Source organism: Leptidea sinapis, chromosome Z (genome assembly GCF_905404315.1).
Source record: "Leptidea sinapis chromosome Z, ilLepSina1.1, whole genome shotgun sequence".
In the NCBI taxonomy this organism is placed as follows: domain Eukaryota; kingdom Metazoa; phylum Arthropoda; class Insecta; order Lepidoptera; family Pieridae; genus Leptidea; species Leptidea sinapis.
The window spans coordinates 12,906,446-13,179,658 of record NC_066312.1 but is presented as its reverse complement, the minus strand read 5'-3'; the positions used below and the strand labels follow the sequence as shown (position 1 = coordinate 13,179,658).

Sequence of the window (273,213 nt, the reverse complement as noted above, 5' to 3'; positions counted from 1 at the left end):
CAAACCTAGTCGCTTTCGTTTTACAAAGATGAAACGTAATGAAACGAAGTCAAATTTGAGCTAAAACATGAATGTAACACTATTTACATAATCTTTTAAGTGGTGCAAGCATTATTTTGATATTTTACCCAAACGATAATGACAGCAAGATATCTACCCAATAAACATTATAGACCTATTGCTAGTAGCACACGGAAGCCGTTGTTACCGCTGCCACCTCCAACATTGACGAATCAATCGACATACTTAATACTATTTGAGACAAACTAATTGCATTAAAATTCTCTTTATAAGTGTTTGCTTAGGTATACAAAAATGTCAGGTTTCAGAACTTGTGAATTTCACACGTATTATTCTTATTTCTATCTCTTACTTTCTCTATTACTCTCCAAACTTGATATTTTCAAATCACCTAAGTATACACTGATCTGGAGAGCAGTTATGGTGCACATTTTTAATAATTAATTTAATTTACTAAATGCATGAGGGATTGGCAAGAAAAGATCGCTTTTTACTGCAGTCAGGACTTACATAGATTTAGGAAAGTCATTAAATTTATATAATTCTAAATGTGCCACATAATGTATTTCAATTAAATTACATACAAATAAAATAATTACATTAGGTAATAATCAATTGTAGAATATTCCACATAGCAGAGTGCTTTCATCTCACATAATGAAAATCTATTGAAAAACAGAGTAACAAGTTCATGCAATTACGTTATTAAGTACAGTAAAACAAACTTATCAATATGAAATATTTTCAGCAATTACAAATCTGTGTAAAACTGAGACTAGAAAAAATATTTTAGTTAATTAAAATATCATGACCCAAGCAATGAAGTGATCTGTCCTGGAAGTTTCGATATGTTTAAAGAAAGAAAGCATTTTTTTGAAGTTTGAAGCAAAGTCGTTGCTCGGGTGCTAATATTTTAATGCTTACTAAACCACTGAGTACTACGAACTACAATTAAAACAATCTTTCCATACAGATATAAATAAAATCTGGGATATTCAATACATCTTATCTTAACATCTCTATTCAATTAAGATATTTAAATACTAAGAGCCAAGGGACAGTGTACAACATCATTGTCAAGACAGTGAGCAAACATATCCGCTTTCAGTACCAAGATTGATCATACGATTGTGTAAGATTTGGAACATTGTTAGATTGAGGAATGTGCTATTTATGTAGTAGATGACTCGTGCGAACAAATTAATAGATTAAACTGTCAACACATTGCACTTTTAATTTCTCATTTTTTTTTTTTAATATTTTATTTGATCGCTTAAGGCGGCTATCATTGGAGTTTGAATGTAGTTTGCTCATCCATGTGATTGAAATGTTAGTAAAATTCAGAACGACCGATAAAGAATTTAGAAGATTTGTGATTTTGAACACTAGATTTTATATTTATTTATGTAGATAGTTACTTTAACTATTAAAGTGATAGAGATGAATCAATTGTTATTAATTCGTACTAGAAATTAATATATGTTGTTATTTATTATGGTCAAATAAATGTGATTTAATGATATAAATAAAGAAGTGTTAAGGAAAAGGAAAAGCTATCATAAGGCTCTACACATTAGATTGGAATTTAAACCGTGGTCTTTCGATCGAGGATTGACTGAGGTTTTTTTTATTTCTCTGGTTTCGCAAGCGAGCATTGGCAATTAATCATTACAAGTAAGCAGTAGTCACAAATGATCTGTAGACATTCAGCCTTGTTTGGCTATATATCCTATCCTATAAAAATCCATCAAGAAACCATCCTTATACATATCTTTATCAGCCAGTCTGACATTGTCATACGAACATTAACTTCGGACTATACAACTAGACTCTCCATACAATCGCCTAATAAAAGGTAGTCAAAAATGTCCAACCGGCGCTGCATATACGCCAACATTGACTTATACAGATAATATTAAAACATTCATTCAAATTAACACCTTATTTGGTGGTAGTAATGTTCAAAGTCAAAGTGTTGTATACGCTTATAAGAAGCTCATTTATTATGGTGAGAAATTTGCAAAAGAGACGTCTGTGCATATGCGAGACACACTTACCTGAAATACGACACTCCATCCATCATAAGTTTGTATATGCTGTTATTTATCACTGAACACTTGAGTGGCGTTGTGTTCAAAGCGCTGTCAAAACACAACTGAATGAAAACTCTGCCTAATAGACGCGTAGGCAGAGTTTTCCTTCAGACAATTTTTATACGTAATTGAGAGTCTATTGGTTTATTGTACGTCAATGCATACGTTCTGTATAATTAATGATGCGCAAAATTATGAGAACCAATAATGATGGCCATATTCATTATGATGTTCGGATGATTTCGATTTAACCCTATTAACGAGTGAGTTGTATTCATATACTTACTGCTTTCAAAACAATAGTCTAACAGATATTAATACCACATACGTACTTCGTATGACATTATATTTTTGACAATGATGCATTATTTTATCGTGTCTTGTGACTTTTACAATACAAGATATATATAATCGTCAAAAATCACTTATGTACATATTTAATGTTATATCTGATTTTCAGACAGCCATTCTACCTTTTTAACAATTTACAAATATTAAATAAACATTAAGATATGTAAAGCGATTTCCTTGGTAATTATTTATGGTGTTTTATTATATAAACCAATTATATAAACAAACTAAGTACAAATAATCAATAAAAGTAATATAAATATATAATACCGTTAAGATAACCATCAAAATGATGCAGTTCATTAAAACTAATTCTTCCCACGTGCATAGTCCACAGTCACTTCACTAATAATAAAATATTTTGAACCGACTATCAAAGCTCATCTGCTAATATACATTTATTTGTACTCATCTAAATTCTAGAGAATAATATAGCTAGTAGACTTAAGATTGCGTAATTTCACATCAATTTTAGCATTAAAACTGAATTAAAGCACGCTGTATAGGGTATCTATCAGGCTCGCTTCAAGATCGCATTCCAGAAAAACACTTTCATTCGATTGTTCCTGTAACAGAAAAAATATAATATTTTAAACTAAATTATTTTTTTTAAAGAGCATATATTAGTTTTTAAACTATATTTTCTTCCTGCGTTAAAACTTAAAACCCACATCAAAATAACTTAAAATAGTAATTAAGGATATCTTCTCATATCAATGTTTCTGTTTTCGCATAAATGTATGGTATTTCTTTAATTATTCTGGTGATTCTGGTACTGCTAATACAAGGCTAAAGCATTGCAGATATTAATTTTTTATTAGTGCAGAGTAGGCTAAAGCAGTTATAGAATTATAATTATGAAGAAAACATCAGGTAATGAAGTGTGTGAGAAATCAATATAACGATACAGACATACGAAGAGTTGTTTCATCTTATTCCTATCGCAGAGTTCCACCTTCTCACGACACGCCAAACCTCACTAAAAACTCACTATCTGAATATGTGGCACTTTTAAACAGAGTAACTTTCAAAGAATTCCAAGCCACGTGTAACCAAACCGTGTAATAAGCGTGGAATGGTAACCAGGACGAGACGGCATAGACTTTACAAAAAAACTTTATGTGTACTTATATACGCATGCAAGAATTGATCCTTCTTTGGCGTAACAAAACCAACATCATTAAAAAACACTACAATAAAGGAAGTATTAAAAACAACCAATGAAAATATGATTATACTGCATAATTTAGTTAAATAACGTTTAGTTAAATATCGTCAAATTATTTTTATACAATTAGAAAAAAATTACTTCTCATACATTAAAATCATTAAGGCTGAGATCTATAGAACGTACTTAGACTTTGCTCAGACTTCAATTACGTAAAACTGAGATCGTCATTGCGTAAAACTGTAAAAAGTGTGTTAAATCGTAAACTTGACTTTTGCATCGGGCTGTCTAATAACTATAGAAACGAAATTAACGATTATGCTAAGCTTACACTCAATCTGAGCACAGGTCCAAGTACTCTATAGATCAATATAAGATTAGGTGAGCAATACATTCGTTTGTCCCACAGAACAGTTTAATTTATCTGTTCTGTGGTTTGCACTCATGTGCCTCGTGAAGTTAAATTATATAAAGTGTGATATTGGTTACCTGAGTGGTGTGAGGCGCAGGCGCTTGCTCTACGCCTCTTCTTGCGTGTCATTTGGACGACTTGGGCAAGTGTCGTTTCATGTGTAAAGCAAGATGATCCGATCTGGCGAAGGAGCGTTCACACACGGCGCACTTGAAGGGTTTCGCTCCAGTATGCTTTCGATAGTGGCGCGTTAGTTCGTCCGAACGAGCGAACCTCCATTCACACTCAGGCCATTGGCAAGTGTATGGCTTTTCTCCTACGGTATACAAATATCATTACAATAATCCCAAATTGTTTGTTCAGAGCTTAAAGCCACTATCCCACCGCTGTGCATGATGTGCTTGAGCACTCGGCGCATATTTAACCTCCTTTTTTAGTCGGTGTCAGCCAGTAGACAATACATTGTTATAGCCTATTGATGTGCTTGAGTCGCACGCGCGACGTGAGAAGGCAAGAGGAAAGAGCGCGACCGCGGCGGGAGGACACTGATTCCAAAAATAATAATAATATAACAATAACTAGAATTAAATTTATTAATTGGATTGTGTGAAAATACGATTTATTTTTATTCTTTTAGTGCATAATATATTTATTGTTTTGGAATAGTGTTTTTGAAGTCGGTTGTTTTTTTGTTAATTTATTTTTATAGTTTCGTGGATTCATTTGTTTGACAACGTAGGTTTATGTTTCCACTGCAGTACAGCAACTATAGCGTAGCTCACCATCACGTTGAAAGCGTTGAGCTATGTCAGCGCCAATTCTAGCATTCCACGCATGTATCAATGTCGTCAATTGATGCTTAGCGTGTCCGTGTGCTGCAGTGGACACAATCACATACATTTCCTTGTAAAGCGATGTTTAGCACATACTCCGTGCGCAGCGGTGGGACAGCGGCTTTAGCCCACAGCTCTGACTGCGTGGACTCCAGAATTTGGTGAAATGTAGAAAATCGCGTGGTTTAGTGATGTTGTTAAAGAGATATTATCTATTATTACGTATCCGTTATAACTTATTTTTTGCGACAAATTAAACTGAACACAATCCGCCTTTTTGTAAAATTTCAAAATTATAATTAATTATTGTCACGTTACAATTATTGAATAAATAATTCGCTAGGCTAACGATAAATAATATCAATTATCAATAGAATATTCCTTAATTATATCGCTTGCTGAAATAATTGAAACATTTGCTGTGCTAGTTTATAATAATGATTCTTATATGTTTGTATTGTTTCAGATATTTACCTGTGTGTATCCTTTGATGCGCTTTCAGGTGTGAACTTTTAGTATATACTTTCGAACAACCTGTAATTAATACCAGTATGCGAGATTAAAATAAATACTTTTGAAATTTCCCAATTGATTGTTATAAAAATGTGTAGTCACTATAAATACAGCCTGACACTAAGATTATTATTAGATTAAAACGGAGCAGGAATTATACGAGGGTGGCACTGAAAATTTCGGGAATCAAGGAAGTGACACAACATTACTATTTAAAAATGTATTTATTGCGTTTCGAAGTATTTTCTGCGAAATTTTACACATTTTCCATACGATGGAACCAATCATTGAAGCAACCATTCCATTCGGAAGTTGGGGTCTCCAAAATGGCCGTTTTGTAGGCGTCCACAGCTTCTTCAGGTGATGAAAATCTCTGATCACGCAATTTATTCTTTATTTTAGGAAAGTATAGAAGTCATTAGGGCTTAGGTCGAGGCTGTAGGGCGGATGGTCTAATAATTCTATGTTTTCTTGCTCTAAAAACTCTTTTGTTCTGTGCGCGGTGTGAGAACTTGCATTGTCGTGATGAAGGATGATGCGGCGGTTGCAGTTCTCTTTACGGAGTTCAGAAACGACCTGTGGCAAACAAATGCTAGCATACCATTCTGCATTAACCGTTCTTTGTCCCTCAAGTGGAAAAGTCGCAACATGGACGGTTTTGGAGACAGACGTGGCCACCATTTTTTTTGCAACACTCCGTGAACGAATAATTTTTGTTGGCTTTAACTCATTTTCGAACACCCAAACTCGTGACTGGTTTTTTGTTACGGGTTCGTACGCGTATATCCAGGATTCGTCACCTGATACGATGTTGTAAACAGCATTTGAGGACCCTGCGTGGAATCTTTCGAGAGTTCTGTCGCACCAAATAACGCGAGCCGCTTTTTGCTCTTCACAGAGCAAATGCGGTATCCATTGGGAAAACAACTTTTTTACACCTAATTGTTCATGCAAGATTATTTGTATTTGACTCATGCCAATGTCTAAAGTTGCCTAAATTTCGCGGTATGTCACATGTCGATCTTCCTCAATCAGCTTACGCACAGCATCAACGTTTTCTTTGGTAACTGCAGTTTTTGGACGACCTTGACGGGAATCATCACTGAGCTTGACACGTCCACGTTGAAATTCAGCAAACCAGTGATAAATTATGGTTTTGGATGGGGCTGCATCACCAAACGCAGAAATCATCCGGTCAACACACTGTTTTTGTGTTAAACCACTTCGAAAGGCATAATAAATCATCGCTCTAGAATTTTCTCGAGTCAATTCCATTTTTTCAAAGACTAAACAAGTTTGAAAAGACCTTGTGACAAGACCGAGAATCTTTTTTAAATAAATAAATGGTATTCAATTTTTAAAACCAAGGAGTTTTCAATTAAAAAGATTTTACTATGACAGGAACAGTGGAAATATTCCATTCCCGATACTTTCAGTGCAGCCCTCGTATTAACACGTGCACTCATAATTTCATAACTTCAATTTTCAATTTCAAACTCATAACACCCAATTTGGGACCCTGTTTCTTTAACGTAGTATTGTGTAAGTATTTGTGAGTACATGACATTGAATTATATAAAAAAATGAATTATATAAATTTATAATTCAATAATTATTTATAATACATATATTTAAGCGATTAAGCTAAAGCTGTTGTTCTAAAATAATTAAATAATTTCTGTCAAAGTGAGTGAATGTTATCAACAAATTAGATTACATATTTAAAAAAAAAATGCAATACAAGTCGCGAATAACATTGCGACGTTTAATTTTTAATGCAGTGTCAGTAAGAGACAAAGTAGACTTGACTTTTCCATCCGGGGATTTTGATCTATTTTGGTAATTCATGCAAAGAGAATGTGAATACTACGTAATAAGATGCGGGACTACCTTAGTAAAATTGAAATTTAGTTTACTATGAAACGTGCACTTTTTTGACAAGTTTGAAATAGTAGTGATTATCGAGATTGGCGACGAAGTATAATCCGGCTAAGTTTGAAAGGGAATAGTTGCATAAAACGTAGTTGAATTCGGCTATCTTCGTTTTACAAGATTATAGCCGACATCTGTCAATCTATCAATGACTGCACGTTTCATACAATCGAGTGAATCGCTTTTTTCTTAGAGAGTTTCGCTAGGCTGAATTGAAATGATAAATCATGACGTAAAGTAATTTCCCAGCTGTAGAGTACTAATTGTAATAAATTAATATCAAAATTAAGAAAGAAAAACAGGGATCGATGATGTAATCGAATCTTTATATAAATTAAAACGTACCTAGAAAATCACAATGATGAACACGCCTCTTCTCCAGTTCCGGATTGTTCCGTCTGTTGTATTTAATAGGTGTAGTGTGTGGTAGTCTGGAGTGAGGAATGGAAATATTATGTTGGTGGGCAGGTTGATGAGGCTGTGGCACCATTTGCATTTGGGGCATTGCCTGAAAACGGAGCATATATTAGTATCACAATTTTATTACAAATTATCAAGGTCTTTCCTGAATAACAACAAAACCGTAGAAATGGGTTTGCAAAGTTTGAAACGATTTCCATAACTATTAAGTACTTGATCTATATTTATTACTTTCGAACCTTGACCACGGTAATTCTCATAGTGGGTAGACCTGTATAAATGAGATGCAGCGTCATCTTGTCGGCAAGTTTTAGCAAAATGTACATTTTTGGGAATAATCATCGTGTGAACCTGTATAAGGTTATACGATGCAAAGGTATTAAGCTCGGAAACGCCATCTATAGATGCGTTAGGACAAAGTGAAAACATCTCAATGTAAGTTTAACTTTAACAAATATATTAATTATGGTGTGGCGTGTACTGCATTTGTTCAGGATATGACATAGTGTTTCATTCTTCTCACCAGAGTTCCTACTCTGGGGAACTATGGTCTCCGCGTAGAGAACGCACCTGAAGTGTGTAAATGGCCTTTATTTTGCTGCCCTAGTCCTGTTTCCTTGGTACTTGGTTCAGTTGATAATAACATTGTAATATATTTGATTGAATAGTGTAGAACTATACTAAAAAACTAAAATAAGAAGTATTAATGATGATTAATGATTAGAATTCCTTGCTTTTATTTTTCATCAAACGTCCATCGCCTGTCTTCCGATTGACGCTGTTCTGTCAATAGAAAAAATGATGTACCTAGTATTCAGGAATAATATTCTAAAGCTATCAGAAATGAATTGTGTATGTAGATGTATATTATGTAATATGTAGAAATAAAATATAGTAAGTAGATTAATATAGTATTAATTTAGTATTAAAGTATTAGAATGGATATAGTATGTTATCCATAAGAAATAGTTATCAATTGTGGGAGGCTCTTTTGCGCAGGAAACCGGCTAGATTATGGGTACCACAACGGCGCCTATTTGTGCCGTGAAGCATTAATATGTAAATATTACTGTGTTACAGTTTGAAGGCGCAGTAGCTAGTGAAATTTCTGGGCAAACGAGACTTAACATCTTATGTCTCAAGTTGACGTGCGCAATTGTAATGCCACTCAGAATTTTTGGATTTTTCGAGAGTCCCGAGCGGCACTGCATTGTAATGGGCAGGGCCCATCAATTACCATCAGATGAAAGTCCTGCTAGTCTCATCCCTTATTATTTAAAAAAAATATGTATGATACTATAGAACTATACATATGAGAAGTACACTAAAGAATTGGGTGTTTACAAATATGATTAGAAATCCTTGCTTTTATTTTTCATGTTCACATATTATAAAACAAAGTCCTCCGCCTGTCTCCAACGAACGCTGTTCTGTGAATAGAAAAAAAAAGATTTACCTACCTAGCAACAGGAATAATGTATATTATTACACTAGAAATAAGGGATTGCTTATAACTAATTATAGTAAGCTTCATAAGATATATAATAATAGCTTTAAGGGTAAATGTATATACTTTTATAATAGAGTCCTAGTCACTGTTCAGGCATTATCTATAAATAAATTTAAATGTTTTATTAAAAAATGGCTCTGCCGTAAATCCTACTACTCCACAGCTTTGCCAACCTGGGACTAGATTAAGATTATTTTTATCAAACATGCCCATGCATGCATGGCATCGAAAATATTGTCATTATTTTCGAAAAAAGAACACGCATAGTATAGAATTTTCAGAGAAAGAAAATCAAATCCATTGCAGGAGCGTTTTTTGAATTTGGAACATTACAACGCTCCTGCAATGTTGTATTTTTTTTTTTTCTTCTTTTGGTGCAATGTTGTATGAAACAGCGTGCTGGGGTTATTAAATACTCTTTGATCGGATCTCTTTTGTCATTCTTGGCATACCATAGTATCTTTGTTTAGTACAAATTGCGTTTACGTGGCTTTGTAGCCATAAATGCGTTTGCCTGTCCGCACAGATTATAAAAAAAAAATTGGCGGCAAAGCTGAAAATTTATCTTGATTTGTTATTGAACAGATAATGTAAATAGGTAGGTATTATTCTAAAAAGTTATGCAAATTACACTGGATTTGACTTTAAGAAAAGGGGAAAATTATTAGAGACTATATTACGGGATTTGGACTTACTAAAAGGAAAATATGGAAAATATTCTATAGAGAATTATACATTATCGGAAATGGTAAAATAACTGATGACTTTAAGACTGGATTGGATTTAAGGCCCCTGGCTATAGCCTGTTCGAAAGAACGAATTAATTAAAAAAAAATGATTAGTTATTTACATACCTACTTAATAAATATAAATGTAATAATAACTAAAATGAGTTCCAATGGTTCAGAGAGTGAAATGGAGATTGATTGTACTCCACCAGATTTAAGATCAGAGCCCAAATTTGGAATGGAAGTGAAAGGTAAAATTAATTTTATGTATAATACTAAAAGTGTGTTTTATTTCCCTGCATTCTTTTGAGAAAAGCACTATATATGCCTCGGCGGGAATTGGCAATTGCCTGTTTCGTATTTAGTGAGATTCTCGCCTACGGCCCAGCCTTCAAACTTACACTCGACCTGCAATTGCCTATTTCCCGGCCTTTGTAAAAATTTACTATTATAGCAATAGCAATGACAGTGCAATATAGTATATTTTATTAAAAGGAGCGTAAATAAAGAATGCTGGGAGAGTTTCTTGCGCCGCTTCTTCTCTCTCAGAGTGCCATTTGTTTCGAAGCGGTGGTAGTGTTAGAAATAACATCAAAAAGGATTCTAATGTAGAAAATAAATGCCTTTTACTTTATTTTGTTATATCTAAAAGGGCTTAGACAGCGTTTACGTTGAAAGCTCCCACACGGCTCATTTTCGCCGACACCTCCAAGAAAATTAACAAAATATACACTAAAATCTTCTTAGAAAGTAACGCTAAAAGAAGAATGAAAATCGGTGAAAAAAAATAGTAGTTATTGTGTTAATCGCAAAGAGACAGACAGGCAGACGTGGCGGAGGACTTTGTCTTATAATATGTAGTGATATTGACGCTGTTCTATTTTTTAAAATAAAAAACAGACCCTTCACAAATATATATATATATAACAAGGTCGTGTTGAATATATTATAAAGTCGTCACCGATGGATGATGCTGTGTGTGCGTAGTTTGATGATGAGGAAGAACTGGTGCACGCAGCAAGGGTGCCGCGTGATACGGCGGCGGAGGGGTACGGCGTGGTCCACCCTGAAATGAGAACATTGTGTGCTGTCTTACACGAGAGACCAACAAATGATGAACCTATATGTGCATATATTTGGTTTTACAAGATACTAAAACTTCCATAGCTGCTCACCATTAGTTGGCTTCAAACTTGTCACACATGTATTTTAGGGTAAAATATAGAAATGTCATATTAAAAACTTACTTGCTTTATATATGAGGAGCATATATTATTTACCAGCATCAAGTTGTATGTATACCTTTGATGTAATATTTTAGCCAAGTCTACTGAAATTGTTTTATTTGATAACATAAGTAATATACAATAGCTTTGCAAAGATGGTACCATCAGTCGATAAAACGCAAGCTTGTCGCAAAGCAGATTAGCGTGGTGTTTGTGTTACCTGGATAGTGTTTCCTGGACTACCCTGGTCTGAACCAGGTGGTGTCAGAGGCGACATATACACGAGCCTCGATGGTGGGTACTTGGAGTAAGACGAGCTTGGCTGCTGGTGATTCTGATGCGGATGTCCCTGCTGCTGTGCATATGATAGAGGTATACATAATCTCTCCGTCTTGATTTCCAACGGACTAAGTAGTGGTGTGGCGCATTCTTCAAGTAACGGATCGTCTGTTTCGAGCTTAACATGTGTTGCCCCAAGAGGTGCGAGCATATTCGCGTTTTCAGGGTCAATGTTCCTAATAGAAGAGGCGATGTCCTCCCACAGAGCCGGGCGGAGGAAAGCATCGTCGCGGGAGGAGGTGCCGCCATCAAAGAGGTCCATGGGAGCAGTTGCGAGCGAAGCCCCCTCTTGCTTGCAGAGCAACGATTCGAGCTCAGAAGTCTGAAAAGAAACAAAAACTAGTTATAACAACGTGAACTTCGCGATATGTTGTTATACATCTGTAAGATATAGTAGTGTATAGAGATGGCCTAACACCCCAATCATGCGTAAGCAATTTTGATTTCTCAATCTGTTCGTTAGCTAATGGTATTCTTAATATGTACTAAGGAGCTTATTCCAAGCGTGGCTGACTGTTTTTTTTTTGTTATTTGAATCTCTTGTGTGCCCCCTTTGTACAAGAACATTAAAAAAATTAACACAATACATGAATCATAGTACATGGGCTCTATTGATGACTCTATACTATGTACTCTCCAACAAATTGATGTTATTTATACAGATTTGAGTAAGGCCTTCGATACAGTTCCGCATTGCAAACTGCTGCAAAAGATTTGCAGTCACGGGTAGGAAAGCATAATAAATTGGATATTTAAATGGTTATACTCCTAATCTTTTCAAAGTACTTGTCCAGATTCAGGAAGAATATTAGAGAGTGCTTTAAATAAATATCAAAGTCGAAGTCAAGTCAATATCATAAAGTAGTATCCTGTTTTGTTGGCAAACATAAAACAAAATCATTCAGATTATGTTCAAAACAAATGTATTACGAAATTCAAAAGAATTGTTATAAGAGTTTGTGTGGCAAAGGTTAGTATAACATAAATGACATTCTTAATGATACCACGGATTGCGAATGGAGGACCGCCCTCAGGGTAAATAATAAATATTATTGTATGATATTAGATAATAACCATATCTTAATTTTAAATAAAGCCCGCCCAGTTTCTTTCGTCTGTTCTTTTCAGGTCTGAGAGATATTTTTTAATTTTTCATGGGTTATACAATTTTGTTGCTTTTTTATAAGTTTTATTGCTTTAACTGCTAATAGACCTAATTCTAAATAAATAAATTAATAAATTTCAAGCTTTGTTTGTTTATACGCTAGAATATTTTATGTCCATAAGTACGTATATCAATATATCTGGTTTACTTCGTCAACGCATTGTTGTTGTAAAATCCCTGAGCAATCTGAACCTTATAAAGTTGTACTCAAATGTCATATTCGAATATGTCTGTACAAAATGATTTATTCTAAGAAATAGCACAAGAAATTTGCCATGCAAATCCTTATTCACAAAGATGAATCCCACAGGGAACCGTATTTTAAGCAGACATTGCTTAAGCATTATATAACATTTCTTGCAGCTGGCTACAAACGATAATATAAAAAATTATAACAGAAGCATTCCTCAACAAAAAATCGGATCGTATGGCGAAATATAACGAAATAAAACTATTTACTAGAATATTATCATTGTAAAATTTGTGGTTCATTGACTTTTACTAATATTAATCCTTTAAGTTTCCTTTTTACTGAGTTTAATCAGTCGTTGGTATATTATACATTAAATGGAGATCATCATGGAGATAGTACGCTTAGTGTCGCAATTCCAAGCCTTTTTTTTATTGAAACGTTTTATAATGTTATATTGTTTTACCTTGTTGCACTTATACTCCAAGTTTCAAACTTTCACAATCCCAAGCTAATCCGTGCCGGGCGATGTTCTTAAAAAGGAATCCAATGTTTTGCACCACGTACATATATATGTATAGATATTATGTCTAGATAGAGCTTCTTCTAGCAGCACTAGACTGATGAAAATAGGCCAGGTTTATTCTTATTAGCGTGCGTGATAAGCAACGTCTTACACTCGTAATTTGTATGCCACTTTGTGTTAGTGTGCGTACGTTACCCAAAATAGAGGCTTACTGACAACCTCGATTATTTTCGTTTTCAAAGCTGTCACAGTGCAAATCTAGATGTACAAATGATTTAGATCAATATATAGATGCTTGGTATTGAGGTAAAAAGGCATTTATTTTCTCAAAATTGATACCTTTAGAATTCTTTTTGATGTCATTTCTAATATGCTAGATACTACTACCGCTTCAGAAACAAATGGCGCTCTGAGAGAGAACAAGCGGTGCAAGAAACACTAAAACGGAAAACGACGTAGCCAGGTAACTAAGCTGTGCCTAAAGGTATCTATTACTTCAATATATTCTAAGTGTGTGCCCTTAATCCTTTGATAATCGGAAAAATGTATTTGATTACAAAGACGTTCTTGCTGTTTCCAATTTCTCCATCAGGCAATGATCGAGTACTTATGATTAGCATACAATGGAGCACGGGCCCACGCTCGCTAAGATGACGACGCAGGCGGCAGGCAGGCAGGTGACGAGACGAACTCGAATTACGAAAATCTTTTATGAAGCAACGTAAGATATTGATTTTTTAAGATTAAGTATTTCTGGCTGACGAACATTTCACCTATACATCGTTTATTTGTCGTCGAAATCTGACTGTTGAATTGATTTATTGTTAAATTGGATTTTAGTTACTCTTAGTGAAAGTCCCATCTGTGTCGTTTCAGCCATTTCACGAGTTAGGTGAAACAAACGAACAGATAGACAAACCTATTATATATTGCTTTTCTGGTATTATTTCCGTGTTAACATTCTTAGCAGACAAATAAGACTCAATAAGTAAAGCTATATTCCGTCATTATCGTAGACTGACTTAACTTAATTATTTGTTTGCGCAAAATTACATTATTATGAATTTAAACTATTAACAGTAACGTAGTCTGCAAAATGTCGAATTGTTCCGTCCTTGGGAAGTCAATTGCTCCCGCAACGGCCGTGCTAATATCAGATCAACCTGCTCAATAACTCGAGATTGGTAAAGCTTCGTTCACACTGAAGCGGTTCATACGGCAGCGGTTTATCAGACTTACAGTTGGTATACCAGCGTATAAACAAACAACGCGTGCGAGAGAGATGAATATCTCTAACGGAGAGATCCCTACAGCAAGGAAGAAGAGGATTGAATTTAAATTATTATTAAAGAATGATTTGTTGCTGTAACTTTGTATTTTGAATAGTATGCCACTCTGCTGTAACACCTGAGGAATTTACCAGAGGGAGGCTCCTTTGCACAGGATGCCGGCACAACGGCGCCTGTTTCTGCCGTGAAGCAGTATTGTGTACGCATTACTGTGTTTCGGTCTGAAGGGCGCCGTAGCTAGTGAAATAACTGGGCAAATGAGACTTAACATCTTATGTCTCAAGGTGACGAGCGCTGTTGTAGCGCCGCTCAGAATCTTTGGGGTTTTTCAAGAATCCTGAGCGGAACTGCATAGTAATGGGCGGGGCGTATCAATCATCAGGTGAACGTCCTGCTCGTCTCGTCCCTTATTTTCATAAAAAAAGGGAATTACAGGAGCGTTGTTGACCTTTTAATAAAGTGTGTTTTTTGGAGATGTTCTTGATATGGGTAGGTCGGATCGTGTTGGAAACTCACACCGTGCAAGGAAATTCATCCCGTAGTTTGCTTGAACGTGGCAGAAAGTGTATTGAAAGCCGTAATGTGGAGGAATGTTTTACATTCACCTGGTGTAGTATAAAGGTAGAATCCTGCGGCAGGACTCAGGTCAAACAGCTCTACGGAACACTCCCCGTGATAAATGCGGTAGAAGACACACAAGATGTCTAGACTTCATCTACATATCTACGCAACGTTAAGTGAATATGCGTTATGGCAAGGGTCACCAGTGGGAGGCTCCTTTGCACAGGATGTCAGCTAGATTAATGGTACCACAATGGCGCCTATTTCTGCCGTGAAGCAGTAATGTGTAAGCATTACTGTGTTTCGGTCTGAAGGGCGCCGTAGCTAGTGAAATTACAGGGCAAATGAGACTTACGTTGTATGTAGTCTTGTCTCCAGCGCAGTTGTAGTGCCGCTCAGAATTTTTTTCAACAGTCCTGAGTGGCACTGCATTGTAATGGGCAGGACGTATCTATTACCATCAGCTGAATGTCCTGCTCGTCTACGAAGGGAACGACATTAACAAAGAAACGGTAGAGTTCCGATACCACGTTTATTTTGCTACAACTAATGTGCCTATCTGCGTCAGTGTGTCTTACATCTGCGTGGTGTTTGACTCAGTTTGAACGAGGCCTAAGCCTTTTCTCGCTGCCGCCTGACGATTAAACCCTCAGAAGTAATGTCGCAAGAACGCTGGACCGCGCGAATTCCTTCCATGACCTTTGCGGATCGAACGATTGCGCCAACATCTCCTCTACCGTGCGGAGACTGGCTTAGGCAACTGTACCACAGATTAGGCCGTGTTACAGATTAACTATTGGTTCGTAGATAGCGAATAAACATTGCATTTTAACACTCCATTCATTACCTTCTCACAAACAAATTACACTCTTTACATGCTTAAACTTAAAATATAATAATAAAATGGATAAGAGTTAATTCACTTATTTTGTTTATTATGTTTATTGTACTGTTACATTAAAACTAGTAATATTTATTTATATCCACGTTTAAATCACTTAATTATACCATAACGCCGTATCCAAAATTATAAGAGGTTATGGAGTTAAGGTAAGTATAAGTTAAGAATAATCTGTAGCATTTGTGGTACAGCTAATATTTAAAATTTCACTTCAAACGTATATAACGTTAAATGTTTGTGATTATTATATTACTAACATATGTGATTGAAACCAAAATAAAATGTTACCATACAAAATTGTATCTTAAAATATTTGAGCTATGAAATATTTTCATTTGCTCTGAATTTTAGTAGACCCGAATGAGATTGCAAGAGCCAAGTGCACGCAAATGAAAGGCGGAGTTTAGCTTCCATAGATCTTTGTCTTCAATAGAACCTGTACCTTGCAGAGGCTGATACAACTTGTTCAAATATTAGGTTATAAATCTGATAATATAAGGGCAAATACAGTAATGTTAGGACTTTAGAAAGTCTATATATTACAATATTATGATTGGCTTTTTATGGATAACGTTGAGTTGCAATGACGTCATAGACACATATCGAAGAATGGCCTCATCGATCTAAATAAAATCAAGTGTGTAATAAGAATATGAGATTCCGCTAATGATAGGCTATATAAGTTGTTGCTATAATTAATTTCTTATGACTGCAATAAGTAACAATCGTAGCGTTTTGATTATTTCCGTACAAGAGATAACATTGCAAAAAATAACTTGGAATTTCCTAATCTGACATCTATTATAAATATATTTAAATTATATTTGTAACCGAAATTTATGAACGATGCAGGACTGGAACCCTTGACCTCTTCCTTCCTTCCGACACAAATTTTGTCCGTTTATAAATTTAATTAATTTAAGAAGTGAGGGATATTACTTTAAAAATAAAAAAAAATTGTAAATATGTTTGTTTGGTACATTGTTTATTAAACTATAGTATTAATGACATTTAGCGATCCGTGTTTTATAAGAACGCAGTCGCGGGAATATCCTAGTTATCTATACTAATATTAAAAAGAGGATAGATTTGATTCTTTGTCTGTTTGCATTGAATAGGCTCCGCAACTACTTAACCGATTTGAATAATTCTTTCACTGTTGGGTACCTACATTATCCCCGAGTGTTATAGGCTATATAACATTTTCAAAAAAAAATAGGGATCCCTACTAAAAGTCCAGTAATGTAACCCAAGGTGTAAAAATACGTACGCGAACAACGTCGCGGGGTATCAGCTATGGTATATAATTTTAGTTTGAATCTAGAGAGGTTAGTCGCTACAGAGATAATGATAACGACTACTGGTTACCATCTATCATTATTATATAGTGCGACAGACTAAAGAATCAACTGAGATCATATTAAGAAATAAATAAAGAAGGTATTAAAATATGCAACCACTGAAAATATTATTATAACACATAATTATAGTTAAATAACTGTAATTAAATATCATTAAATTATTTTAATATAATTAAAGAGGAATTATTTTTATTGTTTTAAAACTTGTAGGTAAATTGAAATTATATCATATATAAATTCCAATGAATTTATTGGATGTGTTACAAAAGGCCTGGTAGCTGAAGTATGATAGAAATAGTCTAGTTGACCAGCAGCAGTCAGGGTGTGTCGAATTTGCGTGACGGTGTGCGTGCGCAATGTACAAATTCACTCTGTTAATTTATCCCTAACGCACCAAAAGTAGTATAACTTCAGCAAATACACGTAAGTATTATTCAAATAACATTACCTAATACAAAAAAAAATTGAATTTTTATTTATAACAGAACTTATGGCAACTTTATGTATAATTGATATGACGAAATGCTCGTCTAGACGTGTCATGACGAAGCAAATCTTACCGTTATAGCGACAATATGGCTGCAACATAGGAAGTTAAAAATACAAACCCCTACTTGTAGTACTCCACGGCTTCTATAGTTATATTATAATGTTCACAGTATCACGTGCTAAATTGACTTGATTGAATATATCTTTTCAGATATAACTACAGAAAGATTTATCAACTAAGTTCATGGTCGGGAAATTATGTCAATGCGCACGCAGTATTACATAAGATATACTCTTAATTTTTTTTTTCTCGTGTGACCTTATTCAACAATTTAATTTTTTATATTATTTAGATTCTATAAGTAATATTTTATCTCTACTAAGCACCCTGTTAATATGCAGTTGACATTACGAGTAAGTATTTCAAAAAGTGATAAGTAATCGATAGTGGAGTAAAAAGTAAGTTAGGTGTCCGGTTGTACCATGTCCACATTTTTATATGAATCAGAGCTTGTTTGCGTGACCAGTCGCCTCACGTGAAAGCAATTTTCTCTAGCTGATATGAATTCTATCGTATCTACTGATCTTATATATATTAAATAGCACCTTGCCAATACAAGTGCTTTTAAATTAATCGAATTGATTCTTTGGTTATATTCAAATCGTAAGTAAATATAATTGATACAGCCTTTTCACTATTGACAACCTCTCAAGTAATTCGTTTAATGCCAACAAACATTAAAATTAACACGAAGGTACTTATCTCGGGCCATGGACCAATAAATTTGGGACTCATTTAAATGAAAGTATTCATAATAAATAGCATTCTTGTCTTTTTATTGCGCTTAGTGATACTTAGTTGAAACAAAATATAAAGTTTTTTTTTAATTTTTTCAGCGTCATTAATTTATATTACGCAGTAGTATTATATGTAGTTTTAATAACTCATAATTTTTTATCGTATAAACTTATTGAAGATTTTCTTTGCTTATAAAAGAGAACTATGTTAGCTTTGATTGCTTAATACTGGTTTTTTGTTTATTTTTTATCTGCCATTTTATGACATAAAATAAATAGATACTAATTTTAACTTATTAATTGCTGAAACACGTTACTATCTATGTTATTTTCTCATTGAAATGTTATTATGCCAAAGCTTACACTTCCCCGACCTTATCAACTTTTTAAAAAAGTTTGCAAAGTTTTTACATCACGTTCTAATATATTCTTAAAGAGCTTTATTCTCAATAAGAATATAAATATATATATCAGATTTCACCAATGACACTTCAAATTGAGTTTCTCCGATACATTTTGAGCGCGTTCATGAAAACTGTTTTGGTACACAATACAATGTATTAAATAGCTGTCAAAAATGTGAAACAAATCAAAGTTCTTATATGTCAGCTTTTATGTTACGATCCGAGAGTCAAAATTCTGCGTTCAGCATTTAAACCCGTTTAGACTATAACTGCGCTTAGTTTGTGAAATGTGAACCGACTCTGTAAACTCGTTTACAGCCGTCAACTTAATTCAAAGTATTCTAATCGGAGTCTACTTCGTGGTGAAATCAGCCCTTATATTCATAATTCAAGTGACAATATGTTATTAGGAGGCTTATACCTTAAAATGACTCCAGTGTTCAAATTTGCTATGCATTAATATTGGCATAACAATTTTAATATCCCGTTATGATATTGTTTGAACATCACATTGACTCGTGCCTCGTGCCGTCGAAGCTCCATTTCCATTATTCAACTGTACACCCACGTAATCTCATTCCTCAGTATCGACCTACCTGGAAGTACGAGGAACATACTATATGTAGATACCCTGTACTATATTTTTTCTACTCCTTTATTTTTATGTGTCATTTATTATATTTATTTATTCAATGAACAAAATTATCTTAAAATATATAATAATAGAGACATACTCGCAAAACCTCTAAGGTTTATGTGCGAGCGGTAAGTTCTACAGTTATACAGCTACTAATTTAATTAAGTACATATTTTATCGAGTCTTTGGAAATGTCTGTATTCTATGGCCTAAAAGAGCATTTTTTTTATCGTTGGTACTATAATTTCACCACAAATGCACAGTTTTTGAAGTGAAACTTCTAATGAGACTTCCAACAAGGTTGCGTTAAACGTTTTATCATTTTGATTTAAATTTTATCATTTAAATTTAAATTTTATTAAGTTACTTTATTTATTTTTAAGTTAAATTCCAATTCCAAGAATTTTTCTTTGAAACATCTTTTTTGATATTTAATCTTATTTAAATCGTAAGACTAAACCATGACTAAACATATTAATGTCAACTTAATAAAATTTTATATATTTATTTATTTATTGTAGTGTTAGTGAAAACTTTATCAAGGCAAGAATAATATTATGAAACACATTAGTTTTTCAGTCTATATTTATTAATGAATAGCATTTTCAATACATTATATAATTGACCAAAAATAACTTTGGTAACTTTTGATCTAACTTGCAAGGCAAAACCGAACCATGCTGACTTTATACAGTCATTAGACCATTACAGAAAGATTACAGATATTAGAAAATATTGAGGAAAAATTTATATAATTTTTGCCCAACTCGGATTTATTCTATCAAGTGTCTGGATAGTTTATCAAAATTTCAAATTAATATTTATTACGAAAAAAATTGCTTTGTAATGCGCCAATTGCGCGACGGGCGCGCGGCGACCTATTTTCGGAGTTCAATTAAAATAATAAATAATAGAGATAGGATTTCGGGAGATGTAAATTTTTATTGGAAATTTCCTTCTTATTAAGAATATTTTTTCATAATTTCTTAAATATTAACAGTTTTTGAAATATGAACGAAAAACCAAATGATATTTTATTTTATCATAATTAGTTTATAATACATAATTACAATTTAATCGAAAGTTTATCATAGTATATTCAAATGACTGTCTGCCTAGCATGCAACGGGTAGTGGCTTCGATTCCTCTTAGATAATAGAAATTCCTTAAATCTATTCAAATATATTCCAATCCAATTTAAAATACAAAATTAAAAATTCCGTAAGCTCTTAAGTGCAGTACTAAGAGTCTGTCTCCTGTGATAGAATTTAAACTATGCAATGATAACCTAACTACATACTTTTAATTAAGCCCGCTTGTCTACCGTGAAGGCTCACATAAAATGGGTATGTACAACAAAATATTTTCTAATAACTTTAATGAATTTGCAAATGAGAGCGATTACTCACACATAGATAAACAAGTTCATAGAAGCTACTTACGGCCATGAGTATGACGTTAAAATGTAGTTACTTATGTGAAAGCTAAGTCCGAAGGGAAAACCTGATTGTTATCTTTACGATTAATGGTTAAAGCTTTTGTCATAGGTTCTTTAGAAATGCTATCACCTCCACGGCCACCGGAGAAATTTAAGTGTTTTTAAACATAGGCTAAAATACTATTATCGTATGTACTACCTGTTCTTATATTTATTTTATAAATCAATTAGAAAATAATATCTATGTATTATAACGTTATGCGCAAAATATAGATCCTTTATTATAGAGTTTTTTAAGAGACGTAGAGAAAGTGACATAAAATAATACAATCATTGTGTGCGTCATATTTTTTATTCTCAAATTATTTAGTCGGTTTAGAACATAAATTTATATTTTAATGTCATTGTCAAAGCATAACCTTTATATAAGTTTCACCTGTATATATATATATATATATATATATATATATGCATACTTGAAAATTTGTAACCACATCATACAATATTTTATTTAATTTAATTTAGCTTTGTTTCCTAACCAGTATAATAATACTATAAATGTATTCATGTGTGAAGTTTTTTGAATGATTTTGGAAATTTTAACACGCGTCTAGGGCCATAAGATCATACAAAATATTTTGTACTTTGGGCTTTTCATCCTAAGTCGATAGCTTTATCAAGTTTAAAATAAATAAACAAACTGTTAGTGGACTTGACATTGCTTTATTATGATAAATAGTGAAAGTATCTAAGATGTTGACCGGGGATATAAGGTATCATCATGCAAAATTTCAATTAAATCCGTCAAATAATTTCAGAGATTAGCCCCTACGAACAGACAAACAGACAGAGAAACAATAAATTAAAAAAAAATCGGGTCTTGTTCTATTTCTCCATCCCTTCTTCTTACATCCCTCTGACTCGGTATTGCGCATTTTTTTTCTATGCACAGAAATTTGATATCTACAGATTTGTTATAAGTATAGATAATATTTAATGTAATTTACTAGTGATTATTGTGTGGGCGATGCTAATAAATAAATAAATAAATAACTAAAAGCAATATTATTTTATAGTTTTAAGGTATTTGTTGGCATCGATGCTACGGAAGCGACAGCCTGGGCGGACGAGGGCGGACGAGAGCGGTCGATCGATATTTTGAATGCCGCCCACAACAGACGTAGTGGGGCTTCATAATATTTAAATTCATTATCTACCTTATTGACTTGCATTTTTCGTTTTTGTGTCATTTTGATTCCAGAAAATGTTCAAAACAAATTTGCGTGAAACGTTTGTGTGGTATGGTACTATAACATAAACGATGATATAACTTTCTTCTGATACCACAGATTGGGAACTGAGCGACCACCCTCAGGCTATTAAATAATAAATTTTATCGTATATATTATGACTATATTTTTATGAAAAAAATAGAAGCCCGCTGAGTTTCTTGCGCTCGTTGTTCTCAGGTCTGAGGTAAACTTTTTCGAATGGGTGGTAGTTTTGACGTTCTATAAGTGATATTATATCCTATCTATCTATATATATATAAAAATGAATTGCTGTTCGTTAGTCTGGCTAAAACTCGAGAACCGCTGGAACGATTTGGCTAATTTTGGTCTTGAATTATTTTGGAAGTCCAGAGAAGGTTTAAAAGGTGAATAAATAGGAAAATGCTCGGAATTAAATAAAAACACCAAATTTGTTTTTCCTTTGATGTGTCCATACATAATTTTTATGAGAGAATTTATTGACGCACGGTTTGACAGTACTGCTGTGAAACAATTTCATTACGACAGCAGGGTGCATATTTTACGAAGTAAATCTTGATGTTATGATATATTATTGACAAATTCATAAAAAAACATTATTATATTTATTATATAAAGAACAACGTTTGTCGCGTCAGTTAGTTTTGAATAAAAATATTTGTATTTGAATATTAGATGAACAGTTGTAAAATAAAGTTTAATGCATATATTTAATATACTACTTTATTAAACGTTAGGCCACCGGATCCATGTGAAAGAAGTCTCGACGTCTCACACTGCTAACTTCATTTGTAATATACCTAGATTTATTATAATATCACTATGTCACGGGAACACTAGTACCCGTGACATTACAATGCCACTAAAAGCACTTTGACCACGATCTTTTTCGGACGACCTTGTTGTACGTGATCCGCTTTTCATCACCAGTTATCTATATCGTCAACAAAACAAAACAGTTTGCTTTCATTACTTCTTAGTAAATAATCGAAAATGAACACGATTCTTTAGGTTTTTTCATTAAGCTCGTGTAGCACCCAAATATCGAGCTTGTTCAAGGGAAACAAATCTGACAATTTAATTAACTTTTACAAAAATGGCATCCAATTTATACGTAGCAGGGTGACAACACGTACCGAAAGACTCAGTGTTGGCAGGCCCCCCACAAGATGGACCGACGATCTGGTCAAGATCGCCGGAATACGTTGGATGAGGGCAGCGCAGGACCGATCGTCGTGGAAATTTTTGGGGGAGGCCTTTGTCCAGCAGTGGACGTTTTCCGGCTGATGATGATGATGAGGATGAGGGTGACAACGCTTAAACGGACTTTGTGCTACTCTAACTGACATAGGGGCCTTAAAGGTCATTTTTATTTTTTCCTTTTTGTATGAACCCTTAAAATGTATTGATTTTCTTCATTACATTCTTTCGTTTTGACAGAAAGAAAAACACAGATGAAACAGGCTGGCAACAAAATTTACTTATTTTGTTTCTTTTTTTGAAATAAACCCAGTGTATTCAAAACCAGGCAGATACGAAAAATATAAATGTACATGTGGAAAGTATAGCTGCTGAGATTTGTATACTACTATTATTAGGTACCTATAATTATTACATAGAACAGTAAACTAATAAATAAATAAACAAAGTGTACAGATAGATTGGTCGAGTTTCTAGAAAGGGTTGGATCGTCCAATCCGAATCGGCTGGTAAGAAATCCGCTGATGCTGTAAATTATGGCTCGTGCTATGTCTCAAAAGAATCATTTTCAACCGATGTACTTGTGATTTTTAATTACATAGAGATCCCCTCACTTTGGGCATAATTAAGAAGATCAAGGTCTCCCTAAAGTTCAATGGGCAGGGCTATGTTTGGAGTGTCGCTGCGGGGGCGAATCTGAAAGAAAAAGATCCACTGCAGAACCTCCAGAAAGGTAATAGACATAGTCCGAAGGATCGCAATATAATGGAATCGAATTGAACTGAACTCGAATGGCTGTAGGGAGATCATATATTCTTCTACAATACAGCACGCTGTTGGTCTTTCACACCATACACACAGTCGTTGTGATGAACATTGCAGTAGGCCCATGTCCAACTATGGTTAAAACTCGTCTAACTATGGTTAAAATTTCCACATCGAAATTGAGAAGGTTTTGTCCAATGAGTTACTTTATTTCAGATACAATTGCTGACCAGACAAACGTTGTTTGCCATATAAATTGTACCCCACACCCGCTCATTGTACGAATTGTTTTAGAATAGGTTTTTCTAAGTCTAAACAATATCGGTTCCGGATGAATAATCATCATATCCATATACAGTAACCTTCTCCAAAACACATATTATGGTGTAGGTATTATTCCGAATGGTTCAGTAGTTTTCGCAGTATGTATATTTAAAATAATTATAAAAATCATCTGTTACCAGATCAACGAAAATCTTATAAACATGAATACCTTACTTGATATTTATTTGATATTCATTTTATGTTAGCGTCTATAATTTGACGTAATGACTGTAATTAGTTGGCTTGTAAAAATAAATGGGGTAAATGAAATGAAACGCAAACAAACGTCCAATTAATAACATTATTTTGATGGAGAATCCCACGACAATGCTCAACGTAGAAATATGAAACGCAGTATGAAGTTTACATTCCCATAATTTAGGTAAATATTCACAAGTTGGGGTGAGCTGTAATATTATATGCCCAAAATATTGTTTGACTAGCTTGATTATAATGGTAAATTTGTTTTTTTTTTATCTTGCAACTAAGTTTTATAATAATACAGATTATAAAGACGATATTTAATTCAATTAAGATCTATTATAAATAAATGTAATATTCATGGAAATTTTATAAAATAAATATCTAAATATTTAAATTTCTAATTTTCGAATAGTAAATAATAGTTTTAGGAATCTTATTGATCAGTCTCTATTATAATCCCGTATTACTGATTAAACCGGCCGTTGACTATGTTCAATTTGTATGTATATAGTTTTTTTTCTTTTGCCGTCCTATTTTACACGCTTTTTATAAGCTTCACCTCCACGAACCTATGTTTGTTTGTAACCGACTCATTTAGGCACAAACTTGACCCACTTCAAACGGCCAGATTTCGTTCAAACTTCGTAGATTTATCGAGGACCGACGGCAATACATTAATTTGGTAAAATTATTCTATTTTACAATTTGCAAAATAAGATTTTTGTTAATTTATATATTTTTTTCATCTATCATCAATTAGGCAGTAATTTGTGTTAATTTTAAATTTAAAAATAAAATAAAAATTAATTTTTCAACCAAAGCGTCTTTTTTAGTTTTTTTAAACTATTTTTATTTACTCTCGGCAATACTCGTATCAAATGATACACTCGTTAAAATACATTTAACTTTATTTCAATTATAATACAGATAAGTATAAATTTGGCATTCTTGCAAAGTGCTAAAGGTGCTGAATTACTTGACAATTGCATCCTTTCATAGTGGTTTCACTCCACATGCACATAATAATTCTGAACATCAATTATTTTGCAATTAATAAATAGTAATCTTCACTTATGTGATTAAATATCATATAATTTAACTTGCATTAAATGATCTATGTCGTTAGATGAATTACCCGAAATGATTACTTTACGAGCCTTTTGATTTTTTTTTTAGTGTAACTAACTTTAACTTTCTTTTTATTCCAACTGCTCGGCTAATAGAAGCATACAGTGAACCCAAGTAGTTTAATATACTTTTAATAAGTAAGCAGATGTTTTCACGTGAATTCATTTTAAACACCATTCCATTTAGCGCCGTAAACAAATCACCGCTTGAATATTCATAGGTCATCCCTATGTGCCAGTTCGAAGGGGTACGATGGACTTTAATAATAAAAACATATTAGCCGCATTGCATGTCTGTCTTTCCGTGACCGGGCAGTTTTACACCTGGTCGGACGATGGGTGGGCAGGCGGGGGATCGAGACGGCATCGAGGGAAGGGGAGATTGGGGAGAGGAGTACCGCTTAGCACTCAGCGGTAGTAAGCTATTAATGAATGTGACCATAATGTTTATTGTACACAGGACGGAGTCAAACTGTATTTATAAGTAAGTGCTGTACGAGTGATGAATTTTTTATCACTCTTAAATTATCTATGACGATGGCGTACGGCTCTTACAATAATTACTACAACGTTATATCACTTCTCAAGGGGTGACCAGTACTCTCTTTTGTCCTCCTATTACTTCGCATCGCATATCATAATAGCAAATGCATTCTTTTCGCACGTTACTGAATAATTATCATCAGAGTGAATTTTTACGATGCACGCGCACACACTGTCATACATATTCTATACCCTGACGTCAGTTATTTGACTATTTTTATCATTATTCAGCCACCATGAGCCTCTTGGTACTCATATGTCTACCGAACCACAACCGATGGACGAGAATAAATATCAATATGTACCCTTAAGTTGTAAAAAAAATCCTAAATGTAAAGAAAATAATATAATGATATTTAAATAAGCGTTACTTAGAAAATTATGCGGTATAATAATAATTTCACTGGTTGTATTTAATACTTTATTAAAATATTGTTGTTTCTACAAACGTAAAATAGTACAAAGAATATTTAAGGACTTATGTTTTGTTACAACACTAATGTACGGCTCGGAATGCTGGCCGCTCAAAAAGCAGCAGGAACACACGATGCATGTCACCGAGATGAAAATGCTCAGATGGTCTGGTGGCGTCACTCGCTTGGACAAAGTGAGGAATGAGCACATCCGCGGCACTTTTAAAGTTAGGCCAATCCCAGAAAAGCTGTTGGAGACTAGATTGAGGTGGTATGGGCATTTCATGAGGCGTCTAAAAGATCATATGACCAAGAGAGTGCTTGATATTAACACCGGACCAAGAGGACGCGGAAGACCACGATTAACATGGCAATCAGTAATAGACAAAGATCTACAAAAAGCCCAAATAGATCCGCAGACGACCCAGGACAGAACGTCCTGGCGAAGACTGATTAGGAGAGCCGACCCCAACTAAAATGGGATAGTGCGAGAATAAAGAAGAAGATGTTTTGTTACAACAAAGAAATGAATCTTCTTGTGTGTCACACACACATACACACACGCACACATACACGCACGTACTTTTTTTTAAAATTAAATCTCTAGAATGATAATATGTACTTCAAGTTATATTCACTAAAGGAAGATTTAACGACTAACTTCATGGTGTTGTATAAATATTACTTCGATGCGCGCGCGCATCTTATCACGTCATAACAAGTTTCATTTCAAAATCAATGCGATGTAATGGTCCCCAGAAGATACTCCCAAGGGAGTGCCGCTGGAGCCTCTCTCTCCCCAAGAGAGATCAAGCTCAGGTGGTGTAGAGTGGGTAGGCACGTAGGTCTCACATAACCAAATCAGCCGGCTGCATACCAGCGTGAGCTTATAAGGTGAAATGGTGAATTTCACCTCCCATCGTTATCCCGGAGGGTAGCCCTTTCTGCTTTGTCTGGGCGCAAAAAAGGTAAATAAAATCTACACGAGTAAAGTCGCGGACGGCCACCCGTTTATAATATAATACATGTTAAGTACGCATTAACCTCGGTTTCTGACAGGCAAGCTCGTCACGTGCCGTACTTTACACATTTGACTTTATATTATTATAATAATGAAATAATTTGAGCGGGGTCGCGTGTACTGCACGCGTCACCCCACCCCAACCTACCCATTACTTCATTAGACAGTGATGATACAAAACCAGGGGGCAAGTTAAACTTTTAATTTGATGGCATCAGTTTGCGGTAAAATTGTAACGCGTATTAGCATGGTGTGATTGTTAACTGATTTTTAAATTTTATTAAACCACTGCAATAATTGAAAAAAATTACGTATTTCCATCGGTAGAAGCTCAATAAAAATGATATAAAATAGGATGCTCCTGAAAATATAAATCAAATTAAATCAAAATCACTTTATCATATACCAGTGGGAGGCTCCTTTGCATAGGATGTCGTTTGGATTATGGCTACCACACCGGCGTCTATTTCTGCCGTGAAACAATGTGTTTCGGTCTGAAAGGCACCGTAGCTAGTGAAATTACTGGACAAATGAGACTTAAAATCTTGTCACTCAGAAATTTTGGGTTTCTCAAGAATCCTGTGTGGCACTACATTGTAATGGGCAGCGCGTATCAATTACCTTTAATGAGAAGAAGTGGCAAGAAACTTATTGCCACTCATTTAAATCAACATTTAGAGCTGTATCGTTTTACAAATCATTTCAACTACAATGTATTTAAAGTGTTTTAAGAAAAATACTCAAACGTTAAAAAATACTTACTTAAAAGTAATGCCTTACACAAGTAAGTCAAAAAGATAAATGTAAATTAATGCGTAAAAATTAGAGTTATTGAGTGCATGATGCATCAATCCACAGACACCGTATATGCTTTTAAATACAAATTTAGTGTTACTTACTACATATTATGCGATTCAAATTACCCTAAATTTTCGATTCAGTTTTTATTTTTAGAGTATTTTAAGCTAAAATAGTTTAGGATAAAATGAGTATGCAACGTGATATTTAATTATGTATTATGCTAATTTAATTAGCAAATCAATTAGTAAGTAAGACATGGCTGATGGCACCGTTACAATCTAAAGAAGAGGGTAGCTGTGGGGCGCTAATTAGCTAATGGACTTTACCCCCCATTCTTCGTTCAAGTTTCAGCGAGCTTGTAATGGATTGTAGCACGCACCAACTACCTACCATCGTATCCGATTTCACTCTTGCGTCAATTGTTGACCTCCTGTCTATTCAATTATTTCTGTGCCAAACTAAAATTGGATCTTTTTAAAATAACTTATTATATTTAGCATCCAATATACGATATTTTATATAAATACAATTTATTATTAACACAATTCATATATCGGATGCATCTTACAAGTTAATTCGTTATGTATATTACAGCCATTGCCAATGCTTTATTTGATTGAAAAGAGTGACCGTATAGTTTCTTGTATGTTCTTCTCACGAGCTCTAGGTCTTCTGAACATATATAGGCAATTAGGAAGTGCCTACCTCGTTATAAACACAAATAAATATAGCACAAGTGTTGAAGTTAATTTAGTTTCATTTCGTAAGGTTATTTTATAACCAAACTTCTATTGAACAACCACTCATACTTTTTATTCTTTCGCTAGATTCTAGATACCTACGGTAAGCAATCTTTGCAAATTCCAAAGCTCAACTACGACTAGTTAGATCCACAGTGCCTACCTTGTCAGAAAACCAAATCCGCGCCCCTGAATGGTAGATCCAGTAATTTAAAAGAAATATTTATAGTGCCTATTCAAAAGCGCTTAGTTTAAGCCTAATTGAATAAAGTTTATTTTACTTGACTTTAAAATAAAACACAATTTTTAAAGGATTAAAACGCGTTCAGAGGGCCTACCATCAACTTTTAATAAGCGATGCGAATCCGATGCAGTTCAGTTTAGGTACTTCAACTGAATCACTAAAATTCTTACCATGAAGTGCCTTTTACTGAATGGTGTTTCGATCGCTTATGAAGAATGAATGAAATAAAATTGCATTTCGAAACCTAAAATGATATGATTTTAGCGGTTTTTTTGCGTAGAAAATACTAAAAATACTTTTTAAATTGCGCAATTGCGTTAAATTATAAACCATTAAGCCCTTTCTTATACTTATTAATTAATATTAATATAAATAAATATAGTTCTTTGAATTACAAATTAAATGTTTGCTCATGTGTTTCCGTAAAAATAACGAGTTATGAACGCACCTCCATTGATGTTTGATTTGACAGGACCACAGAGTACATTTTTTTTAACTCATTCTTGCGAACAGGCTATAGCCCGGGCCCTAACTGCCTCGTCCTTAGTATTCACATTTTTGGTATTTATTTTGAGTATTTTGTTTTACAAAAAAGTCCAATAAAGTATTCTCATCTCATCTTTCATCAATAAAATTTTCCTTTTCTGTATGTTTTCACCATTTTTTAAAAGTTATTAATAACACGATTCACTTTCCTCTAAAGCAACTTTTTTCGAATCGCTCACTTTGACATAAGCTATCCAGTTTAGGTTGAAATAACGAATGAATGAACGAACTAAATCAGTTTGCGATTCAGTTGATATCATTTTTGACTTTCAATTGACATCATTGCGATTTAATCAGTTGATTTGACGTCAACCTAAATTAGTAAGCTCTAATCACGTCGTGGTATGAAATAGCAAAGCAGTTCATTTTAGGTTGTCAATTGAATCGCAATAAGAGTTCATGGTAGGCCCGCAGGAAATTAATTTGAATTGTTATTCCGTCATTTCGCTAAGTTTCTAGTTAGCGTGATTACGAACGACCGTGACCGTTCAATTATAATTACTCGTGTTTTAATTACTTTAATTCATTTAAATTATTAGAAGTAATTTATACAAATTAAGATTCTTTCGTTCGCTTTCGCTATGTGACATGTTCATTAAGTTTTACACATCGTTTTTTTTTACAAGTATGTTGATTAAACTTTGTTCATCACTTAAACGGAAGTTTTTAATTCTCTAGGGCAGGGTTGGATTGGCCAAAATAAATGGTGTCGCGAAAGACTTCCTAAAGAGGAAATCGGACAGCCTAGGACTGGATTATGATTATTTTATAGCCATAACAACAAGAATACAATATTGTATATTTTTTTTAAATAATACAGCATCATCATGCCTCAAATATTTTTCTCAGGCTGATGCCTAAGCCTCACTTGAATAGGATGCGGAATAGGATAAAATCAAACTTCATTGAACATAGTTTGTTGTTCATTGAACGTTTATTGTAATTTGGCTTCGAGAAGTTTACGGGTTCAAGCTCCATTTGACTTCAACAATACTTCTCTTAATGTCGCAACAAAGCTATCAGATCGAACTGGAACAAGCGTTTCCTTGTATCCCGGAAACCTGGAAGGGAGATTGAATTTAGCATCGAACAAAACTAAGTATCATAATATACACGTTGGGACTACTGGGCGATCCATTGGCATCGAATAGAGATATTGTTCTTTCTATCGAATCTATCATTAAAATATGAATCTCACTATCTATACCATAGGTTCTCAACGTGGGCGATAACGCCCCCTCGTGGGCGTTTGAGACTTTCTGGGGGGCAGTAGAAGACCCAGAGAAAATTAGGGGGCATTGAGATGGCGCAGATGGGGCGTGGGTAGATTAAAAAATATAGTCTAAAAAGGCAAAAAAATACACGAAAATACTCTAGAAAAAAACATATTCTCAAAGTGGGCGATGAGCATAATAAGGTTGAGAAACTATGATCTATGCAAACACTATCCTGAAATTTGTTCGTCGATACCTAATGCTTACTATCAAAATGATTCCGTTATATTTTCTAACGGGCTGGCAACGCTCCTGATATTTCTCTGGAGTTACAAGAGAAAATGTGATGATGCATCATTCATCGTTAGATAGTCTCTACTCTCGTTTCCGTTATTAAATGGAACCAAACCGATTTTCACTCCTTTAAATCTATTTTAACCTGTATTTAAGTATCGATCCTGCCTATCGTTATTCGTAAGCATCCAACCCTACTCTGTGGCAAATCCTTTCATATTATACCAACAATATTACTGATCAATAATGATTGAATATTAGTTATTATAGAACTGTCAGGCCACGTCACGATTTAAACTAGATGACCTCGCAGAATTGTCTCTATGACACCATGCACTGGTCGCTTGGTCGCACGAAAAACATATTCTAGACACTTAATATTCGAACCCTCATTTCTGAGAATATTTGTACTAAATTGCAAAATTTATCCAAAATTTTAATTCGTAAGCACCACGCCTCAAGACTCTACAGAATTTTCAACTACCATCGCGTTGTTTTGGTTCTAGAATACTTAGTTAGGGTCATTTTGCATGTAGACTAATGCTAGATCTATAAAGCGTACTTACACTTTGCTCAGACTTTACTTACGTAAAACTTTGCTGAGTGTGATATAACGTGAGCTTGACTTTTACATAGGGCTATCTTAGATTAAGCTCAGTATAATTTTAGCTGTCAAATTACTATAAAAACGAAATCCAAGATTATGCTAATAAACACTCACTAAAGTTTTACGCAGGTAAAGTCTTAGCAAAGACTAAGTATGATAGTACGAAGTATATCCTAAACTACCTTATCAATCTTAGCGGAATTAACAGTTAAGATAAATCAAAACATTTAGAATACTGGGACAGTTTCTTGCATCATTTACTCACAGCGATTTCGAAGCACTGCACTCAAAAATAATTGCTCAGAAGTTATTTTTGGAAGATTAAAACGCGTGTTATTAATGTAAAAACGCAGTTACAATTAAGCGCGATTTAATCCTTGAAAAGTGTTTTATTTAAATAATCGATATTATTGAGATCGCATTTTATTATTCTTAGATGCAAAAGGAAAGCGAATCTATTGTTTCTGTAACCAATTTTGAATGACAAGTCGTAAACAGTCAGCCACGTTGGGAATTTGTTTTTAATAACTAGCTAACGCACACATTGTTAAATCTAAATTGGTTATTATCAGGTCGTCTATTCCAATTTTAGAATCATTAGGATTTAGAACCTAAACCTAAATATCTAGTATATTCTAACTGAATGGTTCTAATTTTTTTATAATTTTTCATACAGAATATGTTGTAGATTAACTAAAAACATGCTGTTTTACAGTGGTCAGTAATAATAGTTCACAATAATCGAAGCGTCAGTTTTATAGCATACTGCAATAAAAAAGGCATAACTTGTCTCACATAAATTGGATGGACTCGATCGGAGGGTAGTACAGTTTTAAGGAATAGAGAATTATCAGCCTTAATGCTATGAGGATAGAGAATAGTTTGCTATTATTAATGATTAGCTCGTAAAGCAGTATGGGGTTGCCTATGGTATCGACTTCATAGTACTTATTTGATGTCTGATATATAGTCTGATCAATTATTAGCTAACATAAGGTTGATGACGTTTAATAATATTTTGGGACTAGGTTACCTGAAAGACTTATGATGTACGAGGGGAGGCTGATAAGTAATCTACCTAACTATGAAAGAAAAGACTTTGATGGCTAGTTTTTTTTTATTTTTCTATATAGTCTCCTGCAAGTGAAATACACTTATGACATTTGCAAATAAGTGACATCATGCCGTTATAATAGTAATTTTTATTTTGCTCGTCAAAATGGTCAGTCACAGCCTCCTTCATTTCTTCGTCCGTCGAAAATCTGCGACCCCTCAATTTTTTCTTTAAATCTTTGGATAAGAAATAGTCACAGGGAGCCAGATCTGGACTATAAGGTGGATGGTTAATTTCTGTGAAGCCGTTTTTGCTCAGGGCTGACCTCGCCGTTAAGGCTGTGTGTACAGGAGCATTGTCTTGTAAAATCAGAACACCTTTGCCGAGTTTGCCTCTCCGCTTTTCTTTGATTTGTTCACGAAGCTGGTCAAGCAAGTTTGCATAATATTCAGCATTCATTGTTGTATTTTTAGGCAAATAATCTATCATCAAAATCCCTTCGACATCCCAAAATACGGTGGCCATTAGTTTTACAGCCGACGGCCGAACCTTGAACTTCCTTGGCGGCTTTTCTCCTTTAAATTTCCATTGCATTGACTCTTGTTTGCTTTCCGGATCCCACTGGCGAATCCAAGTTTCATCACAGGTCACAATTCGAGAGATAGTCTCTTCTTCTTTACCTTTGACCAGGTCTAGAAATGCCTGACAACATTCTACTCGCCTTTGTTTGTCAAAGGGGGTCAACATTCTAGGGACCCAACGCGCGCTCACCTTGGACATGCCCAAATGTTCGTGAATAATTTCATGAAGTCGTTCCTTGCTAATGCCCACATCTCTGGCTATCTCCCACTGCTTGATTCGCCGATCTGCAAGAATCAGGTTCTTCACCTTTTCAAGATTATCTGCGGTAACAGCAGAAATTGGCCTTCCACTACGTGGGTCGTCTTCCAGGCTCTCACGGCCATGTTTAAATTGCTTCGACCAAAACTTTATGACGAATTCAGAAGGACTTGAATCACCAAACACCTTTAACATGCGCTCTCTGATCTGCGTAGGCGTATTTCCTTCTTTACTTAGGAATTTAATCACTGCTCGATGCTCAAATTTCATCATTTTACAATTTTCTTTCGACATGGTGAAATCAAAGCCGCGCCAAAAAAACAAAAGCAAGCGAAAAAAAATAAGCGTCATAATTTTGAAAAAGCAATAAATATAGAATATGATTTTGCAGTGGCCAGTTCGATTTTCAAAACTTTCTTTAACAAGTAGACTTTATATCAGCCACCCCTCGTATCTTTTTAAGACATCGATGTCATTTTCGCAACGCTATTAGAAAATTAGATATATGGTAAGTGCCACTATCTTAATATATATAAATTACGTGACACGTTGTTTGTCCGCGATGGACTCCTAAACTAATGAACGGATTTAAATGGCGATTACTTCATGGAGTGCAGTCCAACTTGAGAGATAGTATACTTTTTATTTCGATTTGGGACCCATAATTATTTTTATTTCCATTTTCCAATATTTGTTTTGTATGGACATATTTTCTGTGAGAGAATTTATTGACGCACGGTTTGACAGTTCTGCTGTGAAACAATTTCATTATAACAACAGGGAGCATTTCTTACGAAATAATTCTTGATGTTTTGAAATATTATTGGCAAATTTCTATAAAACAGTTTTTTTTAATTATCTACAGAACAACGTCTGTCGGGTCAGCTAGTACGTTTATATGGGATACTATTTCGCTATGACACGATATTTAATTTGGATTTAAGTGTATTTGAAACGTCCTTCAAAATGTAGAATGTAATATTTTACTCTCTCGTTAATTTGTTTTAAATATACATATATATTTAATTCTATTTAGGTATTTTTTTTTATTAATTATCATGAAATATAATTGCTTTTACGTTTAAAACCCGTATTTTTTTGTTGTTTGTTGGTTTTTAATTTGTTGTGTACCAAAGTAATGATTTAAAATTTTAACCTATTTGTTTTAGTGAGAATAAACTTAATTTAGACCGAATATTATGCTCCTACTAGAATACATTTAAGTTCAAGGTCATTAAAAAGGATTGTATTAATACATTTTTAAGTAATTTATAATAATATGTAACAAATACCAAATTGCTTTTTTTATGGCTAAACATTCATAGCAATTTTTTGTGTTATTTAATGAGCCACCTTTAACACCGAAGTATTTTAGTTTGTTAAATGGAACTTTTTCTAAGACGCTATAGAAGCGCGGTCAGATACAGCAATTTTTTCCAAAGTAATTATTTCACAATCATCATTATATATCGTTAATTTTATTATTTTATGATTATAGAACATAATATAGTTGTATTATGTATCACAAATAACCTCTTGATGAAGTTTCCAACCACAAATCGTATAGTTTATTAACATCAAATTTTTATCTTCGTTTCCTGAGCCACAAAGATATTCTGCTTTTGTTATTTACAATAAGGAGTCCAGATATTGAAAATTTTTTGTTAATGTATTGGTTTTTCATTACCCATGATTTGATCCATTATTTTTAATGTTCGAGGATTAAATAAGCAATAAAACAAGCTATCTATTATTATCACCATAAAAATCGCTAAATGCTTAAAACCCCCGTATCAATGCCATTTACATTTACGTTTTTGTATTTTATTCGCCGGATAATATTACTTTTATTTCCCTCACCTTATCCAATCACAGCATTTGATAACGTGGGCGGTCTTTAGGGCGGGGGAACAATGACATTGCGCGCGCATTTTCACGCATAAATTTTTATCAGCGCGATAGACGATTTCAGTCGTATGATTTATATACATACATACACTGGCCTTCAAAAGTAAGTATCACACTTTTAAAATTGGGATAACGTTTTAAGTTCACATGATATACTTTCGAAATAAAAAGGATTCCAAAGAGAATTTAATTTTGTACATAAAAACTTTATAGTCGGTAACCTTCTTTTAATAATTGGCTGAAAAAACACTTCAAAAACAAAACCATTCCTTTTTCAAAGTGGACGTTTCAGAATTACAATTTTACCATTCACATTTTTCTTTCTGTTTTAAATTTTTTTCAAGATCGATGGGTCTTGTTTTAAAAATTTATGCTAAAAAGCACATAACATTTATTTATCATGCCTCTTTCAGTTGAAGAATGTGCTAGGATCATGGCTTTTCTGGAACTAGGCATCAGTATGCGTCGCACTGCAAGAATGGTGGGTGTGACGGTACGAACGGTCCAGAAGGTAAAGCGAAGGTACGAAGAGACTGGACACCACCTGAGGAGACCTTGTAATGGCAGACCCAGGTGTACCAGTGCCCGAGAAGACCGTTATATTATTTCCACTGTGTTAAGACATCGCCACCAAAATGCAGTGGAAGTCCAGCAACAACTACTTCAGACCCGGAGGGACTTCATTAGTAACAGTACAGTGAGAAAAAGACTTGCTGAAGCAAATTTGAAACCCCGAAGACCAGCGAGTGGCCCAAAACTCGAGAGACAGCATCGAGTAGCGAGACTGCGATACGCCCGTGAACACATGCAGTAGGATGAAGAAGAATGGTCAAGAATTTTGTTTGCAGATGAGTCTCGATTCTCCCTTTACACTTCTGATGGAAGGCGAAGTGTTTACAGGTGACCTGGTGAGCGATACCTTCAAGCCTGCATCTCAGAAAGAGTCCAATACGGTGGAGGCAGTGTACATGTATGGGCTGGCATATCTTCAGAAGGTCGCACAGAGCTAGTAGCCATAGAAAATGGCACCCTCACTGGGCAAAGATATGCAGCATATGCTCAATGAGTATGCAGGGCCGTATTTAGCAAATATGGGTGATGGATCGATGCTGATGCATGATAATGCCTGGCCAAACACGGCTCATATCGTACAAGAGTATATTCAGGAGGTCGGTAGCGTGATGGCTTGGCCATCAAGAAGTCCTGATCTCAACCCGATTGAACTCGCCTGGGATGAGCTTGGGAGGCTAGTCAGAAATCGCAGACCACCACCTACTACCCTCAGGGCACTAAAGCAGGCCCTGGTAGAAGAATGGGAGAATATTCCCCAACATCGGCTCCGAAACCTAGTGTTCAGTATGCCAAACCGGCTCGAAGCTGTAATCAGAGCTCGAGGAGGCAATACCAGTTATTAAAAATTAAATAACATGTAATACATTTTAGTTGAATTTTTTTACACTAAACTGAAAATGTCTATTTTCAATGTTTTATCTTTTTTAAGTTAAAAATGTTACTAATGTATAATTTTAGTTTCTAAGAATTAAAGCCTATAAAATTTGCAACAAAACGTTTTTAATCTTAAATCTCTACCTTCTATAGTTAAGAAAAAAAAATAATTTGAAAAGTGTGATACTTACTTTTGCAGGCCAGTGTATTTATAGAGGAATCCTACGAATAACGCACGCAATGACATTATAATTATCACTAAAGCATTCATAGATTTTATTTCAAGGATTACGCATATTAATATTAAGATGTTTAAATGAAAAAATTTTAAAGATTTTTTTTAATCTAATTTAAAAACACAGTTACAATTACACGCGTTTTAATCCTATAAAAGTATTTTATTTAAATGTGTAACACTCGCATTAATCAAAGAAAATACTTTTATTAAGATGGACGACGTAAGTATTCGAGGCACAGAGTTTCCAGTTAGGGTCAGCCAACAAACCATTTGTATAATTTGAAATCGTATACCAAATCTGTCGACAATAATAATTCAACAAAATCAATTTTGAGCAATGAAATTTATTGACAGATACCTCATTTTGTAAGAAGTACCTAACTGAGCCAACTTTTCATCATCATTACAGCTGGAAGACTACTGCTGGACAAAGGCTGGTCCAGCGCTGCCCTCATCCAACCTATTCCGCTGATCTTGACCAGATCTTTAGTCCATCTTGTGAGGGGCCTACCAACACTGCAACTTCCGGTACGTGGTCGCCATTCAAGGACTTTGCTGCCCCAACGGCCGTTCTGTCCGTCGAGAAATGTGCCCTGCTACTTTAGTTTCGCAATTAGTTGGGCTGTGTCAGTGACTTTTGTTTCTCCTATGGATCTCCTCTTCAGATTCAATCGCGCAGGAAAAACCGAGCATTGCCCATTCCATTGCTCTCTGAGCAACCATCAGCTTTCTCATCAGGCTCATATATAGCCTTTATTGAGCTTCCAAAAATCCATACAGTTTGAATGTAGTTAGGACTATGAGGGATATAATTGGTACATAGTATTAAACAGCGTTAAATTATGTTCACTACAAAATTAGTATCAATTTTAAAAATAAATATTTAAAGTTGATATTGTTTATGTAAGTTACAATTGGATGAGCGTAGAGTTCAAACAACCAACCCAATACAACGCGCTACGAATTGAGGTTTTATACTCTGTAGCGTGATTTGAAATTGCAAATTTATCATTCCTGTTGTCCTTTTAAAATACAGTAAGAGAATATTCCTGCAAGTTAAAAATACACTCAGTCGTGAAAAAAGTGCAGCATTCCGGAAGGGGATGAAACCCAACGGCCATTGCTCAATGAACACCACTCAAGCAACACGTTGTAAGAGAACCATTGCCATGAACAATATTAAAAATTAGAATAACAAGAGAAGAATTTGGCAGATTCTTGTGTAATATGAATGAATGACTACCTCGTGGAATGCGGCGCACGCGACTGACGCACACATACACGTTATTGTAATAACGCGGCCAAATACATTGACTCGTAAAACTAGTTATTAAATACACACACATACAAAGCGGGCCGTCTGCTTGCACGCACATTCTTTTCTACGTGTACATTCGTCTTCAAAAACCTTATCGTCAACTATTCTGTATCTATATACTATATATATATATATGCTTCTGAAGTGTCTGTTTGTTTAACCAATAAATTAATTATATAAAATAATGCCTGTTTTGACAATATTGAAAAAAAATTAGGGGACTTTGAATCTTATTTTTTGTGAATACACATGGATATGAAACAAGCGCTAAATATTTTTTAATGAAAAGAAGGGACGAGACCTTATAATTCAGTATGCCTAATGAAGCGCAGTATGTAATAATATATAAATACAATAATGTAAATAGATATAATAATGAGTTGTTAAATGATATATATTAACTCTTTTAAAGATTTAATATTTAAAAAAATAAACATTCACATTCTGTCATCGATTGTACTTGTTCTTTTTTGAATGGTGTCGAAAGCCAAGATTACTATTTGCCCGTTACTTGTCTCAATGAATGGAGGCTTTTTAAATAAAAATGTACACCAATAATGTACACATAAAGTTCAAAATGAAATGGTAAATAAATAAACCAGAATCGTACTTTGCGGAGAGATTGAAAGATTAGGATGGTAAGAGGAAATGTTATGTGCAAGAATGGAAGGTACGTGGCAGAGTCATTTTCGTTGGGGGAAACTTGCCGCCCACACGGCTGCCGGAAATAATATCGTTGTGATACTATCTGGACTTTTAAGTATGCATGCTCCTCACGATTCCGTCATTAGAAGGAATTGAGCATTTTTAAGTAAACTAAAAAGGAAGCTGGGCTAGATAACGTCTTAACTCTCTGGATCTCTACTTACAGTTAGTACTATAATATTAACTCCTATTAATTACTTTAATGATAAGTACGGAGACTAGTTCCGGTAGACATTTATTTGTTTAAGGCTTTAATTACTCATATATTGGTTAGCGACCCTACCTACTAAGCTAGATGTCCCGGGTTCGACATCCCGGTAGGTACAGAAATTTATAATATGATGTTTATGGATGTTTGAGTAAGTATATCGTATTAAATATATATCGTTGTTTGCAATCTATAGTACAGGCTATGCCTGATTTGGGGCAATATAATTAATGAAAAAGTGTGTCAATATTATTACTATTATATCACAGGGCCCATGCAGTCTCTTTAGTAAAGATATTATCTCGAATAGAATTAAGCACACTGTCATATTCTAAGCAAATACCCAGTATATGCATGTGAATTCCCCATTAGAATAGACATTATTAGCTTATTGAAAGTAGGTTGCTAATGCTGTAGCATGGAATAGCGAAGGCTGCTAAAAATCCAAAACTCGGGGAGTCTGTATTGCCTAAATCGAATCCTATAGTAAGAGAGAGTCACTTGATGTAAATGCTTGCAGTCCCGGTTGAGGAGTACGGAAATACTATTTTTACTAATAAGAACCACAGATGAAGCAGAAGACTAGTTTTTCTGTTCTGTGATGAAAACCTTTCAGAAGCGTTCACTCAGCTCTAATGAAGCTACACATGCAACACTGCACAATTTCTTTTTTTAAAAGGAGTGAAGATTTCAGAAGTGCAGAAGTGTATTAAGAAGCTGTCTTAGATCGTGTTATGGAACCTATTAGCAAAACATTTTTTTAAATTGTACCTTGGACTTTCCATTAAGCCTCTACACCTGGTCAAAACGCAGAAAGCACCCAAATGGGTTGGAAATGAACGTTCCAAATTTAGAAGACTAGTCCTCGTTTACACCAGATTTAATCCCTTGGATTTCAAATTGTGGATAGTTTTAGAAGATAGCTAGCTCTAAGTGACACGCCGAAATCAATCTCTAGAACGAGCAGTGATTAAATTTCGCATGGAAACAGTACATACATCCGTAGCTTCGTGGTCAAACAGATTAAAAGCATTAAAGCCAAAAATAGTTAAGACTTCCATCTTGATCTATCCCTCTACTCTAATTCATTCTTACCCAGCTATCTTTTTAAAATCGTCCACCCACCTTCTTATTTGTCTTTCTTCCCTTTGCCTCCCAACTGTTAGAAAGAATACTCTTTCACAGTATTTGTGCATCGTTTTTCTTTTAGAATATTTCCATTCCATTTTTACTTTACACATCTCATGTGCGTTTTCAAATTTTGTCCGATTCTTAATGTTATCTACCTTGACTTTGTCTTATCTTTTAAAACCAATTACGCTCCATTCCAATATTTATATAAAATATGTCGTGCCCAGCTTATCCAAAGATGAAAACAGTGTCTTCTTACGGAGATACTGTTTTTATTATATCCTTTTATATTTGTAGTACTCTTAACTTCTTACTGACCTTAAAAATTATTTCTTTGTTTTATTTAAAATCTAGTTAGTTTTTAACCCAGAGGCTCTACGAAAATTGCAATTTATTATACGGCAAAAATGAACCACGGCACAGCGTAGCGGGTTTTGAAGGCAAAAAAGGCTTTCATTTACTCAAAACTGATTCCTTTTCAATTCCTTTTGATGTCAACTACAGTTATAAGTTTACTAATTTGCTATATTGTTAAATAACTTTCTAAAAAACAACAGCTAGAATACGTTTGTTATGTTTATTTAAACTAATTTGTCACATTTTTCCTGTCAGTAGAACAGGATTTGTAAAGTTTATGACGTTATTAAATATAACTGGTTATGAACAGCTGTGTCTAATTTGCTTAAATCCGGGCACAACTTCAATTATGTATGAAAGTAATTATTATATTCAGCGAAAATAATCAATTAGGTACTTATTATTGGATCCAAACCATATGTGTATTCTTTGAGAGCAATGTATAATAAATACTACTACAGAAAAACTTTAATGACACTGTCAATAAATATCAAATATGAATTGGTAGGTAGGGGTCATTACCTACCCTACCAATTAGAGTTATTTTTGATGTTTGCTTTCCTTTATTTGCGTGAAAATACCCGATAATTTCCGTCACCAGAGTATTGAATAAACATACATTTTATAAATTCGAAAAAGCTTAAATACATTAGTTAGTGGAGGCTAAAAATCAAACCGTTGCGTCGCGTTACTCGCAGATTAGAGGTCTTTGCACATTATTATAATATCCTATTTGCCGCGTTGGACACTTTTTTGTAGAGGAAATTCTTAAGGCTTCGCGTCACTCAATATTTCCGAATACGATCAGCAAATAATTAAAAATATAAATATATATGGTGAGATACTTTTTGGATGGTTGAAATATCGTGAGTACGCGTCACCGGAATGCTTATAGCAGTATATCTGTAGCTATACAGCTGACATATTGTGCAACATTATTTCTGTGTATATCTTATTAGTGAAATTGTGGAAATAGTGTTTTTTAATTAATATATTATTGAAAATAAGTTTTAAAAATAAATTGAAATGAATTTTTTTTAAACATTACGAAATTTCATTTCATTATGTGGTCGGTTGATATGTCTGGTTTTGATATAAAATTTTTGATTATGTTATTCATAATATTACAAGAGGACTATTAAAGTAAATTTTGTCGACAGAAAAAGATACCGAAGTAAATATAATATATTCAGTAATAATAGTGAAATGAAGTTTCCTAGATTTGTCCTGTATGTTACCAAGACTTTACACGAAAATAATTTCAGTCAATTGATTTTTTGTATGAAAAATTTTTGACAATTTGTGCACTTGTAATCTCAAGTAAGTCACGCCTATTAATGCATCGCATTTTGAACGTTTTTCCTTAAGTGACTTTAAAAGAAAACGCACGAAGCACCGTTTGTTCGAGGTTCTCCTCTTCTATATATCGATATAAACGATATATTTATACTATTGATATAAATAAATTTTGAAAACAACACCTAAAGTCAATTTCCTAGTATGCAAATATTGGGGTTGAGCAGGTTATCCACTGTAAAGTAGATCCTGTAAATGAAGCCACAACCTAAGAGTTGAACAAAGCATACTTAATCGACGATACGTCACTCGAACGGCTATCTCAATTGGAAGAGCACTCGCACGGAACGCGAGAGGTCGCGGGTTCGAGTCCCGCATTGTTCATAAATTTTGTTTTCAAAATTTATTTGTGTAAATAATGCCAGAACTTAGGATTATCACATTAAAACATAACAAATTGTTGTACTATTGATATAAATAAACAACTTTACCTTTCATATATTAAGGACAGGGTTTAGAATTTCCCGGCTGACATAATACGTACCTCTGTAACGCTATGTCGCTACGGTTAAATCTAACAATGGAAAGCAAGTCACGACTTTTGATGCACTTTGTATTCCTATCTCTTCAGGTTGCCAGGGTAACCGATGACCTATGACAATATGGTTTAATTGGGTTAAACAAATCTAGTTGTAGCTTATTTTAGATCATTTTACGAATGATTTAAAGGCATTCCGATCTTGATGATCACAGTTGATTTTCACCCCCGCTGAAAGCATTTTGTATAATCATACTAAACAATGGATTGCGGATTTTTTGTTTGGTTATACTGAGAAAACAAATGAACCAATCAAGATAATACTTATGCCATAAGCACATATAACAATAAGCAAAAAGAAGGACTCCGCGCCGTGATATTAGCAAGTGAAGCACCTTTAAGCTACGTGTAAGTGTGTGTGCGGTTACGGGGCATACTAGTTATATAATTTTGTCTCCCTTAAATAATCATATATGGCCACAAATACTTATACAGTATCGTTTTTACACTTTTTCACAAAGCACAACGGCATTTTTAAAATATTTCATTCAGACGCAAACTGATCTGTCGCGGACGATGACAATTCGAATAATGGCCGCCTATCGGCCTGTAGTAGTGTAAGTGTGTGCGTGGGGCTATGTATTTACACGTTAATCGGCTTGTTTTGGTGCTACACTGTTATATAAGGTGACATGGAGGCCTTATTTTATTACTAGTCCGTGACCAAAAGATGCAGCGTGTTTCAGAGAAGGTTTAACTCTGTTTGTTGGTGATTTCTTATCCGGAGCCTATATTTTTTTACTTAGAAATACCTATATATTCGCAATACAAATAATTCAGTCATTGACATTACTTAACATATGACAATTCATACAATTAGCAGCCGCGGGATACTTAATTCATATGGCAAAACAACATTTGCCCGTTCTGCACATGTATTCTCTGATTTAAGAGTTAAGTAAAAATACCTCATATTTACTAAAAACCTTAAAATTTTTAGGCGCGCTGAGTAATTTATTTATTGGGTACTGAATTAGAATGAGCAGTCACGCTCACCTATGAAACTCTTGTTCGAGTAAAGTTGCCTCGAATCGACTAAGGGAGACTCGTTCTGTGAGCACAGTTATATTGGTGAGGTTTTCAATTCTGTCGTGGGTCTTAAGTACACACCGGTTTTGAAGTGAATATTGAATCAGGCACGGTGAGGAATAATCGGTACTGAATGAAACTGAGCTGTCACTCTTAGATTCTGATTGCTTGTTTGTTTATAGTCGGTTAGAGTTGATTAAGGCTGCGCGTACAGTCAGAGCAATGTCTACCAGAGTATATAATTACAATCAAATGTATTTACAATGTTGTTACTTTATTTGTTATTTATATTATAGAACATTAAGTTACTATATTTCGTGTTATTCACCTCGTATTGATGAAGTTTTTCTACCATTGTTCGGTCTTATGTAACGTTTTCCTCACAGCGTGACTTTATATTTTAAGTCAAGTACTTTTAAGAGATTAAAGTGAAGAAAAGTCAGCATGGTCGCAACTGACTACAGTCATTGGAATCCAATTGCAAAACTTATTTCATTTAAACAATATTATATCAAAAATAAATACAATCATCGAATTGTAAATATAGTTAAAATATTTTTTTGTTTCAATAATTTTTACGGGTAAAAACTATATGTGATATATATGAAGATAAAGAATTACGCGTATACCGTACGCATAATATATCTTGCGTTTAGTTACAGAGATTAGCATGTCGGTGACGCAAAATTGAATCACTTTCCAGAAAAGTTTTCACACCCAATGCACCATGAATGTAAAGATTTTATTATATTTTCTCTAATAACTATATTTACAATTACAGTACATTACAATAAATTTAAACTATTGCGGGGAAGTGTACCAAGAATCTAATCTGATCCGTTGACCGAAATAGTTTGGGTTTCCAGTAGCCATATTGAGGCTCGTAAATAGTACTTTGTAATTTTTTTTGTATAGGAGGACAAACGAGCGTACGGGTCACCTGTTGTTAAGTGATCACCGCCGCCCACAATCTATTGCAACACCAGAGGAATCACAGGAGCGTTACCGGCCTTTTAGGAAGGTATACGCGCTATTATTGAAGGTACCCATGTTGTATCGTCCCGGAAACACCGCATAAGGAAGCTCATTCCAAGGCTTTGTAGTACATGGAAGAAAGCTCCTTGAAAACCGCACTGTGGAGCACACATACATTTTGCGTGCCTCTGGGCCCCAAGAGCCAAATAGATGCCAAATTGTTTAGAATAGTTATTTTATTATACTAAAACAAGTAATAATAATCCGTGAAGCTGTTGAATTACACCCGGGCATGATTCTTTATGAATGGGTGATAACGGACCGCAAGCCATTGATACATCATTAGCATGAATCGTAAATTATACGTTGTGAATGTTCAGACTGTACGTACGCCAGATAAATCACAGCATTTATTAGCATTTCATAATATTTTAACGTTTCACATTAGAAAACAAAAGTTTTGTAGTAATATAAAAATTGAGGAACATAATATATAACTGTACATGAGAAATAAAACTTTGAAGTGTTTTAAAGCACATAGTCGCATAATAAAAGATAATTATGGGGAAGACGTGCAGAAATTTGAGGTATTGAAAGATTTATTGTCTTAACAGATAGAAGGATAGACATCTGTTTAAAGCTTTGCAACGTTTGCTGTTTTAGGCAATCGAGGTATCATCCCCAGCACTAACTGAAGTAACTTGGATATGAGAAGGAGCCAGAGTATCGATGCAAGCCGCGTCCCTCACCAGCTCTTGGCTCTAATATTTTATTTCACTATGAAGAACACAGCAAGTAGAAAAGACACTTGACACGGCATGCAAGACACATAGAATTCTTTGGTATTTTTAATGTGCCACTTTATTTGGTAGTGCGATTGAGATTTGATGACAAAAGTAAATAATTTAACAAAGCGAAACACAATTATGCTCACTGAAACCTTAAGCTCTAAGCAGTCTAGTCGCAACTACTCATAAAGGCCATTGTTAGGGACCACGTCTGCATTCCGTATGTCATCACTGGCAACACACATTGGTTAAAACCTTCGTCTTCAGACACTCAGGTATTTCGGACGGATTTGACGACCCTTTTTCCCGAAATTGGATCTGCCCAATTGGATTATTTGCCCTAGGTACTCGTCAACAATTTTGAGATGTTACGGGAGTAGGTGCGACATAGTTAAGTTCTATATAAATGTATAACTTGTTTAGTTTATCTCTGAATGATGAACAAAACTAATTAACCCGAAATTAATGGAGACTGCTAGCAATGTAAAAGATTAGCTGTTCTGTGTATGCGGATAAACGAGTATAATATCAATTCTGGTCGTCATTCTTTGTATTATATTGATATAACTGTCGGGCTTGTGGTAAAACGAGCCGTTCGGCCCACGCATTTACCAACACACGTATCCATACATAGGTCATTCAAAATATATTATCGTATATTACGCTTATGATATACTAGTAACCTGCCATAGCTTTGCTCGATTCAATTTGTTTGAGAGAAGTTTGTAAATAAATTGTTTTTTGTTCGTGGTTGGTTGGGCAATTTTGGGATGGGGGCAAAAACCCCAATGGCACCTGATGGACATCTTAGGACTAGAAGATGTAAAGCTACAATGGATGCTGTTTTTTGCAAGATAATATATGATTCTTATTTAATTCACCATAAACTTATACGTAATAAAAGTTTCTGAATATGATAATAATAATGTAAACATAACACTCATATTAAACACCGCGATAAATGAAGATGTGACGACTATATTAAACTGTTATTGCCTGTTTCTACTCTAAGTTGAATCAACAGTTCAGCCGATGTGTGTTCCACGATGTGGTTTTTAAATAACTTTCTACCACAATTTATCAAACTATGAGCATACATCTTCCTAAACCTGTCAAAGAAGAGTGTGGGCGGCGGTGATCACTTAACATGAGGTGACTCGTAACTCTAAATAACAAAAGTGTTTTAAATAGTTAAAATTAATAAATAAAAATAAGTTAGGGTTGTATGCACCAAGTGAATACTTGAATGAAATGTTTTAACGGAAAATTAATAACAATTAGACGTCGAGTTGATCTTTTATTAGTTTTAGTCACTGAACGAATACCACATGGAAACCAAGGTATGTTGATAAAAACAATACTGAAAGCGAAAGCATTATATACCTTTACACCGGTTTAAATCCTTTTTAGTCAGATCTAATGATGTTTCGAGACTGCCTTCTAACCAGTTTCATAAATAGCAACTAGATACACTTATATATCGATACACAATATCTAGAGAGCATATTATTCCGAAGAGAAAATACGAAAGTTTTTCTTTGCTTGTTTTTTTTTGCTATAAGACTGTACCTATTGCTTAAATAATTGGGCTAAGTATAAAGTTACATTGCAGATATATTTAGCTAAATCTTAACTGGTCACAAAATTTTGATTGAAAATTACTTCTTATTTTAATCACACTTTCTGATTGTTATTGAGAGATTGAGATTGAGCTTTTGGGACTGCATCGGTGTACCACCTTATTCATAATAAAACGCCAAAGGTATAAATCTATATTAGTTACAACGCGATTTAAGCCTATCGAACGTTTGATAAAATTCATTATTCATAATCGTGTGTTAAACCTTCACTTGGCACATAATGCCTCGTGATTTTAATCTATTAATAAATATTCATTCATTTCCATCTATAAATTATGAATGGCTTGACCAAACGTGATGCGATTAGGCTATACTAAGAACAACCTATATCGCAAATTGTAGGGTCGATATAAACGTAAGTAAAAGCAAAAAACTATACGGTCTAAAATATTTTATATTAATGTTAACTGGTTTGGTTAGCTGCATGCTTGAACTAGGAATTATCAGATGTACAAGGTTTACCCTAGAAACAAAGACAACTCCGAGACTCTACCCGGGTAAAATTTTCTTTGTCTGAGCAATTTTGCGAAACTTTCACTAGATTTTATGAATATGACTAATAAGGTACATACATATATTATTGATATACGAGTGTGGTTGCCTGCGGAACAGTAAAAAATGAAGATTTACTGCTGGATAGAGCAGGTGGCGAGATTGATTGGCAGATAACATACTTACCTATTGATCGACCTCTCAAAGCGCTTCAAGCGACATGATTTTTATGACTGTTATTAAGTTAACAGCGCACACGTGTGGACACGTTAGATGGATCTAAAGTATTTGTTACGCGCTAGATTGTGTCCGAAAAAACGTCCACCTGTTAATCTGCACTGGGTGCAGACTGATATGTAAACTATATGTGTCTCACATCACCATTACAACACTAGATCTCACATTTTTACTAACATCATTATAACTTCAGCCGAAAGACGTCCACTGCTAGCACAAAAGCCCAAAAGATCTCCAAATTTCCACGATGATCGGTCCTGCGCTGCCCTCACCCAACGTATTCCCGCGATGTTGACCAGAACATCGATCCATCTGGTGATGTACATTTCTTTCATTTCTTTTCCGTCAATGTGTGTACAACATATATTGATACATTTATAATTTCGTAATTTTGATTTTTCTTATAATTTAAAGGGCATAGGTATGTGTAGGGACATGTCGGGGAAGGTTGACTTAGGATTGCATTTCTTCAACACTTCGACTTCCAGAACGTGGTCGCCATTCGAGGACTTTACCGCCAAATTTTTATTATATTAAAGCATAATTATTAACTTACGCTACTTATGTATTTTTGAAGATAATTGATTAATATAACTGTATTTTTGGACTAATGTCCAATAGTTTCGAAGATGTGCTCTAACAAACAAAGAGAAACTAACGAGTAGAAATAATTTCTTATAATTGATCATTTGTGTTCGATTACTATTCTTTAGTCCCCTTAATCTCTTTTCTCAGCTGCTTTAATGCAATAAATAATTATACATTCAAGTAATTGCGTGGATTAGCTAATTCAGTTTTGTTGAAGTGCGGTGAGAATTAGAAAGTAATAGTCTAAGGAAAACTCGCTCGATGACTTTAGTATTATTTTGGCATTATTAACCTCGCTTGGATGAAGTTCCACTGCCATCGTGTGCTCAAGCACAGACTGTATTTTCCAATGCGTTACCGTGAAATAATGACGAGACTAATTTAAAACAGAATTAAAAAAAATACTTTTTAAGACTTGACTGACCACCGATCAACTTATCGTGCTTAACTATTAATTGTATCAAGTACTTTTACTTTTATTTGTAAAATTATAATGTATAGCTAAGTTTCTAACGATTGTGAACTATTTTTTCTTTTATTAATTTAACTCTATTGGTGTAGACTTAATTTAGCAATTGTACAAACCTCAGTGGTTTTTATTGCTTTGAAACTGTAATGTAAAATTTGTTTTTTATTAATAAATATATATTATATAAAAAAAAGCATAATTGCCTTTTAGTTCGAAGGGCTCAATAACTAGTAACATTTCTCGGCTGATGACTTTTACTAATATCGAACGGAATTGTTTCTACGATTTATAAGAATTGCACTGTAACTGCCAATCCAGTAGCAATCAGCTCTTAGGATTATAATCTTCATGAAATGTATATAATATTATGTGTGCGCGCTATCATAATATAATATTAAAATTAGCATCACGTGCGTGCCTGTCTCTATCAACCCGATCTAAATCGGCTTAATTTTTTACTTAGAAAATAATTTACATTATGTTGAGCAAATCGCTATGACCAAATACATGTCTGCAGCACAACGTCAAGTCACTTTTAATTTCAATAAACCCAGCAATGTATACGTCAAACAGGATTGTGGACAGAGATGATGCATCAATGTCGTTCAAGTCCAACGAAAGATTTGAGTTCATTTGTCATCCAAAGAGATAACATTCAATGTTCTGAATCGACAATACCACTTTTATTCATGATTTACAACGGAGTAATCTCAAACAGTGTAAAAATAAAATATTGGTTCTTACAAAAAACAGATGCAGTCATCTGATTCAACAATAAAATAAAGCGTGCTTTTGGAATCACAATCACATTTCAATTTGAATTTAAAATTCAAATATTTTAATGCAAAATAGGATTCAAAATCACTTATTGAACGAACGTCAAAAACTACCACCAATTCAAAAGAATGCCTCAGACCTGAAAAGAACAGGTGCTAGAAACTCAGCGGGCTTTTTTTTAATAATGGCGTAATATCATACAATAGAGATTTGTATTTGAAGAGCCTGAGGGTGTCCGCTTCATTCCCAGCCTGTGGTATCATTAAGAATAACCTTTTCCACACAAACGTTTTTAAACAATTCTTGTAAATATCATAACACATTTGTGAAATAACACAACACCTGTGTTCTGTGAGTTTGATAATAATATAATATAAGTGGCCAAGTCACTACATAATATAAAACGAAGTCGCTTCCCGCTGACTGTGCCCATGTATGCTTAGATCATTTACTGCAACAGTTTTGATGCGGTCTTTTTAATAGATTTAGATTTTGACTGATTCTCAGACCTACCCTAGCCAGTCCAATAAAGTAAAATAGAGAGATGTTGTTATGTTCAACAAATCAGTTAAATCCGCAAACAGCAATATAATTCAAAGTGTGTTTAGATAGTTATGCGTTTTATTGGTCGTTTAGGCATTGCTATATAATTGCATCGACAAGAATTTATGAATGGCAATCGATTTAAACGCACAGTTTCACCGATACGCAATTGTCGTATGTCATTGTTATAGCACATAAAAATATACTGCTACTTGTAGCAATAAAAACGAAATTTTTGAATTTTAACACCGCATTATACATAATTGTTATGTACTTACGATTGTCTATTCAATCTATTTTACATAAGCCTTCAATTGCTTTACAATAGTACACCGACTATTGGCAATTTTAAAAAATATTAATAAACAATGTCAATCGTGGCTTTCAAGTGGCGTGTCAAGCTTAAAATCATTTTAGTTTAGGTTTCCAGGTGGTACAGTTCAAAAGCTATTCAGGTTCATATATTTCCCATACACGAGTATATATCCATATATTTGTTTATAGAACGTGCCAGCAATAGGCATTTTGAAAAAAATTTAGATTTTTTTTGAGTTTTAACTACAATTTTTTTAATGAAAACAAGTGACGAAACGAGCAGGTCGTTCAACTGATGGTAATTGATACGCCCTACCAATGCAATGCAGTGCCTCTCAGGATTCTTGAAAAACCCAAAAATTCTGAGCGGCACTACAATTGTGTTAAGTCTCATTTGCCCATGGATTTCACTAACTACGGCGCCCTTCAGAACGAAATACAGTTATGTTTACTCATTACTGCTTCATGGCAGAAATAGGCGCCGTTGTGGTACCCATAATCTAGCCGGCTTCCTGTGCAAAGGAGCCTCCCATGGCCGTCACTATTTCGACTATAATTCTTAAACATAACAAGGCTTTCATTACAAGCACAGATTGGTTGCTGAGAAATATAATTTCTAGCTCTGTCTTTGTGGTTTTAAAAACTTTTACACAAATTATCTAGCCCCAAACTAGGCATAGCCTGTACTATTGGTACAAGACAATGATATATTTAATACAATATACTTACTTATACATACATAAATACATTTAAACATCCATGACTCTGAAACAAACATCCATATTCATCATATAAATGATCGCACCTACCGGGATTCGAACCTGGGACCTCTAGCTTAGTAGTCAGGGAGACTAACCATTCGGTTATATGGGTCGTAATATACTTTATATTAGGGGTAAAAGTAACGGACGAGTAAAAAAAGAAGGACTCCGTGTCACCTTACATAACAGTGAGGCACCAAAACAAGCCGGTAAACGTGTAAATACATAGCCCCACGCATACACTTACACCAATACAAGCCGATCGGCCGCCTTTATGAGATTTGCCATCATCTGTGACAGATCAGTTTGCGTCACAATAAAATATTTTAAAAATGCCGTCGTTCGTTGTGAAAAAGTTTAAAAACAATACTATAAAAGTATTTGTGAATATATGATTATTTAAGGGAGAAATATTTGTGTAACTGGTATACCCCGTAACCGCACACACACTAGCATAAAAGTGCTTCACTTGCTAATATCACTGCGCGGAGTCCTTCCTTTTATGTCTTTGCGATAGAACTGTGGTGATCTAGATTCGACAAACTGCGTGAAAGTATTTTGTACTGCCTCCTGAGAATAAAACTTTTTATCACGTAGAAAAGTGTAAAATCACAAAAAACATGGTAGTCCTATGGAGCAAGGTCTGGCGAATACGGAGGGTAACGAATGGTTTCTTATTGCGGTTCCTGCAGAATTAAATCGGTTTCACGTGCTGTATGAGGTCTTGCGTTATCATGGAGCAATAATGATGAAGAGCGATTCATGAGTCGGGGCTGTTTCACAGCTAGGTTTGCTATCATTGTTCGGAGTTCGGCACAGTAGAAATCTGCCGTTATTGCTTGACCAGATCGGAGAAAGTTATAGTGAATAACACCAATCAGTTACCATTTCCTTTTTATTGGTAAGCTTTGCACTAGGACACTGTTGCGGTGTTTGACCCGGGGTCAGTCATTGCATTTTTTGCTTACGGTTATCGTAAAAAATCCATTTTTCATCGCATGTCAAAATTCGATCCAATATTCCTTCATTTCTGTATCGATTCAAAAAGGCAACACAGGTTTCAACAAGCGTTTCTTTCTGCAGAGCAGTCAAATCATGAGGCACCCATTTTTAATAGTTTTTTATTTTATTGGTTTAACGCAAATGAGTCAATATTGTTGGTTAGGTAACGTTGCCATAAGCCATGCCGCTAGCTCCTGGGCAGTTTGACCCGGATCGGCTTCAACCATCTCTTTCAATTCGTTGTTATTCACCTGTGTGGTCAGTCTTCCACTTGGTTTGTTCTTCAAATTAAAGTTTAAATCGCAAAATCGTACGGTGCGTTCCTTAGCAGTCCCCTCTCCAAACGCAACATTGTAAGCTGTTTCTGACGCGTTAGTTCCGCATCGGAACTCGTATTCAAAAATGACTCAAATTTTCGAAGTATCCATCATTCTTGTGTAAGTTGAATACTGAAAGTCGATAGTCAAATGTTGCACATTTTTTTAAAGAAGAACTACATAGGTAGCATGTGAAAAAAGTAACAATCAAAAATCTCAAACCATGAAGGTTCTTTGTCAATTCAAAGTATCTATTGTAATAAAACGGCAAACAAATAACTCACTAGCATACTAACTTTGTCAAGAAAAAAAATTTGTGATAATCTGAGTTCATCTGTGATAATCTGAGTTCACCTGCAGTAGCAGGGCATGGATATTTTTATACCAAGCTCTGTAGTACCGATCGGTGGCAGATCACAGCCCTGGTTCGATGCGTCAGTTAAAGCAGCATCTGACTGCAAAAAACAGGCGTATCGAACTTGGGTTGCGGCGCTGGGCACAAAGGATACGAACTGCAAAGTTCTTAAGAGGAAACATAACCGTGCCTCCAGATTTTTAAGCGGCAAATCGCCCGTGCGAAGTCTAAGCACGTCGTCAAAATCGGCGAGCAGCTTTCCAGTTACCCGACCGGAACATGCAAGTTCTGGTCGGTGTCGAAAGCTGCTCTTGGTAACTTCAACCAGCCGTCGATGCCGCCGTTGCACATGAGGAATGACACCCTGGCCCATACGGCAAAAGAGAAAGCCGAGCTCCTGTGCGCTCTTTTCGCCTCCAACTCGATTCTTGACGACAACGGAAAAACACCGCCGACCATCCCGCGGTGTCAGAGCTCTATGAAGTACAGTTCAGACAGAAAACTGTTAGGCGAGCTCTGTTTTCGTTGGACGTAAGGAAGTAGAGTGGCCCGGATGGCATTTCTCCAATTGTGCTTAGAACGTGTGCCCCTGAGTTGATGCCGGTGCTAACGCGTTTATTCCGGCACTCTTATTCCAAAGGCGTAGTCCCTGACTCATGGAAGTCAGCCCTTGTCCATCCGATCCAAAAAAAAGGAGACAGTTCGGATCCGGCGAACTACAGGCCTATTGCTATCACCTCCCTGCTCTCCAAAATCATGGAGAGCATAATAAGCCGCCAACTTTTAGTATACCTAGAGGGTCACCAGTTGATCAGCGACCGACAGTACGGCTTTCGCCATGGACGGTCGGTAGGTGATCTTCTGGTATACCTAACACATAGATGGGCGGCGGCTATTGAAAGCAAGGGGGAAGGCCTGGCAGTTAGCCTGGATATAGCGAAGGCCTTTGATCGTGTATGGCACAAGGCGCTCCTCTCAAAACTTCCATCATTTGGGCTTCCCGAGAGCTTGTGCAAGTGGACCTCCAGCTTCCTCACTGGGCGTAGCATACAGGTCGTTGTCGACGGATATTGCTCGAACCCGAAGCCCGTGAATGCTGGAGTGCCCCAAGGCTGTGTACTATCTCCTACACTGTTTCTTCTGCATATCAATGATATGTTGGACACCTCCAACATGCATTGCTATGCAGATGACAGCACTGGTGATGCCGTATACATGGGCCATGCAGGTCTCTCTCGGGAAATCGTCGACCAGTGCCGGGAGAAACTTGTGTCTTCTATCGAGTCCTCTCTCGAGAAGGTCGCGGAATGGGGTAAATTGAACCTTGTCCAATTTAACCCCCAGAAGTCTCAAGTTTGCGCGTTTAACCCCTAAAAAAACCCCATTTGTCGTATCACCGCTCTTCGAGAACACTTCTCTTAAAGTCGCGCCTAGTACCGGAATACTGGGTCTCGAAATCTCGAGCGATTGCCAATTCCGTGGCTATCTGGAGGGCAAAGCCAAATTGGCTTCGAAGAAGCTGGGCGTCATCAATAGAGCACGGCATTACTTCAAGCCGGCCCACATTTTAGCGCTCTACAAAGCGCAGGTCCGGCCACACATGGAGTATTGCTGTCATCTCTGGTCTGGTGCACCCCAGTATCTGCTCGATCCATTTGACCGCGTGCAACGTAGAGCAGCTCGAATTGTCGGGGACTCAGTGCTCTGTGAACGGCTGGATCACTTGGCGTTGCGTAGTGACGTCGCTTCATTGTGTGTCTTCTACCGCATTTATCACGGGGAGTGTTCCGAAGAGCTGTTTAACCTGATTCCTGCCGCCGAATTTCGCCTTCGCACGACACGCCACAAGTTAGGATATCATCCCCACCATCTGGATGTGCGGCGGTCCTCCACAGTGTGGTTTTCAAGGAGCTTTCTTCCACATACTACAAAGCTGTGGAATGAGCTTCTTTGTGCGGTGTTTCAGGGACGATACGACATGGGTACCTTCAAAAAAAGCGCGTACACCTTCCTTAAAGGCCGGCAACGCTCTTGTGATTCCTCTGGTGTTACAAGAGAATGTGGGCGGCGGTGATCACTTAACACCAGGTGACCCGTACGCTCGTTTGTCCTCCTATTCCATAATCCAATTATAGTTTCGGCAAAATCTTTTTTTTTTTTAGTTTTATGATCTTATGTATTTTTCCTTCACGTAGGCGTCAATAAGGCGCCTCCTTGCCTGTAAAGAAAACCTTTACCCAATGCTCATGATACCAGTTGGCGTGCTCGATCCGAAGCTGAGCTATTCTGTCCTGAGAACCTGTGAGCTGCAGACTAGTCTTTCGGCTTATAAGTTTACTTCTTCTATGCTACTCCTCATTATACGTTCACTAACATGCGAACACCATGAGTTGCCAACGTAAATCCCCTCTAACTGTGGGTGTAGCGGCCAGACTTTCGATATCGCGACAGAGCATGTTGCATCGGGGAACATATAGTATTTCAATTTAATTTAATTTTAAATTTATTTACTAAGAGATTATTAAATTTTAAAATGAGAATAATAATACAAGTCTTACTTAAAAGCTAGTTAACACTGTGCCTGAACTAGGTAAGCCTATGTTTCACGAATAAAGAGCTTATAATTAAACTAAATAATCACAAAAAAGAGAAACTTAATAAAGTAAATAGATATAAATTAATGTATAGGTTAACCCCCTTATTCATAATGGTCCGCTAACTTTAAACAGCCTCTTAGGAGTGTTTTTCTCATTCTGACTTAGGTCAATAGAAGAAAACAGAGTGAGAATTAGCAATGCTTTAAGTTAGCAGATTTACATTTACAGCTATTATGAATAAGGGGGTTAGTGTATAAGTAAACAATAGGTCAACTCTTAATGATTAATCCCATGGCTTATGCTATCAATCTAAGGTTGAGATTTATAGAGCGTACTATGTACGTACATTGCTCAGACTTTACTTATGAGAAACTTAGCTGAGTGTAAGCTTAGCATAATCTTTTATTTTTCGTTTTAATAGTCATTTGACAGCTGAAACTATGCTGAGCTTAAGCTGAGACAGCCGAATACAAAAGTCAAGTTGGAGTTTTATCACACTCAGCAAAGTTTGACGTAAGGAAAGTATAAGTCGGCTCTATAGATCTCAGCCTTAGTGTCAGTGGCATTTATAAGAATTTCAAGACAGTCAGTAATCACAGCAAAACAAAATCACATTCAATAGTACCAGAAGACAATTTAAAACATCAACTTAGTTTAAAAGTTACTTTCTTCATCTAAAACTACAAAACACAAACCAAAATCAACTCCATCTTTCCCAATTACAACTTAAAGATATTATAATACATAATTCCATATCACCAAATATTACCTCGTGTAAATTCCGCAAAGATGCAACGCACGAATCATCAATGCTACAAGACAGTGTCAATATTGAGTTCCATTTGCACTTCTCATACATTTTTCATACCCCGTGCTAGATATTGATTCTTCATTACAATGTTACTCTATACAACGTTTCTTAATTAAAAAACAAAAACCTGTGATAGTGTCAAATCTCCATGACTATGACTATATAGACTCAGGACCCGATTGGTCTGAATTTGGGTAAACAGGCCTAATATTGGAACATGTAAACATAATATATAATATCACTAGCTGACCCGGCAAACGTTGTTTTGCCATATAAAGTATAATTCACGCGATAGTTTTATAAATAATAAATAGCCTATATGTTATTCTGGTGTGTAAGCTATATTATTGTAAAGTTTCATCAAAATCCAATCAGTAGTTTTTGCGTTAAAGAAGTTCAAACATACATCCAGACATACAAACTTTCACATTTATAATATTAATAGGATTTTTAATTGTATATTTTGCACAACTCATAAAAAATATTAATTGTATTTAAATCGAAAAATTATGATTACCAATGATAGGAAATCCCTCCGTTGGACATATTTTTATTGCGGCTATGTTTTCTACAGTCAAAAATAGCACATTAAGGCATATTTGTATTTTTTTAAAAGATAACTAGCTGACCCGACAGACATTGTTCTGTACATAATAAATTAAATACTGTTTTTGATGAATTTGTCAATAATCTCATTTCATTGTAACATAATATGCTCCTTGTTGTTATAATGAAATTGTTTCACAGCAGAACTGTCAAACCGTGCGTCAATAAATTCTCTCACAGAAAATTTGTCCATACAAAACAAATATTGAAAATAAAAATAAGTATGGGTCCCAAATCGAAATAAAAACTATCCTATCTCTCAAGTTGGACCAAACTGCACTCCATGAAGTAATCCCCATTAAAATCCGTTCATTAGTTTAGGAGTCCATTGAGGACAAACATTGTGACACGAGATTTATATATATTAGAAGATGATAATGCAATTTGAAATAATGCATGTAATTTATATGCAAGTTTTTTTACATTATAAATTTAATTATAAGCTATGCATTGTTTTGTGCAATCATATTTTAATCGAGCTTTTAGGTTACTTGATGGTTAACTTTTGGAGGGATCAGATAAGGGTGCTGGCATTAGTTGCATTGTCATGACGCCATGTAATACTGACCAGGTAATACCATTTTAGGAAGTAATTCCTTAATATCTTCCAGAGTGTCTTAGAATTTAGTGGGGCGCAGTATGTTTTTACTAAAGCATAACTGAAAATGTGCATAACTGAAAACTGAAAGGGAGCAGTCCACGTCTATCCACTACATGTCTGCAGCGGATCAAGAGATACTTTGGCCACATTGCACGACGCGGTGCTGATAACCTTGAACGTTTGATTGTCACCGGGAAAATTGAGGGGAAGAGACCAAGAGGCCGGAGCCCACGACGCTGGTCTGACCAAATATCCGAGCAGACTAACCATCACACTCCATCATGCGACAGACCGAAACAGATGGAGGAAAGCTGTAGACGATCTTAAGCGGAGTCACGATCCTCAGCAATGAGGGGACGACTGTGAAGAAGAAGAAGAACTGAAAATGCACAAAAATTAAAATTGAAAGTATTGTTAAAAACGTTTGTGTGAAATTTTAGTTTAACTTATATAACTTTATAAGCGATATCAGATTGATAGCCAGGCTATCTCATGACACAAAATAGTCTTGTGTCCGTTTTATCTTAGGCCTGGAGCATATCTTTTCCGATTAAATGGTCATTTATAACTTTTCGTAGAAATTTAAAATTGAATGCTGGAATTGCAGTAACCATAACCTTTTACATACATTTTCGAAGGACTTACTATATTATTATGATATTATAATAAGTCGTTCGAAAATGTGATCACGAATACCAGACAACTTAGTCACGTGAAGCTATTGTTGAATAAAATTTGCAAATTTAATACATTATCAACGAACGATAATTATGTTTGAATGCGAGAAATACATTTTTGAAATAGAAATAAGTCTTACGTCATTGGAAAATCACGTGGAGCAGATGTCATTTGTAGTCGTCCGCAGTTTCTGAAGCTATAAGGTCTAGCTACCTCGTTAACATTAGCAAACAAAAAACGACCAGAAAGCATTCACTAAAATCGATCCGTTAGGTCAAGGGTCGTTCGAGTTGGTAGACTGAGACAACTCTATTTTAGACGGTTGCTCTACGCTATTCAATTTGAAATGGCGATTCACGCCTACACAGAAAGAGAGGGACGGCATTATCGATACCTAAATATAAGGCTAAATAGTTGTAGAATGTAAAACTACACGTTATAAACACAAATCTTAATTCCTTTGCTTGAACTTTGATCAGGTTTTAGTACATGCTTGAGATTATTAGTTTTTCATATTATTGTTTATAATTATTAAATCGTATATTCCCTTACTTACCAGCTAAGAACGGATTATTGCAAAAATCCACCACAAAGGTGTTTGATGTTTGAGTATTTTCTCCATCACTTTTCATAGATTGTAATTAACATATTAAAAAAACAAATAAATTCTTAAATCTGTTCTTAGGTAACCTTTACTCCACTATAGGAATATTTACTAAACAAATGCTTGCACATTACTGTTGAACAGTAAATAAGCACCACTGTGGAAGCGGGCATCTTATGCAAAGAATTGACAATCCACCGTTAAATTATAATATTACTAGTGATATATAATATCATGGCTTTGACAATATACCTGCAAAATATATAACCATAATAGATCCCCATAACGTTTTGATGAAAAAAGCTTATAGTATTTGACTTTGGGTTTTAAGCTGGTGGTCGGGACCAAAGACTGTTCATGTTCAAACATTCACTACAGTTACATTGGAAACGAGGTTTATTCAACGTACCAACAATAGCAGGAGACATGCGAGGAACGAGCGACTCGTCACTAGCTAATGTATATATTCCTATCCAACTAATTATAAAATTCTGTCCTTGAATGAATAAAAAGTACATAGATTAAATAACGGATACCTGAAGTATGTAATCAGTCTAAACCAATAGCGCGTTCTATGGATGGTCTGGAAAGGGCTGTTTACTTTAGATATACTCACAGATAGCAATGACTCTGCTTACGTATAAGGTGAATAAGTAAAGCAAACGTTGTGACACCACGGAAATTATTTGTATGTAGTAACCCAAATACTTAGCGTGTATCAATGAATAATCTAAGCGGTTGATTAAAATATTCGTAACAGATAGTTTGAAAGTTAAAACGAGTGAAACCCTCATTTAAAACGAATACAAGAAATAATATAGTTCACTATCAAAACCGTTTTCTTGTAATTAATGGGAAATAGCACTAAAAATACTACACCTATACGTACACAGTGGAAATTTAAATTTGACAAAATTCAATACCAAGCTTTATAAAATGCAATGAATTAAATTAAATCAATCAAACGAAATTAATACACTACAGAAGGTTTTGCTGGAGAAACGTACATTTTGCCATTAAAGTACTTTATCTTTGTTATTTATAAAATTTATCAACCAAAAAAATAAAATTGGTGTCAATTTATACCTAAGAATAAACCAAGAATATGCAAAATGTTCACTATATCGCCTACAGCACTGTCCATACAATAAACCAATCATAAGAAAAATGTCTATTTGTCAATATTGTACATATTATTGGTTTATTCTCAGGTATAACTTATACCAAGTTTAATTGTAAGGCCGTATAATATATTGTTGTTAGTCAAGCTATGTTAGGCTGTATCTAATACTATTGAAAAAACAACTCTATGTATGTATAAAAAATTATTGAATAGAAACAAACAGTGCCAACAGTTTATATCAAGTAATGAATTTAGATAGGGTATTGCTTTGTCTACTTTTTTGAAAATAAAAACTTCCACGAAAAAAAACTAAACGCGATTGACTTAAAAAAATTTTTATCGGTAGAGTTGCAGGTCTCTCGGTCTTTCTCATGTCCAAAATACTTTGTTCTCAATGAGTCTCACATCTATGTATTCAGACACTTAGGGCATCGAAATTGTATAAAGACTCCATATAGTTTTACAAAAGCTAAAACGAATACTAGAATCACAAGTTTTGGCAATTACTTCGGCTGACGGACCAGTAACGGACCAATATTCCACGCAGTGACTGTTTTCAATACATGTCAATCAATCATAATATTAAGTATTATAAAGATAGTGTATACCTAAACTTTGTTTTGTTGTTAATAAGGAATGCCTTGCCTATACCTACTTTATATACTAACTCGATAGATACGCATTTATAACGTTATAAGTCGAGTGAATTTGTGATAACCTGATAAGATGCATTTATAAATTATATATGTTACTTGTGAACATTTACTTATACTTCGGCTGTCAAGTGAAAAAGTTAAAAGTTGTTTATAGTATTGATATTTCCTACTTTTCTTAAAATTAATGATCTTATTTGTTAGAAAATGTTAGTGAATACTAATAAACATATAATTTATACTTCTTTTCTGGAATAACAAAAATAATATATTTACAAGACTTTTATTCCTATAATAATTATATCATACATGTTCGCCTAAATACAATCGGCTTTATAAATAAACTTGGTATAAAGTTATACCTGAGGATAAATTCAGAAAATGCAAAATGTTAATTATATCTCTGGCAACACTGTCAATACAATGATAATCCTGAAGTATTGCGAATGTCAAGCAGCCTTGCAAATAAACGCGGGAAACGTTATACGTCCGAATATCAAAATAAACAAATCATAAGAAAATGTCTATTTGTTAACGTTTTGCAAATTATTGGCTTATTCTCAGGTATAGCTTTGTCAAGTTTATTTATAAAGCCGAATATGTTTGCCACATGGCAACAATACAAGTATTCGCCTTAATACAGACCAGTAGCATTCTGACGTCATGATTACCATGGTTACCTTATTACCATTGTGGAAGTAACTTGCTAAATAAATATCTTCAAGGAGATATTACTTCAATACTACGGCAAATTTATTGAATTGGACGTTATTGAAGTGAAAACTTCTTCAGCGGGGTTGAGCACTATTCTTGGGATGGGTAAACTCGCGTCAGGACACGTGGATTGATCGAAAATTCGTAAGACAGTCGTTGAAATTATGCATGAAAGATTTATACGTTTATTTATGTTTCAATGTAATGATCATACGGTCATTGGACCAGTGATTGAATCATTGTGATTGCGAAGCCGAATCACCGCGAGGTCGAGGGGTAGAATATAAATGCAGAATGCACCTAAACACGCACAGCTTAGAGTTAGTAACTACCCTTGTCCGTATACCATTCCTTTCAGGAGGGGGCCTTTGACAATTTCGTACCCAAAAGATGTTACTGTAGTAATAAGACTCGCAGTCCATCCATCATAAACTGCAATCCACTCAAACGTACATCGTTGACAGACGGTCTTCGCCTATATCCGACGGCTAGGGCGGGATTCATCTAAATTTAGCCTATTATCCACATAACTACACCTATGCCTAAATACAACGCACTTACAGCTAAAACTATGGATTCTCAACTTATGTGATGCCGTCCTAACTTTGGTTATACGTCTTCCATCGAGGAATATAATGAACGACTGGGTTAATCGGCAACGTAAATCTCTGTTTCGTCTCTACACGAAGAATTGTCAGGAGATCTTGAACGAGAGGAATAACTCACTCTCATGATTTGTGCCCTAAACGCGCAATTAGAAGTATAGAGATAGAACTATATTTATCTACCATAGGGAGTCACAATAACATAACATATTGCAACAACACTTGGTAAAGGTCATGAAGCTACATCAGTTCGGGGGGTTATGACATGGAGAGAAGAACTAAAAAGGAACTCCCATGCCCATATATAAATAAAACAAATCTTATAACTATATTTACAATACTACGACTACATAAAATTAAAACTCTCATTACGTGGAAGCGTACCTAAAATACTGGCAGCATTTCCGCGATGGATAGCTAGGCTGATCCGTTGACCGAGATAGCTGCCAGTGCTTGGGTTTCCAGTAGCCATATTGAGGCACGAAGATAGTATTTTGTACATTCTCCGCGCCTCTGGGCCCCACGGGCCAAGTGTCTCGACACAAAAGGGCACAAAAATGTATGACTCACTCAGACCAATATATTAGCGACGCTTGCCGTCTTCGGCAGTCGAAGCGGCTGCCCTAGCACCAACTGACGTAACTTGGACATGAGAAGGAGCTCTAGAGTGTCGACGCGTCCCACACCAGCGACCTTGCCCAAGCCACCAGCGTCAATCCATCAGGACGCTTGCCATCGCGGCTTGCCATTAGACGCTAAAACAGCTGGTATATAAAGAGCGGCAATTGCCCTGCGGATGACTTCATTAATGCTGGTGTGACAACTGATACGCCCTGCCGATTTTAGGCAGGGTAACCCGTGGGGCCCAGGAGCATCTACCTGAACGCCACATCTACATTGATGTGGTTCATTCAATTTTATACCTAGCCGGAGTGATACGCATATTGACAATGTCATATTGTCAAGTAGCGTTCCAATCGGCGCAGAAGGCAAGGCTTGTAACCAAATTATATCACAATTTAGCCAATTTAATATATTATAAAATTATAGGTGACCTGCGCAGAACCAGACAAGAACCATGCATCATTATCGTCTATATAATGTACTATATGTAAGCCTTTCTTGTCAAAGAAGCTTAAATATATTTCTTAAATTTGTGCTCAGTGAGTCCTTACATACTGTCTGGTATTTTATTGTAAAATTTAAAAGCAAGACCTACGAAGTAGCCCTCAACTATAGCTAACTAATTAAATGGCACGTATATGTTATGTAACTTCATAAAAATATATATATTTTATAGCTGACTTGCCCTAGCTTACCTATAGGAATCCCCAAATTTATCTCAAAATGTTAGTTTCTTCAGAAATGGTTACATGTAACAGGTTTAGAATAACACACATATATTTTAGTTATTTATTAATTACACTATTTAATGTCAATGTAATCAAACCATAAACCCACGAAAGTGTCTTTTTTATATTCGCTTTCTTAATTATCTATTTATGTTACGTTATAGCATTGTTAAAATTTTAATAAAGGTGTTTAATTTGTCGTACATTTATGGCGCGAATAAAATACAGTAATACTGATTATTGAAGACTGGAAAGACTAAACATAATTAAACTAAATTGGAAATGGGTTAGCAAATAAAGGCGAGGTTTGCAAAATACGTATATTTTTTCAAACTTATCTTTAGGTATGTTGCAGAAATATTGATTAGATAGTGCCCACTGATAAAATATTAAAGTAAATAAAAGATGCATATTTTCGTTGATATCTCTAACCAAACTAATGACAACATTTTGTGACAAGTAATTTGACACACAGCAACGACGTCGCTTAAACGTATAAAATATATTTAACCTAATAAGTAAATGTACAAAGTAAAAGCATATTTTTGAAAAAAAAATCGAGATGGTTCCGCATTGACGTTTATTATTACGTTATCATTAGTTTCGTTTTCGTTATTATTAAAAATGGCAACAACTCAAAATATTCCGCGGAATAATAATTTCAATATAATGATCCTACTGTGCCAGTGCTTAGGAATTTCTAACATCAATAGTACACCCAATATATCATTCAGTGAAGGAGTGATGGCCTCAATATGTTTCTTTACTGTATTTCACATTCTGATCGGGATTCCGCTACTTTACATGGAAACTGTTATAAGTCAATTCACGAGTCGCGATTGCATTGACATCTGGAAGATCCGACCATGTTTCTCTCACGTGGGCTACATACTCATTCTATGGCAAATTATAATACTTATAAATAATCATACCGAAACTGCATTTTTCATGCATTATCTTTTTATCAGCTTCGAGACACCGATACCATTCAGTACTTGTGGTCCTTGGAGTGACAACTACTGCGATGTCATAAGCTACAATTATACTGTTAACAAAGATTGTTTGAGATCATATTATCCACCTTCATATTGTGAAAAGCTATTTGCAACCTATCCGGAATATCAGTATTGGAGGAAATCGTTAGTGAAACACAACGATATATTTTACATAACTTGGAAGGTTTGCTTAGCATCTGCTACTATCTGTGGACTCGTTTATTTATGTTGCTTCAAACGAGAAAGATCTTTGAGGTGGGTAGTATATATCTTAGTTTGTTACCCAATCATAACTTCGGCCCTGTTACTAATCGGATCTGTATTACAAAAAGGCGTTATCAATAAATATCAAGAGGCCTTCAGTTTAAATTATAAAGATTTTTTTACGAAGTTCCGTTTTTCAATTATAATCAGACGGACTGTGTACAATCTCGGAATAGGTTCAGGTCTTGCTCAAAATTTATCAGCAAATTCTTCATTTCGAACACCTTGTCTCTCTAACATCGTAATTTGTGTAGTTATATGCACCGTATATAATATTATAACAATAAGTACAGCTGCAATAATGACATGTCCATACGCATATGAGCTTGATGATTCTCCTGATGCCATAATTAAAGCTCCACTGTCATTTATTTTTGAGAAAGTACCTCGACTACTAAATCGGTTTGACAACCCGTCCTTATATTTGATATCAACATTTAGTTGTTTCACGGTTCTTGGTGTGTGCTGTAATGTATTAATATTCTACAATTTGTTGGAAGTAGCTTCAACAAGATGTAAGACTATCGAAAAATACCCGGGTCTGACATGTTTCTGTGGGTGTGCAGCTCTTTTTCTTATCACTATACCATGTTTAAGTTATTTTGGTATCAACGCACTAGTTGTTGCTTTTAAGCGTTACCTAACTATTATGACTATATTCACTGCCATGTTGGAATGTTTTATTTTTCTCCTGTGGTACGGCATTAACAGATTCTCCGAAGATGTTCACTTCATGGTTGGAACCCAACCGAGAATGTACATGAAAGCTGCTTGGATACTGTCGAGTATTGTCTTGTGCTATGCGTTCTGCTCAGAAATTATGTATCAGTACAGAAAAGGAAAAAATTATGTTAGTTTGTACGGCGTTTATAGTGTTATTGCGATAATAGGTCTGTTAGTTGTAATATTCATAATGAAAGTAATACGAGCAGCATTGAAGAATAAGCTTTCAAAAGTGTTTCAGCTAGATCCTTGTTGGGGGCCTAAAAGTGAAATTTTACAAAGAAGTAGAGCTATGTTTTCAGCACAAGCGATGACAAAAGAGTACATATACCGTCAATATCACTTACAGGCAGGAATTATAGCAAGGCAAAGAAAATCTAACGTAAGACAATATGAAAACGTTGAGTCTCTGTAAAACTTATAGATTGAGCTAGCAATAATTTTTGAGCTTATGATGGGAATTGAGAAATAATGAGATCGTAAAATCTTCAATTGAAGAACGATTTTTTATAATTTGTTTGAAGATATATTTTACAAGTTTAACATAATCCATGATGTTGTTTGATATTGTGTTGTAAAGATTGTTATGAGAATCGAATAATTATGTCTTCAAATCGTATTTTACTACGTTTCTTTATATATCTTTGTGTATATGAGGGTCACAAAATTAAATAGAATAGTTCAGAATATATAGACCGTTTTAAACTCTTGTATTATAATTTATAAAACAAATATAAATTTCTTTTAGTTTGAGTTTTATATAATTTATATTAAACGTAATTTCAAGTTATATTATTGAAAGCAGAACATCGATCTATGTGTGAATCATTTATGTTTTTGTTACGTCTAGTCTTATAATAAATTTAGCTTTATTGGCCATTACGGAATTGGCAAAAATTATTATGAGTCATAACTTACAAAGTAAAATGTAAATATGTGTAAATTTTTATGAGTTTTATTGAATACCTATAATCATTTCGTTTATATGCTTCTGTCTTCTAGGACCAATATTGCGATTAATATTTTAGACATGTGTTGAGATATTTTAACAATAAGACAACACGTCACTTAGAATACCCGAAACATAATACTTCCGACCCACTTTTATGTTTAAAATTTTAAGTTTTTAGACGTCCGACAAGAACACTCATCAAATTTATTACATTCTCAGAGGCCATAAAAAAGAAAGTCTACAGCTTCCACCTCGACATACGCCCACACTTCATGTCAGTTGTGTGAAAGAAAAAATATTATACAAGTGAGAAAAACACGCGCCAAGCAGTCTGAGTACTTCGCAAACGCGTCATAATATGAGTAATTTAATTATGCAAAACACAAATAAGCCTGTTATGGTATGATTAAGCGAATAAGATACAGCAATAAGAAGATACAATTACAGTTATGTATTTATAAACGAATTTTTAAGTCTATTATCTAATAAAACTGATTCATAGATAATTTTATTCGTTCGGGAAATTTTATTAAGTTACTGCACAACAGTGAATGCATAATTATAAAACAATGCGTTCACTGAGTTTGTGTTGTTACATACATAATACAGAGTACTATAAATCAATTGTTCTAGTATCTAGAGTATAGGCACGCACGAAATATTCACTTTATTTTAAATGATATTAAACACACTCTCACTTGGGAGACATCGAACCGCGTAAGAGCTCCGATAACACGATAAGTTTCTAAAATTGTCTCTCAATAAAGATTCGCTATGGTATTGTATGGTGGTCAAAGCAAAAAAAATAGTAAAAAAGTTTTAGCTGTGAGTCGCTTCTGTGTGGCCTCTATACCGCTATTAACGATGTATGATTGTCTAGCAGTCGATTAACAGTCGTTGAGACGACTGCAAATCCAGTTTGTTAGCATTGCGTCATATATATTAGAATGTTTGACCCGAGTCGGCGTTAGGCCCCGGCTCGCGCTATAAGCCGTGCTCTGCCACCGAACTCTGCGTGAATTCCTTCTATTGTCACGACATCCCACTAGGGCTGTCACTGATGGATATTATTACAGGATAAATATTTTTTTTAAGGGATACAGTCAAAATTGATTTTGACTGCATTGGAGTGGCTTTCCCTTTCACTCTAAACCGGGTGAAGTGGTTATCAAGTGCCCAAAACTATACTATTTGCATACGCACCCTACAACATATTATTTACAATTTGTGATAAGATTAATCAATTAAGTGAAAAACTGTCAGAATTTTAGTAAGCTACAGCGGGGTGCCTCAAAGTCCTAAATATCCAGGCAGAGGACCTGCCCCAATTCTTTCCACTGAGGATACTGTGCCTCTTAAACGTTGTACATCGGCCTGGAGGAGGAATAATTTCTCTAAACGTACCAACTACCATACCATTATAACGTGCATAGTCGTCACTAGGGTGTGTGTCCGAACAAATGTAGGGAGCATAATAGATCTAAAGATTTTAATAACAATATGCTACAGTACAAGTCTAGCTTAGTCTTAACTTTAAATATTGCGTTAATTAGTTGAAAACAATAAAGAACTTGGTGTTTTTGTAATAATATTTTAGTTTATTGTCTGTCTGTCAACTGTCAACATTGAAACGCAACAAAAAACCCAAACTGTAAGTAGACCAATTAATGAAACGAGAAGTAGAAAATATGCATGTTTTTTTAAAGGAAGCTCTTAAATTAGAGTAGTAATTATAGTAACTAGATTTAAACCTTTTTCAGAAAATCTTAGTTCCACTTTACAGTTCTGAATTCCAACACTTTTCATGTGGTAGTATTGACTTAAATATAAACTATTATTTTTAACTACTCTGGCTTTAAATACTTAGTAATTAATCTAGACGTAAATATTGTTTTAGTTTAAATACCTCATAAGTATGTAATTTCACATAATATAGTATGCGCGAATGAATATAGTAATTGGTGATTACAAATGTAATGAAACGCCCTGTAACTAAAACATATAATTATTCATCATTTTTATAATGCAATGGTATATCCCAGGTACAAATAATACTAATTCTTGGCGCTACTTTTGGTATACACTTATAAGCATATGTTTATATATCTTATATATGTTATAATCAATTGCATCGTATTAGGTAGCGTAGAAGTAAATAAACATATAGTAAATATACATACTTTAGCTGAACCCAGGTACTTCAAACGGGCAACTGGAAGTAGTGGTAGAGTTTCAATATATCTTACTGATAAAGTTTTAAATTTCGGCACATTATTGAAGAGATTAGTTCCACGCACAGAAATTATATCGGTGTTATATTTCGAGCTTCAAATTGTGCCCTTAATAACCCAGGTTATACAATATGCTATCAAGTCATATAGTATTATTATGTACACCGTAACAGGTAATTTAGTTATATTTTATGCTAATATTATCTTGACTCCGTCGCTTAAGTAACTTTGTTAAATTGATCCGATATTGAAACTTCTCCATAAATTTGTACTTAGACTGTCTGTTGCCTAATAAAAACAAGTATAACTGCCGAGAATAACGTAAATATATTGACTAAAAATATATACGAATTGGCCAAGTAATTTTAATTTTTGCAATGATTTTTCATTGTGCTTCGAGGTGTAGTAAAAGGCATTTGATGTCATTACTAATATACTAGATACTACTACCGTTTCAGAAACAAATGGTGCTCAGAGAGAGAGGAAGCGGCGCAAGAAACTCTCCCAACAATCGTCTTTTGCGCTCTTTTTATATAATATACTATATTGTACTGTCATTGCTTTTGCTATAAAATATTCATAGTCTAGTCCCAGACTCTCTGATCACTTAGATATTCAGCCGTGGAGTAGTAGGATTTACGACAGAGCCATTTTTTTATAAAACAATTAAATTTATTTATAGAGGCATTATGCCTGAATTTACCCTTAAATCTATTATGTATCTTATGAAGCCTACTAGAATTAGTTACAAGCAATCCCTTATTTCTAGTGTTATAACAATGAAAAATAATAGAATAGATAAGCGTCTAAAACTATGCCAAGGGCTGGTAACTGTGTTATAGGTTCTGTGGTGTTACAAGACGTGGGCATGTGATGTGTTAATTACTGTCTTATCAGGTAACCAACGACACAGGTCAGTTAGATTTTTCAGCCATTAATCGTAAACAGAGTTATTTTTGTATATGCTTACTTGCAGACCGCCTAAAAGTCAATCACCATATATTTGGCGCTATCAGCTGTCTTACAACACTTAGTGACGACAATTGCACAAGAGTGCTTAGACTTTTGAAAGAAGTACCTTTATATCTACCAGCTAAGTTATTGGTTGTAAAACACAAGAGTAAATTGGTTCCAACACGCGCTATCACTATGCAATTCCTTGCTCTGTGATGCGGACACACTCAAATAAGGCTTTTAAGGCTTGAATAATACTACCAAAGCAAACCAGAGTAATGTTTATATTGTTTAAACATTCACTGCGCGATCTTATAGTAATATTACTTTTAAGCGTACCGAAGTTACGCATATGGATTTGATAAACCTTTATTTACCTTCTAGGTTTGATATTTTTTGTTGTTTTATTAAGCCTTCATAAATTAATGTCATTTCTGCTGCTCGAGTCGAGCTTGACGTCAAATTGAAAAAGTCACCGAGTACACTGAATATTTTTAAGATATTATTTTGTACTAGATGACCCAGCAAACGTTGTATTGCCGTCATAGTTAACAACTGTAGTTAATCTACCAAGTATAGGTAGCTAAAATTAAGTTTGTTTTTTTCCTCCTGAGAAAGTTAGGAAGATACAAAGATTCTTATTAGTTATTCATTTTAAACTATTCTTTCAACTTCATTTCTGACGACGGTGGACATATCAAAGGAAAAACGAAATTGTTGTTTTTATTTAATTCCGAAAATTTTCATATTTATTCACCTTTTAAACCTTCTCTGGAGTTCCACAAATAATACAAGACCAAAATTAGCCAAATCGGTCCAGCCGTTCTCGAGTTTTAGCGAAACTAACGAACAGCAATTTATTTTTATATATATAGATTATCCTAATCGGTAATTCCTAGGTAAAAACAAACTAACTCCTTTACAAATAAATGGAAATGCTTTAAAAAAAATAACTTTAAAAGATTTTCTTAATAAAATGTTAATCTATTTTTATCAATAATATTTAATTCACGACGTAATGCTTTTCAATAATTGTTACGTGACTCATACTCTATACAATAATCATACTAACTATGTATTCTCCTTCATTAAAAATTTGTTTGAGCTGGCTTATAGCATATATATTTTATATGCATTAAAATAATTGCATTTACTAGAAAAGTGTCCTCAACAAATACGAGCATTAATTTTTTTATAATTTAAAAAAACAAAGAGTCTTATATCAGCTCCATAAACGGATTGAAATACGGAAAACGTCCAAAATTTAGCGTTCGGACGCGTTTTAGTAAACAGTGTCTATAATATATGCGAATTCAAGCTTTAAGGTCGTTTAAAAGTAAACTGCGATTAAAATTGATTGCTTCCAACCTCAACGTTAAAATTGCTTATTGTTTTAACTATTTACCATGCTTTAATCAAAGTATCAATATTGTTTAGCGCGCACGCGACGTCTGTCGGAGGGCGCGGTTTTATTACGTCTCGTTTGTTCTGGCGATCAGAGTATTAACCGGGAAGGTAACCTGTCGTGTTAAACAGCCGCGGCCGCCGGTTGACCAACATTTCAACCACAGACACTTGCACGCGTCCGTCTATTACGGAACATAACCGGGCTTAGGTACAAGCGTTAAAATGAGTAATAATAACATGAATACACATATTTATTGCAAATAATAATAGACGCGAAATTTTAATTTCTACGATAATGGTTAAAATAATTTTTGCTCTAAAGTGCATCGTTTCCGAGATATCTGCCAAAAACTTCAGTTCAAGAGCTCTACCTGAATCTGGCAGCATTAGGCTCAGTAAGCTAAGTCACCTTAAGCCATACAAAAAAAATTGGATCGAAAATTTAGTGCTTAGTTAAATTCGGTTTTTACTGGCCTACTTGATTTAAACCGTTTCTATTGAGTTTTCTTGCTGACCGTACTTCCTAGAACTATCATTCGAGCCAGGTCCTGTGTTGATTTGACGGACTTATACATAGAATGCGATTACACACGTTTCTAAGACGAGTAGGCAAAGATCACGAGCCTGGATTTTTCCATCATCAAGTCTTTCATACATGCTCTCTAAATGTTAATACATTTGACCTGACCTGGCCATTTTTCAGGAGATCCCCGACCCGATAGACATATCCCTCCAAATTTGATCTTAAAATTATTATTTAATAATTCTTAATTATGACTTTGCAAATATAGCAATATATATAATACAATATAATGTTATTGTTCTTGTGTTCATGTCGTTACTAACGTGGATTAAGTTCTTACTTGAAGTGAACTTAAATTTATAAATAGGTAGCAACTATTCTTTTATAATATCAAAATAGTTTGTAACATATTATACTAGACTCCCAATCGCCTATTAAGAGGTAGTTAAAAATGTCTTCGTGGCTATTATAATGTTCAAAGTCTATTGTTTAAGCTCATAAGATTCTCATTAGAATGCTAAATGTTTGAAAGAGACGGACATATCATTTGTACATTTCGTCGGCGATGTATTTTTTAACGTTTTGTTTTACACTACAATTGAAATTATTTAGAAATTTTATTAAAAACATCATGTTAGTTACATAATTGTGTTAATTTAAAGGGGCACTAATCTGAAATACGACCCTCCATCCGTTTTAAGTGTGGATATACTGTTATTTGGACAATTGATCACAGAACACTTTGTCATTGCGTGGCGTTGTATTCAAAGCGTGATCGAAACACAACTGAACGAAAACTCTGCCTAATAGACGCGTAGGCAGAGTTTTCTGACAATTTTTGAGCGTGATTGTGAGTCTAGTTGTTTACTGTACGTATCAATGTTTAGCCCATATTAAGTAAATCATATCATTTGATGCAAGTAAAAAAAAATCCTTTTTAAATAGTTTATGGCTATACGTTAAATTTTTATACTCAAAATTCAATTTCTATTCGTCCTATGTAATAAAAAAATACAAATTCTTTCTTTGAAATTTTTATAACGTTATAATAACATCTCGCCGTCCGCGTCGCATCTGGGCTACGAGTTAACGGTTAGTTTTGTTAAACAGAATTGCCTATAGGGTAAAGGTGACTATGTTAAACGTGGTAATACCAATAAATTTATATGAATAAAGCACACATAACTTTATAACACGATTCTTATCAGAATGTCTTAACCCTTACCGTTAGATCCATGAATCATTGGATACGTGCTTCACTGATGGCTCGAGCTTTGTTCCGAATATTATGTTATATGTAACTTTAGCTTTCAGTTAATTTCAGCAGAGGTTAGTTCGATAGCAAGTGTTCATCACTCTCTTTGTTTTCATACAGTATTAGTAGAATAACGTTATTCTGGCAAATCCCCAAGAAAGGCATATTTTTTCTTAAGGTATGTCATTTACTTCCATGATATATATATAGGTATAAGATACAGGTTAATTTAATTGTTGACAATATATACAATATTAGGTTATGAAAGAAATATTTTTTTGGTACTTAGAATACAGCGATAGCCGTGGGTTCTAAGACTTGACGACCGATAAGTCGTTTGGATGTGTAAATAAAAGATAAGAAACGCAAATAATAGTAAAGGTATAGCTTCGTCGATGACATGTTTAAATGGGACAAGGGAAAAGTAGGTTCACATTTGAAAAAGCCTCTTAGTTTAATAAAATGGGTGGCTATATACGAGCGCACCTGGTGTAAAATGATCACCGCCACCCACATTCTCATGCAACACCATTCACAGGAGCATTGCTAGCCTTTAAGGAAGGTGTACACGCTTTTTTAAAAGGTACCCATGTCGTATCGTCCCGGGAACATTGCACAAGGAAGAACTTATTCCACAGCTGTGTAGTACGTGGAAGAAACTTTCTTGAGAATGCACTGTGGAGTACACATATTCACTAGTGGTCCTGGGTTGGAGCAAACATTTGTTTGCTGAATATAGATGATGATGTATAATGTATATTAAATATATTGTTGTCTTGCACACATGGTATAGGCTATGCTTAGTTTGGCGCAAGTGTAAACGTGGGTCAATATAGATATTAATGCAGGTGCAATCTTATTTGATTCACTATAAAAATATTAAATATGAACAAATATAAATTAACGTTAGTTAACCTACATTTCTTACGGATTAAATATGATTTGGAGCTGCTTAGAATGATTTGCTGTTTATTATCTTTTATAATAGTTTTAAAATAATTATAACGTTGACTCAATATTACATACAAGTAATAGCTAAACCGACGGATGTTTTCTGTTCATAATAAAAAATATATATACTGTATACAGTCTCTTGCTGTTAGACAACCGATAAAAACACTCCAGGAGTACCTACTAGTCTAGTGTGCGTGACAAGCTACGTCTTACACCCGCGATTTGTATGACACTGTGTTAGTGTGCGTATTATTACTATATTATACTTCTGTGTAGATCTTCTCTTTTTCACAGCAAAATTTTGAGCAAATTAATAAGATCACTATATGTAACTGTATTGGGCTTGTGTCCATTGTCGAATGTATGTTGTATTAAATTTATATGGAAGTCAATTCCAAAGCACTGCGGCCAGTAGTAACGCCTCGGGGTAGAAAGTAACCTTTGGTTTCAAGATGCCGAAGACTTGTGCAAATGTAATCGTCCCGATTTTACCATTGTACTCAAACTTACTCTAAGTTTAAAATGAAATTATCACATACAAACTATGGTCATTTAATTAAAAAAAATGCAGGCGATGAGCAATTGTGTTCTTCGATAAAATATAAATCTGTAAGCTACGTGAGTACAAGCAACTTTATTTTACAAATTTTCTATAATTCTCGAAAATTTATCTGTCTGTATGCCCTTTTATATTGAAGACCGATCTTGATTGAACTAGGATTTACTCATCGATGTGTTATATAAATATCAGTTTCTGAGCAACAATTTAGGCTTGCGATTTAGTTTAGAAATCGGCCGTAAGTGTTTGTTTCAGTATTCCAAATGTGAGCTGTCATTATTATATTATGATAAGAAGAAATCCAGCAAAAACGTTGTTGAAACTATCTCTTATTAGATATAAGTCTCCATTTAATGGGCGTGAGAATTATGACAGCGTATTTAAAGGCACATGAGATATTAATGTCTAATTTTTAAGGTGGCAGGTGCAGTAGATCGTATTGCATGATATCGTTTTGTGATCTGCCAGCTCAGATCATTTCGTGACTACCATAAACAGATAGTACCGCTTAAATTCAGGTGGTTTATAAACTGTTGCAGTCTTGTGACGAGGATTCATGATGTGAATCAAAATTTATGTGCCCAAAAAATCTCAGCAAACAATTTGCAAAGTGAAGAGCTTTCCATTGAATGGAAAAATGCAGCGTGGAGCCGGTTTGCTGATACCTTCCGGATTCCCAACCTGCCACTCTAGGTCAGATAGCTCTGTCCCTCTCGCACAACGTACGCAGGCATTTGGGGTCGCGTCGCCCTAACCTACATTTACCTACCAAGCTCGCACATTGTTTTAAAAGCTCAACAAATTAATTAATTTAAAAGTGATAGAATTAGATATTATTACTTTTTCGTTTATTTTGATATAAAAGTTTATTTGTGATTATAAATACACTTTTCATTTAGCTTTTGCCTATGTATTATTTATTTAATCACAGCCCGAAGTGTACAGATACTACCCAAACTTAATGATCGTCTTAATTAAGAATAAATTCATAAGGAATTAATTATTCATACAGTTACTGTATCTACTACCTTTGAAATATTCAAGCTATAACTAAGATTAATAAATTATCTATTATAGGTGAGATAAAAATTAAGATAAATTCAACTCAAAAAGTTGAAAGACAATAAGTATCTCTTGAAAGTTTAAGGGCATAATTACCTTCAATGGCAACTTAACTAAAAATTAACTGCAATAAAGAAAACCATAAAAGTTTAAGACATCATTTGTTATTGACTTGGTCACAAACAACAAGAACTTTTGAACATATAAGGTTCCTACGACCAGGAAATAATAACTCGTTAGTAGCTAATTAGAGATATGTAGGGTTTTAGGTTAAAAATAAATCCATTCAGATGATGTTCTGCTCATAAAAATATATGGGGAGTATTAATATGAGTAACGCTTCATGCCTTGTTAGTTTCGTTGCACGTTTCAACTTTGTTTCTACGAAAGCTTTTTATGCAAGTGAGCTGCTAACGACGCGATTAAGACTATTTTTTTTATTTATTTATTTAGTTTCGCAGTCAAAATAAGAAGTGACACATTTGAATTTCGACAATATCGAGATATACTAAGTTCCAGATAAAGTTTTACGCGAGTCAGGCAGTTTCTTTTGTGTTTAACAGTGATTCGTTCTAAATAACTTGTAACTTATACCTATTAGTGTCACACGGAAGACTGCCTTGTCCCACGGATAGCTAGTTTCATTAATATTAATTAATTAAAAACAAGGATATATTCGTCTCTCTTTACACAAAATGTTTCAACTAATTCCGATGTATGTCTTTATATTCTCTTCATCTTGTATATTTAAATGAGCATTTCTTGTATATATATGTATATATTCTTGTATTTCGTTATCATTAAATAATAATAAGTGTGAATTATGAAATAATAGATATTCAGCTGTCGAGTAATAGGATTTACATTTTGACAGTATATCCACCAGTATACCTTATGCGTGCATGACTGCTTTACGCTACTCACGGATGTTAATAAATAAGTTCCTAAACATGTTATCTATATATATAAAAATGAATTGCTGTTCCTTAGTCTCGCTAAAACTCGAGAACGGCTGGACCGATTTGGCTAATTTTGGTCTTGAATTATTTGTGGAGGTCCAGAGAAGGTTTAAACGGTGAATAAATAGGAAAATAATGCTAAATTAAATAATCTATATATATAAAAATGAATTGCTGTTCGTTAGTCTCGCTAAAACTCGAGAACGGCTGGACCGATTTGGCTAATTTTGGTCTTGAATTATTTGTGGAAGTCCAGAGAAGGTTTAAACGGTGAATAAATATGAAAATGCTGCTAAATTAAATAAAAACAACAAATTTGTTTTTCCTTTGATGTGCCCATACATAAATTCTATGAGAGAATTTATTGACGCACGGTTTGACAGTTCTGCTGTGAAACAATTTCATTACGACCGCAGGGTGCATATTTTACGAAGTAATTTTTGATGTTATGATATATTATTGACAAATTCATATAAAACATTATTTTATTTATTACATACAGAACAACGTCTGTCGGGTCAGTTAGTCTTAATTAAATAATAAAAACGTTTAAAATAACTGTTGTACATTATATTATAGAGTTAATTTTAAGCCGAATTACTCGAATTTTAATATTAGATTTTAATCCGAGAGGAATAATTGTTGAGTTTATTTCAACATTTAAAAAGTATCTGTTTGTTTATACTTACTTGAATTAAGAAATCTACACTTTGATTTTGATTCACTTTATTTTTTCCAGTTCCAGCGATCTGCTTCTAAATCGTGTGCCCCCTACGTTTTATATTTTACATGTAACCGTGATTGAAGGATAAAATAATTGTTTTCTCTATCAATCCTTCCGGAAAAAATCCTTCAAAAGGCAATATGATTATATTTACTATATCATTACATTTATTTAAATTTTAAAAAATATACAAAAGTGCAGACGTTAACTGATACTGATAAAGTAAAACACCATAGCGCTAAGTTTACACAATAATGTATCATGTTTTCTAAGTATCGAAATTTAGTTTACTTTTGATAAGTCCAACGACACACTTTAAGTGCTTACAACATAGTCATGAATAGTTATTTAAACTGTTATTTTAAGGAATGTTCGCGGATTTTCCTTTATCTAAATAACTGAATATGTTTTCTGCTGTAGCAAGGATATTTTACAGACGTAACTATATTTATAATACAATATAATACTATGATTATATTAAATAAAAAGGGGGAATTTTTCTAAGAATACTGGCAGCATATCTGCGTTGGATAGCTAGGCTGATTCGTTGACCGAAATAGCTGCAAGCGCTTGGGTTTCCAGTAGCCTTATTGAGACACATAGATAGAACTTTGTACATTCTCCGCGCCTCAGGACCCCACGGCCATGTGTCTCGACACCTAACGGCAGAAAGATGTAAGACTCACTGAGACCTACATATTTGCGACGCTTGCTGTGTTCGGCAGTCGAAGCAGCACCACCAGAACCAACTGACGTAAATTGGACATGAGAAGGAGCCAGAGTGTCGACGTAAGTCGCGTCCCACACCAGCGCCCTTCCCCATGCCCAAGCCACCAGGGTCATTCCATCAGAACGCTTGCCATCGCGGCGGATAATGCAATTTGGCTCTAAACCTGGCTGGTCTATTAAGAGAGACAAATGCCCGGATGACTTCATTAATGCTGTACTGGTACCTGTATTTTAGGCCCGTGACGCCCAAGAGCTGCCCGTACCTGTAGACCTGAACCAACTGCCCGTTTTATTCTTGTATATTTCTTGGGCGATCAGCGAATGCGACATGTTAAACTAAGACAGTATTGGCAAATCCATTTGATTGATCAGTAGTTTTTTAGCATAGAATGCAGACAAAGATGGTGCTAGAGCGCTGCCTTTTGTATCCCCAAGCAGAAGACTGCTGGTATTGTATATATACTTGTATATGACCCGGCAAATATTGTTTTGCCATGTAAATTAAGTACCCCGCGCCCGCTCAAAGGTCGGAACATCTAAAATAACAGCTAAATCTTCAAAATAATCTAGAGAACTTGGCAACCAATATGAACTTAATTGTTTTGTTTGTGTAATGGATATATAAGTAAATTCCTGCCGAACTTGGCTCCATTGTCACATTAATGTTTTTGATGGGATTTAATGTAACATTATATTGCGAGACATATATTATACACACATGTATAAAAGTATAATCGATCACGTATTGAGCTTCATCATTGTGCTCGTCAGTTGAACCGTGAATCCTGTCACTATTGCCCCTCCCCCTCCACTCCACTTGCCCCCTCCCCCCTCTATTTGAATCTCATTTACGTCGGCGCTTACGCAACTTAGTAAATTAACCGAACCGTGTAATGTTAATTGATTGTAAATTGACAATATTCGTACAATGATCCTATATATTTAATACATTTATGAAATGAAAACTTCTTTAAGCCTTATGAGGACTTTCTATTATGGGTATATAATGAATCTGAGCCGTCACGCTCTTCTATGCAACGCTACTTCGGGTCAGGTTGGTTCGACGCGATTTTAGATTTTAGCCTGTGTTGCTACACAACGATATACATAATTAAACATACATAAATACAAATAAATTCGATTCGAACCCGGGACCTCTAGCTATGTAGGCAGGGTCACTAACCACTGGGCTATATCAGTTGTCAAATAGTTGGTACTAAGTATATAATAATGAGTAGATATTTAATTATAAATGTTTTATTTTTATAGTGCAATAACGACTAACGACGAGCTGTCATAACAAAATTTATCAGATTTATTTATGCGCCACTATAATTAAATATACAGTGAATGTTATTACTTCATCAATGTACAACATAAAACAGATTTATTTCGTATTATTAACCTCGTCTTGAAACAATTCAATCCGTCGTGTCTTCTTAGGCAAACATCTCAATATATATAAATGTGTCCTGATGTTTGTTTCCAGCGAACTTCTAAAATAATGAACTGATTTTAATGAAGTTATTACTTCATCAGCATTTTAGTCCAACTTGAGAGATAAGGGTCCTTATCTCTTTACTTTTATTTCCGATATTTTGTATGGACATAATATTTTCTATGAGAGAATTTATTGACGGTTTGACAGTTCTGCTGTGAAACAATTTCATTATAACAACAGTGAGCGTATTTTACGAAATGATTCTTGATGTACTGAAATATTATTGACAAATTCATAAAAAAACAGTATTTTATTTATTATGTACAGAACAACGTGTGTCAGGTCAGCTAATACATTATATAAACCGTTATGTTTCCCAAGGAGCTTTTAATTTTAAATTTTATTACAAGTTTATACTTGCTGTATAACGTGAAATACTTTTTCTGCGACCTATTTTTATACGTATATCTTTGCCTGCACTATTTGTATCGGCTATAATGCATTAAAAAGATTACACATCAATAAAGAAATAAATTAATAATAGGTAAGCCTGAAAATAATATGTGACCTTTAAATGTTGTTTTAAATCCGAGAATTTTGATGTCTACGACGCACTTCGCTTTGGTCGCCCCGTTACAGATAAAATTGACTTCGTCTTAAAAAAAATGGATCTAAATCGGTATATTAGCAGCTACATAGTTGAAGAATCTGTTAATAATAATATTTTTGTGGTGTATAATGCGACACGCCATAGAATTTGGTCCAGTACCAGACCGCGTCCGATGTTTCGGGCGTAGGTACGAAATCTGATCATGTGTTTGAGCTGTAAGAGAGGACTGCAAAAATTACTTAAATGAGAACGTTTAAGAGCATTTTTTTAATCAGAAGTCTCAAAATTTCTACACCATATCAAGGTGGAGAAAAGTCATATTATATATGTTACATATGCTGGCACTAGGAATAAAATAAAATAAAAGGTCTTGAGTGAATGACTCTTTCTACAACCTATTTTACATTAAATAAAGTGTAATATTATAAGAAAAAATTATCAATTACGTTATTATCGGCGTAACAAATTGGCAGGCAATACAATTTTATAATCTCAGTCAGATGACATAGTTCACTATATTTTTGTCGAATTCAGATAAAACTCCTTTAGGAATGTTGATCTCCTCCAGGAGTGAAAAAATATTTCCACGTAACATCTCCGAAATTTAATTGAAAAATGTATATAAACATCCATGACTCGGAAACAAACATCCATATTCATCATATAAATGCTTGCACCTACCGGGATTCGAACCCGGGACCTCTATAAGTAGCTATAAGTAATAATATCGTATTTTTCATGTATTATTTGGCATTTCAAAATGTAAATGATAATTATTAATTTTTTTTAATTATGTGGTTGTTTTACAACTGCAAGGCGTTCACTTCCTTAAATCAATACACAGACCAATAACAACAATTTCCGCTGGATGTTGCAAAGTGTATAGAGATAAAAGATGTTAATTTCAAAGTGAAATCTTGATAATTCAACGATATCCTAAATAAGTAAATAATACTATTGAAGCACTTAATATGTTATAACAATACTAGAATAGTGAACAATGGTTTGTGTCATACTACGTCTCGCTCTATTGGTGCGTTTAATATCACTTTACACGAGTGAAGGCATACGCTTTATGTCATTCGTCATACGTAATGTAATGACAATTACAGGTAATGAGCTTATGCCCGATATTTTGTGTATAGTCTTTATTTTTTATCTATATAATTTATATTTTTTTCTTTATTTGTATTAACGGCCGTTTACAATAACCTATCTATCCTTAGGTTAAGGTTTTTTAGAGGTAGACAAATCTATCCTTTCAGGCTTACCAATGTGGTATAGTAATATTTTCATTGGTTGTATTTATATATATGTATTTATTTAATACCACTTTATTACAATATTTTTTTTACAAACGCAAAATAGCACGAAAAATAATTTTTAAAGGATTTTTGTCTACGCTAATAACTTGTTGCGTGCGTATGTAAGCACCTACAAACACACTTTTATTTTATTCGAATATTTGTCGGATATAAAATGTGATGCACTTTTGGTATAGTTGTCACGTCCGCGGCGTTGAGGAGACTTTCCGAGGAGATAGCTATAGCCTTTGTGCATGTAATCTAGGTTAGACTCTGCGTTACCGATTCCATCTGTTATGTAAGACCAGGCCTCGCCCGACCGACGGTGACGTCAGAAAGTTCAATTTAAATTTATAGTTATACATTTGCGGCCCTTTTCAATAACCCTTAGTTTAACTTACAGATACATTGCCGTCACCATTTAATATCAAGATCTTATCTATCCATAGTTATGTCCAATATAGTTATAGTCCAATCCTATCTATCAATAGGTTATTGAAATGTAAGTAAGCGTAATAGGATAGATTTGCCTACGTCTAGTAAGTTAAACTAAGGATAGATAGGATATTGAAAACGGCCGTTACACATATCATCGGTGAGTGGCGGACGGGGATCAAACCAGCCCCTTCTTTACTGGCAACTATACTTGAAATAATTAAAGGAGACTATACTATTATTTTAGAAAAAAAATGAAGGTTCCACACTACAAACTGAAACACCATAAAATTAGAAATAAAATCCGGATTATAGGTCAGATTCTGATACAAACGTAAGCCCCGCAAGCGAATGCAATAGCAGTATAGTTTGCACTGCGTAAGCGCCTAAATATTTAAAACGAAAGCAGAAATTGACTTTCATTTTGTTTAAGTTAAAAAATAATAAAATAATCACAATTGCAGGAACTAATATTGATTACATTACTACAACTTAAGGTACACCTTTATTATCTGTAGCAAGTTACCACTGGCCCAAGTTTATGGTAAAATTTATTTCTGGTTTCAATATTACATTTACTAATAAAATTTTCCATTAACATATTCACAATAACTAATGCCGAGCCTGAATGAGCACGATTCAGTTTGTAAAATACATTTTTTGTGACTTCCTTCACATGCTCCAATGATTAATAATGAGTCTATATCCTCTGACATGTTTTATAAAACGCTCTGTGCTTTTGACTTTGAGTGCGCCCTTTATAGTTTCTAAGGCCAATGTTTCTATTATTATTATACTATTTATATAAGCTTGATCTATCTTACTATCTAATGAATATTTCAATGTAAATTTGTAAATGTAAATTCAATGGAATTATTTACGAAGCGCGCGCAATTCTCCAGGCAAATTCGACAACCTGACGTAACTAGACCATTTGTATCATACTTCAGCTACCAAGCCTCTTGTAACTCATATGTCGACTGAACCATGGATGAGAATGAAATAAATTTCAGAAATTATATAATTTCAAATTTATGTACAAGTATAAAAAAAAATCTCTCTAATTGTATAGAAATAATTTATTTAATCATGACATATTTAATTGGGGAAAATCTGTTACGGCGTGTCTGTCTTCCTAGCTAGTTTTAGTTTGAAACTCGGAATAGCGAGTCTATGTATTAGGCAGAGATGCGATGTATGTGATGCTACAAATAAGACTTGTAGGTATGGGAAATTTCATCAAAATTGTCTGTCGTTAAATAGAGCTCGAGAAAGACAAATGATAGAAGCAGTTGATGTTGTTGATGTGGTGCTACGAATGACGTGAGGCGCGTGTTACGGATAGCTATGGACAGCCAAGCATCGATTGCATCTTCGTGTCCGAACCCACCTCGCTACAATCTGTCAGCAGATAATTCTCACATGTTTCGGCCACATAATGAGGAGAATGGCCTTGAAAAGCTGATTGGGAAAACTGAAGGCAAACTAGTCCGTGGACTGTCCCCTACCACATGGAGCGAACCTGTATGTGTCAATGTTTGAATAAGTTCTGCTCGATGGTCAGAGATGCAATGGAACACTGATGGAGGCAGGTCATAAGAAGTAAGAGCACCAGCATCCTTAGTCATAAGGGAGCGACCACATAGAAAGAGAGAGAGAAATAGAACATATTATATCATATTATAACAGATTTGTATAATAATGTAAATATTGATTTAGCACAATAATCAATTTCATTAGTAGAGAAAATATCCGTTATAGCACAGTTAATGTATATCCAATTGGCTATTGATAGCAGCACGACTTATAGTCTAAACATATGGTCGGATTTGGTACGGCCGACCATCGGTTGGTCCGGTGGGCGTCTTGCACCAGTAGGTCCGGCGACGCACTCGGTACGGTCCGGACGGTAATAAATAGAACGTCATTGGGTAATAATAACAATTTTGTGCGATGGACAATGCGAGATACCATCGAATATGGTCCTCTACCAGGCCACGTCCGATGGTTCGGCCGTACTAAATCCGATCATGTGGTTAGGTTATAACGAAGTATTAACAAACGTTTTCGTGCGCGGTTTGACGCCACTGATGCATGCACACCGCACGTTCTACCAACGCCCATCGCGTGTTTGATAACAGAAAGCATTTTTAACATGTACAAGGTCTTCTTGCCTTATGAATGAAATAATTTAAACAAATTTTAGACGGATACAATTCATCACAGACTACATGTAGCGGTGTGCTCTATACATATTTTTCATTTTATTGCACAAGAGAAACTCCCGCTATTGAAATCATGAAAGGGAGTGTTTTATTATTGTAGTAATTATTGATTATTTTTAACAGTTGTTAACAGCGGATATTATTAAATATTTAACAATCCGTAGTTAATAAAATATTGTACACGATTAAATACTTTCTATTTAACATTTTACATGAACCGACGCCTATTAGGTAACTTAAATATATAAATTATTTCAATATTTATATATGGAAAATCAGTAAATTTCTATAAATCCCAGAGTTTTCACTAAGAATGTGCCAACATAGAACCTTATCTCTACAAAAAAACAAAGTCTTTCATCTTTTGTCTATTCACCTTAAAACCACGGTCTTAGAATTGGACAACGTTTTGCAACCAAGTCGCCGAGAATGTATTTACATAGCTTATGTAGGCTAAGCCGTACGAAATATTTCAGGATAATATACTCCGCAATGGTAAGGATAGATCAAGATGGAGATGGACATGGTAAGAGAGCTCAGGATAGGTCAGGATGGAGATGCACTATGGAGACCCTTTGCCCCAGCTACTAACGCGATACTACTTCTACTATCTTTCTGTGTTCTGTGACGTTTTCGATGGGTTGAAGAAAATTTGCTCGTATTGTGTACAGCCCAGCTGCAAATATTGCTTTTAATGAAATTTTATAATCTAAAGCAATACTTTCACATTTTTCTCCCATTTTTCTATCGTTCTAGGCTGAAGGGGAGCTGGTAACACATTAGAACTCATTTTTTTTTTACATAAATCTAATTGAAACAAAAATATTAATAAAAGTTGTTGTTAAGTTAGTTCTCATAGCCACGTAAAGAAATTTTAGAATAATTTGTGTATATGAAAAAACGACTTACGTTAAAACGACGTAATTAGATAATTTCAAACTGAAACTGGCTTCATGAATAACTTTTTAACTTGCGAATATTTTTAATTTTTTACTGTGGAGTGTTTTGTAAATTGTGTAAGTCTATCTTAATAATAATGAATATGAGTAATTTTTACAATTAATTCTTCAATTCTTTACATTACATGTATATTTGTATAAGAATAAATCTGGAATTCTTAATATAAGTCCACAAGTTTTCTGTGTCCTCTGGTTGTTTTCTTAGCGTGGTCTAAGTGTTGGTCTAATAAGCACCTGGTTACAGGTACAATATCAATGAAAAGGCAAGTATATACTTTTCTTAACAACTCCGCTTGTAACGCCAACTACCAAAAACTAAATGTAAGGAAAGTCTGAAATTTCCGCCTTAGGTTTTAAATTAATGCTTAGTGCTTAAATTAAACTTAAAATAAATCTACAATATTGATGTTGGGTAATAAATTGAGCTGAGTTCATCAACTTGCACTAATTTAATCGATTCCCATGCACGTTACGGTGCCTGAGCAACAATGTATGTAGCCGAACTTGGTTTTTATTTTTTAAAATGTTATTTTTATATTATTTACGTTAATGTATGGAAGTGAGAGTTGGGTATGGCAGAAGAAGCATAAAAGCAGAATTAACGCGGTTGAGATGCGATCACTGCGTAGTATGTGTGGGGTAAGACTGACTGATAGAATTCCGAATGCGGTAATACGAGCGCGCTGTGGTTTGAAAGAGGATGTTGTGACAAGGACTGAAAAAGGAATGCTTAAATGGTTTGGACACGTGGAGCGAATGAGTGAAGAAAGAATTTCGCATCAAAAATATATGGAAAGTGTATGTGGGCAAGTCGGTCGCGGGAGACCTCGTAGAACATTCGCCGATCAAATTGGGAACGTTTTGAGAAAAGGAGAGGTCCGAAGCACCCGCAACCGATGAGCATGTATGGAAAGAGTAATGAATGTAGAGGAAGCGCGTGAGGTTTGTAAGGATAGAAGCAAATGTCATTCTATTGTCTCTGCCTACCGGAAACAAGGCGTGAGTATGTGTGTGTGTTATTTATTGACAATCCATAGAGCCCAGTTGTTAGAGATGCTGCCTACTGCGCTACAGGTCCCGGGTTCGAATCCCCGTAGGTGCAAAAATTTATATGATGAATATGGATGTTTGTCTCCGAGTCATGTATTTTTGTATGTTTAAGTAAGTATACCTATTGTATTAAATATATCGGTGTCTTGTACACATAGTACAGGCTATGCCTAGTTTGGGGGAAGGATAATTTGTATAATATTCAAAAAAATGGTTAATAAGTTGAAAGTTTTGATCATATTCCTTGCATTTACTATTTCTATTCTCGCGTTTTCTTGGAACCGTGTATTGAGTGAAGTTGTATTGGAGAGATTTAAATATTAGAGGTGACTTTCTGTAGAGTGGTTCCTTGTCGAAGTATATTAATTATTTTACCACTGCAACTAACACTATCACGTCATATAACAATATTACATAAAAAAATGTTTTAGTTACAGACCGGACCCTGTTTCTAATTAGACTCACTTGTATTTACATTCGATAAGTATTCTGAATAAAAAGAGATTAGATATTGATTTATAAATGCCATCTCTTAGTTTGGTCTACATATATATATTTTACAACATGAACCCAGAAAATGTAAAAAACAATTTGTTACGAAATTTAAAATAAATGTTAATATTTTTAATTTTTTAGTTAAATTTTCTATAAACATATTTTCTTTTTAAAACTATAAAGTACTTTAACATCGATTCCTGCCTTATCGACTATAGATAAAAATTATATGAATTGGCAAAAACCTTAGTTTGCAAATTTAATACTGGAATAATCTTATCAAATTAATGTATTGTCATCGGTCCTCGATAAAACTACAAAGTTTGAATGAAATCTGGCCGTTTAAAGTGAGAGTCAGTTACAAGCATACATATAAACATACATACAAACATACAAGTGACACATTCATACACAGACATCACATACCACAGACTGACAATGGAGCGAATCAGGCTATTCAATTATATATGTTTATTGTATATATTACATTGTAATCCATATTTTTCTTTAAAAAAAAACCCGCTGGGTTTCTTGCGCCCGTTCTTCTCAAGTCTGAGGCACACTATTTCGAATGGGTTTGTTTATGACGTTGTATAAGTGATTTAAATAGTACTTTGAATAAAAATAATTTATTTTTCAATTTGTCACCAATTTGGACCAAGGGAAAATTTTAATATTTTAAAGTAGCAGTAAATGGCGTAAGTTTACAATTCAGGGAAAAAATAATTAATCTAAGCGTGCTTTGGTGAGTGCGTCTATGAGTCGACTTAAGATTAAACAATTTTAATATTAGAAATATTTTCACAACATAATAATGCCTATTTCACCAGTTATATTCATTTAATTTTATCTGCTATTTACATTTTTTTATTTTATATATCATATTTTAATACTGTGAGAAAAATAATTTATTAATAAAATACTTCTTGAAATATTTCCTTCCAACTCAAAAATTATCTTTTCAAGAATGCGAAGCTAAGAAGTTTCACATGTGACGTGTACGGTTGACAATTTTTTTTAAATATATTAAGTTCAGCAATGGTACGCTTTCGGTTTTATTATATTATGTATAGATAGAAAAAGCTTGTACTTTTTAATGTCAATAGATTGTGATATATATAAACATTATTAAATCAATTTCCTTTCTGAATTTGACCTAGATGAGGGTATTATTGATAATTTGTTTGTCAATTGTCCTTTAATGCAACTTCCTTTAAATGTACCCTCCTTTACCAATAGAAGGCCCCTTTGCACAAGATGCCGGCTAGATTTTGGGTAGGTACCACAATGTCTAAACAATATTGTATTTCGGTCTGAAGGGTGTCGTAGCTAGTGAAATCACTGGGCAAATGAGACTTAACATCTTATGTCTCAAGATGACGAGCTCAATTGTAGTTTCACTCAGAATTTTTGGGGTTTTTCAAGAATCCTGAGCGGCACTGCATTGTAAGGCGTCAGAAATTAAGAATGTAAAAAAAATTCTAAGATCTTTTGATTTAGATACAGCTCAGTACGTCCGCTCGAACGAACTTATGTAACTTACGGCCGTTCCCAATATTCAGTCTATCTCTTACTTGAGATAAGAATCATAACTATCGTTAAATTTTCTGTCCCAATAAACTTATCGATGGTAACTCACGTTATCCGTTCACGCTATCTGTCAACGGGACGCATTTATTAGGGATATGAGAGATTGAGATGACGAACGTTTCAATATAGTTTCCTTATCGCGTCTCTTCCACTACTCTACTCAACTTATGCGGTGCTTCTACCCGGCTTCTGTATAGCATGAATGGTGGTCTATTAAACTCTTACTATAGTAGAGATATAAGAAGAAGAGAGAGAGATAAAAGTTGAAATCCTTAGAACATTACTTTGGTTGTACGTGTGTTTACTGGGTTTTCAAAATATTGAAGTTCTTTAGGCGCACTGTGCACTTTATTTTAAGGGTATTGAATAAGATTGAGCCGTCAAGCTCGGCTATGAAACGCTCGGTCGGGTAAAGTCCGCGTATTATTAACCTCGTGTTTTCGTCATCTACTTTTGGTACCCAACATTTTATTCTACTTTACCTAACATTTTATATCTTATATAATTTATACGTCTACAGTTGTGAACACGACAAAAAAAAGCGGCAAACACTCTAACCTCTATTCAATAACGCATGCACACTAAAGTATTAAACTTGGCATGCTATCATGCGTTGTCTAACAGCACGAGATTCTATCTAGTCATATAAATTATGTAAGATATATGTATATATATATATATATACTCTTATGAAACTGTAGACTCGACGGGTCTGTTAATTGGATATTTTTTTCTAAAACCGGTTGTAGGTAATATAGGGTGTAAAATCACAAAAAGTCAAATAAAAAAAAACAGATCCGTCTATCTGTCTCTTTTTTATGTACACGCTCACCACTGTAACTACTTGACAGTATTTCATATACTTTCACGAATACCTTCAGCGTAATCTGATGAGATGAACCGGCTTCGCATCGGTATTGTAGGTGTAATTTTTTCATGGACCACTAATTCACTTTTTTAATAAATTTATCCATATCCTTGTAACATGCTATCTAGCGTGGTATCTGCCCGTCAAAGTCCCATCAGTTCACCCGTTTTTGAGAATAATCGTAACAGACGGGCTAAAAGTCAGCCACACATCTTTAGAATTTAGAAAAAAGGCTGTTCATTTTTATAACAAATTTAATACATACGTATGTACCGTAGTTAACGGTGAAAGTTGCACTTTTAATTAATTACAGATTACTGTAATTAATTAAAAATTATTAATTATTAAAAAAAAATTATTAAATTCGAACAAAAGTAAATAGTCAAGGAGCCATCCATAAATTACTTCACATAAATTTAATGATTTTATGATCCCTTCCCCGTCCTTATCACAGCTGGTTACATTTGTGAGTACCCTCCCTACCTCAGATATTTCGTAATTATGAAAACAGTCACAAAATTTTGGACCTCCCTTCCCTTAACGTGGGACGTAATTAATGGAGGTGTAAATCAACTCACCTGCATCTGAAACCAGGAGTCAAGAAAGCCGGCGGCGTGAGGAGTAGTGCAGCGACCGCCACCCGGGACAATCTGGCGAAGAAAACGAAACTAGGTTATATCCTAAATTCAAATTCAAATTAAAAAACACTTTATTCATGTAGGTCACGGAAATGACACTTATGAATGTCAAAAAATAAATAAAAATATTGTTTCTTATTGAATTTACCCCTACTTCGTAAAGGGTTGAGCTAATGAGAAGAAGTAGCAAGAAACTCATTGCCACCCTTTTAAGCCAAGATTTACATTTTAATTGTTTTACAATTCATTTCAATTACAATATATGCAAAGTGACGCAACGAAAAATACTCAAATGTCAAAAACTGAAAGGCTTACACGAGTAAGTCAAAAAAAGAAAAAAATAAAAGGAAATTAATACTTATAAACACAAGAGTTATTGAGTATAGTAGATGCATCAATCCACACATACCGTAAATAAATAGAGGCATTATGTGAGCATTTCAGAAAATAAAATATATAAAATTAATAATGTATCTAATACCTAATGTATCTAAGCTAACTTACATGAATATCAGTGGCATATAAGCAATGCACTTACTCTCATAGCTGCATAGAAGCAAATGATAGTAACAGATAGATATACCTATTGCATCGAGCTAATTATATTTTTACTGATGCAGGTAGGTATGCGATAAGAAGTACTTGTTTGTTATGTTGTAATACTGTTTTTGCACATGCATTTCATTTCGTATCACTTTTTACTATATTAGTGCGAATGTAGTTTTTATAACATTACTAGCTGACCCAGCAAACGTTGTATTGCCGATATTAAAATCGCGATACAAAAGTAACTGTTGATCGTAGATGGGTGAAAATTTGAAGTTGTATGTATTTTTTAATGCCGACTCATAATCAAACAAATTTAAAACGATGTCAAAAAAAATTAAATAAAAAAATGGCGTGGACTACCCTTAGGGGGATGAAAAATGGATGGTGTCCGATTCTCAGACCTATCCAATATGCGCTCAATATTTCATGAGAATCAAGTCAAGCCGTTTCGAAGGAGTTTAACTACAAACACCGCGACGCGAGAATTTTTTATATTAAATAATTTACGTAAAATTTGAAGACGCGTAGCAACGCGATAAAAAAATATCTAAATCTTTGTCTAAAAACCTCTTTGTTGATTGAAATATATTCTTTTATGAATGGTTACTTTGTGGTCCAATTGTAATAACTTCTACTAAATATAAATACTAGCTTATCACGAGTGAGTAATCAATATAGCCTGTTGAGATCAAAATCGGCTTCAAAATACTTCTGATTTAAGCAGAGGTGGTTTGTATCGAATTTATTTCCATGAACCTCCAGTTGGTTGGAACCTGCCATCTTTGTATAAGATGCCGACCAGGTAGGCAAAATAGCTAGCATATTGTTTCAGTTTGAATGGCGCTGTAGCTTGCAAAATTACTTGGTAAAATTTCTTTTGGCTTTAAGTGACATCAAGTCCTGAGCAAAATACTTCATTCTTATGGGCAGGGCGTACTTACCAACTTGTGCACGTGTCGTCACTTGGTCACATTAAAAAAAGGTTGACCGCAGGACTGAAGTAAAACAAAATATTCATTTATAAAATTGTTCAAGAACAAAACGAAATAACGATATCATCGATTGCTAGCAACACGAACACAGTCACGAATTAATCAGCTTACTCCCAAAGTCAAGGATTCACCGTTCGCGTAACGCTAGCGTTAAAAGCCTCCATGTCGTTGACACTGACGAAAATATATCAAACCCTAATATTCTCTTACAAGAAATGTGTGACTTTTTATGTTCATATAACCGACACATAAAGCCCAGTGGTTAGTCACCCAGTACTGAACTGGAGGTACCGGGTACGAATCTCGGTAGGTGCAAACATTATTATAATGAATATGGATATTTGTTTCCGAGTCATGGATGTTTTATGTATGATTAAGTATATTATTATTATATATTGTTTTAAACAATGTGCCGCCAGACACTCTATTTCAATTTCGAACGATGAATAAATTAATGAACTTTCTAATAAAGTACTTTTAAAATTGATATGAAGTCAAGGAGACTGATCAAATGCAAGTTTTGATCATAAATAACGTAAAATTTAAATAAGCGTCTCTAATAATCTCTGTCCCTAAATAAATGTCCATTCGAGTCAATAACAATCTTAACATTGCAGTAAACTTCAATAAAAATAATATTGTACCTTAAGCGAATCTTTTCCCTTATAATATACGTACAATTTCAACAGTTATATTATTATAATTGGGTGCACTGGATAGTAGAAGAGAAGAAACGTAACAACGTCAGTTACAAATATAATAGTCTGCCGATCTCTCACGTTAGCCTTGCCTTGCCTCTTCTGTTTAAGGCCCAGATGGGGTCTCCATATAGAGCCATGCTTTTCAGGACCCCGCTATATAGCCTCCTGACACTTTGGGACGGATCCCCGCGTTTGGTAATAAACGCGCGAGAGCTCCAGCCGCCTCAATCAATCTCTTTCCGAGGTGCCTGAAGTGCTCCTCAAAGCCCCAGCGGCTATCCAGCACAAGGCCCAGGTACCTCATGCAGGGGGCCACATCATCCATCGATCCCTTGATATCAAGCAAGAGATCGATGGATGTCGTTGATTCTCTGTGAGACTTGCCTTGTGTAACCTCGAAATAATCGAATACGAAATACAGCGGCGAAATCTTGTGAAAATCTAAAGCGGAAGAGATATGTATCACTTGGTTATGGGTATATTTATATATTTCTATGGATTGAAGTGGACACGATGGTTTCTCGAATTTGAAAATAGTTGTCCAGGTGACTTATAGATGTGAGATATATGGTAGGTACCTAACGCTTACAAAATTTTCATAATGTTACATTAAAATCAGAGAGAGAACCAAAATCACCGATATATACTTAGCCCAATCATTGCTAAACTGAAGTGTTAGTGGGCAGGGCACATAGTTTGACGGACAGATGGCCGTTGGGACATTAAGGTCCTCGAATGGCGACATCGTACCGGAAGACGCAGTGTTGGTAGGACCCCCACAAGATGGACCCACAATCTGGTTAATCTAGTCGCTGGAATACATTGGATTTGGGTTGAGCAAGACCGATCATCGTGGGGGAAGCCTTTGTCCAGCAGTGCACGTCTTCCGGCTGATATGATTTTAAGATTAGTAATAAGTTATAAGTTTATTTGAGTTAGGTTTTCAATTTACTAAAATATAAAACAGACAGGTGCGTTTAAAAAAAAGATTTTTAAGTGAAAGCTTAGAGTAGCTGTCCTCACTGGAGTTTGCACATGACCCGACTAAACCTCACAAAATGTTTGCTTATAAGTATATTACTGATTGCATATTAACACTAATAAAAAAATTAAACTTCAGGCTCGCTGACCACATTTTTTGTGGGTATTAAATGAGATTGACCAGTTACGCTCGTTCGGTCAAAACGACTTTAGTTGACTAACGGCCGTTCCCAATATATTATCTACAGATAGAGATAAATACCTAACTTCTACTGTCAGTAATTAGTTGTCAATAATCTGAAGCTGTCCCAATATACCTGATAAGTCAATCTTATCGCCTTATATTGGGACGCGTAAATTGCAATTTCCATACAAACTTCTATCCCTGGTAAGCTTTACGTTGACCCATTGACAGACAGCGTGTACCGATAAGGTGAGTTACCGGCGATAAGTTAATTGGGACAGAAAAGTCGACGATAGTTACAATTTTTATCTCAAGTAGGCCACAACCGGAGATAGACTGAATATTGGGAACAGCCGTAAGAGACCGCGAAAAGTAAGAGATATGTTTACTAGAGGAATTTATACAGAATTATAATTCTAAATTACTAGTGTTAATGTAATTATTATAGATATATATTCTTTAGATAAGTACCTATTTAAGAATTATAGTATATTTGAAAAATAATATTCTTATAGCATACTGTAAGAACTGTATAATTTCAGGTTGGTGTATCATTGTAGAATTTTCCAATATGGTGGTTCACGGGCGTTGAAATCTTTTGTAAGCACAATACCGATTCCTTTAAGATTAAATATAATGAATTCACAAGTAAACAGTATTCCGGTGTAATGAGTAAAAATACAAGTTAAAACAAAATTAAAAGTAAATGAAAGAACAATTCACTTACGTTACTAAAATATTTCAAAATTATGGATTGTATGTCTTTAAAAACTCGATTAGAATACCCGGTAAACACATTTTTCATAGTATAGATATTACGGTAACAAAAGCACTAAGAGGTACTTAATTATTAGTAGTCCATAATATTTATTTGTATCAGGAATAACACTAAAAACAATTACCAAAAAGTGCCCAAAAGTATTGTAGTACCCACCTCGCTTGCATAATAATCGTTCGCTATATATCGTAGAATGATAATATTAATTTTAAAAAGATTAAGTCTTCATAATATTAAGGTGAAAGTTATTACAATATTAAGTGTAATGTAAATAGTAACACCATAAGTAATTAGCCGAAACTTAACGATAACAAACCCTATACAGAACAAATCATTATCTCTTTACTTAGCACATAAAACAGTAAAATAGCATTATTACAATAATCCAACAAGATTATTAATTAATGCTATTGGAAATCTGATATAGGAAAAACTTGTCTCCTACGTTTTCCTACATTCGTGCAAGTACCCAGTTAACGTTTGGATTTCTACCGCTTTTAGTGGAAAGGCAAGCAATGGTATACGATAGCATAATATAAACTAAGTTGTTTAGATAGAGCACGTTTCCCCTACTTAATCTACAATCTAGTTACTCTCCCGGCGGAATTTCACAGCCTATTACAATATTTTAATCTAATAATAATTAGAATCTTTATATTATTGAATGATCTCAGATCTGTAGTTACAAAGTTATTGAATGTGAAAGTAGAGTTTCCATAATTTTTATAAATTAAGACGAAGGTTATATACTTGTATAGTATATTATATTTTATGCCATATCCTATATGCAGCTTTTGCAGATATAAACTTTTGGAAGGCTTTGACAAGTTACAATTAGGAGGGCCGTGGTGGAACGTAACAATGACCGATAGCGATTTCAAGAGTCACCAATCATACCTGGTCGCCCACAAGGTCCTCGGCAGCTGTGATCGCGCAACAGGCCTCCATTCCCGGCTAGGGCCGGGCTCGAGAGGACGCGGACGGAGGCGCGAGGAGTGCGCGGACAGGCGCACGCGTGCGCGCACCTAGAGCGCGCTATCTACTGAGGTCGCGGCGAAGTGCGAACTGCCGCGTCGTACCCGGCGTGCGTGATAGCGCGCCGACCAGCCCGACCGACTAGCGACCTCCTTCGCGGGGTTGCAATGAAAGTGATTAGCCTCTTGCGCGAGCCGCGACTGATAACGAGGGCTCGCTCCCGCTCTACTACCGCACTCATATATTATTGTCCCTTATTTAATACATGTTGCGGCGCTCCGAGACACGAGCGATACCGCTGCACACAGCCTAATTGAAAGTTGTTGCTTCACATTAGATCACTTCTAATCGGTTTTATGACTTACAATTTTCTTATTTCGTAATGGATAAAGTCTATACACGCAATCGGCGATCTATTTGTGATAATTCGAGAGCATTAAGGGCTTACAAAAAACTTTATGCTTTTTGCGTTTATTTTCTTCTATACTTCTAGTTACTACCGCTAATCCTGAATATAATTTTCTTAGGTACCGATAGCAGCCATCATGAAAGCTCTTAAAAGACACGATTCTTCACTATACTTACGTATATCATATAGACGACCTGTATAGCCGAGTGGTTAGCGATCCTACCTACTAAGCTAGAGGTCCCGGCATCGAATCCCGGTAGGTGAAAGCATTTATATGTTGAATGTTTGATTGATGTTTAAATGTATTTACGTATGTTTATATGTATTTATGTATGTTTAAGTAAGTATATTGTATTAAATATATCGTTGTCTTGCAACCCATAACACAGGCTATATGCCTAATTTGGGGCACGATAATTTGTATTGCAAAAAGTGTGTCAATATTATTATTATTATATTATTATTTTTAACTAATTAATTAATTAGTTAAAAATAATAAATATATATATAAATAAATTTATTATTTAACTATTATTATTAACTAATAGAGACTTACAAATACTATAACGACTAGTAATCATCAAGGATAGTCCAGGGATCAACCAAGGATGGATGGAAAGATTGTCCTAAATTGTAGGTCATCGCCGAAGTATCTACACAATCAACTGACAGGGATACATATTAATATTGTTTAAATTTAATATTTTCTATTACAATTCAAAAAATATATAAATTCAAATATTTTTATTCAAAATAGAATTTCAAATTACTTATTGAACGTTAAAATACTAACACCCATTCGAAATAGTATGCCTCAGACCTAAGAAGAACGGGCGCAAACAACTCAGCGGGGTTTTTTTTTAATTTAGTTATGTAGAGATATTTAAATAAATTACGAATTAGTATAGAGCAATTTCTCTTTAATTGGATTCTGCTTTTAGCTTGTGTGAAAGAACTTAAGGGTTTATACCATTTGTTATTTTTTCATAACCGTTATTTCTGGGATTAATTACAAATAATTTTTTTATGTTGCAAAATTGACTTTCAGTGGTCTTTAGAAGTTTAGAGACGAATGCGTTATTAGATTGAGTTTTCCTCTAAGAATACAGCAGTCATCTTATCATATAGTGTCAATACAAACTGAATCATAACATAATAAAAATAATATGCGTAGAGTAATGCGATACGATCCCAATTACATTATACTGCGCCCATCATCTTGATTATTTATTCATCATTTTAATATTAAATGTATGTATCATATTATACTGTCGCTGATGATTTTTAACAGTAATACAACACAGGTGTTAAAAGAATTTAACTCACCAAATTAGTCCTACATTAATTATATGTTTTGCAATATCAAAATCAGTAACAGCGATGACAAAAACTAGTCACATTACAAATACAAAAAGTGTGCGCATTTCTCGCAGTGTACCTGCCGCAGGTACTTAAGTTTAAGCGGTGATATCTCGTTATCAGTGGACTTGTTCTGGCCCAGTATGTAGTTATACATATACCTTGACGTTACCTACAACTAACGCGCTTTATGTTCCGTAGTGACCGGCGTCAATGCTTTCACTGTGCGTTTGCATTTTCTAACGTTCTCTACATAATCTCTGCTTGAATTATCGGAGTCCCAGTGCTCTGTGAACGTCTAGATCACTTGTAGATCACTAGTTGAGTGTTCCGAATTCCACCCTCGCTCGACACGCCACATATTAGAATATCATCCGCACAGTGCGGTTTTCAAGGAACTTTCTTCCACGTACAACAAACCTGTGGTAACAAGTCAAATGAGCTTCCTTGTGGTACAATATGGGTACCTTAAAAAAAAGCGCGTACTTCTTCATTAAAGGCCGGCAACGCTCCTATGATTCCTCTGGTGTTGCAAGTGAATGTGGGTGGCGGTGAGCACGTAACATCAGGTGAATCGTACGCTCGTTTGTCCTCCCCAAAAAATGCTGAAATAATAATATAGTAATATTATTGTTTATATACAGGGTGTCCCAAAGTTATGGGACATGAAGGAAAAGTACCTTAAATATCGTAGAGAGGGTATTTTACTGAAAGAAGACTTTGTTATTTTTAAAAGTTAGTAATTCTGCATTCAAAGATTACCAGAATTGTGCCATATCATATCGAGTATTCACCATAAAATGATAAGAAAATCAAAAGGCAGCGGACTCATTAAAATATTGGCGATTTGTGTTAGAAGCACATGAGGAATGGCAAAAGAGAAAGCCGATCTCCTGTGCACTCTTTTTGCCTCCAACTCGACTCTTGACGATAACGGAATAACACCGCCAACCATCCCGCGGTGTCAAATCTCCACGCCTGAAGTACAGTTCAGAAAGAAAACTGTTCGGCGAGCTCTGTTTTCGTTGGACGTCAGGAAGTCGAGCGGGCCGGATGGCATTTCTCCAATCGTACTTAGAACGTATGCCCTTGAGTTGACGCCCGTACTAACGGGTTTATTCCGGCAATCTTATTCAAAAGGCGTAGTCCCTGACTCATGGAAGTAAGCCCTTGTCCATCCAATCCAAAAAAAAGGAGATAGTTCGGATCCGGCAAACTACAGGCCTATTGCTATTACCTCCCTACTCTCCAAAATCATGAAGAGCATAATTTACCGCCAGCTCTTGGTATACCTTGAGGGTCACCAGTTGATCAACGACCGGCAGTATGGCTTTCGCCATGGTCGGTCGACTGGCGATCTTCTGGTACATCTAACACATAGATGGGCGGCGGCTATTGAAAGCAAGGGGGAAGGCCTGGCAGTTAGCCTGGATATAGCGAAGGCCTTTGATCGTGTATGGCACAAGGCGCTCGTCGCAAAACTTCCATCATTTGGGCTTCCCGAGAGCTTATGCAAGTGGACCTCCAGCTTCCTCACTGGGCGCAGCATACAGGTCTTTGTTGACGGTTATTGCTCGAATCCCAAGCCCGTGAACGCTAGAGTGCCCCAAGTCTATGTGCTATCTCCCACGCTGTTTCTTCTGCATATCAATAATATGTTGGACACTGCCAACATACATTGCTATGCAGACGACAGCACTGGTGATGCCGTATACACGGGCCATGCAGGTCTCTCTCGGGAAATCGTGGACCAGTGCCGGGAGAAACTTGTGTCTTCTATCGAGAAGGTCGCGGAATGGGATAAGTTGAACCTTGTCCAATTTAACCCCCAGAAGACTCAAGTTTGCGCGTTTACCACTAAAAAAACCCCTTTTGCCATATCTCCGCTCTTCGGTAACACTTCCCTTAAAGCCTCGCATAGTATAGGAATACTGGGTCTCGAAATTTCAAGCGATTGCCAATTCCGTGGCCATCTGGAGGGCAAAGCCAAATTGGCTTCGAAGAAACTGGGCGTCATAAATAGACCACGGCAATACTTCAAGCCGGCCCACATTCTAGCGCTCTACAAAGTGCAGGATCGTGCAAGGTTTTCTGTGGTATTTAATATAGAATTGTGTGTTAGTTGTGATTGGTTTTCTATTGTTTTTTGTACTACGTCTATTGTGTTTTTCGGTTACACCTTCCGTTTAATGCGTTGTCATTAAATTTATGGAATTTTGGCTTATCTGGGTTTCTTATGCAATAAAAGTTATTGAAGTCTTGCTATGTATCCTGGTCCTTCTAATTTTGCTTTAAAATAACAGTATATTAACTCCTCCATTTATTTCCTTTGTTGATCACTTTGTTATATTAATCTCGTTCATACTCGTGGTCGTTACAGATGAGCCGGCAGAGTGTTGCGTGGAATTCCCTACTCTGCAAATCATCTCTGGGGAATTTGAAAAAATACCAGACAAAGTTAAGTACGGCCAGACAAGCAAAATAAAAAAAGTTATATATTTCATTCAGTGATGTCGATGTACATTTTATATGTCATAACTGTAATACATAATAGCCAAATTTAATGCGATGATATATACCATCAATAGATAATTGATATAATATATGTAAACTCAATTTCGTTAAATTTGATTGAGTTACACAATTCGTGAAGAGCAAGTAAATATCCTTCAGTATATTTCAGGGTAGGTACTGAAAGTAGGATACTTGCATAACTAGCTCGCACAGGAGTGCCAGGCCAATATTATTATCATAATTATATTATGTATGATACATTTAAATTGCTGATGACATGATTGTCCGTTTGAAAGGTGTGGAATAGCAAGCTGCAGAAAAGGAATAATAAATTTAAAATTGGACTAAATCAATACCAGGTAGGGTTGGGTTGTATAATGCATACAAACATTTATGTGTTAAAACTGCGCACTTACGATATGTGCTCAACAAAAGGTAAGTTAATACTACTATAATATCTTGAGTCCCACATAAACAACGCAGATTGCGGCTGCGTCTCGGCGCAAAAAAAATAGTCGAAAACGTTTAATTTAAAAAAAAAATATATGGAATAGGAGGACAAACGAGCGCTCGGGTGTGAAGTGATTCTCTTGCAACACCAGAGGAATTACAAGAGCGTTGCCGGCCTTTAAAAACACCTTCCTTAACGCGCTTTAAAAAAATTGAAAAAGCATTATCGCAATCAAATTACTTTTCATTAACCATAAATATTTACTTTTAGCAACAAGTCCAACACTGCAGGCGTTACAGTGGCTCGTATTTATTCTTCACTTGAACTTGATAAGTGTTCGTAGCAATGTCGGAGTGTAGAGTATGGTGTTGTTCCTACAGGTCTATCACCATTTTAGCCTAAGAACTAATAACAAATCTTATATGGTGTGAGTACTGTGAGTAAATGCGCCCGGTAGAGGGAGAAAAACACCTCGAGTAAGAAGCCCGCTCTACTCACGTCAGTTATATATAGTGGAATGGGTGGTAGACTTTGACTTTTAATAAGTGATTTAAAAACTATTTTTATTAAAACATCTGAATTTGTGGTATTTTCACTGCATCACATCTCTTCCGTGATTATTTTTGACTTGGAAAAACCTACACAAATCGTTTAGGACAGTGTGTTAATTAAAACTAATATTATAAATTTGTCGGTTATTCTCATAAAATTTTGAAATCAGAATATAGAGACTGTATCCATATGTCATCAAATATTTTAATATATATAAATTACGTGTCACGTTGCTTGCGGGCGATGGACTCCTAAACTAATGAACGGATTTAAATGGGGATTACTTCATGGAGTGCAGTTTAGTCCAACTTGAGAGATAGGATAGTTTTTATTTTGATTTGGGACCCATAATTATTTTTATTTCCAATATTTGTTTTGTATGGAAATATTTTCTGAGAATTTTTTGACGCACGGGTTGACAGTTCTCCTGTGAAACAATATCATTATAACTACAGGGAGCATTTATTACGAAATAATTCTTGATGTTTTGAAATATTATTGGCAAATTCCTATAAAACAGTATTTTTTTTATTATCTACAGAACAACGTCTGTCGGGTCAGCTAGTATGTATATATATCATATATATGTATGTATATATAATATGTATATCATATATTGAGCGAAAGATGTTGAAATAAGAAATCTAGTGACAAACACACGAATGAATGAATGAATGAAGTGGGAAGCTAAAAAAATGTGGGTGTCAACATTAACGCACCCACTGCTGGTATGTAATGGTGGCTCCTGTTTCCATTTTGCATGCAAGTCCCTCTAACTAAAATCAACCTTCCTGGAGTTCTCGGAGTCACCCCATATATTTCAGGATTTCTGTCTCTAATCAGCTTTATTTAGCTAATTATTTAAGTGACACTTTCGTCTTCGTCCACGCAGCCTCTGCAATTAGGGCTGTTGGATGTACCTCGTTACGCCCATACTTCAGAAGTCGTGTTTGTAAAAACTAACGAGTCGACAGATCAGTTTGGACCATAGGTGTGGACGTTACTATCACGTTACGTTTGCTTTTTTACGTATATTTTTTTATTATTTACCACATACACAAACTCTGAAAAGAGGTTATTTTAAGGGTTAAAACTAATTTTAGTTTAAAAATTCTAAGCTGACGCTTTTGACATACAATTACACTTACAATTAAGCTTGAGTCGTCCCATTAGAAAAAAAATGATATTGTTATTTAAAACATTAAAAAACTGCTACATAAGCAGATCTCCTACTACACTTTTTGGTATTTTCTAAATTGTAATGAAAGGGTCTCACTCTGAACCGCCTTCATGAGCACGAAGACCCTACACTAGACAGCAATAATGAAAGTTTGTAAGCGCGTTAGGGGAAACTCCTTCAAAATGAATAGTGAACTCAATATTATAAGATTGAGAAACTATACTAAAATTCTTCTCTTCTGAAGTAGTGCCATACGTAGGTGACTTTACGTAGGTACTTTTTTTCGGAAACCAACGAATTCAATAAAAGTATGTATCTGAAGTGAAGCAGACTGGAAGCTCGTTGTCATTTCGATTATAATGTTGTAAATTTGAATATTCTGCAAAAGAAGCAGATACCTAGAGGTTCTTGTCTAAAAAAAATTAATAAAATGGTGGCTCTTGTAACGGTGTCAGTATTAATAATTTGATGCTTTCCGCCTCACAACATAATCGTGGGAGTTCAAATCAAAGCATTGTAGAGTTAGCAAATTTTGCTCAATATTCCAAAGTTAATCGATTTATCAAAGGCGTTGGACTTCAAACACTCATGCTTGGTCATCCTGTCTGTTATCTCATCCCACCTCTAAGGGTTCTACCGGAGTCATAGTTGGTAGTTGTGAAATTATGATTACTTCCAACTGAGGCTTACGCCCTTAATTATTCAGTCTCGTCGACTCGACTCAAATTATCGGGTCCAATAATGTAATGTTGTAAAGACTTTGTATTGGGAACAAGAAGGCCTACGTCATCTCAAGGTGGTAGCAATAGGTTGCGACTCCTGCTATTGTGAGGGTCCACGATAAGCCTCGAGCACTGTATAATTGCCTCGTTTGTCCTCCGCGATAAACGGTACTGTGGCCTCCCCAGAATACGAGGGACGGTCCCAACGATTCTCCGATTCTACAAAAGTCAGTTTCCACTAATATGGTAAACTCTTTTTTGGGACTATGTTTTATTATTTTTTATGAAAATAAAGGACGAGACGGGCAGGACGGTTATCTGATGGTAATAGATACGCCCTGCCCATTACAATGCAGTGCCGCTCAGGATTCTTAATAAACCCAAAAAATCTGAGCAGCAGTACAATTATTACGCTCATCACCTTGAGACTTAAGATGCTAAGTCTCATTTGCCCAGTAATTTCACTAGCTACGGCGCCCTTTAGACCGAAACACAGCAATGTTTACACAGTACTGCATTACGGCAGAAATAGGCGCCGTTGTGGTACCCATAAACTAGCCGGCATCCTGTGCAAAGGTGCCTCCCACTGTTTTCTTACTGTTATATAGCGGCGGAATGATGCCGGGAAAGAAGTCGGTTCTTATTATGAATCTTTGAGAAACATAACAGCACCGTTACGCTACTCCACGTAAATTTTGACGCGAGGATTTTATATAAGTCGCTGCAACATTATGACCAAACAACTTCCAAGAATCTTTGTTTATGTTTTATTAAAAAAAATATCGTACACTTATGATGACACATATAGTGGATAATGAGAATAAAACTACAGAAACTAAATAAGGCTTGAAAACAAATACCTGTTGATATAATAATGAACGCTGCGATATATCGAATCTGCTCAGTAACTTCTGATAGGAGTAACATTTTTTTGTAAGTTTTCTGTAGAGAAGAACATTTAAATGAATATTTTAACATAAAAATCATTGGGTGCTACGTCTTTAATTGATTCACATCGTAAATTACGATATAACGGTTTTTAGTCAGTGTTATAATATGATGAAGAATATAGATATTAAAAAGTTTTTATATCCACATCATTGATGTTCTCATAGAACGTAATGGACCTAGAATTGGTCCACCCATAAAGAATAACCGCATTTGCTTTAAAACTGATAACTATGACTTCAGTTGCTCAAAATATGTATTCTAAACTTGGCAAATTAAAATTCTTTCTGTAATTAAACAACTTAAAGTCCCTATATTAAAAGTGTTGCCTTATTCTGAAAATTGGCACTACCTGACAGCGGTGGATTTACACTAGGGGCAGTTGGGGCACTTGCCCAGGCCGGCAAATTTTTTAGGTTGGCAAATTTTGAAAGTGGAAAATATTTTTTTTGTCTTATCAAGATTGCTCAATATAATTAATTAATTCTGTTAATTAATAATTTTTGGTTTAATTGATAATTCAAAAAATTCAATTTATCAATTATTAAATTATAATTTTTGCACGTTTAGTAAAAATTAATAATAAAAACGATTTAACAATTTAATTTAAATTAACAATTGGAGATTTAAAATAATAATCGATGTTTATATTTTCTGGAATTAAAGAAATTTAATTAGTATTTTTTTTGATAAAGTTTCTGCAATAAATTAGTTATTTTAGTTTTGAAAAATAATATATATAAAATATAAGTTTATGTAAAATTCCAGTATTGGAGCGGATTTTTTCCAGGTGCCCAGGGGCGGCATTATGTTTAAATCCGGCCCTGCAGGCTATCAAGTCAGCAAAATGTTTCCATTCAAATTTACAACACATCTACAAAAATGGGGAGGCTAAAAGCCCTAATTTGATTTTTTTATTGATCGCGACCGGCTAAGAGTATGCTGTGTCCAGGAAGACGTCTGCCTTGTTCTTCACACGTCAGCCAGCAATACGGCCTAATAATTTTAGTAGACTTGGACCTCAAAGAAAGATATAAGTACTATTTAAGAAGAATTCAAACTCAAATATTCTTATTCAAAATATGAAATATATATATCTCTTATTGAAAGTCAAAAACCACCATCCATTCGAAAATGTATCTATGCCGATGAGAAGAATGGCCGCATGAAAATAAGCGGACTTCTTTTATATGATAGTTAAAGTGTAATATCGTACAATAAAACTTATTATTAAATATCCTGATGGCAGTCGCTTCATTTCCAAACTGTGGTATAATTAAGAAAGTCATTTATGTTGTAATTACATTTACCACACAAACGTTATTTAACAATTATTTTGAATTTCGTAATACATTTGTTTTAAAATTTTCTGAGGTCTTGTTTTAAAAGCATATACATTGCCCACTAAAAGACTTACTAACACGACTTATCCGAATAGTTGGCATTGTTTACGTCTGTTCCTGGTGTTAGTGTTATGGTTATTGTGGTACCATGTACATACATCACATTATTAAAAATATATTAAGAAGCAGTTAAGATGTTTATTTCATTCGGTGCTCAGTGCTTGTTAGTTCTATTTAACATTAGGTTATTAGCGCTAAAGCGCTTGAGAGTGCCACGATAAGAGAGAACATCAGCGACATAGCAATAAGCTCCTACCGTCAACTGTATGCCCATCAAGACCCCAGTTACCATAATAGAGCACTTACTCAACTAACTAACGAAACAGAATCAGAAACTATAGCGGTTATATTATCTTATGGAGTCGAAAAAGCAATTAAGAGTCAAAAGATGTAGAAGTCCCCAGGACCAGACAGAATCACAAATGAACTCATCAGAGGAACAATAGAAGAACTAACTCCAATCCTAACAAAAATATTTAATGAAATCTTAATAAGCGGCATGATTCAAAAGCAATGGGTAAAATCTCACATTATCCTATTATTCAAAAAGGAGATAAGGAAAACATAGAAAACGACAGACCAATCAGCTTAATGTCAAACATATACAGAGTTTTTGCGAAGGTTATACTAAACAGAATAAGCAAATTACTAGACGAACAGCAACCAGTCGAACAAGCAGGTTTTAGGCAAGGGTATTCAACTATTGACCATATCCACACGATCAAACAGGTATTAGAAAAATACAACGAATACAATAAGAAAATCTACGAAGGTTTTATAGACTATGCCAAAGCCTTCGACACCCTGAATCACGAAAATATATGGCAAAGCCTAGATCAACAAGGAATACCAAGGGTCTATACCAATATCATCAAATCTATTTATATAAACAGTACGGCCAAAATTCAGTTGGAAACATTAGGAAAAGAATTCTGCATACAAAGAGGTGTGAGTCAGGGCGACCCTTTATCCCCAAAATTGTTTTCAGCAGTTCTGGAAAATATCTTCCGCAATTTAAACTGGGACAAATTTGGCATCAATATTATTATATTTTAACATAGGCGATGGGTTTATAATTGGTAAATATATTATCAATACAGCTTTTGGAGGTGTAGGTTAGTCTAAGAATATATAAATCATTTGATTTGAACAAAGATTTGTGGTGGTGGATTTTACTAATAAATTGATAGTAAAATCACCACAAAACTTCTAAGATAATTTTAATAAACCTCCTCCAATACACTTTCAAATAATTTATTTACTGCATCTGGGGGTCTGTGTATATATACTTACAACAATGGCGCGCTAGAGCTTTGCACTTTTTCAATGGTACGTCCAACAGAGAGGCCTAATTTACTAACAAGTATAAGAAAGCCGCCACGCGTAGCCTTTTCTCAGCTAAACGCACTTGCCACCTAAGGGCCACTGAAGTTAAAGATGAGTTCATATTTTGTAAGAAAGGGCTCTGTTAAGCATAAAATATGAATATCTTCATGATTCATAAATAACTCAAATCAAGTTCTTTACTTGACAATCCTTGCATGTTTTGGAGCACCAGGTTTTCAATTTTACAATTATTATTTATTCTAGTACTTGTAAAATTACATTGTGTTTTTACACCGCTATAAGAGTCCCCTATTGTCTTATTATTTATTTTTTTAGAAAATATTCCAAATCCTCAATTAAATTAGTACATTGCTTAATAGAAGAATATTAGTTAATTAGTATCAATATCGTTTTCGCGACAGAGCAAAACATCACAGAGAACCTTCAAACTGCGAGCACTCCTTCACAGTTGTCTGACAGAGTAGCTGGTACAATATCCGCAAAGCATTAAGGAATTCCACTCGTGTGTACGCAGCTCGTGTATATACACTTGTGCTTTCTCACCTTGAGAGCAAGTTAAAGGCGGCAACAGCAGCAGAGTAAATATGCCTCAAAAGGTGGTGGTGTGGTAAATACATATTTCATTCTTCTGCGGTAGGGGGGATTTTGGGTTCATGTGGTATGTCAGCATGATCCATACTTAAAATATAATGTTACCCTTTGCCAAGGACATAATTATTAACTTTCAACCTATTTATTAATACTTTTATTAATACGAGCCACCGCCGCGCGCTTTAAGTAATTAATTAAATTGCTTGTTTGGCACAGACTCAAAATTACTTAGGTACTCGTATACTAACATTAGTTTAAGTTATTAAAGTTAAATAGACTGTTTTATTATATTTGCTTTTCGGTTTTTAGTTTTTTGGATATCTTTGTGCTATATTTTTTATTTTTTTTTTTGGTGGCTATAATCAACTTATTACTACATGCTTAATTCTTTTTAAATTGCTACCTTGTTTAGCAGCTTTTTATCTGATCTAGAGCCAAATAAGTTAAAACACGAACCTCTGGAATGAAGGAAGGAAGTCTAAGCACAAGATAGCTACTGTAAGACGTTGAGGAGTCGCCTTGTCTGTCCTTCGTCTTTATCATCAGATCCTTAATGACACTCAGAACCCATCTAAATGTAAAGTTCTCATCAATACAAATCAAGACGAAACACCAGGTAATTTCTGAAAACGTTAAGGAGTCCACTTGTCTGTCCTTCGCCTTCATCATCAGACCCTTAATGCCAGGTAATTGCTGTAAATCGTTGAGAAATTCACTCAACTGTCTTTCGGATCCCTCGTAGAGCAACTCCAGACTTTCATTTAATAATAGTGCTAATACTTACTGAAAAAAATTCACAAACGCACTAGTCGCCAATACGACTTTCAAAGGTTCCCTTTGATTTCTCTGGGATACCATCATCAGATACTAGTACCACCCATGGGATAATTACTTTTGGTCGGTTCATAAATGACGGAGCTATACGCGAATACATATTAAAAAATATACAGTCGAAATAAGAAATCTCCTCCGTTCTTTTCCATTGGTAAAAAAAGTTGAAATAATTTCTTAGCAGATCATAGTGGCACCGAAGAAATAAACAAAGATTTCGGCTAGTAGTGTATAGCATTTTACCTGCAATCTTAGAGATGAAAAAGTAATCGCTGGATTCCCAGAATAGTCACTGATGCACAAAAACAAATGATACTGAACATTTCTAAAGCACTTTTGGGACTGTTATAACACAAGCCTGAACATACTTAGCTTGATTTATGACCTTGGATGAAACGTAGCTTCATCTTTGTTTCCAGGGAGGGGAGGTTTCTTTTTCCACGGGAAGCCGGCTAGATTATGGATACCACGACAGCGCCTTTTTCTGTCGTGAAGCATTAACGTGTAAGCATAACGTCTTATGTCTCAAGGTTACGAGTGCAGTGGTAGTATCGCTCAGTATTTTTAGGTTTTTTCAAGAATCCTAAGCGGCACTGCATTGCTGCATCGTAATGGGCAGGGCATATCAATTACCATTAGCTGAACGTTCTGCTCGTCTCATCCCTTATTGGCATAAAAAGTATTTGACCTTAAAGAGACCATCACCGGCGGCAAAAGGGATGTTGATGATTGAATTTCTTCACCATGGAGCTTCATGTTATAGTAGCCACTATAGCTACTATAACGGGCTATTTTCGAAAAAACTGCAAAACGCAAAATTTTATTTCCAGGGTTGATAGATAATTTGCAAGTACAGCGATTCGAAGATGAATAATGAAGTCGTAGTCACTGCAGTACCGAAATTTTACGTTTGCAGGATGATAGTTCTAAAAATGGAATTTGAACCTGACCTCGCTGGAAAGTGAAGCCTCCTCCCGTTCCCCTTTCAGCCTCTCGCACTCGCCCTGTTTTGTCAGTATGGTTTGCAGTCTCATAACCGTGAGTTATTTTGACTTTTGTTGTTAATAGTTCTGTATTTTCTTTTGTTCTGTGACGTATAATAGTACTGTCAGATGAATAAATATTTTTTTTTACTAAGCCCGGATTCAATCATTGATAATAATCAGCATCACAACACAATACCTTTACATCAATCTACCTAGTCTTTCCATAAATACTGAATCAAAGTAAAAAAAATATTACTTTCACAGTGTGTGAGTTTAATACATTAATATTAAACAATTAAAAATATAAAAAAGCTTATTTGAAGTGGTCTCCATCGGCTGCAATACGGTCTTTTAAACATTGAGGCCAGTTATCAATAGAAGCACGCACTTTTTCAATAGGAAAATTCTTCACTGCCAATCGCACGGATTGATGAATTTTGGGACTCCAAATAATCATGGCGTTTAGAGCAAGTCGTACTCTCAAAATCTTACCATAAATCATAATTCAGCGGATTAAGATTGGGACTAGACGCCAGCCAGTCTTCAGCTCTGATGAAGTCCAAAACCGTTTGTTTCCAACCAAGACTGCGTAGACCGAGCTTTGGACCCAGCGCCGAGTTTTACTGGAAGGACTATTCTTGGTTATTGAACATGGTGTTGCTAAGGGGCTTCACTTTCTTCTAAAGAAAGGTATCTTGATACACTTGTGGCGATATTTTGAAACCTTTTTCACTAAAGTATGGCTCAGTCACTCCTTCATAGCTAGTACCCCACCAAACCATCACTGAAGTCGGATAGTGCCCGCGGTGCACTCTGTCGACTAATTGGGAAGTTTTGAGCATAAATACAGTCATTTTGTTTGTTAAAACGTTGCTCATATGTAAAAAATTCTCATCACTTTTAACACACAAACTTCCTCTGTTCTGTTAAACTTTGCTAATAATTGAAATTAAAGGGCCGGGTTATGTAGTACAACCCTGTAATAATACTACAAGAAATAAAAAAGAATCTGGGATCACATATCATCAGTAAGTATTTTGTATTTTATTAATTTCAATGTAAAATAACATGAAGCGTATGTTACAAAATTTGAAAGATGCCATTTGAAAGATGCCACGCACACAAGCATTTAATAAGAAAGCTATTGTTCTTAGTTAGTGCGGTATCTAGTTGGAGCGCAGCAGAGACCAATCCTTAATCTAAGGATATACATATGCACATGGAAATTTGAAAGTCTAATTTCCATAGGATCTTAAACAAAGACTAATTTGAGGCGAGAAAAAGATCTACAACGGATCATTTCTCCCTTTTTGGTATATCCCGGCATATATATATATATTTTTTTTAAAGTATTGGTTTGTTTTATTTTCTATTTTTATGTCTCTTGAGTGTCATTTATAACACAAATTGTTTGTTTGACAGGTTACTAATAGTTATTATGGTGAAAAAGTGAATTTTATTGCGGTTATTATTATTAAAAGTTACTAAACTCATATTATTATTTCTGTTTTCCTAAGATTATAGAAATGCAACAAAAATGTGTTCAGATAGTAACTACACACATAGTCGTATCCAGTCATGACGAAGGAAGAAATAATATGTTTTGATTAGAATTTCCTTTGTATTTTTTTCTTTCGAAAAATAACCATCATTTGTAATTTCCATTCAGGCTCTGAACAACAAGAGTGACTCCTGTATGAGACTCAGGCGAGATATCATATAAAACGCAATTTCACACCATTTGTACTGTCGTCTATCTGCATGTCGACGTTATTCAGGCTCATAAAATTCGTTGGTTTCAGCTAAAATTACCTTATATTCCAAGATCCCACCACTCGATTCTACAAGTCCTTTTTTTTATTAAACCAATTTTAAATGCACGTTTAGGGAGAAAGCTATGTATTAGCCATAAGATGCCTATAACAATTTGGCCGTAATTAATTTAAATTTTTTTTAAAGTACCTGTAATTAATTTTTGTATAATAAATTTTCTGATGTATTGCACCCAAATTGTATGTCATTTTAAAGGAAATCATGTAAAGAATTGAAAAAAGGTTTGTGTGGTTTTATGAAATCATTAAGGGTATAAAAATCGCTTTATCAAGCTTAATTTTATCCTTGGAAAATTGGAATAGAAATAGCGTGGAACACTGGCACTAATGAATATGAATAGTCTATACACTACACGGTCAACCGCTGCGAACTATAGCCGCCGCCCGACCGCCACGCGACATGCAACACACAGACGAAAAAGTTCGAGAAGATGTAAAAAAAGTTTCACTTTAATTGCCAGCTCTCAGTCAGCTGCAACATAAAGATGTAAACAGGTATAGTTTTGTTGATAAATTCTAGTCATCAGTTTTTTTTTATAATATAAATACAAAATTAAAGTTTTATATTTACTATCTACGATAAACCATGGTTGCCAGTTATAAAGTGGCCGCAAGTAGAGGCATCACAGTACTCAGCAAAGAGTAAAGTAATACTCATCAAATGGTACTCAGTTCTATTAGTATAAGTTGTCCATGACTTTGCCAGAGAATAAATTTGGCAATGCAATGAAGCAATGTTGCCAGGTTCTTGGACACCTTTTCTGCTGCTACCCTTATACAGTTAACTATTTATATTATTATAAAGCATTTTATTTTTTATTTTAACAGTGTTCTTAAGTTAATTTTTTGATAGAAATATGTTTTGGACAGGTTGGTTAACGCAATTTGTACTGAAACAGGAAATGATGGGACAATAACAGCTGTATGACAAGCATTATTGAAGTTGTAGTACTTAGGCACTTCTTCCAACGGCGGCAGTGAGATAGAAATGAGTTAACGAACATCACTCAGCGAGAATTGTCTCTATTAGTACAGAGAGTCCTCGCGGGAAGTGTGAAGAGTTAAAAATCAACTAATAATATATGTGTTACTTTTTTCACACGGGTCTGTATAATATGTTGTACTTTTCTTGAGCGGAAAAATAGTTGATAGTTTGGGGCATTTGCTTAGCGGTGGAACAAGCGCTTTAGCTCATAAAACTATAAACATGTGGTATCTAGTGTACATTGACAAGGAAGTTAATCGTAAGAATAATGTCTTTATCAGTTATTATGCAGATTCATATTTCATTGCGAACTCAAAGTGGTGTTAATTTTAGTGTAGGTATGCATGTAAGCTTGTCTCAGCGATTAGGATGGTTACATAGCTTTCTTTATTTGATTTACGTAGATCATTTAAATTAGATTAAGCATGATATTTTTTAGGTAAATACACAACAGAAATGTTCTAATGCTATCCTTTTCGACTGACCTGAAAAAGGAAGAAGCTCTCAATGCATGCAGGGGCGTTGATATTATATTACAGACGATTAGGCAATGCCTGCCTCGTTAGGAACCTAAATAAATATAGCACTAGTGTTAAAGTTTACTTAGTACCAATGTTAGGCAGTATACAGATTGCATAAACGAAGCGGTGTTTAGAACTTTTCGTGGGATTGAGATAAAATGTTAAACTCGCGTCAGGACACGTGGCCTGATCGTAAATTCGTAAGACAGTCATTTAAATGATGGATGAAAGATTTATACTTCTAACTAATTAAACGGTCATTGGAGCAGTGGTTGAAACATTGCGATTGCAAAGCCGAAACACCACGAAGTCTAGGGATCGAATCTCAGCTGTGAAATATTTTTACAGTTTATTATGGATGAAATTTGATTTTTCTGGGGGATTGGTATTGGTATTGGTAAAGGGCTCCTGTTTCCGCAATTAGACCGCTTAATTGGGTCCATTTTGCGTGCAGTGTTGGCGAGTCATTCCAACCAGCCCAGCTCCTTCCAGAAGTTCAGAACACTCCTGGGGTGTTCGCAGACTTCCTGGAGCGACCTTGTATTTACTAAGGTTTGTGCCCGTTGGTTGGCCACCCCAGCACATTCCAGGATTACGTGAGTGACCGTTTCATCTTCGGTTAGACAGCCCTTGCACTTAGGACTGTCCGTAACGCCGATTGTAAATAGGTGTTTGTTCAGTTATGTGTGACCCGTTAGAGTGCCGACCATATTTCGGATGTCATGTCTGTTTAGGCTAATAAGTCGACGTGTCAGTTTCGGCGATAGTGCAGGAATCGCCTCTTTCGACTGTCTGAGACATTTGTCCATCGGGTTCCATGTAGGTTGTTGGTGAGAGAGCGTATGCATGACCGTATTTGGCTGAAGGGTAGCGGCAGGACTGGCCCTGGGCCAGCCACTTGCGTTTCCGACCCCCGCCTTGCAAGTTCATCCGCTGCATCGTTCCCCAACGAACCGCTGTGTCCTTTGATCCATTGCAGAGTTACCCAGTTGTTAGAGGCAGCTCGTTCTAAGGATCGGTGACACTCGTATATCAGCGCTGAGTTATATGTGTTGCTCCCCAGCGCATTCAGTACTGCCATACTATCGGATAGAATACGGATATAATATCCGTGTATTTTCATCCTTAGTATCGCGTCTGCAGCTTCCTTGATGGCTATGCATTCGCATTGGAATATGGAGCTGTGTGTGCCTAAGGGTATAGAGGTGTGTATATTCAGATCCTGTGAGAAGATGCCAGCTCCAGTTCCGGCTGCCATTTTGGAACCGTCTGTGTAAATTCTGAGTTCATTTACACCTGACTGGTCAAAAATTCAATCCAATTTCAAAATAACTTTATTAACCAATAAATAAAACTATGTACAAAACCAGTGTATGTAGATCCTAATAGTACATTATCATGGTTTTAGGTATTGTTATGTGTGAACTTAGGCCTATTAGAAACATTTAAGACAGAATAGATTCAGTACAGAGTATAGAAACGTTGTTAGGTATTTAACTGTGAGGTAGGAATTAATTATTCAGCAAGATTTAGTCTATGTAAGCCTATGTGTTTACACAGGAATTTTTTTCTATTTGCAACGAGTTAAAAAAGCAATTGCGTTTTATTAGAGGGTAGGATTAAACTTGGGCTCTAATAGACCATCTCTCGGAAAAAGTAAATGTGTGCCAAAACTCCATAGAAAGGAGCGTAATTGGAGTTCGGAGACGAGACAAAGTTTAGTTAGAAAGCATAAAGAGTCAGACAAAATTCAAAAACGCACACAAGCTTTGTCAAAAGCAAAAGTGGAAATGGGCTGGACACATTCTGAGGGAAAAGAAAGAGAAATGGACAAAAACCGTTACAGAATGGTATCCAAGAGACGGGAAACGAAGGAAAGTTAGACAGATTGGAGGACAGGTGGGAGGACGATTTTAAAAGGATAGCAGGACCGGACTGGATGAAAGTAGCCAGAGGCCGAATAAGGGGCAAGTCTTTAGAGGAGGCCTTTGTCGAGAGACAAATTACTAGTTAAGCTAATCTAAGTTTTATTTATAAGAAAAATTAAGTCACTAGTAATAATAAAGGCTATTTTATTTTTATTTTTTATTTTATTTTCATTTTATAGAGGGTAGGAGAGTTAGACATAATCCGAAAAAAATAATCTCATTCATTACATAGTATCCAGTAAATAATTTTAAGAGAACGTAACGTATATTTACGTTGACGAATTCTACGTAGACGTAGTGGCCGCTAGTTTTAAATAGTGTAAAATAGAGTAGTAGACAAATGAGTACGTACACTGTGAAGACGTGTAACATCATAAATTGAATCAGTAGCTCACTGCGTGTAAAACATAAACTAGAACTCATTGATGCTATTGCTTATAATAAATAGTATTTCAAGGTTCGAATAATTGTCACCGCCTTCTTATTCCACATGTCAATTTCGTATTCAGTCAGAAATCACATTAAACTTTTATCTAGAATCTCCATACACTCCTGTTTTTTTATGAATACAATACCTTTGACACCAATGTAGATTCAAATGATATGATCCTTACTTATATTTGTGTGTTACGCTCTCATGCATAAGCGACTCCAAGAGCATCATTAAATTTTGCACATACGTTACCAGGAGTACATAAAATGATTAAAGATAAAAATAACCTGAACTTTATAAAGAATTGAGCTATTGTAGGAAAGAAAATAATTTCAAAGGTTCTAGGATTATAAAAAAAGCCCTAAAATACCATTGACTCAGTAGGGATATCGTTTATAAAGTATAGCCGCCATGAAAAATTATGATTTCTGCAACATGGGTATCTTTGTTAAGGGAAAAAGAGAATAAATTTGGGATCATATTGAAAAACCGCACCTACCTAATTATGATTTTAACAATATGGATATAATTTCAAAGATTCTCGTGTGCACAGATAACTGATTAGGTACATGTTTAAGGACCTAGTGCAGTCTTAGTAAGACTACCTTACGGTTAATTTAAACAGTTTCATTTTACATAAAAAAGTTTATCTCTCAGAAAAATGAACTTTCATCCATAGTCTCACTCGACACTTTTACCATCTTCATTACCAGCTTCTCAATCACAGTGATTCAACCACTGGTCCAATGACTGTGTAATCATTAGGTAAGTTGTAATAGCCGAACTATAATTAGTTAGGACTATAAATCTTTCATCCATAATTTCAACGACTGTCTTACGAATTTTTAACCATGTCACGTGTCCTGACGCGAGTTTAACATTTAACATTTTTAAGTTTAACCCATCCCAAGAAAACTGCTCAAACCGCTCACGTTTTTCAATACATTTATAGCAGATTTAATGTCATTGTATTTATATCAATATAGTTGCATATAAATACAATGTGAACTTCTATTAGATTAAGGTTTATTTTAAAGAAAAATTTTTGGAATTATTTAATATGGGACGGTTAACCGCTTCGTAACGTAACGCGTTACGGCACCAGTCTGTCTGGCTTCCCTTTGGCACGCATACAGCATAGGGCAGTTTAACGGCCGTTCCCAATATACTATCTACAGATAGAGATAAATTACTACCTTCTACTGTCAATAATTACCTGTCCCAATATACCCGATAAGTCATTCTTATCGCCTTATATTGGTACGCGTTGCAATCTCCATACAAACTTCTATCGCTGGAAAGCTATACATCGTCCCATTGACAGACAGCGTGTACGGAGTTACCGTCGATAAGTTTATTGGGACAGAAAAGTAAACGATAGCTACGATTTTTATCTCAAGTGAGGGATAGACTGAATATTGGGAACGGCCGTAAGTTATCACGTCTATCGGGACGCACTCGTTTATTTTTTTATTTATCTATTATTAATTCATTTAATGCAATGACACAGTATATTTATTGATATTTTATTCAACAATATGATAGAGAGACTAGAGTTGGGTACTAAATGTCGGCAATTAATTTTCAATTGGCTGCTGCCACAATATTCTTTTTCATGTATTGAGCGCATAGATATCTTCATATTATTATTAACCACATGCAAGGGCAATGCATCATAGGCAATCAGGCACTGCGTACCTCGTTATAACCTAAATAAATATAGCACTAGTGTTAAAGTTAGGTAATTTACTACCAACGGTAGGCAGTCTAAAGATTGCATATACGAAGCAAGCAGCGTTTCATAGAACTGATGTTGTATTGTCTAAATAAAGCGTAACTAGGACCAGTTAGATCTACAGAGCCTATCCTCCTACAAAATCAATGCACGCCCCTGACCACATGTGAGAATATTCAGAAATGCACAACGTTATTTTTTTTTTATGAAAATAAGGTCGAGGCAAACAGGACGTTCAGCTGATGGTAATTGATACGCCCTACCCATTAGATGTGCTAGATTACATCATACAGTGCGAAAGCAGAAGCATTATATACAAATCCGACAAAAATAAGCGCAAAAATTAATATTGTAGGACACAGACTAGTTGCTTCCAACTAAAACCAAAAACTTGGTTTTTGAGCAATTATTATGTTTAGTATTTATTTATTTTTTATATAAAATGTACATTTAGAATTTCACAATTCTTGAGAAAACCAAAAAACTCATTCGAGTTTTACCGTGTCGTGGCGTTGTACAAGATAAGTCAAAATCCTATTAATATTATAAATGTGAAAGTTTGTATGTCTGGATGTATGTTTGAACTTCTTTAACGCAAAAACTACTGAATGGATTTTGATGAAAATTTATAATAATATAGCTTACACACCAGAATAACACATAGGCTATTATTTATAAATTTATCGCGTGAATTATACTTTATATGGCTAAACAACGTTTGCCGGGTCAGCTAATATACGATATTATTTAATTTTTAAAGTAGTAAAAAAATCGAAATATATGTGTTCCAATTTCACAATAATTAAAAAGTTGAAAAAAAGTAAAGTTTTTATGTAACAGTATTTATGGCCAGACTAGTTATATAATATTTTTTTGTATCATAAGAAAAAAAGAACTTAAAACTACATACTTATATTAATGACAATACAAAATACAAAAAAAAAACATAAGAATTTAGGTGTAGACATAACTAACAAATACATTCGATTAACCACACGTATTGCACTGATTTTTTCTCGTCCTCTCTCTCTCGTAAGAGTTACAAAATATTAGTTTAATACTCTTTAATTTGATATAAGCTGCAGCTAATCTTACCTATTACTGCATTGTAGTAATTCGGGGAAATTTACCGCAAAAATAATAGCAAGATAATTGGAGCGTGCGAGTAGGTAGAACATCATCTCTACTAGCGTTAATTCTCACAGCTTTAGCCCGAGACACGTGTAGGTTATTACTTTTTTTTAAAACGTTAATAACCTATTAAATAACTAGAAAAAGCTATCTTTACAACATTAAACAATGATACAATATAATGGACATCCGACAAAAATAATTTAAAAATTATTTTATACGTCCGATTGAAATATAATTATTTTATTATTAAACTATAAATATACAGCGTGGCGCTACTAAAATGGCGATACTACACCAACACACGAAGAACTATTTAAACGTAATCATAAAAAAGTACAATCAAAAATAAAATACATAAATCACCTGAATTAATAAATTTTTCATAATATTATTTGGGAACATCCTGTAAGAAATCTAGTAATCAATCTGCCGGCAGTCACATAGTCATCGCCGGCAAGCTTGCCTCCTATATCTCAAATTATATATATATATACATATATATAGATGAGATATTGAGATATATATATATATATAATTACATATATATAGATGAGATATTGAGATATACATATATATAATGCGACTTTGAGGTTATTTAATTTCATAATAATTTAAATCAAGTAAAAATCAAGTTTTAGTCGATTTTAATATTTTTAATAGAGAAAATTTAAATTTAAACGGGATTCTGCCCTTGAAATATTTCTATTTATACTTGACTCTGTTGCTGATAAGGATCAATCTTTGCAAATAAATGTATTACTAAACTCCGTTGTATTGTTTCCAGTCTTTGCGAGTGAATTCTATAGCTTGGGCTCCAGACTATGAAAGTATATTCTAAGATACTTATAACTATTATTATATAAGGTGATTTTAGTATTTTATTAGTCTGAAGTCTTTATTGTTTCGTTTTACAAAAGGCTTAATAAAAAGGTTTAATTTTGAGGCTCTGAATTTGAATCTTTAAAAAAAATCAACATAATTTCCAAATATACCTATATACCCATCCCTATTCTGAAATAACACATAAAATAAAAGTCATAGATATATAAATAGATGTTATATTTATTTCTGTTCTTGTCGATTAAATTACGTACAGTGCTTATTAATACGTAAGTATCCATTTCTACTGTGTACTAATATTCTATAACAAAGTGCCTATGTCTAGTAAGATATCAAACATTGTACGAGATATCCTTAGTATCACTAGATTACCTAGGCATAATAATAATCTAGGAGAGATTAACAATTTGTTTTGAAAAGCTTACCGATGCTCTAATTACGGTTTTCAAACGATACCTTAGTATGTGCAATTAATAAGTGTATTAGAATCTGTGGGCAATTTAATTCAGAGTGTATAATGAATCAAGCTTCATACGAAGTCTAGTTCTGTAGTTACACTACTTATCAGTACGTCGAGGCGGACGGATCTATTTCAGGCCAAATTTACCTGACTGTTAAAGTAATATTTTCGTAACATCTTAATCAAACTAAACCTACAAAAGTACTAAAACATATCGCGATGGAAATTAAAAAGAAAAAGAATAAGTAAGTTATTTATTCGTTTTTTTTTATAGATAAGTTGTAGTAGTATTTTTTTGTGATTTACTCCTAATTTCAAAATAGTTTCAAATTATTAATAACGCTAAGCGAATTTTAATTTATAGCTATTGCAATTAGAATGATGGTTTATATGTAAATTTTATTATTGAAACCAAGTACATTAGTGAAAAGGACAACAGAATTCCTACGTAAATAAAACTTAGTTATTCAATTTTGAAAAGTGTGTGTTTTTCTTATGAACGCACGCAGGAAGTTATTTCTTCTTTGGCGTAATAAAACATAAATAAGCACTTGAAACAATTTATTCCTCGTGCTATTTAACGTTTGTGAAAAACAATATTGTAATTAATAAGGTATTAAATACAATTAATGAAAATATTATTACACTTGATAAAATAGTTAAATAACTTATTAAAATATATAAAATTCTCGTGTCGCAATGTTAGTTACCTTACTAGTCAGAAACGGTTTTATTGATTTTTACCAAATTTTATATGCATATTCAGCAGGTCAATCGGCTACTATCTATTTTTAATACACCTAAATGATAAGGGTTGTTCATCCTTAACATTTTTTTTAATTTTTGGACAAATTTTTTTGTTTTTATTTTATTATGATTCAGCATTGAAAAATACAAAAAACTTAAAATTTTCGCCCTTTTACGATCGATAAATCGAATCGAAAATAGTTCTACTATTTGTGTATCGCTATTTTTACATTATTCTGTTCCATTCACAAAACCGCTATAGGGTTGCAAGGTAGCAATCGAATGCAATAATTGTAGTACGATATATTTGGTACGTCTGAGAATCTGTTGCATTTATTTTTTATACCGCAAAAATTTTTGTTATTGAATTTTTTTAAATGACTTTATATTGCAATACATCGTTTGCTGGGTCAGCTAGTGTTACATAAAATTAAAATTAGTTAATGAAATTTATTTAATTTTCGTCCATTGGTCGTGGTTCAGTAGACATATGAGTTACAAGAAGCTTGGCAGCTGAAGTATGATACAAATGGTCTAGTTGACCAGCTTACGTCATTGTGTCGGATTTGTGTGATATCGCATATAAAAATTAACACTGATAATTTTTTCCTAACGTAGCAGAAGATGGAGTATTTATTACGCCTAAAGTTATTATGCATTCTGCCATAGATTATTTTGATACAGTTATAAGCATGTGATGTCACTTCGCTTCAGGTTAATTATCGGCCCATTCTATCACTAAAATAAAATATGTTATAAAGAATTTAGAGTGACTTAAACTGAATATATGAAGTCTAATATATATTGTAGATTAAAGAATCTGTAACATTGTCTTTTATAATAGAAAATGATATTAGCTTCTGGCTCCCAAAAAGATAGTAAAAGTGACATTAACTAGATGAATAAATTCTAAAATACTTTTAACCGACTTCAAAAAGAAGGAGGTTCTCAATTCGATTGGTTTTTTTTATTTATGTATGCAGACCGATTACGCTGAGATTTTACCTGATTCTTTGATGTGGAATAGTTGCCATAAAATTTTTATATAGTTTGGCCTAGTAGTTTTTATTTATGAATATTTTCATGAACATTTTTGCATGTTTAGGTGGATGATGTAAGGCTTTTTAGGAGCTTTCATTTAGGTTGATTATATATTAGCCTGTGTCCCGATAAGTGGGTCTTAGGCTACCTGTCATTCATAGGTAGCAAACGTTCGTTACGATATTTCACTATCACACAACCACATAAACAACGTTTTTTGGAGTTGATTGGGACCTTTATTAATTAAGGCACGCGGTACCTTTCGTAAGCCTACCCATAGCTACTTAAAAAATAACTAATTAATTTATTATGACAATATAAAGCAACGAACGATTAGTTTATCTAATATTATCGAGAATAACCTTCTGTTGTTTACAGAACAACCTGTAACAGACACTTAAAAGTAAAAAAAACTACGTTTAAAAAAACCGACTTCAAAAAAATTTAAGTATAAAATAATAAAGATTTAGTATAATATCCTCTTATGCAAGCCTGATTTAAGGGATAATATTAATAAAATACTAATATTTGTATGTGCTACTACTAAAGTCAGTATCAAACTCAAAAAAAAATAAAACTTCATATTATAAACAGGCATACGAATAATAGTATTTTATTAATAATAAAGCTTTGCATAAGAGGTGTTTTATATTAAATCTTTATTTAGTTATTTTATACTTTTTAGTTTTTGAAGTCATTTTATTTAAACGTAATTTTTTTGTAGATTAAAGATTCACTTATATTTTTATTATACTTTTTTAGGGAAGAGAAAAGGCAAATGAATAAATGTCTGAATCGATATCGAATTCAATATTGTAAGTAAGATACTATACGAGAAGATATTTTATTCGTTTCAGCCTGAGAGTATGAAGTGCATGAAACTCGGCTAGTCCATTTCTAAGAAAATGCATTACAATTAAATTTATTCGTAAAATACCCTGGATTCGATCGCTCCTTTCGTTAGGTGTGGCATCATTTAAAGTCATTTATGTTAAAGTAACCAATGCAACACCGAAGCTCCTTTAAATTTCGTATTTTGTATTGTTTCAGAGATTTTTGTAAAGGTATATACATACCTACTTGTCCAACAATATACGCACTCGGCTTAGGTTTTATTTTTGATTTATTTACTAACTAGCTGACCTGGCAAACGTTGTTTTGTCATATACATTATATATGTAAACCTTCCTTGAGCTTCAACGAATCTATTACAAAAGATTTCATTGAGATCGGTCGAACAGTTTAGGAGTTATTAGGAAACATACAAACATACATTCTCTTATATATATGTCAGGTCAGCTAGTTAGTAAATAAATCAAAAATATATATATATATTTATTATATATATATATATATATATATATATATATATATATATATATATATATATATATATATATATATATATATATATATATATTATTTTAAAGTTTCATCAAAATCCATTCAGTAGTTTTTGTGTTAAGGAAGTTCTTACATACATCCAGACATACAAACTTTCACATTTATAATATTAGTAGGAGAATATTTTTTTTGTTTTGACTAAGCCGAGTAGTAGATGAGATGTTTACTTATATTTGGTTCTTGTGTTATTATTGAATGATACTTTCCTTGCTCAAGTTTTTAGCTTGTGGTGTTAAACACATTCCGTTTTCTAATTCATCTAATAGGTCTCATTTGATAGCTGATGATCAATTTCGCCAATATCATTCTATATCGATTATATTTTCAACATCGATAATTATTGTCAAGCAAGAGTTCATTTAGGTACAGATGTTGGTTTTAGTCACAATTTTATTAGTTAATCTAATTTAGGTATTATGACAAGTTAATTATTTTGTATTATTTGCCAGCTTTATGCTTTTTGCCAGTTATCTCTTCGATAACTTGAATTTGAATAAAAAAGCATATTTTACGCTCTACTTTTATTTGAGATTTTGAATAAAAAAGCATATTTTACGCTCTACTTTTATTTGAGATTTAAGTGTCATTAAATATCATAAAAAGGGATTAATCGAAATACTAAAATATTTTAAAGTGGAAATTGGAACTAGAGAAATTGGCGAGACTTTAAGTCCACCCACTATTTTAAAAGTATACATGTCTCATCGAACTGAAAAGACGGCAAAAAAAAACATTTCACCGTTTGCTTAATCAAAATTTCTCTTAAGCAGCTGCATTACTGACTTTTTTAGAGTCTCTTCAAGGAACATTTATATATTTACTAGCTGACCCAGCTATATTAAAATCGCTATACAAAAGTTACTGTTGATCGTAGATGCATGAAAATTTGAAATTATATGTATTTTTTAATGCTGACTCATAATCAAACAAATTAAAAAAATAATAATAATGGCTTGGACAACCCTTAACATTTAGGGGGATGAAAAATAGATGTTGTCCGATTCTCAGACCTACCCAATATGCACTCAAAATTTCATGCGGTCTAGCCGTTTCGAAGGAGTTTAACTACAAACACCGCGACAAGAGAATTTTATTTATAGACATTGTGGGCAATCTGTCACGCATTTTTGGCTATTGCCTGTAGGGCTACTACAATATTTCTAACAGACCAGGACATCTACAAATTATATGCATGTGTGTGTGAATATATTACTTAACTATTTATGTTATTATTTTATTTATGTTTCCGTAGTTCTTATACCTAAGATACACTTATGGTATTTTCAATTCAATAAATATTAAGTTACATGTTTTATTGTTACAGTGATAAGCACAAACAAGATCAGATAAGCAATTCATACTTCCAGATTGTAAGTACTAATTGATTTTATTGCATAATTGTATTTAATCCACTTGTAAATGTATTTAATACATAGCTTTAGTCTGTCTGTCTGTTATTAAGAGCGTCATTTAATCATATTTGTACTAAGATAGGAGATAAGTGTCAATTTGTGATATGGAGTTTTTCAGTCTGTATAATAATACTTGATAATACCAATAAGTATTATATCACAGACATAATAAGAATATAATTTTCTTTATCTGTAACCACTTCAGATGATTCTAAATTAATGTGGGCGGCGGTGATCACTTAACATCAGGTTACCTGTATGCTCGTTCCTCCTCTCTTTCAAAAAAAAGATAGAAGAGGGGGCAAACGGGCTAGAGATGCCCAATTGAGTGGTGAAGAAACCCTCCATGGACATCCACAACACCAGGAATCAAGAGATATGTTACGGGCTTTTAAGTTGGGAGTATGCTCTACGTTCGCAGATTTATTTATTGGCATTACACTAGTACACGACGTCAGATAGAAAATTGTATTTTTTTTTATGAAAATAAGGGACGAGACCAGTAGGACGTTCAGCTGATGGTAATTGATACACCCTACACATGACAATGCAGTGCCGAACAGGATTCTTGAAAAACCCAAAAATTCTGTGCGGTACAATTGCGCTCGTCACCCTGAGACATAAGGTGTTAAGTCTTATTTGCCTAGTAATTTCACTAGCTTCGGCGCCTTTCAGACCGAAACACAGTAATGTTTACACATTACTGCTTCACGGCAGAAATAGGCGCCGTTCTGGTACCCATAATCTAGTCGGCTTCCTGTGCAAAGGAGCCTCCCACTGGCAAGTTTTTCATCATACGTAACTTTATCTTTTCACTTTGAATATAAATTAAGTGTCATCCGCAAACAATACTACCCTATGATATTTTTTCTACAAGGTTATACGTGACATTACAAAAGCTTAAACAATAATCCGCTTTTAACATTAAATCTCTAATTTTAGATTATTTCAATATTTATTTACAAATCCGTATAGTACCTATAGCCACTTACCGGTTCAAATACCGATATAAAATACCATTAAGTCATCCCCTAGATGGACAGAAATGTTCCATTGACCTACTATTGAATTGAGAGAAGCTTGATAAAAATAACAAGTAAACTAAAGGCTAAAGATTTATCACAGATAGTGATGATCTATTTAATAGCCAAAATTATTCTTAATTAATAGTCTTAAGTAACAAAACCATCTTGAACGACCAACGAATGCACAACTTTGTTTAAAAAAAAATTATTTGCTTTAAATATTGTAAATCAAAAAGCACTCAATTAAGTAATTCACAAAGATAAGGAATATTGTAATCAATAGTATAATTACCACCTAGAATAGCTATATTTTGTGAATGATACATTTTTATTGTTTTAATACTGTGTGCATAAAGATTTGCACGGGTTTTGTCTCGTGTTGCGAAGATATTCAGTCATCTGCAATAAACGTATTTACAATTGCCATCATACCACTTCGATATCATTGGATAATACCACTCATCTAAAATGATATGTGTGTTTAAAGAGAAGTTAATAATACTGACTACAGCGTAAAAATATTATGCCCTAGTTAATAAGTGTATGGTTTTATTAAAACCTAATATAGAAAGAGAATTTCTATATCACATGCAGTGCTATGTATAAACTTAGATCAATATACATCTAGATGGACTGTAATAGCTGTGAAAACATCAATAGAGGTTGACAGTTAACCTTTATTTCTACCAATGCACGCACACTAACACAACGTGACACACAAATCGCGAGTGTAAAACGTAGCTTGTCACGCACACTAAAGTAATAAACCTGGCCTGTTTTCATCGGTTGTCTAGCAGCAAGAGGTCTAGATAGAGATCTAGATTCTAGACGTATAAATTATCTAAGGTATAAAAAATTCGAAGCGTTAGGAACCGACGCGTGAATAACCCCGTCCTTCGTTGTCCGTCTGTCAAAGTGCTTTTTGTCGTCTTTTGAGTCCTCTAACAGTTAAATTAAAACAGAATACTGCAAGACTTCGGTGCCTTAGGGCTATAAAAATAATTTGCAGTTGGGAGTGTAATGTACCGTACGCATATTAATTTAAAAATTAGAATTATCTTTAACAACTACAATCATAATTTTTGAAAAAATATGTACAGTGTTCTGTTGAATTTAGTATTCTTAATATCCGGACGACCGAGCCTCGGATTTTTAAGAATGTACAAAACTTGAACAAAAAAAAAAACTAATAGGACATCTGGATTCGAACCGGGGTCTTCTGCTTTCCGGATCACCCAATGTCCCATCTGAGCTATAATAGTCTTGTATATAGTGGCGAAATTTACCTTTGTATTCTAATGTTATTGTAGCTGTTTCTCATTCAAACATGGATAAAACCATTTTTTTTAAATTGAAACCTAGCTAGATCGATTTATCACCCCCGAAATCCCCTGCATACTTAATTTTATGAAAATCGTTGGAGCCGTTTCCGAGATTCAGATTATATATATATATATATATATATATATATATATATATATATATATATATATATATATATATATATATACAAGAATTGCTCGTTTAAAGATATAAGATACATTTGAAATTCGCAACAATTATATTACATCAACACATCAGTGTTAGAAAAATTAGATTCTGTGGCATGGTATACACTAGCAAGTCAACGGTATATTCAATTTCTGTTTTATCTTTGTTTTTTCGAGTAACGACTCGATCATCTGGCGTTACGTAGAGACGTCACTTTATTGTGTTTTCTATCGCATTTATCACGAGGAGTGTTCCCAAGAGCTGTTTCACCTGACTCCTGCCGCCGAATTCCACCTTCGCACGACACTCACAAATTAGGATATCCCTCCATTTGGATGTGTGGCGGTTCTCCACAGTCCGTTTTTCAAGTAACTTTCTTCCACGTACTACAAAGTAGTTGGATGAATTTCCTTGTGTGGTGTTTCCGGAAGATACGAGATGGGTATCTTCAAAAAAAACACTTTTTTGACGTTGACGTTGGTAATAAACATGCCTATTGTCCATTCAGTTAATGTTTAAAAAAAAACGTGAAATGCTTACTTTTAGTTTCGATACGCAAAATGGTATGAAATCTTGGCTACAACCTTTGGCTTCATTGCGGGTATGGCGAGTGGAGGAGGTGTTTGTTACAATTTGATACAATTTGGGGAGCTCAGCACGGCCTTCGTGCAACGAACGTCACAACAAGATCAACTCTCAAGTCACTTACCTCTGCTCAGTTTGTTTGGAGGTGGTCGTCGATTGTAAGTAATTAAACACTTTTATTATGAGTCTAATCAATGACATCTTCTGATGGCGAACGGCAAAAAGGTGCTTTAATACAATATACGCACACTTTTCTGTGTAGTTGTGTGTCAAATGTCACTGTCGGAATCAAATCTGAACTGAATAATTATGTTTTACATTGCTGCTTATTGACCAAGAATATTTTAAGCAACTTGAGCAAATGCGGCAATGTATAGAAATAGCAGTCGATGCGTATTATGGTGTAATTTGTGGTATGTTCCATATTTCAGATTCGTATTTATACGACGTGATTATTAATTGACAAACTTTTCGTCACAAAATTCCAAGTCTTTGAAGACACACACTTTATTCGTGTATAGAAAAGCAATGATTTATAATATTTACTGTGGATATTCTACTCTTCATGCAGCTTTCTGAGTTGGTAATAAAGATAAAAAAAAATATATTGAAATATTAAAGTGTTATTTTCGCCTATTTGAAAGGTTAGCCTATAAGTGTTAGTATTATTTAAATATCCGATCTTTTGTTTAAGATTTAGAATCCAGATTTATACAATCCGTCACATTCATTCAAATACAAAAATGAAATACCAATGCGTATCTCATACTAAAACTTTGAACAGTTATCTTATTAATTTGCCAGAAGCAGAATATAGATTAAAATAATTTAAAATTACGATTGACATTTAATTGACAGTTAATATTTTACACCCAACAAATCATCCCAATAAATATTATATGATTTTGCCACTACTATTGATATGTCATTCAATTTATACAGCAAAATCTTAAATAATAAAATTATCGTTAATCGTGGTTACCTTAATAATAATAACAGATAAATCAAATGTAACGTAACAGGAGCAATAACGTCTTACATAAGATTTATATCATTGAGACCTAGATTGTTTTGTAAATGTAAGGATTTTGTTATGTGTAAGTTCTACATATAGAATTTAGCGAGCGCACGGGCACAAAAGAACACTTATCTGTAGGCACGGATCTACATTCTACAGTCGTTACCACACGTGATAACGTATAGTCTCATTATGTCTTACGTCAGGATAACCCATGTTTCACTACATGATACTTAAAGCAATAGCTTCTCGATTTCATGGACCAATTTTTTACATAGAGAATAGGTTCCGACTTCCTGGCTAATTTATTAAACTCCACAAACTGAAATACGGTTATCACAATTTAAAAAATCGGTTATGGTATAAGTTCACATAACATCTGCATTGTTTTTGTATGAGTATATATGTATGAGTGACTCCAGTTGCTATGCATAGCAAGTTAGACTTTTGTTTTAGTTATTTTATGTTTTAAATAATCAGATTGACTTATCTACCTAATCTAAAACCCCAATATTTGCATATTAGGAATGTGATTTGAGATGTCCGCGTAAATCTCAAGTCAGGGTTAAATAATAGGGTTCAGCAGGTTATCAAATATAAAGTAGATCCTGTGTATGAAGCCACAACCTGAGAGTTGAACAAAGCATACAAGATCTTATGACGATAGGTCACTCGAACGGTTAGCTCAGTTGGCAGAGCACTGGCACGAAACGCCAAACGTTGTTGTTGCCAAATTTTGTTTTTTAAATTTTATTTGTGTATTAATCCAAGAAGTGAGGGTTATCAATTCGAAAAAACACAACAAATTGTCTGTAATAAAATTGGAATGCGCTAACGTTCACTGCAGCATTGCAAAATTTTGTAAATCTACACATATTTAGACAAATTATTAGTTAGTGTAACTCAGATTCACTAAAAATCTAAAAAAAAAACAACCGATTTCATAAATACTATTCCAAAACAACGATATAATATGCACTAAAAAAGTATAAATATAATAGAATTAGATTAATTAATTAGATTATTATTATTATTACATACGCAATTATTTTTATACTTTTAGTGCATACTATATGATTGTTTTGGAATAGTATTTTTAACGTCGGTTGATTATTTGTTAATTTTTTTTATATAATATATAATAATACTTATGAAAATGCATTTTATTCCTTAATAGACACTAAACAATTATTCTTAGTATGGTATACACAGATCGAAAGCTTCCTGACCTTCACAAAGAATATATACTGTTAATAAATCGTCATTAGTCACTGCCAACTTTGGTCTCTACGTAATATTTACGTAACTGTCGACGGCGCTTGTAAAATGATGAGTAATTAATTAAAACGCCGTTTTCATTTGAGATAACATTGATACAGGTTCAACGCATCATATGAGGAGAATATGAATGCACTCGTTGAAGATGGGACTGCCCTTGCCATTGGAATGATTATAAGTATGTCGGTCTCCATAGTATTGTGCGTGGTGTCAATCGCTCTTATAAATTGGAGTGCTCTGAGACAGGTATATTATTATTGATATGTTATTAACTTTTAAAACAAGGATTCCTAATTAGAAATCAGTTGCTCAGGGGTCAATAACATAAACGAGAATTGATTTGGGGGTTGACGAGGTCGAAAATGGACCCCTATTAAATACCACGAGTTTTTATTTGAAACTATATGAGTTGTGTTGAGTAGCAACTTGTTTTTTTTTAGAAGGAAGCATCATTGTTGTGACTTATAAGCTCATTAGGTCGATCAGCGTGCACAGGTACAAAAAGAAAAACTCAGTCAACAAGTGTGGAAAAATTGAACACATTTGTGTGTTTGAACATACATCTTTCAGGCACTTTTTGTCTTACTGATGATGATATCTTTGATGCATACACACGATTTAATTTGAGTGAAATTAGTTTAGTAGTTTAATTTTAGTAGTCGAAAAAGGCTTAATTGTGGTCATAAATATTTTGGATACCGCAACGGCGTCTTTTTCTGCCGTGAAGCAGTAATGTGTAAACATTATTGTGTTTCGGTCTGAAGGGCGCCCTAGGTAGTCAAATTACCGGGCGAGTTCGACTTAACACTCAAGCTGACGAGCGCAAGAGTAGTGCCACTCAGAAGTTTTGGGTTATTCAAGAATCCTGAGCGGCACTGCATTGTAATGGGCAGGGTGTATCAACTACCATCAGCTGAACGTCCTGCTAGTCTTGTCTTACTGTCATAAAAAAAACGGACGCGGATATTTAAGGTTGCAACTCACCGATATTGAACCGAATTTACCTAGATTTTCACTCGTCAAAGTCACTTGGTTCATCCAACCCGCAATTTTTTTTTTATACTTATTTTCCAATTTTAATATATTCTTAATAAGATAAACACTGCCATAAATGTGACAATTTTTTTCACGCCATGCGTTCCGTTTTTCCTTTATTCATATTCAGTCATTTCGACAGAACGAAAAAAAAACTGAAAATAGCCAAACCTTTTTAATGGCCTCAGAACTAGCCAGATACACATAGTAAAACGAGATTCTATAACCAGTTTTATACATACTATAATATAAGCCATCACAGACAATAGTTTGCAAATAAAACAATAAATATTACATTGAAGTGTCCTTGTCTGTTAATATCTCAAACGTTTTGATTCGTATCGAATAGTCACAATGCACTGTATTGATAAATAGAGTACAATCGCTTTAATTGTTATTGATGCGAAATTGATTAACAATTTTGAGTTCTAATTTCCACGTAGGATACATTTCAAAATAATATCAGATAAACACAGCACTCATATTCCTACAAGGCAAGAAAGTGTAATCCGTGCCTCTGTATTAAAAGGAATACGAAAAAAGTGACGAGACCTTCACCTGGTCTTTTATACGCACTGCTCGTTACAATGCAGTAGTTAGGATCAGAATTCTTGAAAAACCTAGAATTTTGAGTGGCATTGGCAGTCAGCTTGAGACATAATAATAGACCTCATTGGCGCAATAATTTTACTAGCTACGGTGCTCTTCGATCCGAAGCACAATAATTACTAAAAAAAATTGTAGTAGTAGTAGTATTAGACCACAACTTGATGGGAAAAAAGGCACCGCTATTGGTCTTCTCGGCATCCAGTGCAAACAGCCTGGTAAAACAATTATTATTTTCAAGTATCGTACCATTCTCACTATTGAACTTCCAGTCTCAAATCGTAAATAGCAATCTATGGATTTATGCTGGATACGCTAAAAACTCTCTTTAGTATTTCTAAGCAACGCCATGAAAGCTTTCTATTCATTTATAATTACTTGTTCAGGAGCTTTTTCCTTACCGGCCGACTGATTCATCAAAGCAAAGCCTAAGGTGTTGGGGCAACGAACTAGAAAATTTACGAATTTTCAAAATTTTAGTCTATCTATATAGGTAACAGATTTTCACCTATGTATCATGATATCTCTGGAACCATAAAGCGTAAAGATTTGAAATTTGGTATAAATTCATAGAAAGCAAACCGCAAGAATTTTTTTTTATCATGAGAACTACGTCCGTTGGTTCAGCTAATTCTTATATAAAAGGGTTAATAGACAAGAGGTTCGCGTGATGAAAAGTGGTGAGGCAACAGCCCATGGACATCCACAACACCAGACTACTCTCCTTCTGCAGCTGCCAGTTGCCAGTTGCAGCTGGTAATTGATTCTTCTTATGGTGAGGTGAGCATTTTTTCACAAAATGCGCGGCTGTAGAATGCTAGACTTCAACAAGATTCGGGTGGAATTCCGTATTTTGCCGTAACATTTGGTGGTCGAATTCGACTCTTGGTCAATTCCACTGAACAAGATGCAGAGGAAACCACATCTCTACGCAAAGAAACAAGCCGATCGGAGATGACTTGATTGTCGATGATTCTAGCCGCTCTCCGTTATATGCGTTGAAATGAAGCGCCCGCCCAGGGGGTGAGAATAATATTCCAAGTAAAGTACTCTCTCGCCTTACTGAGAACACAAAAGAAGCTTGGCCTTCTTCCAAGTGACTGAAGTAATATATCAACACCGAGTATGTCGATACAAGCTGTAGTAGTCAGAACAGTGATCTAGAACCGAGGACATATGACAAAGGAACAACTTTTCGTAGTCTCGATTTCATACACGGTTTTGTTAGGATTTTCGTCGAAGTTATCCTGAGTGATATTAGCACAAATACTAGCTATGTTTTGCCTGCAACGATCTACGTTAGTCCGGAGTTGGTAAAAACTATGTAGGCCACTGCAGATCAGAACTCGGCGGCGCCATTAAGATTAATGATTTGGTTATGTGATTTCCTTTAATTCTCAAAATTAATAGAATTATTATTTAATATACGAAAAATGATTTTAGATAACAAGGATACGGTTCATATTCCTTGAAGCCGTAATGAGGCAAGATATGACTTGGTATGATACAGAAAGTGAATTCAACCTCGCCTCTACAATGTCAGAGTAAGTATACACCTAACAAATATTTCATTTAATATGTGTTTAATTGTATTGTTAAGTCATTCACCGAGATTCGGGGTCTAATTGAAACAGGAGCTCCAGTTTATATAATTATTGTTATCTGACCATAGACTAATAATATTCTAGCATATTCTATTAATTTTTTAATTTCATATTCTACAAATCGTGCGAGAGAAGAACATCTCTAATGGAGATACAGCAAGATAGAAAAGGCAAGCGAATCTATCATTACTGTAATTACCGATTTTGATTGACAACTCGTAAACATTCAGCCACGCCTTTTTGAATATAAAAATCACTAACTAAGGCGCATACAAATTGGTGGCGCATTACCGGGTTGTTAGATCGTCTATACCCTAGTATATTCTAAGTCGATGTCTATGATTCTGAACATCTAACACCTACAACATCATTAATAGGAATATCTAAAACAATCGATGACGAGAATACTCTTGATGTCAATCCCACTTTTTATTAGACACCGTCTTCGTGAAATATGTTTTTAAAACAGATGATATGATGATGATGTATAGAGTAATGAACTCCAGCTTTGAACTATTTTGCAATCATCAGTCATAAATGTATGAATTTAATTTCAAACAAACTTGCCAAAAATCACACAAATCCTGTATTTACATCACACTATAAAGTTCCAACGATGGTCTCAATACAACCTCTCAAGGATTGTCTCAAAATGAACATGGCCAAGGCGAAGATCATGTCTAATGTCCATGTCGCACCTACTCCCATAACAATACGTACGTCCACCTCGGACAAACAGTCCAGTTAGGCAGGTCCAACTTCGCGAAAGAGACCACTTCCGACCCAAAATTGTTAGGGAGAAAGACAAATTGGTATTCCAACGTTGACAATCAATAAGAAAAACTTCTAATTAGAATTTGTAGTTGTAAACAGTCTCATTATTTAAATTTTCAGAAACATGATGAAAATTAAGGATGGTATTGGAGAAAAGTTGGGAGTTGTAGCTAACCTTCTTGGAACAGGAATAATGTGTTTAGCGCAAGCATTTCCTTTGGGTTGGGAATTAGCTCTGGCGTGTGTCACCGTTATACCATTTTCAATCACTTCATCTTACTTGCTTTCTAATGTAAGTAATAGCTTTAAAATTTTCCACCTACATAAACAATAATCATTTATCGTGTTATTGAATACTTCTTTGTAAATTATTAACTCCATTTCCAAACTTTCTTAATTAGAGTTTTGAACAGAACGTATTTACTATAGCTGTTCCTGCAGTATAGCTTGTATAAGAATTGTACCATTACAATAGAAATAAATAAGAATTATCATGAAAAGCTTCATGATAATTCTTATTTATTTCAGCCAAGCGGCTGCAGTTTAATGTAAAAGTAACTTCAATCACAAAAGGGTAAAAACAATATAATAAAAAATAAAACAAGGTTGTATTTATTTTATGGTTTTGGTTCGTAAGGCGGCTTTAGTACAGTTTAGTGCAGCCCTGTTTCTTTGCCAACAATTTGATCCATTGTGATAGCCACTGTTAATTATTGATCACTGCTAAGATTGATTCTTTTCGTAAATCTTTTTATATCTTTTGCATTGAGCTGACGTATCGCATGTGGTTAAAAAATTGGACTTCCCACAGAGATACGTATAATTTTATTTTTACCCATATGTGTTACCAGAGCAGTGATTGGGGTGTTTCTATAAAATCATTAATTTCAGTACCAGTCACGATCCTCAGCGAGAGAAATGGCATCATATAGTCAAGCTGGAAAACAGGCTGAAGAGGTACTTAAATCTGTTAGAACGATTGTTGCGTTTGGAGGAGAAAATAAGGAAATTGAAAGGTATGTTAGAAGTCGATTGAATTCTCGTATATCGATGATATGCATATAGACTTAACACATAAATATATTCAGTCTGTTATTCCTTGTGTAGTGTATCATATTTGTAGGTCAAAAAAATCCTTGTTATTGCGGCCCATTTGCATAATTTCTCGGGAAGACCATAGGCACCTGCGATAGTTCCCCGTGATATCTGGTGTTACAAAAGAGTGTAAGCGGCGGTGATCACTTCCCATCAGGTGAATGAAACGCTCGTTTGTCCTCTATTTTTTTATTTTTGCTCTGGCGATGTATTTTACGTTTCAAATAAAACGTGCGGGACAGTTTCAATACCGAGGTTTATTTTGATCAAATTAAATATTATGAGGGTGAGAACCTACACTGCATTAAGTGTCGCATCAATATTGTTAATAAAAAATAGGAATTTATAACATTTATTGAAAATCAAAAACTACCATTAATTCAAAATGAATGCCTCAGACTTGAGAAGTACTGGTGCAAGAAACTCAGGGAGCGTTGTTTAATAAATTTCCTTTAATAATAGAAATAAATTAAATAGTGTGGTATAATTATTAAAGTAATTTATCTTATATTTGACTAGGACTATATTTGCTTTCACACAATAATTCCGCATTTCTTTGTTAAGTGTTTGATCTTATTATTAATTGTAACTGTCGCACATTTGTTTGTCGATATGATATAAGATAGTGAACGGATTTACTTATCAGTCATATAGGAGCAATAAAAGCGAGATAGGTCATACTATATTATATGACGCAATGTCTCATTTATGGGCAAATTATACCATTTAAAATGAGATAAATCCTCTAATCGCTTTTTCCCTTAAGAAAGATATAACTATATTATAAGTACTAAACTCTATGTATACGGAGATGTTTCTTTATCGAGATACATAAAAATTCAATATTTGTTGTAATTTTTTTTTACCTATATCGCTTTTATACTCGTAAGTCCTACATGACAGTGTAAATCCGTCAACACAAACATATTTGTGACAATTACAATTAATCATTACATTAAACACTTCCCAAGCAAATCTGGAATTATTGTGTGAAAGCAAATATAGTTCTAGTCAAATATATTAAGGTTTTTTAATGATGCAACACTATTCAAGTGATATATTTAATTTTAACGGAATTTTATTTAAATAAATAGTAGGTAAAAAAAACTAAAAAACACGCTTTTTAAGGAAAGCCGTACTAAGAAATAGAAAATATTTTCTACTTTTAAGTTTGGTTTATTTATAAAAACGTGTATTTATAGTTTTTTTCTAACCATTATTTGTATTGTTAAATTAAAAATCTTTGGCATTCTAAAATTTCCTAATATTAGATAAATCGGTGAAAGATAATGGTTCAAATTTAAAATTAACATCAATTCCTGCCTTATAGGCCATAGATGAAAATCATATAAATAAATAAACCTCATGGATACCCGACAGGCACGGGGGGGCACTGTCGGGTTATGCCGGACTCTTACCGGCTAAAAACCAGCGGTGTTCCTCCTCACCGTCTCCCGGCGGACCTGCGGGAACGCTTTCGCACACTTCCGCTGCTCCCCCGACGGTTGTCCGATTCGGACCCATCTTGTGGGCGCCCACCTGTGATGCCACTCACCATTCCACTTGGCGTGCCGGAACACGGGACACGCCAGCCGTCCCGGGGGTCTCCTCCAACTGGGCGATGGTACCCCCCGGTTCCACCGCCCGGAGACCCACATTAAGGGGGAAGGCGGCGCTCATGCGCTAGGCGCCTCCGTCCCACTCTCTTGTGGCGGATTGGGTTCAACAGAGGGTCGTCTTCTCTCACCCGCTCCGCCACCTCCTTTTGCGCCATAACAGCCTCGCAGAATCGGAGCACCGCCTTCCACGCTCTGTCACTGCCAACCATGGCTCTCACGACGCCCGGCAGCGACAGGTCACCCCCTATCTCCGCCACGAGCATCGCCCGCGGCTCCACCCACTCTGGGCATTCCGTCAGCGTGTGCTCCGCTGTGTCCTCTGGACACCCACAAGCGTGGCACACGCTAGTCGGCTCCCGACCCGCCAAGCTGCATAGGTACCTGCCGAAGCAACCAACCTAACCTAACCTAACCTTTTTTTTTTATACGTGTGGAAACCCCCACGGGCCGTCACCCCACCGGGGTTTTCGGTAGGGTGGTGTGTCGGAATCGAACCGACTAAAACCACACGGTGTACCATACCACGCCTTGGTAGGAGGAATCCGGGAACGGCGTTATTAACACATCCGGTACTCCTCCTGGTGCCCGCGTGGGTACGGGCACCATCTTCTATATAACTCTCAATTAGGCGGTGTCCAGGTACACGCGGACGTCGCCCATTCGCGGCTGACCATTAAGGCGGGTAGATGGGTTAACCCGTCCTGTCCACCCGCGGCCACACTCAGGGCGGCATGAAGCGTATGTAAGCGCCCTTCCGCCGCCCGGTTCGCCGGCGACGGATACGGTCCGAGTGGACATCGTCCTCCCGAGCCCGCTCCGCCACCTCCTTCTGCGAGATGACATCCTCGCAGAAGGTCGCGACCGCGGTAAAATGCCTTTCGCTGCCGGCCATGGAGCGTATGACGGCCGGCAGCGAGAGATCCTCTCCAATGACTGCAGTGAGGGCCCGGCGTTGCATTGCCCAAGATGGGCATGGAGGGCATGGGGGCCGACTGCCGCAACCCGCCCGAAATTCAGCTTTCCGCCGATAAACTTCGGCGAGCACCTCCGCTTCCAAGTCCCACGGGGGCGTTCCGGCCAACGCGCACGCTGCCTCCGTCGACACGGTGCGGTAACCGCGTATGACTCTAACCGCCATTACCCGCTGAAGGCGCCATAGGCGCGCCCTATTCTGGGCGGTTAGAGCCGCCGCCCACACCGGTGCACCGTACAGTGCCATTGAACGAACAACCCCCGTGTATAGCCGTCTCGTAGCGACGCTGGGTCCGCCCAAATTGGACAGAAGTCGCCCAAGGGCGGACGCAGCGTCAACCAGCCTTGGTGAAAGCTGGCGGAAGTGCTCGTCGAAGACCTATCTACCATCAAGGATCAGGCCCAAATACTTTATGTGGGCCTGAACCGGTACGAGGACCAAGTTCACCTGTATTGAGGCCCCGGGTGGCGGACCACGACGAGGCCCGTGAAACAAAAGGGCCTCAGTCTTATCCAAAGCCACCCGTAAGCCCAACGCCTCGATGCGCCCGACTACCTGAGAGACGCCTCTGGTAACCAGGCACACCGCCTCCTCATAGTTTTTCCCCCGGGCCGTGACCAAGGTGTCATCTGCATAGCAGATGACCCCCAGCCCCGGAGGAAAATCCCCTCGAAGGACCCAGTCGTACCCCATGTTCCACAGGAGTGGTCCTAGAACAGACCCCTGTGGCACACCGCACGACATGGGCCGACGTCTGAGCAATCCATCTCGATCCTCGTACATGACGGTACGCTCCTCTAAGTAGTCTGCCACCAGCCGCCTCAGGTACTGCGGCACTCCGTGATAAATGAGTGCTTCCCTAATGCAGCTGAACGGCAGACTATTGAATGCGTTGGCGATGTCCAACGACACCGCCAACAGCACGCCACCGCAGCTCACTGCCTCTTCGGTCACAGCCCTCAGGCGCATTACAGCGTCGATCGTGCTACACCGTGGTGGTAGAGGTGCAGGATGACCCAGGAGAAGGAGAAGGAGAGGGTTACCTGCAGGTCTACACCGACGGCAGCAAGATACAGGGCAGGGTTGGAGCCGGAATTTCATATAGGCGGCGAGGCTTGGAAGTCTCTAATTTGAGTTTCCTTGCTATGGCAAGGAAACTCAAATTAGAGAATTATTATTGCTCTGTCTTCCAAGCCGAAATGTGCGCAATTTCGAAGGCTATCGAGGATATCTTGAAGATGCCCGATATGAGGGTCGAGATCCTTAGTGACTCCAGGTCGTCGCTGGAGCTGCTAAGGGATCTTCGTTCCACCCGATAGCCTTCGAAATTAAAAACCTTATCCAGCGGGCTCGAAATATGGGTAAAACCATTCGGTTCCGCTGGGTTCGGGCGCATGTAGGTATCGAGGGGAACTAGAGGGCTGACCTCTTGGCGAAGGACGCGGCGCTCCATTCGAAGTTGAGGTCTGCATACGATGGAGTGCCGGTTTCCACTCTTCGCCGCAACATCCGAGGCAAGACCCTTGAGGTCTGGCAGGAGCGCTACACCGCGGGTCAAACTGCAAGTGTTACAAAGGCGTTCCTGCCAGACGTCAAGGTGTCATACAAGCTGGTAAGGGAGGAGCCTTTCTCCGCACTGATGGCCCAAATAGTTACCGGCCATGGTGGCTTCTCGGCGTATCTCCACCGGTTCGGCCTAAAGGATAGCCCAGTGTGCATATGCGACGGTCGTTCTGGCGAAAGCGCATTGCACCTGGTGCTCGACTGCCCGAGGTTTGGCCGGTGGAGATTCGACCTGGAAGTCCAAAGTGGATTGGCAGTGGTACTAGAAAATCTTCCATTCTTTATAAGAAGACCCAACAGGGAAATGTTCGAGTCGTTCTGTCATAAGATATTAAAGGATGTGCTGCCCAGAAACGGCAGCAATATAAAATTTTAAACAGTTAGGATTTAAATATTTAGTGATGTAAGAACTTTAATGTAGATAAATAGGTTGTATATAGTAAATACACTATATACAAAACCGAAAAATAGCGTTAGTTTTAATTAATGTGTATATTTAAATTGTAGAAATAATAATGTATACAATGGTTCCCTATGCTAATGCATAGGGCCCAAGATACAACTTTAGTCTGTAAGTATATGTACCTAGAATAAGATAGAAGTAAGGAATCCCAATATAAAACAAAAATAGTTAATATATGTTCTCTGTTATATGTAGATAAAAAATTTGTAATTAGTAAATAAGGAAATGTTAACTGTAAGGTATTGTTATTGAAAATTAAGATGTTTAGAAATAGTTTGTTAGAGTGTAAGCGACCAAATAAATATTATAGAAAATAAATTATTATCCCACCCTCAACCCCTACGAGCTACGGTAGGGAGAAAGTAGTTGTTAAGAATAGTAGTTCCTTGGCCCTGGAGCGTCAGCTGCCAGGGAGGTAGGCCTACTAGGGAAAAAAAAACCTAACCTAACCTAACCTAAAAAATAAAAAAATGGATAAAGTTTATCAATTTATTTTGATAAAATTATTTAAATGACAATACATTACTTTTCATGACAATACCGATGGCCGCATTGTCATCGGTCCTCGATACTACGAAGTTTGATCGAAATCTGGCCGTTTAAAGTGGGTCAAGATCGCGCCATAATGAGTCGGTTACAAACAAACATACATACAGGTGATGCTAGTAAAAAGCGTGTAAAAAAAAGCCCGCTGACTTTCTTGCGCCCGTTCTTCTCGGGTCCGAGGCATTTATTTGCAAAAGAGTGGTAGATTTATACATTCAAGGTGTCATTTAAAATCTTATTTTTAATGAAAATATATGATTTTGAATTTGAATTTCATCGCAGTAGGCACGCGCAGATATTAAACATGTTGAAAAATTCTTCGCCGTTGAATAGAATTCATTATGAACAAATTATAATTGAAAACCAAAAACGATTGCTTTAACTTTATTATCATTACGCTTAGCCTCTATTACTGGCGTCTCACAAAGGAAAGCTTCGATTTCCACCGAATGAAAATAGTTGCATTTTCATACTTTTTATTTTTCATTAAACTCAGGGTCGTAGATCATTTATACCTTTAGATAGCTGACAGCTGTGACTACGTATAAAAAATTGAGGTTGACTACTCACCTCTATTTTCAGCAATGCACGCACGCTATCACAAAGACGACGACAATAGACGGCGGTAAAAATATTATTTTATTTTACAAAAAAAAACAATATGAATAATTTCAGATATCGACGACTCTTAGAGCCTGCCGAAAAATGTGGTCATAAAAGAGGCTTGTATACGGGACTTGGTAACGGTTTTAATTGGGTCATGACATATTCTTTGAACGCAATTGGTTTGAGCTACGGGACGCGTTTGATTATCATGGATATGGACAAATCAACTGACGAACGACGATATGTCGTCGGTGTAGTGTTCAGTGTGAGTATTAAATTAATCTTTGTATTAAAAGTACACATCCAACTGTATTTCATCACCTCCAATGGCACATATTTAAAATACGGGACATGGTTCTCCGCACGAGACATCCCCAGGAGACGTTGACTCACTGAATTCTGGCACGAGTAGAAACAAATGTTATTGGAATTACTTCTCAAGAAAACTCATATGTATAATAAAATTATAATGTTGAGATAAAATCTGTTTCGAAACATAGGACCGTATCTTCATTTGTATACAAAAACTCAAAACTTATGGTTGTAAACGTTTATTGAGTGTCTATTAACGCATCTAATACGTTGAATGATACCAAGTAATCCGCAAACTCATTTGTACTATCATTTTATTTATATAGATTACTAGCTGACCTGGCAAACGTTGTTTTGCCATATAAATTATATATGTAAACCTTCCTTGAGCTTAAACGAATCCATTACAAAAGATTTCATTGAGATCGGTCGAATAGTTTAGGATTTATTAAAGAACATACAAACATACATTATCTTTTATATATATAGAAGATAGATAATAAGGTTATAGCACTGGAAAAGAGAGCTTATATTAAAATTAAATTTTGGGACAGTTTCTCATGTTTTCTACACAAGTATCGGTACTTGTTTTCATAAACATTACAACACAGTTAATATGAAAAAGAATTTTCAATAGTTTCACCAAAACAAATAAATGCATAATATAATATAAAATTTCAAATATTTTTCTTAATTACCAAATTTGTAGATGTTCGATCATTACAATAATCATTTGAATTTTTCCAGATCCTTTGATAAAATAATTTCACAGCAAACTGTCAAACTGTGCGTCAATAATTTATCTCACAGAATTTTTCTTACGTTTAAAATTAAACACATATGACGAGGCCAAGACTCGAAATAAAAACTATCCTATCTCTTAAGTTGGATTAAACTGCACACAATGTCAGTGTGTATAATTTATTATTATAAGTGTGAACATTGTTAAACTACTGGTAGTTTGGTAGTCCATCGCGCACAAAACAACGTGACATGACATTTTATGTTATTAATAGACGCGAATTGAGTTATTCCAAATTTAAAACATTTTGTCTTTTTTTATGACAATAAGGGACAAGACGAGCAGAACGTAATTGATACGCCCTGCCCATCACAATGCAGTGCCGCTCAGAATTCTGGATAAATCCAAAAATTCTAACCAGCACTACAATTGCGCTCGTCTCGTGTACACAGTAATTTCACTAGCTACGGCGCCCTTCGGATCGAAACAAAATAATGCTTACACATTACTGTTTCACGGCAGAAATAGGCGATGTTGTGGTACCCATAATATAGCCGGTATCCTATACAAAGGAGCCTCCCACTGGTAAATGTCTGTTTTTATCTTACCTTTGTCACTATAGAATTACATAACAGTGAGAAGTACTTTTAAACTTGGAGTAACTTACCATTGCGTTTATTAATATTTTATTTATTATTTTTATTTTACAACTTTAGAAAACTTACAGCTAGGTACATATTAAATATGAATCTATTATAAAATAGAAAGCTATTAACAAGTTTTCACAAATAATAACTATTTATTGTGTATAGTCGTTTACCCACATTTAATATAATATTATATAACCTATAACTTTTACTTTATACAAATTAGAAGTTTTTATTTATTTACATGATGATTATGACAACATAAGAATAAGTCTGAAAGAAAGACGCGCGTATAAGTATTCGCTCAGGAAAAATAAGACTAATTCATTGTTTAAATAAAACTTTCAGATAATGTTCAGCATGTACATGGCAACACAGTCTATCACGTTCTGTGTGCCGCATGCCGAAGTGTTCGCAGCCGCACGTGGTGCAGCTGCAAGTATTTTCAAACTTCTGGCGAGAAAACCCGAAATTGATAGTTTATCTGAAGGTGGGATTAAACCAAAAAGAATTGTTGGTGACATTGCCTTAGAAGATGTTCAGTTTAGTTATCCATCGCGACCCAACGTGAAAATACTTCAAGGACTCTCGTTGCACATTAAGGCGGGTGAATGTATTGCTCTTGTTGGATCGTCTGGTTGCGGGAAATCGACTATACTTCAACTACTACAGAGGATGTATGACCCATTAGTTGGGGTGGTACGAATCGATGGCAAGAATGTAAGGAACCTCAATTTAAGTTGGCTGAGATCTTCTCTGGGTATGTTTATTTCTTATTATAATATTAAGGCTGGTTTGCAGCATAATAGCTGTTATAGTTAAGGTCAAATTTAACAATAACAGTAACGCTGGCTTTTACGTAAACTGCGGAATGTGTTGCACCATCGTATTCCTTGGGATAGTTATTTTAATCTGAAGCTTTGGAAAGGTCACTTTTTATTCTATTCTATTAAACATTAACAATAGCTTTAACTGGCGAGGATTGAACGGTTACGGTTAACAGTTAATGTTAAGACGTCATCTTAAAATTGTCAAAAAGTGCAACTATTTTTTTGCTTAACCGGTACTTTAGCATGTGTATTATTGCTAAAGTTATTTGGTGCAACCCAGAATTAGTATCCATTTTGTTGATTTTAAATGTTTTATCAAGTATTAGCAGCGTAGATTAAGATATATTTGTGTGTTACTTAATAAATATAATAAAACATGTGGATGTCACTTAACTATTACAGGTGTCGTAGGTCAAGAACCAGTTTTATTCAGAGGTACAATCTACGAGAACATAGCAATAGGCACACCCGAAGCCACGCAAGAGGAAGTACAGAGAGTCGCTGAAATGGCATATGCTCACGACTTCATAACACATCTTCCAAATGTAAATATAGACTTATATTCATTCATGAAATATATTACAGTAATTGTACGGAAAACAGTAATTGTCCAGGTGAAAATAATGAATAAAATCATGAATTTTATGGTACTTTAGTGTCCGGGCTACCTCTTCAGATATTATAACCATTTTTTTATGACAATATGGGACGAGACGAGAAGGAAGTTCAGCTGATGGTAATTGATACGCCCTGCCCATTATAAAGCAATGCCGCTCAGGATTATTAAAAAACCTAATAATTCTGAGCGGCACTACAATATTTGATATGATCTTCTAATATCTTCTATAACATTCGTTACTTCATTAAAATTAAATCGAACTCTAAAATGGACGCATTTTTCCTTTAAATGAGAGCAACGAATTGTTTGAAATACAATGCAACTTTTAATGGAAATATTTTATTTTGTCATATCTTAATGTTTTAGGGGTATGATACATTGATTGGAGAGCGAGGCGCATCTTTGTCTGGAGGTCAAAAACAACGTATAGCAATTGCTAGGTCTTTATTAAGAGAGCCAGCAATTCTCCTTCTGGATGAAGCTACGTCAGCCCTAGACCCACACTCAGAAAAACAGGTCCAAGCTGCACTGGACAGAGCTAGCGTAGGACGCACCACTTTGATGGTGTCACACAGGTAACGTGACATCTTCGTGTATTACTACGGTAAAAATACCAATAACAACAATAATGCTTACACATTACTGCTTTACGGCAGAAAAGGGCGCCGTTTTGTTACCCATAATCTAGCCGCCCGGCGTCCAGTGCTGGTACTGATAAATGCCCTAAGTTCCTATTCTTTTTTATGCCCCGGGGAAGCAGAGGGCACGTGTATACTCTCCGACAATGAGTTTAACATATTTCTAGACAGTATTTTTATCTAAAAATCCTAGCATAAGCTTCTAGTAGCGTTATCTATTTTAGTGTAAAAAATAGAATTTAAGATATTATATTATTAAAAATTATTATACAGTATCTTCAAGACAGATTAAAAATTCGTAATTGTTGGACAACATGAATGAGACAAGTAAAAAATTTTTATTTATGTAATAGATATAGTATGTTATATTTGACAGGTTATCTACTATAATAAATGCTGATCGTATCATTTGTATGGATCAAGGAGCCATTGTTGAACAAGGCACACATGAAGAGTTAATGGGAGCCAAAGGTAAAATTTCATTACAATTACTTGTGTCGGTTGACAGCCGAAAAGAAAAATACATTGTGTATTAGTCTTTTTCGTATGGGAATTAATGCGAATTACAATTCTCTGCTACTTATTTATACTAACAAATATAGTATGTCATATGAACTAGATTAGTACGGGGCACACTAAAAGTTTTGCACTTCAAGCTAATCGGAACTATTTGTATTTCGAATGTTATATTTTTTGAAACGTTGCAACCTTCTTAGTAATAAAAAACCATTGGCGGGAAATCATTTGTCAATTGTTTTTCATCACACATCAAAGTTCTACGTACGCAACGAAAATGAAATTAAGTCGAAAAGATTTTAGAGCAATGATTTTTTATGATTTTAAAAGTTCTCTCTAGCCGCAAGACTGTGCCGCTCGTCTTCGAAATGCATTTGGGAGAGAAGCACCTTGCTTGAGTGGGTTTCTTTAAATGACGAATTTCGTAAAAGGGCGGCCTTCAACTGCCGTCAACAAAAAATAATGTGGCGACTGGTTTGCGGCTAATTGAAGAAAACCCGAGTGGTATGTACAGAACTGTGGTCCTCCTATTTTAAAAAGTGGTTCAATCGCATGAAAAAATGTTTAAAATGTATAGGAGAGTATTTTGAAAAACAATAAACATAATATTATGTTGGTGTTTTTTTAAGTTACGCAAAACATTTAGTGTGACCGACGTATAAGCGTGACAGTCATACTGCGACTGCCACTGCATGGTCCATACTCGGACGTCAAAAAAAAAGAGAATGCAATATTATAATTGTATAATACAGTTCCAATCTATATACGTACCATACCGTGCTAAAAAGTCTATGATACTATTATTTTACGAAGCTATCAATACGTTCTGTAATGGACTCCTAATTGTATTCGCAGGGTTCTATTACAAGCTGGTAACTACAGGTAATGAAAACAAGGAACCAGATGTTATAGAGACTTTACTTGAAGAAGATAACGTTGAAGCTGATGGAGGTGAAGCAGCTCTTGCACCACGAATGGACACTAAAAGAAAATCGAACAGAAGAGTTGTAAGGCATCACTCTGTCAAGAGAGGTAAAAGTAACAGCATATTAAACATTAAGTCCGGTTTAACACATCAAAATATATTTCACCGATTATTCTTTCTTGTTTATTGTTAATTATTTGGCACTGGACTGTCCGACATCATTCGAGAAAATCATCATCATACTAAGACTATTATTGCTATGACGCGAGGCATTTGCCTTATTACTAACTGAGCGATCAAAGTTAACATTCTGTATAATATAACAAATAGTACAACTGCTAGTGTGTAGTGGCAGGTATCAAGCGAGTTGCTATCTATTATTTTCGTTAAAAAAAGGACATAGGTTAAAAGGCGGAACTAACGCCAATATTCTTGCTGTATTACTTATAAACACGAAGTAAAGTTAATTCAAGTTTAAAACTTTCTGTCTTTGTCTTACCTCTGTCGTAGTTTGAGAAGTAATTTTAAACTCGGAGTAACTTTACACTGCTGTCATTTATAAGACAGAGCTTATCGAAACTTACATAGAATTAACGATTGATCTAAAAAAAACTCAATGTTTTTCGATAGGGTATCTGTATACATCCGTGCATTTTGATAACTTTCTTTAAAATTTTATTGCATCAGAACAAACGAATATTCAACAGAACAATCTGGAATTAATGACGATCTGTCAAACTAGCTAGTAAAAGTAGCGAATTCTCTAATGGGGGTGGCATGAGTTAAGATAGTCGCCGCTACTGAAATTACTCCAATATTCCGGAACTTATCGAAACTTACGTAAAAGCAAGTATAATCTCCGAAAAAAACTCAATTTTGTTCGATGGGGTGGTTATATGCACACACACGTGCCCCATTTTGGTTTAATTTTAAATTATTCTTCATCAGAACAAAACAAAATTTAACAAAACCCTCAGGAAAAAACTTATTATTATACTAGCCCACTTTATTATTTTTTTTCACTAGACCGAACAAGAAGTAATGTAATTAAAATTATGCGTCTTACAGATTCACATGATTGGATGACACCCCGTGGATCAATATCTTCAATCATATCTACTGGACTGCAAAACTTTAATTACAACGCCGATTTGGAATCGGAGGAAGATAATAATGATGATGAGGTTTTAATTTCAATCTATTTTGAATAATCACAGATTACAAAATTATTATGAGGACCACATGTTCATGCTATTTTAATTTTGAAATGTTTTTCTTAGGAAATTAAACCAGTCAGTGACTGGCAACTTTTGAAGTTAAATGCTCCAGAATGGGTTCAAATGGTGCTTGGATCGGTAGCAGCTTTTGCTCAAGGCTCGTGCTTTCCTGTGTTTGCATTACTCTTTGGATACTCTGCAGGGGTAAGGAAACGTTAATTCTAAATAAACTCGTGTGTTATGAAACTGGACTTGTATATTATGTTTGTGGAAAATATAATTTTTCTACTCAATTTATTTCACAATGATAACACTAAAACGTTGAGAACCATGGCGTTATTATTTCAACTACAAACATCATATTATCTAGATTCGTGTTGAGTGTTTGCTTTCATGTTTTAAATGTGTCATTTAAATTTAATAGTCAATACTTACTAAACTATAAATGTAACCATATAGATATCGCAAATAATATGCAGAAAGGTTACAGAAAACTAATTTGGTATAATTTTTGATCCCCAAGACAACTTTGTCGCTCAAAATTACAACTTAAATCAAATGAGTATAGTTTGCAAGTTTCCCAGGGTAGTAGAGTTTGAATTTGGGGTCATATCTCACATGGTTTGCCGCCGACTTAAATTAGGATTTCAGCTATGTATATGCATATTGTTTCCTAGATTTTAGGAGTATTAGAGAACACATACTTGAAAGCCGAGATAGTCAAAAAAAAAACCCCATTTGTCGTATCACCGCTCTTCGAGAACACTTCTCTTAAAGCCGCGCCTAGTATCGGAATACTGGGTCTCGAAATCTCGAGCGATTGCCAATTCCGTGGCCATCTGGAGGGCAAAGCCAAATTGGCTTCGAAGAAGCTGGGCGTCATCAATAGAGCACGGCAATACTTCAAGCCGGCCCACATTCTAGCGCTCTACAAGGCGCAGGTCCGGCCACACATGGAGTATTGCTGTCATCTCTGGTCTGGTGCACCCCAGTATCTGCTCGATCCATTTGACCGCGTGCAACGTAGAGCAGCTCGAATTGTCGGGGACTCAGTGCTCTGTGAACGGCTGGATCACTTGGCGTTGCGTAGAGACGTCGCTTCATTGTGTGTCTTCTACCGCATTTATCACGGGGAGTGTTCCGAAGAGCTGTTTAACCTGATTCCTGCCGCCGAATTTCACCATCGCACGACACGCCACAAGTAAGGATATCATCCCCACCATCTGGATGTGTGGCGGTCCTCCACAGTGCGGTTTTCAAGAAGCTTTCTCCCTCGTACTACAAAGCTGTGGAATGAGCTCCCTTGTGCGGTGTTTCGGGGACGCCTTCACCTTCAGCGCGTACACCTTCCTTAAAGGCCGGCAACGCTCTTGTGATTCCTCTGGTGTTGCAAGAGAATGTGGGCGGCGGTGATCACTTAACACCAGGGGACCCGTACGCTCGTTTGTCCTCCTATTCCATAAAAAAAAAAAAAAAAAAAAAAAAAAAAAAAAAAAAAAAAAAAAAAAAAAAAAAAATCATCGTAAAAAATTATGATTCAAATACAATAGATACGTTTCTGGGATTCTCGGAGTAACAAAGAACTAATTTCGTATCATTGCAACAATATAAATATAACACTTTTAAAGTTCTTAGGGTGCAGAGAACGTATTTGGCATCATATTTAAATCCAAGATGGTCGTTGCGCTAAAACTATGATTTCAAAAACGTGGATATCGTATCCAAGGACAACCTGAGAGTCGAGCTAGGACGGTAGCTGAAAGGCGCGGATTTGATATTAATTCATATTATTATTAATTCTAGAAATGAGGGATAACACTTTAAAATAACAAATTGTTTATGTCACTGTTACTCTAAACGTGTGTTTTGCGTATAACGTCCACTTGTATATGTCCTACATCTCGAGACCTCATGCCGAGTTTTAGTTTTTAATTGATTTCCATACAAATTTTCTGCCAAAATATACGAAATAAATAACTTATTTTGGGGCTCAGATGTCTTATCATTTTGATCACACATCACTATCTCATCTAGTTGATAGGTTACTAGTTAACTAACGGGTAAGAGCTTTTTCTTACTCTACGATATAATAATCAATGATCCTTTTTTTTCAAGTATTTTATTTTTTCAGATTTATGTGCTACCAAATCGCGATGACATGACACATTTGGCTGATACATTTTCTGGACTATTCCTGGTTATCGCTGCAGTAGCGGGGGCGGCTATGTGTATCCAAAGTACTTCTTTTACAACCGCTGGTTTGAAAATGACAACGAGATTGAGACATCAATACTTTGGCGCTCTATTGAAACAAGTCAGTGATATATCTTTCATATAATGTTTTTCTGTGATGTTAATATTCACGTACTTTATGCATCCAGAATGCCAATCAAAAATGTCCGATCGGCGTTATATATAAGTATACATTAACTTATACAGATAACATTGAAACATTCTGTTATTTTCAAGTGATGTCCGTCTGTTCTGGGATTAAATATACAAATTAAATTTGTACCAAAATTTATGAACGATGCGGGACTCGAACCTGCACCTCTCGTGTTCCGTCAGAGCGCTCTTACCAACTGATCCAACCGTACGAGTGCCGCATCGACAAAAATTTTGGTATATCTTGTTCAACTCTCAGGTTTTCAAGTTTTGATATGCTGTTATTTGAACAGTTTTTCACTGACCATTTTGTCATTGCGTGGCGTTGTATTCTAAGCGCGGTCGAAACACAACTGAACGAAAACTCTGCCTAATAGACGTGTAGTCAGAGTTTTGCTTCAGACAATTTTTGAGCGTGATTGTGAGTCTAGTTAGACACGAACCTATACGAAATATAACGTTGCTACACCGCCAATTTAATACATTTTTCTATGCTAGTACGGTATTAATCCAGTTATGTTTGGCCCGTACGCGCTATAGTCCTACAGGACGGCAGCGCGAATCTCTTGAATGGGCCTGGGACTTCCATATTCTTCTATCGCCCTGGGGACGCTAAGGGCAAAAAATTTGTTCTTTATGCATCTGCATATAAGAAAGTATCTACTTTCCAATATTTACAAAAATAAAATGTACAAAAAGAAAGAATGAGTGATCAGAATAAATTACATTTAATATATATTTAAAATTAAAATATATAAAACGGTGTTAAAGAAAAGGTGTGAGGAAATTCCAATAACCGTATAGGATTTTTAGTTAAATTAATTTTAAAATGTGTGTTCCTTTTAGGAAATTGGTTTCTTCGATAAAGAGAGTAATACGGTGGGAGCTCTATGCGCTCGCTTGAGTGGAGATGCCGCCGAAGTTCAAGGAGCTACTGGACTGAGAATAGGACTTATCATCCAGGGTACTACTTCTGTTGTAGTTGGTTTCCTAATGGCCGTTAGCTTTAATTGGAAACTTACTTTAGTTGGCACCGCTTTCCTTCCATTGGTGAGTACATCATTTTATTTTCAGTCAATAACTTAAGCTTTGCGATGATCACTCATTGATTCATCACATTTGGACCTCTTTTAAGCATAGTTCTAAACAACTTTAAATATTCTGAATATTTTAGATGGTGGGTAGTATTTGGTTAGAAGGCATTGTATCGCAAAAGTCGCAATCAGATGAACGCGATGCTATGGAAGCAGCAACCGCTATTGCTACCGAAGCCGTCGTTAGTATCAAAACTGTTCAAAGCTTAGGTAAGTGTTTAAATTTCGTTATAACTCCAACTGCTCAGAATTTTGTGTTTGCCACGAATTTGCATTTAATCTGCAGGCAGGGCGTATCATTTTTCATAAGGTCAAAAAAAGGAAATACTTTTTTTTTGATGATTGAGTATGTATTTGTATTTTAACCCGGAATAATATAAGTGATACAAAGGAACTTTATAATAACAACTAATATTAATCTATAATAATATTGAAGATAATTATTATTAACTTATGACTTTCGTACGTTTGCCTGTTTTTTAAAGTATCATATTTTGAAAAAATAATAATAATAGTACTGGGTTGCACCAACTAACTTTAGCAATTACAAACATGTTAAAGTACCGGTTAAGCAAAAAATGTGCTGCACCATTTGACAATTTTTAGATGACGTCAAAACTTTAACTATTAACCGTAACAATCTTCGCCGGTTAAAGCTATTGTTAATGTCAAATGGCAACCTATCAAAAGTTTCAAACAAATATGCGATGTATAACTTGATATTTTAAATTTAATTATGTCGAGGAATACGATGGCGCAACACATTCCGCTTACAGTATTAAAGTCAGCGTTACTGACAATGTTAAATTTGATTTAAACAATAATAGCTTAAATTATGATGCAACCCAGCCTAAGAAAATATATTTACAGGTATTGAAAAAGTCTTCTTGACCAGATTTGAAAAGTCTCTTGAAGAATCATGCGCAGCTTTTTCCAAGAAGACAAAATGGCGAGGTCTAGTATTGGGCTTGGGAGTGTATGTTCCGTTCCTGTCGTTCTGTTCTGCTACAGTCTACGGCACGGTACTTGTTGCCCGCGAAGGCCTTGAGTACAGAATCGTTATGCTGTAAGTCAAAAAGCAATATTTTTCAAGCGAAAACTTCCTTAAGCACGCTGAGCACTTTTTGCGGGCATTAAATGAGACTGAACTGTCATGCTTGGGTATGTAAGGCTCTTTCGGGTACACTCGGCTCGAGTAGACTAAGGGAGACTCACTCGGTGAGCATAGTTGTACTTCATATTTTTGTCTTGCCTTAATGAAATTTTTACTTCTATCATGTGATCTTAAGGACTCACTTTTTCTTATCCTACAACCGAAGAAGAGACTTACTTACGTTTATCCCACGCTGAAGGAAGATACTGTAAGGAAACCAAGACATATTTGCGTAGAAATTGAAACGCTATTGTGTGATAGTACCGTGCTCTATGACCTTACAATATAGAATACGTTTGACTGGACGTATGTATAATACGAAAAATGTATTTTTATTAAGAAACTAGAACATGTTTGATGTGAAAACTACTTAAGGAGCGTTGAGCACTTTTTGCGTGACAAGAATCATGGAACTCGCGTTATTGTCAACGACACCCTTCCCATGTTACTAAGTACTATATATATATATATATATATATATATGTCCAAGGCTCAAAGGTTATAATTGGTCAAAAATACTTCTTTACAAACCAAATACAAATCATAGATCTAATAGCTCAATGATACAATTCACAAGTTCCTTTTTTTTCACATATATTTGCAGTTCCCAAAGACTGCCCTGCATGTTTTTTTTTACTATCTATCGATTTTTTTTACTTTAGCATATGATTTTAGGGTCAACGAGGCGCTCATGTATGGTGCATATATGTTAGGCCAATCTCTTGTATATGCACCTAGTTTTAAGTCTGCTAAGGCTTGCGGTGCCAGAATATTAGCCATCATCAATAGGGAGCCAAAAATTCAAACGGAAACTAAGTTGAAGGATAGAAAGGATTGGGTAAGTGTATTAATAATAATTATAGCAATATTTTATATTTTAAGCCACTTCAATAAGGAGGAGGTTCTCAAATCGATCGGTATTTTTTTATGCATGTACACCGATTACGCTGAGTATTATGGTTCGATTTACGTTATTCTTCGATGCGGAATAGATGCCATTTAGTCCCATAAAAATTTTACATAGTTTGGCCCCGTAGTTTTCATTTTATGAAAATTTTTGTTTACGTGGATGTAATTGTTTTTGTGTACGATTTTTTTAGGAGTTTTCTATGAGGTTGATTTTATTTTATTTATGATTATATAAGCTGTAGTAAGTAAGCTGTTTATAATATTAAGTTTTATTTTGTTTTGGGCTGGGCTACGACTTATAACATATCAATAGGTAGCACATATAAATAATAGTATTTTATTAATATTAAAGGTTATCAAGTTGTTTGATACCCTTTTTTATTTTGAAGTCGGTTTTTTAAACGCAGGTTTTTTTTTATTTCCTTTAAGCTTGCATGGTATGTTATAGTTAAAATAATTCATATTATTTTCTTTCTTTCTTGCAAACTACCTATGAGTGGATGGTAAAATAACTCTTATAAATTCATGCAAAATTTTAATAGAATCTATCCAGTAGTTTTACGTTTTACATACAATATCCAGACGACCGAGCCTTGCTCGGATTTTTAAGAAAGTACAAAACTTCAACAAAAAACCTAATATGACATCTGGAATCGAACTGGGGTCGTCTGCTTACCGGATCACCCAATGTCACATCTGAGCTATTATAGTCTTGTATATGGTGGCGAAATTTATTTTATATATATATATACAAGAATTGCTCGTTTAAAGATATTAGAAACAGACAAAGTCTATCAATATCTATCAATAATTATCTATTCAATAATATCACACACAGCAGTTATGTTTTATTCAATTGTTGACAACCTATTAAGTAGATCCTGTAGATGGTGCCTGAGAGATGAACAAGACATACTAAGATTTACGGTCGATGCGTCACTCGAACGTTTCGCTCAGTTGGTAAGAGCACTCGGCCCGCACCCGAGAGGCGCGGGTTCGAATTCCACATTGTCCATAAATTTTGGTACAAATTGAACTTGTATATTTTATCTCATAAGTAAGGGATATCACTTGAAAATAACAAAGTGTTTATTGATGTTATTTAAAGGTTGCTACAGGTGCGTTTGGCATAAAAGAAGTCGAGTTCTGCTACCCAACTAGGCCACATCAAAGGATTCTCAAAGGAATCGATCTTAAAATTGAGGCTGGCAAAACAGTGGCCCTCGTTGGTTCGTCAGGCTGTGGCAAGTCAACTATATTGCAACTTCTGCAGAGATTTTATGATCCTGAAACTGGAAACATTGTAAGTATGCTCTTGGTCAATGATTAGTAATATTTTCTATAACTTTTGACACGTGTTTTCGTTTATAATTGGAATTTTTTTTTTAATGCATTGCAGTAACAAAAATGGTACAATCTAGTAGATGTGATATAGGAAATACGTGCGCGAGAGTGTGTTTATTTTCAATTTCTTTTTAAGTTTTATTTAAATTAAATTTTCATTTACAACTGAACATTTCTTTAGGCATGAAGAGTACTTTATATATAACGCTCGTTGGGGTACAGTCGGCTCGGATTGGCTCTAAGAGCGCGATCGGTCACAGCAAAATTTATACACAATTATATATTGTGTTTATGTTAATACTTTATGACTATTAAACTAATTAATAGTTGTATTTTATTAACCTTGACTTAATGAAGTTTTCACTCCAGTCATGTTTAAGCACATACCGTTTTTTTAGTATATTTTCTTGTACTTTCTGGCTGTTTCGAGATATAGAATAATGCCTCATACACTTTCCTATATCTTTTGATGGACTTAAGCCATCATTTTGTTCCTTGTTATATCACATTTCTGCTGTAAATAAATGTAAAACCGCCATTGTGGACACATCTAGTAAAATGTAAAGTGAATGTAATCTGTGTATTTACCATATCCATATTTTGTAATCTCAGTGATCTTGTAGTCTTTGGTTTAGGTGTATTGAATTTGAAATGCTTACGTCAATCAAACACAACATAATTTATTGAAATTATAACATTATATAATTATAAATGGGGCAACTTCTGGGCACATTTTTTACACGACATTTGGATCTCAAAATGAACGACAAACCAACATTTGGCTATAAGGATGGTTTTAGAAGTTCTAGAGAGCAAAGAACGTGTTGTGCCAAAGAGGAAGATCTTGTTTCGGCGAAAATTCCTCCCGCGTATAGAGATTACTGTGCACATTGCTTGTTAGAATACCAAGTGTGTCGATACAAACACATGCCGTGGGTGCACAAATGCCATCATGAAAAACATGCATACCTGAACTGCGAGCAATCAGATTATTTGATCAGAATGAAAGAGTTCGAAAGGGAGAGACGCTTACGGGAGCGTGAGATAAGAATTAAAAAGAACAAGAAAAGCATGTGTCCGTAATTATGTCCATGTTGAGCACAAGGGCTGCAGCTATTGTAAACATTAACTATAATATTAAATAATAAAGTTAGCAAACTATTACAGAATGTATTCATTTTATGTAAATTTGATTCCTTTGGAATTATCTTTGAATAAAGTAGTGTAAGTTTCGGAAACAGATGGTGTTGTGAGTGTGTGTTTTGTCGTAGCGTGGTGTTTTATGCCCTCTTTTAAAATATGTTTAATACAATACTGTAATATGCTATTGCTATGAGATCGTCTTTAACTAATCCCATGCTGTATGTTTGTTTAATATTATCCTGTCGAGTAGTATTCCCAGATGGATAGATAGGAATTAAGGACTTCTATTAACTGTTATATTTACATGGTATCTCTCACTCGTGCAAGATAATTAAAACTTTATTATGATATTTTAAAATAAGAAAAAAATGCCCCGTTTTCAATAAAAATTTAGGGTTATAATTAAATAAAATGAATGCACAGTGCGAAGAAATAAATAATAGTTAAAAAAAAAAAACTAAAAAACACGCTTTATATCAATACGCATTACTCACACAAAACACGGGCTAGTCACGCACACATTGAATATAGATAGTTGTGTTTCGGGCGCGGCGCGACGGCAATAGTTTCTTCAAATACCTATTTTCAAATTACGCAGAATACGCAGAATTACAGAATCATTTGTATACGCGTTCGTTCCATGATATCATTTCATAATTGCCTTAAGTTTATTAAAATTCTGCTAGATAGCGTGAAATACTAATTCGCCGCTTCTAAACGAAGTAGATGCTATAATTTTGTGGAACTGTCTTGACATGATAACTTACTAGATGGCGCTTATTAGTGATTTATAAAATTATATAAATTGGCAAAAATCTTATATTGCAAATTTAATAATGGAATAATCTTATCAAATTAGTGTATTTTCATCGGTCCTCGATAAATCTACAAAGTTTGAATGAAATCTGGCCGTTTAAAATGGGGAAAATCGCGTCAGTTACAAACATACATACAAGTGAAGCTAATATAAAGCGTGTAAAAAGACATCACTGAATGAAATTTTTTAATTTAAAATATCAATTTTCACATACAATTGAGTAGTTAATTAAAAAATCAGCCAAATGTATTATGATTAGTTTTTAATACATAAAAAGGAATGATAAAATAAGATAAAACACATTTCGACTGAAATACTAGCATCAATGATTATGAAATAAGTAAAAAAAAAATCACAGAAGGGCGAGGTTGAAAATTGTATTTTAAAAATTTTAACACTGAAGTTTCTAATATGTCTTATCTCTGTTATTCTTCAGTACAAAAATCTGTCTGCAGTGTAGTTGGTACTATTTTTTAACTATTCGACAACGCCCGACTTTTTTGGCAATTAAAAACTAGCTGTGTGTAATAAGTATTGATATAGTATATACCCCACGGTAATTTTTCTTGTCCAGATCAGGATGAATTCCTCTCTGATGGCAGCACTGTATATGGCTATTTGAATTCGCTGTTGGGTCCAAAGAGAATTTAAACACTACCTTCAGTCGGGTCTTTTTTGTATTTGGATAAATGTATAATAATATGACGTACAATAAACGTACAAGTGACACCCGCATATGACAACTAAATAACCAACCGCAAACAAATATTTGGCAGCGGAAGATGATGTGTGATTTTGAGGGGACTATACACACGAACTTATTTGGTACCTTAGCATTAGTCATTAGTAATTTCAGGAATTTTAGCACTTTTAAAGTTACTCAATTTATTTTATATATTGTACCAATTCGCGCTAACAACACAGATACAAAATACTCCAATCCGTAGTATAAGTCCGCACTGCCTGTGCTTTTGAATGTGGCCAGGGTCCGTGTAGCACGACGATTGACGATTGAGGCTAAGCAATCAGCCTACTTCGTGTATATGGGTACCTACCTATATAAATACGCTGATGGCTATTTTTTTCTTCCATGTGTCTGTCTTTTTATTTTAGTTTCAATTGAAAACACTCGCTCGTCCCAGGGATCACCCACCCCGTAAAAAGAATAAACGTGATCAACTAGCGATGGCTTTATTTCTCATTGAGGATCCATTTTGCCTCCATAAGCGACTGTCTAGGGTGGCTCGAATTTCGCCTATAACTGACGATTGCGGTATGAGCAAAAGTGACTGCTGTCAAGTCACCAGGACTCTCTCGTGTTGCTAGTCTAACTGTCCTAGTCTCTTTATTGCAGGCTTCTGGGATTGCCCTTGGGGTTCTTCCTTAGCTGTATATCTGTGCCATATCTTTCCCACGCCAACTTCCGACGGCAGTCATCCGACAAGTGACGGAACTTCTGACATCGCACTCTGATCTGCCTAAGATCGCTAAGTTTTTAATTAGACTGCCTGTATTCTGATATCTAAAAAATTGGGAATGAGGTCGGGCGTCTACTTCTGGACTTGAACAAAAAACGACAAACGGCACAAATACAAATAGCCATATCAAGTATCACCATTAGAACCTATTTTAATGGATGAAACAGAACAAGCTGATCACCCGTCTCATTTTAATGGTTTTATTTGACTGAAGGGAAATGATAGTTTTATCTGAATCGTTATTAATTGTATCGATCCGTTCATATAACTACATACATCGCCCTGAGACCTAGAATGGAATGCCGTATGTGTCGCGAACTATACCAGCACCCATACTCTTCAAGCTGTTTGACGGCCGATATATGAGTTGTTGCAAAAATGCTCACATACATACATACATCACTAGCTTTACGAATTTAGTAAGGTTATTAATTTCAGAATAAACTTTTTACAGGAATTAGATGGACGGGATATTAGATCAGCCTTAACACTTCCTAGACTCCGTCGCCAACTTGGAGTAGTTCAACAGGAGCCAGTGTTATTTGATCGAACTATTGCAGAAAATATTGCATACGGAGACAACAACAGAAAAGTGACCACGCACGAGATTATATCGGCTGCGAAAGCTGCAAACATACATAACTTTATTGTGTCGTTGCCAAAGGTATGCTCCAAGATTATATAATATAATTGTAATTCTAAATAATACGAAAAATCTTAACAGGAAATTGTGGGGCTACTTTGATACACTGTATTTTCTATTTATGAACGAGCATTTCATTAGCGTATGAAGATAATAATAATACTACTAATACGATAATAATAATATACTGAAGATTCCAGGGTGATAGAATGAGATACATTTTGGAGCTGATAAAATAGGTTAACTTTTTTCGCTGTGGAAATTTGGGAACCTCTGATCAAAAAATTGGCAAGTTATTTTGGCAGTCCTCTCTTGATGTTAACCTGACACTGCCTAAGGAACTGTCTGCTAAAACAGGTGGAAATCAGAAGGTGCAATGTCAGGACTATATGGCGGATACATTAACACTTCCCATCCAAACTCTCTTAATTTCTCCCGAATATGTTAGACAACGCATGACAACGGGCCAGGTTTATTACTTTAGTGTGCATGACAGCTACGTCTTATACTCACCATACGTCAGTCACTTTATTTTAGTATGCGTGCGTTGCTGAAAACAGAGAGAGAGTTTAACAATTAGCTGCTTTTTTTATCGACGTGTTAACAAATATCACAGTCTATTTAGACGTATAAATGTCTGTTAGTATTTCATTGAATTTAAAAATAAAATTCTATAATTCAGGGTTATGACACAAACCTCGGCTCTAACGGAGCCCAACTCTCCGGAGGGCAGAAGCAACGTGTTTGTATTGCAAGGGCTCTGATTAGGTCGCCTCGACTCCTGCTCCTCGATGAAGCGACATCAGCTTTAGATGCTAACAGTGAAAGGGTAATACTATATTTTTAATTTTCTATTTAGTATGAATATTTATGTAATGGATTCTGACGAGGCAACCAACAGTAACAAAGTTTAGATCCCTGAAGTGTAAATTGCACAGTTGTCGGCGGGGCAATGACTTGAACCGTTGACTGTCACCACGGAGCCCCCGGTGCGAACCTCGTCCGCCACGTGTTTTGTGAGTGATTGAAAAGTGAGGTGAAATATGAGAGGTTGCCTTTAATTACAGAATCTCTTTGAAAGTTCGCAGCTCTTTTCCCTACACGAAACGAACAAAATTCGTTTGGAAGTGACTCGCGTAAGGGCAACGTATATAACAGTTTAGCTGTCCTTGCTGCCGGTATTGTATGTAAATAATTAAAAATATATATAAAAATAAATATATATATATTTTGAAGCAGTTTTTTAACTTGTAGTACTATTATTTATTGTAATATTTGGGAAAAAATTTAAGTTATAATTAGCAGCCCATGCGAAAAGCACTCAAAACGTAGATCTAAGACCGCAAAGTTGAAGGGCTGGGAGTTTTACCATTACCTTATAAAGTATTCACTATTGTATTATTTATACATGGCAATTATCATAATCTACATTTAATGCTTAAGATCCTATCTAGGCTATAGATACTATCGTATATTAATTGGATGATGATTAATACTGGAATATCTAAGAGTAAAAACCGTCTCAAGTAACAAATTTTTAAATTAAAGTTTATTTTATCTGATATGCTAATAATGAGTTTTCTTTAGGATTTTGTTAAGCTGACTTAATCTATGTTAAATTATTTTTTGTCATCTTATGTAAAATATTCTTTTAAAAATAGGTTGTTTCGGAGGCTTTAGAGAAAGCCGCAAAGGGGAGGACGTGCATCACCATCGCGCATCGACTTTCAACTATAAAGGATGCGAACTTGATTTGCGTTGTAGACAAAGGTATTTAATTTTTTTTTTATTTACTAAAGAAGATTTTGAATCATTTCATAGAAAATTATCAACGATACTTTATTCCATCACTAAGTATGTAAATAATTTAATTGGTAAGCTTTAAGAAAATTTGAGTCTCTTATGTTCGATTTTTTACGCTTAGATTACCTATAGCAGCACTTCAACTGCTATTAGTTTTCCGCCTAATGACCGATATCCATATTCAATCACAATCATAAAATAGCAATCGGAGATTATGCCCTGCTTTTGATATTATATCGGTAACCGTTCTATGGAACGTTTAGTGATCTCTTTTTTTCAAATAAAAATGCAGATTGAATGACTGATGATATAAGATCTGATCATTCAAAATAATCACTCGAGATCGGATATTGGAATCCGCCCTTAGACCCAGCGTAAAGTACAAAGCACCTCCAACAATTAATTAAACTTTAGTTTTGGGGTGATTATGTATCCAGTACAAGAATTCCAGCCGCTCCATTAATTATACCGATTGTACTGGGGTTCGTTTTAATTTTTTCTCCTAGATAACTACAGAGCTAGCGATAAAATAAGCCCTGTATTAAATGGTCTGTCCTTTGGACAGTATCCTCGTTCTTTTTTTTACAGCCAGTTAAAAACCTACAGATAACGCACGAGTTGAATGCAGAGTTGAGGAATGCGATAGTGCGTGTTAATTATAATTGAACCATAATCATGAGTGTGTCGAAAAATTTAAACAATGCTTCAAGTTTACCATTTGATAGTATGTTAAAATGATGAATAAAATATTTTATTAATTTTTTCATCATTTTAACCTAAAGCCGGGTGGGTCTACTGCGCCAATTTTTTAAAAAAAATGTTAGGCAGTAAGCAAAACAGTCCGTCCACTGCACCTGTTTTTGTTTCATTTCAAAAATAAGTTCCGACGTAGTGCATCCAGCTTTTTGTGTTTATTTTTTGATCCACCAATATAACATCCTTAATAACCGATCATTTGTATAAAAAAAAAACAAAGTATTTTATTTATACCAATCCATCACAAGCAAACCAAATAGAATGATCGCCAGCTACGAAAGATAGGTACGTCTTCATTCAGTGAAAGCTAACAAATTATGCGTTAATTTCCCTCATCGGCGAACGCGGGTGATATCCATTTCTCGCGGTAAACATGTTAAAATGTTTTATTTAACAAAACTGTTAAGCCACGCCCCTAATCTGTTTATAAAACATATTATTTTGTTAACAAACACGAAAACACAGCGCAGCGGACGCAACTTTATAATTAAATCTCAAATTTTTGTTCTGCCTTTCTTCAACATTGATGTCTCAAACATTTTCGCCATCTCTCGTGCTTGGCGATAAATTAAAACTCGTTCCTTTGGAACGGAACCTGACAGACTCAGATCAGTCATTATTAAATAAAAAAAAAAATAACACGTGATCGCAACTTCAGTATAACCGCGATAACACGGTAAGCGTACGATAACTCACATGGACGGCACAGCATTACACTACAGGGGCCCGAGGCGAGTTGTGCAAACAGCGGGGTTAGATGCTCCCGCTCTTTACCTCAGGCCCCGACTGCACTTAACTCGCGCGCTATCTGTCCATGGTCATGTTTTCTACATAAATGCGGATTTGTAGTACAGGCAGCACATAACCGAGAGGAAATAATACTTCAGACAGTAGCCAGTCGTAGACGAATCAAGGATTTCCCTTGATACGTCTACGACTGGCTACTGTCCTAATGAGGTCCACTATTTAATAAGCATCTAGGAGTCATTATGCAAGTATTAATGAAATTTTATAATATCAGAATGTGCATGATTGTGTCAACGAGGAAAGTTAAGACACTCACTCAGTTTAACCCATTTCATATTTACAAAAAAATAAAATAAACGATCTGGTCAAGTTCGGCGGAATACCTCGGATGAGGGCAGCGCAGAAAAGATCGTCGTGGAAATGTTTGGGGGAGGACTTTGTCCAGCAGTGGACGTCTTCCGGCTGATGATGATGATGAAAATCACAAATTCTCATCCTCTTAGACATATGGTTTTCCAGCACTCACAGTGCAAGTTATGCCGAATTTATTTATAAATATAAAATTATTTCTTAATAAGATACCTAGATAAAATGATTTTATATTTTTCAGGTAAAATAGTCGAACGTGGAACTCATTCAGAATTAGTAAATATGAAAGGCTTTTACTGGCGCATGTGTAAAGGGCAGCAAATGGCGTAAAACTTAATCTGCCAACTTCTTTTTGTTTATAAGCCGTGCTTAGTTAAGTTAACGTGTTAAAGTGATAATAGTAAGTTTAACATATATTTCTTATATTGAAATAAAACTATATTTAAATTCATTTTATTTTTTATTTCATTATACATCAAGATAGATATGGGTCTACAAAGAACGATAATAATTATTAGTTAAGTGCAAGTTATTTTAAAATAATAGAGCAAAGTGCCCATTTTCGGATAGGTTGTAGATAGTAGATCTTAGTAGTAGATTATCATAATTTTAAGATTGTGTATTGCGGACTTGACCAGCAGCATCCAGATATGAGGACGATATAGGAGATTTTACTAACAGAGCGGTGTTATCGGTCTATGTGGTGCTAATATATATTTCATGCTTTGAATATCGGCCAAGCGATTAAGCATTAGTACCATAAAACAGAAACTGACATAAACCGAAAGAAGAGACTAATTTCAAAACTGTAAGGGTGGTTATTCTCGCAATTCGTAAATGAACACTGCGGAAATATATGCTCATCCATACGTTAACTCTAGTTTAGGTCTTACAATGAGTTAAGGTTGTACTTCTATTGCCTAAGGCATTTCATTTTACCACATTCAGTCCTAAAAACCGAACAATGAGAATATTTTTGTGTATAACGACCAGTTCAAACACGAGCGTTGTGTTTAGAAAAAAAAACGAGACACTTGAGCGCATTAACACGCCGTGTGTGTTGTTTGGGATAGCATGTCGCAAAGGGCTCATCGCGATATTTTGCAGTTTCGATCAACAATATCCTCTCTCAGATCATATTTATTGAAAGTTTTTCCAATATGGATCATGTTTTCACGTTACTAGGATACGAACTAACAAATTCTTGTTATATGACAATTTTCATATTCTAATGTTCAAAATTAATAGTCGTTTAGACAATATTAAAAATATTGCCATCGCTATCCATGACAAAAGGGCACTTTCCTCTACATGACTAAATCCGGATATTATAGTTCACATAAATTTGTATATTTTTCACTTGGGCCATATAAAATACAAAGGATCCATTTATTACCTTTTATCAATCCAATAACTAGCGAACTAAAAATATGCGAGTGACTTATTGAGTCACAATAATTTTCTTTGCGATTTCTATACAGATTATATGATGCATTGTTATGCGCACATTCATAAACATGGATATAAAACACCAATCTTAAATAAATTCCATAACATTACGTCAGGGAGCAGTAGTAACAATATGATTTATCCTAATGTAACCGAGAGGGAAAGGTATATACGAGTAGGTTCGAAACTATATACTACAAAATAGTGACCAATGCATTTCGCTTCATCTAAACATATTCATATCAAAATTTAAATTTACAATATATTTTTTTGTATTTACCTATTCTGATTCTGTCGAACCGTGCGTCAAAAATATTACATTGAAAGGTTCAAACAAAAAAAATTAAATAATAATAATTGATGGTCACGAATCGAAATAAAATCTGTCCAATCTCTAAAGGACTTGTCCGTACGTGGTCTTATATATTTTTATTTTTTAAACTTCATAATTGAAATTTTTTTCAATTAAGGCTTTCAGAACCAGGTATATTTGATGGTTAAAATAATTTTAAGCACCTGCGTTTTCACAAAAAAAAATTGATAATCACTATCACTAATATCAAAAACTTTGATTTTAATGAATACAAGGGACGAGACGATCAGGACGTTCAGCTAATGGTTATTGATACGCCCTACCCATTACAATGCAGTGCCGCCCAGGGTTCTTGAAAAACCCAAAAATTCTGACCGGCACTACAATTGCGCTCGTCACCTTGCGACATAAGATGTTAAGTTTGCCCAGTAATTTCACTAGCTACGGCGCTCTTCAGACCGAAAGACAATAATGTTTACACATAACTGCTTCGCGGCAGAAATAGGCACCGTTGTGGTACCCATAATCTAGCCGGCTTCCTGTGCATAGGAGCCTCCCACTGGTAAAATTTGTATGGATTCGATGAAATAACATTCACTGGTATTTTGTATTTTTTTTCTCATTTTAAAATAAATAAACATCCTTTACATAAGTATTGCATTTGTACGTGCAGTATTACTAAAAGTACTCTGTGGTATATGTTAGCAACACTGTCACAGATTTTTATTTTTTTATTTCATAAGCATTATCTTTCAAGTGTCAGTCTAAAAGGTCAAATCGAGAGAAGGTCTCTCTCACAACAGAAGATAAAAGATGAACACTCTTCTAACTACAGTTTTTGCTATACCAATATTTTATTGTTGACAGTTGAAGGCAGTTAACATAAATACCATGCAGACATTAGGTTAGTTATTAAGACTATTATTTCTTTGTCATGATGCTGTTATAAAAAAAAACATAAACGCGGGCGTTTAAAATTATTGACGTAGCTTTTTTAGACTATTTACATTATATGTTTCATATGGTTTTGTTTAGTGACCACAAAAAAAACACACTCTACACAAAAACGGAACATGTATTTGCGACCAAATTGCTCTGAAACTCAACAATATTTGATTAAAATCCACTCACTAGTATAGGAATTCAATTTAAGGTGACACGAAATTATTATATATAAAGATATATGTTTTCGTTAACACGAAGAAAGTAAATAAGAAATAAGGATATTCTTTAAATTATAAAGCCCAAGGCATATAACAATTCTGCTCTGGAATCAGTTATATTAAAATCATATTCAACACCAGCTTACCTACACTACTATGATATACTTCCAGATATATATTATTACAGTCATACTTAGATGACAAAATTAAAACTATTTTACATATAGAGTCTTATTAAATCAAGAATCCTATATAATATCAATGGTAACCTTTTTGGCATCATTTAGAAGACAGAGTACGGCAAATCAAGTTACAACTTGAGTTAATTTGAATTAAATGTTTTTTAGTTGTCAACGAAAAACTAAATGCTATCTTGTATTCATATTAGTTTGATAATTAAATCTAATCTAATCTTATTATTTCAACGTAATTAAAAATATTTAGTACAAATCAATGACAGTATTTTTATAGCGGTTCTTTGCTCACTAGGTTACACCGATGATAGTTAAAAGATAACGTTAATATACTAATTAAGAATATTAATTATAGCACATTACAATAGGCGTTCATATATTTTCGTTGTCTTCGTGAACTTTATATATACATGAAACAATATAACTTACACGACGAGATGCATTTTAAATAAATTTAAAAAATAAAACGTAATATTTAAAATCGAACTCAGTATAAAAAATAAACATTTGTATTAAAATATTATCTTAACAACCACCAGGTACTATTGTACTGTAACATAGTGTCTGTAACAAACATTTGCGTTATAATTTATTAAAACATAATATGGAGAATTTGCTTAGTCTAAGCCTACATAATATAATTAACATTTATTTAAAAAATATTCTACCGATTATAAATACAAAAAACGAGTCTCGAAACAAACGAGAGACGATTAATGTAAATAAGATATAAACCGTACAATATTATTATTAACTTAACTAAATGAGGCCTTTAAAAAAATTGGCTTCGAATAAAAAATGGCACATAATATGTAAACAAGAAACAACCATTCATTCTCACAAGATATAATTTATAATAAAAATATAGTTTAGCATAAAGCTTTAAATCATCTCAATATAATTATGATTATATAATAATAATAATATTAACAAATAGTATTTAATTTTATTAAATTGTAAACAAAAATAAACAACACACACACATACACACACACACAATATATATAGTAATAGTAACAGTCACATAAAAATGGAAGAGTAAAATGTCTGTCGAATGGTGTGAAGCCAACATTACATAATGGCGTATTTGACTATTTTCTACTAGAGTTTGATTATTAAAGGCTTTTTTTTTTTCAATAAACGCCTTAAAGAATTCAAGAACCAGTTTAACCAAATATAAATACAAAACATATTTACCGCAATCAGTGAAATCAGATTTTTTGAATTTTTTTTATTTTTATTTCTAAGATTTATTTTTAATTATGTGTGAAGGAAACAGACTATGAAAAATACATATTTTTAATAGCCAAATACGCTATTATAAGAGAGTACACAACTAGGACTAATATATCCACTATCTCTATTGTTTTCTAAGGTAACATTTAGTTACTAAATATATATTATACTATATATAGTTATAGCAATACGGTAATCATGTTTGGTAACATTAGTTGCTCCGACCAGATCAAGATTTGTGTCCAAGTAAAGATTATTTAGTATTACCGCTTTTTTTTCTAATATATAAGTCCACACCGCTATACGTTGATCCGATCAAAGCAAAAGTATCCATAGGTATGAGATACCAAGACGTTGCCAAACCATTTAAAGGACATTATACAGGACAATAATAAATAAAAGTTTTTTTTTACAAAAACAATACTGATTGCTGCATAAATTGATGTTCCAATGTCATAATACAAAACAAAAGATACCGGGACCGAATTCCATCAACTTTTGTAATATAACTATGTATGTCAAGCAATACTGTTTTGATGCGATGAAATGATTCGCTAAATATTGTGCGATGACCGTAATAGCATGACCGAAAAACCTTATTTAGTAGGTACTTGTTTGTAACAGAATAATAATCGTTTTGAAGTGAAACTTCTTTTGGAAAGGTGAAATGAGACTTAAACGTTGTGGAAAGAAAAAGAGAAAAATATAAATGTATTAGGGTTTGAGCTGTGAGATATAACGTACCTCTCATGCGTTTCCCTATCTTTTGTCTCCTCTTTGTGCTATGTTTCGTAGCCCACGAGACTTACTGTCGTTAATTGCTTGATTTGTCGTCAAAAATACCTTAATCACGATTACCTATGTATAAAATTTCTCATAATTTCTTATGAATCAGATCTGATTTAAATGTAACCAAAAGGAGGTGAACAAAATCCAAGTCACACATAAAACATACTAGATGTTGATAGATCATATTCTAACATCTTTAGACTTGGACTTACAAATTACAACAAACACTTAAGCTCAGATCTAGAGAGCGTTCTTAGACTTTGCTCAGACTTTACTTACGTAATACTTAGCCGAGTGTGATAAAACGCGAACTTGATTTTTACATTGGGCTGCCATAGCTAATAAGTATAAAAACGATATCAAAGATTATTATGCTAAGTTTTACGTAAGTGAAGTCTGAGCAAAGTCTAAGTACACTTTATAGATCTGAGCCTTACAGGTAGCCGTTATGTGGCTAGAGCCATGGACTAACATTACCAACTTAAAAAATGATTACGGCGAAGAGATATTTATTCTCTTTGACAATTTGTATCGCAGACCAAATCTTATACGTAATGTAAATGTATATAGGTATGTAGATATATTGTTAATGTAAATATGACAGTTTTATATTAATTATCGATTATGTACTATCTTGTGCTAAACCCCTTCGAATTTTTTAAAATCCACACATCTCTTAAATAATATTGTCCTTAGGTATCCGTGGTTTTCTATTATAATTTATATTGAGAAGTTTACTTCAAAATATACAGTAGTATATATATTATTAAACTCATAGTTTATTGATTACAGAAACCACTGCTTAATGTAACATTCAGAGCAAAAATGTAACATTACAACATAGGTTTCCGCAAAATATATTCACAGCACGATATACACATTATAAGACCCATAGTTTAATAATTACATATAAAACTTCTAAAGCTACAGGCTACAGACCAGAGTTGGGGGGCGTAATGGAAATATGTTACATTTCACAAAATACACCCAATAACGCCAGTTAGTATCCTTACCTTAGTTTCTAACAACAATAATACATTAATGGAATATACATCTAACTTGATTACTCACGTCAAAACAAAAAGCGAACCTCATTTATTACGGTATAAAATTATTTTTTGTATAAATTAACATATGTCATTAAAATATTAAAAATATTATAGATTTATTCTATAATCATTTATAAATCACCAAATTAATTTTACAAATAAACTATAAACATTACAATGAAACATTTAAATTAAAATAATTCAACGGGGTATGTAAATTTTATGAGTTGTGTAACCCCTGACTTTAGGCCGTGCGGGCGGGCGTTAGACGGATTATGTAGTTTATAGAAGAACACATCTTAATGGAATTAACACTTAAGGTACGGTACATTAATAATATTAAGATACTTATTGATTCCGCAATATTACACCGAATCCAATAAACAATCTGCGGGGTATCTAACAAATGGGGCGACTCTGGCCGCTAAGTGGGCGAACTACGCGAAGCTATGAACAATACTTATAATAAATTGAAATTATATTTATTTTAAAATTATCATGGCTTCTTAAAGTCATAGAACTGATAACAGAAGTCATAGCCACACTGTGAAGTTCATATTAATATTATGAATATAGAAATTAAAGTAAAACGCGTCTGTCGCTATGATGTTACCGCGGGCAGCGAGTTTTTGATTATTGTGTACCCATTCAATATTTCAAGATTATTAGTGTTTAACTGTGTGTCGTTAAGTAAAGTACAGTTACTGATCTAGGTCTCACTCGTTAGGGTGGTGCTGTTGGTTTTGATCTGTATTGTTACCGCCAAGGCCCTGGTGATGGGGTGGATACAGCTGCGGGTTCCTAGTCGGTGATCGATCATACATTTGTGCGGGTAGCGGCTGTAGATCCTCTGGGGTTGTATATACATTGTGAACCTGTATATTGACAAAAATGAGTGTTTTAATTAAATAAATTTAAATCAATTAAATAATATGAATATTACAGACGGGAAAATACTTATTAATTACGATTTGGTATCGAAACTATTTATTTAAATGATAAGCAATGCTGATGAAGTTTACTTATAGATTAGCTGAACCAACAGACGTTGTTATATACCTATATATATGTAATAAGATCATGGCAATGACTCGAAATAGTCTGCTTTATAACGATTTTAATTCTTTTACATGCACACTCTGAATAAACAACGAACTTCAATCTCCTTTTGACAGTTCAACATCTCATTTAAACAGTTTGACACTTGATGCTTTCGTCTTAAATAATAATATTGCCAGCCTGGTTACAAAATTGAACCAAAAATATAAAATGAAAATATATCAAACTATTCGACACATATATATAACATCGTCTATATATAAATATAAATGTGATGGTGCGGTGCATATGGTACGGGGCGCCTGTTTCGGCTATTAATTAGGTGTACTTTACGTGCATCATATTTTGCATTCCATAAGTTTAGAACAATCCTGGTGTGTTTGTAGTCGTCCCGGAGCGACCTTTCAAATGTTTTTGTCCGTTGATGGGCACTCTGTGACCGTTTTGTCTTCAGCCAGTCAACCTCTGCACATAGGTCTGCCTTACGCCGATTGTGAAAAGGTGCTTATTGTACTGTCAAGGCAGTTCCGGATTAACCACGAGTAGCAATTGCTACGGGCCCCACGCGACACAGGGCCCTACATTTGAAAGCCACTCATCTCTGCCTGAGCGTAATTTATTAAGTGCAACCTATTAAGATATGGAACATTGAAATTACTTGACGTCGCAAAAATTTAAAATGTAGCAACTTTTCCTACGAGGACAACCCACGTCAGGCACTCTGTAACCGACTGCTTACAATATATCAAGGGCTATGAAATTGCCACGGGCCCCGAGCTTGCTTAATCCGGCACTGCGTCAGGAGGCTCACTATGTTTCTGATAAATATCCGATACACAATTGTCTGTTTAAGCTGATAAGTCGACGTGTCAACTTCAGCGATAGCGCAGGGATCGCTTCTATTATTCTGTTTTGATATTGTGATGTTTATAGTAATTTGTCAAAAGCTATCGTTTAAAATCCAACAATGAACAGAGTAAATTTAAAAAATAATAATCACTCATCATTGTGTGTAGTAACGATTGTGGCTCATAGAACACATTTTAATCACAGTTATTAAGGATTTATAGTTAGAAACGTCTCCTGCTCTTTATATTTATGAAATTTAATAGCAATTTAAAGTAACTTCAAAGATAACGACAAAAGCGAACTTTTATGATATTGTTATTATATTAGTAAGTATTTATATTTATTCATTACTTAACGCATATGGCCAGTTATCGTGTAACCGTCTTAATTGAAAGTGCCCTAAGAAAAGTATAGAACTAGACTAGAGCTATTTATTTATCAATTATTACATGTATTTCTTATGAGAAACGCTGACATCTCAGCCGCGATTTCACCAATGACACTTCAATCTGAGTTCAATTAAACTCAGTTTTACGTAACCAAGTTTAAAAGCCAGTCTTGATCTCGATTAAACACAAAGCGATTTCACCAATACTTTTTGAGCGTTTTAATGTAAACTGAGTTTACAAGTCATAAGATAAAGAATGTATCAAATGCCTGTCAAAACTATACATATCAATAAGTATGAACAGAAATATATTATTACTAGCTGACCAGACAGACATAATAAATAAAATACCGTTTTTGTTGAATTTGTCAATAATTTTTCATTGTAACATAATAATATGCTCCTTGTTGTTATAATGAAATTGTTTCACAGCAGAACTGTCAAACGGCGCGTCGAAAATACTCTCACAGAAAATATGTCCAAACAAAACAAATATTGGAAATAAAAATAATTATGGGTCCCAAATCGAAATAAAAACTATCCTATCTCTTAAGTTGGACTAAACTGCACTCCATGAAGTAATCCCCATTGAAATCTGTTCATTAGTTTAGGAGTCCATTGAGGACAAACATTGTGACACGAGATTTATATATATTAAGATTTGTCAATCTTTCTACGTTGCAATATTTCAAAAAATATAACATTCGAAATTCAAATAGTTCCTATTAGTTAGAAGTGCAAAACATTTAGTGTGCCCCATATATTACTTTAATAAATTTAAATATTATAATAATAAGTATGAACAACATTAAAATTGATATAATATATCAATCTTTCTATTACGATAACACAGCTCTTAAATCGCGATCAAATAATATGTTGAACGGCCAGAATTCGACGGCCGGCATTTAAATGCGTTTAGGGTTTAACTGAGATTAGTTTGTGTTGGTGAAATCCGAATTGAATCTGTAGACTCGTGCGTAAGCTTAGTTCAAATTGATCTAATTGCGTTCTACTTCAGTCGGGGCTCAGTGACATAAGAGTGAAATTTTATTATGAGTATGTGTAAATAATGGACTTAGAATATACTAGCGTATAGACGACCTGACAACCCGATAATTCTTGATCAATTTATATTTTTCAATGTGTGAGTTAGCTAGTGTTTTAATATTCAAATACTAAGGAGCTAACTCCAAGCATGGGTTTTTTGCTGTCTCTCACGTTTTGTTCATCTATACGTTAGTATATTGTAAGAATATGATGTAAACAGTCTGCTGACGCTACTAAAAAATAATAACAAAATTTGATGTAACAATTGTATTTCATTTATGACTGCGGTGACAAATCCACGGGCACCATCTATGAACTACTTACATTAATAATTGGTTGCAATATGCCGAGTCTTGCCAACAGAAGTTGCTCCTTGACCTGCCGTAGTTCCTCTTGCTGTCTCATAATCATTTCTTGCAACTCCTCATGTTTCCGCTGCAACTGCATCATTGTATAAAATCTAACTAAAACTAATGTATCGTAGAATCTTATTAACCATTTAATAAATATTTAATTGACACACATGTACATACATGCATGTAATATCAATAGTACTTTCTCTGATTAACGCGAGTGTTACACATTTAAATAAAACACTTTTAAAAGATTAAAAACGCGTGTAATTTTAAACTATAACCCACAACTACACATACCAAAAAAAAAGAGGACACTGTGAGTAAATTTTGCCAAAAACCATCTGTCCATAGCAAATACCACCTCCGAGGCAATAAATGGCGCTAAACTTCATAATGACAACTATGAAAAATGCTATGTTTGACTCATTTCATCTGCAGTTCCCCTGAAAACGAGATCTGGAAAGGCCTTGAAACGTCGGGTAAACTAAAATAAAATAAAAAATACTTTTACGCAAAAATCTAATGTAAAAACACAGTTCCAATTACATGCGTTTTAATCCTTTATGTGTTTTATTTAAATCTCAATCATATGAAAACTTTTAAGTGGTGTAAAATGTTCACACTATTGTATAGTAATTAAGTTATTGTAACACTGTAAGTTTTCCAAATAAAAATAAAATATCTATATTATATATCATATCAATATTACGACTGTATAACAACTGGATAAAGACTAAAATTATACAGAATACATAATTGAATAAAATAATACAACATGTAATACCAGTACAGAATAGAAATGAGATGAAACAAAACCATATAAGAAGAATTAGATTTGAAAACAACTATTATTTTGATAACATTTTCACATATTAATGCAGCCGTATCTGCATTAGCATATGAATGCGTATTCGCATGCTAATGCAGTTACGGTTCTGTACCAGGCAAACTTACAAATAAAATAGTGATGCATTGTTATAATAAAAATATCTTTAACGCACAGCAGAAAACAAAAGAACAGTAAAGATAAGTATAATGAGCTAAATACTTAGATAATTAATGGAACAACGAAAAACATACATTCATTTCATAAGTACTCACACCATTTTATTTCCTGCGATACGATAGCCCTAAATTCATAACGATAATAGTTAGATGATGCCGAAAAAAATTACCGTTTTACCATTAAAGTTTCCAAAAGACCTCTTAAATATGACTGTGTTACTCAATAATAGTTACAGAGTTCATATTTGAGGGGCACTCAAAATATGTTACAAATTACAATTTAATTAAATTTGTACAGTAGATTTGACATTAGTGTTTTATACTTAAAACTTACCGATGAGATGGTAGTGTTATATCATAGACATTATAAACCTTGTTACTCTGGTCACAGTTTTAATTAAAACCGCAGTCACCAGGCCGGATAAAATTATTGGAAACTAATATTAAATTTACAAAAAAAATTACAGCCTCTATAAGGTACATAATAACTAAATATTGTTTATTTCCTGCAAAAATATATTTTGCAGGAAAACAATATATTATTAGCCTGTGCTATGGGTTGCCAGACAACGATATATTTAATACGATATACTTACATAAACATACATAAATACATAGAATAATAACGCTCGGAACGATAGTTTCATTCATAGTTCCTGTCAATATAGAAGAAACATTATATTTAATGTGTGCGTGAGCATCACGTACTTACATTTGCCAACACGCACACAGACAGCCAAATAATGTTGCAAGTGAATACAAAATTTTCTTAAATCAGTAAATTGTAAGAAATACTAGATTATATATAATAAGAAAGAAGAAATAAAATATAAATAAAGAATTTAATAAAAACATCACGTATTTAATTATTATTGTTGCAACAATTTTAGAAATGTAAGTAAAGAAGTTATTTAGAATCGTTGTTTTTGAAACTCGATGAAACGAAAAAAGCGAGACGATAGAGGCGCCGTTCCCAGCTATATCCGAGGTTTTCTAGTGAGCAGAGATCGAATTTGGGATAATTTTTGAAATCAAAGATGGCCGCCGTGCAAAAATATGATTTCAACAATATGGATATCGTATCCGAGGTTCTCGAGGGTGCAGAGAACGAATTTGGGATCATTTTTGAAATCCAAAATGGCCGCGGCGTAAATTTATGATTTCAAAAATATTGATATCGAATCCGAGGTTACATAGCGGGTATATAGTACATTCATAGCTGGAAAGATATTTTTTTAATATTTTGCTGTTGTGACGAGTGTATTAGCTCGCGCACTGATTGTCCTGGAAGTTGACAGAAAGACAGATACGTACATACGTCGTGGTCAGTTGAAACTGCTTGATTTCTCTTGGGCCTTCACATGTTCTAAGCGTTATTATTCTAAGCATAAATACATTTAAAGATCCATAACTCGGAAAAATCCATATTCATAATATAAATGTTTGCACCTACCGGGATTCGAACCCAGGACCTCTAGCTTAGTAGGTAGAGTCGCTAACTGTTTGAAGGTAATGATGGAATGTCAGTTGTTTATCATTACGTCAATGTCAGCTTTTCAATTTTCTGAACAATATTTGACATTCAATGTTAAAATTAATGTTCTTCCTATCTGATGCTATGTTATGTAACAAAACAAAAGCCTTTAGATAAATCCTTTCGATAGGTATGATAAAGCTACAGGGTATTTTTTCTCATGCAGCGAGTTCGATTGCCGGTTCAATGAGGCAATTATTATAAAATCTATGAACACAGTTTAAATTGTTTATTAAATTAAAATAAGTCTTCTTTCAGTAAAATGTTACATCTACAATATTTAAGGTACTTCCCCTGCATGTGGCATAGCCGTGGGACGCCTTGTATATTGTTCCCATACAACGTCTACGCATGAAAAAAATCACTACCGTCAATCTTGTAGAACTTTTAAGTCTCGAGTCATCATCGCGATAAGACTCTACTATACTCTCTTAAAGAAACCTTATTTTATAGTCATGCGGGATAAAATAATGCGCAGTAATGCTTCGCTTCATTCGATCGAAATTAATGGCCTAGTTCTGAGGCTCGATGAAATGACCATTCTTGGAAATGTTGCGTGGTGTTGTTATGAGACATTTTGAATCCTGTTTAACCTTTGATAGTTACCACCCCAACAAACCATCTATGAATTGAGATATATTTTTGTAGAAGTGGAGGAGAAACAACCTTATATAATGTGACCGCCACATATACTTGAAATACCGGAGGAATCACAAGAGCGTTGCCGGCCTCTTAGATAAGCATACGCAGTTTTGTTTAAAGTTAGCGATAGCGTAACATACTGGAACCTCAAAGAAGCACACCACACAAGGAACTTTTTGCCACACAACTAAACTAAGATAAGAATTAAATGACGCTTAAAATCAATAACGTTGCCAAGGATTGCAATAAAGATAATTTATGTAGGTACCATCTGTCATTAAACTCTGGGTTTTCTAAGCTTACGATTTATTTAGTTTGTCCTGTGAGTTGGTCAATAGATTTGCTTGTTTATTTTTTTACATTTGTACTGCCTTCGCTTACATATTTTATTAATTTAAGAAAATTAATAATTAAATTAAGAGTCAAAGACTTAAAAAGCAAAGTATAGTGGTTTAAGCTAGGTATGTCAATCCAAACATAAAAAAGCTGATTCGAATGTATAGTGGAAATGTAATTCGAGATCAAATATGTAAACAAATAAATGTCATTGTTAAAATGACAATTTAGACTTTACCAACAAGAAAATAATATCCATATTAATATTTGCTCTCTGATTCGGGATCTGAAGAGCTTGATGTCGACGAATCTGAATTGGTTACTTTTATAACAAATTTTATTTTCCGCAGCGAACTTGTCCCCAGCAAAACTTCACTTTTTTTCTTTTTACGATTTCTAGTAACTGAGAGATTATCATATCTTGCTTATTAAATTATATTTTTGAATATGAGCTATTCAATAATTTGCTCTTTACACAGTTGTGGGGTTGGATTCTAACCTTCGGGAGTGGTAATATTAAAACAAATACTGAATTGGTTTTTAGCTTTGGCAGTATGCCCTTTAACTTTCGAATATTTATTTCTTAGCAAATTAATAATGCTTCATCTACAAAACCATCCTCGCTGCCTATATGAGATATTATAAGATGCCTCCCTTTTCTGGTTCGAGCTTTTAAGCCTGTGGTAAGGCAACTGTGCCAATGTAGTCCAACGGGTTAGAATTTCGAAATAAGAATAAAGGAACATATTGCCGCATTTAGAAATAATTATACCGAAAAAGCGAAGTGTGACTTCGCGAAATATTTAATTGACACCGGTCGGTCATTCGGAAACAATAATAATTTTAATATTTTACATACATGTGAAAAAGGCTTTCGCTTGAATGTGTTAGGGCAATTAGAATTAATAAAACACAAAATTAACATTGTTGAATGAACAAACATATTTGGTCCTTCACCATTGTTACGTATGTCTTCCTAATACGTCATAACAGCCGACCAATCACAGCGCGTCATTTCATGGGTTGATGGTATAAAAGAGCGGTTTCCGGCTCATTAATTTCAGTCTCGTGCCTGAGTTTGGCGAGTCAACATTAGAGTTTCTCGAGGATGCCTCGTGTAGAAGCGAAACACGTGTCGCATTGTTTAGAGACGAGTATTGGCGGAATTAACACTAACGAAAGTCTCAAAACATTTGGATTAATATAATAATAATAAAACAAATTTGATAAAGAAAACATTACAACAAACAAAAATTTAGCAACTGGAACGGGAAAGCAAGAAGAGCACATTCAATGACGATAACCGTCAGAAACCGAATGAACAAAACAAATGGCGACCAGACATACCTGTCACTACGACCAAGATTATTTGTAACATTGTTTACGTATTTCTTCTGTAGACGAGCCGAATGTTTAAAGCTATCATCTTATTGCCAGAGTCAAAGCAAAGTTTGCACAATAAATTTACATTTTAATTTTTGGATGTATTTTATACTATATTATAAAAAGAAAACGTTGCGCAATATTTAATTTTATGTATAAAGACTACACTTATAATTTTAAAATGACATATTATTATATTTAAATGGTGTTGGCAACACCATTGTTTACATTTTTGATCTCGAATTATATTTCCGACTACGCTGTACACGGTGCCTATACATGAGACTATACGGAGTTAACATTTTTATTTGCTTATGTACCCGATATTATTTATTTTGGATATGGCAGGATATAACGAACTGAGGTATAGAAGGTACCTGGGGCTGAATTTATAAAAATATATATTGTTGTGGATAAAACTAGAAGCGTGAATTTTCAGTAACCAAGCAGGCATAGTATAAACACGGTATATTTAAAATATCATTCAATTTAAACCAGGACTTTAAAAAATTATAAATAGTCAAAGTTTCGTTGATTTTGTCACTCACTGACTAGCTGACTGACCGATCATCAAAAGTTTAAGGCACTTCTAGAAGTTATAAATGCTTCAAATTAAGAATACAATTAGCATTAACTGTATTAGTCCAGGTAAAAATAAAAACTTCGCAATTTATGTAAAGTTTTCTAGATATGCTAACTGCATCAATAACTTTGTAATCCCATGTTTTATATTTATGCATTTGGTCTTATATGGGATTACAAACTTATTTATGCAGTTGGTGTTTGTGTTGCAAGTTTACGCGGCAGTTCTAAGAGTCACCAAGTCTTGAAAGGAAAAAGGTTGGATTATCTACCAAAAAGAAATGAGATGCCAACAAAAACATAACTTGTAAAATAATCCAAGTCTCGCAACTCAGATCCTGTAACGTAAAATGTTGTGAGATCCATATTGTAATACCAAGTCAGTCAATTTATCCCTAATTAGGGATAAGGTCTTAAGGGTCCTGTAATTAGTTATAACGTAATTAGCTAACCTTATAGTGACCATATGTTTTAAATATATTGACTTGGGCATCGCACTAAACAACCTAATTTAATTTATAATGTAATACATATTACACACACTTACATATTACATATACTTGTGAGATACATTGTGTTTTTAATAATATAAACTTAATTTGCATTTTATAGGATTGATTACAGGATGGTACAATACAAATGTGTATAGTATATTATTGAGCTTTATACAAAGCATGTAAATATCAGTGATTGACAATTATTTATATAAATCGGTAATTTAAATATCAATGTCACAATTTAATAATTCATACATTATAGAAAGAAAGAAAGAAAGAAAGAAAGAAAAAGTTTATTCATGACGATAGTACAATAAAACATAAAACAAAATTGAGAAATATTATTTTCTATACGTCACAAAGTGGTCCCAACTCAGCATATTTGCTGGTTATAATAAAAATATAATAGTAATATACAGATGTCAATAGTTTTTTTTTAATTAACTCTTGAAGATTAATCTAGATTTATATTCGGGTAATTTTATTACACGGTCAGGTATTTTATTAAATAATTTAACACACACTCCGTATGCGTTACGTTGAAGCAATTAAGTACGTTGTGGTCTATCCAAAATCAGTCTATAATATAACCATTTCTCGTACCTAATACAGACCGAACACATTATTTTTGTCCTACAAAAGCTGTTTGAAAATGAATTGATGTGCCCCATAATAGCAAACCATATCTAAGATTAGAGGTTACGTAACCATGATATGCTAAAAGAGCTACCTTTTGAAAGAACGTTAAGAAACTTTATCGGCCTTACAAATAAGCATGGTATAAAGTTATACTTGAGAATAAAACTAGAATATGCCACATGAGTAAAAATAGATACAGAGACTAAGTCTTATCCAACCACACGAAACGGTTGCTCTTCTACATTGATTGAGTGTCCACTGGCCGCTTGTTCTTGTTGCGTACGCGAAAAACTGGTTACAACCGGTTGACGATCGCACAGACAGTTGACAAGAGATAGCGCGACACACGTATTGTTTTATTAATTGCAAGCTTGAATTTTTTAACATAGAAAGTGATATTAGAATATTATTATTACATGGTTGATTACTTTACTGTATGAATAAATAATACAACATGAAAAATTAAGATGTATCATATTATGTTGACCATCCCATTGTTTATAACAGGTAAGTAAATATTTGAAAATATTTATATTTGTATAATCTTTTTGTGTATAGGAAGATATTACATCACAGTAAGTTTTTACCATTTTATTAAGTTAGTTATTCTGTAAGTTTAGTTTATCAAGACTCTTTTCCAAGCTTTAATAGCCAATGCAATTACTCAAACATTGAAATGGTACATAGGGCGATATCTCTCGTTGTGAAAAGTCTCTTGGCAAGAAACTTAAAATTGTATGGAGCTGACCAGACTTATCAATACAGAATGACATCGGGTCAAAGTTTTGAAATTAAACATAAGCGTTGTGCTTCGCTCTTACTTCAGGTCTCGAATTCGCTCTGTGTTGCCTGCCAATAGAAATATTTAGCTCACGCCTCGCTTCGCACGCAATCCTTTGGTTTATCCTGGCGTGGCTTTCGATACTATACATTGAAAAATGAAAACGCATCGCTACGCTTTCGGTTCGCTGTCTGTTTGACAATACCTTAGCAGTTAACTACTTCACAAGACTTCTGTATTGTAAGTATGGACCGTCACTCAGTATCGGTGTTGCCGCCACATAGTTCACCAACCGGTCTCTTGGCCTCACTTGTTTTATACGGTGTAATTGTTTAATCGAATGCCAAAAAAATATTCTTATTCTATGGCCTATTATAGTGGCATGTACGCTTCAAATATGTAATATAATTAACTAATCATTATACTACCTCTAGTATTTTTATATATATTCTAATATATGACTAAAACGCACCTAAGAAACTTAGTGTGTTAGCCGACATGACCGTAATTACACATTCGCACAGGTATATTTGTATACATATTATATATCATATTTTGGTAGGCACAAGTCATCTGGATTGAGAGACTCGCAGCAACCTTTTGGCCCGTTTGTTCACTTTTTTTATGTTAATAAGGGATGAGGCGAGCAGGACGTTCAGCTGATAGTAGTTGATACGCCCATTCCAATGCAGTGCCGCTCAGGATTCTTGAAAGACCCAAAAATTCTGAGCGGCACTACAACTGCGCACGTCACCTTGAGACTGAGTCTCGAATTTGACCAGTAATTTCACTAGCTACGGCGCTCTGCAGGCCGAAACACAGAAATGCTTACACATTACTGCTTCACGGCAGAAATAGGTGCCGTTGTGGTACCCACAATCTAGCCGACATCCCGTGCAAAGGAGCTTCCCACTGGTAAACTTCAGTAGAACTTGCTTAAAATACTTTTGACAAATGTAATGAGTTCGAAATTTCTCGCATAACATTAAGACCTTTGGGTAGGGACGATATCGCAACTGGTTGGCGGTACAAAGACTTTTTTTTTACCCCACCTGATGGTGTGTGATCATTTGCATCCCATACTCTTGTAACACCACCACGTTGCCGACCTTATATATTAAAGCGTGTAATAAACGTACATATGAATTCTTAAACTGAAAATACATTGGTACGAGGCGGGCGATGATCAAACCGGGTGGTCCGTGATGAGTGTCAACGGTTCAAACTATTGCGACACCGACCCTTTTTTTAACACTATCAGAAATAGACTAATCTCATCTGTACCTGAGCTTGGTCGGATGTTACCACCACGGGTAATGTTGGTAAAGCCATTGGCACCACCGCTGGCAACACCGTTGGCATCACCGCTGGCATCACCGCTGGGACGCTCACTGTCCTGGCATATGGCGCTGAATCAAGAAATTGGGCCCCCATACCATGTTGAGGTTCTTCAGGCGATTCAATGATCTTTGGTTGCTGCGGGAACATCGATACCCTGTTACCCTGACCAAAGTTAGCCTCTGCTTGAGTATTTTCCATACGAGTTTTCACATCTTTGTTCTGAAATAATAAAAAAATGTACTTTTAGTTTAAGATTCTCAATTGTTACAAGATATTAACTCATCAGCGTCCTACTCGAAGAACTATAGAATGTAAATTTATAAATTAAATAAACACACGGGTAGAACTACTTAACCGTAATCATAAAAAACAAATTAAAAACTAAGATACATAATTCACCTTATATAAAATTTGTTTATCTGAAAATTTCAATTACTTGCTTTCAATTTTAGAATTTTTTTCATTTTAGGTTAAGGTTAGATATAGCGCCACGCCGTATAATATCAAAAGGCTTTTTTTTTATATTCGAAGGGACAAGCGGGCAAGAGGCTGAAAGTATAGAGATGTGCGTTTGACATGAGGGTGTGCTCTAGACTAAACGTGTAGACAAATTATTCCAGAAAGTGGTATAATTTTTTTTAAGAGAAACGCGTGGTTTTGGAATGTTGTAGTTTAGGTGACGGGTAGATGGTTACGTTATGATTGATTAAATAAGCACTATGTAAGTTAAAAAAGAAACTATATTACTACATAGTCTTAAATATACTAAGTATTGCAATAAATACTTGTTTCAGTATGAAAACAACAATATTGTCTTTTGCAAATAACATTTATTAATTTAACAGTGTGTTAGTTTAATACATAAATATAAAATAATTTAAAATATAAAGATTATTCGAAGTGGTCTCCACTGGCAGCAATATAGTCCATTAAATGTTGAATTTATCAATAGAAACACGCACTCTTTCATTCTTCACTGCCGATCGTACAAATTGTTTTAGGGATTACAAATTATCATAGCCTTTAGAACAAGTCGTACTCTCTAAAAACGGACCATAAATCATTATCCATTGGATTAAGATCGGGACTAGATGACGGCCAGTCTTCAGCTCTGATGATGTCCGAAACGTTTCTTTCCAACCAAGACTGCCTGGACCGAGTTTATTACCGGAAGCCGAGTTATGCTGGAAGGACCATTCTTGGTTATGGAACATGGTGTTGTTAAGATGCTTCACCACCTCCTCAAGAACGATATCTTGATACACATGTGCCGATGTTATGATACCTTTTTCACAAAAGTATGGCTCAGTCACTCCTTAATAGCTAATACCCCACTAAAAATCACTGAAGTCGGATAGTGCCCACGTTGCACTCTGTATACTAATTGGGAAGCTTCCTTATAGCTTTGAGCATAAATACAGGTCATTTTGTTTGTTAAAATGTTGCTCAATTAAAAAAAATCTCATCCGTACATAAAATTTCTTTGCGTACCGTTTCAGTAGTTGTTTTGATTTTACCACCCTATTCTTTTTTTAAATTATCAGTTAAGAAATGACCAGTACGTCTCATATGGGCTGCACGTCCTAAGTCCTCTTTTAAATTACGCGATATGGTTCTAGGTGCTATCTTTACCGGGATTAATTGATTTAACAATGCAAGCAGTACTTTCTTATAATGCATTGAAATGTGGCAAAACTTTTGAGTAGCGACGCACAGCAAAAGCAATTGTTGGTAAAAAAAACAAGGCGATGTATGAGTTGACTCGCGTGGAGAGGGTTCCGTACATCGCCAATTTGTTTTTATTCCAATCGCGGAACTTTAACATTGTACTTATTAATATAATTATTTAAAACCGATATTTCGATCCCATTGATATCCTGTGGTCTCACTCTGCAATACAAACGCAACAAAAAGAACCGAATGTATGGACGCCGTTAGTAGTATGTGTCGTGAATTAGGAAATCAAAGGCCAAAAAGAATCAGACGCCACGTGGACAGATTGATGTACTATTAGTGTCAAGTGTCAATGTGTGAAGAGTTTCTCGCCGCCTCCGCAGTTCCGCCATGACCATGCATTCATGCAATTGGATCGAAATATCGGTTATAAATTAATATAATATTATGGCTGGTATATACAATCATTATGACCCCAGATAATTGGGACTCTCAAGAACAGCCTTGCGGTGTTGTGATGGTCCTCCAGGGTTAGGAAGAACTGAAGGGTTAATTTCGATTTATGATATTTGATAAATGACCTGACGTCATCTGCGTCAGGTCCACAGATAATGTAACCCGGTAGTACGATACTTACATCTATAGAGCTGGATCGATTTGAAGACCGGGATTCGGCGGAGACCATGGTATTGTCGTAGCCAGAGTACTGGGTCCTAGACCACGAAGTACTCGCCGTATTGGCTGTGCTAGCCATAGCGCCACTTGCACTGCTCGCTGTCGCTGACTTCACGGAAGCAGGCTACAAGTTGAATCAGTTATATGTCAGCTAGTTACTACTATTTACTATATTATAGTAGATTATATAGGGGATACTGATGCATAAATGAATGAAATGTAAAAAAGAGGAATGTCTGAATTAATAATAAATTATCTTTTATTAATGTTTTAATTATAGTAAGCAAACAAATGATTCTTTATTATTATATTAAATAGTTAAGTTGTTATATGATTTAAAATATGGGCCGGAGGTTGCTTGTCAGTTCTTCTCCCCATATCAAAAACCCTTTACGAACTGAGGAGCTTCATAACGTTAACCAAGTTTTGTTGGAATAAGTTATGTTTTTGCTCTCTATGGTAAATATATATTTCTATACTTCCATAAAAATGTGTAGACTCTGTCAGTAATTTTGATATTAGAATTTTAGTATTATTTCTGTAAGAACTGACATCTTTCAGGCCGTTGGGGCGGTAATAGCCCTCAAAAATAACGACCACGTACCAGAAGATGCAATGTTGATAGGCCCCCCACAAGATTGACCGATGGTCTGGACAAGATCGCCGGAATACGTTGAATGAGAGTTGCGCAGGACCGATCAACGTGGAGATCTTTGGGCTAGGCCTTTGTCCAGCAGTGGGTATCCGCAGGCTGATATGATTGATAGTGGTTATAGAAAATGCCCAAAGAGGGTGCTGACTCAGTCAGAGTGAAATTTATTCCTTGTAGGCCTCCCACTATATTCGGCAGAGTCTATTCTCTCTACTGCTGTAAAGGAACGTTAGATTGTTCCCTACTTCCTGAAAGAAAATAATACTTTAATAAATCTTACCTGTGAAGTGTTGTGCGAGAGAAAGGAATTTCCGTAAGCCTCACTAGCCTCAGACATGAAGGCTGGTGACACAGGAGGTATAGTGTTTTCTGTATTGGCCTTCATCACTGTATGGTTTGTGTCGTTCATGTTTGAAACTTCTGCCTCGCCGCTCTCCTGTTTAGTACACTTCAGTATATCTGAGTAGCTGTAAAATTATATATATTCAAATATATTATACTAGCGGACCCGAGAGACACTATTCTGTCAAAAGAATAAAAATCATTTAGGTATTTGGGAATAATAAAGTCTAAATTAATCGGAAATGTGAAATCAAAGTTAATGCATTTAAAAACTATAAGAGGTAGACATATGCCATCGCGGACTTTTCTGCAGTCCTAGGTATATAATATACACAATTCCACAATACATTATTTTGTCATATGACAGCGTTTTCGTTGAAAGCTCCCAGACGGCTAATTTTTTCGACACCTCTAACAAATATCGTCAATGTATACAAGTATGTATACTAAAACTTAACAAATCTTATACTTAAACCTTCCTCGAGAACCACGCTATCTATTGGTTACATAAACATAAAAATCAGTGCAGTAGTTTATGAATTTATCGCAAACAGACAGACAGATAGACGCAGCTGAGGACTTTGTCTTATAATATGTAGTGATATTTAACGAAAAAGGTTCAAATTATTATCTAAAATTATATTTACAAATTGAAACTGGTGTGTCTCATGAAGATTGTCATCACAGAATATGTAAGGGTAATACTACACAGACGGTTCTTATGCCACGGTTATCTGCACTTGACCTGCATTGGAGATAATATAACATGAAAGTTATATTAATATAGTTACATCCTCGTCGCGGCATGCAGATAGGAGAAAATTTACCGCGAGTGTTTCACCGAACTTTGAATAAAATATTCCGATTCTACCTAAACTATTTTTTAATACTCTGCACTTTGCTTTTTGAAAGCAAACTCAGCACTTTTCACTATTTAAATAATTATATTAAGAGTAACACGAACAAGACAGTAAACATATTGATTTTGATGACAGTTTGCGGTAGAAATCTCTAGAGATTCACGTCGCGGTAGTTCCGTCCGTGTGGTATGGCCCCATCGTTACTGCACTGAAGCTAAGGTGAATTACAATTATTAATAACACAATTTATAAATAAATCACCTGACAACACGATGAGTACACATAACAAATTCAGGTTTCGAATTCCATTGGTGATAGGTGATATAAAAACGAGTTTGCAACCAGATCCATTGTTGTCCCTTAGTCAGAAATCGATAGTAGCACGACGTTAGTTCGCCCTTTTGCATCACTATAACAATTTTAAATCAAACTAAATATTTATTTATATACAAAATTGTTATAAAACAAAATATTTATAAACAATTTTTATTGTTGATTCACTTTGAACTGTTTTTTCACAATAAACTAGAAATAATAATAAATGATTGTAGGCTTAGATTTGATTATAAACATTTCCGTCTTATAAGTAAAATATACGCCCAAACACTGCATTTAGTACTCATCATTCTTAAAAATTCGAGACTGATTGTCACCAATGTTCCCACTAATCTGACATTAAAACGCTAAGTTGACAATGGGTCTCAGTAACACAATAATTGCACTAGTTATGGAGCTGTTCCAACCAAAACACAAATGACGCTTGTACAACCCCCAAAATTCTGAGCGGCACTACAACTGCGCTTGTCACCTTGAGACATAAGATGTTAAGTCTCATTTGCCCAGTAATTTTTACATTACTGCTTCACGGCAGAAATAGGCGCCGTTACCATGGGTACCATACCCATAATCTAACCGGCATCCTGTGCAAAGGAACCTCCCACTAGTATATATTATAAGGCGAGATGATTGGATGAACGCCGGCTGCACGTTCAAAAAAATAAAGTGTGTGTGTCAGCTCCGACGCACGACTGGAGTTTACTCCTCAAGAACGATTATCTTTGAACAGGTACTAAACAAAATCAAGTCCAATGAAGTCGGTTACAAACAGACATAATGCAAAAGGCGTATTAATTAAAAAAATATAGATATTAAAAAAATAAAATAACTTCATAGTTAATAGTGATTTTTCTTATGGTTATGTACCCAATTATTAAAATCTGTAACATGTCGTATTACTCGATAGATCCAGTGTTCGATTTGGAAATACGAAATAGTTTATTAAAGTGACACTAAATGACGTTTAATCTAGTATTATTTGTTTTTAATTAGAACTTAGATGGGGTGTCTGTGGTTCAAAGCCATCTAATAAACTTTAGGAAACTAACGTACATTAGCCACAACACTTCTTATTGCAAAATAAAATAATTTTCAAAACTAACGCTAGGTGGCCGACAGGAAAATACAATGCTAATTGTTGCCTTATTTGTAAGCACACAAAGTCTGTTTTTATTTAAATGAGAAAAACGTTACTATCCCATTTGATGAGTTGATTTTACTCTCCATATTTTTCTCATACCGGGCGCCTTCGATTCTTATGGACTAAACTCCAAAAACTCCAAAGTGTCACGTTTCGCCTGAGCCGAGCGTGCAAGCGAGAGCGTGGAGCAAGCGATTAATACTTACGATCCGCCAAGCATTCGGCTTGCGACGCATCTTGTTCTTTGATTATTAGAAAAAGTAGCATCGGTCGGAGAGTGAAGTAATAATAGCTTATGTTACAATTTTGACTCAACAATTAATATGACGCATTTAAATGAACGGTTTTCTTATGACATTATCATGTAAAATTATCAATTTTTGAAGTTATATTTCTTAAGCTGCGTTGTGATAAATGAGAGTGAAATTTTAAGATGCGCGCGCATCACTGTAACACAAAAGTAACAGGGTGAAGTTAGTTCCTAAAATTTTCTGAAGTTGCGACATTCGTTATTTTTTTTTTTGGTGTCTTCGGCCATTATTAGGATAGACAAAGGGTTCAAGCCCGTACAGCTATATTTGTTATTTAAAAATTTTACAACATTGTTCTTTCTACACACGTAGAATACCATGAGGAATATTGCTTGGCTAGGATTATTGCTTTGTTTGGCCAAAGAATTAAAACTTCTTGCGTGCACACACAACAGTTTTTTTTAAATGTGGCGTTGGCGGGAATATTCATTGGTTGTAAAGCAATATTACTAACATGCTTCGTGGCACGTGACAACTTTGTCCAAGTCATCAAAGTGATAATAGTCATAGCCGGATGTCCCCAGTACTTCAAATGGCAAATATCCAATAATGGGTGGCGCGCGATGATCCAGGAATAAAAATTTCCATTCCAAACTGTGCCTTGAAGTGAATTCACTGCGGCTTGAGTCCACAAGTGACACGTCTCTTATTAACTGCGGAGTGTTGAGTTTTCCAGTACACACGAATAATACTCTGAAAACAGTTTGATGAATATTACAATGTTTAAAATTATATACTATAGTCATGATTCTTCACTGAACATTTGTTACTACAGTTAGTAGCAAAATAGCCCTTCTGCGACCATTCCCAGATATAATAGATCTTTATCTAAGCACGCATTTTTAATATGCAGACCATACATAACAAAATTAAAAATCAAACTCTCTCTAATTTACAATGTTTATTAACATTCAGCTTGTTGTAAGCTCCAGACTTTCGTATGGATTAAAAATATACTAATGAGATTGATTCCTTTACTCTATTTTGTGGAAACTCAAGTTCATTGTTTGGTTAGATTGGCATAAAATAGAGAAATTAAAAAGTAACCTGAGCACACCTTAAAAGGCATAAAAGGCATTTATTTTCTCAAAATTGATTCCTTTAGATTTCTGTATGATGTCATTTTTAATATACTAGACACTACTACGGTTCGGAGATAAATGGTAAAATAAACGCTCTGAGAGAGAAGAAGCGGCGCAAGAAACTCTTTGTGTCAGAAGTCAGAAATCTGGGAATCTTTTATCATGTGATACATTGTAGAAATAACAATCGAAATAATATTTAACACTAGATAGTAACGAAACAAATATTAAATACAAAGAATATTTAATTACACAGGCCTTTTCTAATTTCACTTCATTTTATTATATAATAATAATTTTGCGACCATATGATATGGGTAAAATTTTTTTTAACAAAAGTAAAGACATATATGTCGGAGAATTAGAATATAAAAGTAATATGGCCTGTATGATTATATTCTACTCTGTGTATTGGGCTGAACAGATGGCGAACGTCATCTTTCAAAGTGTGTTTGAAGTTGTCACTGATTATGTAACTGTCGGTGCCGTGATTGAAGTTAGTTATTATTGTCCATCAGTAAAGCGCTCATTGAGAAGTTGCATTCGTCTTCAAGCTAGCGCCCGCCGATATACCAACACCGTGACGCCCGATTTTAAATCCAAATAAATCTCCGAGATATATATATATATATATTAACAATACAATATAGTTACTACTATTAAATCGAATACGAAATACTACACCAAAAAAATTTACCTGGAGTCAGAATCCTGCTGATATAAGTCACCTTCTATTTGTTTCAAATTAGCACCTGTAGATACAAAATTAGACTATAGTACAAACATCGGAAATTGTTTTTATTCAGAATGATAAAATTGGCGCAATATTTACTATCTATGTTAATATCTTATACGTAGAGATAGAGCCTCTTGCTTCCAGACAACCGATGAAAACAGGCCAGGTTAATTACTTTAGTGCGCGTGAAAAGCTATTTCTTTGTTTGTCACTTTGTGTCAGTGTGCGTGCATTGCTCAAAATAGAGGTTAATAGTCAACCTCAATCATTTTAAGACGTTTTCACATCACATACATAATTTAAAATAGAAAAATGTTGTTATTTATTAGAATAAATGACGATTTTAATGAGTTGTATAACTTTCATCATCCTATATTCCGAGATATTATTGCATTTGCACTGAGAGTTTGCCAAATAAAACAACTCAGCCACGCAATGGTGAATGATTTATATTTAGTTATTGCGAGTTTCCAATTATAAAATTTCTGGTAAGATATGTGAATATCTTCACCACTGAATATCGGAGCCAAGTTCAATAAAATATTGTGCTTATGTATGGCATGATTTCATTTTATTCTTTATCAAACTATCTTTATCTAGTGACCAAATCTGTACAATACCATAAAGTGCCTCATCTGTTTTTAGAGTCCGAGCCAAGGTGTTTCATTTTTTTTTATGGAAGAGAAAGACAAACGTGAGTACGGGTATTTTGATGTTAAGTGATAACCGTCGCCCATATTGTCTTGCAACACCAGAGTAATCACAAGAGCGTTGCCAGCCTTTCAGAAAAGTGTCGTGTGTTGATTAAAATTTAAAAAAATATATATTTTCTTATTTCAATAAATTATATACATTCTTTGTTAAAATCTATTTAATGTTACTTGTCAATAAATAATTAACCTCAATTATGAAATATACATCTTTAACTCAGTGGCGGATTAACCACGTAGCAACAGTATCAATCGGTATGGGCCCCACATTATGTAAACCCACTTATGAGCGTAATTTTTGAGAGAAACTTATCAAGATATTGAATTAACTTCATATGACAAGAACGCGAAGCATATCAACTTTTCCTACTATGACAATGTCAGACACTCGGTAACTGACTATTGCCAATACATATCAAGGGCTCGATGTAAGAAATTGCTACGGGCCCCGCGCTTGCTTAATCCGGCACTGCTTTAACCGAACCAAACCGTTGGTGCCGCTACATTCATAATTTTGTGAAATAACTTTATTAAAAGGCTGTTTCCAGGGCGGAAAGAACTGGACGGTACAACAAAATAGTCTAATAAGCGACCGGCTGACAATACGTGGCCGTATTGATTCTGTCATTATAAAAACACAAGTGAAGTGGACATATTAGTAAATAATGCTTAATAAAGCAAGTTTTATTAAATTATTATGTTTGTACATGACATAATTTAAAAGCGTCAGATTGCATAGATAATTTATGTTAATGAACTCGCAATCTATAAGGCACAATCGTGAACCTATAAATGAGCTCACAACAAGACGGCGTATCCATTTTAGTACGTGATAAGATAAGAGATGAAGAAAACACGAAAGTATTATTAAATGTTCTGTTAAATCTTAATGGAGTCAAGATTTGATTTAATCGTTCGACTTCAATAAGTACTATAATTGACGTATTGTTTTTACTAGCTAGAATTAATGAAGAACGATTGACGAAGAAAGTGTATAAGGCCATTGGGAATGAAAAAAAAGGGGAAGACCTAGGCGGCCGTTTCAAGATCAAATCAGGGACGTCTTGGAAAAAGGCCAGGTCAAAAATACCCTAAACCGAAGAGCATGTATGAAAGGAATAATGAAAGTGGACGAAGCGAAATAAGTATGTAAGGATCGTAGCAAGTGGAAAGAAGTGGTCTCTGCCTACCCATACGGGAAAGAGGCGTGATTATATGTATGTATGTATGATTTTATTAATAAACTAGGTGTCCCGACAGACGCTGTTCTGTCTATAGAAACAAAATATGTAAGTATTCGGGACTAATTTAGTCTAAGGCCATCGGAATTGTGTAAATATCGTATTTATGTAAAAAGCTTTTACATGACTACATTATAATTGCCAGTTTTTTAACGTATTAACTTGGATACAGTATGTTATCCTTAAGATATAGACATACCATGCCATCTTGGACTTCTCTGTAGACCTATGTAAGATTCCACCATACATTGTTTTGTTATATCTTAGACGCGGCGGAGGACTTTGTTTTATAATGTGTAGGGATCAACTACGTTCTAAAATCGTTGTACCAGCATACGTTTGAAGCTTATTAAGCGTGGATTCGCTTCTTTTTTTCCTATATATTTAATTTACAAGATTTACATATTAAAATAATAGTAGTTATGCATGTTGTTTTTAGATGACCTGTGGATTTTCCATAACGTGGAACAAATTATTTGCAGCTATTATTAGGCTAGCAGTTTGTTTATATTTTTATGGAAAAGGAGGACAAACGAGCGTACGAGTGACCTGTTGTTAAGTGACTACCGACGCCCACCTTGTACTCTCATGTAATTCCTGCGTTATTGCAAGAATGTTGCCGGCCTTTAAAAGCTGCTTCCACAGTTGAGTCGTGCGGGGAAGAAAGTTACTCGAAAACCGCACTGTGAAGAAACGCCACACATTCAGGTGGTGGGGATATACTAATTTGTGCGATGCTTAAATAAAGCGCAGTATTCTGGGAGTCGATCGCGTTAGAAATACGAAACTGCGCTCCAGAAGTGGCATTGCTGACGTGGAAGTAAAAACCGCCAGGCTAAAGTGGAACTGGGCTGGGCATGTATATCGGAGACCGATGGACACAGCTCGTCACGCATTTTGTGCCTCAGGACGGGCGAAAACGACGACCTGGATGCCCATAATAAGACCTGGTCGAAGCAGGGGGCGTTTGCCCAGCAGTGGGATACGAATGGCTAAAAAATAGAAAAGTTACTATTAAATCCAGTAGTTATAATACTTACGAAAATGCCCATTGAAATGCACCAACTCGTATGTGACTTCATCTCTGAAATCCAGAGTTCCGCGTTGGAGGTGACACTGAAATTTAATTTCGTTATCTGAAAGAAAAACATGCGAATTCATTATTAATAAGTATTATAGCATGATATACCAATCTCTATTCTGAATTATTTGCGAGTAAATATTTGTATGAAAGTGGAAAAAGAGCATACAGGAATGAATCATTCAAAAAGTATTATTATCAATGATCATATAATAAAATATGTAATTATTTAACATTTTATCAACCAAATGTTCGGTAATACGATTGTGCCTTTTATCACAAAACAATTGGTTAGTGGTAAAATTGAATAATACAATTTTTACCAGTACACAATTTTAATAAAACGACGTCCCCAATTTCTGTCGCAAAATAGCGGTGCACTTGTACGATGGTGTTCCTATTTCAAAAGTTTAAACACCGGCGTAATTACTCGCACAACATTAAGTCCCTCACCACGCCTTAGGTCTAACGCGTACTGCGATATCCAAGCAAGCGAATAAAATACCTCGCGAATTCTAGCAACGGCCACCAAACAATAAAGTGGAGAACAATAAAAATGTACGCCCAAATTGAAATCACGTGGCAGCGCGTGAATTGTCTGTCGAAAGATTTCAAAACGGAAACATTTAGGTGCGGACTATTTCGCAAATGTCTTTCGCAATCATTTTTACACAACTGTCACATGTCGCTGAATTTTGCGGGGATAAAAATTCTTAGGCCTTTTGTATGGATTCGCACTTAAGCCACTTTGTCAATGTTACGGGCTCCTCCCATAAAAAAAATTGCGTAGTAGTGGTCCTCACTTTTGTAAGCACGGTGTCGTAACAAAATTGAAAATAAATATATTACCACACTGTGTGTTTCAAAACGTGAGCTGATACTCAATTACAAGCAATATGACTTGTACGTTTAGTATGAAGTTTGAGGTGTAACCGCGAAGTTGCTGTTCGAAATATTCGAACACATTACACTCAAAAACCATTTTCACATTAGATCCATCGATCAGTTAAAAAATAGATAAGTCTTAGTGAAAAAAAAAATGGTTAAACTCCGGGAGAGCCGGCGTGTGAAAACTTGAACTTAATATTCGTTGTGCATTTTTGAATATTTTAAAATGGTTACGGAATAATTTCGCAAATTGCTTTAAATTTTTTCAGCATAAAAGTACTAGCATTTATGTGGTTAAATACAATATTCATTTATTGCGCTATCGTATTCGAAATTGTCAATTTATATTTCATAAAAAGATCAACACTTCTGAACTATTACAATTATTTTACATTCAAAAGTTTATCTCGCATGTCAATTTATATTTCATAAAAAGATCAACACTTCTGAACTATTACAATTATTTTACATTCAAAAGTTTATCTCGCATAAAAAACCACATCCATCCATAATTTCAACGACTATCTTATGAATTTTTGATCAGGTCACGTGTCCTCACGCGAGTTTAACATTTTATAGCCATCCCAAGAAAAGTGCAAAAGCCGACCACTATAAATTATAGGGCTAATATATGCTTAGCATAAAAACAGTTTATCTGTTTGCGCAATCAGCTATACGGATATTTCGGCATCACAGTTCATCATATATAATAGTTACCTATTATAGCAAATAAAAAAAATATCTATATATTTGCTTATGCCAGCGTAAAAAAAACAATACAGCTTATTTTATAGAAGTAGGTGCTCCCACAATGCTGTTATAAAATGTTTACAAACATTACATAAAAAAAACATTTGCTCCCAATGTAATAAAACGTTTTCAAATAAAATATTTGTTACCATTTCTTTGCAAACATATTATATATGCGGAGAGTGCGGGGCCCGTTCTACCATACTCCGCGCCGGGCGGTGTCATGGTTTTTTTTATATGAGAAACGGGCAAGAGGCTCACGGAATGGGGAGTGGTGATGATGTCATTCATGTCATGTTTTCAAATGTCATAAATGTCTGTAAGCATTTTCCATCAGTGTAGGAGCACTCAAAACATTATGGTTACTATTCCTAACATCTGTAAGCAAGTATTAAGGTCGGAACGCATTACAGCGGCGCTGCGCTGCGCGTCGCTTCACGTCGCTCTAGCGACCTACCGTCTACGGTACATATCGCGCTACAACTGCAGTAAGCGGCAGCTAGCGTCATTTCTATAGCACTTCGCGTGCGAGCAACATTACAAGATGAGCGGTAGTGACGAAAATTTGGTCATTATTTCTTTATTGGGTGCAGAAGAATTAATGAAAGACAAAAAAAAATTTCAAACTTAAATAAACTTTATTCAATTAGGCTTCAACTAAGCGCTTTTGATTTGTCACTCTAAAATGTTCCTCTTAAATTACTAAATCTACTATTATGTTCGAAAAAAGTAGAGCTCTTGAAAAGAACATACAATACCGATTGATCACGATAACTCAGCGATGTAGTGTAAGTTAAGAGAGAAGGTGAACTTCCAAAAGAGTAAATCCAGTTGACTCATGTACAGCAGCAAGCGACAGGACGTTAAAAAAGCGGTATGTATTGATCTCGACAACTTAGGCGAAGTGATTTTCCAACGTTGGGTTGATTCTGGTCAGATTTCAAACCTGACCCAGGTTTGAAATCTGACGGTACGCGTTTTGTTTATTCCGAGAAGATTATTCTTGAAATAAAGCCGACTTCACTTATCACTGAATTTCCATGGGTACACCGAAACGGCACACTACTTTTGAACCAGCTTCTTACAGCTACAATCTCCTCGTCATGATTCGGCATAGCAAACAAATCAAGATATTTAACGCCCAGCTCTCCACCGGAGGCAACGTTGCGAACTAGTCTTAGCAATAGGGCTACTCTGATCTAGAGAATTACCATTTGTAATGTTGGTTCATTTCTGTTTTGGCGATTGCCATTTAATATATAGTCAAATTCGCCATTTTCCTGAATAAGCCTGTCCAAATGTGCCCGGTATGCCTTGATAACCGGGTACGTGGCTGACACGTCGCTCCATAATTACACCCTTTGGCTTTCATGTTTATAATCAGACGAAGGTGTTTGTCATCCTTTCGATCTTGCTTCATTCGTTCCGGACTCCAAGACTCGTCTAGGTCCTGAATCCTTATAGCCTTTACCACCACTGCTTCAAGCAGTTTTTGCAATCCCCGGGGTATGGTCGTCGTGACAGACTATCGGTAATCCATCTTACAACTTAGCTTTGAGGGTTCTTGAAGTGGAGAAGCTATCTAAGAGCTGCATTGTATGTGCGTATTTTGAACCCTGTGCCAATACTTATTAAATTGCTTTAACTTATTGAAATGTAGACTATCTTGTTCTTAGCACTCCCGATTCCGGTGTTGCTTGCATCGGTGTACACTGTAAATCTTCCATTTCTTCTGAGGTAAACCAGAATCGAAACAACGAAGTTACTTCAACTGAGTAAATGCAATATTGCGCTATCTTATACCAAATAAAGTTTCCTTTCGCTTCTACGAGATGTTGCATGGCTTCGCTACCTCGAAGATGCTGTGGCCTTTCTTGGACCGCCTTAGTCTTCTTAGGATCCAGATATGACGTGTCCCAAAACGATACTTCCTTTTTGCACTTCTTCGGGTCAAGCTTTAAGTTTGATTCACGGAATCTCTATAAACCTTTTCTAGATTTTTTTACCCTCCTTAAGTTGCGCCCCATGACGCTTACATCATCAAGATATAGCAGGCAGGCGTCTCTTAGCAGACCTAATAGTACATGTTGCATAAGTCCTTCGAAGATTCTGGTAAGTTGCACAGTCCGAATGGCATAACCCAGAACTGTAGAAAAGGCCATTTTTGGTTCCGCAGTGAACGCAGTTTTTTCTTTATTTTGTAACCAAAGTTTCACTTGCCATAAGCCACTTCACATCAGATCGACAGTCGAGAACCACTTCATGCCTCCAAACATGTCCAGTGTGCCGTGTGATGTCAATCCGGGATAGAATATAGCTGTTCTTTCTGGTCACGTTGTAAAATATCTTGTAGTCTGCACAGAATGCAGTGCTTCCATACTTATTCCTTGCCAGATCTACAGGTGAACACCAAGGGCTAGTTAAATATTCGATAAACTTGCTTCACTGAAGTTTCCGACCTGTTTCGCTAAAGTTTAACAGTCCCCAAATTGTATAGTGATGTTGAAGAAGAACTCTCAAAGAAGACTTCTTGGTCGGGGAAGCTTGAATCTCCTGTTGAACTACTCCTCATCCACCACACATTTTTAAGTTGATAGATAATATAACCGAATAATGTAGTCGTCGGTAATATTATCCACCAGGAGAGGCTGCACATAAATATCATCTCCAAATATCAATCGAACGTCTGTAAGTCCCAGCACGGGACAGCAGCATATTGAATGATGGTCGTATATTTTCCCACATAATAGTTCTTTTGAAAAGTTCCGGTCGCACGATGGATTTTGGCGCAATTGTAAAGCGACAGGGTTTGCTGTTTATCACACCTGTGGTGACAAGATTATTGCCAAAAAAGTATCACAAACCTGTGATACTTGTACTGTAGGGATTCGATGAAGTCTGTCTGTCCGGCCAGTGCCCACTCCGCATCTCTGGTGGCATTTGTTTTAACGGCTCCTCCGTTAGACCCGTATAGCGGTCGACACTGATTTCTGTTATGTGGCTGCATATCGCTGCTACTACTTCACGAACTTTGTGACTTCTATCGTCACTGTACGGCACTTGCTTCGAGGCAATGTGCTAGTGCAACTTTCATTGTGATGTGATGACCGAAGCACACCGTAGCTCTCACCTCAGGATGTCTTACGCCATTGACGAACGCCTCTAGGATTTTCTTAGCCAACTTTTTAACTTTGCCGAATACTTCCCGAAGATCTTCTGGTGAGCCTAGGTGTTCACCCTATAGTTTACCACCTCTCTACACTCCAGCAGAAGATGGGCGGCTTTTTCCTCTACTCCTAGGCAGCCTCTGCATAGAAGGCTGTCTGTAACACCTATGCTAAAAAGATACCTATTAAAGTTGCCGTAAACTGTGACTACCCATAATATTAATCCTAGTCGACATCGATTAAGTTGTAAGATTGCCTTGCCGCAAGTTAGCACAGGGTAACGGAACTTGTGCTTGCTTGCACTCCTCCAGGTTATCCCAGTATTGTTGGTAGAGTGTCTTTATCTTTTGATTTATGTGGTTCCTCGAGCAACCTTGCGGCAGAGGCAGAAAAGGTTCTGGTCCGTTGTGTTGGTTGTCAGAACCCCTTATAGTAAATTGATCTGCCGCCTCGTTGCCCCTGATTCCTCTATGACCCATGATCCAGTGAAGTGTAACAGTGTTGCTTTCACCTCCCACCTCATTTAAATGCTGAGTCGCAATTATATACTAGGCTAGAATTTAGGTACAGGTATGTAATACCGATTTGCTATCAGAAAGTATTCTGATGATGTGAACATGAACATCTCTGGCGGCGATTGCATTGGCCGCTGCTAGCAGGATTCGCATATATTTTCGAAATGTTGATATTTAGATCTCGCTGCTTCTTCAAATATGAACAGATGCAGTGGAGAGATGCTCAGAGCTATGTACAATCACCTACGATGTTGGCATTGTTGCCTATGTTTAATATGGTAATGTCATCAGCATGCCCAACTGTGTACAAATATTTATTGTTAAGCTTGGAGATCAGATCGTTCAATACCAAGTTCCACAAAAGCGGGGATAGTACACCTCCCTAATGACATCAGCGTGCTACAATTGCATCTTTCGCGTGTACTGTTACCCTTATAATTTTATTGCTTGGGATGTTGGGTATCGAGTCAATAAACAGACTCTTCACTAACTAGTCATAGGTAGACCGACTTCTATATTGATGCTAGTGCAGATGGTTTGGTCAGAGGCCTCCTCTTTGGAAAGATTTTTGATTTTTTTTCGTAAGGCATTATTTAACCACAACCCGATGAAGAGCGGATTCCGTTGTCTACCCTTGAAGTAGACATGCTGATACCCGTGTAATGGTATATCACGCAGCGCATTGTCTCTCAGATCTCTGTCGCATAGTCTAAGACTGATATTTATTACACATCGCAGCAGTCAGTTATATACTCCTCACTATGTACCAATAACACTAATACTGATAATTAATAACATGACTTATCACTTTATCGCTCATACTGAATTAAATGCATGAATAATGCACGGCCCTTTATATACCGGTAAGGATCACTGAATGATAATCAGAATGAGGTCAAACAATTTCATAGGTACAAAGAAAAAGAAAAACATGTTTTTATAAACAACTGTGTTTAAACAAAAAGCAGATATGTTAAAGTCAAGGTACCTTTTACGCTGCTATGTACTTACGTATCGAATTCTCGAGATGTCAAACAATGTATGTAGTAAGTAGAAAGGAATAGAAAAACATGATTATATAAACAAATGTGTTTACAAAAACAAAAAAATAACTAGGTTGCTTTTACGCTGCTAAGTGCGTATCGAATTCTCGCAAACATTAAACGTGACAATATATAATATAATGTCTCGTTATAATATATTCACAGAGAATTACAAGAAACAGACGAGACAGGCCTCCTACTAACGACCAGCTTACTATGCTACGGTAGTTTTTTATACAGGCATAATATGTCTGCTCGCCACCTCGGGGGAATTGTCAAAATATCATTGCCTCACAATATAACTACAGTGTACCTGTGAAATTAAAATATCACCATAACCAGGCGTTTAAATTGTAAGAAATGATGTCTTTTGACAATCTACCGTTTACTTATAATATCACGGCTTTGACAATATACCTACGACATATATATACTACAAATTACGAGGGGTGGCTGATATAAAATCTACTTTGTTAAAGAAAGTTTTGAAATCGAACTGGCCACTGCAAAATCATATTCTATATTTATTCCTTTTTCAAAATTATGACGCTTATTTTTTTTCGCTTGCTTTTGTTTTTTTGGCGCGGCTTTGATTTCACCATGTCGAAAGAAAATTGTAAAATGATGAAATTTGAGCATCGAGCAGTGATTAAATTCCTAAGTAAAGAAGGAAATACGCCTACGCAGGTCAGAGAGCGCATGTTAAAGGTGTTTGGTGATTCAAGTCCTTCTGAATTCGTCATAAAGTTTTGGTCGAAGCAATTTAAACATGGCCGTGAGAGCCTGGAAGACGACCCACGTAGTGGAAGGCCAATTTCTGCTGTTACCGCAGATAATGTTGAAAAGGTGAAGAACCTGATTCTTGCAGATCGGCGAAACAAGCAGTGGGAGATAGCCAGAGATGTGGGCATTAGCAAGGAACGAGTTCATGAAATTATTCACGAACATTTGGGCATGTCCAAGGTGAGCGCTCGTTGGGTCCCTAGAATGTTGAACCCCTTTGACAAACAAAGGCGAGTAGAATGTTGTCAGGCATTTCTAGACCTGGTCAAAGGTAAAGAAGAAGAGACTATCTCTCGAATTGTGACCTGTGATGAAACTTGGATTCGCCAGTGGGATCCGGAAAGCAAACAAGAGTCAATGCAATGGAAATTTAAAGGAGAAAAGCCGCCAAGGAAGTTCAAGGTTCGGCCGTCGGCTGGAAAACTAATGGCCACCGTATTTTGGGATGTCGAAGGGATGTTGATGATAGATTATTTGCCTAAAAATACAACAATGAATGCTGAATATTATGCAAACTTGCTTGACCAGCTTCGTGAACAAATCAAAGAAAAGCGGAGAGGCAAACTCAGCAAAGGTGTTCTGATTTTACAAGACAATGCTCCTGTACACACAGCCTTAACGGCGAGGTCAGCCCTGAGCAAAAACGGCTTCAATGAAATTAACCATCCACCTTATAGTCCAGATCTGGCTCCCTGTGACTATTTCTTATTCAAAGATTTAAAGAAAAAATTGAGGGGTCGCAGATTTTCGACGGACGAAGAAATGAAGGAGGCTGTGACTGACCATTTTGACGAGCAAAATAAAAATTACTATTATAATGGCATGATGTCACTTATTTGCAAATGTCATAAGTGTATTTCACTTGCAGGAGATTATATAGAAAAATAAAAAAAAACTAGCCATCAAAGTCTTTTCTTTCATAGTTAGGTAGATTACTTATCAGCCTCCCCTCGTATATATAGCTCGCCCTATAATTGATTAATTTAAGTATTAGAAGCAAAAACTTGCCTCCATGCTTTTTTTAGCATCTTTGTTGCAAGCCATTGGCTACTACGATGTTTATCTATTTTTAGATTATTCCAATTTACGTAAAGAATTATTTTTAAATAGAATTTAAACCCATATTTTAATCAGTGATAATATGCCATTTACTTAAATTAAATTTTTTAATGGTTCAAGTAAATTTTACAATTATCCCGTACAAACAAAAATACAAGCATTATAATTTCTAATTTAAAAAATTCTCGTGTCACGGTGTTTGTTACCAAACTCCTCCTAAACGGCTGAAACGATATGTATGATCTTTTGTGTGCATATCGGGAAGGTCTTTTTATACCCCAAATTCTTTTATTAATTATATGGCGATACAACGTTTGCCGGGCCAGCTAGTATTACTATAGATATATTATACATAGAATGACGCTATAGGTACATATAATATTTACCATTGAGAAAAATATTTAATTAATTAATTAAATTTACATCGCAAAAAAACGATTGGCAATCAATTCCGGCGCAGAGAATTGATACTTAGGGTATTTTATAAAATATCAAAATATTGCATGCTTTAGTAGACAAATAAAAACAAAATATAACTGACACATAAAAAAAACATGAAACGCAAGCAATTGATTATATAATTTAAATTCAAATATTTTGATTTTAAATAGGATTTAAAATAAAAGGACGAACGTCAAAAAGTAGAGATACTTTACATATATATATGTACATTCAAAAAGTTATGCCTCAGAACTGAGATGAAGAAGCGAGCAAGAAACTCAGCGGGCTACTTGTTTTTTTTTTTGAAAAAATTTACAATATTCAAATTTCGAACAATAAAATTTACTATTAAATAGCCAGAGACCGGTCGCTCTGTTCCAAATCTATGGTATTATTAAAAAAGTTATTACGTTATCGTAATTTATACCACTAAAACGTGTTTTAACAATTATTTTTAATACCGCAACACATTTGTTTTGTACATATTGTAGGATCATGTTGTAAAAGCATAAACATAGCCCAAAAAGTAACAACACAATAACAAGTTTGTGTTTTCTCCTGGTATTAACATAGTGATTATCACAGTTTCTAGCGAAATTCGCTAATGTGCATAGGCACATGTCATAGGTACTCACTTAACATTATCAAGAATATAATATTGAAATGCAACAATTTAAATTCTAAAACAAGTATTTTAATGATTATTTAGAATCTAGGTTTTGAATAGCGCAAATAAAGATGGACACAAGAAAGAGATTACATAATGCAGCGGATTAGATCAACTAATAATGTTGTGACTGAATTGAACTGTCTCTTGAATTGAACTTGAAAATATACTATCTTATACTTGAAAGATTACTTAAGATTATTTAAAAGTTTTTTTATGAATAATGTATCTCAGCAAATGTAATGTTACTTGCATATTGTTCAGTACTGTACATATTGTACGGACTCTAAAATCAACGTTTTATCGTTTTTGCTGCAACAAATATACATGTTACAAACATTTTTCAAGCCAAGAGTCATTCGCAATCACAGTACCAAATTGTGTCAGGGAATTTAATAATGGCATGCCATATTAGAACATAGATAAATGTGTATGAAGCAACAATGAAGGTTTAACATGTAGTGTATTTGGTTAATAAGTATACATAAATGTTTCGCAGAGCAAATCCTACTAATATTATAAATGTGAAAGTTTGTATATCTGGGTGTATGTTTGAACTTTTTTAACGCAAAATCTACTGAATAGATTTTAATGAAACTTTACAATAATATAGCTTACACACCAGAATAACAAATAGCCTATAATTTATAAAACTATAGTGTGAATTATACAAAATATAAAAGAAGTGTGATTGTTACTAATGAATACAACTAGCGCCATCTCTTATCAACTAGCAAGAAAAAGATCAATACAATTTATATGGCAAAACAACGTTTGCCGAGTCAGCTAATATAAGAATAAATCAAATTGCATTAAAAATTTAAATGTATATTTATGAATTATAATAATTATTATAATAAACAATTCACTAACCCGTACTAATACTCTGAGTAGGATCCAAGGCAGTAGATGGGTTTTGTAACAAATTGAATAACTTCGGCTTGTCTTGTTCATAAGCCAATTCAAAAATTGTAGTGTTGACAATTTCAGCCTAAAAGTATATTCGTTATTATTAGAATCATGATAAATTTAAATTTTAGGTATGCAATAAAAATGTATAAAATATAAATTACAAAACAACTCACTGGGTTATGTCCAAGCAGCGAAGCAATACTCTCTGAAACATAGTAGATTTGTCCAGTTGCAGAGAAAACCATCACAAAACCTTCAAGTGCCTCTAATACAAGGTAAGTAAATTCCTCATTTGATAGAAATTGAGGCTTCCAATCTTCTTGCACATCATGAGCCCGAGATCTCACAGTTACTTCTAGAAAACAAAAAGGACTGAATTACTTTTTTAAATAACAACTTGTCATAACAGCCATTGAAACCTAAAACACCAAACCTAAAGCTCGCTCAATAGACAACTGAAAGCTGTGGGTTCCACTGATAGCTGTGATAGTTGGAACATGAACACATCCACTTTGAACAGCCTTTGTTGATCCCAGGAATCCCAGGCAGTGGAGACACAGTTTATCTTAATATCAATTTATATAACATCCAATCTTACAGTAGGAGTTGGATGAATTACATAGTCAATATATATCACACACTACTATCACTGTTTGAGAACACTCAGATACCTAATGCTTTGCACTAATCTAACTATAACATTCACACTGAAAAAAGGGGACTGCCCACCTGTGACACTTGACGGAATTGTATTGCCACAACACACTACAGTCAAATACCAAGGTATGCATTTGGATATGAGACTCACTTGGAGGGATCATATCCAAGCCTAAAAGGAACAATACAAATGTATCATAAAACCGGTATGGACATATGGCATACAACTGTAGGGGTTGAGAGAGTCACTCAAATATTGAAAAAATGTCCAGCGATACCAGAATAAAGCAATAAAGATCTTGGGCAATGAGCCATGGTTCATAAGTAACAGGATGCACTTTCCTGGAAATACCAACCATCAAAGAAGAAATAGAAAGGTTTTCTGGGGCCTATAAAGAAAGACTTCAAGAACATAAAAATCATCTAGCTATTAATCTTATGAATACAAAAGATTGCACATTTTGCCTGAAATGAGCGCAATTAGCTACAATCTAAAGACAATTCGTAGTGCCTAATAATTAGGAGTTCAACAAATCTGATTGAAGCTGTTGAGGATGATTGCAGATATATTAAAATAAATTATCTAACTATATATACTATACTAACTATGTATACACAACCTAACTATGATTACACTCAGGCAATGAAAACTCTGCTTTAATGTGGATCGTTGTATTGCATATTGTTACAATTACAAAAAATAATGCTATATTCTCTGCACTAATAATACTCTTTCTAAGTTGAACATTCTAGTAAAAAAAAGTCAACAAAAATATCAATAAATTCTTGCACATCAAGATATCATCCCAGACACTGAAACTCTGTTGCCAGTATGGCCATGGATGTGTGTGATATAGTTAATTTAACATATTGACTCATGTTTCTTAACAAACTTAGCATTTAATATTCATAGAGAAAAGGATAAAAAACACTATGTACAATAAACTAAAGGTCTAGTGAAATGTATTCAGAACACATTTCATTTAACTAGAGTCTAGACTAGACCACTGTTACTGTTGATACATATTATTATACATGTGATGTCACCTATGTCAAAACTCATCTCTTGCTAGCAAACTTAGCCCCCTTGGGCTGGCATCACTTTGCTAGAAAAGTGGCATGTGCTATGTTTATATTTAGGAATTAATATACTAATGTGAGAAGTAATTCTAAAAAATTTAATAAAGCTTCTGTCATTTATCTTTTCTGTCAATTATCTTCATATTAAAAAGGTTATAAGCCCTAAATTATAACTATGCTTACCATTGTGATTCTTCAGAAATGAAATTGTAGATTTGAGTACAGTGGATTTGTCCATTTTTCTATTGCTAGTAGATACCATTGCACTAAGTTCATTTACCAACATATTAAACTGATCCCGACGTTTCTTTTCACTTAAGTTACGGGTCCTCCTAAAAATGTCAGCATTGGTATTATGAACCAATTATTATTTAGTGGCGTTTATTAGAGAAAGTCATGAGTAAAAATAAGTATACAGTAAATATAATATGATCCATTATTATTAAGAAAAATGTATCTTACGGCTCTGATTTAAAGAAAGTAAATATTAGAAAAGGTGAAAGTCTGAAGGAAGTAATTAAGTATTTAAAGGCTATTTAGATGTCTACTGTACCCTTATTTTGAGTGAAGAGTCTACCCTATATTAAGGTGCTCAGGTGTAAGTCACCCCCACTGTCTCAGTGCAAGATGGTCAACTTCACATACAACTTTTAAATATCTTCAAGGATACAAGTGTATGTAGTTCCCTTACAGTTCAAATTCAAATATTTTTATTATATTTATATTAATAATAGGCTTTAAAATAACTTATTTAATGTATAAATAAACTATCACCCATTCAAAATGGTATGCCTCAGACCTGAGAAAAACCGGCACAAGAAACTCAGTGACCTTTTCTTTTTTTTATTTCTTCATAATAGTGTTATAATATATGTAGTATCATGCTCTAACATTTTAAATTAAATAGGGTGTCCTCTTAATTCCCAATCTGTGGTATCATTAAGAAAGTAATTTATTGTATAGTAATCTTTACCACACAAATGTTTTTAATAATTCTTTTGAATTTAGTAACATTCCTTATGTTAACATTATAATTGTCACAGTTTCTAGTAAATTCATCAATGTGCTTATGAACATAAAGAACATTATCAAGAATATATTGAGATGCAACAGTCAAATTGTTTATTTCTTTAAATTTTTCTCTTAAAGTCTGGGAACTAGGTTATATATAGTGTGAATAGCCCTCTTCTACAGTACAAAGATAGCATTAATATTGGCTGCACTGCCCCATAACAATATACCATAGGACATAATACTGAAATGTTTTCCTTAACTATAAAATCATTAAACAACACCCACACCTCAGATGCAAGTATTCAGCAATAAGTACTATCCTCTTCACCTAGATGTGTGGTTCCCAAGAAACTATCTTCTATGTACTGATCACTAGTTATCCTACTTCTTTCTATTATATATCCACATTAATACCCAATAATATATTGCAACATTATACTCAGTAAGTGAAACAAGTGGTTTTTTTTAATGAAAGAGGAGGACAAGCAAGCATATGGGTCACCTGATGTTAAGTGATCACTGCTGGCCAACTACTGGCTTTGAGTACAACTATTAACTAAAAGATATTCTTAAGATAATGCTATAAGTGTTCAGAACCACAGAAACAATATGCTTGCAATTATGGAAAGATTTTGTCATTGTTTTAGTGCCTTAGTACAATCTGCCAAATAATTAAATCTTATGTCTTGCATCATGTGTTTTATGGTACTTAGAATAATAGCATAAAGATGGTCTCTCTGCCTCTACCACCTCATATATCAATGAGTGTTAAGAGAAATTATTTAGACTAACACCACAGCTAAAGTCCACTTACCTAAAATGAGAAGTTACCCTCACATACCCATCCATTACTCATTTTACCAGTTACCCATTACCCAGATATCCATCTGCAAGAACTTTTTGCATGCTACAACCATTTTGTGCAACTGTGACCTTCATGATTAGAGCATACTCCCACCTCAAGTGCCACCAACATAATATCTTAAGATCTCTGATTTTAAGGGATATCTCTATATACCAATTAGAAACTTGAAGGGCGAGAAAAACAGAAGCATTTAATACAATAGTAGTTTTAAGCACATAAAAAAGGAAACAATTGGGTAAAAACTAAGTTATAAGCCATTCGAGGCCAGGCCACTTGAAGCACTATACAAATCTTAGGATACTAACCTTTTGGTATCATCTTTATCATCGCCGTCGTCGTCCATGGTGCTTAGTGAATAATAAGTCAATAGAAAGACGGCCACTCAACTTTAATACAAACAGTAGGCGAACACTATTTAGCTAACTATTGAAATATGACACCCTCTCGCAAGTCGCAGTTCGCGAAACTGCATATCAGTTCTATATTTATATTTTTAAGGTAGGTAACAATCCAACTATATGGAAAATAAAAAATGTAGTACACTTAATGTTGCTAATGTACCACTTAGCTCTATATTAAAACAATATGATATTATATTAGAATAATGGAATTCTATAAACGATTCAAATCGATTTAAAATCCAACACTCATACGAGGAAATATAATCACATTATACATTTAAATTTTCACATTTAAATTTTAAACAAGCTGCTGAAAATTGAAATATATTATTTTCGACTAAATTTTCTACGCCAAGAGGACTGAGGAGGGAAGTCCGTAGACCCATCGATGGACTTGTCAAAACTCAACCGTCAAATGTCATTGGGCAGTAAATTAATCATAAATACAGTGCGTCTCCATCTTGTGAAGTGTAAATTTTCGGCAATCGGCAGTCGATTTTTGAGTTGCAGGTAAGATAGGTTGAAGGTTTTATAGACGATTATAAAATAGATAATATAAAAAGATGTTAACCTTAACTTTCTATTCATGATAATACTCCTTGCTTTGTATTCATCCGTTACATTTCTGGAATATTTAAATTACATTGTGTATCATAATTTACAGATATCGGGATGGATGCTTTTCTTGATTTATTATTCCGTGAAATTAACATAAAACTTACTTGATTCGACGTTAATATTTCCCTACAAGTACTACATACTACATTTTATTTGCTGGCAGCCCTTATACTACACTATATTTTCACAAAGACAAGGTTTAAGGTAGTATATTATTTGATTGTTTGACTATATATTCGTTGCAATAGTTTTCCTGTCGTATTAAATCTATTAGACTAAATATGTTATGAGCAGAATTTTTAGGTTTTCAAAAATTTTTTTTTGAGTATTTCTGGATTCAAATGCTAATAGATAGCGCGGAAATATACCATATTAATATTAAATACATTTTATTCGGTATTTTGATTCAAAGCATTTAATTTTTCAATCAATGATTTCCTTAATATCTTAGCGTTATAATTTAAAGGTAATAATGGTGACGGTTTTTCCTAAATTTGTCTATTCTGACTTCTTTAGACTATTGCATATCTACTCTGGGTTGAGAGATAATGTTGTAACAGCAGTTTATTGAATAATCTTGACTCCACTTCACTCTTCAGTCTTCAGTAGGTAATCGGAATCACTAATCCAGTTCATTCTAATCAGTGTAATGTGTATAGTGTGCGTATACTATTTTAGATTTATGTATAGTTGTGATTCGTTGAACTGTTCAGAGAGCGGCAGAATTATTATATTCAAATATCAGGTAAGCGAAATAATATGATCTCAGAATGTTTATCTTATCTATGTCTGGTAAACTCCGGTGTGGGGATTGTTATAAAATACAATGTTTATTAGTCATATTAAATTCGTTTTAATTTCTGCTGCGGTATAGCAACATAAATAATTTGTAATAAGTTTTAAAGCTTAACCTTGTAAAGAATATGATCGTTTGTACTTGTATGTATTGTATGTAGATTTTAAAGACCGAAAAATAATATATTGTGATTATATTATACCTAAGTTTAGCTAATAAATTTCTATGTGCATTAATTTACGTACACCTTATCAAGCTTATATAACAATAAAAATCTACACTTGATTGAAGATATTGTTGAAATTATGTCATAAGATGAGAACCTGTAGCTATGACCAGTTTACAAAACATTCAACAAATTTACTAACTTACATACACTAACTTATTCTAAGCAGATTAAAATTAATTTCGAAACAAAAAAACCTTTCGCAATCCATACTTAGTAATCTACAATTTTGAAAGAATAATAATTGTGTAGTTCTGTCTTTAGGCAATAAACTTATATTTTTAAGACTGATCCAAACCGTATAAACGTAGTCTATTTAACAATAATTATGAAGTCAGTGTGCCAGTAGGTCATATTGTTATATAAGTCTGACGCTTACCTCACTCCGAGTAAGAACGTATTTGTAAGCAATACTGTATCTTGCTTATGACGTAACTAGCATTTTACATTAATTGTAACTTTGTTACTTAGTTCCAAAACTGGATCCAATATAGGCACTGGTATTATATTATCTGTAATACAAACCTTGCAAATTGTATACAAGTGCGACTTTTTTTAAACTCGCTTATTCTGCCAGCTATTTAAAAAAGTTATCTAGGTAGTCTATGGTACAGTATCTATTGTAGTGACCGATTTATCTAAATCAATAAGCCTCTTAATGTAATTGTTTGTTTTTTCAGAATAGTTAATATTATAACTATAGTCATGAATATATGCTGTTGCCAATGCAGTCAGTTGTTGTTGGACCCTGTTACTTGTGATTGCGGTTTATCGATTTGCCAAGAGTAAGTTTAGCACAATTATTAATCTAACACTTAATATTTTTTTATTCGATAATAAAATTAGAAACATGATAACTTTGCAAGGCAGGCTGGTAAGATATACCTACATAGATTTCCTTACACGTTGTCTCACGAATTATCTTAGTACATAGGTAACGCAAATATTATCACAAATATTATTAATATTATGTCAGAATCATGAACGGCACTGCATTGTAATGGGCATTACCATCAGCTGAACATTCTGCTCGTCTCGTCCCTTATTGTCACTAATAAATAATATTAATCAAACATTTTAAAGGATTAAAGGCCTGAAATTAGGATTTCAAGATTCTACCTTCGCCGCCCGAGTAGGTACACGATAAAACGAACATATCGTCGGCATAAATAAATGAATGTTATGTTATTTATTTCTTACTAAATAATAATTAATATAAAAAATCAAGTGTATGATAGTTAATACCACAGAAAACGTATTAAATTCTTTAAATAAGTAATCTCAATTTGCATGAAATGAAATGAAAATGAAGTTGCACTTACGACTCTCGGTGCCTGCAGTATAATTAACATTTAATGTGCAATAGTGTTTTACAGGGTTCAGCTAGGATGGAAAACTATTCATCTTCTCGTATTATGGTCTATTAGTAGAAATAATATAATTATAGCTATATAAAATAGTAAAACTTATTTTCGGGGACGCTTATATTGACCGTGGGTTACTTTAATTTATAACTACTTTATGCTCGAATCATGATCCCACGGGAAATCATAAATATTCTAGGATAAAATGTACCTAGAATTTAGTAATAGTAACATTGTACAATTAAACTTATTATTTAATAGCCTGAGGGCGGTCGCTCCATTCCCAATCTGTGGTATCATTAAGAAAGTCATTTATGTTATAGTAACCTTTACCACTCAAACGTTTTTTAACAATTCTTTTGAATAACGTAACACCTTTGTTTTGAACATTTTCTGGGATCTTGTTGTAAAAGCATATACATCGCCCCACAAAAGACTTACTAACTCGACTAAGTAGGCATCATCAGTTTATGTCTGTTCCTGGTGTTAACATTATGCTTATGACAGTTTCTGGCAAATTCACTTATGTGCCTATGAACATACATTACATTATCAAGAATATATTGAGAAGCAACAGTCAAGATGTTAATTTCTTTGAATTTTGCTCTCCATGATTCTCTAAGACCTAGGTTATAAATAGCGCGAATAGCCCTCTTCTGCAGCACAAATATTGTATTAATATCAGCAGCGTTGCCCCATAGCAATATACCATAGGACATAATACTATAGAAATAACTAAAGTATACTAGTCGCGCCGTATCTATGTCAGTTAATTGTCAAATTTTTTTAACCGCATATGCTGCAGAACTAAGTCTGTTCGCCAATCCTTCAACATGGGGGCCCCATTGTAATTTGGAATCTAGAGTTATGCCAAGAAATATAGCAGATTCCACCGGTTCTATGACCTCTCCGTTTAACAAAACATTTGCATTTACATTTTTGACATTTGGTACGGTAAATTTAATGAATTAAGTTTTCTTGCTATTTAACAATAGGTTATTAGCGCTAAACCAGTACACGATGTGAGATAAAATATCGTTCACTTCGTCGTACATAGCTTGGTTTCTTTTCACTTTGAAAATCAGTGAAGTGTCGTCCGCAAACAATACTACCTTATGTTTTTTCTCTATAAGATTAGGAAGATCATTTATATAGATAAGGAAGAGGAACGGTCCAAGAATAGACCCTTGTGGTACCCCCATACTGAGAGGAGTCCCAGGAGATCTCCTGCCATTCACATCGACCCTCTGAATTCTATTGTTTAGATATGAAGTCAGAAGATCGAGCGAAGTTCCTTTTATGCCATAGTGGTATAGCTTCCTGACCATCGTTGAATGTTGAACACAATCAGAAGCCTTAGATAAATCACAGATGCCAAGTGTATTCTGCGATTCCTCCCAGGCATCAAAAATATTCTTGATCAGCTCAACACCTGCATCCGTTGTTGAACGTCCCCTAGTAAAGCCAAATTGTTTCAAATGAAGTAACTTATGAGAGTTAAAGTAAGTAAGCATTTGGCTTAAAATTATTTTTTCAAAAATTTTACTAAGGGTCGGCAAAACCGACACAGGACGATAGTTGTTCGGGTCAGAAGAGCATCCCGACTTAAGTATTGGTGTAATTTTACTATGTTTCAGAAGGTCAGGAAACACGCCCCGATTAATACAATTATTAAATACTATTGCAAGATATGGTGCTATGACATCAATTATTGAACTTATTATTTTAACAGAAATGCCCCATATATCAGCAGTTTTTTTCATGTCTAGAGATTTAAAAGTTTTAATTATTTCTCTAGGGCTAACAAAACTAAAATTGAAACTTCGTTGACATCCTATAACATTTTCCAGAAGAAGTGACTCAGCAACACTGGTGGAGGAGACAAGAGTGTTTGTGATAGAAACTGGAATCTCAGAAAACAATTCTCAAAAGCAGTAGCAACTTCCTGCTGAGATTGAATTATTGTATTGTTTATTGATAGATTATATTCAATGTTGCGGTCTTTCAATCTTCCAGATTCCCAGTTAATAACATTCCAAGTCATCTTTATTTTATTTGGTGCATTTTTAATTATTTGTCTGATATGCATAGACTTTGCAATAGAACAAACACTTTTAAATAATTTAGAGTATTTTTTAACATACTCGAGAAAAGATGCATCATGATTATACAATGATCTCTCACTATACAGTTCATATAGCCTTTGTCTGCTCCTATGAATGCCAGCTGTTGCCCAATCATTAAATGACAGGAGACCACCTGATTTGACTGTCTTAGAAGTAAAGATCGATGTAAGATGTAGTGTGATGCGCTGTCTCTGTTATTGTTATACTATTAAGTATGTACAAAATCACTAATAATCTACATATTATAGCAATGTACAATTAAGCCTTATATATATATGTATGTCTTAGAAATTTATATCTGCAACTATCTACGTGTTGAGGAGTAAAAATTGTATTTTGCTTATAACTAATACATCTGGTTTGTAGGGGATAATCCAAGACACTGGGAAAACCTGGCTATTTGCTACCATATAGTCTTTCTTCGTGATGTGCCCCATACTTTCATAGCATTGTCGGCAGTCTCAGAGAGACAACATAGCGAAATTCGTGTCGTGGTTATCATGCTATATTACTATAACGTGATGTGGCAGTTCCATTACGATTTACAGGAATTTATATTATAGTGCTTGCCAAAAAAAGGTTTTAGTGTAAGGAGTTCCGATTCCACTCGCTTCATATCCAGATTAGTTAGGCAGTACTATTTTCATTAGGTCTATTAATTTTAAAAAGTTTTGGTGGCCCTATATGGTCTTCTTCATTTATTCTATTTCACCAAAATATGATACTTTCTGTAAATCGTACATAATTCCAGCCTATATAATTCTCTAACTTAACTAACTATAGATGTAGTCATCAGATTTGAAATTATATTGGAAACGGAATGTATGTATCTGGAAGAAGAAGTCTTCCATAGTCAAAGTAAACTAAGCGCTTTTGCCATTTTTCACTATAAATATTTTTTTTTATATTACTGGATCTTTCCATCCATCTGGATGGTCAATTATAGTGGAGGTTTCCATTTTAATGAATTGGTAATATTTAACATGTTTACCAAAGTCTGTTAATCTCAAAATTGGATTGAAAAGAGAGGCGAATAGTGTAGTAATTTTTCCGTCTTTTTAGACCAGTTGGAGTATTTAACTCAAATCAAATAAAGGATGGGAAGAACGACTGAGTTGAAACTAAATGATAAAATTTGTCTTATTCTTTTAGGTGCTTAAATCATCAAAAGTTGTGCAGATGCGGAAAATTTGTTACGGGTGAAATTAACTCTCCATTGAAACAAATTATCGAGAAAATTATAAGTCGACTTTTTTCCAAGTTAGTATCCTTCTTAATTGAGTGATTGCGTTGACGAATGCAGTTGCAACATGTCCGTCCTTAGGGTGGTGTTGCAGGTTTTGTGGCTCAGAAATATCTCTTTCAAGACTGAAGCTCAGCCTGGGTGGGCTCTATCCAAATAAGGGACAGCTTGCTACGCTTACATAACATACTATTTATGCAATCTACTCAAAGTAAGCTGACATATTATTTTCAAGCATGCCTTAAATACTCTACTACGAAAAATTTAAATTCTAAGTATAACTTCGGAGTCCTAACAATTTGACCCACCGACATTCTGGGAAATGGGACCGGACAACAAACACTCATTTATTAGTTATATTATTCTATAAAACCTTAATTTGCTGGCACGATTTCCCACAAATAAACAGCATAATATAAGAGAATTGACAACTAACGAAAAGCTCGAAAAACTTAGTTTTCCTACACGTTTGTATTTTTGCTAATTGTAGTTTTTTACTTTTGATTTTTTTTACAGAAAACCACCGTTTTGCAGGAACAAAAAAAACAAAGGTATATTTTGTGAGATTATTTTCAAAGGATTAAAGTGTTCATATGGTCATGAGCTAAATATCAATCTATAGAAATACGTTTTTTAAAACTTATACATACTAGACAATTTGATATGTGGTTCCCCTCATTGATATTGTTTTTCGTTTCCATAGATGGAAAAATATTGTCGTGCTGTATACGAAAACGAGTTAGGATGCTGAGGTGGAAACTAAAAAGGCATTCGGAAATAAAGGTAAGAAAAAAAAATTGAGTAATATTATATAGTAACAGGAATCTGACTTATCAACTGCTGATCACATTCAATAATTAGCGAGAGCGTAGGCGTCTTTTTTTTAATTTCTATGGAATGATGTAGTTTAATTTTTTTCATAATAGTTGCTAATGATCATAAATAAATAAATAATTGGTGAGTATCTTCAAAAAAATTCTGTGAAGTCGGTTTGCGGACGATAATTTTACGTGATAACGTCAAATGAAATCGTCTTTTTATACTATCGCTTATAAGTCATAATAATTATTTAGTCAAAATTGTAACATAACCTATTATTATTTATTACTGCACTCGCCGACCGATGCCATTTTTTTTAAATAACCAAAGAACAAGATGCGTCGCAAGACGAACGCTTGGCGGATCGTGCCTCTCTATCGCTTGCTCGCTCGGCTCAGTCAGAACGTGACACTTTTTCGTACGTGCAGCCGGCGTTCATTGATTTATAAAACGCACGTTAAAAAAAAACTGAAGTTATAATTTTATTATTCTTATGATTTCAGATGCTTGGATTATGTGGAAAAGACTTAGAATGTCCAATATGCCTCGACATATACAGAGGCCCAATAACCACAACCTGTGGCCATATGTTTTGCAAACTTTGCTTAGAACGATTGCTATATTATAATAATAGGTGCCCTATATGCATCAGGGAGTTACACGATTTTTCCATAGTTAAAGTAAGACTGTCTGCCGAAATAATAGCTTTATATTATGATGAAACTAAGAACTTAATTGCTTTTTTACATTTTCCAGGTTAATCCAACGATTGCGATGACTGATATTCTGTCTTTTGCTAAACTATATCAACACTTCAATGAAAGCGAATATATTGTTCCATTAGTTGTCGTGAATTGTGACTATTTTCCGGAGTAAGTATTAAGTAACAGGGCCTCCTGATTTATTAAATTTTTATAAAATATATTAACATTTAATCTTTAAAACTGATAAACCCATAACTCAATGCGCGGCCCGTAGAGTCGGCAAAACTAGCACGCATCGAATCTCATGAAATAAAAAAGCTTTCTGGCTACTAAAAAAAGAACGACAATGATCTTAAGTGAAGGTCTCCTAGTTGCGAGGCGAGTGCGACGCGATACACATGTTCTTTCTCTTTAATTCTCTATCTTTCTTCTCTTTCTTCCGCCCTTGTTCGTTATGTATGAATCAGAAACTTTTGGGATAAAACGTATCCTACATCGTTATCCTTGACAATGTGTTTGCAATATTTCATGATTATCAGTTGAGTATTTAAAACAAAAAAGAGTAACTAACAAATTCACATTAAAATATTTAGTAAGCATTATAATATATAATTAATTGTAAAATATATAGAAAATAATCAATTGGACAATAAATAATAAAAAAAAATCAAAAATTGAACCCTTCTCCCTGAAATGTGAAGACCCTTGATAAATATAAATTTAATAGAAGATTTATTATGTCTTATCATGTACATAAAAAATCTGCCAAAAATAAATTTAAAATTACAATTTAAATTTTTCGGAATATAATATGTAAGTAGTCGTTATTTATGCGATTTGTATTAACGAGCTTAGCTGTAGTCAAGTGATTTCTGTAACCTCTTTTAGGGATCTAAGAATTCTAGCGATGCCTTTTGAGTATGAGTGCGAGAATAAATGCGGTAGCATTGAAGAACACCGCCTGACGACGGTGGAAGAAATAGTATCCTGCCTGCTCGACTTCATCACGTCCAACAGAGCTCGCCGAATATTTTTCTCCCTAAACTACAGCTCCAGTCATAGATCTCGGACACCAATCAATGACTATTCCTCCGTTATCGTTAAGAGTCTAATGAGATCCAAAAAGAGTGACCCAGAAGATCGGTTTTCTCTTTTGCCTTAAGTGGCCATCGTGTCATTCCCCATATGCACCGGCGGCAAGGATCGCTGGCTAAAATTACCAAGTGTTCCGGAGGGGTAACTTGTTAACTGTCTCATAAAGAATCTAGAGAAAGGTTGTATACCTATTGAGCCTTTGTAGTTAAAATCTTTAGTACCAAGCGCCTCAACCCAAGACCAATAAGCCTTAGGGCTGTGAACTGATCGGTACTGCATACCTTTTTATGAAATTATCCATGCCCGTCAGTATCACATCAAATCTGCAACGGCACTAGAATAACTTACTTATTACTAGCTCATGTCTTGAGCAGATTTAGGCATATTTTCTTTCTCGTTCTATTGCTTAAGATTTCGCAACGCAAGGTAAATAAGAGTTGTTCATTGTCATAATGTGTTGATAGGGCTGCCATTACCCTTAAAATAAATAATTGCTCTTTATTACAGAGTCATCTATTTGCAATTTCATCCTCAATCGTGGCGATTCATAGATTATCATATAAATCACTCGAAACGTGTTATCGGGATTGTGTTAAATGAGAAAAAAATTGAAGATGTAGGATATGTAAGTACAATTAGTAAGAATGTTCTTGATTGCTTTTTGATATATTTATATTATCATATATTATATTACCAGGTATTAACAACTTTACTCGAGAATTGTCATTAATTAATTCTCAAGGTGCCTTAATATTATATCGTCTACAGAATCTTGCGATCTATAGCAAACAAGTCCGGCCACATATGGAGTATCGCTCTTTACCTAAGTCTGGTATCCCAGTAGCAACGGAGAACTACTAGAAGTGTCAGGTAGTACTTTGTCAAGGGCTTGATCACATCCTTTGCGTAGAGAGGTCACTTCATTGTCTGTCTCGTATTGCATTTATCATGGGCAGTGTTGCGATGTCTCTATACAACGCAAAGTGATCTAGCCATTCACAGACCACTGGGTCTGCGACAATTCGAGCAGCTCTGCGTTGCACACGGTCAAATGGTACGAGCTGATACTGGGGTGCGTCAGACCAAAAATGATAATATGAAATGCTCCATATGTCGCCACATCTGCGCTTTGTAGAGTGCTAGAATGTTGGCCCGCTTAAAGTATTGCCATGCTCTATTTATGACACCTAGCTTCTCCGCAGCCGATTTAGCAGGAATTAATTTATCAGGAAGCCCAAATGATGGAAGTTGTGATAGAAGCGTCTAGGCCATACACGATCAAAGGCCCTCGCTATATCCAGGCCAACTGCCAAGTCCCTTGCTTTCGATAGCCGCCGCCCATCTAAATGTTAGGTCTACCAGAATATCCGATAGAACGGCTTTCGTCATGGTCGGTAGGGGCGTATTTCGTAAAAAAATAATTTTATAAGAATTTTATCACCAAGTCAAGAGGGATGTTGAGGTAGGTATCTATAGTCTCTTTAGCACAGTATAAATATAAGTTCAGGAAACTGTCTGTGAGCGTGCATCATTTCCTTACTGCTTTAATGTATACTGTGTCTTCGACTTGGCCTTATCATAACTTAAAAAGTAGTTTTAAATAAGATTCATTACGTTAGATGTAATTTTGTCGATAATGATATTATTATATACGATCATAGTTCGCATTGATAAACAGATGTATTATTTATAAAAGTTATGAAATAGCAACACATGTACAAACATGTGACCTTATTAAGGGTTTTAGAAAAGATGTGTAGAAAACCAAGTAAGCCAATTATAAAACAAATGTGTCTTTATAATACACACTTTTCCGTATGTTTTCTTAAGTAATGATCTAATTAATTTAAAAATAAAACAGTGTTAGTTCCAGTTGATTAGCCTTCGAATTACGTAAGTGTTTTTACAAATTAATTATTGTTTTTTAGGTTGCACAAATCAGGGATTGCGTACTTAAAAGAGATGGTAACTTAATTCTAACGGTCCAACTTGATACGCGAATAAATATCAAGAATCGTTACAATCTCAATGGGTAAGAAAAAAATGTTTTTCGACTAAATTAATAGATATAGCGGGCTGCCGCCAGTACAAATTATTTAGTTGAATAATGATCAATATGTAAAGTATAACACGAAGGCTTTCAACCAGTGTGTGTTGCCAGTGATGACTTACGGTACGCAGACGTGGTCTCTAACTATCGGCCTTATGAGAAAGCTCATGGTCGCTCAGAGGGCAATGGAGAGGGCTATGCTCGGAGTTTCCCTGCGAGATCGAATTAGAAATGAGGAGATCCGTAGGAGAACCAAAGTTACCAACATAGTCCAAATGATTGCGAAACTGAAGTTGCAGTGGGCAGGGCACATAGTTCGACGGACAGATGGCCGTTGGGGCAGTAAAGTCCTCGAACGGCGACCACGTACCGGAAGACTCAGTGTTGGTAGGCCCCCCACAAGATGGACCGACGATCTGGTCAAGATCGCCGGAATACGTTGGAAGAGAGCAGCGCAGAACCGATCGTCGTAGAAACCTTTGGGGGAGGCCAACAGTGGACGTCTTCCGGCTGATGATGATGATGTAAAAGTGTTATTTACTTATTTGCTATAAGCTGCTACCGCGATCATCCGCGTAGTAGCTATAGTCCGACAACTTAGTGCACGACTGTCCTACAGGGTGATACACGGTGGCGGGGCGGCTATGACAGTCACGTGTGGCCCGTCCCTGCAACACCACCCACTCCCCGATAGTATCTTTAGTACCCCGTCCCTGCCACCGTCTGTCACCCTGTGGGACGGTCGCGCATGAAGTTGTCGGGCTATACAAAGCAGCACAAATACTATGGTACTGTAATCTAAGGTATTTTTGCGTTTTGCTCGGAAGTACATACCTGCAGACAAGTATAAAAATAAATAAATTACTTTCTTGGCTACGGTATTATTTGTTAAAAAATATATTTAATGCTCACTTTTAACTTTGTTTCGATTTTATTAAATGTATAGAACAGATACCTACCTATCATATGAAAAATTTTAGGTGAATGTATGGCTTCTAAAATTATATCTTTAAATATGTGAAATATTTTAAATTGTTATTTAATATATTAGTACCAAATTAATAAATAGATGTGTATTATATATATTTATTAAAACCTAAGTCATATTTAAGTTAAGGACATTATTAAAATCAAATACAAATTCAAAACACTATTTATACTTACGTAACGCAGGCCAAAAAGTAGTTTGTCTCTTTGTCAGTTTGTACGATGATAATATATTGTAACCATTAGTGTTTGTTTCATTATAATCAGTTCACAAAGAAAAAAGTTTAGTCAATTGAAATTAATTGATGGGATTTTCAGTTACATCTGTAAGTAGCGTAGATACGAAGAGATTGTAAGTAGGTACCTAGCGTAGAGTTAGGTTCTTATAAAATGAAATATGAAATCCTAACAAAATTTAATATCGTATTTCTTTAACTAAATCCAATTTCACTGTCGAACTGCCACGTATTAAATAATAAAAAAAAAACGTGCAATTTTTTCTGTGTTCTGTGGTCCCGAGTGCACGTGTAAATCGACTTATTATTAACTTAAACCTATAATAACTTTTATAACTAAATGCAATAAAATTTTTGATAAAATCTTAGTACCATAAAATACTTATTCATTTCTTTCTAAGATACAAAACTTGGCGGATTTGTCCTTGACCTGAGTTCTGTGCTCACAATCTAATTTAGAGCACTTTGTTCACAGGTATCGCAATATAGCGGTTGTTGAAAACTTCTACGATGATGAAATTAAGCCAGATGATGTAGATGAAATTGTAAATCTGTCAAGACAAGTTTTACTAAATTTATCACGATGGCTATTATCACAAAGTAATGCCCAGTTAAGCCGAATTATATCATTATATGGAAACACTTCAATACGACGAATAAATATTTATAATGATGTGCACAACAGGAATGGAGCGCCGTGGCTTTGGAAATTAATACGGATATTGCCAATAAAATTAGATACAAAAGTAAGAAAAAAAATATTTCCTACACTTTTATGTTTTGCTTACTATAGGTAATCTATTATCCATTGTTTGCATATAAACATGATCATAACGAAGTAATCAATTGCCATTACTTACTTAACTTCCTTTGGTTTTCAACAAACCGTAAATTGCATATTTATGGTTTGTAAAAATGTAAAAACGAGCTGAAATAATGTATGTCTGTCACGTAGCACAAAGAGTCGCAAGACAATTAAAATCGCCCTGATTTGGTGACTTTATAATAATTAGAAATTACCTATGGTGGGCTTACAATCAATTATTGACTCAGCTTATACTTATAAACAATGTGTTTTATTTTTGCAGGTATCACTACTTTGCTCAAAAAGTATGAAAGAAAGACTCGCACTAGTTAACAATATTTTAAAAGAAGCTACGTTTAAGTCGTTTTGTTTGGGAATATCTTCGATGAGTAAAAGTAATCACAGATTTTATTCATTAAATAAATGACTGGTTTTCTCGTTCGCCTATAAAGTTGTGTACCTAAATAGTTACAAATGTGTGTTCATGCAATTTTATCATGTTCCATTGGGATTAACACTATTTTTCCAATTTTTTTAAAAGAATTATATTACATAAACACCTCTTAATAAATAGTAAACATCATTTATATCGCAGTCTGCAGGTTAAGTGCCCTGCAAGAACCTGGCAATGTTACCTTTTTGAATTACTATACTTATGACAGTAAGTAGTACCCATGTGTTAGATCTCGGATCACCTGTCAAATTTATAAGAGACAGTTCTATAATAAGGAGTTCTTGTCAACGAAAACATTAGTTATGAGTTTGTTTGTAACACATCTGAAAATAACTTTTTAGAGGTATCGTATCGGGTAGTATAGACTACGGCCTTTGTACCTACAGCTCATATGTTTCGAGCCGGTTGAGGGGCACCAGACCAGAGATGAGTGCAAGTGTCCATATGTGGTCGCACCCAGCAATGTCCTCGACCTCGAATGATGTCGACAACAACCTCTATGATGCGCTCAGTGAGAAACATCGTTATCTTCTCACAGTAACTTTTGGGAAGCCCAAATCTTGTATGTTAAGTACACCAGAAGATTGCCAGCCGATCCACAGTAGCGCAAGCCTTTCTGTTGGTCGTTGATCAACTGGTGACTTCATCATCATCATCATCAGCTCAAGAGCTGGCGATTAATTTCGCGAGATCCGGTTGACGAAAGAGCTGTCACCTTTATTAGGTATCGGATGGATAAGAGCTGACTTCTTTAAGTCCGGTCCTACGATTTTTGATTGTGATTGGTGGAATAATCATTAGCACCGTATTTGACTGGAGAGACACATTCAAAGAAAATGGTGTTCGTCTTACAGTTTTCTGTCTGCTCAATACTTAAGTCATAGAGCTCTGACACCGCGGGATGTTTGGTGTTGTCTTGATTTTGAATCTTGTCATAGTCGAAGTTGAGGCATATAGAGTGCCCAGAAGATCAGCTTTCTCATTTGTCCTGTGGACAAGGGTTTTATTTCCCATGTGCAGCGGCGGCAAGTATGGCTTAGAGTAGTTACCAACATGTGTGTTCCAGCCGGGTAACTTGAAAGCTCGCCTATTTGACGTCGTGCATGGATACCACAAGGGTGATTTGCTGGTCGAAGCACCTGGAGGCACGTTTGTATATCCTCTTTAGAGGAGATATAAACTAGAACTTTGAAGTTCGGATCTTTTGTACCCAACTCGAACGCAGGTTCGATACACCTTTTTTGCAGTCAGCTGCTACTTTAACTGACGCACCTGAGGTGTGTGAACTGCCACAGTAGAAATGAAAATATCCATGCCCTGTAGTAATACATGGGGAACTGCAACAGCACAAGCACAGGGATAATCGAGAGGGAAGCAGACCCTGCTTGGAGGGTGGGATGCAAACAGGGAAACGTATCCTATATCAACCTGCTTAAGGAATAGGTAGACCGCTTGCAGCCATCTCAAGATGATGGGGAACAGCGTTAAATTTGGGATGATTCCGCTAATGCTTCTAAGGATAAATTGCTTTCATTGTGATTTTATATTGAATATTGTGTGCAGAAATACTTTGACTATAAATGTGACTCTGAAAAATTTTCGCGCCATCTATTTAAAATTATAGTTCACATAATCATTTCATAATTATTATAATATATCACTATATTATAATAATTATGAAAGAAAAGTGAACGGCGAAAAAGAAAATCAAAAATAGCCGCTTGCCATTCGGCGCGCTTGGTGCGCACCAATTCTATTATTTAATAGAATATATTTTTTACTCTTACGATGGCAGGGACAACACGTGGTAGATCCCAAGAAATCGGACGATTCGTTGAAAATTTATATTAGTCGATATTCTTATATACCTACCTACTTACTTAAAATTCTCTGACCAATAACGTCGCTTTTACAATATTTGAATTTTAAAGAAAAATTCCAGACTTTTTTGTACTTTATAAAAAAATATTTCTTATTTAAAATACAATTATCGTCAAAACTGTTGATGTAGTAATTGTAAAGTAATAAATTTTATAAGAAAATATTTGACTCTTTATTTTAATTAAATGACTGCATATAAGTATATGTCCTATTATTGATGCGGCTTAAGTATCTAATAATAGTATATAGATTCAACACAGACTTAAAAATTTTCATCTGGTGAAGCTAAATAACGTACCATGCGTGTTTCATTGACATTGCATCGTACACGTGAAGATCAACCAGCGACAACAGCCATTGATTTAAAGCTGGCAAAAATAATATAAGTCAGCACTCGTTAGAGTAAATATATTCTTTGGCCCACTATATTAGGCGTTGTAATAAGTCCACTACCTAAACTAAAAGTATACCAAGATCTTAGTGTAGATAGGGTAATAATGTGTTAGCCCATATGTAAGTAGCTTTGTATGAGCTTATATTATAGCTATGTTACCAATGACGTTCTTAGGTATAGAACGTCATTGTATGTTACCTACTAATTCTGTAGACAGACTTTAGTTTCTTATACAATACTTTCTAATACATTTAAAGGGTCAAAATTAATACATCGAACAGTCGTGATACGACGAATGGGGTTTTTGTGGTTAACGCGCAAACTTGAGTCTTTTTAATGAACCTTATTAAATTTTACCCCTTTCACGACTTCTCAAGAGAGGACTTGATAGAAGGGACAAATTTAGAATATCGATAGAATACACTGCTACAAGATTTCTCGAGAGACCTGCATAGCCCGTGTAGGTATACGGCATCTCCAGAGCTGTCATTCGCATAGCAATGCATGATGGAGGTGTTTAACACAATAACATTGGTATTCAGTAGAAACAGTATAGGAGATAGCGCACAGCCTTGGGGAACTCCAGCGCCGATGGGCTTCGGGTTTGTGTAACAACGGTATGTGTGCTGCGTCTAAAGAGGAAGCCTATCGTTCACTCTCATAAACTCACGGAAGACCCAATGATGAACGTCTCGAGAAGAGTGCCTTCTGCTATACACGATCGTAGGCCTTCTCTATATCCTTCGATATTTGTTGTTTTCAGTTCTGAAAGAGTAAGTAAAAGTAACTATAAAAGCTGACAAGCGGTATATGGGTATAATGCAATATTAATCTCACACCAGAATTTTGTTTACATGGGTTTGACGTAATGACAATAAAGCAACATGGCGCGGTGTCCCGTTTTTACGCGCGATAATTTAAAATGAATTTTTAAAGCATGTATTGATTGATTTTTTTGTCTTTTTATCGACTTATCAGCTTCGAATCGAATTGATACACTTCGAAAATGCATGTAATACACATACCTATGTACCTATTGAGTTATGTTGCTAGTGGCAACTGTTTTCCAGCTCTATTCATTAGTAATCTATGTTAGAAATAGTAATCTTTACACACAAACGTTTTATTCACAATTCTTTTGAATTTCATGACAAATATCTTTTGTACATTTTCTGAGATCATGTTGTAAAAACAAATATGTATAAATCATCCAACAAAAAAATTCTTAACATCGTACTTAACCGAGTAGTAGGCATCAAGTTTATGATTGTTCCTGTTGTTAACGTTATATTAATTAATGCAATATATTATTTCAAGAACGTAGTACTTACATAACTTTATCTACATATATATGGAAATGCAACTGTTAGAATTTTTATTTGTTTAAATTTTTCTCTTAGTGATTCTTTAGGACGTAGAGTATAAATAGTCCGAATTGACTTTCTGTGCAGCACAACGATGGTGTTAACGCCTGTCAAAGTCATAAATTGGTTAAGTCCTGTCACGAATAATATAACAGAGAGTAACAACATTTTACAGTACAATACTTATGATAACCAGAGAGTGAGTAAGTTTAAGTGACTTTGACAGGCGTTAACATATGGTAATAATATAACATACCATAATACTACAAAAATAATAATCCCCATTTAATTCATAATATACGATTATAATTATTTATGCATATTTTTCTACTACCTTATCGTAATTTACTAAATAAAAACCCTCAAATCATAATACAATACTATTTATTCCAACAGGTCTATAATTTCAAAACGAGTTAACTATACGTACCTAATACTATAATCAAACTTTTAAAAAAGGCCTAATAGCATTGGCTGCAGAAATGCACTGTATGATGACATTATTCCATTGTATTTTGGGCAATGTAAAAGCCGTTAATTTTACATTTAACAAAAAACAACCGACTTCAATAACACTATAACAGTCTAATTAATTAATTTAATTCTAGTTACGATTATTGTTTTTTTGGAAACGGTGTCCTGTCGCCGCTCTCGCCTCCTCACATCTCACCTATACCTATGTATGTATCAATAAACCTATCTTGGATGACACCGACTCCAAAAATTACAATAACCGTAACTAGAATTAGATTAATTAATTATATTGTATCAAAATACGCAATTATTTTTATACTTTTAAGTGCACATTATATCTATTGATTTGGAATATTGTTTTTGAAGTCGGTTGTTTTTTTTGTTAATTATTTTTTTTGTTTTATGTATTTTAGTGAATTTGAAGTACACTAACTAACAATTTGATATATTAAATTTTTCAATCCAGCAATGAACGTAAGTGCTTTGCAATTTGATTACAGAGAGTAGAAATTTTGCCACAGATCGCACCCTTACTGTAAGTCGTTAAGGAGTCCCATTGATCATCATATTCGGCTATGACAATTACTGGACCATAACTATGTTATGGTAGATGACTTAAATATTCGGATAGCATAAAAAGATTCGGCCGAGTATCGTTAATTTGCTCCTAAGAATTGAAGAGTTCCGTTACTTTGTCATGGATTCCGTAATCAGAACCTAACCAAACTATCTTTGAAGTATAGCCTTTCCAATAAAAAAAGAATCATCGAAATCGGTTGACGTGATATTGAGTTATTCGTAAATTTATTATGTACTTTGCTATACGTATGTATAGCAAATTTAAGACTTTTATAGTTTTCTTATGGATGCTGTCGTCAGATCTAGACCAAATTACAGTGAGACCACACGGGAAGCACCAGCTTTCAAATAAAGAATTATCCAAATCGGTTCACCCAGTCGAAAGTTTTGAGGTTACAAACATAAAAAAAACATACCAACGAAGTGAGAACCTCCTCCTTTTTTGTAGTCGGTTAAAAAGCACACGGACCTGCGCAGTATCGACAGTGACAAGCTGATATCGCGCATGCGTGATAGAAAGCGCCCACAACACGCGCCATTTTTACTCTTACCCGCACATAAATAAGTATATTTATTAATTTCATGGTCGTAGAAAAAGTAATATATAACAATGCATGTAATAAGCTATTGTAACACTCGTGTTGTCTAGTGTACCAACAAGCACTCATTACTCAATTACGCATTAATCAGTGGTAGAGGTGTTGAGATACTGGTATGGGGAACAAACGAATCATTTGAAGTGGTGCGACACGACTTCTGATGCCTATAGGTCAGAGTGCGGGGTTCATCAGGGCAGATCGTTTAACGTGTACGTCAACGGTTTGATAGGCGGGCTGAGGAACACGAGTCAGCTGCCATATCGATGGTGTTTGCTTTAACAACCTAAGCTATACGGACGATATGGTGCTCCTTAGCCCGTCGATCAAAGTTCTCAGAAAGTTACTGTCAGTCTGTGAGAGTTATGCCAACTCTCCCGGGCTGAAGTGTAAGGGGTCCGGAGTGGGTTTCCGAAGTGTTTTAAACGGAACAGCGGATCGGCAGTTCAAATACCTTGGTCACATCGTCACTCACGATCGAAAGGACATCGCCATGGAGCGGGAACGATAACAATTATTTTAGGGCATACTGCCAGTGTTTCTATACGTGTCAATTATGGTGCTTCCGCACCACAAGGGTGCAATATCATTATATTATATTATGCATACCGCATCCTTATAAAGTTTCCGAGGTAACTCAGCGCGTGGGTCTTTTTCGCCGAGGCGGGAATGCCTGATTTCTTTGCTGTTATCAGAGCTCGTATATCTTCCTTCTGGGGCAGATCAGACATCTCTTTAGTGACAGTAGCTCTGGTAACAGCATCCTCCAGGTGGTGGGCCAGGACCTGCGTACTCCAATGACAGCTCATTGGATCCCGACACATAGAGATGCAATTAGAAAATAGCTTTGCACACCTTCAGTGTGCAAAATTTAATTAAATAATTGTATTTTGTACCTACCTACCTACTTTAGTTTGTAACTCAGTATGCATATTTATTAATATTCATTTTGTATATTTTATGGATGTGCTTTGGGTTTATTATATTATATATAAGAAATTTATTATTATTACTGCCAAGTATCATAACAAGTTCTAAGCGCCATCCTGTGTCAAATATACTTAACACCAATGCATCACACTGGAAACATGTTAAAACTAAATCTATCTTTTGATTTCCTACCTTACAGCAATGCGCTCCTCCTATGTCAATAACGATAGGTTTTTTCTGAGTATGTAACATGTACCTGTGGTAAGACATAAATATCTCTTCCCAACTCTTTCGTTGTACCTACTATTTCTCGTCTTATTAACCAACTACTTCTTCCATATTTTCCCATTAGTATATTTTTCACATATATAATATCTCCAAAAAATGATTAAGATAGGCTAAATAAAAAAAGATTTTAATCAAAATAAAACATTTATTCAAAAACAAGTAATGTTATAAGTAAGAACTAAAAATTAATAACTTCCATATGTAGTCGAGTCATTATAACAAATAAAATATTTATTCAATAACAAATGAATAATCATATAAAAATAACTACATGAAAATACAACTACTATGAAAAAGTATTTTCCCCTCTCACTAAAAGGGCGCTATTGCTACGTGAAAACAACAAAAAAACATTTTTGCTGCGAACGTGAGGCAAAGTGATTTAAATTTCCAACCCCACGTGACCATACACCCGGGAATTACTCTGCGTTAAAAAAATAAAAAATGCGATCCGGTGCGTTCCAAAACCCATTTTAGCCTTACGTATTACCTCATTGTCACAAAAATTTATAAGTTACTTATCGAAATTTAGACTTAATATTTAAAATAAACACTAGTAAACATTATTATCGCTTACTTAAAAATATCGTGTTTGGTTTTCATAAAAATTTCAAGCATTGCAGTTTCCGAACGCAACATCTAAATAAAAAAATAAACTTATAAAACGAAATGGCGGGAAGGTATATTACGTAAAATGAGTGCGTCCAGCGATGAATTTAGTTCTCTAACTCCACAAGAGTTGAGTTTCTAATGCTGAATTTAGCTTTATACCAGAAAAGTCACGTAAAAATATCTCAAGGCGTACGAGTTATTTAATAATTGGGGACTTTCAAAAGGTGCGAAAACTTATTCAGAAACTGTGCTGTTGTCTTATTGCATGGAATATCAAAATCACGGCAACTGAGTACGCTATGGAGTATTTATTCTATGCTAAAAGCTGTTATTAAAACAAAATGTGACGCGAATATAGAAACATATCCAAAACTGTTGGCATTTTTAAAAAGGAATTGGGAAGGATACAAGTCTAAAAAAACTAAAGTATTCACTGCACCTGAAATTGAAAAATTTGTTAACGAAGCACCAGACTACAAATTCCTTGGTATGAAAGTAAGTAAATCGGTACTAGCTTTATCATTAAGCACCTATACTGGATTAATTTTTTACCTAAAAAACAAATGTGAAACTAATTTATTTTTATACTTTACTAGTTGACCCGAGAGACGTTGTTGTGTATGTCTATACTAATATTATAAAGAGGAAAGATTTGATTGTTTGTTTGTTTGCATTGAATAGGCTCCGCAACTACAACCGATTTGAATAATTCTTTCACTGTTGGGAAGCTACGTTATCCCCGAGTGTTATAGGCTATATAACATTTTCAAAAAAATTAGGGATCCGTACTAAAAGTGCAGTAATGCAACCCAAGGTGTAAATTTACGTACGCGAACGTCGCGGGGTATCAGCTAGTAATAAATAAAATAATGTTTTTTATGAATTTATCAAAAATATATCATATAACATCAAGAATTATTTCGTAAAATATGCTCCCTGTTGTTGTAATGAAATTGTTTTAGAGCAGAACTGTCAAACCGTGCGTCAATAAATTCTCTCATTGAAAATATGTCCATACAAAACAAATATGTTTTAAAACGCCACGGCGGCTGGAAATCCAGTACAGTTGCTGAAGATTGAAGATTCTAATCCAAAATTTGCAAGAGCATTATAAAGTCAATTAATTTAAAAATTCCGACGGATAGCTCACGCCCTTCTAGTTCGAAAGAAGACGTTATTGAAAGTCGTCTACTTTTACCACGCTCTTTTGAATGCCCTCCGAAACGCACAAACCTAGAGACAGAAATCTTACCTAATACGCAAGTAAATAATCAATCAAATCAAAAAAATCAATGAATCACAGTTCCAAATAAAACTGTTACCTTTAATCTGCAATATTTCAGTAATTTTACTTTCAACTTTTGATTTTTTATGAGGGTTTGATATTTATAATAAAAATTGTTAAATATTATCATAATTGTTTCTCTTACCTATAACACTTTTCTAGCTAGTCGAGGTGAAAAGTTGTATGTTTCACACGAGAGCAACATTTTTTTTTGTCTCGTGCCTAGTAGTCAAGGCCTCAGTAGTCTACATTAGAATTGAATTCTAGACTACTTCGCCGATTCGTGATTTAAAGTCAGCACTTGCAGCAAAAAATAACTTTGCTCACATGTTGAACAAATAACTATTTAATTTTTTGGGTTTATATAATATAGTATACTTATATATGACACTCACAAAAATTTGGATTTCTATTGGTAATAGTAAGAATACTTTATATTTAAAACATAAAAATAACCACATATCTAAGAATCAATAATTTATATACGTTTGTATATACTGTATTAAAACAACAAAAATGATTAAATACTAATATTATAAATGTGAATATAAGTTTGTTTATTACGCTTTCACGGCTAAATCTTGACACTGAACCGATTTTGATGAAATTTTATACATAAGCTTGGAAATGGACATAGGCAACCTTTAATTGCGAAAAAATAAATAGAGGGGTTGAAATAGGGGATGGAAGTTTCTATGGGAATTCGTCATTTTCGGAAATAAAACCACAGGGACGAAAAAAAAAGCATACTACCACATTAAAGGACGGCAACACTTCTCTCGACCTATTGTTGCGTATGTATCCATAGGCGGTTGCCTCACCTCTCCCCATACCTCTTGCTCGATTGCCCCCTCTTATGTAAAAAAAAACTTTGTATTTAGGCACTTGATAAGTAGTAATTTATAAACATTTAGAGCCTTTTTGAAACTTTGTTCAAAACATCCGATGCTGCCCAAAGTAACAATTCTAAGCGGACGAAGTTGCGAGTTAAAGCTAGTATTAAATTAAAAATAAAATCAAAGAGTTAATAATAAAGTTATTTCCATAAAATATTAAAAATCCTAAATTATGTCCAAAGAAGGAATTATATTTTATTCAGACAGTTGAGTTCGCAGCAAATTGTGCTATCATCCGAGGGCCCAGGGATATATTTTGAATGTGTGTTGTGCCCGGAACTTTACTGATTTCTATGAAGCCATAATGTTTCAATTCTGTAAAGAAATAATTGAATTCCATATCATGATGTAAAACATATCATTGTTTATATATCGTTTCCAAGGTTTAAGAGGTGTTTGAGAACTAATTTGGTATAATTTTTAGGGTTCCGTACCTGAAAAGGAAAAACCGTAACCCTTATAGGATTACTCTGGTGTCCGTCCGACCGTCTGTCAAGAGCATTTATCTCGGGAACGCACGCAGATTCTTGGGTTGAAATTAAAAGGACAAAATAAAAAGATACCAAGTGACATGTTCAAGGCGCCCGCGTGGCATGTATAACGATCTATTATTCATATGGTCCTTAACAACGATATCATAGATATTAATGTCAGTTTTTTTTTAATGGAAGAGGAGGAAAAACAAAATCTTTATAGCGGTAGAATGTGGGCCAGCTTGAAGTATTGCTGTGCTCTATTTATGACGCATAGTTTCTCTTCTTCGAACCAAATTTAGCTTTGCCATCCAGACGACGACGGATTTGGCAATCGCTTGAGATTTCGAGACCCGGTATTCCGATACTACGTAGGCTTTAAGGGCACCTACCTTTTCGAAAAGCAGTGATACGACAAATGTTTTTTTTGTGGTAAGCGCGCAAACTTTTGTCTTCTGAGGGACAAGGTTAATTTTACCCCATTCCCGTCGGTGATTCTCCGAGAGACCTGCATGGTCCGTGTATACGGCATCACCAGTGCTATCGTCTGCAAATCATTGGAGATCCTCCAACAACAAGGTACTCCAACATATCATTGATATGCAGAAGAAACAGTGTAGGAGATAGCGCAAACCATTGAGGAACTCCAGCGTTCATGGGCTTCGGATTCGAGCAATAACTGTCGACAACGACCTCTATGCATGCTGCGCCCAGTGAGGAAGCTGGAGGTCCACTTGCATAAATTCTCGGAAAGCCAAAATAATGGAAGTATTGAGAGAAGCGCCTTAATCCATACACAATCAAAGGCCTTCGCTGTCTCCGGGCCAACTACCAGGCCTACTTGCTTGCTATCCATAGCCTCCGCCCATCTATGTGTTAGGTACACCAGAAGGCCCGCCGATCGACCCTGGCGAAGGACGTATCTGCTGTCATTCTTGATCAACTGGGGACCCTATAGGTATACCAAGAGCTCCATGATTTTGGACAGCAGAGAAGTAATAGATATAGGCCTGTAGTTGCTGGATCCGAACTGTCCCCCTTTTTTTGGATCGGATGGTCAAGGGATGACTTCCATGAGTCCGGGACTACGCCTTTTGAATATGAATGCCCGAATAAATGCGTTAGCACCGGCGTAAACTCAGGGGCACACGTTCTTAGCACGACAAAATCAAGTCAAAGTCATCCAGCCCGCTCCACTTCTCCATCGTCGTTCGTCCATCGAAAACAGAGCTCGCCGAACTGTTTTCTGTCTGAACACGTATATCCTCCCTAACGTACCTACGCATACTCCAACTTGAGGAAAAAAGTATGCTCAATTTTTAGCCCGAGGTACGTTACATATGATATATCGCTAGGTTGAGATATCTGCGTCTCCGTAAGGAAACACGAGGTCTCAAGATGAATAACGTTTAAATTGGAGTGCATTCCCCTAATGTTGCAAAAGTCGACATTTTGCCGTGGTGTTGCTGCCTCTTTTGTTCTCGGACTTGCGCGGTTCTATGCCCTCTCCAAAATACGATGGCCGGCGTCCCGAGCGAGAATCCTCAGGAGGGATTCTCCGACTCTGGTAGAGTAGCCACCTGGGGTTAAATCTCTTCGAGGACCGGTGACATATTCTGGTTACTTTTTAAATGATTATTTGTCATGTGTTTTTTGTATAATAACAGGACTTCATAAATGTTATCACACTCCCAGAACAATATGAAAACGTGTTTCTTTATCATCAATTTTATAATTTGTGAATATTATGCCACGCCTGTGCAAATAATATTTGCTCTCAATAATACTTACTGATAACCGACATGAAACACTTCGCGACAATTATTCGCCTATGTCCTGGATACTCGGCCGGATTCTCGGCCAGCAGCTGCTCAAAAGTTATCGATTGAGGTGTACCCGACGACAGCAGCCGCCATATCTTGATCATGGTGCCTTCTGAACCCCACTCAGTTCTGTTTTGAAATCGAAAAAAGATGTCGTTTATGAAACTTGATTCAAGGTTGCAATAATTCATAACTTTACATTTAAATTAATTTAGAATATGATTTATTATTTTAATAAATTAATAATTAATCAATCGATTTCGTATACATTATTTCAGACTTACCTACTTTTAACGGTACCTAGGTTTAATGTACGTATAAAAGATAGAAAAACTAATTTTATAACCATTGTGTGATATAATTTAATCCTTGCAAAGCATGGTTTCGCTGCTAGTTAGTTATCAATAAAATCATTGGTCTGACACCTGCTACATAGACTATTTAAATCCCTTATTTAAATACCTATGGAGCAGATAATTTTGATTTATATAAGAAAATGATTCGGTAAACTACACATTTGAAACGATGGTACATTACTCCCAGATATTAACATTATATCATATAGTAGATCTTAGGTACAACATGCTATTTTGAGACAAGACGGAGGGTCTTTGTAAGCTTCACATCTGTAGATTTAACAATAATATCATTATCAAGTTTGTTTTTTAAGGGAATGGAATATACGAATGCACATGTTCAGACGGGTCAATTATAATCCGCATGCGAAAGGTAGCAAGGATGAACATTGAAAATTTTAATTATATGCTATCGAAAAATTAAGCTACGTCCGTCGACGGAGTGTTGAAGTAAAATAAACTATCGCAATCCAGTCTTACCTCACAAACGTCATAGAACTGGTTGTAGTCACTGAGTCTCCAAGTGAGACTTTAGTTCTGTCCGGACTTCCGTTCGCCGACTCGCTACGTTCAGTCTGCGGGATTTATCATTTTAAAACATATAAGACGGATACCTTGTTTAATTTAAAGGTTATTATAGTTAAAGAAATTATAAGCCAGCCCCAATGAAATCTCATGAGCAGCATCTGCAAACTGCAACCAGGCGCTCCTCCGCTCGTTATATCAAGCATGATAGCCCCACCTCGCGAAGCATCGAAGAAAGTTTGGTGCCCACACTCGCTCATTGTTCCCCATCGTCCGCCCCCGCCTAATATCAGATAGAAAAGCAACTCTCACCTGCAATCCGGCGGTCGGCTGGTGAGGTTCGGGAGCCGGGAGGTCGGCCAGCCCCACTTCGCCTAACATCGACCTAAGTCTGCTAAACGCTATTTGCTCGTTGTTCGTCAAGTGTCCTGTGCTGATCTGTGCTGACTCGATACATTCACTGTGCCGAAGTCTTGGACTCTGCGGGATTCAAGAAATTGAAAACATTATTTACACTTTGGTACTACACTTATTATGGTTAAGCTAATTAGTAGCCAGCCTTATCTCGCAAAACATCGAGGTGGATCTGCTGCACGAACTCGATCGTTGTTCCACATCATCCGTCTCCAACTAATATGATATAGAGCAGTAACTTTAACCCGCAGCCAGACAGTCGACTCGTTAAGTGCGGTCGTTAGGACAGGCCTACCAGCCCTACTTCGCATAACATATAAGCAAGTCTCAACAACTCTCACCTGCAGCCCGGCGGTTGTCTCGTGAGGCGCAGGCTCAGGCAGGACTGCAAGCTCCACCTCGCCAAACGTCTGCTCATTGTTGGCTATGTTGTCTCTTTTCATCTCTAACGTGGCTGAGTAAATAAATTTTATCCAGTCACATTATCTATTTCTTTTCTATAGAAAATTTTATCAATATCTATCTAAAAACCCCTGGGTTGGTTTAATAGGTTAGTATAAAGAATTAAAGCAGGATTGCTCGGACTTGACGTTGTCCCATTGCGATTTCATGCATTCAATTCGCATAACTACAGTGGACAACGTCAGAGATTAGCATTTTGAAATTATTTTGAGTTGAGTGTTAGAACAAGAGCGACCATGAAACATTTAGTTAATTATTATTGTATAGGTTGTGTAATTTTTTTTATAGAAAACTTTTTTTTTATTTTTGTTTTATTGATAATGGAGATAGTAGTGTCTTGTGATGATTCAAACTGTGCAAAACCTTTAATTAGTGGCAAAAACTTTGCTCTGGAAAAAATATATATACCTAATTATTTTATACTAGCTGACCCGACAGACGTTGTTCTGTATATAATAAATAATGTTTTTACATGAATTTGTCAATAATATATCATAACATCAAAAATTACTTCGTAAATTATGCACCCTGTTGACGTAATGAAATTGTTTCACAGCAGAACTGTCAAACCGTGCGTCAATAAATTCTCTCATAGAAATTATGTATGGACACATCAAAGGAAAAACAAATTTGTTGTTTTTATTTAATTTAGCAGCATTTTCCTATTTATTCACCTTTAAAACCTTCTCTGGACTTCCACAAATAATTCAAGACCAAAATTAACCAAATCGGTCCAGCCGTTTTCGAGTTTTAGAGAGACTAACGAACAGCAATTCATTTATATATATATATATATATAGTTAAGTATGTAAATTTTCTTTGTATCTTTCCGCTTGCTCTCTTCTGACACCCTAGGCACGCCACTGTATTATATAACAAATATCTGCAGAAGTGCAACACTTAAATGATTTCATTAAATTTATCGATAATTTTAAAGACACCTACCAATCTCGTCTACTTCCATCGGCACATTTTGGTAAGATACAGCGACGCTACGTCTTGCTCTTTTCGCCTGTAACAACGTGGACAACAAAGTGCATTGGAAACATACACGTGATGATCGTTATAATTATAATTCACTAAAAACGGCTTGTACTGTTTAAGCGGCAAAAACTCATGAAGCATCATCAACTCATGATGAAGTTTAACGCTAACTTGTGACAAATTTTAACAATTTATTGACTTTAATTAATTAATTACAGCAATTTTAGCAACAAAATTAATGCGACAATATTCTCAATATTATAAGAAATATCGTTGTTCTGAGAATGAGCCACGTAAAAGCGTGGCTGAGTTAAGGTTGTGCTGAATATATTTTGCTCAGGTGAAAGTGAGTGCAAGGAATTCTTTGATTGGTTCAAATTTCTGTGTCGACAAATCGGCTATTTTAATTTGTTCTTCTTCCTTTCATTTCAATTCTACAACTATAGTATGCGACTATCTTACCGTATGCTGTATTTCATCCGAATTTCTTCTTAATGTTTCTCTATTATCTGTTCTCCTTATTTCAACACCTCCCAGCGATCTCTGAAACGTTCAATATAAGATTGAAATATATAGAAATAGAAGTATATTTATTTACCATTGGGAGTGAGAATAACATAGCATATTCCAAGAACATTCTGTAAAGTGTAATAAGTTCGTAAAGTGGCTATGCCATGGGGAGAGGAACTGATAAACGTTAAGCCCATCTTTTAAATCATATGACACTTAACCTATTTAATATAATATTACACAATTTTAGGTGGTCTCCGCAGAAGCATGCATTATTATCCTCTATATAATCCACTATACATTTATTGTCAAATAAGCATTAATATACTTCTTGAATTTGTGCTTAGTGCCTAGTATACTGTCTGGTACTGTTACTGTAAAATAAAATACCAAGACGTATTACGGAGCCTTTAACTCTAGCTAACTTATTACACGGCACGTACAGTATATTATTTCTTCTTTAATTTAATTAATTCAAATCACAATAATTTTATATTCATATATATGAGGGAAGGAACTTGAATGTTTCCCGAAGGAAGTCTCTTGGTCGCATATGATAATAGCCCTCTATTGGGGCACAAAAATACTATGAATAACCGCAGCATTTCGTCACAATAACAAACCGTATGACATAATGCTATGGAAGTACGGAAAATAGACCAAACGAGCTGTATTTACATCGGTCAACTGATCTTTTTAACGACAAAAGCTAAATCTATTTTCTAAGTTACTGATATGTGGGCACCATTGAATTCTTTTATGTATGGTTAATGCGAAAAAAAAACAGTCGAATCTATAAACTCCAGAGTTTTAGAATCTACCATTACCTTAACCTCTGTTTGTTTCACATTTGGTAGTTGAAATAGAATACAATTGGTTTTTTAACTATTTAACAATTTGTGATACAATTTAATACGTTTAACACACTAATCATTAAGCATTTTGCTATCCACCGAGTTGTCTTTCCGTTATAGTTAGAATAAAAGTGGCGTGTTATCAGCAAATAAAACTATTGGTATTGGTAGTTGGTTAATTTGATTGATTCCACGGGTAAGGTATCCTCATGAATATTTTTCTCTGCTAAAAACAAATTGTGGAACATCTGCTTGGGGTCCCCGTTCGAGAAATAAAGCTTTTTAAAACTAAAAATATAGTTTTGATAGATTTCTTTTATTTCATCTTCGTTATCGGTCTAAGCTGTGGTCTTCCGATTGATATGACTAGTTGTTGTCCACAATGATCTGATTCTAAGCAATTTATAAACTTTCTGTAGCAAATATATCATATAAATCATATTATCAGGGCAGGTGACAGATTTTGCAGTGATTTTGTTGCTTTGTTCGAAAAATTTTAATTAAATACAATACGTATTTAAATACGATTTAAAAAGACATAAGACATTTATTTCTTATTTGAAACCTCCACATATGATTAAGGCCTTTTTTCATTACAGATTCAAATAACAAATAGAGGACGTACGGTGGACTAATACACACATATTATGATTGCTTTCTCTAGCTGTACAAAGAATCACTTCTACGACAGCAACCTGTTTAGACAATATTTTTACAAATGTTACTATTACTAGTAAACTTATAATTAATAATCTTCAGTCCGACCATAGTGGGCAACTTAAAAAAGTAAATACAGGATTTGACAATGTCAGACCAAAACAGGTGACGATTATACCAGTTACTAGTAGCCGTCCTGAGAGGCTTAGAAATAATTTGGTAAATGCCATAACATACCAACTTAGTCTTCAATTCCTTCTGTGAGGAATTAGACAGGATTTTTACTCTAGTAACGGTAACAGTAAACAACAATAATTGTATTAATGATTGGGCAACAATGGGTAGCCACAAAAGTCGTAGAACGAAGAACTAGAAGATTATAAGAATTAGAAAAAGCGATATATGTAAAATAAATAATAGTTTAAAAAAAAACTAAAAAACACGCTTCATATAAAATTTAACTAAAAAATAGAAAATAAATTTTAATAAATTTAAATTGAAAATAGTGTAAAATATATATATATATATATATATATATATATTTTAAAATTTGAAAATCTCGAATTTTATTAAAATTAAACTGAGTACAACGTGATGCTTTTCACTGATAGGGCCCCATCAAAACAATTTGCCACGGGCCCCAAATGGTATAGTTACGCCACTGGCGATATACAAAAAATCTTCAAGTTAATTAACCTAAAAATACAAAGGAGCTATGGGGCCATTCGACTTATATTGTAAAATACGTACTTCACATGACCATCACCTGAATTAGCAATAATATTTAACGAATGCATAGATGAGAGTGTGTTCCCTGACCTCGAAATGCATATTATTAGTTATACATTTGTTTAAATCGGACAGTTCTTTTGACTCTGCTAATTTCAGGCCTATTTCAGTGCTGCCTGTTTTTAGTAAAATTTTAAAAAACTTTTGCTTCAACAGCTACAAATGCATTTTTGTTAATTATTGAACAAAAATCAATTTAGTTTCACTAGGGGCTCATCAACATTAATGGGTACTAGACTCATTGAGCACATCTTTTACACCTTGGAAGAGTCACAGGTTGCATTGGGCATTTTTTGTGATTTGTACAAAGCATTTGACTGCGTCCACCATGAAACTTTACTCGTAAAACTAAAGCATTATGAAATAAAAAATAGAGCCCTGAATCTGTTATAATCATATTTAAGCGAAAGAGTTCAGATAGTCGATGTAAATGGCAAACGGTCTTCGGATATACCTGTAGGAATAGGTGTTCCGGAGGGTTCTTTTCTCTATCCTTTCTTGTTTCTTATATATATATTAACGATCTACCGTTTGTCGATGATAGCCATGAGATTGTATTGTTTGCTGATGATACTTCACTTATTTTCAAAGTGAAGATATTGATGACGAGGTAAACAATGCACTCTCAAAGATAGTGCGTTGGTTTGAGAGGAATCATCTGCACTTAAACTGTAAAAAACAAAGTGTTTACGGTTCATTACACCAAACACAGCGGAGGTACAAACCCACGTACTTATACATGACCAGAGATTCGAACTCGTGGACACTACGGTCTTCTTGGGTATCATGTTAGCTCTCTGCGGCATATGCCGTTAGAAAGATTAGAGAGTACACGAATGTTGCCACCGCTACATTAGTATACTTCAGTTACTTTGATGACTATACTATTACTGATGACATTGATATAGTGTTTGCTCTGCAAAACACAGCTGTTCGTGCTATACATCAGCTTGGTTATAGACAGTCTCTCAAAGAAAAATTTTAAGAAATAAATATTATGACTGTTCATTGTCAGCACATTTATGAAAATTTAATATACGTTCACAAAAATTGTCACCTTTTTGCTCTTAATAGTGAGTTTCAATGTTATACCGAGAAGAAGACCGAAAACCTAGAAATAAGGGATTGCTTGTAACTAATTCTAGTAGGCTTCATAAGATCCTAACAGCTTTAAGGGTAAATGTATACACTTTTGTAATAAAGTCTCAGCCACTGTTCAGGCGTTATCTATAAATAAATTTAAATGTTTTATAAAAAAATGGCTCTGTCGTAAATCCTATTACTCCACAGCTGAATATCTAAGAGATCGGACAGCCTGGGACTAGATTATGATTATGTTATAGCAATAGCAATGACAGTACAATATTGTATATTTTGTATTAAAAAGAGCGCAAAAGAAGAATGCTGGGAGAGTTTCTTGCGCTGCTTCTTCTCTCTCAGAGCGCCATTTCTTTCCGAAGCGGCAGTAGTATCAAGTATATTAGAAATGACATCAAAAATAATTCTAAAGGAATAAATTTTGTGAAAAATAAATGCCCTTTATGAATATGTAGGCCAATTTAATAGAAGTTCAATAATAATAAACAATATGTTATGTTTTTAAAGTGATAACCCTCACTTCTAGTATTAATACACAAATAAAATTTGAAAAACAAAATTTTATGAACGATGCGGGATTCGAACCCACGACCTCCGGCGTTCCGTGTGCGGTGCTCTAACCAACTGAGCTAACCGTTCGAGTACCGCCTCGTTATAAAATTATGTTAGCTTTGTTCAACTCTCACGGAATCCGGCATCGTTCATAAAATTTTGTTTTTAAATTTTAGAAGTTCAATAGTTAAGTTTACTGTATCCAGTCTGCACTCACACTTAATTTTATTTTGTAGCATAATGACGCTACCGCCCCTTTGAAACTGTTTTTTATTGAACTCACTAACACAAGAACAATTAGATATTATATTAAAAACCCTAGTGTTAATTTTCATCCAGTGTTCACTTTCGTACTAAGAGATTGGTAATAATAAGTTTGTACCTAAAACGTACTTACGGGACCATGGGACTTTTAGCCCAGTTATCAACAGCGTTGAGATGCGATAACTTAGCCTATCTGTACAACATTTTTTCGGACTCCTGAAGTTTATCAATAAAGATCAATCGGCGCACGACACCTTCGGTTAGCGCACGGTACTTCATACCGCGCACCAAGATTGCCATCGTACTTCGGGTCCGCTGCCGGCTCGTCAGCCCTCGCGTACCGGCTTAAGAAACCAGCGCCTCAGCCTTGCAAAGTATGATAATGACAATAAAAATTAGCACACCATACCGCCATTTGAGGGTCAGCTTGCGGCGCATTCCGCTTAGCACTGAGCTTGCACTCGTACATCTGGCTCAGCTGGTGCGCCAAACCTCTGCCAGGTAGATAGCTCTCTCGCGCGGGCCTTGCGAACAATTGGTTCGCAGCAATCGTTCTGTTGCAGCGATCGTGTTCAGCAATCTGTTGAAACGTCAGTGGTGTCCCCATTGTAATTAGGTTGATAAACTAATGACGCAGTATCGCTATATATAACGTTTAATCACAAAAAGATTTTAAACCTTTGTAGGTCTATTTTATGTTACTTGACCGCTTGCGCGCAAATAAGAATCAATTTAGAAAATAATACATTTTTCGTTCCATTTTCTGAAATAAAAAAAGTGAGTCGTCGGCAATTGAACATCAAGTTGGAACTTTGTGTACATTAAGTATTATTGAAAATGGGGAAAAATAAGAGTTTGGCGCTTCAACTAGACAAATAATTGTAAATTTGCATTTAAATCAAATGTGGACGTACAGGAGAATAACTGACCCTTTGAGATCTTCTGTAAAGAAAGATTCTAATGCTATTTGACTATTATTATAATGGACAGGCCCAGTTAAGATATACGTACGTGTTGCTAAACAAGACTCATTTAAAAGCTCCAACCAGATAAAAAAGTGAAGTTTATCCACCTAATGACTAAAAAAGTCTCCTCAAAAAGGGTAAACCGAAGATTAGTGGAAGCTAAACTGTTTGGGAGGATTTCTCGAAAGGAACCGCTGCAGATCAAGCAACACCAACATAAGCGATTATTATTCGCAATACAATATGTTAATTGGACGGTACGAGAATGGAAATAAGTGTTATTCTCAGATGAAACAAAAATAAACATAAATTCAGACGGAAATAAACCATGCTTTCTATTATTAATAGACAAGGAGCATAATCAAGCATGGTGGTGGCAATAACAAATGTCTTGATATTGTCATCTGTTCGAAAGGTACAATTTTGTATTTCTAATTATGTCCACCACGTTATAACGCGAGATAATTACATGCAGTTAGCGTGTAGAAAAAGGATTAATGCATCTCCTGGCAATTCAGTTAATTGGGAGTTCCAATACCTCCCAGCTTCAACATGAGTTCGAAGGAACCATTTTCATGAGAACCTTCTGCAAATGGTTCATTATAGTAGCTTAGTTGCTATCCGTGAATAAGACAGCATTACAAAATCCCGGAGGCCATCTGTTGTATTTTAATGTCGACTTGGATAGGGCCTCCACGGGAAGATTGCATTATTTTTAAGATGAACGAAACTCCAGACATGGTTACAAATGTCCCTATTCCAGGAGACGTGTCATGACACAATACACACACATACAAGGACAGTGACGTATTAAGGCGTCTTCTGGAATAAGGAACTATTATTAAAGTAATAATTATTAATTAAAAGTAAAAAGTAAAATATCGAGTTATTAATTCATAATTATATTAATTAACTAACCTCAGCGCGCACTTCTACATATATATTATGAATACGCGATCGCATATAGGTTGACGATAATTTAATACTTCTATCAATAATCAATTTGCGCCTCCGTTTCTTTTCCAACAGCTCCCTCTCCAATTCCTAAAAGTATATTTTTGACTTAAGCTGGCAAGATATAAAAAACTACCCTAGAAATAAAAACTACTTCAGATGTAGTAGCTAAGCGTACCCATGCCTATACAGTACCTACTCGATCAAAAGTAGAAAAATTCCTCTTATCCGTTAAGTTCTTGAAGGGAGATATTGACACCGGTATTTAACGCCTATACCGGCAGGTTTGATATCTCCAAAGGTGTCAGACAAGATTATGTAGCCTCGCCTGGTTGTTCAACTTATTCATGGATCGCTGCATGAATGATATGAGAGAAATCGAATGTGGGATCGTTATGGAAGGATTGTGTGTTAACTTCCTTTTGTAAGCCGATGATATTATAATCAATTTCTCTAATTAACTCAACCATAAATATGATCTAACTACTTCAATATTCATCATATATTGTTATTGGGTTGAACAAGGACATCCTACAGAAAGACAAAAAATTCAAATCTCGTAGAATTGTTGTCAGTGTATTTTTTTTTTAAATATTAAATAAGTAATAACAGACAGAGCCTACAGAATTATAAAATAATATAGATAAGTACTTACGCTTTGTGCAATCGACTCCAATGACATATTCAGGACTTCTGCTCTCTCTTGCGTCCGCGTCGGTTCAATTACGCTAGCCCTAAAATTTGAAGTAACAATAATTAGTGCCAAATGCTTTGCCGGTACGCGGCTACTATCTACTACATTTATGTTATCGAACTGTCTTCCAAACACTTTTGCAGCACAATTCCTAGTGTCTGTCCTCTACTTGAGAACTTTAACAGTTAATTCATTAATTTAATTGCTTTTACACATAATATTATGTTACTTTCCTTATTGGAATGGTCTTCCTGTGTAACATTTTAAGGTATCAAAACTTAGCAAATTGTTGCATCACTCTAGGAACATCAAAACAGGATAGAACATAATATAGGAATAATGGATGGTATAAGGTTACTAGAGACTGACTTCTCCCCAGGAACAGGAATTTCAGGAGACAGGATATCGGATGTTTCGGGAATTTCTGGGAAAAAATAAAATAAAATAGGCTTTCACGAAAAACGAGAAAGTAAGGATCAAATAAGAATTATATTCGTTATTGTGTATACCTTTGTGCAGATCAACAGAAGGGCGAAGATTGTCACCGGTGGCTGAAACATGATAATTACTAGTATTCAGTATACAAATGTTTTAATACGTTTATGATGAAAAATAATATTAACATTATATAAACGTTGTTAGAAAATAAAACACTTTGTTTAAAACATCATAATTTAGGACATTTTACTAACAATTATTATGGTTTTTTTTTTCCAAATTTAAATTATTAATATTATTAATTGTTTTCTTTTTAATTGTGATTATGACATATCTTAAATTATAAACTGTAAATTTATCTGTAATTTAATTAATATCAAACTAAACTCAACAGTATTATGTAATTTAATTTAAGTTAAGATTGTTTTGTAAAATGCCTTTAATTATGTTCCTTCAGTACTTTCAGTTTTTCTCAAGGCATTGAAATTTTAATTAAAACAATTTTATCTACACCAATGCTTTAAATCCTCTATTAAAGATTCTGAAACAGTTAGCTTATTGCCAACATTAAAACACCCAATGTTTTAATAACCATTACATCATCCAAACGAGTGTTGTAATGTTGTACTGAATTTCATTACAACACTCCTATGTTTTTTTTTCGATCCCTTCATGCGCAAAGAGTTTCAATTCAGCCACATTCTTATTGCTCGATGCGTGGTATCTGTATGAATTTTGAAAAAAGAACATTTTCGTTTATGCGCGTTCCACACTACCAGAACGTCGCGCGCCCTAAAAAAAGTAGCTTATTCGAATCTCCGCCATTTTTCTTCGATATTTTTATTGTTTTGTTTACAAAAATGAGCGATTCTTTTTAAACGCTGAATATTCGAGTGAATTTTAATTATTGCACTATATAAAATGTAAATTACTACTAAAATAAATAATTGATACATTAATACTTAGTTTATTTGTATATAATCAGTAATTAATGATATTAGGCTACTACTAGGACTGGTGTTTTAATGTTAGCATTAAGCTAACTGTTTCAGAATCTTTTAGAGGATTCATATTCTGGGTGTAGATAAAGTCTTGTATGCAACTGTTGATAATTAGGTATTAAAACACTCATGTGATACTATTATCACACTCGGCTTCGCCTCGTGAGATAAATCCATATTCGTGTTTTAATACCCCTTATTACACAACAGTTGCATAAATAACTATTACTTTACACAACTTTTAGGGTTAACATTTAAGAACTTTTTATACTATGGCGAACCATTTTGCTAGTCTATCTGATGGCATGTGGGTGATGGCTATCTAGCGGGAAGTCTTTCAAATATTATAATGTTCAATAGTAAATACCGATACGATATACTGAAGCAAAAAAGGAAGATTCACAGCTAGCGAGGCAGGATATGATATTGCATTGTATTTGTAACTCGATTGACGGTGTCGTACTCGTCGTAACAGTGTGGTATCCAAACAGTTGGTCTGTGTTTTTCAATCTGTGAGTCACGACCCCTAGGAAGGTCACGATCACGGAGGAAGCCTTATTTGGGGGAATGTCGGCAAAAGCAAGAGTACTATAATAAAACACAATTTAAGTGAAAATAAGGTTTTGCTTTTTTCAATAATTTGTCAAATAGTGGTGCTATTTTTCAAATGTTAACAATCAAATCATTTTCTAATTGAAGTCTATTTCTCGTAGAGAATGTCACTTTACTCAGGTATGAAGTGGCGATTGCTACTAAGTAAGTTCTTTAGAGCTATCCTTGCCATCACTGGATATTCTTGTTAATTATATTATAAATTATGTATTTATCTTATTGTCCCTTCACAATCGTCGTCAGAATTTTAAACTGTAATAATGGGGTCGCGAAATAAATAAGATTGAAAAATACTTACTTAGGGTATCAGTTCACTTACATTTATTCAGTGTGGAGACCTCGTATTCGGAAATTTTCTCCATGAGGGCGCGGGCGTCGCGGACGGCAAGCTGTGACACGTCCCCCGACCTCCCGACAGTAATGTCCAGAGCTGTCATGTCCACACTAGGGCCGGCCCCACCTATCTCGCGGGCTAACATCTTCTCCATCGTGTCGTCCATAAACAAATTCAATGCTTCGTCGGGGTGCAGCTCACCGAAATTCTCCTGCAGAAAATATCTCGTATGTTGTATATAACAATAACTGAACCAACTAAAAATGTCACACATCTATTAAGCCTCCGACCAGGCCTAGTCTGTGCTTATCAAGTCGCGTATTTATTTTTAAAAAAATCAACATTTTAAATTGCACAATACCACTAATAATACTCCAATTAGGATACTATCTATTAACTAATCCACCAAAAAGAAATATAGCTTCCCTCATGATCGAATGGGTAGCGATCTTATCGATGGTATCGATGGCGGCGGCCATTGAAAGGAAGGGAAAGCTTGGAGGTTAGTTTTGAGGTAGCGAAAGCCTTCAATCGTGTTTTGCACAAGGTTCTTCTCTGGAAACTTTCATCGTACCTACGAGCTTCCTGAGTCTCATCTTGAAAAGGTCGCGGTATGAAGTAAAATGAAACTTCGTCGAGTTAATGCCCATGACACAAAGTTTTCGGGTTAACTACAAAAAACTCCATTTGTCGTTTCACCACCTATCAACAACATTCCAACCATAATGCCTCGCCTACTATCAAAACACTGCGAGGCCTCAACATGTCGAGCGACTTCCGCAGTCATCTAGACTCCAAATTCAAGCGATTTTTAATCTGATGGACCAGAACTTCTACTTAATTTGTCACGGGGAGTATTATGAATAGCTACACAATAAAACTGAAAACAAAATTTTATGAACGATGCGGGACTCGAACCCACGAACTCTCGCGTTCCGTGCGAGCGCTCTTTCCAACTGAGCCAACCGTTCGAGTACGTCACATCGTTTATAAAATCTAGTTTGCTTTGGTCAACTCTCTGGGTTGTGGCAATAATATCAATCTACAGTAAAGTGTGTAGTAGATTTATATTTTATCTGGTGTCTGCACTGTAACAACACACAACTATTGCCAAGTGTTATAAATGCTAGAAACTATAAATAAATAATAAAGTTCTCGATTCCAATTAAGTGCACTTTATTCAACAGACTCCGTTGATTGGAAATGCAAAAATTTGACAAATGTTGCAAGATTTAAGCGACTGTCACGCATATTGCCAGATATGGATGCAGAAGAGAACACCGACAGGGAAGTTGTATCATTAAATGTGCACAACAAGCAAATAATATTACTCAACAGATATTAATGGACATACGGCGGGAGTTCGAGAAATCATAAGAGAAGAACTACAACGTACATTAAATTTTATTCGAACAAAATCGATGAATATGAAGACAAGATTTGAGGATGGTTAATCAAAATAAAGATCTTAAAAACTAAATACAAGGGACATGGCTGCAGACCGCCCGCACCCAGAAGCGCCCTGTTACCGACGCAGAGTTAGAAGGTGCCATCAACAACACAACCTACTTGAGGGTACTGTTGAACTGGAATGACTTCATACCAGTATTACCCCAACACAACATAATTACACTCCACATAAATATTAGATCTATGATTATGTACTTTACCCAGTTAGAATATGACCTTGTCAACACGGAATGTAACATCCTAAAGGCTGTGAAAAATATTCAAACTGAAGGACTAACAGACTGACCATCATAACACAGGAAATATGTAAGTAATTAAGAACAAACTCATCCCCATGGCTATACCACTGTAGACATATGTATATATGTCTACTGTGTAAGGTATACCTTACATGATTTCTTATGGGTGTGTCTACAAATGTGTTATATCTATTAAAACTTTTTTTAAAGTGAAAAAAAAATTTTATTTTATATATATATATATACAATTCGAATGTTTCTAGCGTACACTGAAGTAAATGTATATGTGTAATGTGTAACTTCTTGCACTGCTGATTGGCAGTCACCTAACTTACATTATGCATGCTCTTAATGGCTTGTAACTAATTCTATTAGGCTTCATAAGATACATAATAGCTTTAAGGGTAAATGTATACACTTTTATAATTAAGTCCCAGCCACCGTTCAGGCATTATCTTTAAATTAATTTAATGTTTTATAAAAAAATGGCTCTAATGGCTGTAAATCCTATCACTCCACAGCTGAATACCTAAGTGATCAGACAGCCTGGGACTAGATTATGATTATTTTATAGCGATAGAAATTACTGTACAATATTGTATTTTTTTTATTGAATAGAGCGCAAAATAAGAATGCTGGGAGAGTTTCTTGCGCCGCTTCTTCTTTCTCAGAGCTCCATCTGTTTCCGAAACAGTAGTAGTATCTAGTATATTAGAGATAACATCAAAAAGAATTCTTAAGGAATCAATTTTGAGAAAATAGATGAATTTTTATGCCTGTCTGTACTTTCATAGAAATAGAATCAGGATCACTCAAATGGACAAAAAAGCAGTATATTAAGCACAATTGGACACAGTTCCTGAAAAACATTCTAAGCCACAAAAACCACATTTTAAGGAATTTGTGTTTAAAGTCTAATAAATATTAGGGTATTCCATACATGTGGGTTGGGCTACTAAGTCATGATGTCATTTAGAGACAAAGACAGCCCTACTGTGACAGTAGGGCTGCCAGTGTTTGTCAGTCTGTAAATTGAGACAGTCCGTAAGTTTTGTGTTCTTAATTCAATTTTGACATGATTGTGGTTTGGAACATTTTTCTGGAATTACATCCAATTAGGAGCTTAGTACCAAAATCAATACATAATTCATGAAAATTTGATAAATATTCTTACTGTGGTTAGGTAATAATAAAATACAAATCAGTCTTAGTTATTTTTTTTTTGAGTAAATTGTGTGAATTGGATAAAAACCAGCCTTTATAATACATAAAAGTAATGTAAGTTTTGTTAATTATCTTTTAATAAGCCTTAATAAATGTGACTTTTAGAAATGCATTTACAGCCATTTTTGTAACTGTCTTGGATTTTATTTTGAAGTATAATAATATATTCTTATAAGTGTAGGTATCATTACTTATAATAATAATAGGAATATTAACTTATAGAGATTCATAAATGTGTAACAATGAGAAAATAATTACATCCCACACTCGAATCTCTGGTAGTGTTACTTCTCGTAGTGTTATGTCCTGTACACGTGCCACTGTATTACCAGCATTCTGAAAATAAACAAAAACCTCCAATTAATCAACATTCATATTGAGTTCTAGAATTAAAAAACAATGGCAGTCTTTGAGGTTCAGTTCAAACAGGTTCACTTAATTGTAGCTGTATCTTACATGTAAGGAACAGTTCCTTCAAGTAATGTATGCAGAATTATTTACCTCTATTAGTTCTTCTAGATTGGGCCCCACCTCTTCTACCTCTTCTTGTTGTCTAGGTAAACTTAGTCTTTTTGGCCTTTGAATTGTCGGGCTAAAATTTTATTTATCATTAGTATGATAATATACTTAATTCTTAAGTATATATCTGAGTAATCAAATCAGTAATAACCTCCTAGACGGTGCAGTTACATTTATTCTGATAGTCCAGAGCTCGCCTGAAAATTACATACACAGTTGCCAAATATATTTAAAGATTTCAATATTAAATTTGAAGTACAAAAATGGGGTTTATAAACGATACAAACCAACTAATAATTCTGCTTGTCTTGCGTAAAGCCTCACTAGTCCACGCATAAGTTGAGAACTCAAACGCAACGAAAACCTTCTAGAAGGATTTCCAGACTCTTGGGCAATAAGTTCGAGTAAGTGGTTACTGTAAATATTTCAATAAATAAGAGCACAATTCTAGTAAAACTCAGCACACAGGGTTTAAACACTAACCATAATGCAGAAATATTCTGCGAACGAACTTGTGGAGCCCTAATCTTTGCAAAACGACGAGGCCAAGAATCAGCTAGCCAACACAAGTGGAAACGTCCACCTCTACGCAGTGATTCAATAGGATAAAACATTTTTAACAGTTAGCTTTGATACTATTTTTTAATTAAACTAAATAAGAAATAAAGTAACAAATAACCCAACAAAAAATTTAAATTTTTAAAAGTTTAAGCGCGGTAGAAATTGACCAGTTAAGCGTCACGATAGATTTTTTATTTTATTTTGTGGCACGGGATGCAAGTCCATAGGATACGATAGACATTAGACGGTATTGCCAAGGTTTCTAGATTGTAAGTGTATGTTTTTCCGCAAACAATTTTATGATCTAGTGCTAAAATAAAACTTAATATTATGTTTTTTTACTTATAATCTATCGTTTTAGCATTCTGCTAAAAAACTGTAAGGAAAAATATATTATGGATATTATTTTATGAAGCTGCATTATAATCATATTTAAGAAACCGCCTTTATTAATTGGAAAGTAACTATGTCTACTATAATTTCAAGTCTATAAAATTTCATTGAATCTTAATCTTGAAACAGATTGGACAGATTTTTTTTTTTTTTAAATATCAATAGTTGCAAACAATTGACGGTAGGTGGCGATTTGCGCCCATATGTACAACCTTTAAATGTGTACACCCGCCTGATTAAAAGCTAGTAGGAAAGATGTACCTATTCGAGCTGCGCGCTCCAAGCACTTTGGTCAGGTATAGTCAATCTATATTGAGTAAATTGACATCTACTGACTACAAGCCAATTGATTCATACACAAATATGATTGCACTTCGATTAGGGGCATGCAGTGATAAATAATAAACACAAGTTGTGTACCTCCCAGTGACCTCCCAGTCCTAACGCTCGGAGTGATTGCTTCCTGCTATAAGTCATTATTAGCAAACATCGAATATGTTTTATTGAAAATATTATTGTTTAAGTGGATTTCGTTTTTTGTAGATATAAATTAATGAATAGAGAGAGATAGGATAGATTTTATTTCGATTTGGGACCCGTAATTATTTTTATTTCCAATTTTTGTTTTCTATGGACATAATATTTTCTATGAGAGAGTTTATTGACGCACGGTTTGACAGTTCTGCTGTGTAACAATTTCATTATAACAACAGGGAGCTATTTTATATATTTGAACATAAAACCATATTAATCTATAGAAATATGAAAAGGGGTGCACTTAGGGATGATAGATATGAGTATAGTAGTTTTTATGCTAATTAATAAGAATTTAATAATACATATATTAAATTAATAGCTATTATGATGAATATGAATACACGGATAAGTTCCCTGGAACATAATTTTCCCTAAAAAATAAATGTTAAACGACGAAATAATGGACGAGACGAGCAGGACGTTCAGCTGATGATAATTGATTTGCCCTGCCCAGTACAATGCAATGTCGCTCAGGAATCTTATAATAACAAATAATTCTTAGCGGCACTACAACTGCGCTCTTCACCTTGAGACATGAGATGTTAAGTCTCATTTGCCCAGTATTTTAAGTTACAGCGCCCTTCACACCGAAACACAAAAATGCTTACACACTACTGCTTCACGGCAGAAAAAGGCGCCGTTGTGGTACCCATAACTAGCCGGCATCCTGTGCAAAGGAGCCTCGAACTGGTGAAATCCTACCATGAATCCACAGATACGAAACATCATTCAAAATAACTCTAAATAAATACAAATAAATCCATTGGTAATGGATTCACATCTCCTTAAACAAAACAAGCCTTAAGTACATACCTACTTACGAGTTCCTTTTAGGAGGGTGAAAATAAAAATAATACGATCCCTTGATAGCATCATTCATCAAAAAGTTAGATATAAAATTATCGAAGTCCATTACTTACTTACAGGATAATATCTATTTTTTTTTTTTTTTTTTTCTCCTCACAAAGATCTTAAAGCTAAAACAGTACAGTAGTGTGCTGCAGTAAAGTGCCTTTTACATTTCAATTATTATTTACAATAATTCAAAAGCCATATCAAATTGCCATCATCAAATTGTAATGTATTCATATTGAATGACTCGTAGATGCGAGAAATAGTTTTAAAAATTAATTGCTGGTTCATTCATGATAAAAAATAATTGTAAGCATTTTCACTTACTTACAACAAACGTTTCCCAATTATTTTATTATTCCCCATAATTGGGAGTAAGCCCCCAATCTGGGTCTCACGGAACCCCGATTACTGCAGTGGTCGCAGTGCATATCGGAACATACTCTAAGCAATGATATTTAAAAATATAGATAGGGTACGTAGACAACATTCGGTGTTTAAATGATACACTAACGCACACATGAATAATTTAACATTGCAATAGCACACTTCATCGATTCAGCAATTATCTCAAGCGAAAAAGAGATAACTCTAATTTGCTAATTGCTTCGTATTTGTATAGAGAAAATACAGTTAATCATTCATCAGATATGATTTTTTACCGTACACCGTGATTTATGCCTAAGTTACGATTCATTCATGAGTTCATGTAGTAAAAGCAATAAAGTAGTAAAACTGCATTGAAATTAGGTAGATAATGTGTCATTGATTTTATAAAAAAAAATAATATTGATTATAATATATAGCCACATTGATGATATCAATTATTTATACATAAAATAATGAAAAACATACATACACCAAAACAAAACCGAAATCTATCTACAGAGGGTCCCATTTTTACAATTTTACTAACGACTTTTTGTATCTTATATTATTTATGAATGTCTTTTTGTTGAGGGTTTATTACAATAAGGTAATGGGAGAAGAAGAAAATGATCCATTGATTCTTCTGCAGTTAGCAAGGGATATACTGAAAGGGACAGTTTTACTGAAAACAAATAGCACTCACTGTCTACATCCGCTACCTACCCTAAAACTTGTTTTAGTAGTTTGATAGTTCAGCTACCTATATACGCACTTGTTTATTAAAAATTATTACATTCACTGCAACAATTACTTTTTTTCGTACTTTTCTAAAATATTCTACCTCGATCATACTGCAAAAGACAGCATCAATATTTTGTCATTTCTGTACGTTAATCTTTGATCGGCTTGGCGGCGATCGGCGTTGTCATGGCAACATACTTATTTTGTTAGATAAATAATGAAATCAAATAAAATGTTATAATTCATGATTTCTTAACTGTGGTATGTAATTCTATGTTTTTTTTTACTTTCGTATCATCAGTGCATCTTCCCATAACACAAGACGGCATTTTAATGTTATACCTATATCAAATTGTAAGCAATTCTGTCAACAACAAACGCGTGTGTACCGTTTTCGTATCGAGAGAGCGACTACGACCACAGGCACCAATTGACTCAATTTAGGAGATTGATTTTCGGCACGCTAGTGACATATCTACCTCTTTTAATACTATACTATCATTGACTTTATGTAAGTTTTAGGTATCCTACTTTATAAGAACTTCCTGCCGAATTTTATTTCACCAAAGAGTATTTACAATTCAAACTTGGGCCAACTAAGTTCGACACGGTTAGGTACCTATTACTTACCTTAGCAATTTCTGATAGAAACACTAGTTTAAGAACTAACTAAGAACCGTGTGAAAATAAATGACGGATTGTTTAAAATTAGATGTTTAATGCTTATGTACCGCTTTATTTTATATTTAAAGTAGCTTACCCAATGCACTGCCTGTACAGAAGTTTTTTGTCAATTGTTGCGTTTTGTGATTATTATTACAAGATTATTGCATCCACAGCTTCTATTTCCATCAAAAACATGGGTCAACGCAAAAAAGGTTCGGAGCGACATATATGAACTGTATGTTTTTGGAAAACAGCTACAATCGTTATCATAGCAACGCAAAAATTTATCACTTTCGATGTTACATTTTTTTTTTTTTATGGACTAGGAGGACAAACGAGCGTACGGGTCATCTGGTGTTAAGTGATCACCGCCACCCACACTCTCCTGCAACACCAGAGGAATCACAGGAGCGTTGCCGGCCTTTAAGGAAGGTGTACGCGCTTTTCTTGAAGGTGCCCATGTCGTATCGTTCCGGAAACACTGCACAAGGAAGCTCATTCCACAGCTATGTAGTGCGAGGAAGAAAGCTTCTTGAAAACCGCACTGTGGAGTACCGCCACACATCCAGATGGTGGGGATGATATCGTAACTTGACGGTTGGTTGAAGTTACCAAGAGCAGCTTTCGACAACGACCAGAACTTGCGTTTTCCGGTCGGGTAACTGGAATGCTGCTCGCCGATTTTGACGACGTGCTTCGAATTCGCACTGGCGATTTGCCGCTTAAAAAATCTGGAGGCATTTCCTATTTAGAACTTTGCAGTTCGGTTCCTTTGAGCCTAGCGCCACAACCCAAGTTCAATAAGCCTGTTTTTTGCCGTCAGATGCTGCTTTAACGAACGCTTCGAACCAGGCTTAAGACAAGTTGACAATCTACAATCGTCAACGTTAATAGAAACCTAATCAAATATATGGGAATGACGTCACAATAACGTTACGTCACGTGGTCAAAACGAACGAATAGAAAATTGGTAGCCAAATTTACATCGTTCGAAAATGTAGAATAGAAAATCGATTCTACAATTACTACTACAGACTAAAGTCGCTACATCTCATATTAAATCGTAGCCAAGTTACAGTTTTGACAAGCTAACGAAAAAATGTCTAAGTTCTTGTGCGACGAGACCTTGCGTTCGCCGAGACCCACTAGAGAACGATAAAAAATGGCGTCATTGACGTTTATTTGACATAATATTTGGATTGTATTTATCATTTCGCATTTAAAATGCATATGTTACTGGGAATCTGTATAATCCGGCATTGTATACAATACCTTAGCAATGTGTAGAATACCTAAAATGTATAGGTAATGTATGAAATATTATTAATTTTATACTTTACCAAGGTATTCTATACAGTACCGAATTTGCAGCCGGTAATTTATGTAAAAGACAAGATCGAAAGTTTCATGATCTGATTTCGTATCAGAACCTGAGGAATCATTAAGTTCTGCACTCGTGTGCTGTGTTTGTTCCGAGGAGACAACAGATGCTCATTCGTGTAGAATGTGCAATAGACCTTTTAAGCTATTTGTGCTTCTCCGGAAAAAATATTGCAGAGGGTTTTAGGTCTAAAATTGCTTTAATAAATTGCTAATAACGCCTTAGCTATAGAAATCAGTATCAGTTCCAAAAATAATTTGATAAAGCAAGCTCACAAAATGCTCAAAACTTCTGAAAAAAATCCCTCCCTGAGCGTTGGGTACTACTAAAAATAATTGGGTATTTTTATAAAATCTAATTAATTAATCTAATTCAAGTTACGATTATTGTTATTTTTGGTCGCGGCGGAAGGAAACCGATTCCAAAAATAACAATAATCGTAACTAGAATTAGATTAATTAATTAGATTGTATAAAAATACGCAATTATTTTTATACTTTTTAGTGCACATTATATCTATTGTTTTGGAAGTGTTTTTGAAGTCGGTTGTTTTTTTGTTAAAAATTTTTTTATTCATAATAAAATCATATAAGGAGAACTCTAATTTGTCATTTTAATTAATAATATATTTTAATAAATTTAAATTGAAAATAGTGTAAAAAATATAAATATTTCATTATAAAAAAGTGCGGGGTGTAGAAAATGCTGCAAATTTTTAAGATATTATTACAATAATAATTCTTCTACATCCCACGCTTTTATATAATGAAATATATTTTTTTACACTATCTTCAATTGAAATTTATTTTCTATTTTTTAGTTGAATTTTATATAAAGCGTGTTTTTAGTTTTATTAAACTATTATTTATTTTAAATTTTTTAGTTAAATTTTGTAGATTTAATGAAGGGATTTTAATATTTGCGAATAGAAATATTGAAAGATCACTTAATTCAGCAAGCCGGAGATCACCGAACTAGCTCTTATAATAATTAGTTCAGTTAAATCACACATTAGATAGATGAGGGTGTGTTCGCTGACCTCATGAACTACAGCAAAGTTATACATTTGTTTAAATCGGGCAGTTCTTTTGACCCTGCTAAATTCAGGCGTATTTCAGTGCTGTCTGTTTTTAGTAAAATTTTTGACTGCTTCAGCAGCTACAAATGCATTTTTGTAAATTATTGAAATCAATTTGGTTTCACTAGGGGCTTATCAACAATTGATGCGGGTACTAGACTCATTGAGCACATCTTTGACGACTGGGAAGGGTCACAGGATGCATTGGGCATTTTTTGTGATTTGTCCAAAGCATTTGACTGCCTCCACCATGAAACTTTACTCCTAAAACTAAAGCATTATGGAGTAAAAAATAGAGCCCTTAATTTGTTAAAATCATATTTAAGCGAAAGAGTTCAGATAGTCGATGTAAATGGCAAACAGTCTTCGGGTAAACCTGTGGGAATAGGTGTTCCGCAGGGTTCTAGTCTCGGTCTTTTCTTGTTTCTTATATATATTAACGATCTACCGTTTGTGGTAGGTGATAGCTATGAGATTGTATTGTTTGCTGATGATACTACACTTATTTTTATAGTGAAACGAAGAGCAGATATTGATGACGAGGTAAACAAACAATGCACTCTCAAAAATAGTGCGTTCGTTTGAGACGAATAATGTGCACTTAAACAGAAAAAAAAACAAGTGTTTACGATTCATTACACCAAACACAGCGGAGGTACACAACAAAGTACTTATAAATGACCAAAAATTGGAACTTGTGGACACTACGGTCTTCTTGGGTATCACGTTAGATAAAAAACTTCAGTGGGGTCCACATATTGCCCAACTAGCAGATAGACTCAACTCTGCAGCAAATGCTGTTAGAAAGATTAGAAAGTACACTAATGTTGCGACCGCTAGATTAGTGTACTTCAGTTAATTTCACAGCATTATGGCGTACGGTATTTTACTCCGCACTGCGGTGTCTATGTCAGCAGCATGACCCCACGGTCAAGCTGCTGACATTGACATAGTGTTTGCTCTGCAAAAGATAGCTGTACGTGCTATATATCAGCTTGGTTATAGACAGTCTCTCTAAGAAAAAATTAAAGAAATAAATATTATGACTGTTCATTGTCAGTGCATTTATGAAAACTTAATATACGTTCACAAAAATCATAAATAAATAACACTAGAAATAAGGGATTGCTTGTAACTAATTCTAGTAGGTTTCATAAGATACATAATAGCTTTAAGGGTAAATGTATACACTTTTATAATAAAGTCCCAGCCACTGCTCAGGCATTATCTATAAATAAATTTAAACGTTTTATAAAAAAAATGGCTTTGTCACAAATCCTATAACTCCACAGCTGAATATCTAAGTGATCGGACAGCCTGGAACTAGATTATGATTATTTTATAGGAATAGCAATGAAAGTACATTATTGTATATTTTATTAAAAATAATGCTGGGAGAGTTTCTTGCGCCGCTTCTTCTCTCTCAGAGCGCCATTTGTTTTCGAAGCTGTAGTAGTATCTAGGATATTAGAAATGACATCAAAAAGAATTCTAAAGGAATCAATTTTGAGAAAATAAATGCCTTTTTCATTATTAATTTATAATGGAAACATTACTCAAACAGTGCCATCTTTTCGTAAATAAAAACTTTATCATTACAGAATCATTTGTTCCATGCGAACGTTCCATGATATCATTTCATAATTACCTTAAGAGTTTATTAAAGTGCTGCTAGATGGCGTGAAAAACAAACTCACCGCCATCTATTCGCTTCTAAACGAATAAGATAGCTCAAGAAAGTTAGCCCCACAGATTTTTTATTTTTTTTTATTACATCGTTAGTTCGCCATTTGTTCTTGATTGTTCTCTATAAATATTTCTTAGTTCCGTGCCGCGGCAGCGGCCGGCGAGTGCCAGAACCAAATAGTAGGCGTTTCCCCCCATTTTTAAGTAATTGTTTTTAAATAAACAACAAAAGAACAAACAATTATTTATAGTGAACAATTAAGAACAAACTACGAACTAACGATATGCGATATTGAAAATTCATAAATAGAAAAAAATTTTTTTTGGGGGGGGCTAAGTTTGATGAGCCGAATAAGATACTATAATTTTGTGGAACTCTCTTGACATGTCGCGCGGTTCCTTTGTAGTTTACAATAAATTACTAGATGACGCTTATTAGTGATTTATTTGTTTAAAAATTATATATTCTAATTCAAATATTTTTATTCAAAATCACTTATTGAACGTCAAAAACTACCACCCATTCAAAAGAGACTGCCTCAGACCTGAGATGAATGGGCGCAAGAAACTCAGCGGGCTTTTTTTTAATATAAAATATGGATTACAATGTAATATCGTACAATAAACATTTTTAATTAAAGAGCCTGAGGGTGTTCGCTTTATTCCCAGTCCGTGGTGTCATTAAGAAAATCGTTTATGCTATAATAACCTTTCCCACACAAACATTTTTTAACAATTCTTTTAAATTTCGTAACACATTTGTTTTGTACATTTTCTGGGATCACATTGTAGAAGCATATACATCGCCCAACAAAAGACTTACTAACTCGACCCAACCGAGTAGTAGGCATAACAAGTTTATGTTTGTTCCTCGTCTTAACATTATGAATGTCAGTTTCTAGAAAATTCCGCAATGTGCTTATGAACATACAGAACATTATCAAAAATGTATTGAGAAGCAACAGTCAAAATGTTTATTTCTTTAAATTATTCTCTTAATGATTCTTTAAGACCTAGGTTATAAATCGCGCGAATAGCCCTCTTCTGCAGCACAAAGATGGTATTAATATTGGCCGCACTGCCCCATAACAAATATTATAAAGCTGCAGTGTTTGTTTGTTTGTTTGAACGCGCTAATCTCTGGTACTACTGGTCCGGTTTGAATGATTCTTTCAGTGTTGGGTAGTCCATTTATCGAGGAAGGCTTAAAGGCTATGTTTTTTTTTTTTTCAAAATTAGGGATCCGTAATAAAATTGCTATTTTGTAACACAAGGTGTAAAATCGAAAACCTATTTTTGCGTGCGCTGCAAAAACTATTGACAATAGAACAAAATGATGTACAGGCTATAATATAGGCAATATTTTATTACTTATACAACTATCGCGTGAATTATACTTTATATGGCAAAACAACGTTTGCCGGGTCAGCTAGAAATAAATAAATTGGCAAACATCTTATTTTGCAAATTGAATAATCTTATCTTATTAGTGTATTGTCATCGGTCCTCGATAAATCAACGAATATTTAATGAAATATGGCCGTTTAAAGTGGGTCAAATCGCGTCTAAAGGAGTCAGTTACAAACATACAAGTAATGCTAATATAAAGCGTGTAAAAAAGTGTTAGCGCCAGTTCCATTCAATCATAGGTCGACAGCGGATGTCCCGGGTGTAGTACTACATACAGAACAACGGTTGTCTCACCTGTGCCGAACGAGAGACATTACAGCACGTACAATTTTATTGGCATTTGCTGATGTCTTACAAGTTATAGTTGAAAGTGTTTAATTCAAGAAAATTTGAAATATTTACTCTTGTTGTCGAATATATTGCATCATTTGATGGTGTTGCGCACGAGTCTTAGGTTTGTAGTCAGTGTACTTATAGGTCTATTTTCGGAAGACTGGAAAGAAATCGAGAATGGATAGATCTGGAAACATGGAATCTCTGGTTTTCAATAATTATAAGGTGTAAATTTTTATTGTGAACTGGTCAGCTTATTGAGGCTATTTTACTTATTTTGACATAAACTTACTAACTCTTACCAACGCTGTCTTAACGATGAGAGATATTTGATTGTGTTGTTTTACATAACATAAGCATAGCTAATGCACAGAATATTCTGATGCCAGATCCTGATTATGACCTGAGAGTGATGATGTTGACATAGACCAACAGCTTAAATTTTACGGAGGTTTTACAGGCAAATGAAGCATATACGGTTATACTTGTTCAAAGGTTACGGAATGTTAGAGATCACATGTAATTATTATGTACATAGCAAATAATTAATCTTTAGTTTTGCAATAGTTTGATAATTTGAATATATTTTATTTATATAATGATTTGACATTTTATTCGGCACCAAAGAAAAATCAAATCAAATAGATTATATTAACCAATATAACGTATATGTTCGTAAAACTCTGGTAGCTATAAAAAAATTGCCATGACCTTGTTATGATATTTTATTTAAGAAAAACAATTTTTTTAACTTTCTTTTGGCACGTTAGGGAAAAATTATCTATTATTATTGAATTCTACGATGCGCGCGCACACCGTCACGAAAATTTGACACCCTGACGTTAGCTGGTCAACTAGAACATTTCTATCATACGTCAGCTACCAACCTGTTGTAACTCATTTGTATACTGTACCACAACCAATGGACGAGAAACATATAAATTTCCCTTTAAAAAATATAAAAATATAGAATCTGAACTACACTGGCCTTCAAAAGTAAGTATCACACTTTTAAAATTGGGATAACGTTTTAAGTTCACAAGATATACTTTCGAAATAAAAAGGACTCCAAAGAGAATTTAATTTTGTACATAAAAACTTTATAGTCGGTAACCTTCTTTTAATAATTGGCTGAAAAAACACTTCAAAAACAAAACCATTCCTTTTTCAAAGTGGACGTTTCCGAATTACAATTTTACCATTCACATTTTTCTTTCTGTTTTAAATTTTTTTCAAGATCGATGGGTCTTGTTTTAAAAATTTATGCTAAAAAGCACATAGCATTTATTTATCATGCCTCTTTCAGTTGAAGAATGTGCTAGGATCATGGCTTTTCTGGAACTAGGCATCAGTATGCGTCGCACTGCAAGAATGGTGGGTGTGACGGTACGAACGGTCCAGAAGGTAAAGCGAAGGTACGAAGAGACTGGACACCATCTGAGGAGACCTTGTAATGGCAGACCCAGGTGTACCAGTGCCCGAGAAGATCGTTATATTATTTCCACTGTGTTAAGAAATCGCCACCAAAATGCAGTTGAAGTCCAGCAACAGCAACTTCAGACCTCGATTCTCCCTTTACACTTCTGATGGAAGGCGAAGTGTTTCAAGGCGACCTGGTGAGCGATACCTTCAAGCCTGCATCTCAGAAAGAGTCCTATACGGTGGAGGCAGTGTACATGTATGGGCTGGTATATCTTCAGAAGGTCGCACAGAGCTAGTAGCCATAGAAAATGGCACCCTCACTGGGCAAAGATATGCTCAAGAGATTCTCAATGAGTATGCAGGGCCGTATTTAGCAAATATGGGTGATGGATCGATGCTGATGCATGATAATGCCCGGCCACACACGGCTCATATCGTACAAGAGTATATTCAGGAGGTCGGTATCAGCGTGATGGCTTGGCCATCAAGAAGTCCTGATCTCAACCCCATTGAACACGCCTGGGATGAGCTTGGGAGGCTAGTCAGAAATCGCAGACCACCACCTACTACCCTCAGGTCACAAAAGCAGGCCCTGGTAGAAGAATGGGAGAATAATGCCCAAATTCGGCTACGAAACCTAGTGTTCAGTATGCCAAACCGGCTCGAAGCTGTAATCAGAGCTCGAGGAGGCTATACCAGTTATTAAAAATTAAATAACATGTAATACATTTTAGTTGATTTTTTACACTAAACTAAAAATGTCTATTTTCATTGTTTTATCTTTTTTAAGTTAAAAATGTTACTAATGTATAATTTTAGTTTCTAAGAATTAAAGCCTATAAAATTTGCAACAAAACGTTTTTAACAAAATCTTAAATCTCTACCTTCTATAGTTAAGAAAAAAAATTAATTTGAAAAGTGTGATACTTACTGTTGCAGGCCAGTGTACTTTAATGGCATAATTCTATTTCTTATTATTTAATGCATATTAATCAATCATTAAGTAAAAAATAATTTATACACTGATCAATACGACATAGATTACAAAAATCTTAAAATGGCTTTCTTTTAAAATTATAAAAAGTGGAATTGTGCCCTTTCCTTGCCGAAGGTGCGATATTATCAGACACTTTGTCCGTATTACAGGTATTGAACTCCGCCACATAAACCACCTTGAATTATATTGTGTAAAACTACAATGGATTAAAGATCACAGCAACTCATGCGGAAAAGATGTGGCAGATGAGTTAGGAAGGAGAGGCGCAAACTACTAGTTCTTCCTTACACTTTAGATTACATATACCAAATAAAACATTACACTAGTACAGATATTTTTTATTTTTGCATATGGGTCCGTATTCGGGGTATTTCCCCTACATATAATTCGGATCAGCACTGATAGTGTTTAGGGTTCTTATAAAAAATAACCACATAGTCAGAATCTTCTAACCTGTCACAATTCGGAAATCAAAAGAGCATCATATTTTTACAATTCCGAATAAAAACATTACAACTGCGTAATTGAAAAGGAATTCTCTCGCTTCCGTGATGTATTGGTGCTACTACTCTCAGCACTTGCAACACTGTTCGGAGACGTGAAGTGTGGCGAAGAGGAACTGGAAGCAACACTTTTAGAAGTATCCTTTTTCATATACCCAATGACAGTGTTGAGTAAATGAGGTGGTAGAGCAACCTGTTTCAATTTGCCCGGCTCATGGGCGATGTACGTTTGCAACATTTTTTTGCCCGGACAATTTGGATCATCAACTGTCAAAACAATCAGTGATCCCATTTCAATATTGGTCGGTACCTTATCTAATGCTGTCACAGTACTAGGTGCTTTTGTTGGAGTTATTTTTGTTACAGTTGCCACATCCTGTACTGGGGTAGTGTTATTAACTGTAGTATTTATAGCGTCTGTTTCATTCGCATCGGGCGTTGAATCGGGTTGTCTCTGTGACAAAAACTTTTCCTCCAACAACTCTGGTCTTGACTCTTTAGCCCACTCGATTGCTTCTTTGGCTGATGTAATTACATTTTTACGTCTTCTATTGAAGCCGGGAACTGAGCAAATTTCCAATGCCTTAGATGCCCGACCTGGAAGCGATAAGATTAACGTTATAATGTTATATCACATTAGACTGTAATTTTTATGTGTGATATCTATTTATTTAATTTATACAATACAGTGATGAGGCAGTCCTTAGGCAGAGATTACGGACATGACTACCTTTTTATGAAAGGAGGAGAGACGAGCGTACGATTCACCTGATTTTAAGTTCGTTCCTGCGACACTAGAGGAATCACAAGAACGTTCGGGGCCTTTTGGGAAGTGTACGCACTTTTTCTGATAATAACCATATCGTTTCGTCCTGGAAACACGTGCAAGTACGCTTATTTCACAGTTTGGTTATACGTGGATAGTTCTGTTGGGACAACCCCATCGCAATTTGTATGTCACTTGGATTCGAGAGGAGCTTGCATGCATGTTATACAATAAATTACAATTGTTATTATCTACAAAGAAAGTGTTTGTTTCCGACTCCGTAATAAGAGAACGTACACCCCTTAAACTGGTGACCCCGAAATACAAACGCAAAATACGAGTGTTACTATACGTTTCTATCTAGCCGGCTATGTTATATGTATTTATTTAGTAGTATATGTACTTTTATATTACTTTGAAATTCCCCACTCAACTTTCTATAATAAGATTAAGTTGTAAATATCTGTAAGTATTTATACTTAATTAATTTAACTAATTTTATTTGGGTATGTTCGTTATAGTCTAACAGCATGTATATTTGTTTCAGATATTTTAAGAAAATAACTTCGTTTATTCTTAGCACCATAACAATTAGAAAACACATACTCAAGGCTTGTAGTTTAATATGATATTAGCTAAATTGTAGTGTGTCTTCCACAGATGCCACAGTAAGATATAATAGAATAGTTCTTGGTATTACTAGCTGGCCCCTGATCAATATATCCCAGGCCTAATCGCTGTTAAGTCGGCCTATCCGGTAACGTCATCGATATTAGCCTGACAAAAATTATACTTTCATCATGTCATTGAACAAAATCGTATTGCAATCGAGCCAAATAAATACTTCGGATACAAATTGATACAGCGCTTTTAGAAAGCATCATGAATTTCTTATTGGATAAATAAGAAATCTTCGTTTTTAAATTGGAGTGATCGCATTTGAGAAGTCTTGTTAGGTATCATTAGTAATCATTTCCATGTTTCTAATTGCAAAGCTTTTATGCATAGCCTTTACGACTCCTGTCTTGTAGGAATCTAAATTTAAAATAACGTTTCTCAAATTAAATATACTCTAAAGCAAAATGATCATAAAATATTTCATAAATCATTAAGCTGAACATTTGTTTTTTCTTTTACATTTTCCGCGCGAAAGATGCACGTGATTACAACTTTGATAACTAATAGCAAAAGATATATTTTACTGGTATTTATTTCCATTGTTTGGCTGTTTCCCTTTAAACCCGAACAAACCAGACAAATTAGTGGGTCATGTATCAGGAAGCGTGTCCACGCCAGCGTCCGCGATCAAACAGAAACCTAAAAAAGCGCATGAATGTGTTCGCTTTCGACAGATCTCTTAATCATTAAAACGCGAATTACAATAAACAAAGTATTATCATATCTGATAAGCTGATATTTTGTTTATACCCGACTGCACCAGAAGGAGGGTTATGTTTTTCGAGAGTATGTATAATTGTTCAGCACGCAATGCGGCCTGAACGCCTCGATGGATTTTAGCTTGAGAGATGTCGTTAGATTCGTATTTACTTTGAAAGTGACACTGGGTATAAGTAACAGATAAGCTGGGATACCTCCACGCGGTGAAGCTAAAAAACTAAAAAAAATACTTCACTCCGTTCCCTAGTCAAAAAAAATAACCTTCTATTAAATGAAATTAAACTTACTCCTCCGCACTTTCTGCAATTTAGCGGCACGCATTCTTTGTTTCTCCGCCTCTTTTTCTTCAATAAGCTTCTGTTTCGCTTCTTCAGCTTTCTTCTTCTCTTCCTCTCGTTCCAGAGCAAATTCCTCGCTAAGTGACTCACCGTCCCATACGAATCCTGAAGCGAGTGCCTTGTCTATGAGGGCCCCGTTAGATTTCTCTTCTTTTTTGAACTAAAACATTAAAAGAGATTGATTCGAGAAATAGAAACTACAGTCATCGGTCATTACAGTCATCGCGAAGGCTCGCACACACAGCACATCGGCCCGTAGTCTCCGTAGAGGGAATTAACGGATTTTTTTATCGAAGAGAAAGACAGGGAGCATATGGTTCACTTGACGTTTAGTGACCACCGACACCCACATAATCCTGCGACACCAGCATCCCCTGAAAACATCGCATAAGGAAGCTCCTTCTATAATTTGGTTGTACGTGGAAGAAAGTTCCTTGAAAGTTGAGCTGTTGAGAAGCGCCAGATATCCTGATAGTTGGGGATGATGATATCATAGTTGGTGCCGTGTCGTGCGAAGGTGGACTTCAGCAGCAGGAATCAGGTCAAACAGTCTTCAGAATGCCGTAGAAGACAAATAATGAGCCATTTACAGAGCAATGAAAACCGGTCAATTTGAGCCGCTCTGCGTTGCACCTGGTCAAATGGTTACAGCTATTATAATAAAGTGGGCCAGCTTGAAGCCGTGCTGTATTTATGATGCCTAGTTTCTCCGAAGCTAAGGCTTTACCTTCCAGATGACCGCGCCAGTTTAGGAAATTGCAATTTTTTAGAATGTTTTCTGTTTGTATGTATAGATTAGTGCACACATTCAAAAATCTGACATCTGCATTTTTCACACCATTAATTTTATTCTCATTAATTTGCACATTTCTCTCTGGACACAACGCAACCAAATTCACGGGCACAAGTTATTTAAAAATAATTGTCATTAAATTTGGTACGGACCTTGACTTTAAGTTCCCTCCTCGTCCTATCAGGGAAGCATGGGCCCATGAGTGTGAAGTCTGTGCCAATAACGGCCAAAGCCTTGTAGAACCGGATTGTTTCTTGCGAATTCCAGTCTCGAGAACGCGGTTTTCGTTTGTACTGTCCCCGGGTCGGTACCCACCCACCCTCGCGTACAACTGATGATACTTTAGCCGTGCTCGTTTGGTTGATAAGCTGGTGATAAGAAATACAATTCATGAAAATGCCAATCCATATATAGATAGGTAGATAACTACCTATCTATAAGTGGATTGAATTGAACACCTAAGTATTTATGGATTATTTTGGAACGCCCCAGACTTATATTTGCCCATGGATTTGATAAGCCCAGTTCGAACTCATACACATCCTAAGTATATGAATTTCTTCAGAGGTGTGTATCAGGTTTCCTTATTATGTAAGCGTCGAGTAAATGTCCTTATGGATTCGGAAAATCGAGTAAGAACAGGCTCTGTTTTAAAAGGATGTGCGACATCCTGTGCGAAGGACTATTCCAAGTAACGTAATTTGAAGACAATGGTATGGCAAACTGTGGGACACGCACCGCACAGGTAAGCGTTGGTATCAAAGATGGCGGTAAATGAAGAATTATAAGTTATTATAGTAAGTTATATAAATATCTGTGGTGTTTTAGGAGATCAAAAGGAGATTTACAATAATAATTTTATTCTGAGTTCATTCCTTATATATACACGTAACAAATAACCAAATAAATAAACATATTACGTTAAAGTGCAAAGTAAAAGATAGATAGTAGAAGAGAGAGACAGAAGAAGAAGAGAGGAGAGACAAATATAAATACCGCGAAATAGTTGACAGGTATTTTCATTGAAATCGAACCCAACTAATCTGTTTTGTATAACAAAAAACATGATATAGCTTTTCCGTAAAAAAAAAACAGTGTTAAAAGGTATTCGTCATCTTCGAAAGTGATTTAAGCAACTCTAAAAGTATATTAATTGATAACCGAATTCGAATTTGTTTTCTGTTATCCAACCAAAGTCAACCCCCTTTCATGCGTCCCTATTACTTGACCACAACACCTCCTTTTTTCAAAAAGTCTTCTTAAATGCAAACTTACCAAACTATTCTCATCCAAAATAATTTTGCCATCAGCACCCAACTTAATTTGTGGTACTGGTGCAGCATCGCTGTCCTCTATCTCTATGACTTCCTCTCTTTCTTTTTCTTTCCCTTTTTCAAGCTGCGCTCTTTGCGCATCCTTTGCTGCTTCTTCTCTTGCTTTAATTTCATCTTCGTTTGGCCTATTATAATGTATAAAAAATAAGTTAATTTATGGTAATGACATGTGCATATTTACTATGAATTTTAGCTTTCAATAATAATTTTTCTACTCCTCTACCTTTATCTGTCATTTATATAAAAACAATCACTAATATAAGTTCATACTTTATTATTGAGCCTGTGAAAAAGTATTTACTAGGTATATGGCCTAAAAAAGAATTGTTTACTTTACTATAATATCGCCGAAAAGGCACAGTTTTTGGTGCCACAGGCACTTAATCTAGGTTAGGTATGGTAAGTTCATAGAAATATCAGGTAATACGTAGTACATACATAATATATCCATGTTTAAATCATTAGACTAAACATTTTAATGTTAACGTTAGAATAAAAACTTGTTAATATAATTTTCCAAGGGGCTGCTAGGTGTATTCTGTAATTTTCACATTTCCCGCGTTGCCTGTAAATATATACAGAGAATCACCCAGATACATATGTATACAACATATTTCCCGCCTATCTAAGCGGCAACTAGAAATCTTGTAGATTTTGTTTGAATATTAATAAATTAAATTACCTGCTCGTACAAAAGTTATTATATGCGACACGTCGTATAACTGGGTCAAAAAACGCTCGTGGCGTCATACAATGCACAATCCACACTACTTGCGTTTTATGACAATTCTTATACAACTGATGCATAAAATACTATAACAATGCCAAAACTCACACTCTTACGTGAATTAAGGACGAGAGAAAGCATTTATTTTCTCAAAATTTATTTATTTGCACTTCTTCAACCAATTAAAGCAACTACCACTTCGGCCAGAATGGCAGAGAAAAAAACGGCACAACAAGCTCTCAACGTATTCTGGTTTGCGCTCTTTTAAACAAAACTTTACTATTTTATTTATTCTTTTTTACTAAACAGCGGCGCGTCATAAATGAATCCACACAAAACAAAGTCGACAATTAATTTACAATCACACGATCTATCTAATCTAGTTCTAAAACTATCATACTTCGTGAGCGCTACTTACCAACAATTTCTGAACAGCTACGGCCCGGAGTGGGTGAAGTAGGTGTCAGTGCATACGCTATCGCGCAGGTACCACATTACTTACTTGCTCCGAAATAATATGATAGAAAATTTATTTATTTAAGTCAAAATGTATTTTCTATTTATATTTTTTACTTACGCGACGAGACTATACTGACGAGAATATATTGCATAGTAAACTTGGAACCACAGTTTGGTTATGAGTGGGCGAAAGTTTCTTGAAACCGCACTGTAGTGTCATCACAAATCCAGGTTGTATGGTGGTATGGTGACGATAGTTAGGTTTGTGAAATGAAATGCGATGCTGAATCCCAGCTGCTGAACTGCTGATACCGCAAATAGCCCTTGTGAACACTCCCCGAAATAAATAAGTACCACAGAAGACACAAAATGAAGAGATGATTAATATAGATATATATATATACCTATAACTTTAAATACACTGGAACTACTTCATGGATCAGGTAGATGGGTAAAGGGAATACAACTGTACAACTTATAAGTGAACCGTTATTACTCGGTAGAAATACAAGTCTGATGGCACAGCTAATACAAATATCAAATAATTGTATTTTTCTAAATTGCTAGTTGGGAGTTGGAGTAATGTTGTATACTATATATCATACCTTTAGATATGTAAATAGTAATATATGTAGTTGTAATATTATTCGTACAGGTGAAATTATTTATCTATAGTAGAATAACTACTTGCGCGATCGTCCCACGGAGTGGTAGACGGTGGCGGGCCAATTGACATGTCACTCCAATACTTACACGATAGGGTTATTCGACGGATTGAAGAAGATAAGATCATACATAGTGAGCACTTCCCGATTCAAAGCCTCCCGTCGTCTCTTCATCGTCATCAATCTCTTGTTCACCTCTGTGCGCCTACACCTAAAATATAATAATACTTTTAAAGTTATTCCTATGCCAACAAGTTGTATGTATTTTCTCTCATATATTCCGATTCCAAATTTAAATAAGGAATTGAAACATGGAATGCGTAATAACCTTGCCATGCTTAATTTTTATTTAAAGTTTTTTGATTCATATTGGAAAATTCTTAACTCAAACTTTTAATATTTACAAGGCCAATGTTTCGATACCATTATAATATAATATGTCCCCAATAAGGCGGGTCGTAGGCTTGTTACGTCACGAGATTTAAAAAAATACAAATGCTGTTATATCTGACCTTCCAATTTGTATGCATTTTTTGTAACTAGTAGGTACCCATTAACGACTTTTGAAAAGGAAATACCGACTTCAAACTTATACTTGAAAACTAGGTACTAAAACTTAAAATATAAATATTCTCTATTGGAAAAAATTAATTAGTTACGTGACACACCTATTGTCCGTATTTAAGTTTGTTACTAGAGAGTTATCCTTTCTAAAGAAAGCGTATTATCTAAGACGTATCGCTGCTATCCAGGTTCTCGACAACACGGACCTAGTGAGAAGACTGAAGACAACTATACCTTTTGCATTAGTGTATACAGTAAACTCAATTGCACAAGTTTAATTATCACGATAGCATAGTGTCCTCCCCTCAACAGAGGACACAAACAACAAATTTATATCCCAAATTCTAAAGCTAGATTGTATTTAAAAAGTTTGTCACCTCGACAATCGATGTTTGATATTGCCATCTTTATCACATGAATGGTTGGTTACCACACGTTTTTGGTAGGGGGCACGCAACTGTTGTCAAGCGCATGATGCCAGTATGATGATTTTTATATATTTATTTGCTTCAAAAATAATTCATTTGACAATTATAGTTCAGTAGTATTTGCATAGTTTGAAAAGATACTGATACTCGGGTGTTATAAGATATTCAAATTTGAATATTTTTTTTACTCCTCTAGTTTTATCTGTCATTTATACTGCCAACTACATAATTTAATTGAATCTTTGATAAAGTCTATTCTCTATGGCCCTAAGCATTGTTTATCATACATGTTTTGATGCCACACGCAACTTATTCTAGGTTAGATATGGTAGGTTCATAGATATATTAGGTAAGACGTAGTACATACGATATTATAAACATGTTTATCCATGTCCCCTATTGGCGGTCTTATAGAATTTAGAAGCAAACTCTGTTTTAATTATTTCGAATAACATGTCATACATCTCATTGGGATTACTGTTATAATTAAAATACAAATTTGACAGCTTTCCCAAACAATTTTTCTCCACTCACCTATTGTTCAAAGAAACAAACAAACTTTTTAATTGTAGCACATTTTTCAAAAGGACTTAATTAATTCAAGAGGTAACTTGATCAAAGAAATCTAAAGTCAGACCGATTTCAGTTTACTAATTATTGCCTGAGAGATAGATTTATAATTGATAAATATTAAATTTATAATTGGTAAATATATTAGCAATACGCCAATTACGGCTATTATTACTCTAGTAGGCTCTAAGAATATATTGGTTAAATTATTTGATTTTAAGAATGATCTGAATTATTGTTAAAGTGGTGACTTTAACAATAATTCATATCATAATATACTCCAAAGACTATAATTGTTATTTTATCTTATATCTTTAAGCGAGCTATTCTTGTATATATATATATATATATATATATATATAATCTGAATCTTGGAAACGGCTCCAACGATTTTAATGAAATTTAGTATACAGGTAGTTTCGGGGGCTAGAAATTGATCAAGCTAGGTTTCAATTTAAAAAAATGTAGTTTTATCCGTGTTTTAATGAGAAACTGCTATCGCCACCATATACAATACTATAATAGTTCAGATGGGACATTGGGTGATCCGGAAAACAGAAGACCCCGGTTCGAATCCAGATGTCCTATTAGTGTTTTTTTGTAACTTCATAAAAATCCGAGCAAGGCTCGGTCGTCCAGATATTTATAATTAAACGAAATCCTTATTCGTAGTTTGATATTAAAACTAAACATACCTCTGATATGAAGTCTTTTCCTTATTGGGTGATGTAGTAGCCAAAGCTTCTGTAGCTCTACTGGGACTAAGAGCCCCCAATGGATAGTTTCGAAGACATATTTGAGACCTGTAAGATAACAAAAAAGGTTGAATTTAAGAGGAATTAGGAATAATTTGGATTGTTCCATGTTTTATGTGTGAGCATGGTATGTTCTACCCACCAAAGGTCCAATCAATTTGTTTAGAAAATATATGTATATATTATACCTCAAGATGGGCCTATCATTAATTAATATTTTTTGATAAATCTATAAAATTCTGCTGTTTTTTTTGACTGTCTGTTTTATGTGCTTTTATAACCCCAGCTCAGCTTGAATTATCTTATTTAAAATTTTGTAAAGATATGATAAAACAATAAAATTCTTATGGTATTTATTAACTTGGTGTTAATTAACTAATTGATTGAAGATTAAAATTAATTAATTGAAGTCAAAACGTAATATTAGCTAAGCAATAAGGTTAGCTTAGGCTAGATACTTGTTGTTGGGGGCTTGATCTTAAAAACCACTGAGTAAGTGAAATACACAACCTCAAAGTATAACCGGGAATAGCACATAAGATTATTAATAACACTATGATATTTTTTTTTAGTTACACACACATAAAGTTGCTGAAATATATTTTATCAATAAACTACCCTGTTTATTATACTGTACTGTACCTTGCTGATGTGTGAGTGGTATGTGAATCATGTCTTTGTCTAGATGGAGCGGGTGTCGCTATGCCACCACTAAACAGACTTCGGCGAGTATCATCCTCCGATTCACTTGCACTACCCTGAAAATGAATAGATTTTGAAAACAAACAATGAATAATATCATCAATAAAGAAAGCACTGATGTAGTTCCCATCTAAAATCCCATCCAGTTCAAAGAAGTCTCCCCCCTTACTGCTAAAACTTAATATGATCCACTAATTATTACTCTAATATATTTATACCTATATGTTACTATTAATATTTATAATTGAGTATACTATTTTTGCTAGTAAGATTTAAGCTAAAAAAAAAATATTTAACAACCTATACAAATCTAACATGAACAATATATATATTTATTTATTTATTTACATAGGTGTATATTATTTATAAGTCGGGATAATCAAATGTCTCGTTTATTGTCATTCTGCTGCACATCATATGTTTAAAAATGTAGTATATTACAATACCTGTATGCTGTTCCTTCTAGGGCCCAATCTAGGTACAGGTTTAAGTTTTGGCCTCAATTTACTAGGTGATGGCAGTGGTACAATAGGATCAAATACCACTTCAGCGTTCTCAGATGTTATTTGACTCTTTAATGCTTCATTAGGCTTTGAGGCAGAAAGGGCTGGTTGTAAAGGGATAATACCATCCATGGGATCATCAGAAATACTTTCTGAAACACTGGGGACTTGGAAATCTGAAAAAGTAGGAATTTTAACAGGTTTTTCTAAATTATCTAATATTTTATTCTTAATATATAAATAAATAAGCAAACTGTTGTATATGGCACAGTATATAATAATTATACATCCACATCTATCTATACATCTTTATATCAAAAATGTAATGTCATGTTGTCCGTGATGAACTACTAAACTGCTGAACTGATTCTCAAGTGTACAGTTTGATCCAACTTCAGAGGTAGGATAGTTTTTATTTCGATAAATTTTTGATTTTTTTTTTCAGTTTGTCAGCCCGCTAATATCATTATTTTATTACAAGAAAAGGTAATAATTATTGCAATGATTGAACTTCTACAAATTTCGTAAATGAAATTTTGCCTTTATATAAATAAATAGTTTATATAAATATTTGTTTAGTTGAAGCAAAGCACAGCAGTCTCCAGCTGGTAATTTTATAAAATATTAAGCATGGCATGTCTGCACATAAGATGTTATCTTTCAAACAATATATTTATATACACACATTGTACACACTGCACAAGTTAAAAAAATAGCTAAAACCAATTTCAATGTGGTTTTCACTGATGTAATGTGACAAGCAAAACTATAAAGTAAGATGGGTCTCGTATCTTAAGACATTTCCAATTCCATAGTCATGTGGAAAGTAGAGTTAAATTAGATTTGAATAAACTGGACATAATTTACCTTTACTATGACAAGACAAACAATAAATTCCCATCACAAAACAAAAGCTTGAGTTACTATCATAAAAAGATTATCACTAACATAATGACAGACTAGATTAAACTACAAGCTAACTAAACTTCTTAAACAATGTGTTAGAGCCCCAGAAAACATCCAAGAGCTTAAAATTGGTATTAAAGCCGAATGGGAGGTTTTTCCTCAAGAACTCATAAAAAATCTCGTCCAAATCATGTCAAGAAGAATTGCATCTGTTATTTCAGCCAGTGGCAGATACAGTTGATATTAATTTTTTATTTTATTGTTTGTAACTTTTAGTAAATATAGGATAGAGTCAATTGAAAATGAGTATTTTCCTAAAAACCAAATAGAACAAATCAAGATAACTAATACCAACAATTAATAATTACCAAACCATTGTGTTTTTAAATCAGTAAATTTTTTTTTTTTCATCAAATCCCTTTTGCAACTTCTTAATACCTAACAACTTGTTAAAACTTGTTGAAGTATTCAAATAAATTAAATATGCCAATTTTTTTTGCAAAGGAGTTTATATAAATAAATATATACAGTAGTGGTCAACTAATTAGGGACACTCTGTAGTTTAACCAAATTGTGTATTTATTTTTTATTTTTCAAGGAGTCTTAACAAGATTTCATATCCCTTACAAGTAAGTATGATTAGTCATTTATGTGCCCGATTATACAAACAATAACAACTTCCTAAACATTAAAACTCTTTACAGTATAGCTGATAGATTATCACAGTGCTATTTGTTCAAAAAATGTTGCCTGGTCATTTAATTAGGGACACTGAGATATCGTGTTCTATTTTCAAAATCTGAATCTCAATGTTTTTTTATTTCTTCTCCTATTGTTTCGTGGTAGGTTTGACGGTAACCAAGATTATTAATTTTAAGTTTTGGGAACTATTTTGAAGAAAAATGGGCAAAAATAAAAGTTGTGAGGCAACACTACAAAAATCATCATGAAGTTTGTTGAGTGTGGTTAGTCATAACCAGGGATAGCAGAATATTTAAAAAACTATGGTGTGCAATGCAGTGCAACATTACAGGCGCAATAACACAGCTTTAAATGTGCCCAAATAAAAAAGATCGAGAAAAACAACTATCCTCTTTATGTGTCCTATATATGTTATTTCTCTTCACTATCTTGAATGTCCCTAATTAGTTGACCACGACTATATCTTATTTATTTATTGATCTTTGGGGCTGTTGCTGATCTCTTTTTCTGGGAGGGGTATCAATACAGTTAGACACTCTGGGCACACAAGGAGGTGCAGATATCAGTACTTCTCTTATCTTTGGTCCGGTGGAACCCAGTATCAAACCCAAACCATTTGATACAGATCTACTCAAACTGTCAGAGATATATATATATATACAGAGGTACTCTGTGAAAAGCTCAATCACATTTATCACTGGGAATATCTTGAAGTGTTGTTTGACCTAAGCCCTGTTGCCCAATTCCACCACACAACAGAAACTTAATTATGATCTTCACCATCTAGAATTAAGACAAACAATAAATTCCCGTCTTGTAATCAAGATATGGAAGCCAAATATACATATATAAAATTGAGGATAAAACCAACTAAAAGTAACTAAAATTCACAGGAAGTGTGGCGTTCCTCGGCAGTGGCAATTTCAAGAAACTTTCTACAATGTATTAGCAAAATTTGGAATGGACTTCCATGCCAGTGTTAACAGGACAATATGATATGGATATCTTCAAAAAGAGTGTGTACACCTACCTAAAATGCTGATAATCAATCAACAAATGGGCATCTGTGATCACATCCCATCTGCTATATGGGTACCAGCTTATTGGACCTCCCCTTCCATAAAAAAATGGTTAATGTCATATTTGCTTCTCTTCTAATGCAGTCACTATTGTTGTCGTTATTAAGTAGCTGTAAGGATGGGTGCTACAATGTCATTATCATAAGGAGTGTATTTGTAATGAGTTCTGAATATTATATATAATATTATACATATTTCATATATCTAATATAAAAATATTGTGCTACAGTATTGATAGAAATACTCAGAATCCCAACAGGGTTAAACTGTATGAACTTAATATGTATTAAGTAATTTTCTGTGGATTTCACATACTACAACTTGGTTGTAGTGACCAAGTAGCAATGTTAACTCTAATTTAAAGCATACTTTAGTACAAAATTCATATGGTTATAGTGACTTTGGATGTAAGACTGAGTTCAGGTATAGTGACTGTTTTAAATGAATAATTTGTAACAAATTCCTATATATCCTATGCAGTTATTGCAACCAGAGTCGGCCGCCAAAGCCACAAAGAGCTTTTTTATCTTTTACTTTTTTCTTATCAATTAGACAGATTGTCAACAAATATTTTGTTTATAGATTGGCTAAGTACTTAGGTAAGCATGTACATTTTGGAAATTTTGTGATTAAGTTACAAAGTGATATTGTGAGTAGAAACTTTAGTAAACGTTTGAATAAGTATGGTTCCTAGATACAGTTTCACTGTTGAAAGGGCAGATATAAAAAGTATGAAAACAATGCTGTTTGTGTCTGTATCCCTTTATGTGGGATGGAAGTTGTAAACTTAGTATCCCATAGCACAAATTATGAGGTAAAAAATATTGTAATTGAAAAAGCTTTAGACCACAATTACAATGCTACCACTCCAATTACTAATGGTAATTTTAATTACAAAAATTAAGTAATTTTTATTCAGTTTGGTAGTAATGAGAAAAAATAACAAGAAAATAATGTTGATGTTGTGATTGTCCATTAGATTTCAACATTTATTTTATAATCAGGTATGGGTTATTATTTCAATAGCACTAAAACAATAATTAATTAGAAGTTTCTTACCATAATCACCTTTATTTCTAACAGATGTATTCTGTGTGACTTCACTCAATGCACTATTATGTATCAACTGAGGAACTTTATTGTGTCCTGATTGGTAGTATGTGGGGGTCTTTTGATTTTGGGAAGTACTGCTCACATTATGGGGTGATTGTCTTCTAGGGGATGCATATGTTCTTTTCAGGTTAGGTCTAGACAGAGGTGATGCAAACACATTCTTAATTTCCACCTTATTTGAAGAGGTTATAGGACCGATTTCAACCTCCTTTGAAGGGGCAATACTTTGCGGTGGTGAAAATATATTAGATTGCAATGTGCCGGAAGGCTTAACATTATTATGTTTATTGGTATTTGAATAGCTACGAGGCGAGATAGCTCCAATATCAAGATCATAGTGAGCAAATGAGCGTGGTGATTTCATTTGTTTAGTTTCAAATTCTTTCGGCTGTTGCTGATTTTTAGTACCACCATTCTTTCTTCTTGGTGGCAGCGCCGTCACGGCCTTTATTCTAGCCCTTCTGGTAGACATTTTCAATTACGTTTCAATAGTAAGATATCCACTTCAAGATATTGCGCAGATCGTTCGTAACAAGCACTAATATTCTATTCCTATACTGTTTAGCCAAATAAGAGATTTTCAAGTACACTTAATTACTTTTTTGCAATAATTATGTCCGTAAAGTAAACAATATAATCAATAAATCCTCAGAACATTTATTTCTAAGATAATAACGAATTACGAAATATGTCGCAACTGGCGAGTGTTGCAAAAGAAAGAAAACAATTTAATTTTCATATAATTTTTCATCGAGAACACTGAAGAACGCCAACTTCGTAGTATGAACCACAGGTATGAAGTATGAACTATGAAACTTGAAAGTTCATGTCAGAAAAATGCACCACGATTCTAGGGCTCGTTTGAGCTACTACCTATCTAACAATTTTGTAAGGGCGGGTGATTTTAAATATTGAAGTTTAGGTATTGTGTCATGATTGTATCTACATGCACAATATCCATCCCCTAAATGGTGGCTATAGAAAACACATAGTAAAAAAACGTTTTATATAACATAGTCTATAATATCTCGTAACTGAATAATTACATACAAAGGGAACACTTCAATTTACTAAAGAATGGCCTCTCAACTCATCAATGTTTCTTCTCCAACGGCTCCAGTCCGATCTGAGCATTTGGTTTACCGGATTTCATGTTCGCGTACCTATAGCGCTAGAATCATG

At 34.8% G+C, this 273,213-nt stretch overlaps 6 protein-coding genes and 1 non-coding gene across 10 annotated transcripts; 2 read left to right on the top strand and 5 right to left on the bottom strand.

Annotated features, from left to right (window-relative positions):
* Positions 1–2,570: 2,570 nt before the first annotated feature.
* On the bottom strand, positions 2,571–95,535 carry LOC126979072 (dendritic arbor reduction protein 1-like). The gene is made up of 8 exons (XM_050828263.1): positions 95,339–95,535; positions 90,197–90,268; positions 11,428–11,868; positions 10,943–11,047; positions 7,669–7,831; positions 5,353–5,412; positions 4,123–4,361; positions 2,571–3,031 (listed from the first exon to the last, which is right to left on the bottom strand). The coding sequence occupies exons 1-7, from the start codon at positions 95,387–95,389 to the stop codon at positions 4,171–4,173; spliced, it is 1,083 nt and encodes a 360-aa protein (XP_050684220.1). The 5' UTR covers positions 95,390–95,535; the 3' UTR covers positions 2,571–3,031; positions 4,123–4,170.
* A 23,126-nt stretch (positions 95,536–118,661) lies between these two features.
* LOC126979024 (multidrug resistance protein homolog 49-like) lies at positions 118,662–161,000 on the top strand. Its single transcript, XM_050828178.1, has 25 exons — positions 118,662–118,822; positions 123,094–123,139; positions 126,244–126,440; positions 128,680–128,824; positions 131,663–131,763; positions 132,718–132,889; positions 133,489–133,613; positions 139,532–139,727; positions 141,512–141,923; positions 142,396–142,538; positions 142,979–143,187; positions 143,627–143,721; positions 144,622–144,798; positions 145,760–145,875; positions 145,972–146,112; positions 148,040–148,222; positions 149,140–149,343; positions 149,468–149,597; positions 150,258–150,453; positions 151,216–151,378; positions 152,558–152,752; positions 156,686–156,895; positions 157,557–157,703; positions 158,536–158,644; positions 160,791–161,000. The coding sequence occupies exons 1-25, from the start codon at positions 118,797–118,799 to the stop codon at positions 160,877–160,879; spliced, it is 3,927 nt and encodes a 1,308-aa protein (XP_050684135.1). The 5' UTR covers positions 118,662–118,796; the 3' UTR covers positions 160,880–161,000.
* LOC126979045 (circadian locomoter output cycles protein kaput) lies at positions 160,991–204,609 on the bottom strand. Of its 3 annotated transcripts, none has more exons than XM_050828222.1 (13): positions 204,172–204,609; positions 202,171–202,319; positions 200,424–200,605; positions 200,212–200,329; positions 189,985–190,080; positions 186,955–187,009; positions 185,630–185,868; positions 183,649–183,796; positions 182,466–182,652; positions 181,496–181,657; positions 179,128–179,403; positions 170,413–170,529; positions 160,991–167,617 (listed from the first exon to the last, which is right to left on the bottom strand). In XM_050828222.1, the coding sequence occupies exons 1-13, from the start codon at positions 204,207–204,209 to the stop codon at positions 167,459–167,461; spliced, it is 1,926 nt and encodes a 641-aa protein (XP_050684179.1). In that variant the 5' UTR covers positions 204,210–204,609; the 3' UTR covers positions 160,991–167,458. The 3 variants fall into 3 exon arrangements, with proteins under 3 accessions (XP_050684179.1, XP_050684180.1, XP_050684181.1); XM_050828223.1 differs by having other exon boundaries at positions 170,413–170,523; XM_050828224.1 differs by lacking the exon at positions 170,413–170,529.
* Positions 204,610–205,069: 460 nt separating this feature from the next.
* Positions 205,070–219,832, top strand: LOC126979060 (LON peptidase N-terminal domain and RING finger protein 3-like). The gene is made up of 11 exons (XM_050828249.1): positions 205,070–205,089; positions 206,588–206,692; positions 210,550–210,657; positions 211,157–211,191; positions 211,344–211,423; positions 211,963–212,139; positions 212,216–212,331; positions 213,766–213,883; positions 215,187–215,290; positions 217,007–217,277; positions 217,620–219,832. Exons 2-11 carry the CDS (start codon positions 206,613–206,615, stop codon positions 217,761–217,763), a joined length of 1,233 nt encoding a protein of 410 aa, XP_050684206.1. The 5' UTR covers positions 205,070–205,089; positions 206,588–206,612; the 3' UTR covers positions 217,764–219,832.
* A 4,589-nt stretch (positions 219,833–224,421) lies between these two features.
* On the bottom strand, positions 224,422–245,998 carry LOC126979043 (uncharacterized). Its single transcript, XM_050828221.1, has 18 exons — positions 245,784–245,998; positions 245,588–245,715; positions 245,452–245,497; positions 245,283–245,373; positions 245,040–245,117; positions 241,834–242,059; positions 239,973–240,014; positions 239,833–239,887; positions 239,425–239,503; positions 238,734–238,859; positions 237,260–237,430; positions 232,589–232,669; positions 232,088–232,154; positions 231,022–231,134; positions 230,579–230,746; positions 230,222–230,316; positions 229,354–229,514; positions 224,422–227,404 (listed from the first exon to the last, which is right to left on the bottom strand). Exons 1-18 carry the CDS (start codon positions 245,912–245,914, stop codon positions 227,289–227,291), a joined length of 1,974 nt encoding a protein of 657 aa, XP_050684178.1. The 5' UTR covers positions 245,915–245,998; the 3' UTR covers positions 224,422–227,288.
* On the bottom strand, positions 236,599–236,673 carry Trnap-cgg (transfer RNA proline (anticodon CGG)). Its single transcript has one exon. It is a non-coding gene; the product is annotated as a tRNA-Pro (tRNA).
* Positions 245,999–258,048: 12,050 nt separating the features above from the next.
* LOC126979037 (transcription factor TFIIIB component B'' homolog) lies at positions 258,049–272,823 on the bottom strand. 2 transcript variants are annotated; one of them, XM_050828209.1, is made up of 9 exons: positions 271,987–272,823; positions 268,175–268,407; positions 267,669–267,784; positions 266,967–267,074; positions 264,798–264,920; positions 262,800–262,983; positions 261,677–261,892; positions 260,681–260,891; positions 258,049–258,826 (listed from the first exon to the last, which is right to left on the bottom strand). In XM_050828209.1, the coding sequence occupies exons 1-9, from the start codon at positions 272,501–272,503 to the stop codon at positions 258,237–258,239; spliced, it is 2,298 nt and encodes a 765-aa protein (XP_050684166.1). In that variant the 5' UTR covers positions 272,504–272,823; the 3' UTR covers positions 258,049–258,236. The 2 variants fall into 2 exon arrangements, with proteins under 2 accessions (XP_050684166.1, XP_050684165.1); XM_050828208.1 differs by having other exon boundaries at positions 271,978–272,821.
* Between the last annotated feature and the right edge of the window lie 390 nt (positions 272,824–273,213).

Excerpts from the sequence above, each read along its gene's own strand:
- LOC126979045 (XM_050828222.1), bottom strand. The coding sequence starts at position 204,209 with ATGGACGACGACGGCGATGATAAAGATGATACCAAAAG. Across the intron at positions 181,658-182,465 it reads TCTCGCACAACACTTCACAG|CCTGCTTCCGTGAAGTCAGC; the intron begins GTAAGATTTATT and ends TTCAACTTGTAG. Across the intron at positions 179,404-181,495 it reads ATCGATCCAGCTCTATAGAT|AACAAAGATGTGAAAACTCG; the intron begins GTAAGTATCGTA and ends TTATTATTTCAG.
- LOC126979072 (XM_050828263.1), bottom strand. The coding sequence starts at position 95,389 with ATGGAGGCCTGTTGCGCGATCACAGCTGCCGAGGACCTTGTGGGCGAC. Across the intron at positions 11,869-90,196 it reads ACTCCTGGTTTCAGATGCAG|ACTTCTGAGCTCGAATCGTT; the intron begins GTGAGTTGATTT and ends GTTTCTTTTCAG. Across the intron at positions 4,362-5,352 it reads GCATCAAAGGATACACACAG|GAGAAAAGCCATACACTTGC; the intron begins GTAAATATCTGA and ends TGTATACCGTAG.
- LOC126979037 (XM_050828208.1), bottom strand. The coding sequence starts at position 272,503 with ATGTCTACCAGAAGGGCTAGAATAAAGGCCGTGACGGCGCTGCCACCA. Across the intron at positions 267,785-268,174 it reads CTAGAAGGAACAGCATACAG|GGTAGTGCAAGTGAATCGGA; the intron begins GTATTGTAATAT and ends ATTCATTTTCAG. Across the intron at positions 264,921-266,966 it reads GAAAAGACTTCATATCAGAG|GTGTAGGCGCACAGAGGTGA; the intron begins GTATGTTTAGTT and ends ATTATATTTTAG.
- LOC126979060 (XM_050828249.1), top strand. The coding sequence starts at position 206,613 with ATGAATATATGCTGTTGCCAATGCAGTCAGTTGTTGTTGGACCCTGTT. Across the intron at positions 211,192-211,343 it reads CAGGAACAAAAAAAACAAAG|ATGGAAAAATATTGTCGTGC; the intron begins GTATATTTTGTG and ends TCGTTTCCATAG. Across the intron at positions 212,332-213,765 it reads AATTGTGACTATTTTCCGGA|AGTCATCTATTTGCAATTTC; the intron begins GTAAGTATTAAG and ends TCTTTATTACAG.
- LOC126979024 (XM_050828178.1), top strand. The coding sequence starts at position 118,797 with ATGGAAATTAAAAAGAAAAAGAATAA. Across the intron at positions 126,441-128,679 it reads TTTGGAGGTGGTCGTCGATT|GTTCAACGCATCATATGAGG; the intron begins GTAAGTAATTAA and ends ACATTGATACAG. Across the intron at positions 145,876-145,971 it reads AAGATAATAATGATGATGAG|GAAATTAAACCAGTCAGTGA; the intron begins GTTTTAATTTCA and ends TGTTTTTCTTAG.
- LOC126979043 (XM_050828221.1), bottom strand. The coding sequence starts at position 245,914 with ATGTTTTATCCTATTGAATCACTGCGTAGAGGTGGACGTTTCCACTTG. Across the intron at positions 245,498-245,587 it reads ACAAGCAGAATTATTAGTTG|GCGAGCTCTGGACTATCAGA; the intron begins GTTTGTATCGTT and ends TGTAATTTTCAG. Across the intron at positions 232,670-237,259 it reads AAGCTGACCCTCAAATGGCG|AGATCGCTGGGAGGTGTTGA; the intron begins GTATGGTGTGCT and ends TGAACGTTTCAG.